We start from the raw sequence: 288,358 nt of genomic DNA, 5'->3' as shown, positions 1-288,358 counted from the left end.
ATCCAATCTCAGTCTGTTCTTGGTGGCTTGTCACCTTTATGTAGGCAACGGCTGCTATAGCCTTGACTGATGCGTCTGCAAAGACACAGAGCTCTCTTCTTAGCGCACCTGCGGTGGAGAAGGACGTATAGGGGCGTGGTATCTGGAGCCCCTCTAGGTCTTGGAGTGACTGTTTCCATCTAGTCCACTCAATCTCCATGTCTTTGGGAAGAGGTGAGTCCCAGTCCTCTGATTGCATGGTGAGTTCCCTGAGTATCAGTCTTCCATGAACCGTGATGGGTGCAAGGAACCCTAGAGGATCGTAGAGGCTGTTCACGGTTGAGAGTACCCCTCTGCGAGTGAATGGCTTCTGATCATCTTTGATTTGAAACATGAAGGTGTCTGTGCGCATGTTCCAGAACAATCCAAGGCTACGTTGAATGGGCAGATCATCAACAAAGAGATCTAGGTTGTTGACGTCCTTGGTGCGATCTTCGGTTGGAAATGCTTCGATGACTGCCAGTCGATTTGAAGCAATTTTGTGCAGCCTGAGGTTAGAAGCTGCAAGCATCTTCTGTGCTCGCCCGAGGATGCTGATGGCCTCTTCCTCTGTGCCGAAGGACTTTAAAGCGTCATCAACGTAGAACTTGCGGTCGATGAATCTTCTTGCATCACTGCCATAGTCGGCTTCTGCTTCCTTAGCTGCCCGTCGCAGACCATACACTGCAACGGCAGGCGAGGGACTGTTCCCAAAGAGGTGAACTCGCATTCTATAGTCCACTATGTCGGAGGTAGGGTCGTTGTTTCTATACCACAGGAAGCAGAGAAAATCGCAGTGGTCCTCCTTAACGACAAAGCAGTGGAACATGTGCTCAATGTCGGCGGTGATCGCCACCTGTTCCTTCCTGAACCTCATAAGAACACCTAGAAGGCTATTATTAAGGTCGGGCCCAGTGAGCAAAACATCGTTGAGTGACACTCCTTCACATGACGCGCTGCTGTCGAAAACCACACGGATTTTATCTGGCTTCCTAGGATGGTACACACCGAACAGGGGCAGGTACCAGCACTCTTGTCCAGGCTGCACTGGCGGGGCAACTTCTGCATGTGCCTTCTTAAGCATCCTCTCCATAAACTCTAGGAAATCGGCTTTCATCTGTGGTCGTTTTTCCAATGAGCGCCAGAGTGAGACAAGACGGTCGAAAGCCTGTTTCCTGTTGTTAGGCAGCCGCTGTCTTGGTGACCGGAAGGGTAAAGGTGCAACCCAACTTTTGGAGCTGTCCTGATAGCACTCAGCTTCCATTATCTTCAGAAACTCTAGATCCTCCATGGATGGAGCGAGTCTGTGGTCGTCGGGAGTACGAGCGAAGACAGTCTGCCCCAGGCAGTCTCCACTGAGCATCATTAAGCCACAGGTGGAGGTAGGTGCAGGATGATGCTGAGTTTTAGGCACTTGACCAAATACCTCTTTCACTCTGATCTGGTTGTTGCATGGCTGAAGATAACTCGTACGACCGTTCTCTAAGATGGCTGTTTTGTAACTCCTCACTTCAAGTGGTCTGTGGGCACCTCCAAGACACACATCGCCGACGACAACCCATCCTAGGTCAAGCCTTTGAGCAAACGGTGCATCTCCTGGGCCACTTATCTGTTCTCGGACCTTGTGTGCCTGTAAGATGTCTCTACCCAGTAAGAGGAGTATTTTGGCGTCTGGATCCAGAGGCGGAATCTTGTCGGCGATGCGCTTCAGGTGGGCATGATGGTAGGCCGCTTCCGGCGTAGGAATCTCGGAGCGAACGTTAGGGATTTGGTTGCACTCGAGGAGTGTAGGCAGAGGAATGCTCAATTTCTTGTCCACCGGCTCCACAGTGTATCCGCTGGCTCTCCTCCCCGCTGTCTCTGAACGCCCCGCACAGGTCTTGAGAGTATATGAGTAGGAGCTTCCGGAGATCTTAAAAACCTCGAAGAACTCCGACCGCGCCAGGGAGCGATTGCTCTGCTCGTCCAGTATGGCGTACATTCTCTTGGACTCCTCCCTGCATCCATTTGGGAACACGCTGACGAGACAGATCTTGGCACATGCTCTGGCACTCAATCCTTCACCACATACTTGAGTGCACGTCGACTTGACCTCCTGGATGTCTGCTCTGTCCTCCTCGCCGCCGTCCTCTGAAGTGGAAGGGGACGACTTAGATTTCCAGGTAGGTGGGCAGGGGTGGAGCGCTGTCACATGAGCAGTGCTCTCACACTCTGTACATTTTAACTCAGCAGTGCAGTTCTTTGCAAGATGCTCTGTGGAGGAGCAACAGCGAAAGCAGATGTAATGCTCTTTCAAAAGCTGTTTGCGATCGTTTATGCTCTTCTCACGGAAGCCTCTGCATTTCCTCAAGAGGGTGGGGCTTTTTATGCAAAGGGCAGTATTTATTTGGATCAATTCGTTCCATACTTTCTCTGCACTCGGCCTTAGCAGTTCCTGAGACCTGCGTCTTGTGAACATAAACCGATGTCTTTATGGGCCTCTCCCATTTACTCTTTCTCTCTGCAGGAGCTTGCGTGAAGAGGTTAAAGCTTGGATCGGTGCGAGCCCTTGCCTCCATGGCGATGAAGTTTACAAACACGGAGAAGGGTGGGAAGCTAACGAAATGTTCCTGTTTGTATCTGGTACCAAAGTAAAGCCACTTTTCTTGCATGTTGTATGGGAGTTTCTCAATGATAGGCTTAATTCCTCTGGAGGTATCCAAGTATGACAAGCCTGCAAGGTAGCCATCTTCCTTGGCAGCTTGTAGCTCTGACAACAGGTCGGCTAGATCCCTGAGTCTCTGTGGATCCTTTGGTGTGACTTTTGGAAAGTTTTCTAGTTTGTTGAACAGAGCCTGCTCGACGGCCTCTGGCGAGCCATATATTTCGTCGAGGCGCCCCCATGCCATGTTCAGTCCAATCGCTGGATCCTTAATGTTGACTGTTTTTATCCTTCTTACTTGTTCTGCTGACTCTTTTCCCAGATACTTGGTGAGGAGGTCGAGTTCTCCTGCAGCAGACAAGTCTAGATCGGCGATAGCGTTCAGGAACGATGTTTTCCAGGCCCAATAGTTCATTGGCTGGTCATCATATGTGGTGATGCCTGAAGTCACCAGGCGGCTGCGAGCAAGGTATTTGATGAGGTCTCCAGTGGACGTAGAATGGCCATAGCTACCTCCATAAGGCGTCCTGTGAGCAGGCAGGTGTGCAGGAGATGAGGAATCTTTCTTGATGTTCTGTTGCGGAAGATTCCCACCAAGCTGAGGAGTTGAGAGGCTGCTTGAAGCTTTGTTGTGGCAGTGCCCCACTGGTCTGAGGAACTTGGTGTGGCATAATGTCAGCGGAAGCAGCAGCTTGGGTTTGACTTGCATTGAGTGGGTGGTGTGTTGAAGGGATAACATTGATTGGTTGGTGTGGAGGATGAAGCGTTGGCGAAGCATAGTCACTCCCTCTTCTGACGGATAGACCCCTGCTGCATAGGCTGGCTTGTGTCGACACATAGGCGGCGACGAGCTGGTCTTTGACCGATTGGGGGACTGGGCTGTTAGCCTTACTGCATACTTCAAAGCCCATATCTTGTAAACCAGCCACGAGAGCATTTGCCTCTGCAATGGCAGCATCCTTTTCTTTTTCGTCATTTAATGCATCAAGATTAGCTTGAACACGTGCCTGCTCCACTTTAAGTTCAATTTCCTTTAGCGCATGTACCGCTCTAGCTTGCGCTGCTTCGGCCTTTGCCTTTGCCATGGCGACGGCCATGCTCATCTTCGAGCTGGACGATGTACCAGATGAGCGACTGCTTCTTGAGCGCACAGTCTCAGTCTGGTTATCTCCATTTCCTTTTTTATTGTTGTTACGTTGTGACATTGTGACTCACCGCGTTTTCAATATCAGGAGAAGGAAGCTAGTATGTAGCTGACAGGGAGCTGTAGCGTTAGCCGCTTATCTCTTGGTATTGAGTTGCTCTGTAGGATGGCAATCCTTGTGTCCCTCATTAGCTGTGATGCCGTCTTTTCACTGTCATGGGCTATGTTCCATTCAGCTTAAACACTCCCAAGAAACTCCAGGACACAGTTGATTCATTTCCATGAAGTTTACTGGGAATTATGTGAAACTGCAATACAGTACAATGAGATGTCTATATTATTAATCAAACTCAAATACACAATAACAGTGTAAGTAGCACCACTTAACTAACATAGCAGTGTAGCCTATATGATAAACACAATCAAGCTAGTAGAAACAACCAGCAGCAATAAACAAACTAATTTAACCGTCTCAATAATCTTACTAACTTAAAAGTAAGCAGTAACCAAATATTACACGATGAGAAATACTTACAGACGTTGCCTTAGCAAAAAGGAAAAAGGAAAAGCGATCGACTCAGAACGACTGATAGAGCTCACACATTCCTGTAGCTGATTACCGCATGGCAATTTTACTTCCTATTTCCCCACATGCACTAGTACTAAGTTACTATGGTTACAAGATAAACAAACCACACTGAACTGCTGAAACAAACACATTTTCAAGCGGCATGACATTCGCTATAACAACCTCCTCGCTATACATGATCCCGCTTATTACATTGCACAAAATATTGATTTAAAAATGAGTTTATTGATTTTAAAAACGATTGTATTGCTTCCACTAAAGAAAATAGTCCGTTCCGCGTCCATAGCAATCAGTCAGAATCCAGGAATGGGTTTGCAGCAACATCTCAGATGAAGAGTTTTTCTATATTATATCTGGGTCCCAAAAACCAAGACCTGTAAAAATATTCATATTTTTGTCAGTCCTTGAGATTGTCATTTTTTATAGCATCAAAAACACTATCAGAGAACCATGTTTGGGCATTAATATCTTAAAGTGTTATTCATAGCCTCACCAAACTTTGCAGGATGGAAGACAAACATGTTCTTAGTTTAACTGAACCAAAGTTTGTACTGCATGCCTATTGAGATTCTACAAGGCCCTAGATTTGGGTAAATGGCTAAACCCTTGATACTGAGGGTATTATAAACTCATTTTCTGCATCCATATCACAGCAGCAGGCTGTATATGGGTGCTGCATTTTTTAAAGCTGAAAATTAGGACATAACCTGCTTGTTTTACCCTTGCTAAAAAGAACTATACACATGAAGTATGTGCGAAGATTTTATTTGAATTAAAGTATATTCAATCAGTTTTAAGAATAAACTTGGCAATGGGTTTGGCAGTGGTCCTTGAGGGAGGTTCAAGGGGGGTATACATAAATACACACACAACTTTTTAATTCTGACTTTTTCTAGAAATTGACTATTTTTCCACAAATGTCTTTATAAATTTCACCAAAAATGCATCCCATTGACATTAATTTGAACATACATTGACAAAGAAAGTAATGTTATTCAGTCTCAGAATTAATATTGTGTATTTCTGGAGTCTGTTACAAAATGTTATCAAATGAGGTCTGGGTCCTTGATGTAAAAATGTTTGAGAACCACTGCCCTACATAAACACTTTACATGTCTTTTCAGGGATTGTACCTACCACATTTGGACTGGGGCGATGTACTGAGTGATGAACAAATGGCAGCATGAAGGGCAGCCATAAATCCCCTGGGACACTCCCAATCTAATGGCTCAGACATGTACCTACTTACTGTGCAGTATGTCCATCACTTACTAGGCTTACAGTAAAACATACTCAGCAAAGGACCTGATTCAATGCAATTGTAGCACAAATAGAAAAAGAACACTTATTTACAGAACAGTGCCCCTGCTAATAACTGGTTTGTAAGATATTACAGTTACACAAATAAATATTTCTGAATCAGTGAGGTGGTCTAATGTTTGATTTTTCTCTGTTTAATCAAATCAGACCAGCAGACATGCCCCTTGTTAGGACTGCCAGCGGCAGCAGGAAGCATAGCTTTCCTCAAGCAGTGCTAGCAGCGGACTTTAAGACTTTCAGCTCTCTTAATGTCGTAATGAATGTTCAAACCAAACACATGTAGATTGTATTATTTTTTATTGTAGTGTGAATACAATCTTAAAACATCTGGGGGGTTGGAATAACCAAAAAATACAACATCTTTCTCTTTTTTTTTTTTACTATGGGGACCTGGTTTTCTCTTTCTTAACCAACTTGTGCAGCTCTGTGAGTGCATCTAAAATGCATTTTGGGATGAGAACCTGGTTAGAGGCAGCACTAAAAAGAACAGCCTCCTGAAAACACACAAATTCAAGGTAATCCAGGTCAAGTGTTGCTGACTGACAATATGCTGGAGCCGTGTGTGGATTCTCTCTAACATTGTTTGTGCAAGCAGTTCCTAGAGAGAGGGGAAAAGAGGAAAAATGTATGAGGTCAAAAATACTGGTGTAACTGAACAGGACCCTTTAAAATGACCAAAAACTACACTTTGCTTTATTCTTAATATCTTCATGACCATTAGTGATAGAGACCTCAAATATTGACACACGATTAATACAAGATTGTGCTTAAAGAAAATGTAATGATTGATATCATACAGATGCAGAAAATGAGTTTATAATCCCATAAGTATCAGGGGTTTAGCCATTTACCCAAACCTAGGGCCTTGCAGAATCTCAATAGGCATGCAGTACAAACTTTGGTTCAGTTAAACTAAGAACATGTTTGTCTTACATCCTGGAAAGTTTGGTGAGGCTATGAATAACACTTTAAGATATTAATGCCCAAACATGGTTCTCTGATAGTGTTTTGATGCTATAAGAATGACAATCTCAAGGACTGACAAAAATATTAATATTTTTACAGGCCTTAGTTTTGGGACCCAAACATAATATAGAAAAACTCTTCATCAGAATCAGAATCAGAATGAGCTTTTATTGCCAGGTATGTTTACACATACGAGGAATTTGTTTTCGTGACAGAAGCTCCGCAGTACAACAGAATGACAGCGACAGAACATAAAACACATAATAAAAGAATATAAAAATACAAAAAATACAAATAAGTAGACAAGGAATGACAATATACAAATTGACAATTGTAGGCAGGTATATTACAAAAATGCAGTTATGTATGTACATGTATATTATGTGCAAAATTTAAGTGTATACTAAGTATGTGTGTTAGATAAATTAAGTGTATGTGTATATAAATATAAAGTGTAGTGTGTTCAGTGTGTATCAGCTGTTCATAAGATGGATTGCCTGAGGGAGAAACTGTTCCTGTGTCTGGTCGTTCTGGCGCTCAGTGCTCTGTAGCGTCGACCAGATGGCAACAGTTCAAAGAGGGAGTGTGCTGGATGTGAGGAGTCCAGAGTGATTTTGCCAGCCCTTTTGCTCACTCTGGATAAGTACAGTTCTTGAATAGATGGGAGAGTTGAACCGATGATTCGCTCAGCAGTCCGGACTACCCTCTGTAGTCTTCTGAGGTCCGATTTAGAAGCTGAGCTGAACCAGACAGTTACTGAAGTGCAGAGGATGGATTCGATGATGGTGGAGTAGAACTGTTTCAGCAGATCCTGTGGCAGGTTAAACTTCCTCAGCTGGCGAAGGAAGTACAACCTCTGCTGGGCCTTTTTCACAATGGAGTCAATGTGAATGTCCCACTTCAGGTCCTGAGAGATAGTGGTGCCCAGGAACCTGAATGACTCCACTGCAGTCACAGTGCTGTTCATGATGGTGAGTGCGGGGAGTGCAGGGGGGTTTCTCCTGAAGTCCACAGTCATCTCCACTGTTTTGAGCGTGTTAAGCTCCAGGTTGTTGAGAGTGCACCAGACAGCCAGCTCTTTAACCTGTCTGTAAGCAGACTCGTCACCGTCCTGAATGAGGCCGATGAGTGTGGTGTCATCTGCAAACTTCAGGAGCTTGACAGAGGGGTCCTTAGATGTGCAGTCATTAGTGTACAGGGAGAAGAGCAGTGGGGAGAGAACACAGCCCTGGGGAGCTCCGGTGCTGATTGTACGGGTGCTGGATGTGTATTTTCCCAGCCTCACTAGCTGCTGCCTGTATGTCAGGAAGCTGTTGCTCCACTGACAGACGGAGGTGGGCACGGAGAGCTGAGTTAGTTTGGGCAGGAGGAGGTTTGGCATGATCGTATTAAAAGCCGAGCTGAAGTCCACAAACAGGATCCTCACATAGGTCCCCGGTCTGTCTAGGTGTTGCAGAACATAATGCAGTCCAATGTTTACTGCATCGTCCACAGACCTGTTTGCTCTGTAGGCAAACTGAAGAGGATCTAGCAAGGGTCCAGTGATGTCCTTCAGGTGGGCCAGCACCAGTTTTTCAAATGACTTCATGACTACAGACGTTAGAGCCACAGGCCTGTAGTCATTTAGTCCTGTAATTTTGGATTTCTTTGGGATGGGGATGATGGTGGAGCGTTTGAAGCATGAAGGGACTTCGCACAGCTCCAGCGATCTGTTGAAGATCTTTGTGAAGATGGGGGCCAGCTGGTCAGCACAGGATTTCAGACAGGCTGGTGTAACACAATCTGGGCCTGGTGCTTTTTTCCTTTTCTGCTTCCGGAAGACCTGGCGCACCGCATCCTCGCTGATCTGTATTGCAGGTGTGGGGGAGAGGGGGGATGCAGGAGGTGTGAATGGTGAGAGTGCTTGATTGGAGAGGTGTTCAGGATGGGTTGCAGGAGCTGTTAATGGTGTGAACGGTTGTTTGGAGAGGCATTCAGGGTTGGTTGCAGGAGTTGTTATTGGTGTGAACGGTTGTGTGGAGAGGTGTTCAGGGCAGGTGATGGGTGTTCTTTCAAACCTGCAGTAAAACTTGTTCAGATCGTCTGCCAGTCGTTGATTTTCCACAGTGCTGGTGGGTGGTGTCTTGTAATTGGTGATCTTCTTTAGACTTTTCCACACTGATGCTGAGTCGTTCAAAGTGAACTGAGTCCTTATTTTTTCAGAATAATTCCTCTTCCATCTGAGATGTTGCTGCAACCACTTTCCTGGATTCTGACTGATTTGACATGGAATGAAGCCTCTATATTCTATGAGACACTAGCAGGAGAAGACCAGGGTTGATTTGGAGGTCCAAACACACCCTTGCCATGAAAAACAGACCGTTGCTATGGACGCGGAACAGACTATTTTCTTTAGCGGAAGCAATACACTCGTTTTTAAAATCAATAAACTCATTTTTAAATCAATATTTTGTGCAATGTAATAAGCGGGATTATGTATAGCGAGGCGGTTGTTATAGCGAATAACAACCCCTTCAGGCTGATTTTTCACCAGCAATGACTGCAAACTCACCTGTTGGCTGCTCATCGTGTTCAAAACGTCCCTCACGCTAGCGTTTCTTCTTCTCTTCTGTTTCCATGTCGGTGACGGCGCCAAGCAAGTCGGAGTGCGCATTACATGACATTTTACTAGCATGTGTGTGGATCTGAAGGCATTTGCGTGTGGATCAGCAAGGCGAAAAATTTGTGCCAAAAGTCACGTGACAGTTTTTCGTACTTGTAGAATTTTATTTTGTACTGGAAGGATTTTGTTTTGTACTTGAAGGATTTTTTTTTTAATTGAAGGATTTTATTTTTGTACTTGAAAGATTTTAGTTTGTACTTGGAGGATATTTTTGTCATTGAAGAAATACGTTTCTTTGTATATGTAAAACGTACTGTATTTGTTTGATAGCTACGTTTTTTATTTGCAGAACAAAATGCATTAGTTTGTGAGTGATGTTTTGCATTTGCAAACCACACTGAGTTTGTTTGTGAATCGTAGGGTGTGAGTAAACACGTTTTGTGTGTGTGTGAGGTTTTGGCATGATTCTCACTCTATACATGTCATCTGCTGGTGTTGGTCCACTGTGTTTTCTGAGGTACAAGGTCAATGCAGCCGTATACCAGGAAGTTTTAGAGCACTTCATGCTTCCTGCTGCTGACCAACTTTATGGAGATGCAGATTTCATTTTCCAACAGGACTTGGCACCTGCACACAGTGCCAAAGTTTCCAGTACCCGGTTTAAGGACAATGGCTTAATTGGCCAGCAAACTCACCTGACCTTAACCCCATAGAAAATCTATGGAGTATTGTGAAGAGGAAGATACGATATGCCAGACCCAACAATGCAGAAGAGCTGAAGTCCACCATCAGAGCAACCTGGGCTCTCATAACACCTGAGCAGTGCAACAGACTGATCGACTCCATGCCACGCCACACTGCTGCAATAATTTAGGCAAAAGGAGCCCCAACTAAGTATTGAGTGCTGTACATGCTCATACTTTTAATGTTCATTCTTTTCAGTTTGCCAAGATTTAAAAAAATCCTTTATTTGTATTGGTGTATGAAAGGCTCTTAGAGAAATTAGGTCTTTTTTTGAAGGGACTCTTATTATGATAGTTTGTAGAGTGTATTTCCAGATACATGCAGTAGGAGGCATTATTGTACAAGTTTGCTGCCTCATGACTGCTTGTATTACTGAGAGAACGGCAGCTGCGCTCAAGTTTTTCCTCAGCTGCGCACTGAAGTTGTTCCTGCCTGTTATTTTGGATGTTTGTCGGCGTTTGGTGTTTCAAAGTGTTAGTTCATGACAATAAAGTAAGTTCTCTAAGTTTGCATATGTTTTAAATGTGTTTGAAGTGTATTATTTAACATTGTAGTTTACACAGGCATGTATGGGCATGTAACGATTCACATGTCATCGTTCGATAGATAAACAAGATATGATGTGCAATTTCGGCTAAATACAGAGTTTGATGTTACAGTTTACATAGTAATTGGTTTTGTCTTGACACTGTGTAAGGATTAACCAGTATTCCTTTTTGATTATAATTTTTGAGAATTGATGCATGGTTTAATGGACCTGGATTTATTAATGTATTAAGACTGAAACCATTTTGTGGGACCATATCAATATTTATATTGTCTCTAATTGCATCCTCTGCATATTGACAACTACAGCCGTTATTTAGATTATATTGAAAATGCTGTTATTCTCGATTAAGAAGTGTCTGATTTATTTGTGAACCTGTTTTACTTATACTGTTATGTTTTGTTATTTTTAGACTAATTTTGAATACACTTTGGAAAGAAGCTCCAGTCTCCTCATTCATTGTGTCCTGACCGACACACCAGGAGTGCATACTGCTGATAATTAGAACCCAAGCCTAGCAGTCTCTTTCCTCTCCAGTAACTGGTCCTTCGAGCTGGATGCAGTATTCATTCCGGGAGATCGTTGGAACATCCAGACCAAAACGCCAAACATGTCCACCTGTTTGACTCCATGACTTCGGAGTGCAGTATGTAGGTGGCAGAGCTGTAACTGAACATACTATCTCACCCCCCTGGGAGGTACCAGCCCATTTGACACCTCTCCAGTCATCGTGGCACAATCCTAATTACCTCTGTGATGATGCTGCTCTTCACACAGGCCCTCGGTTGAGATCACCAAGCTTCAGTTCTGCAGAGCACAGTGAAAACCTACCTCAGTCATTCATCTCAGCCCAGCAGCCCAGATACCCTAAGCCTGAGTACTATAATGAGCTACAAGCCATTCGCAGAGATGACATGATGGAGTTGAAAGCAGTTAGTACTGAGTTCGAAGAACTAGTTAAAGTTGCTCAAGCCTTGAGAGCAGAGCTCAGTCCAAGTAAAAGCCATGATAGTCCTCCAGTGCTATCAGATCCCAAATTGACATCCCGTCCTTCCTGCCACATAGACCAGACAGAGCAGGCCACACCAGCTGATGATAAAGAATGGCCTGAGCTTCCACCCTGGCCTGAGCCCAAGTTAGAACTGAGAAGGGGCATGGATACTTTAAAGTTATCAAAACCCAGCACAGCTACCTACCAACGAGATCTACCGAGGTACTCCAAGGCCTCCAAGTCTCAATCATCCCAAGCATATCTGCCTCCTCAGTTTTATTCTCAAAGTAAAGATGTGCTACCTCCGCCACCAACCCCTGTATACCTCAGAGAGTTGTTATCCTCAACTGCACAGTCCTTATATCGGAAACCTTCACAGGCTCAAATCCCAGTTTCTTCTCCTCGATATGGAGCCATGCCAGCTCAGCCGAGTCATCTAACACCTGCAGTTAAAGTAGAATCCAATATACCACATTTTACCCACACCTCAGGGTCATAGTGTGTCTATAGAGGGCCTACCCCTACCATCCCCAAGTTCAGCCGGCCAGATTCAAGCGAATTTGCCAGACTTTGAATTGCTTTAGAGAATTTGCTTCCTCCAGAAGGGACTGAACTCTTTAAGTATCAAATACTGGTGGACCATTTAAAGTTGAATGAAGTTAAGCTGATTGCAGATGCCTTTCATTAAGCTGATTGCAGATGCATTTACTGACACCATGGTGGCCCTCCATGAGAAGTTTGGTCAGCCCCACCAACTAGCATTGAGAAAAATTGCCAGTGTTCTAGAAGCCCTTGATGTAAGGCGTGGGGATACTCTGCATGACCTTTCAAACTGGCTCTGCTATGAAGCTTGGTGCCATGACTTTGATGTTGAAATTGCCTCACGAGGAGTTCAAGACCGTCAGACTTTCCGACCTGTACAGAGTAGAAGGACTGTAGCCGTTCTTCATGGAGTTGGCTCATAATTTCACTTCCCTGTCACCTCAGAAGGGTACTACACAAAGGACCAAGTCAAGTGAAATGAAACGGTTCTGCGATATATCACATTCTGTGATAGCATAGAGCATTATTTGAGTCAATGCAAAGCATTTGCTAAACTTTCCACTGATCAGGCCAAAGACTGGATTCGAGATAATAATCGTTGTTGGCGCTGTGCCAGGACTCACCACACTGCTCAGTGTGACCTGAAGAAGCCCTGCAACCTATGTCAAGGCAAACATCTTCGACCTCTACACCATGTAAACGTTAGATCTTCCCAGGTCAAGTCAAGTCACCTTTATTTATATAGCGCTTTAAACAAAATATATTGCGTCAAAGCAACTGAACAACATTCATTAGGAAAACAGTGTGTCAATAATGCAAAATTATAGTTAAAGGCAGTTCATCATTGAATTCAGTGATGTCATCTCTGTTCAGTTAAGTAGTGTCTGTGCATTTATTTGCAATCAAGTCAACGATATCGCTGTAGATGAAGTGACCCCAACTAAGCAAGCCAGAAGTGGCAGCGGCAAGGAACCGAAACTCCATCGGTGACAGAATGGGAAGTGTTTCCGGTTCCGGTTTACCTAATTAATGCAGCCTAAAAATCCTTTGACGGATTTGGATATTAAAAGCATATTAGTATGTTATGTGTAAACCAGGTTAAAGAGATGGGTCTTTAATCTAGATTTAAACTGCAAGAGTGTGTCTGCCTCCCGAACAATGTTAGGTAGGTTATTCCAGAGTTTAGGCGCCAAATAGGAAAAGGATCTGCCGCCCGCAGTTGATTTTGATATTCTAGGTATTATCAAATTGCCTGAGTTTTGAGAACGTAGCTGCATTTTGGACTAGCTGTAGTTTGTTTACTAAGCGTGCAGAACAACCACTCAATAAAGCATTACAATAATCTAACCTTGAGGTCATAAATGCATAGATTAACATTTCTGCATTTGACATTGAGAGGATAGGCTGTAATTTAGATATATTTTTGAGATGGAAAAATGCAGTTTTACAAATGCTAGAAATGTGGCTTTCTAAGGAAAGATTGCGATCAAATAGCACACCTAGGTTCCTAACTGATGACGAAGAATTGACAGAGCAACCATCAAGTCTTAGACAGTCTTCTAGGTTATTACAAGCAGAGTTTTTAGGTCCTATAATTAACACCTCTGTTTTTTCACAAGAGTATTTAGTTATTATTGAGAAAACCTGCCTTACCAATTCCTCTCCAGACAGATTTTACCTGGAAAAACCAGTGGTTGGGAACCGTGTCATGCTGAAAGTAGTACCTATCCATGTTCATTATGAAGACCGCACTTTAGATACATTTGCACTTCTGGATGACGGCTCTGAGAGGACCATCTTGCTCCCAAGTGCTGCCAAATCCCTCGGTATACAGGGTATCTCAAGATCTCTCCTTGCATACTGTTCGACAAGACATTGAAGTTCTTCATGGGTCATCTATCTCCTTTCAAGTATCCTCAACCCACAAGCCTCAAATTTTTTACAAAATTGAACATGCCTTCACTGCTGATCGCCTCAATTTGTCACAACAGTCTTATCCTGTGGATCAGCTGCAGAAGAAGTATCACCACTTACATGGTCTTCCCATGCTGCAAATGAAAGATGTTCAGCCTTTACTTCTGATTGGGTCAGATCAGCCCCATCTCATTACCCCAATTGAACCTGTCAGAATAGGTTCTCCAGGTGGACCTGCTGCTGTCCTCACACTCCTTGGATGGACCCTCCAGGGCCCGGCATCATTCATGGGGCGGCCTGCATCCTCCCAACAATGCCTGCTGACATCAGTCCTTCCACCTCAAGATGAGCTCTTTAAGAATGTCCAAAGACTCTGGCAGATAGAAGCTGTTCCACACAGAGATGAGAAAGAGGTGATTTGATCTAAACAAGATCAGGAGGCTTTAAAGTTACTCGAAACCAAGACCATCCGCACAGAAGTCAATGGCATTTTTCGACTTGCAACACCCTTGCTACGGTAGAAAGATATGCCTAAGTTGCATGCCCCTAAGGAATCAGTCATGCCTAACCTGCGCAGTATTGAGAAACGTTTGTTGAAGGATACGGTGAAAGCAGAGATCTACAGAGCTGAGCTGGAGAAGCTCAAGCATACAGGAGCTGTCCAGGAAGTAAATAAAGAAACAACAGACTCTGAGGAATGTTGGTATATACCTCACCACATTGTCAGTCATAATGGGAAAGCTCGTGTTGTTTTCAACTGTTCCCACCAATATCATGGGCAGAGTCTCAACCAGTATCTGCTGCCTGGCCCTACACTTGGCGCATCATTGTTAGGTGTGCTCATCAGAGTTAGGGAGCATCCAGTCGCAGTAAGTGGTGACATCAAGGCGATGTTCCATCAGGTCCGCCTCCTTCCTGAAGATCGTCCCCTACTGCGTTTCCTGTGGCGTGATCTGAAAGTGGAGGGACCACCTAAAGTTTTCGAATGGCAGGTGTTACCATTTGGCACTGCATGCTGTTCGTGCTGTGCCACTTATGCTCTGCAGCGCCATGTGACCGAGCACAGTGTGTCTGATGAGTCCATCAGGTTCTCAGTAGAGAAATGTTTTTATGTGGACAATTGCCTTCAGAGTCTGAGCACCCCTGAAGCGGCGAGGTACCTGGTTGACGGATTGAGAAAGATGCTTTCTACAGCTGGATTTGAGATACGACAGTTGGCCAGCAATGTTCCCGGAGTTCTGAGTCACTTACCCACAGAAGCTCAAGCTGAGAGCTTGGAACTTTGGTTAGCTCAAGACAAGACCGACATTTCAGAGTCAACCTTAGGTCTACACTGGAACTGGCAGACTGATAGACTGTCATTCAAGAGCCGACCTGTCGTGTATAAGTCTACCACCCTCAGGAACATCTACAAGGTCCTAGCCACTCAATATGATCCTCTCTGACTTCTTTTGCCATACACTACTCAAGCCAAGGTCATCATTATGCAACTATGGAATAAGCAGCGGGGTTGGGATGATCCAAACTTACCACCTGAACTCTTGCAGTCATGGCGCGTCTGGGAGAATGAACTTCAGTACCTACCAAGCATAACCCTCCCTGGGACTTATGTCCCTCCTGAGGTGGAGAAGGATGGTGCCATACATGAAACTCACATCTTTTCAGATGCCTCAGAACAGGCATATGGAGCCGTGGCATACACGAGGACCACTGACAAAAGAGGCCAAGTGTACCTGTCTTCCTTGGTAGCTCGATCCCGAGTAGCACCCAAACGTTCTCATTCCATTCCTTGATTGGAACTTTGTGGAGCTCTTGTGGCTGCTCAGTTAGCCAGATTGCTTCAGAGGGAACTGACCTTGCAAAGACCACGGTGTTGTGGACAGACTCCTCCACTTTCCTTACCTGGCTGAACTCGGAATCCTGCCATTACAAAGTTTTTGTTGGCAATAGAGTTGCCGAAATCCAGGAACTAACAGGAAATTGTTCTTGGTGCTATGTAGATTCTGCCAGCAATCCTGCCGATGACCTCACCAGAGGCAGACCACTGAATGTTCTTTCAGGGATGAATAGATGGTCTCAAGGACCTCCGTTTTTACTCCAAGATCCAGCCACCTGGCCAGTAATGCCAGGAACAGACCTGACGGATGACTCCACAGGGCTACAGAAGTCTGCCTTATGCGGTGCCACTGCAGTACCACCCCGATCCAGTATACCAGATGCTTGGAACTATCACACCTGGCAAGAACTCCTGGATGCCACTGCCAAGGAAATTCCGGTAAACTCTACCTCTGATTCCTTTCCCGATGCAAACGATTATCATCAAGCTGAGATCCTTATTCTCAAGGGAGTACAGCAGGAGTCTTTTCCCAATGACTATCAACATTTGGAGAAAGGAAACCAGTGTCTGCTGACAGTAATCTTCTTACCTTAGGTCCTGAACTGGACAGATTTAGTGGTTTAATCCGAGTGGGAGGTCGATTGAGGAGAGCTGAGTCCATAGAAGAATGTACCTTACACTCCATTGTATTGGATGCTCATCATCCAGTCACCCGTCTACTGATTAAGCATTATGATTGCAAGCTACATCATCCAGGAGCTGAGCGTGTGTTTGCCGAAATCCGACACCATTATTGGATTATTCGTGGCCGTGAAGCCATTCGTCGGCACCAGCATGGGTGTCCAGAATGTCAGCAATGGATGGCACAGCCAACTATTCCTAAAATGGCAGACTCGCCTTCTGCCCGTCTCCGTCTCCACAAACCTGCCTTTTACTCATGTGGTGTAGACTGCTTTGGGCCAATGCTGATTAAAATTGGGAAGCGCACAGAAAAACACTGGGGGATAATCTTTAAGTGCCTAACTACTAGAGCGGTGCACTTGGACCTCCTCAGTACCATGAATACTGATTCCTTCCTGATGGCCTTTAGGCGGTTTGTTGCACGAAGAGGAACACCAATGGAACTGTGGTCAGACAGGGGAACAAACTTCAAACGGGGTGAAAGAGAGCTGAGAGAAGCCTTCGCTGAATGGCTTCTGACTTACAGAAACAGCTTGCTCGACAGAAGATACAATTTAATTTCAATCCTCCAGCAGCCCCACATTTCGGAGGAGTGTGGGAGAGAGAGGTAAGGTCTGTAAAGTCAGCCCTTTATACTACTGTGGAAGCTCAGTCCGTTCCTGAAGAAGTCCTGCTGACAGTCCTCCTAGCGGTAGAAGCTATTCTTAACTCAAAGCCTTTAGGGTATGTGTCTTCGGATGTTGCAGACATTGACCCAGTAACCCCAAACAGTTTGCTCATGGGGCGGCCAGATGGTTCCTTGCCACAGGTAATCTACCCGGAGTCTGAATTGTTGAGTCGCAGACGCTGGAGGCATTCACAAGTCCTGGTGGATAACTTCTGGCCCAGGTTAATCCGAAACTACCTCCCAGACCTCCTGACACGGCAAAAGTGGCAGTCCTCACCCCCAGATCTAACAGAGAAAACGGTTGTTATGATTGTAGATCCACAGATGCCTAGGGCCCTCTGGCCTGTTGGACATCTGATGAAGTCATCAGGACGCACCACAGTTTGGAAGGACATGTCAGGTCTGCTGATGTGGATATAAAGGGGCAAGTCTACACCAGACCAATAGCATGGTTGGTGATCCTTCCAGCTCTGCCAGATAACGAAACCCATCCTACCAACTCACCCTAAGTTAAGTCGCCTTTTAGTAGGAGGAAAGTTGCACAGCACCTTTGGGGCCGGCTATATGAAAGGCTCTTAGGGTGTACTCACACTAGGCTAGGTTGCCATGAACCGGGCCCGAGTACGATTGCCCCCCCTCCCCACTCCCCCTCTGGCCTGCACTCACATAGGGTTTCAGCATTCGTGCCGGAGCACGCTAACATCATTATGGTGCGACGGTTTCGGGATAAACAGGAAGAGCGGCGCTCTCTGAACACAATGGAGTCCATCGCTCTGTTTTCTTTGTGGATAATTTTGTGTCGTTTGGTCCACGGTGGTCCACAGCCCTCTCACAGCCTGTTGTTAAACAGATGTGTCGCCTTAGTGGCGTGAAAACTTTCACGTAATCGTGCTGCTCGTATGAGGAGGTTTGCAAGGTACCAGCTGAAGTGCAGCAAGGACTTTGCAGCTGCACTTTTGGAGCGTCGCAAAACCGTGACGCCACGCATCCTGTTCCGTGCTCCAGCACGGTTAGCGCTCACACTGCATGCGAATCGCGCCCGAGTCCAACTGAACCGTGCTCTGGCCCACCTCTTCCAAGCGGGCCAGGGCCGGCTAATCGAGCCGCGCCCGGGCACGGTTTGGAGCACTCACACTAGTCAAACGAACCGCGCTTTGGTGGTCAAACGCACTCGGGCACGGTTCAAACTGGCTAGAGTGAGTAAACCCTTAGAGAAATTAGGTCTTTTATTGAAGGGACTCTTATTGTGATAGTTTTTAGAGTGTATTTCCTGATACATGCAATAGGAGGGATTATTGTACAAGTTTGCTGCCTGATGACTGCTTGTATTACGGAGAGAACGGCAGCTGTGCAGTTTTTCCTGCCTGTTATTTTGGATGTTTGTCTGTGTTTGGTGTTTCATAGTGTTAGTTCATGACCATAAAGTAAGTTCTCTTCAGTTTGCATATTTTTTAAATGTGTTTGAAGTGTATTATTTAACATTGTAGTTTACACAGGCATGTATGGGCATGTAACGATTCACGTGTCATCATTCGATAGATAAACAAGATATGATGTGCAATTTCTGCTAAATACAGAGTTTGATGTTACAGTTTACATAGTAATTGGTTATGTCTTGATACTGTGTAAGGATTAACCAGTATTGCTACCTTTTTGATGATGTTATTTGAGAATTGATGCACGGTTTAATGGACCTGGATTTATTAATATATTAAGACTGAAACCATTTTGTGGGACCAGATCGATAGTTATATTGTCTCTAATTGCATCCTCTGCATATTGAAAACTACAGCCGTTATTTAGATTATAATGAAAATGCTGTTTTTCTCGTTTAAGAAGTGTTTGATTTATTTGTGAACCTGTTTTACTTATACTGTTATGTTTTGTTATTTGTAGATTAATTTTGAATACACTTTGGAAAGAAGCTCCAGTCTCCTCATTCATTGTGTCCTTACTGACACACCAGGAGTGTATACTGCTGATAATTAGAACCCAAGCCTAGCAGTCTCTTTCCTCTCCAACAATTGGTCTTAAGTAATATTCTTATTTTCTGAGATACTGAATTTGGGATTATAATCATCAAAATGAAAAGACATAAACATTTGAAATATATCAGTCGGTGTGTAATGAATGAGTATAATATTAAAGTTTCACTTTTTGAATGGAATTAGTGAAATAAATGAACTTTTTGATGATATTCTAATTATATGACCAGCACCTGTATATATATACCCTAAGCATTGTACTTACTAATACAGATAATTATTTAGCTTGGAATAACTCAATATATTCAGATAAAGTTAAATTTGTTGTTTGTGAACTTAAATTCTCAAATAATAACTTTTAATAACAAAGGTATTCTTAGTACATGAGAAGTTGGCCTACAGCCTCATACACTGGTTTTGTATGCTAATAAGCCAATGTAAAAGTGAAGTGTTCCATAATCTATGGTCTTACCGAAGAATCATATGTTATGTATAGCACATTCAGACACTAAGATAAATGTTGTGAAAAATTTGTGTTTGAATTACATCCCAATTAAGAGGAAGAGAGAGTCACAATTATATTCAAAAAGGCGTTAATAATGATATGAGATGAGAAATGGGCTGAAAGAGGTGCAAAGTGAGAATAGACAGAGACAGATGTGTGTGAGTGTGAGAAAAGCAGTGTGTCCTTGAGCAGCCGCTGCTGTACCTAAGGGTCGACGCACTTCCTGTTAACCCTCCTGACATGATGGACCTTACAGGAATCACTAATTAATCTGTGTCTGGGCTTCTGTAACTATTAAAGGAAATCATATGTGTTTCTGACAAAGCTTTTCAGGAACATACACTCTCAGCCACAGAGGATATGTGTTGTGTCTATGTTTGTGGATGCTGTAATGTAATTATTATCTGCCATGTTTGTTCCCATTCTTGTGGATTAGAGGGAAAAAAGCAATAAAATAGTTCACCCATTCTCCCTCCTTCATCAGTAAATGGCTTTAAGCCATTCTGAGGCTTTCGAGGCTCTTTCTGCTCTTTGATTGGATGTTCTTTAGTGCCTTTCAGCATTCACAGAGCCTTCCAAAACATGCAAGCTGCCCATACCGTATGCACTTACGCACCCCCATACCATCAGAGATGCTGGCTTTTGAACTGAACGCTGATAACATGCTGGAAGGTCTCCCTCCTCTTTAGCCCAGAGGACACGGCGTCCGTGATTTCCAACAAGAATGTCAAATTTGGACTCGTCTGACCATAAAACACTATTCCACTTTGAAATAGTCCATTTTAAATGAGCCTTGGCCCACAGGACACGACGGCGCTTCTGGACCATGTTCACATATGGCTTCCTTTTTGCATGATAGAGCTTTAGTTGGCATCTGCTGATGGCACGGCGGATTGTGTTTACCGACAGTGGTTTCTGAAAGTATTCCTGGGCCCATTTAGTAATGTCATTGACACAATCATGCCGATGAGTGATGCAGTGTCGTCTGAGAGCCCGAAGACCACGGCGTCCAATAAAGGTATCCGGCCTTGTCCCTTACGCACAGAGATTTCTCCAGTTTCTCTGAATCTTTTGATGATGTTATGCACTGTAGATGATGAGATTTGCAAAGCCTTTGCAATTTGACGTTGAGGAACATTGTTTTTAAAGTTTTCCACAATTGTTTTACGCAGTCTTTCACAGATTGGAGAGCCTCTGCCCATCTTTACTTCTGAGACACTCTGCTTCTCTAAGACAAAGCTTTTATAGCTAATCATGTTACAGACCTGATATCAAATAACTTAATTAATCACTAGATGTTCTCCCAGCTGAATCTTTTCAAAACTGCTTGCTTTTTTAGCCATTTGTTGCCCCCGTTCCAACTTTTTTGAGACCTGTAGCAGGCATTAAATTTTAAATGAGCTAATTAAGTGGATAAAAGTGTAAAATTTCTCAGTTTAAACATTTGCTACATTATCTATGTTCTATTGTGAATAAAATATTGGCTCATGTGATTTGAAATTCCTTTAGTTTTCATTTTATTAAACTTTTCCGGAATTCGGGTTGTAGGTGGATGGATGAATAAGTGGAATGATGGATGAATGGATAGATGAATGATAAATGAATAAATAAATAAGTGGATGAATGGATGTATACATGAATAGATAGATAAATTAATAAGTAAATATATAAACAAGTGGATGGATACATGGATGGATGATTAATGAATGAATAAAAATAAGTGGATGGATGGATGGATACATGAAGGGATAGATGAATGTATGATGAATGGTAATACAGTGGTTTTCTGTGGTGGATTATCTCGGAGGTTTGTGTCTGCATTTCTTTTACACGATTTCTCCTCCAGAACGAAATGCCCAGAAGAACACTGCATATTAGACTAATACAACCTTGTCTCTGCATATGATTGACACTTCTGCATCTGCTTGTTTAATTAAGACTCCAGCTATTGATGACTGGTGGGGGGAGGAGATACCAATATGTGGGTGAAGAGCAGTTCAGTAGCACCCAGCATTTTCCCCTAACGTTTACTGTAAACACAGGGCTGTTTCAACCTCTTCCAAGCACTCAAAATAGATTGAAATGGGGTAACACCTCCAGCCTTTGTCTGACAAGAGCGACATCCATGGATCCTAACAGTTTTAAGGGCCATTTCATTCAAATATTTCATATTCATGGATGCCAATTACGTGCACATGAATGCATAATTGCTCTAGAGCTTAAAGTAGAAAGTCTAAAAGGCCTAGTTTTTTCAGTGAAGCCTTCAGGCCATGATGATCAGGTTCAGGTGGGGAAGGCTGGTCTTTAAGTCCATCTCCTGTGGAACTATGGACAATGTGAGAGAGGGTGTGGGCTAATCTGATCGTCAAACCCAAAACTGATCTTAATGAAAATGAACGAGACTTCCCTTGTCACTCTATAAGGAAAAAAACCCCACAATTTAACAAAACAACTGATGACTGATTACCCAGTTAAGGGGCATTTTTAGAGTTAAACTTTTTTTTTTTTTTTTCAGACAAAAACTAGCTAAACAAATGTCTTTAATCTTAAAATTATGCAACTAAGAATGTTAATTTTAACTGTGTTAAAACTGTGTTAAAAATTTTAACTGTATATATACATATATATATATATATATATATATATATATATATATATATTTTTTTTTTTTTTTTTTTTTTTTTTTTTCAAATATGATGCCTGTTAGACTCTCAAGAAGATGTCATGTGTCCACAGTTTTATTTTCCCCATACTGAATTATTGTGAGCCCTAAAACCACTGTTTCTGCTTACAGGCTCCTTCTCTCTAATTGCTCCACCTGTACTGCAAAAAGTGGACCCTACTGTTAATTAGCCTCGGCCAGTCCTGCTGCATTGCAATATCTCCCCTAGTGTGCTTCAGTGCAGTCTAACCAACATGCTGCCTCATCTCTAGTCTTTGACCTTTCTGAACATTTATCCCTTATTTTACCAGCTTGAGCAGATTCGAGTGCTGGCTTAAGACCCTCCACAAATTAGCCCTGAGTGAAAAATATTAGGCTATTATTAGTCATGCCTATTAAACCTGGGGCTTACACAAAGCTGTCACTGATCACATTATGTTTTCTCACCAGCTAGCTGATTCTCTTGTACAGCAGGATAAATTAAATTGACATTTTGTAGTGCAAATTGGTTAAAAATCCATGTCATGCTATATTTTGCAGCAATATATTTTTTGTATCATGTTCATATGCAAGCATGCAGTTTTGTTAAGAGCAAAACAGAAGCATTTCGCTAGTGGCCTGAGCCTTTTGGAGCCTATGCACTGTACATTAGCCTTAGTGTGTTTGTGTTTGTGCAGGGGGAGGGGAGGCATATGGAGTGTGTCCGCTCCACCTCCTCTCCTCCCCTGCCTACAGTAAGTGACTGCTCGAAGCACAGCTGCCAATGAAGCATTGACAGTCCCCCATTCACCCGCAGAGCTGTTTGCTGTGTAATTACTTTTCACCCGGCTTTCCTTCAGCCCCTAATCTGGAGACTGGAGAGCGCATGTGCCTGACCCTCGTTCAGGGGGCCAGAGTTTACCGGACCCGGGTCCCCCTCTACCCCTCCCCAACCAATCCCACCCCTTTTTCTTTGCACACTGGAGTCCAGAAGTGTGCTGATCTAAAGCCCTGAAAGGGACACAGTTAGCAAACTGACAGCCAGTGTGAGGAGGAACAGAGGAAACCCGAGCACACTGGTTACGACTTCTATATGGCACTCTAAAAACCCGCAGCCATGTGCTGCCTTCAAAACATTGCTACTGTGGCTATTGTCACAACTGACTATTGTGATTTGTGTTTTGGAGGGAACACTTTGCCAGTGATGTGAGTGGCAAAAGTATTATGAGCTGGAAATGCTGCTTTACAAATGGATGTGAAGAAGTTAAACTTTCCTTCCGCTGCAGTTCCGAGCTGAGCGCTCCAAGCTCCCTGTCAAAGATTGGTCAATGTAAATGCACAGTTGGCTGACAAATGAAAAACAGGCCACACCAAAGTTAGACTAACAAATAAAAAAGAAATGTTTAATCAATCTTCCTCAGCCAAGACATTTGTATGAAAGTCTTGAATTAATGATGATGGTGTTTAATGTAAGATTACAGTGGATTTTCAACAGACTTTTTTCTGTTGTATAAAGGGCACATAAAAGTAATTTTATTTACAATTATTTAAAGTTTTTATTATTATTACCATTTTCTCAGACCTAGATGTTTAATCGAAATAATTCATAATTCACAATAATACATTTTTTTTAAATGACAAAACTGTGATCTAAACAAAAAGAGTCTACAAAGTGTAAAATAATTTAATTTTAAAATGTTTTTGTGTGTGTGTGTGTGTGTGTGTAATTGTATTATTTATTATTATTTATTATTATTAGTTTTTCCACTTTATAATGTTTTTTTTATAGTGTTCTTTTTTGTGATATCTGAATAAACATAAAATATAAAATAATCGAAATATATATGATGAACAACTGATTTGAAATATATATGATGAACAACATGAGCTAAAGTTTTTTTTTTTTTTTTTTCGGGTCAAGGGTCACCGAAACTGTTTGATTCCCAACATACTTAAAAATGTCTTCTTTTGTGCTCTGTGGAAAAAAGACAGTTAAACAAGTTTGGAACAACATGCGGGTGAGTAATTAAATAATGAGATAATTTCCAATTTAAATACAGAAGGTATTTTTAAATTGAAACTGTGAACATTCTGCCATGTAATAGAAGAAACTAATTTAGTTTAACATTTAACTCATTGAGATCACCACAAAGCTTGAAGCTCAGTTTTTTTTCTCTCTTTCCTACACACTTTTCAGCGTGACAACACAACTCAATGTGTTATCGATATCTCATCATGTATAAAGCTATATTTACAGTGCAGTATTATCAGTTTTCCAAACAGTAGAAGAATTCAATGAACTCAAGGTGTGTGTGTTTGTGTGTGTGTGTGTGTGTGTGTGTGTGTGTGTGTGTGTGTGTGTGTGCGTGTGTGTGGGAGTGAGATAAGCAAGCGAAAGAAGAGGCATGGTAAGCACTTGCAGATGATCTTATTGATCGGACCTGATGTCTGTGTTTGGGTGTGTAAAAGGTCCATGTGGGGATTCTGCTCCCTCCCTGTGGCAGCCAAATGGGCTGATGATTAGCTGCCCCTGCATCTGTTCCTGATCTGTAATAAAACAAATCCACACGTTTCTTATGGTTATGTGGAATTGATCAAGTGATCTGGCCATCAGACAAACTAACAGATCTATGAGAGGTAATGGATTGAGGGTGGGGAAGTCGTGGCCTAGTGGTTGGAGAGTTCGACTCCTAACCCTATGGTTGTGGGTTTGAGTCTCAGGCCGGCAATACCACGACTGAGGTGCCCTTGAGCAAGGCACTGAACCCCCAACTGCTCCCCGGGCGCCGCAGCATAAATGGCTGCCCACTGCTCCGGGTGTGTGTTCATGGTTTGTGTGTGTTAACTGCTGTGTGTGTGCACTCTGGATGGGTTCAATGCAGAGCACGAATTCTGAGTATGGGTCACCATACTTGGCTGAATGTCACGTCACACTCACTTGTGTTACTTGAGCCCCCTCCCAGTCTGATCAGTCTCTCTGGTTATGCATGAACATCCACTCTGCTCTCAATCGCATGTATGCATACGCAATACAGCGCTGGATGATCTGACAGATTAAGACTAATCTAAAGCAAAATGGGCAAAATATCAATTTCTTCTGGTTTTAAACTATCAGAATTATTCAGTCTGGGTCTAAATGCTCATAAAATTGCTCCAGGGAGGCACAAATTTACTTTCCAGAACATTCTCATTCACTGTTACTTGCTGGTGGAATTGTTTCATTTTAGTATAATGCAAACATTTTCTCAAAAAACAAATTCCCTGATATATGCTTTCCACTTAAATTTTTATTAATATTTTGTCTATATACATTCTATAAAATCAGAGAGGTAAGTTTGACACCAAGTTGAAAAAGTCCATAAGCAGACAGTTAACCCTGCAACAATCACATTGTTACATTATTTACATCCCCAATACTTTGTTGTCTCATCAAATTTTTCTATGATCGTCATGTCAGATAAGGGTCTAACGTTAGTCTAGCTCTTTGTGAGTGTTTAAACTACTGCTGTCAAATAAATTGGCATGCATCCACTTTCCCACCCTCTATGACTATCCAATTTTGAAAAATGGTCGACATGCCAAATTAAACTGAGATATTTAAGCAGTGTCATAAGCTGGTGATGAACAAGCATTGCACGTTTGACTCAAATGGACTGTAGTGTAGAGAACAAAACACATTCAATGAAAACTGTAGTATTTTAAATTATGAATAATGTCCATTGCCCCCCTCCTGAAACCTCATGCCACCCCTTTGCCACCCCAGGAACAAATCTCTAGATCCGCCATTGACCGCCATCCGACATGCCAATGCTCTATATATGATCAAAAAATGGTATACAACTTCTAATAAGGAAAATCTAACAGGGATACTCATTAAACTCAAAAAACTGTTTTCTGAAAACAGTTTTAAACATATTTTGCTTCAAATACAATTGAAATCTTTAAGACATTTCCATTTAAATATAATTATATTATATATAATAATATATTTTATTTTTATTATTATATTCATAATTCTGATAATACATGTTGACGCAATGTATTTTTAAAAATAAAATAAAAAAACATAAAATGTGAAATCAGCATTTGAGTCAACTAATTCTGACAATAAATGATGATAGAAGATACTGATAAAATAATTCCGAGATGTTTATACAAGATGATACTTTTTAATAAAATAAAATACAAACCAATGTTTAAGGCCATTACATTTTTTTATTATATTATATTATATTATATTATATTATATTATATTATATTATATTATATTATATTATATTATATTATATTATATTAACACAGAACTTCAAGAAACTAATATTGTGTTAATCTATATTTCTATAATAGTTCATTAAAACTATTGTTTTTTGACAGGTACTTCACTGGACAGTACATTATCTAATAGGTCACTGGAGTATAGCGTCTGCGTGAGAGGATGGTCATCACGGACAGTTCACATGGATCCACTGGTCCCAAAGGTTCAAAAACAACAGACAAAGCCATCTTAATAATGTCTCAACTGTCTTTTGGTGGGAGCTTATTATTGTGGTTAAAGGCCATGAACTGGAGACAGATACAGTACACTGATGAATCCACAAATTACAATCAGGTAAAGCCAACAGAGGGAAAGAGCTGAAAGTTTAAGAGAAGAAATGGACTCTGCAGGTTCATAAATGCAGAACTACTGAGCAGGTTGCATAAAGTGACTGTTTTATAGACAAATATTAGCAAAAAAGCATTTGTGTTATTTTAGCAAATAATCACTACATGCACCATACAAATCACCTCCTGATTATTGATTAGATTCACCCTAGAAAACATCAATAAAATATCATTCTTGATTTAAAAAAATAAATAATAAAGTTTGTTTATATCTAACACACACACACACACACACACACACACACACACACACACACACACACACACACACACACACACACACACACACACACACACACACACACACATATACATACAGTATTTTCTATATTTCTATACACAGTATATAAATATATATATCAATAGATATCTATCTTATACTGTATAATATATTATTATTATTTTATTATAATAAATTATATATAATTTTACTAATATTGTGATAATGTATATTTCTATACTTTGACTTAAGAATAAATTAATCAACTAATATTTTGTCAACTAATTCTGATGACAAATGTTGATAAAATAAGTCTAGAAAAATAGATAGATTTAATATACGTGTGTGTAATTTCTTTTTTTTTAATTAAATATGTAAATTAATAAACACCTTTTTAATTTTATTTTTTGTTTTTCCATCATCCGAGTGCTTTTTATGGCTGGTTAGCACATTCTCACTATATGGCTTTTTTTTTCTCTGTCACATTAATGAAAACATATCTTAGTGTTCTGAATGAGGCCCAAAAGTCATTACATTTCTCCACTTCTCTTCTACTTGCCTGTTAGGAGAGAAGTTATTGTATTGGGAAAACAGCCACTGCGTCATGCTGTAAATCTAGACTCCATGAACTACTTGTGTTCTTGTCCAAATGAGGTCATCGCTCCTGTGTACACAGCTCTCAATAGCTGCTTGGCAGGGTAGAGTGAAATATTGCGAATGATGATGGTAGTAATTATTGGTGATTTTACCAGGCCCTATCTGTCATTGGCAGGACTGCATCATCTTCTAACAGATGATCAGTCCTCAGAAGCAGCTCACTGATTATTGGCCAGATTCAGTGTTCAAACTGTTAAGTTACATATGTCACAAGAGGTGAGGTCACACATCTGAAGACAAATGTGGTTTTTTTTTCATAATAATGTTCAATTTGTTAACATTAATTTACTACATGAGTTAAAATAAACTAAAGATGAAAAATACTTCTAAAGCATTTATTAATTTCAGGATGCTAATAATGCACCTGAGCTAACATGATGTTGTATATTTTATTAAATTATTAATTAATAAAGATGAATAAATACTGTAAAAAATATATTGCTCTTTGTTAGTTAATGATAGTAAATATATTAAATAATATTAATTAATAGGATATTATTGTAAAGTGTTGCCCCTACTTTTATATCTGGCAATACATATACAAAATGTTTTTTTCAGTTTCTTCTTAATACTTTCAGAAATTAGACTTTTTTTTTTAAATTGAATATTCCAGGGTTATTGATGTTAACTAACTAAAAAAATCAATAAATGAAACAAAACAAAAAAAAAATATTTACTTGAAATAAAATAATATTATAGAAGTAATATAATATTATTTTTAAAAAATTATATTGCAGCTACAATTCTAATTTTTATTTATTTAACTTGATGAACTAAAATAACTAAAACTAAAACTCAAATAAACTATATAGACACATTTTAAATTTATAATAATAATAATAATATTAATTACAAAAACACAACATAAAAATAAAAACAAATTCAAAATATATACAAAAACTATAATTGTATCTCAGTGATACTAAAATAAGCCTGGATCATTCATACAATGTTTTGAATATCTTATATTCATATTTAAAAAATCTAACAAATAAATAAAAAAAATGCACACATTTTAATAATGACTGCATCGGTATAAGGTTAAAATTGTACCAGCAAAATGTAAATGTTGCAAATGAAGCTGTACTGATCTGGCACTTTCATCATTATCCAACTGGAGTTAACAATCATCCAAAAGACCTTGTTTAAACAGACCCTGTAAAACAGATTTAGACACACTGACTGAACAGGGCAGAGAAAATGAAAGTTCTCTATCTTAGTCTTGCTTGGGCCTAGACTCCTGTTACTATATCTAACATACATTCCACTTTGCCTTTAATTAACGTCTTCATGCGCGGACAGCCTCTATGAGTTGATTAAGCTAGGCTTTGCTGTTCCAATCTCTAGCCCCGTAATGAATTAGTCTCAAGCTTATTAACTGACTTATTCTGATCAATAAATCACTGGTGAAGGACATTGCCAGAAAAAAAAAAATGCTTTCTACACACAAAAGGTAATCAAAGCAGAACAGTTATTAGGCTAACTAAGAACGAGAGGTGTTGGTTTCTGAATGTTCATTGGTGGTGTCATGATCCGGGTTCCTCCTTTCTCTGTCCCCTCTTGTGTTCATCCTACACACTTTCTCTACACCATCACTTTAACTTCATTTATGCCCAGCTGTTCCCACTTCCCCAATACTTTCACCTGTTTCCCCTTTTCCCTGATTCTTCCTGCTATTTCTACCTCCGCTTTCTCTGCCCCTTGTCTTCCACTGCACCTGGCACGGCTCCCGCTCATCCCGAAACTCCGTAACTAGTTTCTCTGCCACCTTTTGTTAATGCTCAGGGTTTACGAGCGAAGATTTCTGTTTTGACTGATACCTCTGTTTCTGGAGTGGATTTATGTTTCCCGTTGATTCTTGGACCGTTTGTAATTTTCATTAAAAGACTGTGATTGAGAATCTCGCCTTTTCGTCCTCTATCTCCCACCTAACAGGTGAAATATACAAAGACGAATATCAATTTCATGACTAGTAATTAAAAAACATAATTTTTTTTGAAGGTGTCCAAGAATTATGAGTAACACTACAATAATGTTTCAATTGTTAACATTAGTTAATGCACAAACTAACAATGAGCAATATATTTTATGGCATTTCTGAACTTTTTTAATGTCAGTTGATAAAAATGCTCATGTTCATGTCAGTTCACAGTATATTAACTAGTTTTCATCAGCTACAACTTTCTTAAAACCTTAAATATGTATTAGTAAATGTTATGAATATATTCAGTATTAACATCATGCATTGTTCATTGTTTATGTGAACTAATGACAATTAACATTATATTTTACAGCATTTATTAACCAGTTATTGTTACTTAAAAACTAACTTTTTTTAAATGTAACTTATTTTTAAACTAACTAAAAATACATTCGTTTAAATGTTGAGACTAATATATAGCGATTAATAAATGCTGCAGATGTGTTAGTTCATTTTATGAACATACTTAACATACATAACTAATGTAGATAACTAATGTAAACAAATAAAACCTTGTTGTAAATTGTTGCAGAATTATGTTTAAATAACTTTTTGGTAACACTTCACAGTGTTGGTCTCATTTGCTAACAATAGTTAACACATTAAGAAATATATTTTTTACAGCATTTATTAACCTTTCTTACTTAAAAAAAGGTTCACGTACATGTTATCTTATTTTAACAGGATTTTACAACAATGTTGAGATTAATATTATCTGGGATTAGAACTGCTGTTCATTGTTAGTTCATGTTAACTAATGTAGTTGACTAATGTCAACAAATGACTTTCTGACTGGAACACACACACACACACACACACACACACACACACACACACACACACACACACACACACACACACACACACACACACACACACACACACACACACACACACACACACATACATATTGTCTTTTCCATCACTTTTCCTCCAGCAAGAGAATATCGCAGTCTTCCTGCAACCACAACATCCAGCAGTGGAGAGCAGAACACGTGTTTCAGGGAATTAAATATGTTTTTCTCCTCATTGATCACTAACACTAGCTGATATCAACCAGACAGGATATTTTGTGTCAGGAAGTGGCAACACGGCTGTAGAAACGGGTGGGTTATATCACACGAGGGATTTGAAGGATATTACGGGGTGTATTTTTACGTAAAAAGCAGTTTCAGGATGCAGATGCTGTATCGTATGAGACGCTTTACTGTGCTCTTGTATTCAACTTGCTGCTAATGAAGATTGTGTGTAATGGACACCACAAGCTTCCTCACGACAGGCCATATTGACCTCTGTGTCTCCTTCTCCCTGTGTGTGTGTGTGTGTGTGTGTTATGACTGTGCAGCGCTGATAGGATACCTTTGGATGATGTTCTGAACCATTAGCTTGACTACTGTGGATGAAAAGCATTCTTCTTTTGCAGCTGCATTGATCCAGAAACACAAGCTCATTCCAGCCAACAGACATTCTGCAGACTTTACTCAAAGTTGGTTTGTTTTGAATTTATTAAGTTATTGATGTGAACTATTATTACAATTATCCACTAATTAAGAATTCTTCATTTCACAAATAGTACTAATTAGCATATTAAAAAATACAAACTGCCGAGTTTAAAAACATGGCGGTTAAAAAATGTGTGTAATATATATAATATTATGTAATATATGTACACTAGTGGTCAAGGGTTTGGGATAATTAAGATTTTTGGTTACACTTTATTTCGATAGTCCACTTTAGACATTCTACTGACTATAAGTAACTTTGTAACTACATGTCAACTACATATCAACTTAATCTCAGAAATTTGCAACTACATGTCTACTAACTCTCAGAGTAGACTGTCTGGGTAGGTTTAGGGTTAGTGTTAGGGGTAGGTTTAGGCTTAGTATAAATTGACAATAAGCTGACAAAGAAAGTGTTAGAAGATATTAAGCAGACAGTCTACTAATACTCTACTAACTGCTAGTTGACATTTGCAAAGTTACTTACTGCTAGTAGAATGTCTAAAGTGGACTATCAAAATAAAGTGTTACCAGATTTTTTAAAAGAATTATTTTGATATTAATATTATTACAATTTCAATTCACTGTTTTCTGTTTTAATATATTTGAAAATTTAATTTATTCATGTAATGCAAAGCTGAATTTTCATCATCATTACTCTAGTTTTCAGTGTCACATCTTTCAGAAATTATTCTAATATGCAGATTTTCCTCAAGTATATTTATCAGTGTATAAAACAGTTTCTACTCTTTAATATTTTCACAGAAATCATGATACACAACGATTACAAATTTTGTGTCAAGTAAGATTTTAACAAAAAACAATCAAATAAATATATAAAGAGACAAATAAGAAATATTACATGTTAAAAATGTATGCATTTAGCAGACACTTTCATCCAAAGTGACTTACATTGCATTCAGGCTAACATTTTTTACATAATGTGTTCCCTGGGAATCAAACCCATAACCTTTTGCGCTATTAACGCAATGCTCTACCACTGAGCCTCTACCTCTGTCTTCCTGACCTCTGAGTACCTTTCGGAGCTGGAAGGGGTCACTGCCAATTGCCGTGCTAACAAAAGAGAGGGCAGAACATTGCTTTTGATGGACAGAGCAAAAGAAAGACTGTCTAAGATTCTTCAATCATCCCACTCATTAAACAGATTAATAGACTATCCTGGGAAAGACAAGGTCATCGTCATAATATTTTTTTATTTACTCACACCTGTCGTCATTAGTAATGTTTAGTTAACCATGAAAGGTGAGGTCATCTCCTATTACAAAGCGTCAGCAGGCAAAGAACACCTCAAACTTGTATCTGTCCCTCAATATTTCACTCTTGCTTTCTCTTCGCTGCATGCATTTCTCTCTCCCCTCCTGTTGCTCTGTTAAACCCCTTTCACACTGCCATTCCGGCAAATACACGGGTAAAGTGTTCCGGCAATTGTTCCCGGGTCGCTAGATTTTGCACTTTCACATAGCCAATGATTACCCGGGATATGTGCGTTCTTTCCATAGACTGTATAACAACATGGACGTAGTGTCCGTGACGTCACCCGTAGACTCCTGAAGTGTGTTTTTGAAGCCTAAAGTGTGTAGAGCGGGCCGTCGCCATCTTGGCAGCGCGTCACCGCGCGACTCTCCCGGACAATCAAAAATGGGCAAAAAGGCGGGAGCTAGTTGCTGAAGCCACACCCACCTAGCACGACGGCAGAGTCAGCAGCGGCAATCCACCTGTCACTCAAGTGGCTACGCCCTTAATTATGCAGAACTTTAAGTCTTAATATAATTTAAACGGATGAGTTATAAAAAAATTCACCCCCCTCACAGTTGTCATGAAGGGCAAAATTAGCTATTTAGACCAAAATAATTTTCCTGCTGTAAAGTTGGGCATTTTAACATGGGAAGTCTATGGGACTGACTCCCTTTTGCAGTCAGCCTCAAGCGGCCAGTCGATGAATTGCAGTTTTAGTCACTTCCTTATTGGCCTCACGAGAGAGAGCGGGAGGTTGGCGCTCGGTTCTTTCACACACAACCCGTAAAGATCCCCTAACGACACGTGACATCAGGGCGTGACGTGTAATGTACGAGTCGAAAACGTTAGGCACGTTATACTTTCACTGAAGCAAGCGAATGATCTCGGCGCCAGCGCGGAAAGTGAGGAACTAACTGATCTCTCCTTCATTACAGTTTGCACATATTTTTGACGCGAACGTTGATCTTTCTTCAAAACAGCTGGTAAAAGAGTCGCGCGATAACGCGCGTCATCACTTCGACAAGTCATTAGATCTGGCTTTTGTTCACACAGAGCTCGTCCCGGGTTGAACCCGGCAACGTTACTAGGTCCCCGACCCGGGTTCAATCCCGGAATCAATCCCGGGACGTGGTTGCTTTCACACAGAAGCCGACCCCGCAATGTTCCGGCAATATGCCGGGTCCGACGTGCAGTGTGAAAGGGGCTTTAGAGTCTGGAAGAATAACTGAAAAAGAGACAAAAGCACATCAAACACACACATTCACACATTTGCATTAACACTCTCCTTTTGGGCCATTGTTTAACATGATGCATGGTGAGAGAAAGCTCAGCACTCACAAATGTGAATGACAATGTCTGATTCAGGCCTGCTGGTTTAAACATACTACATTTATCTGAAGACTTCATAAATTATTCATGATTCACTATTACACAATTTCATATCATGTTACAATAAATTCTGAAATACATGAGTAACCATAACAGGCTTAATGGCAAATATAGGCCTTTACAGATAATTATTTTAAGTAGATAGTTAAGTAGTTATTTCTTAAGTAGATGAAGTATATGAGTAATCAAATTAGTGCTGTGATATACAACAGTTAGTTTCAGTCCACTATATTTGAAAAAAAAAAGTGAAAGTGACGACATTCAGCCAAGTATGGTGACCCATACTCAGAATTTGTGCTCTGCATTTAACCCATCCTAAGTGCACACACACAGAGCAGTGAACACACACCCGGAGCAGTGGACAGCCATTTATGCTGCAGCGCCCAGGGAGCAATTGGGGGTTCAGTGCCTTGCTCAAGGGCACCTAAGTCATGGTATTACCGGCCCGAGATTTGATCATTCATATTTAGTATAACAGCCCTGTAAAGTTTCACATTTGGAAGAACACCATTGTGTTTGCTACATTCAGTTATAAATATATAGTTTGCATCATTGTAAAAAACAAAACACAAAAAAAACCCTATTCTATAAATTATTTTCAATTATTTCTTAAAATCTACCTGCTCTAAACACAATGTTGCCAATTGTTTTTTAATTATTCATGCATTCACTTTTGACATTTGACGTTACATTTTATTTTATTTTAAATATACTATTTAAAATGAACTAGTGAAGAAAAAATTATGAATAGAAATTGTAAATTATGCATTCACAGATATCTATTAGAGAGTAGTGTGTGTGTGTGTGTTGTCTCATGGGACTGACCGTCAGTGAAGGCTCACTGAAGCTTCATCCAAGCAACCTCAGCCATCTGCCCCATCACATACTGTCATCTGGACAATCTCCCCCCCCCCTATATGTTTCTTGCTCAATCTCTCTCTTACTCTTTCCCTCCTTCTGATTCCTCTCTCTACCAGTGTGGAGCGGCTTTACTGTGTTTGATCTGTTATTCATCCAGTAAGCAGCATGCCGAGCCTTTAGCCGGCCTTTGCAGAGGATTTCCTACAGTCCCAGAGGAACCTACCATCACAATGACAACACCAGCCCAGTCTGTACCTTCTGCTTCCAAGCTGCTCAAGAGACTCAGGCACCTCTCCTGGGATCAGTTATTTACACTTTACCTATTCCTTAAAACAGTAGCAAGACATACTGTAGATTTTGAATATTTATTCTTCATAAGTGATTTAGGGTCAAAATGACCCGGAAGAGTTTATGGTTTCACTCAGCAAAGAGCCCTGGGCTAGTTTTAGACAAGTCTAGTGATGTGTGCTGACTGCTATTAGAGGATCAATAGGGCTTATTGATCAGATTGTGGTTTAGCTCAACTGTTGGTGGCTTCTAGAAATTGGAAACTGACAGGTTAAACCACTTAAGGACATAAGGACATCATGAGCCCCTTTTCCTCTGGAGCCAACACAGACACATTTATATTAAATATTCAACTTTTGATTCCAGTGACTAGTATGTACTACAGCCCTAATTTAAAATGAATTAGTGCACAGCATTATTGGGTGGGGGGTATTAGTGCACAGCATTATTACTGGGGGGGGGGGGGGTATCATTAATCTCATATTAATAAAGAAATCAAACTGAATTATGGATGTCCACAGCGTATGGGGAAACATTTTAAAGCACTGAAGGTTAAGTGTGAAATCAATGCTTATAAATGAGCATATAAAAATGCAGGGGAGTGAAAGGAGAGAAACGTAGCCTCTAAATCTGTCACGGTTCATGAATTCACTGTCTCTCTCTCGGCTTGTTTAGTGTGCAGGTGTGTGTCTGTGGGCGTGGTCCCTGATCACTACTGATTAACAGCACCACCTGCGTCCCATTGTGTGTGTCTGTTTAAGGGCAGTAACTGGTGTCTCATGTTGTCAGATCATTGTGGTTCTTCCCTGTGTTCCATTCTGTTCTCTTGGCTGTCTTGGATCGTGGATTCCCCCCGTTGTTCTTCGTCGAGTCTTCTTGTTCCCTGCACTGGAATCACAAGCACCTTCACCGGGAGATACAACACTGGATCACCAAGGATAATCACTGTTGTCCACCGAGGTCCCTGCGTCACACACCATCTGAGCTTGTGATCGTCGCCACTCTCCCCCTGTGGTTTCAGCGTCGTTGTTGTCTGTTTGTCTGACTATATTTATTCCTTGTCATTAAACCACCTTGCATTTCCATCCTGTCTCGGAGTCGTGATAGAACGATCTGACCATATCATGGATGCAGGTCGGGCGATCCAAGCTCTTGTGACGCAGGTGTCCGAGCTCACCCAACAACTACAACATCTGCGAGACCCCGCTGTGCCACCCTCACCTACCAGTTTCTCCCGAGCCGCCTCATCAACATGAGCCCCGTTTACCCACACCAGAGGGATACTCAGGTGAGCCCAAGTATTGCAGAGCATTCCTTACCCGTTGCTCAATGTATTTCTCATTGCAGCCTGTGATGGCTAAGGCCACACTTGTAGTAAGAATTGGGCTAGTTTATTTAAACGGTTCTAGACTTTTAATTCATTTCTTTGTAGGAGAAATAGATTTTTGTTTAAGGGATTAATTGTTTGTTTATAAATTTAATATACTTATTTTGTCTCTCTAATATTTACCCCAAACATTTAGTGTTAGTTGTGCATGTTGTCTCTTATGCGCGCATTTAAGATCAAAGAGCGACATAATTCATTACTAGAGTGCACGCTAGGGATTGAATAAAACCACAACTACACAAGATATGGGTTATTTTCTGTAATTAGTTGAAGGATTGAGTATCTCACCCGTGGTTCTGCCGGGATCCATGACTGCAGCATGGAACCAAGGTTTGTAATTAAAAGAGCACAGCATTTCCTGATGTCCTTTATATCCTGTGTTAGGAATTATGGGAAATGTAGTTTGGGTACCACAAGGGTTTGGATTGTTTGTTAATTGTAATGTTGTTATAATAAAGGGGATTCTTTCCAGTTTATTTTATTATTGCTTTATGGTGAATTTAATGTTTATAGAGTTTGTGTATATATTATACCTCTCTTTTTCATTTAGGTTTGATGTATGGACTTGAGTCCCCCTGTAATTATAAAATGGTTTGATCTGTTTTGTTAAAAGTTTGTCTATGGCTGGGTCAGTTCTGGTGAGGGATCCCTGGAGAAACATCTGAGGCCCAGAACGCCGTAGCATGTTGATTTTATTTATCAGTTAGTTTTTCCCCCCTTTTCCTTTCTTTCATTTTGTTTCCCCATATTTTCTTGCACTATTGTGAACGGTATATGAGTTTGGCAGTTAATAAAATGTAATTTTGAAGATTCTATGAATGCCTCCTGAAGATTTTATGGAAGAACCCAGGAAATCAGGATCCATGCTGCACCTTGTTCAAGGCACTCTCAGAGGAGATGAAGAGGGTCTTTGATCGTGCGGTGGGTAGGGAGGCGGCCAGACTACTCACCGATCTCTGCCAGGGGGAGCGCTCGGTGTCGGAGTACTCCATCCAGTTCCGCACCCTGGCCGCAGAGTGTCATTGGAGTGAAGAGGCGCAGTGGGACAGGTTCCTGCATGGGCTGGCTGACCTTGTCCAGAGGGAGATCTACATGCTGGACCTTCCGCCAAAACTTAACGGTCTCATCGAACTGGCATTAAGGGTCGATGTGCGCTTGAGTCGCATGAGCCGTTTCCATCAACAGACCTCATTCCGCAGCACAGAGGACTCGCACAAGCGAGCCCATGCAGGTGGGTAGAGCTCGGCTTTCCCAGGAGGAGAGGGAGAGGCGGAGATCCCTAGGACTTTGCCTCTACTGCAGAGGGGCGGGCCACTTCATCCACTCCTGCCCGGTAAAAGATCAAGCCCGGTAGTAACTATTAGGCTACTATCGGGTGGGATCCCCGCAGAGAAGACCTCATCTACACACCTCCCGGTAATACTAAGGTGGGCAACCCATACGCACGACACAAGGGCATTACTGGACTCTGTGGCTGAAGGAAATCTTTTTGAATTCTAAACTGGCACAACTCCACTTCCCCGTGTTTCCCCTTACTCACAAGATTTCTGTTAATGCCCTAAATGGACAGCAACTCCCTTTCATTTCCCATATTACCAGACGTGTAACCCTCATTACCTCTGGCAACCACTCCGAGAACATTAGATTCCTCCTCATGGACTCACCACTGGCACCAGTAGTTCTTGGTCACCCCTGGCTCACTCTACACAATCCCAGTATCAATTGGGTTTACAATTCTGTGTCTGCTTGGAGCATCCTTTGTCATAAGTCTTGTCTTGTGTCTGCTTGTTCGTCTGTGCCTGTTTCTGTGTTCCAGGAAGAGGCAGTGAGTACCAGGACCTGAGGGAAGTGTTCAGTAAGTCCCAGGCTGCTTCTGTACCTCCACATGGTCCTTACGACTGTGCCATAGACTTAGTACCAGGTAAGACTCCGCCTAAGGGCAAGTTATATTCACTTTCTGTTCCAGAGAGGGAGGCTATGGAGAATATATATTTCTGATTCTCTAGCATTCAAGTTCATTCATCCTTCCTCCTCACCGGTGAGGGCGGGGTTCTTTTTTGTGGGGAAGAAGGATGGATCTCTGCGACCGTGTATCGATTTACCGGGGGCTGAACAACATCACGGTAAAGAATACTTATCCTTTGCCGTTGATGTCTTCAGTTTTTGAATGGTTACAGGGGGCATCCATTTTCACAAAATAGGATTTACATAATGCTTATCATTTGCATAAAGGAGGGCGATGAATGGAAGACTGCGTTTAATACCCCTAGGGGGCACTTTGAATACTTGGTCATGCCCTTCGGGCTGTCCAACTCCCTAGCGGTCTTCCAAGCACTCATCAATGATGTGCTGAGAGATATGGTTGACCATATGTTTACCTGGATGACATATTGATCTTTTCATCTTCTCTCCAGGATCATGTTCAGCACGTCAGACGAGTGCTCCAGAGGTTGCTAGAGATTGGGCTTTTTGTCAAGGTGGAGAAATGAATTTTTCATGCACAGTCTGTTCCTTTCCTAGGGTACATTGTCTCATCTGAGGGAGTGCTTATGGATCCCGACAAGTTTAGGGCTGTGATAGATTGGCCAAGTCCAGATTCCCGTAAGGCCCTACAGAGGTTTCTGGAGTTCGCCAATTTCTATCAGCGTTTCATTCACAACTACAGCCAACTAGCCACGCACCTGACTGCCTTGACCTCCCCAAAAACGACGTTCAGGTGGTCTGATACAGCTGAGGCTGTATTTGCCAGACTTAAGAGTCACTTCGTTTCGGCTCCCATCCTCGTTGACCCTGATCTATACATTGTTCCTGCATAGCATGTCATCCAGGGGTTAATCGCACCACCTTTTTGGTTAAGCAACTATTCTGGTGGCCATTAATGACTCGTGACATCCGCAGTTTTGTCTTGGCTTGCTCAGTTTGTGCCACTGGTAAAACTTCCAATCGACCTCCAGATGGGTTACTTCAACCGCTGTCAGTCCCTTTTGAGACCCTGGTCCCACATTGCTCTAGATTTGATCAGAATCAGAATCAGAATGAGCTTTATTGGCAGGTATGTTTACACATACGAGGAATTTGTTTTCTTGATAGAAGCTCCGCAGTACAACAGAATGACAGCGACAGAACATAAAACACATAATAAAGAATAAAAAATACAAATAAGTAGGTAAGGAATGACAATATACAAATTGACAATTGTAGGCAGGTATATTACCAAAAGCAGTTATGTATGTACAGGTATATTATGTGCAAAATTTAAGTGTACACTAAGTATGTGTGTTAGATAAATAAGTGTATGTGTATATAAATATAAAGTGTAGTGTGTTCCACAGTTATTATCAATTGTTCATTAGATGGATAGCCTGAGGGAAGAAACTGTTCTGGTGCTCAGTGCTCTGTAGAGTCGACCAGATGGCAACAGTTCAAAGAGGGAGTGTGCTGGATATGAGGGGTCCAGAGTGATTTTGCCAGCCCTTTTGCTCACTCTGGATAAGTACAGTTCTTGAATAGAAGGGAGGGTTGTACCGATGATTCACTCAGCAGTCCGGACTACCCTCTGTAGTCTTCTGAGGTCCAATTTAGAAGCTGAGCTGAACCAGACAGTTACTGAAGTGCAGAGGATGGATTCAATGATGGAGTAGAACTGTTTCAGCAGCTCCTGTGGCAGGTTAAACTTCCTCAGCTGGTGAAGGAAGTACAACCTCTGCTGGGCCTTTTTCACAATGGAGTCAATGTGAATGTCTCACTTCAGGTCCTGAGAGATTTCGGTGCCCATGAACCTGAATGACTCCACTGCAGTCACAGTGCTGTTCATGATGGTGAGTGAGGGGAGAGCAGGGGGGTTTCTTATGAAGTCCACGATCATCTCCACTGTTTTGAGTGTGTTAAGCTCCAGGTTGTTGAGAGTGCACCAGACAGCCAGCTCTTTAACCTAAGCAGACTCGTCACCGTCCTGAATGAGGCCGATGAGTGTGGTGTCATCTGCAAACTTCAGGAGCTTGACAGAGGGGTCCTTAGACATGCAATCATTAGTGTACAGGGAGAAGAGCAGTGGGGAGAGAACGCAGCCCTGGGGAGCTCCGGTGCTGATTGTACGGGTGCTGGATGTGTATTTTCCCAGCCTCACTAGCTGCTGCCTGTCTGTCAGGAAGCTGTTGATCCATGACAGACAGAGGTGGGCACGGAGAGCCGAGTTAGTTTGGGCAGGAGGAGGTTTGGGATGATCGTGTTAAAGGCCAAGCTGAAGTCCACAAACTGGATCCTCACATAAGTCCCCGGTCTGTCTAGGTGTTGCAGAACATAATGCAGTCCAATGTTTACTGCATCGTCCACAGACCTGTTTGCTCTGTAGGCAAACTGAAGAGGATCCAGTAAGGGACCAGTAATGTCCTTTAGGTGGGCCAGCACCAGTTTTTCAAATGACTTCATGACTACGGATGTTAAGGCCACAGGCCTGTAGTCATTAAGTCCTGTAATTTTGGGTTTCTTTGGGATGGGGATGATGGTGTAGCATTTGAAGCATGAAGGGACTTCACACAGCTCCAGTGATCTGTTGAAGATCTGTGTGAAGATGGGGGCCAGCTGGTCAGCACAGGATTTCAGACAGGCTGGTGTAACACAATCTGGGCCTGCTGTTTTTTTCCTTTTCTGTTTCCAGAAGACCTGGCGCACCGCATCCTCGCTTATCTTAATTGCAGGTGTGGGGGAGAGGGGGGATGCAGGAGGTGTGAATGGTGAGAGCGCTTGATTGGAGAGGTGTTCAGGGTGGGTTGCAGGAGTTGTTAATGGTGTGAACGGTTGTGTGGAGAAGCGTTCAGGGCAGGTGATGGGTGTTCTTTCAAACCTGCTGTAAAACTCATTCAGATCGTCTGCCAGTCGTTGATTCTCCACAGTGCTGGGGGGTGGTGTCTTGTAGTTGGTAATCTCTTTCAGACTTTTCCACACTAATGCGGAGTCGTTGGAAGTGAACCGAGTCCTTATTTTTCCAGAATAATTCCTCTTTGCCACTCTGATCTCCTTTTCCAGTGTGTATTTAGCCTGTTTATACAAGACATTGTCCACCTTCCTTTAATATTACCGCCCTCCCAGGGCAAGACAGTCGTTTGACCGTCGTGGACCAGTTCTCGAAGGTGGCTCATTTTATTCCCTTGCCTAAATTACCCTCTGCCAAGGAGACAGCGGTAACTGTTTTAGATCACGTCTTTCGTTTACATGGCCTCCCGACAGACGAGGTTTCTGACAAGGGTCCCCAATTTGTGTCCAAATTTTTGCAAGAATTTTGTAGATTACTGGGGGCGAGTGTCAGTTTATCTTCAGGGTTTCATCCCCAAAGCAATGGACAAAGTGAGAGAGCCAACTATGATTTGGAGAGAGTCTTGGTTTGCAAGAATCCTTCCTCTTGGAGTCAACAACTCTCAATGGTGGAGTACGCCCATAATTCGTTGCCAGTGTCATCCACGGGCCTTTCTCCATTTGAATGTTGCTTATGTTACCAGCCACCAGTTTCTCCTAGTATGGAATCCGAAGTCGTGGTCCCCTCTGCTCACACCTTCATCCAGAGGTGCTGTCACACCTGGAGAAGAGCCCGTGAGACTCTGCTACAGGTGGGGGCGTGCACCAAGGCCAAGGCCAATCGCCACCGGTCAAAGCCTCCCGTAAACGTCATTGGTCAAAAAGTGTGGCTTTCTACTAAGAACATTCCGCTCGGATCCGCATCTAATAAATTAGGTCCTAAATTTATTGGCCCATTCACTGTCACCAAAATCATTAGTCCAGTGGCAGTCCGCCTCAAACTTCCTCCTGCGTACAGGAGAAATCATCCCGCCTTCCATGTTTCTAAAATAAAATCTGAGTTTCATTCACTTATTAACCCGCCGGTCCCGGTTCCTCCCTCACCGCGTCTCGTAGATGGGGAACCCACTTATTCGGTTAACCGTATTGTGGATTCGAGAAGGAGGGGATGCGGATTCCAATACTTGGGAGGGACTGGGAGGGTTACGGTCCGGAGGAGAGAAGTTGGGTTCCTGCTAGGGACATTCTGGATCACTCCCTGACCGATGATTACAATTGACTGGTAAGTCCGTCGGGGAATGCCAGGAGGCGTTCCTAGGGGAAGGGGTACTGTCACGGTTCATGAATTCGCTGTCTCTCTCTCGGCTTGTTTAGTATGCAGGTGTGTGTCTGTGGTCGTGGTCCCTGATCACTACTGATTAACAGCACCACCTGCGTCCCATTGTGTGTGTCTATTTAAGTGCAGTAACTGGTGTCTCATGTTGTCAGGTCTTTGTGGTTCTTCCCTGTGTTCTGTTCTGTTCTCCTGGCTGTCTTGGATCGTGGATTCCCCCTGTTGTTCTTCGTCGAGTCTTCTTGTTCCCTGCACTGGAATCATGAGCACCTTCACTGGGAGATACAGCACTGGATCACAGAGGATCATCACTGTTGTCCACCGAGGTCCCTGCACCACACACCATCTGAGCTTGTGATCGTCGCCACTCTCCCCCTGTGGTTTCAGCATCGTTGTTGTCTGTTTGTCGGACTATATTAATATCTTGTCATTAAACCACCTTGCATTTGCATCCTGTCTCTGAGATGTGATAAAATCAGTTTTATAATTATTTCTGTTGTTTTTGAAATATGGTTGAAGTGTATTGCTGAATGTACATGCATGCTAACTTTTATGGTAAACATTTAATTTAATTAAAATGTATTTACACTTGTTTATCATGCATTTACACATTTGTAAAGACAAAGTTGTGATTGAGTACCTTTGAACATAGTATATAAGTACATTTCACTAATACTGAATACGACACTAAGTTCAATTAAAATAAAAGTAAAACATAAAAACTAGATTTTTGTGTTTCAACTAGTTGCCAAAGCCACGTTTCTCATTTACATTTAGTTGAACTTGATGTACTAAAATAATTTTTAACATTATAAGCACTATATAGATATATTGAAAAAAAACACACAATAAATGAACTAAAACCTTAACTAAAATGAAAATATGACAATAAAAACCAACCCAAAATACTGATAGAACTAATAGTATCTCAAGTATAATAAAATAACACTGACTTCTTTAAAGCATTATTGAAACCAAATGATTTAAAATTTACTTCGAAGTAATTTTAGATTATTACAAAGTGCACTTTAAAAAAAACTGTTAAAACATTCATTAAAGTGTATATTGTCTATCATTATATAATCTACAAGTCAATTTTTTTTAAATATACACTGCAAGTGCGCATTCAAAACAATTAAGTGCACTTTTTTTCACAAGGCTTTGCATGGACAAAAAAAAAAAAGCCATCATCTAGGATGCTTTTATCATTGACCCTAAGGGCTTCATTGTGATTGTATTATAAGTTCAAGCTCTGTTAACTCAGCATGAGCTCTGATGTACATATGTACTACCAGAAGCCCCAGGGAACTTCAGAAGCTGCAGACAGAATGGAAAAGCCTGCATCTCTTCCTGCTGAAGTATGAGAGGGTAATTGAATTGTCTTCTGAAGCTTGACCTATGACCCGACCAGTTTTGTACATAACAAGTGAGGGTGAAATTCATAATAGGAATCCATGGCAGCTCCCAGTGCCAGCACCGGGTGAATCTGATGTCAAGGAACCACCGAGGCTCTGCAGGTAATCTAGTCAAATGAGAAGCCTAGCCAGGGAATCCTTCACAACAAAAGACTATGGATACGAGCTCAACATCTTTAAATGATTTCTGAGACTTTAGTTGTTATTTCAGGAATATTTTACTGTGGATGGCTTGAAATAATGTAAAAAACCTGAATTGAATTGAACAAACTCATCTACACTTACAAAAAGTTTCAGTCCTTAGTGGAAAGGATCTGACTTGTAAGGTAATAATCACAGCAAAATGCATGATAAATGATTGTAACACTTAGCTGTGCCCTTTGTAACATTTAGCTGTGCCCTTTGACCCTTTGTTGTTGTTGTGTGTTTTGAGAAGGTGAATACTCCTGGAGAGTGTGGAAGGAGTAATCTATCAGAAAGCCTTTTCTCTCTTTCCTTCTCCATCATAGACAGTTGGTACCATGAAGACACAATCGGGGGGTAGCAGATGTCAGTGAGACCGCCTTTGTTTCCATTGTCTCCACACTGGACCACTGGATCTATCTATCTATCTATCTATCTATCTATCTATCTATCTATCTATCTATCTATCTATCTATCTATCTATCTATCTATCTATCTATCTATCTATCTATCTATCTATCTATTTCAGAATCAGCATCAGTTGTTTTTTCTAAGATGTCACGTCTAGAATTTGTTATTTGCATGATGTTGTTTTTAATGTGTCTCCATTCATTTAACTTATCAAATGTGAATGGCTTCCATGCGTTTTATTATTATTGTTATTATTTTTCAGTATTTCTGTGTAAAAGAGAGAAAACGAGACTATCTGAAATAGTCTATTTGACTTCTTTTGTTTTAATCCGTTGTCTTTCGTTTTGATGTGAATAATACGAAAACAGCATTAAAGTTGAAGTTGAATAAATGTTAAAAAGATCATATTTTTGGACAGTCGAACATTTCGTTCAGTTTGAATTCAACATCGTATTCTATGGAAGCAACAAATCGAGCGTGTTTTCCTCTCCAGAAAGAACAGTGTTATCCAGAAGTGGTCGTTCTGAGGGGAGACAGTTGGGTGTATAGATAATAAATAACTTATTTAAGTTCAACAAACTGGCTGTTAACATCATTAATATTTAACCCCTAAATCTCCCGTTCTTTTCCGCTTCTGGCTTTGCTACCGTTCGGACGTTCTAGCTTACTGCTCTGCGCTCTGCTTCTTATTTCTGTACTTTTCTCTGATTTTTCTAAGATTTCTACATCAGCAGATCAGCACAGTGCTCAAAAAAATGATTTTTTGGCACAAACGCTAAAACTAAAAACTCTTTGGGACTGGAATAATACTACAAAAAGAAAACTTTGCCTCCCACTGCCAGCAGCTTACATTCCAGAGACGGGAAAACAACTGCCTACATTCAAACAGAAGAGAGAGAAAATGCCTCCTGTTGCATCTACTTGTTGCATGAACTGCTGCAAACTTCTACAAAGGATTGTGATTCTTGAAACAAAGTTACTTGCTGGACTTCCAAAACAGACGGAACACTTAGCAGACCGTCGTCATGGACCCTCTCAGCATACAGCCGGTGAGTCCCATGAATCTTACGAATCTCAACAGTTTATACCAAGTGTAGAGGAACAAGCCGAAACTGATCGCCACACTAATCGATTGCACAAACAGGGAGCGAGACCCAAAGGAACACGAAATATCAGATTGTCACGAGTTTCTCGTATTGCTGCCGTAGCGTAGATTCAACTATGACAAGGCTTGTGAATACTGGCATTCAACCACCCCCTATACATCTTGAGAACAGATTTGAAGCATTAATGAATGGGGGTGAGGAATCCCCAAATGTATTTAAACATGGATCTGATCAGCCAGCAGCTAACATCGCTACTAACAGGCGCTCAAGGACGAGCAGACAGCGGCTTTCAGCTCAGACCGCAGCCGAGCCAAGGACTCTGATAGTGGGTGACTCTGTTATCAGAAACAACCGTAGCATGACTACAACAACATGCTGCCTTCCTCAAGCAACGGTCTCTGATGTGAACAAGGAACTTCAGAACATTCTGATGAAGCACAAGACTGCAAATCGAATCATCATCCATGTGGGGAAGAATGATATTCGGAAAGAGCAGTCAGAACTCCTTAAGAAGGACTTCAGTGAACTCTTTGAAACACTTTGAAGACTCAAAGTTCAGTCGTTCATCAGTGGACCACTCCCAGCACGTGGAACAAATATGTTTTCACTTTTGCTTGGGCTGAACACATGGCTACAAAGATCTTGTAATATAAAAGGAGTGAATTTCATTGACAACTTCAATCTTTTCTGGGGCCATAGACAATTGTTTAAACCGGATTGCCTCCACCCAAACAAACTTGGTGCTAGAGTGTTTAAGGACAATATCTATTTTTCCCTCCGTCATCCTTCAACAGAGTGTGTCAATCCATTCAGCACACACACACCGGGTCCGAGTCATCATGTGGTTGACATATCCCACAAGGACACTGATAACACAATGCAGACAAAACAATCACTGCTGATAGACACTATCCCGGTTGAGCCCTGCCCACAGAGCTCCTCACAGACAGACTGTGATATATCAAAACAGCTACAAGATTCAGGACCCAAGGACGACTTTCTGGAAAACAGCCAGGGAAGCCAGTACAACATATCACAGCCACCGGAAACACCAGAGATGCAGCCCATCTCACCAGACACATTATGCCTTTCTCCAGCATCTTCTGTGCTTTTCACAGAAAATGGAGGAATTGGTGTATGCTAGGACTAAACTCTCTCTCTCATTTGCTGCAAGCCCACCGTTTTTTTGCCACAAAAAAACGGCAGGCCCCAAAACCACCAAAGCCTGTGGTCCCTGCTCATGCGAGAGCTCTTCGACCACTTCCACAACACCAGGGCCCAAACCCTCTATCTGCTGTGATATGTGTCGGGTCCCTGCTATAATAACAGCAACATTCACAAATGCCTACTGAACAAGCGGGAACCCAGTGTGCCTGTAGCTTTCTCTATTTCAGTTTTATCACGTGATAGAAAATCTAAGGCCATCTCAAGCCGAAGGGCAAACTCATCTAATCTGCGGCCTATTATGCATCAAACTAAAATTGATGTAAAGACACAAAGCACAGCCATCAAGTTAGCATCTTTAAACATTCGCTCACTAAAAAATAAATCATTTCTAATCAATGACTTTATAACCACAAACAATCTGGATTTTATGTTTCTAAACGAAACATGGCTTGAAGACAGCTGCAATGCAACAGTCCTTGATGAAGCAGCCCCTCCTAACTTCACTTACATGAGTGTCTGCAGGACTGTTAGGAGAGGTGGGGGTGTAGCTGCTCTATTTAAAGATGTCTATCAATGCAAGCAAGTGTCATTTGGTCAGTACTTGTCTTTTGAATATCTAGGGATTGTGCTGAAAGGTGCTCCACATATTCTGTTTATTATTATTTACAGGCCTCCAAAATACTCTCCAGCCTTTGTTGAAGAGGTCACAGAAATGTTATCAATGATTTCCTCAGAGTTTGACTGTTTTGCTATTGCAGGGGATTTTAATATTCACATAGATAATGCAGAAAACAAAACTACAAAAGAAATGATAACGGTTCTAAACACTTTTGACTTGACTCAGCATGTGCATGGACCCACACACAAAGGTGGACACACTCTAGACTTAATCATCAGTAGGGGTCTAAACATTTCATTCATTGTTATTAAGGACATAGCACTATCTGATCACTTCTGTATTTTCTTTGATATTTTGATGTCTGCTACAACTGAATCTAGATCGGTCTCTGTGAGAAGGAGATGCATTAACGAGAACACAAGTGTACTATTTATGGAGGCTATATCTTTAACACCAAGCATTTCTGCAGACTCTGTTGATATTCTCCTTGATTCCTTCAACTCAAAAGTTAAGAATGTTATTGATGATATTGCTCCAATAATATTCAGTAAGAAAACAAACAGACAGAAATCAGTTTGGAGAAGATCAACAGCAGTTCAGACTATGAAAAGACAATGCAGAAAAGCAGAGCGGATGTGGCGGAAGACAAAACTTGAAATTCACTATAGCATCTATAAAGACAGCCTTCATGCTTTTAATGTGAAACTAGCCACAGCTAGACAGAATTTCTTCTCAAACCTTATAAACAGTAACTTAAATAATACTCATACTCTTTTTGCCACTGTTGAGAGACTGACAAACCCCCCAAGTCAGATTCCCAGTGAAATGCTCTCAGACAGCAAATGCAATGAGTTTGCATCCTTCATTTCTGAGAAGATCATCAATATCATGAAGGCGATTAGCACATCCTCAAGTAATGCAGAGGTCAGACATATTAGGCCACAATATCAAAAAGATACAATGTCTATTTTTGAAGCAATTGATAGCAAAATTCTGGAAGACATAGTGCAGCACCTAAAATCGTCAACCTGCTATCTTGACACACTTCCCACATGTTTTTTCAAGAGTATGCTTAACTGCTTGGAAGCAGATCTTTTAGAAGTGGTGAACGCCTCACTTCTTTCTGGGACATTTCCAAACTTCTTAAAAACTGCAGTTGTTAAGCCCCTCCTGAAAAAGAGCAATCTTGATAACACCATTTTGAGCAATTTTAGACCAATATCTAATCTTCCTTTTATAGGCAAAATTATAGAAAAGGTTGTTTTTAATCAGCTGAACAAATACTTAAACTCAAATGGATACCTGGACAATTTTCAATCTTGTTTTCGACCTCACCACAGCACAGAGACAGCACTCATTAAGATAATAAATGATATTCGCTTAAATTGTGACTCTGGCAAAATATCAGTGCTGGTATTGCTCGATCTCAGTGCTGCGTTTGACACTGTTGATCATAACATACTACTAGAGAGACTGGAAAACTGGGTCGGGCTTTCTGGGATGGTACTCAAATGGTTCAGGTCATACTTAGAAGGGAGAGGCTATTATTTGAGTATAGGAGAACATAAGTCTAAGTGGACGTCCATGACATGCGGAGTCCCACAAGGGTCAATTCTTGCACCGCTCTTGTTTAACCTGTATATGCTCCCACTAAGTCAAATAATGAGAAAGAACCAAATTGCCTATCACAGCTATGCTGATGATACCCAGATTTACCTAGCCTTATCTCCAAATGACTACAGCCCAATTGACTCCCTCTGCCAATGCATTGATGAAATTAATAGTTGGATGTGCCAGAAATTTCTTCAGTTAAACAAGGAAAAAACTGAAGTCACTGCATTTGGAAACAAAGATGAAGTGTTCAAGGTGAATGCATACCTTGACTCTAGGGGTCAAACAACTAAAAATCAAGTCAGGAATCTTGGTGTGATTCTGGAGACAGACCTTAGTTTCAGTAGTCATGTCAAAGCAGTAACTAAATCAGCATACTATCCTTTAAAAAACATTGCAAGAATTAGATGTTTTGTTTCCAGCCAAGACTTGGAGAAACTTGTTCATGCCTTTATCACCAGCAGGGTGGACTATTGTAATGGGCTCCTCACCGGCCTTCCCAAAATGACCATTAGACAGCTGCAGCTCATCCAGAACGCTGCTGCCAGGATTCTGACTAGAACCAGAAAATCTGAGCATATCACACCAGTCCTCAGGTCCTTACACTGGCTTCCAGTTACATTTAGGATTAATTTTAAAGTACTTTTACGCGTATATAAGTCACTAAATGACCTAGGACCGAAATATATTTCAGATATGCTCACTGAATATAAGCCTAACAGACCACTCAGATCATTAGGATCGAGTCAGTTAGAAATACCAAGGGTTCACACAAAACAAGGGGAGTCCTCCTTTAGTTACTATGCAGCCTGCAGTTGGAATCAGCTTCCAGAAGAGATCAGATGTGCTAAAACACTAGTCACATTTAAATCTAGACTTAAAACTCATCTGTTTAGCTGTGCATTTATTGAATGAGCACTGTGCAATGTCCGAACTGATTGCACTATATTTTCACTTTTTTTAATTTTATTTTATGTAAAATCATTTTCTAACTGTTTTAAATTCATTTTAAATAAGTAATTTTTTAAAATAATTTTAAAAGTTTTAAAATTGCTTGTTTTATTCTTGTTATTATTTTTCTTCATTATTATTTTACTTTCTTTTATGTAAAGCACTTTGAATTACCATTGTGTACGAAATGTGCTATATAAATAAACTTGCCTTGCCTTGCCTTTCTGTTTCAAATATGTTTACATGTCGATTATTTCCAGTCCCTTTCAAATTTCAAAGTCGTCTACCCTACTAAGCAGCTTAAAATGTCTCCGTACTTTTATGCTTCTTCGTGTGATATTTCAACTCTTGTGCTTCTTGGAAAGTGGTTCCACACACCCCGCAGGAGAAGGGCTTGTCTTTGGAGTGTTTCCGTCGGACGTGGCTGTCGAGGGCCCCGCGTGAGTGTTTCCGTCGGACGTGGCTGTCGAGGGCCCCGCGTGAGAGGCGAAGGCTTTCCCGCAGTGTTTACACTTGAACGGCCGCTCGTCGGAGTGCTGGCGAATGTGCGTGCGGAGGATGCTGGAGGCCGTGAACGCCTGGGACAGTCAGAATATAAGTGTTCATGATACATAGCCTAATGGGGATATACACACACTATCTAAACGTGGACATCATGTTGGCATATTATTTATTAGGCTACTCCATTTTTATTAATAATGTTATTGATATTCGAGGCTTATAAAACAACAACAACAACATTACTGATAATAATAATAAATGACAATAAATACCCTCACCTAATCCTAACCTTTATATAACCCTTTAACATTAAGCAATTTATTCCGTTGGTAAACCTGACTCACATACAATGGGTCTACAGGCTACTAGCAATAATAAAACTGTCTCTGGCAGTACACAAACAATACAGAAAGATTGGCACGACTACTGAAAGGCTCTTTACGCACGCGTAAATCCCCCTTTAAGAATAGAAGGATACGAGTTACAACAAAGCGACAGGCGAACTTTTGTCTCTTTGAGTGTCACAAATTAAAGCATAATCCTCATGCACAATGCACTGGGGGTGCATCTGCCATTAATTTGGACGTAAGTGTCTTCTAGGAGTGCGTCCAGCGCTAGTGAGCGATCATATGCAACGTGAAATTAGTCAAATCCTTGAAGCAGTACTTTATTGGAATGCATATAAGCACCAAGCATTTCTCACCTTGTTACAGTAAACACATTTGTAAGGCCGCTCTCCTGAGTGCACGCGCGTTTGTTTACACTGGAGGACTGCGAGAAACTTTTACCGCACACGGAGCACTAGAGGAAAAAGAGAAAAAGAGGGACTCAAATTACATTCAATACTCAAGTTGCCGTATTGGTATGGTTAAAAGCTTTTCATTAACGCATCCTGGTCATTGCTCGAAATGGGTGCTTTTGTGTCCCTCATTATTATGTGTAAAAAGTGACTAACGTGTTATGGCTGGCAAAAATAAAAGACATTTTTGTTATTTGTTACCGACTTTTATAGCAATGGCAATTATATTTTGATTGAAAGGGCAAATAATCCAAAATTATTTTGGACATAATATATTTTCCACATTTTACAAATAGCCTATTGTATTCCCATCGATATGTGTCAGTTCCTGACATTTCGAACCCCTTTTATTAAAGTGATGCTATAATTCTATAAATAAATTGCTAAATCATAATCCGTATAATCTTAAATAAAAATCCAGAGAATCTTAATCCATTAATAAAAATAAAATAAAATAAAATGTTTAAAAAACCCATAAATAAATACATAAATCATCGTACCAAAATTTCAAATGCACCCATTTCGTTATCCATGCCCTTATACAAGCATATAAACACAAATTTATCAAACCATTTTAAATAGGTCGAACATGAAAATATTTGGAAATTGCAATGTTTCAGTGTTTTCCATTTTAGGCTCCGGTTTTGTGCAGCTTTTCTTAACAGGAGCTGTTCTTTCAGCACCACAGCCGTTCTTTCGCTTAAGTCTTCAGTGAATCAGAATGAAGATATATTTACCTGATGTGGTCTGTGTTTCTCATGCACATGGAGAATGTGGATTCGGAGCCGGTCTCTCTTCTCGAAAGACCTGTTGCAGAGGTGGCAGGGGAACTTCCTGTCGCCCTGGTCCACGCAGCGCGTGTATTTCAGATGTTTGTCTCTGTAGTACATGTAAGCAAACACTTTACCACAGCGATCACACTTGAATCCCTCTCCAGAAACTGTAACGACGAAACACAGGAATTTTAGCAGTTTGCAAACACACCTGAACATATTATAATCGGACTATAAAAATAACAGGACATATATAAATATCTATATAAGATGATTAATTTGCATTACGCACATACCTTCAGTTGGGAGCGGTTCAGTGTCATAAATAAACTCTTTGAGGGTGAGAGGTATAACCAGAAACTACACATAGCAGTCTGCATACCAGACCAACAGTTCTTGGCCAGGTCGGATCTCTTTGCAGGCCTCATAGTATATCTGTCCTTCACACTGGACCGCGATCAGGTTCTGCTCCTGGGTAAAGCGCGCGCCCTTCACCAAGGACATCCAGTACCATGGAGCGCCTCTTCCATCCACAAAGTGGCTCAAGCGGCCTTTCTCATAGATCTTTACACAGGAAGAAAAAAACATAGATTTAATATAACTATATCAGGAAACCGTTTTATGCATTATGTCAATCGTGCGTTCCAGACAGATGCTTTATACAAAATCGGGATTTAAATTATAATAGTTATCTATTTTCAATTAGCTATTTACCTCCCACATGAGAGCGTTGTCATCAAAGGTTTTGATCTCACTTGTTTACTAGTTTGCCCTGAAACGGTCCAAACCTGACGCCTTTTGGACATTTTCTTTTATCAGCAAATACTCCATGATGGGAAAGACTTCCACAATTAGTTTGGAGAATCGATACACCTGAAAAATTCCAGACACATTCCATGAAAACTGCCAGCTGTAAACTTCAGACTAGAAATTCTCAGGAAAGAAAGAAATGTAAGAACGAAAGAAAGAAAAGTTAATTTACCTTCGAAGCTTCCGTTATCAACAGGGAGAAGATGACGATCAGCTAATTAATAATAACAATAATAATAATAATAATAATAATAATTACAAAAACTATTTTGGAAATTAAAAATGAAAAACGAAGAATGTGTCATTTAAAAAGAATGAAAAGTATGTTAATTGTACTTGGAACAAAAAATATGTCAACATGTTTGCAACATACTACATGCTGCCAGATATGATTGTTTGTTTTCAGCACAATAAAAGGTGCTCTGCACCTCATGTCTGTTGTACATGCTTTGTGACGGATGCATGTGCTAGAAATATGGCGTGCATGGACACGTAGGGGATCTGTTCATGGAACACCGCGGTCTGGTGGCTGGTGTGGCTGAAAAAAGACGGAGTCCCGGCGAAGTTAAACGGCATGATTATCTGTGCGTCGGTCACCATGCGGCCCAGAGACTTGAGCGGATGAAAGATGCTGTGCGCGCTCTTGAGGACGGCCGCGTAATGCGCGCAGGGCATAGAAGGGTAGACAGCCAGACTCCTGTCCCTCAGTGCGGGGTAACTGGAGAGAGACACCGACATCGCCACAGCCGAGGGGGGATCAGAGGAGAACTTCACTTGCAGTTTGTTTTCAGTTCTGTAGACTATAAAATATTTTTCATTATTATAAAAATATCTTTCCACCCAGCTTAAAAACTGTAAATGTGTAATGTCTTCTCGATTATAAGAGTTTTCAGATTTTTTGATTTTCTCCATCTGTAGCTTTAAAACTTTCAGTTTGACACAACGTTGATCTGACTTAATTATTTCAAACAACTATTAGATTGATTTTATGTTGTTTTATTTAAATGTCTTAATACAAAACGAATGTAAAAGACACATACTGAGACTTTTTTTTAATAGTTCACTGTTCTAAGTCTGAAAATGTTCAGCGAAGACCAAGAACCATTTTGATCTGGTTATTGCTATCTTTATTTTTTAGGGATGTAGGCCTACATCTAAGCAAGTACAGTTTTCCAACACAAACAAACAAAAAATACGACTCTCTAAACTAATTTTCTTTCTTTAAAGTCAATTTAAAGAAATGTTTTAACAGCGTGAAATTCATTGTTAATCAAACAAACAAACAAACAAAAAACCTACAAACTAAAATATGTCCTCAGGATGACAGCAGATATTTTAAAATCAAGTTTCCAATCTTGCCCTACTTTTTTTGGAAGGAACTGTGCGCGAACGCACCACTAACAGAGACTAATGAGGGTCGTGACACTACACTTTAAGAACAGAAGGTCAGCAAGAAAGGTCACCGTTAATGCAGCCTTTCCAACTCTTTTAAAAAGCATTAAAGGTGTCATGCTCCATAGACTCCTGAACTCAGCTGGTTATTGCACATGAAGTGTGGGCTTATGTTCATAATGGTAATGCAAAATAAAACACAAATAAGTTATCTGTCATCAAAACTAGCAAACTTTTTGTTAAGTGGATTTGTTTACAAATGTTCTTACCATATAGCGACTTGTGCAAGTCCTGAGATCCTCCGCTATTGTTTGGTTAACTTTTGACTTGGCGGCTCAGGGGCGATAGACTTGGGTCTTGTGTGTGTGTGTGTGTGTGAAGCTTCAAACAGGTCTGAAGGCATATGGTTGAGTGTAAGAAGGCTACTAGAGAGGGGATGCCTTTCCCGGATCTGTGCTGTCATTGGTCAGCCCTGGGTTCATCCTCTGGGAATTGCACTTTAACGCTCTCATTCATATGCAGCAGAGTCTCTAATGTGTTAACTACTGCAGGTGCACTGTTAACCGCTCCTAACCGGGCGACGGTGCGAACTGCACGAGATCAGTTCAGAGGCTTTTGGTGAAATTGAAAGTCATCAGCGGCATTCATTTAATAATGGGAGTTAACTATGTGCATGAACATGAAGTATCAAAACAGACGAAGCATCTGCTGTAGATGATTTGATTAAAAAAGTAAAGAAGTGGTGCAGGATTCAAATCTTTAACACAGTTATACTTCACTAATACAATTATTATATTTTGAGCTAAAAATATAATTGTTCCAAATAATAAGCACAATAACTATAATGAATTACGTAGAATCTTTAACTGGTTCTACTATGAATCACATCTATTTTGTACTTTTGTTTTATTGTTTTTTTTTGTTTGTTTTAGCAAAACATAATAAAACATTAAAATATTAAAACTTAATATTAAATAACTTTTTAGTTTACCACAAATAACAACACCATATATTTTGAGTAGTAGTAGTTGCAGCAGCAGCAATACTACTAATAAACTTATATAGTATAATAATAATAATAATTTAATAAATTACTTACAAATTATGTAAAAAATATAAAAAAAAATGTTCTGTGGGTTTAAAGCAACTTTCGCATTCTTTTTTTAACAATTTTTTTTTTTTTTTTTTGCAAATTAAGTTATTATTAAACCAAACAAATGATCAGGTTACCACAAATGATTATCTCAAGGAACAAATTCAACTAAATATTTGTATGGTCAGACTGGAAGAAGTGCTAATAAATGTGTTTTCAGATATCCTTATAGAGAAGACACAAGGTCCTGATTTTATTTTATTTTTATTGCCAGAAAAAAATTATAATCTTAATTTTACATTGGAAGAAACATTATGTGGCATTTATATATATATATATATATATATATATATATATATGTGTGTGTGTGTGTATATATATATATATATAAATAATGTATATTTTTGGCGCTTCATTCATTTACTAGCAAAAACAGGCAAGCGAGCCTTTATTATTAATTCAACCTTTGTAAATGTCCAATAAAAAAAAGTTTATACAAAAGCTTTTATAAAGATCTATGCATCACAAAATCGAAATAGAAAACATTAGCCGTGAGATGATAATAAATGTTGCAATAACAGAATTCTTTATTTACAATTCAGTTTGATTTAACATCAAATAGCATCAGCAAAGCCATATTAGTTGACAACTTGCATAACTGTATTTAAATTTCTCTCGTATATCTAACTTTGCATAAAAGGCTCACACTAAGATTACACACATCGATGCGGATGAACAGAGATGTTAATGTGACCACAACTGGGGAAAAAAAAAAATACATCTCAGGAGCACAACACTGTAAGCTTTCTCCAAAAAGTCTTTATAAATTACATATTGCTTCGATTTCCCATTGCATCATCTTCATTCTCACACACAACTGAGAAGGTAAAATCAAGACTGTACAAATAATAAATCCCACAACTGATAACAAACAAAACATGGAAAATGAGCAATATCGAGACTGGAGGAGAGAGAAAAAGAGAGTGCAGGTGCGTGAGGGAATGGAGAAGAGACAGGTATGCATGTATGTATCCAGCAACAGATGAGCAGTAATGAACTGGGACGATCCTGTCAATGATTCACTATACAAATATAATACAGACAACTTTTGTAATATACAAGACAGTAAAACAGATCTAAGGCAATATGCTAAGTTTTAGCATTTCAAGGTTGTTGCATTTAGCTCTAAGAAATTGGCAGACAATACAAAAAGACATTTAAAGTCTCAGAAAAAACCCCCAAGAGGTAAGGTAAAGACAATTTTAGGAAATCCAATAGCCGTTACAATTCCATTTATTTCTTTATTTGAGGGCAAATGGCTCTTTTTGCACTAGCGCTGATAAAAAGACTAGAAAACTCTGCACCACCTTCACATCATGGCTTATATTTATTTCAAAATCTTGACAATCTTTGGACTTTGCAGAAGGGTAGCGGTACAAGTGCGACCTCAGAACTGGCTATTCTCCAATATGATAGTGTAGATGCTTCTGGATGGCAGTCCTTGTTCAAGGCATCTAACATTCATCAGAACTCTGACCAAAAAAGCTTGGAACAAAGGATTACGTTAGGCCTACTCGATTTAGTCGACAAATGTTAGCAAGGTTCACTGAAATCGATAATTAAATCAAATTTTCATCCCACATTTGAATGCAGGTGTTTCTCAAAGTACAGTTTTGAATGGTGGGACGTTTCATCCAAACAATGTGAAATCAAAATTGTATTTACAGTGTTCAAAAAGGAAAAGCCAAAGCTATACCAAGACACCAGGTAGGCTATATTCAGCGCATAATGACAGAGCTGGTCGTTGCAAATCTCAGTTGCTGCTGGTACATACAGTATATACTTAAAACATGTAGTAGCCTACTTTTTTTGTTTTTTGTTTTTTAACACACCAGCTTAAACACAGATGACATGGCGATATTTTCAGCGAAAGCTAAAGGCTGCCCATCTAACCCCGATACAAACCGTGTGCAAACATGAGACGAAAACGAAATGAAAGGTATGTTTAAGTCTACTGATCAATCCAAAGGCAATGAAATTTGGCTTCGTCCTCAGATAGGCTAGAAAACACAAACTGTATAACGTACATTACAGCGTTAAGTTCACGTGCCTGTAGTGACCGCTCATTCAAATCTGAACCGTTGATCCGGAGGTTTTCAAGACGGCGAACATTTAGTGATTCGTGGTTTGAAGTCGTGATTTACGGGATCAAAAACCTGCCTGGAACGCCACGTAAGTGTGAATGTAGGAATAGCCACGCAAAACATAAATGCTGCTTTTTTTAGTCTATTTATTAATGTCTTTTTTTTTTTTTTGGCTACACCAGAACTAAAACCTGCATTTCACTGAGGAACAAGTAGATTTGGACATATTGTTTTTGTCTTTCATAAAAACAGAAACCACAATAATAATAGGCTTAAAAAAAGAAAAAGAAAAAAAATTCTATCTTTAATACTGAGTTTGAACCGGGGAGCAAAATGTGTCTCCTGAAAAGTCCTGTACAAAAATTACAAAAAGAAACAAAATTAAATCTCAAGTAATATTTATTGCTTGTTGTCTTTTCTTACGGTTTCTGCTTGTACCTATAGCATCTGGCGTGAAGCACGTCACTCCACACAACAGAGAAAGCACGCTTCAGTGTTGAGTTTATGGCTGTGTTGGGTTCCTCCGGTGGGGCTCCCGGCTAAAGGCTTAGAAGCAAGCGAGTATCTGTACACTGTACACACAGAACCCTCCCAGACCCACACCCAGGAAAGAAGGACCACCTCATCCCAGCTCCTCTTCCTTAGTACCACAGGAATCAACGCATCCTCATCTTCCCGCTAAACAAACACCTCCTCGTGAGAAATTCTCTTTAGTTCTATAAACAGTTAAGACCGGACTTTGAGGGGAGGAAGGGGTAATATATCGAAAAACAAAAGAAAATAAAAAAATAAAATAAATATAATACGAAAAAAATCCCCCCTCCCATTACTGGTATTTACAATCTACCATCATTTCATGTTACTAACCACAACGAAACATGTTCTCTCTGAAACTACTGGACCAAGGAAAACTAAATCCACAGGTATGCTAAACGTTTTTCTTATTCGGAGGCAATTCATGTGGACTTTTTCTCATTCTAACCGATGGTTTATAAAGAAATCTACAATGTTAATAAAAAAAAGAAACTATACATTAGAATAAAACTTAATTTAATACACAAGAAACCTTTTACTAAATTAAGTCTAATTTTACAAACCATCATCTGAATTCTCAATCTATATGTAGATGCCTTTTCAACATCAATCGATCTTTATTTGCACTATGAAAAAAATAAAAATAAAACAATGCAGTCTTCTTGTCGGTTTTAGAACGTCAGATTGGAAAGAAGTCCGAAAGAGAGATGGTTGGGCAAAAGAACGTCTTCTTAAGAAGAGTCTGAAGTCCAGAGGACGAACCGGGAAGAAAGACAGGGAAAAAGAGAGGGAGGAATACATTCATGGGAGACAAGGATTCCGATGCCACTGTCACAGAGTCTTTTCAGGGGAGACCTAAGTCACACTACGGTGAATGCAGCGGAGCAGACTGACGGAAAGGGCTTGCAGTGTAAGTACGGGACAGAAGACCGTGCTTGACTGAAGGAGGTGGGCGAGGGGGGGGTTCTAGGCCAAAGTGTCAGTGTGTGTGTGAGTGAGAAAGAGAGTGAGGCAGAGTGTCCATCCCCTCTGAGCTCCAGTACCCCTGATCATCCTCTAGAGATGTCCAGTAGGGGGCAGTAGACAGGCTCTCTAAAGACCCGTACAGCCCTGATAGCAGCTTAAACAGCACAGCATCACTCCAATCTCTCCTTGATCACGCTGCAGCTGAAAATCACTCATCAAACATCTTCAATAAACTCGGTCATCTGCCCCGGGTCAACAATACTTCTGCTGTGGGAAAGAGGAAAAAGAAATCTGGTCTTAGACTCAAAACCATAGAAGCATTTTTTTTTTCACAGAAATCGTCTATGAGCTTGTTTTTTATGTCAGAGTGTTCACATTGTGGCAAAGTGTTTTAATTAACAATAATTAAGTTGTATGGTAAAAAAAAATGTGTTTGCGCTTAACAGTGGTTACTTAATGTCCTTATGCATGAGTTTTGATCAGTGTTTACATGTAACTGAAATCCTAAAATAAATGTGTTCCTAGAAAGTGATCATCAAAAGACGTCACTTTATGATGCCTTTATAACCATTTTTGAATCTTCTTAGTTTCGGTAACCTTTCAGGTTCCATTAAAAATATCTTCATTTGTGTTTCGAAATGAACCAAAACCTTATGGTCATTTTTGAATTAGTTTCTTTCTTTACATTATTTATATATTTCGGCAGCTTTGACTGGATGAACCCTGAGCCAAAGAAATACTGTAATAAATCAAGACAGGTTAAGTACTTTTTAAAAGCTCTCGTAACCCAGTTTCACGTACCCCTCACTAAATTGTGTTTTAATGGCAAACTTTGTGTTGCCATGAAGAGATAATTACAGCTAAGAAACCGAGAGTAATAATTCATTAAACCTCCACTAATTGCAAAATGCTAAATTATTAAAAGACTTGTGACTATACACGCATCTTGGGAATAAATCGGCAGACTGAGAATTCAACGTCCTAAGGACTTATAAAAACACGAAGCGCACACAATCAAACTGATGCAACTTGGTTAAATATTCATACTATTTAAACTTAAAAGCTGCAGCGGACTACAATTTAAAATAACTCGTCTTGTTTTGACTGATAAAGCTGTATCAGCATTTTAGTATTACTCCAGTCTTCAGTGTCACATGATCCTTTAGAAATCATTCTAATATGCTGATTTGGTGCATATTCATTTTTGATTATTAACAAATGTTGAAATAAGTTGATTCACATTTTTGTGGAAATGTTATCTTTTTCGGAATATTTTGGAACATTATAAATCTCTTTACTGTCACTTTTTACCAATTTAATGCACCCTTACAGAATAAAAGTATTAATTATAAATCATAAATCATAAATCACACACACACACACACACACACACACACACACACACACACAAAAAATGCACTTAAAACTATTATTTATATGAATAAACAGCAATTTTGGATATGTGCATGAATGTGTGTGGGGCATGTTTGGTCAAACCCTAGCTGACTTATAGACGTCACGTCTGATATTTAGCACTTAAAGTCTGTCATGTGCATACATGAGCTCTTTGTCCACCTCAAACAGGCACTAATTGCCAGCAACTACTCGCATAACTGTCCTATCATGCATAGTTCTGCATCATCCTTCTCATCTGCAAAATTACCCAGGATAATTAGAGTAAACTACTAACGAGCTATAGTTGCAGAGTCAACTACGCTATTTGGTGACCTCAGACACTTAAAGTCTGACCATTACACATTCTATCTCTAATGATTTGAGTAAATAAATGCATCCAATAAATCTACGGTGCATGGCTTTTTACTAAACTCCTTGGTGGAACATTGAGGAGTTTAAATGTGCTTCATGAGCGATCAGAAGAGTTTGACCAGTGCTGCAAAGTAGTTTCACTCTAAAGATGGGTTTTTATATTAGCTTGTATGGGTTCTCAAAAGGCAATAAACGTTCACACTGTTTTTAATAGACAAAGGTGTCACATGACTCAGAAACTGACTGCGTATTTGTCTAACCTGTTCAGGGCCCATGTTGGCCATGCTACCCCCAGGTCCAGAGTTCATAGAGCTCATGCTCATCTGGTTGCCCATTTGGCCCATGTTACTTGAGTTGGTGCCCATGGGCACGTTAAGATTGATGCCGTTACCATTGTACATGTTGTTACCGGCCTGCTGGGCAAACTGAGGTGGCGACTGCTGAGTGAACATACTGTGGAGGGAAGCAAATAAATGTAGAAGACCGTTCAGGTGGGAAAAATTATTCATCTGCTTCCTGAATTGAAAACTTCAAACATATTTCATGTCTGATAACATTTCACACACACACTACTGTTCAAAGGTTTGGGGTTAGGGAGGTTTTTAATTAAGTCTCTGATGTTCACCAAGGCTGCATATATTTAATTAAAAATAAACCGAAATATTTTGAAAAAAACTGTACAATGTTTTTGTCTGAATAAATTTTAAAACATAATTCCTGTGGATTTTTAGCAGTCTTCAGTGTCACATGATCCTTCAGAGATCATTTTAATATGCTGACTTAATGCTTAAGAATTTTTTTTATTATTATATAGAAAAATATTACAGAATAATATTATAAATATTATTACATTCTTATTAATATGTTGAAAATAGTTGTGCTCCTTAATATTTTGGTGGAAATCATTATGAATTTTTGGCGGGATTCTCTGATGAACAGAAAGTTCAAGAACAGTATTTATTCAAAACCGTAATCTTTTATAACGTTATAAATATAATCATTGTCACTTTCGATCAATTTAATATCCTTTCTGAATAAAAGCATTTATTTCTAAAAAAAAAAAAAGAAAAGAATAAAACTTCTTGCTGACCCCAAACTTTTGAACGGCTGTGCGTGTGTGTGTACATATACATACATATATATACACATATATATATATATATATATATACACAGTACAGACCAAAAGTTTGGACACACCTTCTCATTCAAAGAGTTTTCTTTATTTTCATGACTATGAAAATTGTAGAGTCACACTGAAGGCATCAAGGGCTATTTGACCAAGAAGGAGAGTGATGGGGTGCTGCGCCAGATGACCTGGCCTCCACAGTCACCGGACCTGAACCCAATCGAGATGGTTTAGGGGTGAGCTGGACCACAGACAGAAGGCAAAAGGGCCAAAAATTGCTAAGTATCTCTCTGGGAACTCCTTCAAGACTGTTGGAAGACCATTTCAGGTGACTACCTCTTGAAGCTCATCAAGAAAATGCCAAGAGTGTGCAAAGCAGTAATCAAAGGAAAAGGTGGCTACTTTGAAGAACCTAGAATATGACATATTTTCAGTTGTTTCACACTTTTTTGTTATGTATATAATTCAATATATAATTCCACATGTGTTAATTCATAGTTTTGATGCCTTCAGTGTGAATCTACAATTTTCATAGTCATGAAAATAAAGAAAACTCTTTGAATGAGATGGTGTGTCCAAACTTTTGGTCTGTACTGTATATGTATATATATATATATATATATATATATATATATATATATATATATATATATATATATATCTAAATATATACACACACACACACACACACACACACACACACACACACATACATATATATATATATATATATATATATATATATATCTGTACACACATAATGTATATATATATGTATATATTAGGGGTGTGCAGCAAAGCCAGTATTTTTTACCTGTAAAAAATTCACAGAATTATTCGGATCTGTATCTGTATTCGGATAAATCCGGAAGTAGGCAGAGCTTGAACCAGAACTTCGTACAGTATTTGAAATATGGTTTTACAGCCTTTCTTTTTTTCATAGTTATCACTGAACAAATATGCAGTGTTTAACTAAAATATTATTATTATTATTATTATTATTTTCATGATTGTAACATTTAGCCTACTTAAACATCTTCTAACAGTCGGCGCCGATTTCATTGTATGGGCAGTGCTTCGAGATGTAGTGCGGTTGTGCTTCGAGCAACGTGAGTTCGAGTCCCAGCTTGGGGACCTTTCTTGATCCAATAAATAGATATTTAAGTATCCAAATTAAAACAGTAAAGGTTCCTACGCAATTTAGAAATATGGAAATCGATTGAAGTAATTTCCAGGAAATGCATGAAAAAAGGCAACTGCAACACTGTTATTTTATTATCTTATTTTGTTATCTTATTTCATTCATAAACTCATTTAGCTACTTTCCACACTTGTTACTGCGTTGTAATTTTAGAGGATTATGTAAAACAACATGAATTCATTTGGCTCACCGGTTCCTGCAGAGTTAAAAAAGTATTTCACATAAGTAATTTGCAGGTCTGGAAAAACTACGGGGAAAAAAAGAGAACAGAGTGTGGAAAACTATTTAGACTATTTGCCCTATTCGGTGTTCTAAAATATAACATTAATAATTTCTAAAAATAAATTTATCATACAAGTAGGAAGATTTCATGACAAACATTTAGTGAATGAATTAATTCAAGGCTAACATTTCATTATGCAGAACTATTTAAACGAGTCGTTATTGAACTTCACTAAACAAATGTGCATATGCCAGGCAAACTTGCAAAAGTTAAGGAAGCAAACATGTAGGCATAGTTATAGTTGATTATTAGCCTATACTCTTGACAGACAGCTCGTTTGGTTTTTGAGAGACGGCAACGTGGCTATTTGATTGGCAATCGCACTGTGCTTATTCATTCGTGTATCATACCGTAGCCTATAATGTTTAAATAGTAGAACAAATAGTAGAACATGTATAATGTAATATTTTAGGTAATATCAGCCCTACTCTTGCCAAGCTCTGATTTCTGAGAGATGTACAGCGTGGCAACAGCAATACGGTGTTTGATTTGCGCTCTTTTCATTCATAAAGTTTACGTTCATTCACTACACACACTCATTGAGTGAATTCAGAGGTTTGTGTAAAATATTGCACTGATCCCCAGGCTCACCTGTGAATCTAGTAAACACCAGACTGTGCTGAAGCCTCAGCAGAATATTCGGGCAGAATTAATAGTTATCCGTTATTCATTTTTGAAACCATTATTCGTGCCTTTCTGAATAAGGTATTCAGCTTCGGGGACACCCCTATTATATATATACACACACACACACACACTATACGAGACGTAAAGCTGCACCTGTTGGCATTAATGCTGCCCTGTGTCCAGCCGTTCATGTCAGGGGAGGACTGGAAAGAGGTGTTGCCCTGCGTCTGTTGCATCATGGGACTCTGGGCGTGGCCCATCCTGGGAGACATGAGGGGGCTCTGAGGGGTGGCGGCACCACCGAACCCGGCTTCGGACTGCTGACTCATACCTGACACACACACACACACACACACACAGACATGAAGAGACAAACTCTGGCTCGCTATTAACATACATCAAAGAAATATTTAACACAAGTGAGGTCATTATTACTGTACAGCGCTTTTCACATCATATTCACACTCACGCTGTCAGACAACATCTACATTCAGCACCCAGAAATTAAATATAACCGCAACTATGACAACAATTATTAAAAAAATGACAAAATCTAAATCTAAACATGTGTTGTTTAGATTAGCTGAACATCATTTTAAGAAATGCAGACGCAGAAATCATATTGAGAATATTTCAGCCCATCTCCATAATCAAAAGTGAGGAATCAAGAGGGCTTTAGAGGTGTTATAAGCAGGCAGTAAGACAGAGTCACACATGCAGGTTAGTGTTAGTGGCTGAGACAGCCAGAGAAAAGAGGTTGGGTGGGTGGGTGTGTAATGGGTGGGATTGAGGGGTGGGGTCTGGGTCACCGCATAATTGGTTTAAAAATCAACTGCTCCGCCTCCACTGATCACCATCAGCCAATTAGTCTAGGCAGGACAGACACTGACATATATGACACAGCACAAGCATAGACACAGGCACAGTGTTCAACAGTTTAACACAACTTAAGCTTGGCTTAAATCAGGGGTAACCAACCCTGCTCCTGGCGATCGACTGTCCTGCAAAGTTTAGCTCCAATCCCAATCAAACACACCTGCCTTTAATATTTAAGTGATCCTGAAGACCTTAATTAGCTGCTACAGGTGTGTTTGATTAGGATTGGATCTGAACTTTGCAGGACAGTCGTTCGCCAGAAGCAGGGTTGGTTACCCCTGACTTAAATGATAAACTGATCATCTGATTGCATCAGTAGCTCATGTGTTACATATAGATTTACTGTGGCAAAGTACAAAGATGGATGTTCTGGATTATGTCAATTCTGTATCTGAAAATTCAATCTTAATGTCACTGATCTGTTGAATTTTTCTGATTACCACAGAATGATTTCAACTCGCTCTTGAGTTTGTAAAAAAGAATGCAAAATGCAATTAGTATTTCATTTCAATGGAAGCCTAACAGGGTCATTGAGTGGGTGGCAAAGTCTAAAATATGCAAATGATCACACTATTTGATTTTAAAAGCTGAGCTGTGAATGATAATATTTTTCTGTGGTAATAGACAGCATTCGGTTTATAGACATTAATTTGGAAATAACCTGATGTATTCTTGTAATATATTCTTATTACACGTGGGAAAACCATTAGTGACTCTTCTGCCCTCTAGTGCCACATTCTACCATAACATTATGATATTTCAAGGGCACTACATAAGGACAATTACTTAATACTGATTTACTACCATAAAGTGCTAAATAACCCAATCTAGTTCACAGTACTTGGCAAGACAACCATAAACTGATGTTTAAAAGCCCAAATACTCACTGAAACCGTTTTTAAAGTTGAGATTACGAAACATTACTAGATACTAATGAATTTTGGTCTTTAGTTTTATGGCAGCATCTAATCTCATAATAAAGTATATGATAATATAATCCAGAAACTATAAATCTCATTAAAAATCTCTCTCTCTCTCGTCATGTGTTATTGTATACTATTACAATATTTATTAAGATTTTAAATTTGATTTTATTTTTATATTTTCAGTTTTCATTTTAATTTAAGATTTAGTCACTTTTGTCACATGCTTTTTTTTCTTTTTTAAAATGTTTTATTTAGCTCTATTTTCATATCAGTTTTAGTCATTTTAGAACTTCTATTTATTACAGTTATTGGCCAAGGCGATATTTCTAAATTTCATTTAAAGGGATAGTTCACCCAAAAATGAAAATTCTGTCATTAAAAACTCTTCAGGTCGTTTCAAACCCATAAGAGCTTCATTCATCTTCGTAACACAAATTAAGATATTTCTGATGAAATCCGAGAGCTTTCTGACCCTCCATTGACAGCAAAGTTACTGAAATGTTTTAGTTCATGTGTCATCAGAGGTTCAACCGTAATGTTATGAAGCTATGAGAATACATGTTGTGCTCAAAGAAAACAAAAATATCGAATTTAATTCAACAATTTCTTCTCTTCCATGGTGCATTTTACAAGAGTACCATGATGCATGTGTGTGCATTTCTCTGCTTGCAAACAAGGCGGAGCACATCCTAGTTTTGCATCAGAACGCTGGCTCCTGCATCAGCAGCACTATCAGACACATATGTCGTGGTACTCTTGTGAACATGCGTTGACTGACAGGAAAGAGAAGAAATTGTTGAATAAAGTCTTTATTTTTCCAGCTTCATAACATTATGGTTGAACCACTGATGTCACCTGGACGTTTTTAACCTTACTACCTTTCTGGGCCATAAAACGTTGTATTGCTGTCTATACAGGGTCAGAAAGCTCTCAGATTTCATTAAAAAATATCTTAAATTATGTTCTGAAGATGAACGAAGGTCTTACAGGTTTGGAATGACTTCAGGGTTAGTAATTAATGACAGAATTGTCATTTTTGGGACTCCTACCTCTTTAAGTTGTTGCATCTAATATTTATATTTAAAAAAAAATAAAATTAATAAAAATAACAACATGTCTTTCCTCCTTCTATGAAACAGGTGGAAAGGTGCATTTTTAGGAACATCCTGGCTATTTTAATTTTTAGAACACATTTATGGTGCTTTTTTTGTTATTCTGGAGTCCAGTCTTCATTCATTTTTATTATATTTTACAAAAAGCTGGCTGGAAAATGAAATAAATAAATAAAATAATCACCTTTTGTATTCCACAAAAGAAAAAAGTTAAAAAGATTTATAACAACATGGGGGTTTAGCAAATGATGTCTAAATTAGAATTTTTACATAAACAATCATTTAATTCTTTTATAATATAATTTTTTAAGATTGGATTTGACTATAGTTGCTGGATTAGTATTTTTACACAGCTGACCTGTGTCTAGAAAATTGCATTTCTAATTATACCATGTCGTTTGTCCCTGAACTTTATGATTTTTAACAGCACATTCAGATCACACACGTTCAGCCTGTAGTGTTGCTGGTCGCAGGTGTGTGTGTTTGTGTGTATGGAAGCGCATGACACACAGACAGAGAGAAAGGGCAGGCAGTACCTGAGCTGGGGAACTGAAAGGCACTGTGCTGCATTTGAGGGCTCATAACAGCCCCAAACTGTCCGCTCAGATTGCCCAGCATCCCCTGGTTAGCTAGACTCATCTGAGAGCCATGCATGGCGTTGTGGGAGAGGAGCTGGGGGGCGGGGAGGTTGGGAGAACCGGGGGAGAAAGGGCTGCTGGAGGGGGGCGGCGAGGCCAGTCCTGTACCGTAGTTGGGTGGATAGGGGAACTGCTGGGGGTTGGCCTGGGGGATCCGTGGATTGTTCATGGCTCCGGGCATGCCTGCTGTGGCCGCTGCAATGTTTGGCGGCAGGTTGAGGCCCTGGGCTCGCATGACCATGCTGCGCTGCTGCTGCTGCTGCTGCTGTTGTTGCTGCTGCTGCCGCTGTTGGTCCAGCTGACGTTGGCGCAAGTGATTACTCAGCAACTCTCTCTGCCGCTGGGCCAGCATCTGAGCGTTGATTGTCCCCTGGGAAGACAGAGAGAGTTAGGCATGTTATATCGGCATCCGCGCACAAGGGAGAATGCAAGAAGTGATTCAGCGTACCTGATTTGGAACATTGGGTCTTAGAGGTAGGTTCATATTTGACACTCCAGCCATCTGATTCATCATAGGCTGACGATTCTGGAACAAGCAGCACATTGTAGAATCATTTCAAAAGCATAATCACTCATCTGAATTTTCAATACTTAAGCAATACATTTCAACAATTGCTCTGTTCAATATAATGGCCCTTTCTTGTAAGATACTGACTTTACAATTTGAATTCTATATAGCAAACAACACAAGTGGAGTGATACAAACAACAACATGCTCTAGTGCTGTAATCTATGAAAGGCACTGAGACTAGCCATTGTGCAATATAGTATATTACAAATACACAATTACTATATAATAAAATATATATATATATATATATATATATATATAAAATAGAAATTTTTCTTTCTTTAAGTATTTAAAACTTACTGTATATAATAGTGCATTAAGTATGTACTTGTAATATATATATATATATATATATAGTGTTCCTGTAGCTCAATTGGCAGAGCACTGCGCTGTCAAGCAAATCCCCGGGAACACATGATAGGTAAAAATTGATAGCCTGAATGCACTGTAAGTCGCTTTGGATAAAAGCGTCTGCTAAATGCATAAATTTATTATATATAAATTTAATATATATTATATATATATAAATCACTGACTGTAGCTTTAAATTGTCAGAAACTAAACAGTTAAGAGGCATGACCCCTAAATAAACCCAAAATGAGGTCAAGGATCAATTTCTGAAATGTCCAGCAGGGGGCAGTTAACCACAGACGGTACTACTTCACCAGTCTGATTTAGATTCAATTAGGCCTTTAAAATGGGTGTATATGAAAAGAAAAAAAATAGACTTATATTTAAGTCTTTAGATGACCAAAGCTACATGCCACCAATTAAGTGTCACAAGGAACACTTACCACTGTATTGTCTATATACATTTTAAAGGGTTTTGTTAAGTTTTATAAATTTATTTTGTCAATACAACAATAGTAACCAAAATGGTTTGATTAACATTCTTATGTAAATGATGAGTAAATGATAAAGGAATATTTTTTTTGGGGGGGGAGAACTATCCTTTTAACGAAATGATCACTGTGCTTAATATTGATGGCAATATTATGACAATATTATGAATAGGAAATAAAAAAATAACCAGTTTTATTCTACTTTAATCAAGAGTGTTCTTTCTTCTCATGTATGAGAGTGTAAACCGTACCTGCTGTGCTTGTAGCCTGTGTTGAAGCTGCAGTCTGAGTGCGTTGGGTTGAGTGGGGACGGCCCCGGTGGGCCTGAGTCCTGGTCTAGCCTGCATGCGGAGCATGGGGTAGCCCGGCCTCTGCCCCATCTGTCCTGCCATGCCATGGAAGCTAGGGTCCTGCATGGACGTGTATCCACCCTGCTGCATGTGGGCCTGGGAGGCGGTGTACTGCTGCTGGCCGTACATGGGCGGCTTCTGATCCATCATCATACTGGGGTCCTGACCGGGGAACTGATCCTGCTCCACCGGCTGAGCCTGAGCACAAGAGTGAGTAAACACCATTACATTTAAACTTAGTAATGCCATATGTGTGTGTGATGTTAATAGCTGATGCACGTTATAAATCCGATAGTTCTGGACCTGGATTTTGTATTAATGCACTGAAATTTCAGCAAGCGAAAAAGAATCTTGTCTCAAATAACCACTCAATCATTGTTTCAACCACAGAAAGATGGCAATAAAACATCTTGTAAAAGTTACATCTACCTCAAGAAACCCATTCAATGTCTATAGTTTGTTAGTTTGTATAACTCTACAGAGGAGCATTTTGCTAATATTCACTATATTATTAAATATATATTTGTAAGTTTAGACAAAATCTGTCATGAAAGCAAGTTTTTATTACAGATTCCATTTAAATATTAGTTTATATTTCAACAACAAATTGGAGTAGAAAAATAAAAGCTGCCTTGTATGCAATAAAAAAGCTAATTAAATGTAAATGTAATTTTGATTAACTGATTAATAAAAGAAACCCTTTCATTTTGGTTTTCAGCTAAATGAAACCCAGTTTCAGTGTTTCGGGGCAAAAAATTAAATAAAAATCATAAAAATTAGTTTGTTGCATCACTAGTATTTTAATGCAAGTTTAAACAAGTTTTTATTACAGTCACCATTTAAATGTTTATATTTTTAACAACAAATTGGAGTAGAAACAAATATATAATTAAAAAGTTGACTTAACTACCTTTGGTGCAAGTAAAAAAAAAAGTGATGATTGAGTAAGTTTGATTAATTAGCTGATTAATTAAAGTTTTTGGTAGGAAGTCAATTTGATTAATTAATAGATTTTTAAATAAAGTTACTTCGGTTCTGGTGTTATTTACAAAAAAGAGGCTGGGTTGTAGAACAAAGGTGTTCAACCTACCCGTCCCACCAAAGCCGGGATGCCCAGAGCACGGTCAATCTCCTCTAGGCCGTCGAAATCTTTGAGAACCGTGTAGAGCTGGCTGAGCAGAGCGCCCTCATCGGACGGACCCTCAGAGGCAGGAGGGCACAAAACATCCTCACGAGAACCGCTATACATAGAGCTTACAGAGATGAGAGACTCATTAAAGAGCTGAGACCCAAAACTGAGTGTATTTGTCTAGTTATTTTCTTACAGAAGGACAAAAAAGCACTCTGGTCTTAAAACAGTGTCAGTAATAAATGCTGTTTACCTGTTCTGGTTCCCAAATGGCACTGGCTCTATAGGCATAACACTGTCTGGCCATGGAGCCGTCTGATTGGGCGGTGCCTGTTGCTGGGGAAACTGGTGGCCAGCCATGCCCATGTCCATGTTTGACTGGGCTAAGGAAGAAGAAACAGCAGATGATAAAAGATAATTAAAAACAGTTATCCTCAAGTGCTTTTCTATACTTTCTGTAAAGCTCTATGTATCTGTTCTGTGTCCATTTACCATTGGGCATCATCTGGGACTGAAGCATCTGTCTTGGTCCAGGCTGGCTGTTGGGCCTCATGGGCATCCCTGCACCAGAGTTGGGCCCCATGCGAGAGTGGAGCGCTCCCTGTGTGAGAGAGTGCTGGCCGGCGGGAGCAGCTGTGACAGGCGAGGCTGTGCTACCGACCGGACCAGGACCCTGTGCACCCCAACTGTCCTGCTGCATACCTACACGGGGACCATTATTACCCATGACTCCTTTAAAAAAAAAAGAGAAAGAAAGGGGGCTTTTAATTTGAAGGTAACACTTATGAAATATAAACTAAATGGTATTAGCAACATGTGGAATGGGACATTTTCGATCGAAATTTACACTACTGTTAAAAAGTTTGTGGATATTGAAAAAAGAAGTAAACACTTTTATTCAACTAGAATCCATTAAATTGATCAAAAGTGGCAGTTAAGACATTTATCATGTTAATTTTTTTTTTATCCCAAGATGGATTAAAATAGAGAAATTATTTTAAATCGAAATAATATTTCAGAATAATACTGTTCTTATTGAATTGGGTTGTGAAATTTGAGCTACGATTATGTTATTCAGTATTTTTTTTCAGCTGACCTAAGCTAAGGGACAACTGAAAATATAAATTTGATATAGAAAAAAAACAGTGGTATGTATAAAACCACGGTGTCATTTCATCCTCAGAAATGTGATATTTCAAAACATGCAGACACGATCACACAGAAACCCTACAATTCTTTCTCAGGTTATGAAACATTCATATCTAGCCGCTCACAGTCTCACTTTATGTGCACATTCACTTGCAAGCATATGTAACCCACCACACACAAACAAAAGGTGCATGGGGGGGGCTCGCTTTTGATCTGACTCAACAATTGTGTGCCGTTTAACACATTTGTCTTTCTCTCGGCCAACAACGTAATGCTTGACTGTGCATTACTGATCAAACTGAAACTTTGGTTTGTACACGGTCGGTGCGGCATTGGAACATTCCTCTCATAGTAGGTGTAAAGTGTGGGGGAAGCCCTGCGTTCCACCACATATGTACAGACAAAATTTACTTCTATTGTATTTTAGGTTACTGCATTTCTGACACCAGCTCAACTCACCTGCATTGACCATGTTGGGCTGATTAGGCATAACACTGTGGTTTCCCATCATGCCTTGCTGCTGCATGAGCGAGTAAGGGCTGTTGTTCCTCATCAGAGGGTACTGACCCTGAGCGCCTTTAGCAGGCATGTTCATATCCAAAGACACGCTTCTGACTGGAGGAGCTCTGCCGGGCTGACCTGGTCGTGGAGCACCAAAATCTATGAACACACATAGCAAATATCCAATAAATGAAAAAAGTATTTAGTTGAACTCTGGAAATAAAGGTTTGTCTCTTATGCTCACCAAAACAGCATTTATAGGATCAAAATACAATGTCAAAAAAACTGATATTGTGAAATAATTACAATTCAAAGTTTTCTACTGTTACATATTTTCAAACTAAATTTATTCCTGTGATGGCAAAGCTGAATTTCCAGCAGCCATTACTCTTCGGTCCTTAGTCTCACACTAAATGATTTCAGAAATCTTTCTTGTATACCGATGAGCTGTTCAAGATTATTTTTTATTATTATTGTCAATGTTGAAAACAGTTGTGATGATGAATATTCTTGTGTAAACTGATACTCCAGGATTCTTTGATAACGTTCGAAAGAACAGCATTTATCTCAAAAAATTTTCTGTAACAATATAAATGCATTTACTGTCACTTTTAATCAAATATGCTCTTGCTGAAAAAAGTATTGATTTCTTTCAAAATGTCTCTGATGACAGTTCGTGAGAGAGAATATCCACTCAGCTGAGAAACAAATGTGTCGTGAGAAACTCATGTTCCACCTGCTCACAGTTTCGGTCAGCCCCTGGGCACACTTGAATAGTTTCAGGGTGTTTCGTAAAAATTATGACATGAAAACATAAATCACTCCGGGTTCACTTCATTTTCACGCTTGTGTAATTCTTAATATTTTTGCAAATACATTGGGATGCTGTTTGTGGACACAGGAATTTTTTCCATGCTGTCACCTTGTAAACAAACGCAAATAAAATCCAAGACTACTCAGTGAAACTCTTTGTAAACACATTGGTTAGGATTGGGTGCAATCTGGATAGTTGTCCTAAAGGACGTCGATTACACAATATAAGGCAAAGCTCAAACCAATGTGTTACATTGGTCTAATCTTACACCAGCGTTCAAGAGGGTGTTTGTGCATAAATATGAGCGATAAGGCAATTATATGACTATTTGAACACAAGTAAGCATGCTTGGGAAAACCTGCAATATTTATGCATTTGCTCTTTTAAAGGTGCAGTTACATTAGCAAAATGTAATGTGAAAAAGGGTCAACTGTCTATTATCAATAGTGTTGAGATGAAGCACGGTTCACACAGAAGTCACTTTCAAACTAAATAGCTTTCTGACGGTCAGCACCGCAAATTTGCATAACTTAAACACGAGTGACTTTATTGCTCTCACACAGAACTCCCAATCCCAATTTACAGTCTGGACAAATTGACAAGTTGTAATTTACACAACAGCAGTGTTTTGGGGGCATGAAAATGCAAACTTTTGAATATGGGTTTTAAAGGAACACTCCACTTTTTTTTAATATAGGCTCATTTTCCAACTCCCCTGGAGTTAAACAGTTGAGTTTTACCGTTTTCGAATCCATTCAGCCGATCTCTGGGTCTGGTTGTAGGGCTTTTAGCTTAGCTTAGCATAGATCATTGAATCTGATTAGACGTTAGCATCTCGCTCAAAAATGACCAAAGAGTTTCTATGTTTTTCCTATTTAAAACTCGACTCGTCTGTAGTTACATTGTGTACTAAGACTGACAATAAATGAAAAGTTGCAATTTTCTGAGCCTATTTTTTTTGAAAAAGTGGAGTGTTCCTTTAAAGTGAAAGTTTTTGAAAACAACACCACTGAAAAAGAAAACATCATCATTTCAGGGTAAACTACAAAAATGAGAATTTGTGTCATGCACTTGCGTATTATGTGTTCAGTCTATAGCCATGTGTAGCAGTGTTGTTTTACATTGTGACATCGCCAACTACTGGCCTATAATATATAATATAGCATAATATATAATAATGCATAATATAGCATTTTTATTAAATGCAAAAAGATAAACATTTCTGTTTTTAGTACATTACTGAAGTGTGAATGTACCCTCAGTCATTTAGTTTTTCTTTGCAACTTTTTACCAATTTGGCAAGTTTATAATGTCAAGTGTTTTAAAATCTGCTCAGATTTCAGAAGTCTTTCATTTTTCCAGCCATTGGATGAAATCTGTAGGAGAGTGTGTGTGTTACTCACTCTGTTGGCCCACAGCCTGTAGTGCTCTTTGTTGCTGGGGACCCATGTTGGTTCCACCATCTCCAGTCATCTGCAGGATGTCATTGATGATTGACTGCTTGTCCACGGCAGCAGGCAAAGACACAGGCCTGGAATCCGCAAACAGTCCTGGCTGACTGTTCTGTAAATCATCCAGAATATCATCCAGCTCGCTTGACTGCAAACACACAAGGAAATTCCTTTAGTTTAGTATTTTCATTAGTCTCATCAGTTTGTTGTCTAATATGAAAAACAGGTTTGTCAAGGTCAAATTTCTGGTGGGTTTTAGATGCACATGAAAACATCCTCTTATACATAATATGCCAATGCATATATAACGGCTATGTTTTGTATAGTCACAAGGTTTGGTATCTCAGCAGCGAAAGTCTTCCTCCTGAAACACACCCCTCTCCCTCTCACATGTGCACACACACACACACACACACACACACACACAGGACTGGAATCTAGGACACACTTCACATTAAGTTAAAGGAGGCTAGCTGAACACTACTCCATTTGCCATGGTTCGGTTACCATCTTTAAACCCTAGATTGCTTCTCCATCAGAGCAAGATCTTCTAAATGCACGCAAGCAAACGCACACACTCTGCATGACTGGGAACGCAGCTTGACTTTAAATACACCATCGATCTGACTTCAAATCCTTTCATCTCCTTCATAAGCTTTTAAAAATATTTATTACCTTAGAAATCTAAATGCACACTTGGCTGTAGTGCACTACAGCTCTGACATATATATTGAGATATATATATGTTGAGATAAAGAAACCTTCTTGGAGCAGTGCATTTCAGATAAACAATATTGACTCAAAGATTCAGAACTGTACTTTTTTTTTGTTTATCTAGAGCTGTCGTCGTCTATAAGAAAAGACTAAAATGCAAACAACTTCTGTTAAATGACACTAAATAAATGCTAAATCAAGTGTTCCGTACACAAGCACTCTACAGCTGGAGATATAAATATTTACGCTGGGTAATACATAGATTTTAGGAAAATGCCAGTTCTGGAACTTTCAAGAAACATGCATTGAAGTCCTTAAGCCACCACAAGGGGGCAGCACACGTGACATCTATATTACAATCAGGACAACAAAATCTATTTATCTACCCATCTGAATGATTACACCTATAATACATGTAAATTACATTATACATAAGTATTTATTTATTTATATTCATTTATCTATATACAGTCTATAAGTACATAATTTATATAAATGCACACACTATAATAGGACAATATATGCAAAAATATTTCTCACACACACAAACGCATATATTTATTTACATGCTTAAGATGTCTGATAAATAGCCTAGGAAACTTTCACTTCAGGAAAGTGGATGAGAGAGTGTCTGTGTGTTTCAGGGCTGTTGTGGAGGGTAGTTAAGGTTAAAGGTCAAAGATCAAATGCTGTATATTATTCTGTGGGTTGAAAGTTTGCCTTCATGCTGCATGTCTGCAGCCTAATGAAGTTGTCGGCCTCTCTTGCCGTTGATTTGCGACGGAAAAGCGCTGCACAAACAGGATGCGAGTGGAGAGGAGGAACTGCTTAATGAGGTCACTCTCCTTGTGTAGCGCTCGGAAGCTCTTTTCCCGATCTATCCTCTCATCTCATCTCATGCATACACACATACTTGCACACACACTTGTGTGTGCACCCCATGTCCCTGGCTGGCCTCTTGAATCAAACCTGCTGAAGATTATTAACTGTCCATGCATCTCACAGTCTGCTTGTTTCAGCCTTTCTGTCTTCCTCTTTCCAATTATCGCTCGCTGCCCTCTCTCTTGTGTATTATCTGTGTGCACTCGCTCAGTCCAGACAGGAAGGTGCTTGTGCATTAGCATGGATTCTTTATATCGCACTGAGCTGCACCTTCATGGATCACTTTCTTACCAGCGGGAGCGTTGACGTCGGTGTGATGTTGAGCCAATGGTGGAAAAGCTCCCTGTGTGGAGATCTATGGGAGCTGTGTTTCTCATCAGCTACCAGAGCACTTACAGTCAAACTATCCAACATATTCCACTATAATTAGCACTTTTGGATGTGGGTATTTGATAAATGACATGTCCATGAACTTTTACTGTTAACATCATGATTTTAAGTTGAATTGCATATGAATGCATAAGGAAAAGTGTAAATATTGAGGTTCTGTGAGTGGCAATAAAATCTTTTATTTTTACCATTTTAAAATCACTTGCAGTTCACTTTAACAGTCTTAAGACATCACAAATAAAACGTATTATTATTAGGTCACAGGTACTGCAACTAAACAACCATTCAAAAGTTTGGGGGTCGGTGAGATTTTTGAAAATGTTTTTTAATAAGTCTCTTATGCTCACCAAGGCTGTTTATATTTGATCAAAAAATACAGTAAAAACATGAATATTGTGAAATACTACCATTTAAAATAACTGTCTATTTTATAATTACCATTTTTAGCATATTTTCCAATGTAAATGACGCAACATTTTCAGCATCATTACTCCAGTCATCAGTGTCACATGATTCTTCAGAAATCAGTCTAATATGCTGACTCTGTTCTCTTGAAACATGTATTATTTTTCTCAGTAGGTGTGCTCTGATTGATCTGGCTTTGATTGGCTAATTTCTGTCAATGGTAAGTTTTTGATAACGTAAGAAAAGTAGTTTAAATATTTTGCCACTTAATATATAAATCTAGAAGTAAATGCAAAAGTAAAAAACATTGAATAATCTGTTGCTTATATTTATTGCATTTAAAAATCTCGTTTAAAAAAACAATTTGCAATGCTGAAAAACAATTTTCAGTGACAATGTTTGGATTTGAAATCAACATAATGGATAAATGTTGTGTTTGTGGTAAACACCCACAGATCAGTAGCAGACTGTTTTGTGAAAGCACAGTCCGTGCCACTTCTCCTTTCACAAGAGTCACCTAAGAGGGGAATTCCTCCCATTTTCAAAAATGAAATTCAGGCCCTGCATAAATGTCTAAAAATCCTGATTGTTGTAGCACTGTATATTGTTATAAATGAAAAAAAAAGAAGGCTTTAAAAATATCGGTATCGGCAGATACTGCTTTCTATGATCGGCCTCAAAAAACCTGATCGGAGCAAACCTAATTCTCAATGTTGAAAAATGTGCTGCTCTATATTGTTGTGGAAACTGAGATAAAAAAAATTTTTTTATTTGAAACATAAATGTTTGTAACATTATAAATTTCTTTACTGTCACCTTTGATCCATTTATTGCATTCGTATTGAAAACTATTAAAACTACTAATTTCTATCAAAATAAATAAATAAATAAAATCTCACGAGCCCCAAACTTATTAGATATTTGAAATTTACTAGAATTAGGAAAATACATTTATAAAATCAAGTATGTCAAGTATAACTACTAAATTTAACTTAGAAAAAAAAAAAAAAAAACATTCAACATTTGTCAAGCCAAAGACCTTGAGTGGATAGAGAGACAAATTAGAGATCCCCATTACATATTGTATAACATTTACTTATTTTGATGAGTTATAACATTGTATTTTTAATTTTATTAACCTATACAAATGTAAGTTGGAGAATGAAAGTTTTAGTTTACTTAGTTAACTTTAGCTTTGGCTGGAGTTCATTTAACATTATTATAATGCAATAATAAGAAAGCACAATAACTGCTGCTATGCAGTACTGCAGAGGACCCCTATGGTTGCGGACCCCCTGATGAAGACCCCTAAGGATATGCTATGAATACCAAACTTCAACCATTAGTCCAAGTATGAAATAAGATATCAGTGCTGGTTTGATGGGACGGAGGGCTGTTAGTCATATAGACAGGAGCAGGACCAAAGGGGTAAGAGGGGTTACAGGGTTAATTGGTACACAGAGGAACCACCAACGAAGCGACAGTGTCAGGGTTGGGACAGCTGTCTGCACCACACGTGTGTGTGTGTGTGTGTGTGTGCAACCCAGGAATGGTGTCAGGGTGCCTATTAGAGCTCTGTGAGGGGTTGGGAAGGGAAGAGGAGTGACACCCCATCCTGAGTCACACTTCCTGCTGCAGACACACACACACACACACGCACACGCGCACACACACACACACACAAACACACACACACACACACACACACACACACACATGCACCTCCGCAAGACCATCAGACTGTAACACACTTACAAAGCACATCTATAGAAGCACACTCAGGGAAAGGCACACCATCCATCGCCACCACAAATAGAAACACTAAAATCCTTCTGTGTATGAGCACGTAGAGACAAAGAAGCACAAAAAACCTAGTGATGTTCCTAGCGAGTTGCTTAGCGGTCTGCTTATTCATGCTGACTAAAGGGGAACCTAAGAAATTGAATGATTTGGAACAATACAGTAGGCAGCAACAAAATAGTGCTCACAAGTTACTTTAGTATCACTGAGACACCATTTTACAGGTGTTTTTTAAAACTTTAAATGAGTTCTTTTTGTATATGTTCAGTTTTAGTTGCAGCGACAGCTTTAGTGATTTTGTCCTTTTTTAATGTCTACATAAAAGTTATTATATATATATATATATATATATATATATATATATATATATGATAATATTTAACAAACTGTTATATTAAAATGTATTTATCCATAATTTAAAATAATATATAATTATATAATAGATTTACAATTATATATATAAAAAAAATGTGATTGGTTAAAATTAATTTCAAGTAATTTTACTTTTAGTTGACTATAATAACCCTAATGCTCACAATACTAACCCACTATTGATTCTAATGGAGTAAGCTAATGCATGGTCTGCATTATGGGATTGTCTTCTCTATGAAGTCTGCATAAGATGCAAATCTGGCCAAAACAAGCTGTCTTATAAGACACTAATGCCCCTGCCTACCTTTTAGAAACAGTGTTTGCATCTTAACTGTGCTTATGATTTGAAAATGCTGTTTAGCTACACAGCTCCTTTGAAACAGAGTAAACTAGGACATACAGGATGTAAAAGAGACAGAGATTAAACGATCAATAGGGAGAGCGAGACAGAGAGAGAAAAAGAAGGACTGATACATCAGTGAACAGAGTGACTGAAGCCAGTGCAGCTGCCTGGGTGACAATAATATGTGCATCTGGGTCATTTCTACCGTCTGCCATAAAAACTGCATTATTGAAAGCCACCCTGTCCAGAGCCATCGAAAGCCTTTAATTGTGAGCCAACTGTGAAAATAACCTTGAGCACTGAACGACGCTGGTGAAAGTCAGGAGTGGACGTGCTCCACGCACTCAGAGGCACGGTGTCAGTGAAGACTCCTTGAGCCATCATGACCTTTAACACAGATCCCTGCTTCTCTTCAGTCTCAGCTGTAGCTCTGTCACAACAGCCAGCTGCTCATCTCATCTCAGGAGCAAGAGAGAGATGAATGGTGAGAGCTCACCAGTTCTGTTCCAAACCCCAGTGAGCCACCTTACTCTCTACATACACTGGATGCCATGCTATGAGTCAAGGAACCTCCTAACTCACAAAAGACTCAGCTAATGACTTTGAAGAAATATTCATGACTCATTCATATTCATTTGAATGCCATAACCTTTTTACTAAATTTCACTAAGTAAAATATAGCTGCAAAATGAATAGTGTAAATGGGACGTCTTTTTGAATACAGACTTATTTGTTTCGATTGCTTTAGTTTTTGGTACAATTCCCAAATCTGAAATGAAAACTGGATGGAACTAAAGGTCATTAGAGCACAGCACAGTATATTACTGAAGGGAGTATACAGTATGCTAGTACTGCATTAAAAAATAAATAATAAATAATAATATATATATATATAATTAACACATTAGAATGATTCCTGAAGAATCACTTCAGTGACACTGAAGACTGGAGTAATGATGCTGGAAATGTATTCTTGCCATCACAGGAATAAATGAAAATTTTAAATAATATTTCACAATATCACTGTATTTTTGAACAAATTAATACAGCCATGTTCAGCAACTTCTTTCTCTTGGAGAGACTTATTTCATGAACTGATGTCACTAGGGATTGGTCCTCCCTCTCCACTCTACATTTTTTTTTCTCCATTCTCCCGCATCCTCAATAAATCAGTCTTTTTTTTCATGCACATCCATGCTTGAGCATCTCCTCCATCACTCTTCGTGTCCCGCTGTGGCCTCCCTGCTCTGTAAATCACTGTACTTCATGTTCTCAATGGCGCCGTCGTGGAGACCGTGAGGTCATAGGTTCCTCACTAGCGCAACTCTGGGCCTTTTCCTGGTAACCGAGGGGCGGTGAGGTCATTCTGCTAACAGGCTAACAGCAGCAGCTTCCTGAGACCGCTGCTTTGATTTGACAACTATGACTCAATTTGTGGCTCAATCAACAGCTTGTAAAAGAGGCCCAGGAAGACCAATGAGCACGAACACACACATACAGGATAATCTCTCTATTCTGTTGCCTGGCCCCAGACGCTTCTCTAACTTTACAGCCGCTGTGCCAGGCCTGATTGGTGCCCAGTGCCAGCTCAGTAGGGCATGTGCCAACTGCTGTGCCAGATGAGATGCACTGAACACCACCGAGATGCCTTTTTTCAAATGTCACAGGGCGGCTTCTGAGAAAATCCTGCCAGTTTCCCACAGAATCGACTTCCTGTGACAGAGATCTCACTTTCCCCTTCTCTCTCTTTCTTTCTCTCCAGCTGGCTGAGTCATTTATATCCCTGCTGTTACCATACTGCCTCGATCTGGGGCTTCATTGGCCGGTTTATGAATCTGTTGTTTGCTCTACTTTCACACCCAAACAGAGAGGAATACAAAAAGAGATACAGAGGGGAAAGGAAAGGATGCATACACTAACACTACAGCAACAAACTGAAAACAAGGAGATAAGAGTGTTTGAATGTGTTGGTATAAGTTATCATATCGGTTATTTCTGCGTGAGAATTCACAAATCTGACAGATAGCCAATATCTAACCATATCTCACCAAAACATTCCTTACCCACAACCACTAATGATGAATCTTTACTGCATTTCACAAAAGGGACATCATAATTCAACACAATCATTATTTTTTTCAAGTTTAAAACCAGCACACGCGATTCAGGTGTTGTTTTGCATATATAAACTATCTTTCTGTTTCAGTTAAGCTCTATTGACACCATGCTATCAGTTACCACAAAAAATATTTTTAACAATGCATTTACCATTTTAAAATAGCATATACAGTATAAACTACAAATTATATACATACTTTCTTTTTTTTGGATTTGCATTATTTCACAATGGTGAACCCTCCAAAATAAAATAATAATAACAATCAGAAAAAACAAATATGGCAACAGTAATAATAATCAAAAACTATTAGGTCATGTCCAATCTCAAAGTGCCACGCTTTGTTGACCAGCACCTTGTTTTACAACAGGCTATAATTTGTTCCCTTTTCAAAACAAAACAATAATCAACAGGTGCATGATGCCAATGAGGTATGAGTCTAAATGACTTGTATTAAATATCTCTTGGTATATTGCCAGGATGGCGACATCACTTACCGGCTCCACACTGTCGTAGCCGCCATCAGTTTTCTCTGATGTAATTCCTTGCATCTTACTGCCCTCCACCTTTATTTCTCCAGGTTCCATCTTGACTTTATCCTTAAGTACATTATCATCTTTATCCAGTAGGTAGCGCAGTAGGGCATTGTCCTTCTTCTTGGGGCTGACGGGCTCTTGTTTAATGGCTAATTCAGCCACACCGGCCGCCCCACCTGCAGCATCCTGACACAGCTCCTTCCCTGTGGCCTCGGCTGTGAGCTTGGCCAGGTCGACGGGCGACGAGCTATTCTGGAGAAGTCTATGAAGGATCTTGTGCTTCTCCTTTAGGGAGGTTGCATGTGACCCGGCTCCGCCGATGCCGCCGTTCCCTAGGCCCCCAGCGGGGTCCTTACACCCGGGCTCTCCACCAGTCATTGGAGGGGGTGAGGTGGACTCGATAGGCTCAGTTTTAGTGGTGAGGAGCTGCAGGAGTTTAGTATGGCCTTTGTTGTCACGTAGCCGGTTCTGTGGATCACTGGCATCTGGGTTGTTAAACTGGCTAAGGTTGCCCTTTTCATCTCTTTGCTGGTCAATGCCATCGTCCTGCCCGCTGTTACCCTGCTCTGATTGGTTCTGCTCTCCAAATGTCTCAGAGGCTCCCATTTTGTTCAACATGTGAAGATTGACGCCCAATGAGGCTGGTGACCCCAATTTCCTGTCGGGAGAGCCCAGCGATTGGCCGTGGCTCACTCCATGGCACTCGCTAAGTGCCTGAAGGGCATTGAGGGAACTGCTTGTATAACCATGGCTACTGCCAGCTCCCCCATTGGCACCCGTACTGCTAGTGCACATGCTCGCAGGTGACTGTAAGCTTCCTGCTGGGGAGAACTGCGGTGGGGGCAAGCGTGGAGATCCTACCACTCCGGGACTGGCTCGGTGGCGTGGAGAAAGCATGCCCGGACTGCCTTGAGAAGGGCTGCTCAACTTCAGTGGATAGCCACTGCCCTGAGGGGTGGCCGCCTGCATGGTTGCTGAATGGCTCATGGTTCCAGGGCACCCGAACCGGTGGCCGTGTACTGGGCCGATGGCACCGGGCTCCTTCTGGCCACCAGGGGAGGGGAAAGTGGATGTGTTGCTGCTGACAGTGGCATCCTGCCCCTGGGGAGTGCTGGAGGAGCCTGCTGTGTTGGGAGAGCTCATGGGGTTCATGGTTTTGCCCATATTCTGAGCATTTCCAAGGTCAGGGGTCATGCCACAGACGGGCTGCTCCCTTAAACAGAAAGAAAATAGACATTTATAGTGGCTAATAGGTAATCTAAAGAGCAAATAATGCTGCAACATACAAGCACATAGCACAAACATAGTTTATAGACTAAGAGTAATTTAATGATTGCAAGCTTGATGTATCACAAGTATAAAATTCATAATGAGTGAACATAATAAAGGTCATTGTTACTATTGTTAACCAGAACTTAAACTATTAAAAATCTGTGACAGACAATTCAGTAACTGAAGTTTGGTAATTGAAATCAAGCTTAAAAAAAAAAATAAAAAAAAAAATAATAATAATAATTAAAATGTGTGATAAAAAACAAACTTAACTAGACATGTTGCCTTGACAGCTAACCGAATTAATTTTAAGTATTAAATTACTAAATCTAATACAATAAATAATAAATGAAAGCTTAATATAAAATATATTTAAAAAATTACAAAAGTTTATAAGGAAAATGAATAATAATACAATTAAATACACACATAAAAAGTTAAATTCAATTATAAATAAGTACCATAATAGTATATAAATAATACTAAAATCCCAAACCCAAAGCCCTAGCAACCGTTTATCAAATAAGCTAAAAACACTTGGCAACCACATATCAATGCCCTGACAACAATTCCCTGGTATAGTTTTAATGTCATGAAAAAAAGTTTGGTTAATTATTGTAAAAAGAAAGAGACATAAAAACGAGAAGAAGTAGAAAAAATTGAGAGGAAAAAGGGGCATAAAAACAAAACCAGAAAACAATGCCTTAGTTCAGGCAGGGCATGCCTCTCTCATCAGGCTGGCATGTGCTTTTGTTGACAATGGTGTTTTAATTGTGATCCAAGGACTTAATATTGATATTGATATTAATATTGATTTCCAAGTAAATTCTACTGAAACTATTTCATTACATTAATCCAGTGCAGTCATTTGTTAAATTAATCTCGTAGTCAGGAAGCGGTTCTTCTAGCGCTCCAAACAAGGAATCCGAGAAAAGAGCTTAAGAGGAATTTCAGGAATGACTTAATTAACTAAAGTATGTTTCAGAAGAGAAGGTTAAAAGAGGGGAACAAATTATTATCAAAGAAAAACAGCAGTGCTCATCCCTCAAAACAAGCCACGGGACAGAGAAAACGAGCGGCTGTGCTGTCGTATCCCCCGCTAATGTAAAAATCTCCTCGGGGTATAAAGCTTTTAGCAAGCTACATACAAAAACTTGCTCAGAGCTGCTAAATGCATAGAGATGCCTTTGTTCGGAGCATGCAGGATGAATCAATGGTCAAGCTAGACTGTGTGTTATTGTGCTAGAGATCCTGTGCTTTAAGACAGCCATCCTCCCGTTGTGAGCTCACCCTGGGTTTAATGTTTATCTGTGCTCGACACCCCAGCCTAACACTGCTGCTATTGTGTTAAATAGCAAACCGGTGTTCCTTCCTCGCATGCTGTGAGAGAGATTGAAACTCTGTAGCTAACATATGAAACTGTGTTCACAACTGCCTGCTGTGGATCCAAGCTTTACTAAGCCATACCCTCCAAATGATTGGATGTTATGTGAACTTATGATATCTGACTTTAATGAATGATGCTCTAAAGAAAAAAAAATACTCATCTGTAATTTACTCATCTTTGTATTAACTTCTTTTGTGGAACAGAAACTGAGAAATTCAGAAGAATATCCTAGTTGCTCTTTTCCGTGCAATTACTACGAACGGGGACTGAGGCTTTCAAGGTTCTAAAAAGTATGTAAAGCATCATACAAGCGGTCTGTATAAACTGTGAGTACTGACATAAGTTTTATGAAGTCTTATGATAGCTTTTTTGTGCGAAAATGTAAGTCGTTATTCACTGATAATATACCCCTTCAATGATTTATTTACAGCTGTGACCGAATCAGTGAGTTCCTGAGTTGAATTCAAGAACCAGATCGGTCTAATTCATTAATGGAATCATTCAGTGATCATTTGTGAAATGGACCAGTGATTCACTCAAAAGAATAACTCGTTCTCAAATTGGACATTGCTATGTCTCCCATGAAAAACGAGAGATGATATACAGTGAATCAATACTTTTGGTCTGTTCCTCACACAAATCTATCATACAGCTTCAGAACACTTGATTTTCTGCATTATTTTTGACGCTCCAGACGCACCATAACTGCATGGAAAAGAGCCACAAGAATCCGCGTTCCACAAGAATGAAAAAAAATCATGTGTGTTTGGAACGTCTTCTTATTTTGGGTGAACTTTCCCTTTAACATTGGAATAATTCGTATTCAGTTACTCCATAATTAAATCAGCAATCAAATTCTGAGGAATTATCAAGGGTGAAAATGCTTGTTTTGCCAATGTGTAGCTGTGGAAGTCGAGGGAGTCGTGTTATTCTTGGTTCTGATGGAATGTTTAGAGACCAGCATTGGCCTCTGGGAAAACATGGTCAGATGTTCTCACATGACAGTGAGTTTTCACTATATGGTCATTAACTGGGCTTGTAAGAACTAGAAAGCGTGCGTTTCAACTGACTGCTCACACACAGAGCTGAAACAGTGAGAAGTGGGTCAAAAATGACTCAAACACTTACTCATGTAGTAGTTACACCATTGCATTTACATGAAAAACTCCGATTCAGACATAAACAGAAACAAAACAACTCAAGTGCAGGCACTCGTGGCAAGCTGTGCAGCTGGGTAGGGGGTACCTTTGTAAAATGTGCAGTGACATGTAGAGCTGTGGCTCGTTGGTAGCAGGTGACCGAACCAGTTTGCTCTTGGTGTGAGCTGAGACGATGGTCCCGTCCGACAGGGAAAACCGGTAGATAGGACTGAAAGCCTGCCCATGCCTCAGCACTGCAAAGCAACACACCCACATGATTAGAACATCATCACTTTGAGATATGTAAATGTACATTAAAGAACACTGAAACAAACAACATCTTAATTAGATCAAGATAACAAGCGCTATTAAACATAAACCCATATAATTCCTATAAGATTAGCCTTTTCTAGCAAAGATACTGCATACATTACTCACACACACACACTTATATATGTTTTCAGACACCACAATTATTTGTTTGCTACAAAATATAAAAATACAGTAATGTCTACTATATCGCCCTAATGCCAATATTCTCTATAGATCTTGATTTTTATCAATTTTTCCATGATTTAACGATTGCATTATTGCGCCTGAGATTCATTAAACATTTTTTAAATGTCTGTCTCACATTCTAAGTAAGATAGGACTTAGTCATGACATAAGGTCATTGCCGACGGAAGCCAAATACAAGGTGTATTAAAATCACTATGCTTTTCAGAATACTGGGCAGTTACTGTCAAAATAGTAAATCTTTACATGCACAATACAATCACTTAATTAAGTGTTAAGTGGATTAATGTGAGATGTGCTCAGTACCTTCTTGCTGATGCCGCTTGGCGAATGACACGTCTCCATCATTTTGGAGATGAAAGCGCTGAATGCATCTCCGCACCAAGTCTTCCCAGCCAGGTTTCATAGAGGCTCGTAACAGACTGGTGTCCAGGGAGGTGATCTTACCTACAAACACACAGTTTTGGTTTCGTCTGTGACAAGTTGTCTGTTTTCAAGGTTAAATCTTAAATGTATTAATGCAAAGAATGTTTAAGCATATCTAAAACTGATCTGCAAAGCAAAATTTGAATAGATGTATTGAGAATATTTTTAGTGTTTCATTAATTGCAGAAGTTTAATACTTAGGGCTATGGACTTAGAATAAACCCCTAAGCAGCACGACTGAGGAATATCGAACGTTAATTTGTAAGAACTGTGACCAAAAAACAAACAAAGCATGATAGAAACATCTCAGGGTTGTAATTTGCTCAGTTATAATAAACAGAAAACTGGGAGATTCCATCAAGTAGCCACATCAGAATGACAAATGGCGTGGTTGGTGTGACAGTAAAAAAACTCTGATCTTCCAATGTGTGAGCTCCCTGTCCAGATGCCTTTAGAATGTTAATCATAATTCAGAACTCAGACAGATGAACAGTTTCATTGTGAGACGACTTACGTCCCTTCGTTCACGAATTACCAGAATGGCGCATAAACTACTAACTACTATAACTATTACTAGCTTTATAAATAATGCTGACTTGACCTGACTTAAATGCTATTCAAATGAAGGGGGCAGATTTTAAACCAAAAAGTTTTGAAGAAAAGTATAAATAAATAACTAAATAAAAGTTTTAAGTAAATAATTGATTTAAATAGAATTATAGCTGTAATATTTATAACTGTAACAAAATATATACTAATGATATCCAGTTTTACAGACAATGAAAAGTTGAGGTGGCCACTGGTTGCACAGTAGCAATGTGCAAATGTATATATATATATATATATATATATATATATATATATATATATATATATATATATATATATATATATATATATATATACAGTACAGACCAAAAGTTTGGACACACCTTCTCATTCAAAGAGTTTTCTTTATTTTCATGACTATGAAAATTGTAGAGTCACACTGAAGGCATCAAGGGCTATTTGACCAAGAAGGAGAGTGATGGGGTGCTGCGCCAGATGACCTGGCCTCCACAGTCACCGGACCTGAACCCAATCGAGATGGTTTAGGGGTGAGCTGGACCACAGACAGAAGGCAAAAGGGCCAACAAGTGCTAAGCATCTCTCTGGGAACTCCTTCAAGACTGTTGGAAGACCATTTCAGGTGACTACCTCTTGAAGCTCATCAAGAGAATGCCAAGAGTGTGCAAAGCAGTAATCAAAGGAAAAGGTGGCTACTTTGAAGAACCTAGAATATGACATATTTTCAGTTGTTTCACACGTTTTTGTTATGTATATAATTCCATATATAATTCCACATGTGTTAATTCATAGTTTTGATGCCTTCAGTGTGACTCAACAATTTTCATAGTCATGAAAATAAAAAAAGAAAATATACACACACACACACACACACACACACACAACACACACACACACACACACAACACACACAGTGGGTAAGGTAAGTATTCAACCCCCCTTAAATTTTTCACTCTGTTATATTGCAGCCATTTGCTAAAATCATTTAAGTTCATTGTTTTCCTCATTAATGTACACACAGCACCCCATATTGACAGAAAAACACAGAATAGTTGACAAAAAAAAACTGAAATATCACATGTTCCTAAGTATTCAGACCCTTTGCTGTGACACTCATATTTAACTCAGTTGCTGTCCATTTTTCTTCTGATCACCCTTGAGATGGTTCTACACCTTCATTTGAGTCCAGCTGTGTTTGATTATACTGACTGGACTTGATTAGGAAAGCCACACACCTGTCTATATAAGACCTTACAGCTCACAGTGCATGTCAGAGCAAATGAGAATCATGAGGTCAAAGGAACTGCCTGAAGAGCTCAGAGACAGAATTGTGGCAAGGAACAGATCTGGCCAAGGTTACAAAGAAATTTCTGCACGATATGTGTGGAGAAAACCAGGCACTGCTCATCACCTGTCCAATACAGTCCCAACAGCGAAGCATGGTCGGGTCAGCATCATACTGTTGGGGGTGTTTTTCAGCTGCAGGGACAGGACGACTGGTTGCAATCGAAGGGAAAGATGAATGCAGTCAAGTACAGGGATATCCTGGACGATATCCTTCTCAAGAGTGTTCAGGACCTCAGACTGGGCCGAAGGTTCACCTTCCAACAAGACAATGACCCTAACCACACAGCTAAAATAACAAAGGACTGGCTTCACAGCAAATCCGTGACTGTTCTTGAATGGCCCAGCCAGAGCTCTGACTTAAACCCAATTGAGCATCTCTGGAGAGACCTGAAAATGGCTGTCCACCAACGTTTACCATCCAACCTGACAGAACTGGAGAAGATATGGAGGAGGAATGGCAGAGGATCCCCAAATCTAGGTGTGAAAAACTTGTTGCATCTTTCCCAAAAAGACTCATGGCTGTATTAGATCAAAAGGGTGCTTCTACTAAATACTGAGCAAAGGGTCTGAATACTTAGGACCATGTGATATTTCAGTTTTTCTTTTTAAATAAATGTGCAAAAATGTATGTCTGTGAACTGTGGAGCTACACTCTAATTTAAATAACTCAATAAAAAAACATTTTTCTTTTGGTCACATCTAATTTCACCTAAATAAAAAGAAACCTCATGAGCCCTTCAAAGGTTTACACTGTAAAACTGGGCGCTAAGCCATTTTCATTTTATGAAACAGTTGTTCCAGGTTACAGTCAGTCTCTGTTGTTGTCTAACTGCGATGTAAACTCCCTTTGAAGAGCAGAAGCGGAGAGAAGGGTGGTGTTGGCATGGTTACCTTGGAGGTCTTGGCGGGTGGTGAAGCTTTCGTGCGTGGGGAGCATGGGTCTCTCTTTCATGGGTACTCTCCGCGCGACGCAGATCAGACACGACTGGAAATCTAGTCAGAGCGAGAGAGAAAAAGATCAGATCAGTGGTAACAGATTATTAAAGTGTTCTGAAGGGTGCTTCTGAATGATGAGGCATGGGTTCTGTGTGTTTGTGTGTGCTGAGGGGGCGGTGCGGAGTGGAGCGTTGGGTGATATGATGGAATGTGACCTTTGGTTTGTGTCATTGTGGAGGCTGACCCTGCTGTGCTGCTCCCATGGAGACTAAGTTAGAAAAGTCATCCCTCATCCACCCACAAAAAGATCAGAAGAGAATCATAATGTCACATCAGATGCTTACATGATCAGGAATAATCAACAAGAACACTGTAGTAACAGCATCCATGATATATATGCATCAAAAGTTTGAAGCATCCATGATAAAATACATCATTTGATTGATTTTTAAAGATATTAATATTTGTATTTAACAAGGACTCAAAATTAATAAAACAATTTGTTACATTTATAATGTTGCAGAAGATTTCTATTTGTTCTTTTGAACGTTGTTAATTAAAAACGCTGAAAACAAAACGTTTTTTTTATTTTTTATATATATATTAGAAAATATATTCTAATCTGCATATGAGAGATATTTCTGAAAGATCATGTGACATTGAAGACTGGAGTAATGATGCTGAAAGTTCTGCTTTGCCATCCCAGGAATAAATTAAATAATGAAAAACACTAAAATAGAAACACTTATTTTAAATTGTAATAATATTTCACAATATTACAGTCAAAAATCAAATAAATGCAGCCTTGGTGAGTATAAGAGACTTCATTCAAAAACAAAAAAATACTAGAATAATGTGTATACACGTAATGTATACATGTTTATATATATATATATATATATATATATATTTATATATATCCTCTTGACTTGCAAGATAATTTGCTGTGGAGGATAACATTTTATGAAATCAATTTAACAAAGGCATCAGTAAATTATTAGAGAAAGTTTGTTAATACACTTTTGAGTGATTCTGAGAATGGAACATTGATGAATCATGATAAAATTCAAATTGACTCTAAACATTCATGTTCAAAATTATTCAACCCCCTTTGTGCAGAGTCTTTTATTCTTTAAAATCACCAATAAACGCTGTCTGTAAGTGTTTAGAAGCTTCTGTCACCTCTCTACTACAGTTTTGGCCCATTCCACACCTGAAAAGGCTTTCAGATCACTGATAATCTTTGGTTTTCACATTGCCACTGCTTTCTTCAAATTCAACCAGATATTTGAAATGAGAATTAAGCCTGGAGACTGAATAGGTCACTCAAGTACATTCTATGACTGATCCCTGAACCAAGCAGTAGTAGATTTGGATGTGTACTTTGGTATGACTGGCTTGCAGGAAAGTTTCAGCTTCAGTTTTTGCACCAAAGGCATCACAATTCTTGTCAAAATGGCCTGACACTCTAAAGAATCCATGATGTCCTTCATACAGTCATGATTTCCACTTCCTTCTACAGTAAAGAAATCCCATAATAGGACTGAACCACCTCCAAGTTTGATGATGGAGATGGTGTTCTTCTGCTTATGAGCTTTGCCTTTTTTACAGCAGACATACCGCTGATCCATGGGTCCAAAAAGTTCCAGTTTGGTCACATCACTCCATAAAACATTCCTCCAGAGCTCCACAGGTCCACACAAATGAATTTTATCAAGTTCAAGTTGGCTTTTTGTTCTTCTTGATCAAGAGTGGTATTTATCAAGATGTCTCAACATGAAGGCCATACTTGTCTAGTGTTCTTCTTACACACTGCATTGAAATGGTTTTCCTCCTTTCATCGGGTCATCTTGCAAGTCTTTGGCTGTACATTGCAGGTTTTTTCTCAGTTGCTCTGATTAAATATTTTATGATATTGTGCTTTTTCTTCCACACCCTCAAAGATTTTCTGGTAAAACACACTTTAAGCTAAGGAATAAGGCTGAGAGCTGTGTCTCTAGGAACTTTCAGTGTCTTGGAAATCATCATATAGCCTTAGCCTTTCTTAAGTAATACAATATTTCTTCTCTTTTGCTTTTGTGAGATCTCTGTTGACATTTTGCTACTCAAGTTCAATACATGCATGGGCCAAACTGTATGTGTAACAGCTCAAGCTAATTCTGTTTTTAATAGAGTTTCTAAAGGCTTAATTGTGTTTTGAGACTGTTTTATTCCCCACCATACAAATAAGTGATTTAAAAACAGCAATGTTGAATAGGGGTTGAATAATTATGACATAGCAGTATTATTAAAAAGTCTTATAACTCAAATATATTACATTATATATTGACAATATCACTTTTAATATGCCAGTGAACTGTTATAGATGCAAGTTTTATTATATCCTGGATCTTCAGAAAAGCTTGTATTTGTAAAGTACTGCAGTCTCTAGGGGGTTGAATAACTTTGAACACAACTGTATATATATATATATATATCTCATAAAAAATAAAATAAAACCTTTACTCATAATTCTTCATACGGTTATGTAGCTAAAGATATTAATTCAGCTTTCCCAAACCTTTAGTACTTGCTTCATTTTAAAGATGGATATCACTGAAAGTTAAAACTGGCAGTTCATTCAGTGAATCAAGACATTGATTCAACAACCCCTCTGACTGATTCAGAGAAGAATTTGAAGAATTTGTCAGAATTTGATTCAAAACTTTAACTTCAGTGTTTTTTTATTTTTTTTAATTTATTTAAAAAAATGTGTATTATTGTGTCAACTGAGCCCTTGTTTATGAATCAGACTACAGTTGCTAAAGACATGTTCTACTTTTTGAGCTACGGGTTATGATGTTTATATCAAGTTGATGTGAACAGGCCTTTACGTGCAAACACATGGCTGCTGCAGAGCCCCTTGGGTGGTCTTCACTCCAAACTGCATGAAGACCCAGCTTCAATGTCTCTGCAATAAACTCTCTCTGATACCCCTCTCCTCATACACATTCCTTCTCTGTCTCCTGCGCCAGGGTGAGCTGGCTGGCTGAAAGAGCAGCTGGCACACAGCTAACACAGACGGACCAACAGTACCCAGAAAAAAATTTAACATTATGTGTGTACATGTGAGGGAGAGAGAGAGAGAGAGAGAGAGAGAGAGAGAGAGAGAGGAGAGACCAATGCTAACCATCTCTCATTGCCTCGCACTCGCTGTTACACACACACACACACACGCACACACTCACTCTTAAACCCCAGCCAGGGCCAAAACCAAAGCCGTGTTGATCCAGTAGAGAACTGGGTCTCAAATGCACCCTGAACTCTGGGTGACTCCGAGAGTAGGAAGAGGAGGAGAGAAAAGAGCAAATGAATCACAGACTGAAACTTTTCTCGGGGCGGGACGCACGAGCGCTGCTGTTGCCTTTTCGCCTTATTTTTCAGTAACTGGAAGACTCATTTTCCTCACATGTCAGGAATGATTTGTAGCCCTAAATGTTGCTTCTACATTAGAGCAACTGAAACTTAAAGAGACTGAATACTTACTGTTGTTCTCATATGGATCACACCTTAGGATTTGAGGTGGACTAAAATACTTTAATATTTTACAACACCTAATGGATATCCTAAAATGGCAAGATAGCAATTTTAAATAGCAAGTCCATGAAGGACCTTCGAGGTACAGTGTGGTAAACTGCAAGGAATTTTTTAATGATATTATGATTATGAAACGAGGTACAGTATTTCTGCTCACCACTCTTTGCACAAAGCAACACATTGACAAAGAATGCCGAGAGCCGTGGGAACGGAGTGAGGCCGGTGGAGTGATTGGAAATAAGCGACACCTGCTCAAACCAACCGGTCTCGAGTCCCAAGGAGGAGATTGGAAGGATATAAAAGAGGAGCGATGACAGTGAAGGACGAGAGAGGACCAGGCCTGGATTTATTTTATGTTTTGATTTTGTTTGTGGGCGGCAGTCGTCTGTGAGTGGCTGTCGCGCTGTTTTGTCTTTATTTTATTATTAAACTTCATTTCGATTGTCTGCCATTTCCCGCCTCCTTCTTCCCACAAAAGAACTTTGTTACAGTGGTGTCGCTCATTTCCAATCACTCCACCGGCCTTGCCCCGCCCCGCCCTGCTCCCACGGCTCACGGCCCCGCCCCATTCGTCACAAATTTATTCAAATACTATTATTGTATTGCAGCTGATAAAGTTCTGCAAAGAATACTGTGATACCTTGGTACACTACAGGTAAACAGTTAAGGGTAAGTAAGAAATTAATCATTTTATTCAGAAAAGGTACATTAAACTGCTAAAAAAAATAAAAATGAGAGTAAATGCTTGTTTTCTAGTCATCAAAAAATTCAGAAAATAAAAAAAAGGGTTCTAGAAAATGCAAAGTAACTGTTTTAAACATAATACTAAGAAATGTTTCTTAAACACTAAATTAGCATATTAGAATGATTTGCTGAAAATTCAGCTTTGCCATAGCAGGAATACAATACACAGTATTACTGCTTTAATGTGTTTTAGATCAAATAAAAGCAGCCTTGATGAAACTTCTTTCCAAAACATTGAAAAAAATCTTACCAACCCCCAAATTTTGAATGGTAGTGCATGTTAAATTACTACTGCTTTTTATAGTAACAAGACCACAAAATGACAGCAACTAATGACAACTGTAGATAAGGACAACAACTTTCATTCACTGGAACCAAAAGTCCTTTGAAAAACTATAGGTTAAAAACTGCTTGTTTGTGGCAAGCTTGACAAATGAACGCTCGGATCTATGTAAGGGGAGTAGTCACTTTGCTTGGCTGAAGCCTCCTGCTCTGCTTTGAAGCATTAAATCTAGAGTTTCAGTACTGTTCATGTGGCTTAAGTGTGTTTTAAGAAACCGTGGCTTACCCTCTCCCTCCTCCTTGATGGACTTTGGTTCAGACACAGCAAAACACTGCATAGTCTCATATTTCTGCTGTGCTTCATGATCCTGCATCTCTTCGGCCTCGCTGTGAGGGTTCACCAGCATGCGGCAGTTGAAGGTGTGGCTGTTCCTCCGAGGATTCTCGCTGGACCACGGCACTCCGTTCACTGTGGGAGGGAGGTGAAGAGACATTAGTGGTCGACTGATATAGTTTTTTTGACAGTCGATGCCAATATCTTGGAAAGCAGGGGGGCCGATAGCCGATATAGACCCAATATAATTATATACCGTATTTTTCGGACTATAAGTCGCACCTGAGTATAAGTCGCATCAGTCCAAACATACGGCATGATGAGGGAAAAAACATATATAAGTCGCACTGGACTATAAGTCGCATTTATTTAGAACCAAGAGAAAACATTACCGTCTCCAGCCGCGAGAGGGCGCTCTATGCTGCTTAGTGTAGTCTACAGGAGCAGTGAGCAGCTTAGAGCGCCCTCTTGCGGCTGAAGACGGTAATGTTTTCTCTTGATTCATTTTTAGTTCATTTCTCTTGGTTCATATCAAATTCATTTTGATAAATAAGTCGCACCTGACTATAAGTCGCAGGACCAGCCAAACTATGAAAAAAAGTGCGACTTATAGTCCGGAAAATACGGTATACATTTTTTTATATTTAAGAAATTTGAAAACATTTGACTCATTTGATCATCAATGGATTAAAAAAAAGTGTAATATAAACAAACTTATATTTTAGATGAAAAAAGTATTTTTCATAAATAAATATTTAATAAATAGAATTAAAAAGGAAGTTAACACTGTAACCAACAGGGCACTCAGTATTCTGGGAAGATTGTGCGCATTGGAAATCATATTTTTCAAATAAAGCCAGGGTAACACACATTTTACATACAGCACACAGAGAAAATGACATGAATATGTCAGTGGGCAAATGCATAAAGCGCAGCATAATTTGAAATCACGAGTTTAAAGTTTAAAGCATTCAATTCATACGGACCGACTGTCACAAAGAGAACAAGCGATCATGTCTTGGCGATATATAGGTCGACCACTAAAAGACATCACTCACTGTCACTAATTTGAACCAGCATTGCCTAATTTTTCCTTACTGAATATAGCGGTGTTCTCACTGATGGTGATTTACAGTAGCAAGGGACTGGAAGTCATTCATTTTCAATGAGAGCTGGTGATGTGAAGTGACATAAGAGACTGCTTGCAAAGAGACAAAATGTAAAGTTGATATAAAAAAATATTGTGCTAACTCAATGACTTCCAAAGGGAGTGCACACGTGATCCACCTGTCACTCATGTCGCTTCAGGAGACTGGTGACCTTCAGTGATTAACTGATGTTAGTAGCTATGTTTCGATCCATTTCAGATAAGTGTAAAGATACACTATTTGCAAAAACAATTTGCGAATAAAGCAGTGTTTGTGCATGTTAATGATCTTTTGAACAATTAGTTAATTTATTTTATTGTTATTATTAATGTCGTAATGGTAATAAATATATTGTAACTCAATATTAAAGTGAAACTGCATACTTCTCTCTAATGACATATACAGGACTACACATTTGACTGCAAGCTCAACAACATCTCAAAATCTGAACAACAGCGAAGCATCTGAACGATATAACCAAGTCCCAGTCCTAAATATTTTTTCTTTTTTGATAATTTGTTACACTTAGACATATATAACAGTAAAGAATGTGATTTTGTCGCTACTTCCGTTTCATTGTGACTTTAAGAAAACAAAATAAACTGGAAGTCCATTGGAAGTCACTGAGAACATTTCTTTTATATAAACGTTTATTTTTTTTATATACATTTTGACTCATTGCCAACAGTCGCTAATGTTTCACATCACCAGCTATCACTGAAAATGATTTTTTTTTTTTTTACATATCTTGGAATTTATTTATCAAATGTGTATCCATATTAGTTTACACAAATGTCTTCTTAACTGAATAAAAAATTTAATTCACCTCAAGTGAGCAATTGCTTGGTGTTACATGCAATATCTTTACGTGATATTTAATTTAAACTGAAATATGTTGATGGAAAGCTATAGCTAGTGTGAACACTTCTTAAACTTAAATAATAAATAATATTAATATAATCACTGGGTGGAAAATGTAACTGCTCTAAGTGACGCTACACTTGAGTGTTGTCATTCCTGAAAAGAAGAGGTGCTAGAAGCGCAAGTGATATGAAAATAGCTAAATGGGAAGGAAACAATAAAGGGAAAATTCTCACCATGTGATTTGGGCAGGAGGTTTTTGATGAATTCATTATGGTCTCCTACATGCAGGATGCTGTAAACACTGGTGTTCATCAGCTCTTCCTGATTATACCGCAGGTACTGCGTCACGTTCTCGGACACAAACACGATGTTCCCCTCCATGTTCACCACAAAGAAGAACCCATCTAAGGCCTGGAGGAAAAAAAACACTGGCTATTAGTACTGTGAGCACAGATGCGTAGCTATAACCAACATTATCACATGAAGAGCATAAGTAGACATAAAGGCTACATAATGTACATATCCTTGCTCTAAAAGCGTCAACATTCAATTGGGAAGATGTGATAACCAGCAGAAACAAAATAAAAAGCCGTCAAGGAAGAATGGGAGTCCTTGTAGACTCTCCAAACAACTGATCAAATGAAGTCAAGAAGATCAAGGCATGTGTCTGAATGCATGACTTTGAGATTGATTGAGTGGTTTTTGAGCAACAACAGACTGAACGCAATGATCTCAATTCAGGTAAACCATAATGAAGTAATTAGCTGCAGGAAAACAAGAAGATCTCGTCAGTTGCAGATAGGAGGTTATTTTCACAGGCTTCCTCTCAGAGCGTTACTGTCAGGCAAGTGGAGCAACTGTTTTCCTTATTTTAAATTCAGATTACAGGCTACGGCTTTATTAGAGTGCATACTTGTTTCGCATCTCCTGACAGGTGCACTGAAGGTGTCTTTAATAAGGATATGTTAATTTATACACCACTGTGCAAACGTCTTATGCCTCTAGTATTTTCACAGACAAAGTCAGTTATTTTAATATTTTATTGTAATGTGTCAGTATGAAATATCAGTTTACATCGATACATTTTATTTTTTGCTATTAATTGGAATAATGCAGTGCATAATGCAAAAATTTAATTTATTCCTGTGATGCAAAGCTGAATTTTCAGCAGCCTTTACTTCTGTCTTTAGTATAACACAATCCTTCATAAATCCTTCTAATATGCTGATTTGCTGCTCAAAAAGTAGTTAAAAAAAAAAAAAAATATTAGACATTTTCACGAAGTTAAATGGTTAACATTTTGTAAATAGTTAAACAATACAAACAATTTATCAGTAAAAACAATATATCAATTTACTTCTAATACTTAGTCTCCAGTTCAGAATCTGTGGTGAAAGCATCCATGCATGCTTTAATGTGTTCATTTTGTATGAAGATGAACTTTCTTGCCTGCTTGTTTCGAAAATAAACGAGCTCTTCTGAATCTCAGCGCTTCATAGCATGTGACAGAAATGATATTGACATTGATATTGAGTCTTAATTGAAAGAACACAGCCTTAAGTCAAGCATTACCTATCAAGATGGTGTCAATTAGGCCTCTGAATGCAGTCGTGCCCCTGAGGGCCTATACCGATTGCTATAAAAGCTGCTGTTTGCTTTAGAATGTCGAGCAGCAGCTCGGAAATCATTCTTTAATCTGCGGCGGAGCGTAATAAGCTCTAAATCTTTTTATCAGCAAAACAAACACAGCGCAGAGAATTATTTCACAAACACTCGGCCGTGAAAAAATGTAAATAAAACACTCAAGAGAAGCTAAGAACAAACGTACATACTCCAGAGAGCGGATAAAGTGAGGGATGGAAGAGGAGCGAGCGAAAAAAAAAAAAGCCCACAAGCCCCTATTTGTGCACTGCTCTAGATGTGGCCATCTGGTGGGCACATTCAGCAAACATCGCAGAGTAAACACAGAGGAATGCCAAATCCACCTTTATTTAGCCAGAATTATGCAACTCTGTAAAATGTGCAGATGGAGGTGTATTGCAACATGAATTGAGCTGGGTGGGCCCGGCCCGGCCTCACTGTCCTGCTGTAGGAGGTTGCATAACTTCCTATACAAAGGAGAGACTAGGTCCAAACTCATTGCGAGTTAGTGGACTCTGAAAACGGACACACACCCTGTGGCACGGCGAGCTTGGCCACAAATCCCCACACACACTGCTCCGAAGAACACAAAGCTGCTTTAGCGGATCCTATGGCTGCTCACACTTCAGCTTCCAATGCCAAACAATGGGGTTTTTCACTGGGGCAGGGGGCCATGCAGAACTGCGAAAGCTTTACACAAGGCCTGTCTGTGTGCACGAGTGTGTGTGCCTGGGAGGGGCTGTTATGGGTGTTGGGTGGAAAAGGCCAGTCGGGTGAGTCCCCCTCTCTCTGGCCTTTTGTCACAAGTGGTTTTAATTAGGTGCATTATAGCGTGTGGGTGTGAATCGTCCATTCCTTTGGTTGTTTCAAACAGATGGAAGCTCAAGCGCACAAGCACGCAGGCTATATTTGGCTTCCGCTTCGTGTTGATTCGGTGACGGAGGACCTTGGAGGCTATAAATACCCCAAAGAGGAGAGGGTGTGAGAGAAAGATGGAGCGGCTGGATGGGTGGATTCATTCAGAGCTGGGCGTCCTGCCGACTGACCGACGGAAGCTGTTCGTTGCACTGGAGAGAGTTGAACTGTTATTTAAAGGAATAGTTCACTCCAAAATAAAAATTTATTTTTAAAAACCCTTTTCTAACCCTCAGTTAAATTAAGTTTATTGAGACAGACGTTATTTTTCAGCAACATTTATTGTTTCCGTCATTTTGAACAAGCTTACACACAATAAGCTTGAACATTGAAAAAAGCTTGAAAAAAGTTAACAAAGAGAAAACGTAAAGCAGCCTGCAGCAGTTAGGCTATTGTAGAACGTAGCCTACACTTAACTTTGACGGTGTACTAAGCGAATAAGTTTTGTGAAGCGCTTCGTGTTTTCGTTTCACCACTGAATGGGATCCTCATCTGGTGGAATACATGGCTCCAGCAAGAACTGTTCCCACTCGTCTCGGCTGGACTCTCTGTAATCAGCCTTCTCCGACAAGTGGGCATTGCATCCTCTTCATCGTTGGTGGCGGCGGCTGAATCCGCACCACTCACATCAAGGAAAATATTCTGATAATGTTCAAAAAAGTTTTTTTTTCTTACTTCTCTCGTGTTTTCATCGAGAAACCTGAGATGTTTGTGCCGAGGGTCTAGGGCAGACACGAGAAGAGGAGTTTTCACTGCATTCTCCAAGTTAGCAGTGTTTATTCGTATGCCGCAACAATGTTCTTGAAATCGGTGACTTTCTGTGACTCTCCACTGCATATTTAAAGTACCGTAGAAGACCGCAGTTCTTAGGGGCCGTTCACATATTGCGTCTTTTGTGCGCTCAAGTTCGTTATTTCCAATGTTGGCGCGCGGTATGCGTGCTCATAATGGAAGCGACGCGGTCTCGATGCGCACGCGGTGCGATGCGCCAGTTTTTTTCCAGGCGTGTCTGCACCACATCGAGTTAAAAACATCTCAACTTTTCAGAATGCCGCAATCGCACCGCAGGTCATGTGACAAGAACTAATCATTCAGCTTCATCCTTTCCCGTAACAACGTTGAAAGCTCAGCCAAGATAAAGGAACAGCTGATCACAGCTGTATATGGATTGGCATTTTGAAATAAATTTAGTAGCAGAGCTACTGAAAGCGATATTTTGTGCAGCAAATCCATTTATCCTTTGCTGAAATTTCCGCGTCTTCATGGAGAGAGCGTTATTGTTGCCTCAAGAGCGCTTCTGCCCGAGCGCTTTGGAAAGAAGGAGAGAGCGGCGCGTCTAGCGTTTTTCACACGTTTTTAGGCATATGTGAATGGCCTCTTATTCATTCATTAATTATTTTTTGCTTGCATACATCTTCAAATATGCCGTGGAGAATCACAGAAAGTGACCAAATTAGGTTTTATTGTGAACTTTTTTTTTTTTTCGACATTCGAATATCCTTTTTATTTATCGAATAATTAGAGCAGAACGAATATTCGAATGTTCGACTATCCGTGTACACCCTTAATATATATATATGCTGAATATAGAGCTCAGATTATGAGCTCTATATTCAGCAACAAGATGGAGGAATACAAAAAGGCATTCACTATTATTCTGTCACTCAGACAAGGTTAACGCTTGGCTTTTCTTCGTGCATGTACAGTAGAGCCAGTGTAACCGAGTAAACAGCACAACAGACCCACCTCCAGCATCATCGGTCCTAGGGCATCTTTGTCAATAACACTCTGGCCTGTCGACGACACATCAGCCTTCTGCACTTCATCCTCATTGGCTGCAGCAGCTTTTTCTGCAGAGGGAGAGAGCGATGCAGATAAATCATTACAGATTCTATTACAGAACATAAACACCATGGTCCAGAATCATTTTTATATTTTACGTTGAAAACCAAAGTAAATAAGCTGTACTTCATTTTTTTGTCATGTGATCACATATTGGGAAAGGCCAGATCATATATAGCTCTCTGTGACTGAGATGCACATGAGAAAAACACACAATTTTTTTTTTATGCTAAAAATGATTTTGCATGTCAAAATAAAATTCACTTCGCGGGAAAATTACATTTTGTGTCAAAACAAGTCTAAAATATTATTCATGTTGGTGAATTGCCAGTGTATAATATCAAGTAAATTATTTGGCTTAAGATTTGCAATGAATTATTAAATGAAGCAGTTTTCCCAAAATGACAGCAGCGGGGTAAAATGTGCCAGAAGAGACCGTGCAAGTGACTCAACCCATAATGTTGAGTTTTATGCAGGAAACACTATTACATTGATCTCGGAATACACTGGGAAGCGCAAAAGCATGAAAATAGAGGAAAATCTTCCCAGAATGTTTACTGCTGGTTTATGGAAATCTTTACAAAAATGTTAATAATGTGCAGTAAAATTTGACTTTGGAATTCAAAAGTCCATTATAAAAAAGTTTCCCCCTCTCATTAATCTTAATTTTTATTTTGAAATACATCACACATACATTGTTCAAATTGTTTCCCCAATGATTCAACACCACTTGCTCACCCTTTTTGAAAGGGCCTTTAGTTATAGACGCTTTCTTCTAATTTGAGTTGATAGCAGACATCCTGGAATATAATTAGGCACATTCGTTTTACCTCATCCTCCTTTCTCCCTGAATAAAGGACAAGTTAAGCAAAAATTGGCACTGCTTACCCTCTCTCCCCTAATTAACCGAGATAATGGTTAATTTGGTCAGAAACTCAGTCCTCGGTTGGAAACATCAACATTTCCATAAAAGATCCTAAAACCCATCATTGGATTCTGCAGAGTTTAAGTGTTTTATTTTCAAATTACATTAAAGACACTTTATGTGGTCCTGCTAGCTTGAGCATATTAGCATTTCTTGAAAGGGCAGTTCTTTCCCTCTCTGCTCACTAAAGCATTTAATTTCGCACTGCACTCGTGCACCTTTTTAAAGCCCTTTCTCACTCTTTCATACTGCCAAGCGCTTGTTGAGAGATGTTGTTGTGGCATACATCTGGACCTTAGCAATGCGAGAGACAGAAGCTGTCAGGCTAAATGGATGCATGCGAAGCCTCACATTATAACAACCATGCAGCCAACAGCCCGGACATGAATGGAACAGTCAATACACACATGCGCTCACACACCAACTCCAAACAAACCATTATATAAAGAATGGAAAACATCATTGTCTCTGACAAAGTGACATGATTTGTAAACAACATTGCCTGCAAAATAAAAGCACTCATGATGGAGCTAAATCTAGAAGGAAAGCTGATGAATCTCAGGAAGAACACATCCGGGTCATATTTCATCACAAATAGTAATCATAATAATAATAATAATTTATGCAATATTATTATTTTACTAATTTTAGTGGAAATATTTTTGTACTGTTTTAATGCACAAATGAAGGAAGTTGTTTGCAAACATTCTTTTTGTTCTTTTTTTGTACTGTTATTATTATTGTTTATTTTAATTATTAAATTAATTCACTATGTAAAGAGAAAAAAACTTAAATATAATTATGATATTAATTTGCTCTTTTTAGTGTGATATATGTACCACAGATTAAAATAATGCTAGGAAAGTGGCTAAACTCTAGATTACACTATTTATGAAGGATGTGAGATGTAAAGTAATAAAGCATCTTCTGAAGGGGTGTTACTTAAAAAAAAAAAAAAAGATAAATTAAGACTATATATATATATATATATATATATATATATATATATATATATGGTTGCACTTTACAGTAAGTGTACTAACATTTACTTATAGTGTACTTACAGTGTATTTATCTAAGAAAGTTCTGGTAATACAAGGTAACTACATGGGGTAGGGTTAGGTTTAGGGGTAGGTTCAGGGTTAGTACATGAGGAACAGGACTGTGAAATAAAGTGCTACCATATATATATATATATAAAATGGTACGCAATAATCACGGTTCGGTACTACCTCAGTTTTAAAGTCACGGTTCGGTTCATTTTCGGTAACGTAAGGGAAAGAAATGCAAACATTAAACTGCAGGTTGTTCATTACTATAAACTTTTTTTAACAATTTGTTTACAAAATACTTTTTAATAAAATATATATAAAATGAAAAAACAATAAGAAATAAAATACTGCTGCAAAGTTCTCCACTAAATAAAATACTCTCAGTCTCAAACCAATATCATATAATAAAATATAATGAAAAATATAAATAAATAACTATGATTACAATGCAGCATTACCAATCCCAGCTTGTAGGACTACTCATATTTAAAAAAAAAATATATAACTTTTCCAAAGTGTAAAGTTGCAGCATCAACAGTTTCAGTTTTTAGACCTGCTCACATTTTGTTATTGTATTGGACTGATCGGAATTAAGAGCAAAGGTCTGTTTAAATGCCGACGGGAGCTGCGTTTGAATTACAATCGTTTTTTTCCTAGTTGTAGTGATGTTCACACTCGCATGATGCCTTTTGAAAACCTAAGGCCGGTGACACACTGGCATATGGATCTGTCAAACATAGTCTATTTTAACGTCAATACTGTTGACGGGGTCCTTTATCAGTAGGCTTTATATTTATGCTCAACATGAAGTATAGATGTTGTTGTCGTGAAGACAAGATCCTGGTCTGTCGGCGGCCTCCCTCTATGTCACCTACAGTAGCAGCAGCGCGCCAGCGCCGCGTCAGGAACGATTCTGGTGTGTAAAGATACAGAAAACGTGAAGCAGCCTTCAAGCAACTGACACGCAGCAGAAACGCACGCTCACGCCACGCAGCCAGTGTGTCACCGGCCTTAGAATCAGCTGCAGGGCGGGATTTGCGCTGAACACGGAGACTTCCGCCACTTAATATGTTTGTTTGGAAACACGAAAATGTACCTATGTTCCGCAAACAAAATATTGCATTCGGTACACACGTGCACCATACCGAAAGCCCTGTACCGAAACGGTCCGGTACGAATACACGTACCGTTACACCCCTAAAATATATATATATTTTGCAGCTAACTAAAATTAAATAAGTACTAAAATTACTAAAACTGAAATAAATATGAAGTCAAATAGAAACATTAAAAAATAATAAAGATGACAAAACCACAAAACTAAATTAATGAAACGACCAAACAACCAAAATTAAACTCAAATAAGGGAATATAAAAATAAAAATAATAAGTGAATATAATTTAATAATTAAATTTAATAGCAGCATATAAAAAATACTAAAATTAACAATTTCTGCCATCAGTAACCTTAACCAGTAACAGTAATCCTTAATCTCATAATTCCCTAGACCAGTCTAACTTCCTGTCTGTTCCCATCCATTAAAGAGAGTAGTCGGGATCATCAGTGGATGCAGTGGGCTCGCAGAGGACACGATAGAACAGCAAACTGTGCTGGCATGATGGGTAGCCATATGGCAAAAAGAGAGGGCCATCCATCAGCCTCCCACTCAGACCGTTCTGGGATGCTCCAAACGCTGCTCTTCCCGTATATATGTGTCTGTGTGTGTGTGTGTGTGTGAGGGAGACATACGCATGCGTACACTCCTGATGATGAGTGGATGTGAGCGTGTTTTGTGTCAGCAGGTCTTTGCGGTGCCCAGCAGGGCAGCTGCACCAGAGGTCCGATGAGAACTCATTTTTTTTTTTCATTTCAAACTTGACTACAAAACTGTTTCCTTTCCGTAAGCCAATCCCCATCAAACAGAAAAAAGGCTGTGTTATCTCCAGAAGGAATGTAAATCAGGCCATATCATTTACTTCAACAGCAAGCCTTTAGGATCTGCCCTATCAGTCACAATTCAAAGCCCTGCCCATGACTCTGCTCTCGACCAATCAGTGCACAACCTGATCGTAGATACTAGGTCATGACTCCCCTTGGGAGAATTCCATATCTCATCATCTAGTGGGTGTTGTTCAGTCTCTACATTTTTAAGCGCTGACTCACTAATGAACAAATTAAATGTGCAATTAAACAATCCAGTTTTCAAGCTCCAGTTTGGGGTTTAAATGTATAGCAGATGAACTGTAATATAGACACATTGAAAGAAGGATCCGAGTCATAACAATGAAAGGAATCTAGATTTGGAGGTGTACTCTTTTGAGTTGGGAATCTAAGAAACCACCCGCAGCACCCTAGCAACCGTGCACAAATGTGGTTACACATAACACTTCAGCAACACCCTGGCAATAACCACTACAGTTTTTCAAAATATAAATGCTGTTTTAAATGGACCGTTCACAAAAAAATTCTTTTGTGGAACCCAAAGGAGATTTTAGGCAGACTGACAGTTTAGTTGACCGTTTACTTTCACTGTGTGAAAAAAATTGGAATCCTGTCATTTCAATAGGAACGCACACAATCTGGAAATCAGCATGAGCGCGAAATATTTCCCAACGCAGATATAACATGGATTCAAGTTTGTCGCTACAACTACTGACAATGGGCAATTTTACAATGGGAAATTTTACCAAATTACACTAATATTTTACTTAACATCTCATTTTGTGTAAGAAAAAGTCATGCAGGTTTGGCGTTAGGAAAATGATTGTAACATTTTTTGGTGAACTATCCCTTTAACAGCTAACATTAACCATCAGTTTAACAAGCAGTAAACAATAACTCATGAAATTACTTATGTGACTTAAATTACACTTATCATTATATTTTTCCCAGCACACATTAAAATCCCTAAACTACCTCAATAGCAGTGACTTTTTAAATGTTTCATATTTAACCACAGAAACCAAGTAAAAAAAGATCTCTCCAAAGAGACATTTGTTGTTAAAATGTGAGGAACAGAATGGTATTTTTAGCAGACAGCAGCTTCTGCTTTAAAGGGCTTCCTGTGAGTGTCAATGATGTTGTGCTTCCTTTACAAGGAAAGCTGACTGCTGTGCTCTATACTTGAGGCCTTGTTTACAGGCCCATTTGTGTCTTTGGAGGCAGTTTGAGACTGTACAAGCACAGTTAGAGCAGTGTGTGATGATGTGGCCGTGTGGCATTGAGCGTAGCGGAGGGGAGGTGACCAGCAGACGGTGACCATCGCTCCGTTAGCTTTGCATCACATTGCTCAGCATTACATAACCCAGAGCTCAGTACATCACAAACAATCTCCATCACAGCCTAGTCTGAATCAATGCAGACACACACACAGTAACACGTCAAAATAGCACCCAGTCTCAACTGTTGAAAACAACACAGATGTTAATTTTGGCAGAAAAAACACTGCAGGAGTAAGCCAATCTTATTTGTTATATAAATCTATATCAGTCTATATTAATGATTGTGCCACCTGGATCCAAATCTTGCATGTACTAATTTTGGCAACAAAGAAACACAAAAGAGTCCTGAGTCAAACATCCCTGATAACTTGAGACAACTTTAAAATAAAAGACGTATATAGAAAAGTAATGAAGTTATGAATTCTAATTAGGGATGTTCATTTCGGTTGTTTTTCCTAACCGACACTCGTTAACCGATTATTAACCGTTAACCGACAAAATCATTTTAAATTAGAATTGAATTTTATTAGAAAGGATAAGTGTAAAAAAATTTAATGCGTTAAAAATAATAACATTTGTTCCCCAGGGATTAATTTTACATGCGCAAAAAGCAATAAACAACAGAACATGAGGATTCACATGGTCTTCATATCACATCACGCACCTGCAGCACTTCTGCAAGCAAAACATAAGAAAAACATAATAAAGCTAAGTTATATATAACGAATAAATAGGCCTATACGAGAAATATAGTTTTACTTGAATAATAAATTACGAAAATGAATGAAAAACGCAGAGTTTCGATTCATTTTTGTGCTGTGCGAAAGGAAACAGATGGCAGAAAGCGACATCCTATTTTTCTTTAGGCTTATTTTACGCATAAAGATTTGTTTATATTGTGACTGTACACAAATTCAGATTATCTTTATATATCTAGAAGGAGAAGTTGCTTCCACTGTTAGAAGGAAAAAAAAAATCAAGTGATTGCGCTGGCACCGCATGCGCGAACAATGTTAAGCTTTGCTAGTTTGACAATGCAGCATGTTCACTATCATAATAAAATACAGTCAGTCAAACATGTGAAAAAAACCCCACACTGCTCAGTTTAAATATGTAATAAAATCTGTTCTGTTAAGTGTTATCACCGTACCGACATGATGTTACGCAAAACATTTTGTTTTACGTGGATATTGGGACGCGAGTAAAGTAGACTATAATAAATAATAATTTGGGATTCAAATACATCGCGAATATGGAAACATTTGATTTCAGTTTAGGTTTAGCATAAATGAATTCACTTTGGCTTGTTGTTTATGTTGATATAACTTCTTATAGGCAATTTTTTATTTTTGTTCTTTTTTTAAATAGGCTACTGTTAATTGAAAATATTTGTTGTAGAGTGAAGGGAATTAAAATTGCATAGCAATTTTTACAGTGTTTATTATAATGTGTATAAACATTTTGCATCAACATTAGGCCTATTTCTGAATGAAATAATGAAATGCGACTTATTAATAGGCTATGCGAAGTATGTTTTTTTCCTCTCTAAAAAAAACTTTTTTTTTTTATACGCATAGCCTATTTTAACAATGAGGCAAACCTTTTTAAATATTTTGTTAAAATTACTGAAAATAAATAAATAAATGACTTTTTAAACCGTTTAACTGACTGTATTAATCAGTCAAAATTCTTAATGGTCGGTTAACGGTTAACCGATTAAAATGAACATCCCTACTTCTAATTAAATCTCGTGTTTGGTTTCCGAATTTATTTTTAATGCATAATGAAATGAAAGCCACATGGCAACGTGTTTCACATCAGTGCATGTTTGCAGTTAGCATGATGCTAATCCATGTAGGCTCCTGCTTAAAGCCAATCTGGAATCGATGGCTAATTTGACAAAGTTCTTTCTCAAGATCTCTAGACAGGCCATATATTTTATTAAAGAACCTGAAAAAGGCTACATGTGTCTTGTGTTAGCTAATAATAAATTCTAGCCTAACGCAAAGTTCTGACTATGCTAAAGCTATGCTAAAGTTATGTTTTCAAGCCTCAGAGTTTATACTTAGGGGGCTTTTTGTGTTTTAATTGAAGATTTATAGATGAAACAGGAAATAATGTTAGTTCAAATTGGTTTTCTTACCTTGCTCTTTAATTTGACGAATCTGTTTGACGGTTTCCTTTAGGATTGCACATTTGTCAGGCTTGACATTGAAGTTGTCGATATCATTGAAGTTTGCGAAAATCAACTCTGCGAGCTCTTCAATGTATTTATTTTCATGTTCCCGGTTACGTTTCTCAGTGCTTCGTTTGGGACTGTGAAGAGAAACAGAAATTATTAAGACTATAATACAAAAATAAAACTTGTCAGTCAGACCCAGTACAGGCTTTATGTGTACTGCTTAAGTAAAAATATCATGACCTCCTCAGTTTATTAGTTTCAACTTTTACTTATCTATTATTTTGGCAAAGATGCAGAGAAAAAGATTAAAAATTAAATAAGGAAAAATGTGGCATATTTTTCTTTTAGGATATACTATCTCAACATCAGCATTTTATTTTAGTTTTTTTTACAAATTTGAAACGTTTAAAAAAAACTGAGAAAACCACTGTTTTTTACGTTTCATTATTTGTTGAAAATTCACTAGGGCTGCACATTCTTCATATTTCACAATGTTGTACACATGGTAATGGGTGTCTTTGAATGATACATTTTATTTAAGATGCCATTTCAAGTTAGTCTATGTTAACAATCTTCACACAACCCAATGACTATTCAATTCTGATGATATGCTATTTTGCATATTCCCAAAAAAATGCTTTATAATATTAGGAGGATCAAGAAATACCTAAAAAAAATCTAAACAATCCTCAACAGCAAAAGCAAGACACAGAAATAGACAAAAGTTCCCAAAGCTTCTTCTGTGCAGCCCTAAGCAGGTTGCATTTTCAATTTGCTGCTCTGCATCTTCAGCAGTTTGCACAGAAAATTTAGTCAATAAAGAAGGCATGCATAGCTCCTTCCTATGAATGAATTATACAGACTGATGTTTCCTGACTCAGTGGAAAAGCGCTTTATATAGAAATGTGTATTATCTAGGCTGAGCTCCACCGGTGGGAGGCCTGCTCAAGATTATTGCAGTTCAGCGGTTCATAGCAAAGACACTGAGAAATTCACTCTGCTATACAAACAAGCAAAAAATGCGTATGCCGCAACGAATGCAGTGTCAGAATTCACTGTAACCTGCTGTTCATTTGTCTACTGGTTTGCATGCCATGTCTAGGTGAAGTACCTTGGGCCCAGGAGGTCTGAAGGGCATTCCTTGCGCTTTTGAGCCTCTGACCTGGCAGGGTCCGACGAGTTTTCCCCGACAGCACTCATCCTCAATGCATATCACCTATTGGAGACAAAGTCAATGTAAGAGATTCAGAAAATGCTCAAAGGACACTTCATATTTAGGTAGGCTTGACCAATGAAACACACTTATATTTATATTTAAGCTTCATTGCAGCATTTAAAGCAGTGGACCTATAAAAAACAGGTTAAATAACAACACACTGTGCCAACTATTTCTAATGCGTTTTGAGAAAACCAGTAGATTTAGGTCTGCTTGACAGTTCAAACACATGCAGTTAAACATCATAATGTCAATTGCAAACAAGCCAAACAGCTCTTCCGAGAGAGATTCATGTGGAATCTATCAGTCATCTATCAGGTGCTTACGGTTGAAATGACTCCAAAAGAGATTTCTAAGGTTTTTGGGGAATTGTTTTTTCCCCCTTATTGTTTGGCTACATGAGCCTGAAAACATCTTGAAAGCTTGCATTTCAGAAATCTCTAAAATAAATTCTTATCAGTCAATACAGTCTTAAATGGTTCTTTACAAGGACTGAACAATGTAATTACTAATTAGGCATAATTAAAAGCGAGAAGGTTTAGGGGTTTTGTTCAGAGGTCATATACTGAAGATGTGGGTTGATGCTGGAAGGCGTAAGGAGGCCTGCGAAAAAGAAAAGGAGAGAAAATGGAACGAAAAAGGGATTCAATTATATTGTGCGACAATGGGTGTCTCCTGAGAGCCAGCGAGAGAAAAGAGAGGGCAGAGCAATGAAAGAAAAGTGGAAGTAACACGAAAGTAAGAGAGATTGAGAGTGGTGAGAAATATAGAGAGAGTAAGGGGTCAGCGAGTGAAGAGAACACAATGTGCCATATACTGTACAGCACAAAGAGACTGTTGAGCATGCAAATTTTCATTAAACAAGCCCCAACAAATACAGACACAAGCGCAGCCATTTATCTTTCCAACACCTACTACAATATGTAGTTTCACTTTCTATTCACTTTTGGGTGCCTTATAGAACTACGCTTGACATGAAAATTGCCAATTCCTGTGAGAGAGAGAAAACTAGTACATTTCATCATCTAGTACTGGTCTTTTTTTTCTTTTTTCTTTTTAGATGGAAACTGCGAAACCATTTTTTCATGATTCTGTCACGAATAAAGAGATTAAAAAAAGCATTTATTTCAAATAGAAGTCATTTATAACTTTATAAATGTCTTTAGTGTTAATTTTGATTATTAAAACTATAAAACTATTGATTTCTTACAAAATTAATAAAATACGATATCATATTTAATTATAATATTATATAATATTACAAGTATGTCTTCTTTTTTTGTATTGGTTAAAACAAAAAAGAAAGAAACCTGTGCATGCAAAGTGTGGGTTAGTGCTGAAAGTTTTTGACATAAATAGAATTGTTAATGTAATGGAAAAATTTTTCAAATGGTTACAGTCGCTGGGCTAAATCTGCTGAAAATTGCATTCAGCATTCCAATAAAAACATTATAGAAATAGCATTATGTGGGCTAATTATCACAATTGAAAATGGCAGACCCATTTTAAAAAGGTGGAATTCTGATAATGGTCCGTTGCAATTTGAGCATTATCTACTCAAAAGCATTGTTAGATCATTTAGATTATTTAGATTTCCATTTCTGAAGCCAAACACAGAAGTCAGGGGAAAAAAAAGATCGTCAAGATTTCGTCAGAAAAAAACAGGCACTTTAGAGTGTTGATGAGACCTGTTGTGAATTTGGCGCTAATTTAAAACACCAGGCAGTGGAGGTTAATGAAAACCCCATCTATCTCATTTCTCCCAGGGCTTCATCTGCAGTGTTTGCGAAGCAGGCAGAGAGATGCCCGGGCCAGCACACGAGGCCAACACATTGGGCTGCGTTCAGGCCTAACTGACGCACACACATTGCCTTACGTAATTTGCACCCTCACTGTAGGCTGGCTGGGGGAGTCAGAGCCGGAGTGAATGGAGCGCTGGTATTGAATCCCTGCTGGATTGCACTGCCCTACTTAAACCTAATGACAGAGAGGCCAATCAAACAGCTCTGGGGGACGAGGCCGACACTACAGACGCTGGACACCAGCTAACTACAGAAAAAAAAAAAACAGAGAAAGATTTTTTCAGACAGCGTTAACCTTCAGGTCTGAGAGACATTCATCAGCCAGACATCTGAATCGTAACATTACGTAAGGCCTTCTGTCAATCACAGGGCTTGATCTTGATGACAAACGACTTCTTGTGACACAGTCTAGAAGGTTTTCCGTGCCCCTTTGGACAGCACTGGAATCGTGAATGTAATTAGACAATGTCACAGTTAGCATTACTGTTAGTCTGCATTAACATTAAATATGCCAAAAGCCCTGTTACAGATGCCGGGTATACAATACAAAATTTTAGACCTGATTTTTCACTTCATTTTTGTGACACGCTCCAGCTCACGGAGACCGAGACGGTAGAAAGCGCATTCTTTTTGTTTTAGTTGTGAGTGACCCTTTACAGTGTCTAAATTATGTATTAAGGCCCTGATATACTCACAGAAAAGTTATTTTTTGTTCTTTGTTTAGGAGTAATACAAAGTTTTAAATATGTGAGCAGCGGTATATGATTATCACACATCGCTGCAACGCCCACAATAAAAAGAGCAACATTTAGATGAACATGTCAATATGTGCTGAAAGATTTCCTCTCAGTAACAAAATAAATATAACAAAAATGAGAGGACAGCAAGCATGTTTTTAAAAGAAAGCATAAAAAAAAGCATCTGATCATAGAAACATGGGTATGTTTGCATGAGAAGAATTCCACGTAAAGGAAGGCGGAGCCTCAGGGCTCACCTACCTATTACTTAATCGCTAAAGACCAGTGAAGTACGAAGGTGTTTTGCAGCTGGAGAGAACTTTTCCAGAGAGTCTGCTTTGGCAAGCCCTTTTGAACTCCCAAAATGAACTTCGTTTTTGGCTGATTTTGTTCAAAATGACATCACATCAGTTCTAAGCATATCGGGGCCTTTACTCTTATTTGTATGAACAAAAATCGACTTTTAAGTTGTTTCTACTGTTATCAAGAAAAAATACAAGGTGTCTCGCCAGCAGCTCCATGTTATGCAGTAGTTCGCAAACAGCTTCCACATTAGGGTTAGGCGATGTCTACAGTGAAACAACGTGATGGACGATGAAGTTGGAGGGGGGTTAGGTGTGTGCCCGAAACGTGAAACAAATAACGCATTCTACAGAGTATTGAAATTTTTTTTAATTCTCCCATCTCGTAGGCTATTTATTCCCTTTAGGGTTTCCATAGTATACTTCATTTCCTTTCTGAACACGGAACTGGGATGTGAATCTCGATGTCAGCTTAACATCGTGATGTCTGTCGGCCATCGGAAATGGACGATGGCATCGTCTATCTGCACAACCCTATTCCACACTACACACAAACACTTATGCCTAATCACACAGATTTATCTAGGTTACCGTTAGAGTGGATGTAAAAATGCTATTACTTTTTGAGGTTGATGAATGATAGACAAAAGTATTTCCTGCCCAATATACTGTAATTACCAAGCCTTGTTTAGTCGGCTATTAGGGGGCAGCTCTAGTATCACCAAACACATGATCTGAAAGTAGTAGTATTTAGAAATCTAAATATCTGGACAACAGTGTGAAATGTACTTGTGAAATGTACTTTGACTGGAAATTACATCAGCGACGACCTATAGCCAATGAGAGAGCAAGATACAGGGCAAGGGAAATTTCAGAGGAACAGCGATCTGATGGCCTTAAAAAGCATGTATTGTAAACCCAGCATTAGCCATTGCTAAAATAGAAAACTATATAGAGCAGTGCTTCTCAAAGTCCGGACTCAGGTTTGGATCCGGACCCAGAGGGAATTCAGTCCGGACCCACCTCCATTTCGTATTTCAAGAGCACTAATTATTTCCTACTTTGATAAATGCATGTTAAACTTGTAAATCATTAGTTTAATTTTTTTATGTCTTCTTGGAGGTGGTCCATAATGAAAACAAAAGCGAGATATTGAAACTTTTCCTTCAAGATATTTGTTGTGAAGATATTCAGTGGGCATATGAGGTTTGACATAATCGGGTGACATTTCACCGCTAATATGAGTAATTAATTATTTTTATTTATTTTTGTTACACTTAGATTATGAAAACTGACTGCCAAAAATAGATTTTCCAAAAGGATTATACTTCCTTGAAGAAACTGAGCACTGCACATTTCAAAATTAAAATTCAGCAGCCGGTCAGAACCGATCATCTTTCGAAAAGCTTTGATGTCATTTCATTTATTCTTTCCTAGCGATTTTTATTACAGCTATTATAGAGGAAACCGCTATATCTCCTGCTCCAACAGCGCCTCATGCTGGCAGAGAATGAATTAGCATTTTCAAGTCTTTGGGAAACACTGGTGTCTGTCAACAAACAAACAAAAGGCGTGCTTCAGAACTGTTTTGAGGAGGTGCTTTGAGCCATGTTTTATTATTATTATTACTACTACTACTACTACTACTATTATTACCATCTTGTGGCCTGCAATATTAATTTACTCAAACTCGCTTTTAGATAAAGGGGGGTGGGGGTTTCGCTCAAACATATCAGCCAATTTTTTTTTTTTAAATAAATCAGCATCATATATCAGCCATCGGCTGCCATGATCTCTAAATATCGGCATCGGCCAGAGAAAAACCCTTATTGGTCGACCTCTATTGCTGACACTTAAATTAATTGTTTTACCATTTTTGCATTTGTTATTAATGTATTTTGAATGCAAAGGGCACTTTATTTATGTATTTATTTTTAAATTATGTTTATTTGTTATACATGTTTATTTAAAAAAAAAAATTGTAATAACCAATTATTCCGGTCTGGACTTTTGACACTGATGAATATTCAAATTTGGACCTTTGAATGTAGACTTTGAGAACCCCTGATATAAAGTATCATTAAACAAAGTATCATGGTATGGATAATCATACAATTTCACTGGAATTGGCATGCGATATGGAGAAATGCATTTCCTAAACTCTCAAACCATAGGAAACACTCATGCATCCAGCTGTCAGGTGCACAGTTTTTCTTCATACCAAGACAACAGAGCCACTTCAACCTCTACAGCCTTACTATATATAAATAGCTCACTGTCATGTGATAAATAATTAAATCAATTGTAAATAGCAGCTTCTCAGAGGCAGCAGGGGACTTTCACGCAGTAAGGTATGTGTTTTGGGTTGAAAACACGGACAATCACCATATAATGAGAGGCGTCGAACGTTAGACATGGTAATTAGTGATTAAAGAGACAGTTATCAGCTCTTCCCGCTAACTGACACAATCCGATTGGCTGAAGAGGATTCAACACAGATAGAGGGGACCAAAGTGCAAAAGATTAAGAATACCAAATATCTGATATAAAAGAGTAGAGCTGAAACAACGAATCGATTTAATCGATTAAAATCGATTATTAAAATAGTTGTCGACTAATTTAGTCATCGATTCGTTGCTAAATAATTTATTTGCCGTAAGCGGCTCATTTTGGGCATATTTCAAATCTGCGGTGACCAAAGTGTGGCAGTAATGAGCCACCGGAGGTTTTACTCAGCCAGTACAACAGGAGAAGTAGCGAATAGCCAATAGCTGGCCTCATTTTATGTCACGTGCTTCCCGAAACAGCGTCTCTGCAGCATTCAGCAGGATGTGGGAGTACTTTACTTTGAGCCTTCAAAAAAGAAGATTAACCTGTAAACTCTGCACTACTGAACTGTTTAAGGGGCCGTTTACATATCGCGTCTTTTGCGCGCTCATGTTCGTTATTTCCAATGTAGGCGCGCAGTATGCGCGCTCATAATGGAAGCGACGCGGTCGCGACGTGCCCGTTTTTCCAGGCGCGTCCGCGCACCGCATCGAGTTAGAAACATTTCAACTTTTCAGAATGCAGCAAGCGCACCGCGGGTCATGTGACAAGAACTAAATAATCAGCTTCATCCTTTCTCGTAACAACGTTTAAAGCTCAGCCAAGATGAAGGAACAGCTGATCATAGCTGTATATGGATTTCCATTTTGAAATAAATTTAGTAGCAGAGCTACTGCAAGTTTGAAAATTTCCGCGTCTTCAAGGAGAAAGCACGTCATGGTTGCTTAGCAAAGGCAGACGCCTCAGGGGTGCTTCTGCCCGAGCGCTTTGGAAAGGAGGAGAAAGCAGTGCGCCTAGCGTTTTCCACGTGTTTTTAGGCGCGATATGTGAACGGCCCCCTAAGACTTTTATTTGTGCAGATTCTTCAGTACAATGTTGTTTGCAAATGTTTAGTCGTAAAAGCTGATAACATTGCTTTTTAACAGTTAACATTTAAAGCTTTACAAACATGTTCTGTGATCAGTTTGTCGTTTACCAGTTCATAATTCAGTCGTGCAGCCTAATTATGACTGAATGAGAGAGGCTAATGTTTAAAGATATTTGAAATGCACTTTTTTTTTTTTATGTATTCAGGTTTTTTGTGTGTGTCCGATTTTTTTTTTCTGGACAACCTTCTGATGGATTTTACTTTAAATTGTGAGTTCCATTCAGGTTTCATGCCATTGGCACTTTATTCAAAGGAATGGGAAAAACTAAAATATAAGTACATAAACTGATTAATCGTAAAAATAATCGACAGATTAATCGATTATCAAAATAATCGTTAGTTGCAGCCCTATAAAAGAGGCAACGTCAAACAGCTTTGTGATAGATGTACGAAATCAAAGTTTGCAAGTATGGTGGTAAATCAAATTCTTTAATTTTGAAATTTAGTTTTGAAACTAGTCTGCAATACCAGTATTACAGAGCACTGATTCTATTAAAGACATGACAACACAGCAATGACAAGTATAACAAATGAAAAAAATTAATTAAATTAATAAAATAAGAACAACTTGATGCATTTTTGTAAGAAAAATATCCATATTCAAAATGTAATAATCAACTAAACAAAAAAAAAGTATAATTCAATTCAATTCAATTGAACCATAAACAAAAACTAAAAGAAACAAAATGAAATGAAACACAATTAAATAAAAGAAAAAAATATCTAAAATAATTTAAAATGGAACATAAACTACAAATACATAAAATAAAAACAAAAACAAAAGTGACAACACTAGACTGGATTGCAACCGCTGACGTCAACAGCAAAATATTTAAGTATATTCTCTTTTATGTTTATATACAAATGGATTGATCAGTCCCGATTGTACAAAGTTACATGGTTAGTTGCATTTGTCCTGTTGTTTGAGATCAGAACTGACCAGCCAGCAATTTCTGGGCAATGACCCACTAGTTGAGAACCACCATCATAAATCAGACTCAGAAACACCTTTTATTACTGTGCTGATAACGATCGCTCTCGAGATCTTTGCAGATACTCTAATATGTTTATATTATCAGGAATTGCTACACTAGTGTTCAAGTGCTATATCTGATGGGAGTTTTTACAGAGATGCCAACTGCCGTCAGGCTAGGAGGACACAGTAATGAAACCACAGGCTCTAAGTGACTGAGAAGATCTCTACTGAGTGGGTGTGCTTGAAAAGGAAAGAGACACTTTCTTCCTTTTCTTTTCCTCCCTCAAGTTAGAATCAACTATGTTTTTTTAATGGGTTGTTGATGAAATTCTCTTTGATAATGTAAGTGAAAATAACGTAAAACAGTTATTGCCAGACTGCTTTTGACAGGTTTACAGTTAGCAGATGTCCCGCTAGCTGCATGCATCACCCACATACGCTCAAGAATGAGTCAGATATGTTCGTGTCCCCTAAGGCAGGGGGAGACAGTCAGAGGTGTCTGATATCCATATACCCCACACAGAACTCCATGATGACTAGTGGTATGGTGACCGGCTTGTGTTAAAACTCCCAGTGAGAGACATGTGTCTAATAAACCTCACTGCTCTAAATAGATGTATGCACAGAAATATGTGGAATCTGCTGAGAAATATAGAACTAGTATTACACATAATAATACATAAAAAAATCATGGGTGGCCTGATATTATAATTCTGACCATCACTGATAAGACAATAAATATTTTCATGTTTCATGATTGATAAAAGGCAGATTCAAACTGTATACTATTTGAAACAAATTAAAATAATTTAAAATAAAATAAAAAAATCAAAATAATTTTTTTTTTTAATTTGTGTTTATCATTTTTTATTAAAATCAAAAAATAAAATAATTTTAAATGATATACGTGAATTGAGGCGACACAACATTTTAATACATTTTAAATAAGTGAGAATAATCTAATGTAGAAATGGAGGAAATTAACATTAAAAATAAATAAATAAATAAATGTCCAATATATATATAAAAAAAAGATTATCCATCTAATATTTCAGCATTATTTCAATTACCAAAAAATATTTTTAAATAGTTATTTTTAACTAAATCTAAAACAACCTTGATCAATATATTGTGTAACCCTAAAATAAAATCAATGGTTAATGGTCATGTTTTGCACTGCCTTTAAAGTTATGAAGTAAACCTGATTGAAACTGGTTAGTTAACAAACACAACCAATTTTTAATGAGCTTCTAAAATGAGCACATAGTTTTCACTATTTAAGATTACATCGAAAAAAAAAATAACACCTCAACCACTAATTCTACATACTGCATACACTGTAGAAGCAGCAAAGAGTAAAAACCAATCAACAGTTCAATCAAAAACGCATCTGTTTCTGTTCAAACATGGGTCAAATCATAAAACAGGATTGCCTTGTTTAATATTAATGCATGACTCATAAAGGCGGGCTACAATCAGCTACTTTAACCTAGTTAAGTTTAGCTAATTAGAGCCACACAAACAGTTCAACATGAATGTAGCATGACCGGCTTCTGGAAGCCCCTGTGCTTTAAGTAGGTCGCAGCTGGTGCAGTGAACAGGGCATAGCCCACGACAGGGCCGGGGAGGCACTGATATGGATCATTAATTATTTACAGCAGTAGAGAAGGAAAAGGCCAGTCAGCCAGGCAGACTCTGAACAGCCTGCTGCTGTTCCACGCTCAACATGAGCCATGTCAGACCTCCACTGATGAACAGGACTGCGGAGGCAGAGACAGATAATGAGGAACACTGACACATTTCTCAATCATTCACTACCATTAGCAGCTCTAGGGTATGTTAAAGATGCAGATGATAAGTGTTAATGGACGACCAATCAGAGGCATTCACTGGTGGGCGGAAATGTGGGATGGTTCTAAACTCATGCCCTACCCACACACCATCTCAATACTGTGTAATAGACCTTAGAAGAGTAGATGGCCTAGTTAATTTGATGTGAACGGAAATTAGGCTATCAATTATCCAGCCAACTAAGCATTAAAAATACATCTTTCTGTCCACTGGAAATTTGTGTGAAGACATATTTTAGTGGTTTCTCAAATGAACGATTAACAACAAGGTGCTTCACTGATATGTAAGTGTCCAGGATGAATAAAAAGAATTACATCTACTTTGAAACACATGTGCCAAATTCTTAAAAATGTGCTATTTGGATAAAAAAATAATAAATAATAATATTATATATATATATATATATATATATATATATATATATATATATATATATATATATATATATATATATATATATATATATATATATATATATATATATATATATATATATATAGAATTACTCCTCAAAAACATATAACCAAACATACATAATATGGTGTAAAGAAAAAAATCTATATACATTGTATTTTCCTGGAATTCATTATTTTTAAAAAGGTTTTAAAATCTATAAATTAAAGCCTGGCCGATATGGGTTTTTTGGAGCCGATACAGATACAGATATTAGGGGTAAAGAAAGGCAGATATCTATATATCAGCTGATATTCTTTGTGTATATAGTAGTATAGTACCAGGCAAAAGTTTGGACACTTTCCCATTCGTGTCCCATTTTGACTTGTCTATATATACAGTATATATATATTCTGTATATATATATATATATATATATATATATATATATATATATATATATGGTGCGGCGTATACATACCGAGATATGTAATGGCGGCAGGGCATTTAACAATAAACCTTATTTCACTTCGGGACATTCATTCACGGATCTGCACTACTGTCTTGACACACAGACAAAACTTACAGGAGAAGTGTGACATACCTCTGTGAATAAATACACTATAAATTCACGTCTCGCGAACTTCAATGCCCTTTGAATGTAACGCGTACATACCCTTGGAACAGGAATCATGGCGGAATTTGATGTGAAGTCCACTTTTCAGGCCACCTACATTCGAATAAGACAATGCTTGAATGCTGCTGCCTGAACAAGAGACCTACTTACTGTAGTGAAATTGTTGACTGGTGTCACTATATCGCGAACGTGCTGGTGGATCTCCACCAAATTTTGGGGATTCTTTCAGCTTGAGGAGCCCTCTCTCTCGAGAGCCACCCTCTCTAGGTTGGTACCCCCCTGGGATCGCTAGACCGGTCGGCGCCGGACCAAAAATTTAACCACCCATAACTCCCGAACCCCAGGGGTTATCAATGCGAATCCCATTCGAAAGAGGGCATCTAGACGTACACTCAAATTTGCATTCGAGAGTGTTTTCCCTGAGCTGAAGGGACCCCCCGAATTTGGTGTGGATACGCCGCACCATTAAGGAGATATGGCCATTAAAAGTTTCAATGGTTTTCCATAGACTTTAAAACATTTCATCCAGGTCACCAGTAGCAAACAATAAAGCGTGCTCTGCTGGACAAACTAAGCAATTACACAATTTAAAGCATTTTATGTTTTGTAAAAAAACAATCATATCAGCGGCATATTCACTAATACCGATATATTACGACAGGCTCATATCAGCAAATAATATTGGTGAAATTTTATATAGTATGTAATTCATATGTAATTCGACCAGAACTGCTTCCGTTTTCCACAATGAGCGCAAGCTTGATTCAAGTGATTATTACATTTTAAATATGGATATTTTTCTTACAAAATGCATCAATTCACTTCATGAGGCCATTGTTCACCACTCGGAGCTGTATAAGACTTTTTTTATGGAAGGGCGCTTTTTATTTCACATCTTTTGGACAAAAAGTAATGCAACACCTGCTGAGTGCCATGAAACAGCTTGAAAGATCAAAGACCATTTTTATGTAACTCGGACTATATTCTTCTTAAAGAAGAAAGTCATATACACCTAGGATGCCTTGAGGGTGAGTAAAACGCAGCCTGATTCTCATTTTTGGGTGAACTAACCCTTTAAGACAGTTGGGAACACAGTCATCAAGCAAAACATTCATAACACACCATGCCTCAATGGACTGAAATCCTGCAGCAACCGCAAGGTACCCCTGCTCAAGAAGACACATGTACAGGACCATTTAAAGTTTGCTAAAGAACATCTAAATTATTCAGAGAAGGCTTGGGAGAAAGTGCTGTGGTCAGATGAGACCAAAATTGAGCTCTTTGGCATTAACTCGACTCACCATGTTTGACAAGAAGACCATCCTTACAGTCATGCACGGAGGTGGAAACATTATGCTTTGGGGCTGGTTTTCTGCTTAGGGTACAGAACCACTTCACCACATTGAGGGGCAAACGGATGAGGCCATGTACTGTAAAATCTGGGACGAGAATCTCCTTTCCGAAACATACTGCCAAGGCAACAAGAATGGCTCAAGAATAAGCACATTAAGGTCATGGAGTGGCCTAGCCAGTCTACAGACCTCAATCCTATAGAAAATCTGTGGAGGGAGCTGAAACTTTGAGATGCCAAATGACAGCCAAGAAACCTTAAGGATTTAGAGAGGATCTGTAAAGAGGAGTGGATCAAAATCCCTCCAAAGATGTGTGCAAAACTGGTGACCAACTACAAATAACATCTTACCACTGTACTTGCCAACAAGGGTTTTTGCACCAAGTACTAAGTCGTGTTTTGCTTAGGGATCAAATGCTTATTTCACTCACTGAAATATAAATTAATTTCTAACCTTTATATTCTGAATTCTGGATTTTTTGGTTGGTATTCTGTCTCTATATGTTAAAATAAACCTCTGGTATTCTGTCTCTATACCATTAAAATTGCAGACCCTTAATTTCTTTGTAAGTGGGCAAACTTACAAAATCAGCAGGGGATCAAATTAATATTTTCCCCACTGTAACTGTCCGCAAACCATAGCTCTTTTGTTAAACACTTCTCATGAAAAACACTTGACAGGTCAGACAGTTTACCTGTGATTTTGGAGTGCTTGATTAGATGCACCAGAGCATGTCCATCAAACATTCTGTCAGTGTCAGTACTGCACCTGATCAAGTCTGAATGATCATGAACGGTAAAATAATGATCACAATTATTACATCATTTTAATTGTGAATCCCGTGTGCAGTTTAGTAATTGGATTGGACAAAGGGTGTACTCACATTAGGTGATCTAAACCGTGCCCGATCACGTTTGACCCCCAAAGCCTGGTTCGTTTGAATAATGTGATCGATCTTTACCGTACCAAGGCATGGTTCGTTTAGCCATCCCTGGCTCGCTTGGAAGAGGTGGGCCAGAGCATGATTCAGTTGGGCTCAGGCAGAGTATGTACAGTGCCCTCCATAAGTATTGGAACAGCAAAGACAAAATTGTTCTGTTTGCTGTGGAGTCAATAAACCTATAAATATGATTAAAAGATGAATATGAGACAAAACTACAGAATGTCACATTTTATTATTGGGTGGTTCAGCAATTTTAGAAATTCATCTCCCTATCTGATGTGAGCATAAGTACTGAAACAGTTGCCTGACAGGTCTTTCTAAGAGTTCAGCCGTGTCCTGTTGCATTAATTCTACAGATATTAAAAGCAGGGAATGTGTCTTATCAGTTATATCCATTGCTTCTGCATTCTAAGTCTGGCATTCTACGATGACACACACAAACCAGGTTGAAGACGAGGAAGCCTACTCTGAAAGAAAAGCAAGCAATTTGAAAAGAGCAAAAGCAAAGAAAGCAAAAGAAAAGAGGAAGTCTACTGGCAACATCAGCAACTAACGATGACCTGATCGGCTGAGAAAAACAACAGTAGTTGATGACAGACAAATCATAAAAGCTGTGAAAATGAACCCTAAAATACATGTCTGTAAAATCACCAGCAACCTCCAGAAAGCTGATGCTCTGTCAATCTACAGTCCGCAGGAGAATTTGACAGAATTACAGAAGCTACACAGCAAGATGCAAACCTCTGATCAGCACCAAAAATAGAAAGGCAAGATTCTTCACAAATGTGAGCCAGTAGAGTTGATGGACCGATGAGACAAAGATTAACCTTTATCCAAGTGCTTGGAAAGCAAAAGTGTGGAGAGAAAAAAGGGAACTGCAAATGATCCTAAGCATACAACCTCATCTGTAAAGCGTGGTGTCATGGCATGGGCATGCATGGCTGTATCTAGAACAGGACCTCTTAAATTTTAACCCTCTGAGGTCTAGGGGGTTTTGGGGGCCTGGAGAAGTTTTGACATGGCCTGACTTTTGTGTTTTTTTTCAGTTGCTTCTAAACATATACATGGCAAAAGTCTGAAAACGGTGTATTCAGTACAAACTGGGCTACAATAATATGTAAACAGCGGGTATGTAGGCCTACATGATTTTGTTTTTGAGAAAACAATGTTTATGCGTGGTTTGTGAAAAACAACAATTTTGAAGTCACTGAAATAAGGTCATAAAACTCATACAGAATATTCATTTTTGCTTCAAAATGATGTGAAAATCATCTTGTTTACTCACTCACAGAAAACAATATATTGATTTAAATCTTCAAAGACACTTTTTGTTTGCAATATGCGAGTAAGCGTCAGCTATCATGAATATTATTGTGATTTACACCTGAGAAGACAAAGTGCCGCATAATGAGCTGCATAATGAGCCATTCAGTCAGGTGTGTGACTGAGAGGGAAGAGTTACGAGAAAGAATGTGAGGACAAAATAAATGTATATATTTTTATGTTTGTAGTATTTTGAATATATTTAATTATCCCACAAAATAATTTGAGATTCACTTGCAAGTGCAGTTAAACAGTTTATTAGGAACAATCAAAGCTGACTTTCAAAGCTGAATTTTTAGCATCATTACTCCAGTCACACGATCCTTCAGAAAGAACAGCATTGTTCATCACATGTGTGCAAAATAAAAGTTTTAATTTCTATATATACTGACTCCAAGCTTTTGAATGGTACAGTGTATATTGTTAAACTTATAAAATATATAAAAAAAGACTGGATGCTGAAAATTTAGCTTTGATCACAGGAATAAATTAAATTGTACAATATATTCAAATAGCAGTTATTTTAAAAAGTAAAAATATTGAAAAATATTACTGATTTAGCAAACTGGTGTTGACTGGTATTCTATGTTGAAATATATAAATGAACATCACAAAAAACGCTGCTTTGTTTTCTGTTTGGGCGTTTACATGCCGTGCACTTAATGTGTAACATTATAATCTATTCATAAAAAAACTCAAATTATATCAGACATTTTAATGTGACTTAAGCCCCTTTCACACTGAGATTTCGGATAATACACAGTGTCACGTGTCCCAGCAATTGTTCCCGGATCGTTAGATTTTGGTTAATTCATACTGCCAGTGATTTCCCTGGAATCTTTGCATGCGTTCACACACAACCTGCAAAGGTCCCGTAATGACACGTGACATCAGGACGTGACATGTAATGTACAAGTCAAAAACGCTAAGCACATTAGCGTTCACTTATACTGGCGAATGATCTCCGCTTCAGCGCGGAGAGTGAGGAACTAACAGATCTTTGCTTCATTACATTTTGCAAATTTTTTTTGGTGCAACTGTTGATCTACCTTTAAAACACCCAGTAAAAGAGTCGCACGATAACGTGCGTCATCACTACGACACACCCTTTACGCCATTGGTTCTGGTTTTTGTTCATATAGAGCTCGTTTCAGGACTGAACCTGGCAATGTTACTAGGTCACGCGTTTGCTTTCACACAGAAGGCAATCCGTCAATTTTCCGGGACCAACATGCAGTGTGAAAGGGGCTTTACTGACCTTGACATATAGTTATGAGGGTTTACATTGGTCCTCTCTATAAATATCAAAGCGATTTTTATGATTTATGGTTTTATTTCCCTGAATATATGGAAAAGAACAGTGTGAAACTTTCATCAACATGTCTCACATTTAAAAAAACAACAACAACAACATTATGTTCCTTAAAGATCAGTTCATTCAAAAAATGTAATTACCATTATTTAAACTTATTGGACTTTTTGAACTTTCAAAGTTTATAAAGAGATGGTAAAAGAAATCCATATGAATCCATTTGTTTTAATCCAAGTCTTTTAAGAGACAAATGATGAACAGATTTAATCTAGGCCTTCATTGACAAAAACACTGATCAATGGACATACACGGTACACATAAATTACAATAAACAAAAGCTTAAATGTGCTTGATTGATGCACAACCGATGATGTTTGTTCTTGTGTTTCAAGTACTGTTGCACCATATTTTATTCTTATGAAGTTTGAACAGTTTGAGAGGAAGTCAATTTTCAGGTTTGGATGAACGATCCCCAAACCATCTACGCTAAATGTCTACTCTAATGACAATATTTGGCTTATCTATACAAAAAGTATCCAAACCATCCGACAATAGAGTTCTAAACTGCATTATTTTCTATGCATTTTCTAATCTTGACAGATTTGAAGTATTGAAAATATAACATCCAGTACAGCATCTCAATTGTGCTCAGGCTCCTTTTTTTCCAAGTACTATATTCTCTTGAGGAAAGACCTCCATCCCTTTACCCTTTCTACCGTTTCTTGCTATAAACAGATGTGCCAGCCTGCAACACTCATCAAAGGAGGAGGAAAAGAGAATAAGGCAGCGCAGGGAACTTCCACTCTCCAGCATACAGAGCACTCACAGCCTCCTGTTCTCTCCTCCAGTGATATCATTTAAAGTCCGCAGGGATGACACCTTACCGCAAAGCTTTGCTCCCATCAACACAACTAAGAAGAGACCCTCTATCTCAGACAGTTTGAGGGTTATAGGGGGTTATGTTTGTTTGTGATTCAACAGAACTAAAAATACCATGCTTGATCACTGACACCAAATGAACATATGAAGACTCGTGTTCGGGAGGGTTTACTCATCCAAACAGAAAAGAATCGCAGTCGATCGCTTCAGTCCCTGAAGGCAACAACAACAGGGATAAAAGTTAAACTGCAGCCCCAGCATGTGTTGTCTTTCCAGTTCTGACAACCAGCTTCTCAACCTGGCTTCTTAACTAGCTTGACTTTATCAAAAGTATTGTGTTGTTAGGCCAGCTTCACCAGCAACATTTTTAATGTCTACGCTAGGTTATCAGTTAGACTAGCACCAAAACAGCACTAACCTGCATTAACTAGCTGTTTGTTTTCCAGCATGGTGAGTTTTAAACCCTTATTAGGGATGGACGTATCGATCCTGAAGTATCGATACTGATGCGAGAATGGGAGGTATTGATACTTAAATAAAACATATCTATACTAAGGTGTTTTTTTACCATTTTGTTTAACATAAAAAATGAATGCATACAATATGTACTGAATTTGATGAACAACCTATGTTAGCAAATAATTGTGTAGGATATAACTATTTTCCTGCTCATCTGAACGCAGACAAATGCTGCAAGACAGAACTAATCAATCACAGAGAGCGTTCACTCACTTCTGACAGTGCATTCAAACAGGACTGCATTTCCAATGATATCATAAGAAACCATTGATGCTTTTGGGAATGGCAGAACAATGCTTGTCAGAGGACAGAAAAAAACATACATGCTTGAGTTATTTCACAATAAACAAATTGTGCAATTACATTTATTTAAATGGAACGTTAAATGTTGATATTGATCGTGTTCTATTCTGTAATGTAAGTATAAATCATAACTGTCAGAATAAAATGGTTGCATTTGATGCATGCAACAGCCTTTCAGTGTCAGTCCCTTATGAAAATGAATCATGGTGGTATTACTAAAGTGACAGTAGTTCAACTATATCATTTGTGGATTTCCATGGTTACCACTACAGTAAACATTTTAACCATATGTATACAAAAATATAACCTAATAAGTTGTAATTAAAGTGCATTGATCGTTAAAAGTTAAGTGGGTATAATTACCCATTTAATTCTTAGTAATTTAACAATTTAATCAATTTCATTATTTAAAAGTTCAGTTTAGAATTATTGTATCGGTATCGATATCAATGATACTGGCCTTTAAAAGTATCTGTATCGCATCGAAAACAAAATAAGCGGTATCGCGGTATCCTTACCGTTTATATTATATAGTGGATAAATTGGACAAATTGATATTTACTGTGTCAGAAATACTGATTAATCTATAACTTTTTATTTTCTTTACACTGTCTTTTTCTCATTTAGGGCCATGAACATGCCTGCAAATTGTTGAAAATATTGAAATGTGTCTACAAAATTTACACTGCAATTATTTATCATATCTGTGGGTCAGTTTTAACCATTTTAGGGTTAAAAGCATCATTTTATGGTTAACCATCTTTTTTTTTTTTTTAAATGTATTTTATGTCAGTTTCTCAGCTAACCTCTGAAGGTATTTCAATTTCCATTTTCTGTAGTGAAGGCATACATTTTTATCAGTTACGATGCTAACATGGTCTGTCAAAGCTGTGCTGAAACCACTGTCTATAGCTGTAATAAAACATTTATATATGTGTAAATGTCACTTCTGAAAAGGATCTTAACTGATTTGCCCCTTTCAATGGCAGTTTTTTAGCTGTTTGTATGGTTCCATAATGCATGGGCATCACTCTATGAATCATCCATATATCACTGGTGTATACTAAAATTTAGATGAACATAGCACAGCCTAAAAATTATTTTGGAATATATTGAAAAAAAAACAGAAGACCTTAAAACTGGGTCATGGCAACTCACTGTATGTGACGCACTAAATAGGCATGCTGGACAACAGGTGTTATGGCAAACAATGCTATTATTTTGCACTTAGTAAAAAGGAGTTCACAACAAGGCTAATTATCCTGCTGCCTATTTTTTTCCTGCAGACACACCCAAAAACTGACACTTTCCCCTTATGATCTTGTGTAAGCACAGGCGTTCCTTGTTAGTGTAAACTTATCATTAAGACACTCTGACACGATTAAATCACAAGCCTCACAAAACATGACATGCCGAAACCTCCTATAGTTACATATTTAAAGGGTTAGCTCAACCAAAAATACTGTCCATGTCCAGAAAGGTAATAAAAACATCATTCAGATCAGCGTTCTTTTGCCGCTCGATGTAATGACGTCATTGGCGATGACTGCCCTTCATTCAAGACATCGATTTACCCGCGCTCATAACAATAGCACAGAATAAGTTCGGAAATCAATCACCAAAAGAGCCAGTTCGGTTCAGATGTGCTCTGTGTCAGTCTGCTTCACGCTGAATCACGAATGCGCAGTATCATCAGCTCCTCAGTTCTCAAATCGGACACGTCCGACAGAAACGGTTCTCGGTTCATTGTACTGGTGATCCGAAAACAGATGCAACCGGTTCTTGACTTGAGAACGAGTCAATCTTTCGTTCGTTATCTGGCTCTGCTCGTTGTTCAACTTCAGTTCTCTCTTCACAGCAGTTCATTCAGTGTACTGTTTGAGTAAATGTATTACTCCGGGATATTGGTTTATTTTGACTCAGAGGGAGTGTCAGCCATGTTAAAAAAGTTAAAAGCTTAAAGTGATAGTTCACTTTCAAATTAAATTTTTTGTATGTTTTAGTTTACCTCAAGGACATCCAAGATTAAGGTTTCTTTGTTTCCGCAGTATTTCCCATTTTGATATTTTTAGGTCAAACCGTTCTTGTCTGTGACTCATATAATGGAGGTCTATGGTCAACACCTCAAAGAGCATGCACAGAGGAGTCCAAGTTAAACAATTCCCCATCGTAAGTACACATTGATGACCTAAGACACGAAACGAGCGGTTTGTGTAAGAAAATGAACAGTATTTATATCGTTTTTACCTCTTGAACCACGTCCAACTGATTTGAGGGCACGTGTGCTTCCTATTGTGTGACGTGTATAAAAATATCTTAAACTGTGTTCTGAAGATGAACGGAGGTCTTACAGGTTTGGAACGACATAAGGGTGAGTCATTAATGTCATAATTTTTATTTTTGGGTGAACTAACCCTTTAATGGCTATGAGTTCATGAGTTCATCCAGTCATGCCTGGCTAGACCTGGTGTAGTCTCACTGAAAATCAAATGATGGACAATAAATGGAAGCAAATGGTCAACATGGATTTATTCATAGAGCCTGAACTTTCCAAACAAACAAACAAAAAAAATGATTGAACATCAAATGCAGGGCTCTACTTATAGTAAATGTAAAGTAATGCTCTGAAATGTTAAATTGTAGTATGGATCCTCACAATGTGAGAAGAATACAGGCAGCAGAAGCGGATGGATATGATGAAAGTTTCATCAGTGTTCTGTGTTTCTTTATTAGACAGTACCTTACTGGACAGCACATCAATAGTGTTAGCAGAGACCACGACAGCAGCAATTTTCCAAATAGCTTGCAAGGGGATTGGATCTCATTAACCTGGACATTTTGTGGCTTTGCCAGGGCAACGATGTATATAGCTACAGTAAAATGTAGATTCTTGTACTATCTTTGGGAAGTGGAGTAAACCTCTTTGCATTTACATCACTACAAACCTAAGCAGAACTGCCTTTTAGAAGCTAGGAAATACATATAGACACCCACACAAATAATGACTGAAAAAAATCAAAATATCTGCCCCACTGATAAAGTTGTCAGAGAGCCATTGGTGTGTATACATCCAATGATGGGTTGGATATCAGTGGAAGAGACAGTGCCTGCCTGACAGGAGACTGACAATCTGGGTTCTTCAAAAAACAGAGACGACAATGCTGGAATTGAAAGGAAGAACCAAAAATCTCCAGACTTCATGGTTTTAGCAGGCAGCAAGTACAGTGCTCCACAGATCATTAGTATGAATTGTTCATGTTCAGATCTCAAGCTGTAAGTCTGAACTGAACTAAAGCTCTGAATTCAAACAGACAATCTTGATATTTGATGGGCCAATGACAAAGAAGAATGTCCAAGACAAGGCAACAAAGAAACAATCTTTTAAAAATCTAGCTTAAAACACGTGCCAAGTATTTCTAAATGCAATGTTTGTATTCATGTGATTTTGAGAAACAATTTCTAGACAAAAATGTAATACCAAGACTCAAAAAAGTCATGTGGTATAACCAAGTTAAAACCAATGGCATTTTCCTAGCAGCTTGAATACATGCGAGTGCATTACACTTTACAAAAAAGTTTTTAAATGTATTTGTCAAAGTGTCATAAACAATTGTATAAACATCATTCAATTTTTTGTGAGTTGCACCCCACATGACATCTCAACCTAACTGCCAATAATAGGATTCTTGTTATAAAAGGATCCAATTACGTGTTTTTTATTTAAGTTTTTCAAATATCTAATGTTTCAAAATATATAAACATAAAAAATATATTACAAATATAACATTTATAAAAATGTAAATAATACATATATAAAAAAAATCATTAAAAATGAATAACACAAATGATGAGATAAAACCTCCAAATTACTTTAGATGATTATGATATTTATTTGATACTATATCAGGACAGTTGTATCAACTAATAGCAACACACTCCCTCCCACACAACAAAATTTGTACACTAAACAAATATCCTTATTTTGCTTATTAAATTTGTTCCAGAAGAAGTCTGTATATTAAATCACAAACGTTTTGACTAAAAGCCTTCTTTAATTTCATAAAAAAAAATGATTTTTTTTTATTTTAATTCATTGTAGAATATAACTTGCTAAACAGTCATCTTAAAATGCAGAAGATACACTACAGTCGTGGCCAAAAGTTTTGAGAATTACATAAATATTAGTTTTCAAAAAGTTTGCTGCTAAACTGCTTTTAGATCTTTGTTTCAGTTGTTTCTGTGATGTACTGAAATATAATTACAAGCACTTCATACGTTTCAAAGGCTTTTATCGACAATTACATGACATTTATGCAAAGAGTCAGTATTTGCAGTGTTGGCCCTTCTTTTTCAGGACCTCTGCAATTCGATTGGGCATGCTCTCAATCAACTTCCGGGCCAAATCCTGACTGATAGCAACTCATTCTTTCATCATCACTTCTTGGAGTTTGTCAGAATTAGTGGGTTTTTGTTTGTCCACCCGCCTCTTGAGGATTGATCACAAGTTCTCAATGGGATTAAGATCTGGGGAGTTTCCAGGCCATGGACCCAAAATTTCAACATTCTGGTCCCCGAGCCACTTAGTTATCACTTTTGCCTTATGGCACGGTGCTCCTTCGTGCTGGAAAATGCATTGCTCTTCACCAAACTGTTGTTGGATTGTTGGAAGAAGTTGCTGTTGGAGGGTGTTTTGGTACCATTCTTTATTCATGGCTGTGTTTTTGGGCAGAATTGTGAGTGAGCCCACCTTGGATGAGAAGCAACCCCACACATGAATGGTGTCAGGATGCTTTACTGTTGGCATGAGACAGGACTGATGGTAGCGCTCACCTTTTCTTCTCCGGATAAGCCTTTTTCCAGATGACCCAAACAAACAGAAAGGGGCTTCATCGGAGAATATGACTTTGCCCCAGTCCTCAGCAGTCCATTCACTACACTTTCTGCAGAAAATCAATCTGTCCCTGATGTTTTTTTGGAGAGAAGTGGCTTCTTTGCTGCCCTTCTTGACACCAGGCCATCTTCCAAAAGTCTTCACCTCACTGTGCGTGCAGATGCGCTCACAGCTACCTGCTGCCATTCCTGAGCAAGCTCTGCACTGGTGGCACTCCGATCCCGCAGCTGAATCCTCTTTAGGAGACGATCCTGGCGCTTGCTGGACTTTCTTGGATGCCCTGAAGCCTACTTTACAAGAATTGAACCTCTTTCCTTGAAGTTCTTGATGATCCTATAAATTGTTGATTTAGGTGCAATCTTAGTAGCCACAATATCCTTGCGTGTGAAGCCATTTTTATGCAACACAATGATGGCTGCACGCGTTTCTTTGCAGGTCACCATGGTTAACAATGGAAGAACAATGATTTCAAGCATCACCCTCCTTTTAACATGTCAAGTCTGCCATTCTAACCCAATCAGCCTGAAATAATGATCTCCAGCCTTGTGCTCATCAACATTCTCACCTTAACAAGACGATTACTGAAATGATCTCAGCAGGTCCTTTAATGACAGCAATGAAATGCAGTGGAAAGGTTTTTTTGGGATTAAGTTAATTTTCATGGCAAAGAAGGACTATGCAATTCATCTGATCACTCTTCATAACATTCTGGAGTATATGCAAATTGCTATTATAAAAACTTTAGCAGCAACTTTTCCAATTTACAATATTTATGTAATTCTCAAAACTTTTGGCCACGACTGTATAGTCTTGAGCCTCCAGCTCCAACTGTGGGATGGTTACTGTGGAAGGTTAACACGTCGCCTACCAAAAGACAGAGAGTTAAACTTGCCAAACAAACCCAACAGACATCTCAAGAGAGGAGCAGAAGAGGGAGACTCAATCCATCATTCTCCTGGAGTAGACAAAGAGGCAGCTTGCACCAAAGCTTCATGTGCCATCCCTGTAATCTTGTGGCTTAAAAAGCTCAGAGGGATCAAGACTGGTGACACACCCTGTGCTTGTAGGGCTCCCGGACATAGCAAGGGCACCACTTCTGCATCGGTCCAGGGGTCTTTGAAGGTTTTGTATAATGACTAGCCTTGCCGTTAAGAACAATGTCCTTGCTTGACCCTCCTATACAGACCGAAGCATGATTCAAACCGAGGGGAATTGCATCATAATCATACGTTAAATCTTTTAATGGTGTGTGTGTGTTGGGGGGGGGGGGGTTCGCAAAGCCAAAATACACAAGAGTGTGTGGAGCTGTTGCGAGCAACCCACAGCTATTACCCAACATTACTGATTACAGTGTGGAGAGATCCCTAAGGCCGATGGGGAGCCTGGTTATGAAGAACAGATGGGCCTTTATTAGTAGTGAGTGTCTGAGGGAGATTTGCAGGAGATTCGGTGTTTACAGCTTCTTCAGCTGATGATAATGAGCCCGAAGACGAAGCGTCAACTAGTGAGAACGAGCAGAGACAGGAAGTGAAGGAAATTAAACCAATCAGTGCTGATGGAGAATATGTGAAAGACTTGAAAACAGTCTAGCAAGGAAATGTAAAAAACAAGCAGCGGATGAGAAGGGGGGTGGGGACTGCAATGAGCATGTGACTTAGATAGAGAGAGAGAGAGCAAAAGAGGAGGAGGAGGGGAGATTGACATTCTCTCCTCCCCAGAGCCGCAGGCCCGGTCTCCAGCCACTGTCCCAGATGGTTAGACTGAGAGAGGGAAAGAGAGATGTTCCTGCCACTCATAAGCTCTACAATTACTGAGAACGTAATGGTCTTAAAGTACCAGCATCAAGCAGGCCCAAAAAGCCAACGTGCATTTACCAATGCTGATCATATTCATGAATCTTTTAAACTGACAGCCACTTCAAGTTGCCACAGGGAGAGCGCTGTATAATAAACACATTAAGCTGCAAACGGTGGATCTGGAGCAGTTCTCGGGCACAGGACGCTCGCGGCTGGAATGGATTTCCCTTATCTGTCCATCAGAAGTGTACTGTTTGCTCTAGCGCTGAGCCTGTCGGAACATTTCGAAACGCCGGGTTAATTGTATTCCCATAACTGAAAGTGTAAGAGAGAGGGGGTTAAATCTCTGATGTGTATTGATGGGTTTTGGGTTACAAGAGGCACAGATGCAGTGAGAAAAATCAATAAACTTCTCTAGTGCATGCTAGGTGGGAGGGTCCACATTATGCAGCTGACAAACAGAGCTCGGAGATTAGATCGCCGACGAGTTTAAATACCACCTTCGGGTTTGGTCGAAAATTTCGGAACTTGTGTTCCAGCCTCTCTGCATTACATAAAAGAAAGGGTTTATGGAACAAGGGTATTGTAAATAGGTGCCTCACACTGATGTTCTAATACAACAACTTAACCTACATTAAATGATATAGAACATTAGTTGAGCAAGATGTGTTTGCCACATCCAGAAAGCTGTATTTTAATTGTATTTTTTATATTATATTATTATTATTATATTATATGTATATTAACTGTATTTTTTAGAAGTTTCTGCAAATACAAATGTCAACCAATCCAAATTAGTTCAGCAAAGAGTTTAGCTAGAGTGTAGCAGGGACGACACATTTTTGTTAGCCAACCTGGAAGATAGCATTACCCTGGATCCCTCAAAAAAAAAAAAAAGAAAAGAAAAGGAGAGATTTTTCCATTGCCTTTACAGAAAAGAGGCTCTTTGACCAAAAGTTTTATGATCCTTGTCATGTTCATCAAGATAATCTTCACAAACACAACTTCTATAAATTGTATAGCCTAAATATTGTCGGCAGAAATAAAAAGCTGACGTTATAAATTAACTACACCACAAATGACTTCAAATGTCACCATTACACAGAGTTGCTGACAAATCTTTAAATCCTTATTTCAAATTTAGGCTACAATTTGGAAAGTTCGAGATAGAGTAGATTGCATGAGCGTGAGTAGAAACACAACAAGACTGTAAAGTGAGTAGATGACTCTTCCTGTTCGGCATCATGATATATTTATTGTCCCTGACAACCATTAAGCCACTTTTTAGCAACTGCCTTTTTCAAGACATTGAATATTATGCCATAAAATAAATGTGAAAATATCTAGAGCTTGTGTTAACCACAAACCTTATTTCAGGCAAACCACAAACCTTATTTCAGGCAAATTTCTGCAAACAGACAAAAATGCTAACTTGATTTGGTGTTTCAGGAATCCCTCCTGTAGGACAAAACAAAACAAAAAACTGACTAATTCTGATAAAGAAAAAATATCCAATATCACTCCTAATGCATATGCATAGGAAAACACTCTCAACTACAGTTGGGCTTTAGCATTAGCATTAGCATTAATGGTCTACTGTTTGTTTTCTTTTTCAGGTCAACTGCTGTAATGATCCAGCAACAGTTTGAAAAGAATATTGCAGAGCAGTTTAGAGCTCAACAACATGGTTACAGCTAGTTACCTGAATAACAACACATCTCCTCATTGCACACGTACATCACAGAGTCATTTATGTGACATCTGAATTTACATTTGCAGGAATTTACATTTTTTGAAAGTTTGTTTTTGCTGTTGTTCTGCAATATATCTATAGAACGTTTCCTATCAGATATCAAATAGAAGTTTATAAAATATCTTTAAGATATTTATGATTTAGAATGTACGTAAAAATGAAGCCTGAAAGATGTCTATCAGAAGTTTGTACACAGCTGATGCTTTCCAGATGAAGTGATCTTTAACAGACATCTTGCAGACGCACGTGTGCTATCTGGGTCCAGTTTAATAGCACAGACATTTGATGCTAATTCTATCACCTTATTCATGGCACAGTATTGCAAGAATGCACATCAAATATGTACTACGGGCTACATGCCAAAAGTTTACAGTTATACATTCAACTGTATACATTCAATATGTATCTTTGGGATGTAAATACACTGCCTAGTCAACTGTTTAAAGCCTATTTCTCAATACAGAATAGGTTCCTTTAAGGGTTATAGATGTGTGGATGACATGGTTAACTTGCATTAATATATATATATAGAATCTCTTTGCAAGATATGGACAGCGCTGAGGAGTTGACACCACATGCAACACTCAGCATAACCTGACACATGGGATGGAACGCACACAGAGAAAACAAGATCTTTCAGGACTCTTACGTAATCATCTGGATACACTGGTTGTGCACTTGAAATTCCAATGACATATTTTTTACATTTCTCTTTTTTGTTGTTGTAATGTGAATCACAAAACCTGCTCAGAGAGCAGAGAACTTGAGAAACGTGTGCATTATAAACACTTCTGAGGGGCCCTTATATGAACACATACAGTCTGCGGTGGTTTGACATAATGGAAAATATTTATGGCTGTTGCATGTTCTCACACAAAGTTAATGGCACAAATTTAGAGTATGCGGTTCATCACCTCCAGATGAGAGAATGACAAATCAATTTTTTTTAAACTGTTAACCATCATGCACTCATTTAAAGGACAGTTATGATAATATCATTATCAGATTTTTAAAGTATTCAAAAAACGTAATGAGCAAAATGAACAAAGAAATACATATTTTATTTTAATAAATCCAATCGTATTACTCTACTCGTCTACAGTAGCCTTAATTTTACAGCAATAATTGCATTATATCCTTCCAAGTTCATTTTGTAAAAAGTTACTTCCTTCAAGAGTATGCGTACGAATCTCACAATATAAGTGACAAGAAAAAAACTGACAATTAAACTGTTCATTTCAATGAACTGAATGACAATTAACCATCAGCTGAAATTGCACGCCCTACTTGCTTGCATCGAAATGTAACACTTTTTGAAACAATCACTGCTTTTTGTTTTTCTAAGGTGTATACAACGGTCGGTTCATGGAGGAGGAGGAGACAGAGCCGTGTGCAAACAGCTTATCCTCTCACTGTCATCTGCTCCTAATGACAGCTGACAAACTACTAATGCAAATCCCATCTGAGCAGCTACAGCTGCCCCACCCCCAGCTTCTCCTGCCCTTCCTGTACAGGAAAATCCAGCCGCAACAACCCCTCCTGCCCTGCTACATACACAACGAATGAAAATGCTTGAAAAGTCCTCCTCTCTGAGGGTCTGCTCACAGCGAGCGCTCTTCTTTTAAACCAAGACAATACCCTGCTCTTCAGTCACGTGACAGTAGAGAGCAATGTTTCAAACAGAGCAGGTGGTGACTGTGTCATCCACAAGCAGCCAAACACATGCTCACTTGCGGCTGCTATTCTGACTGCCACTTACTGGAGCAAACTACTGACTGAATCTATGAATTCTTGCCAGTAACAAATATATATGAATAAAAAAATATTTCAATATATATATATTTCATCATTATTCATTGTAAAAACATTTCACATTTTAACTGACATTTTAATACATTCATATTAAATATTTGAATATCTAAAATATATTTTATATATTCATAAATAATATGTACATGTGTTTTGTATACATAATGTAATGTATATGCATTCTCATTTTTATTTATATATTATATAAAAATACATAAATACATATTTGTTTGTTATATTATTAGTAAATATATAAATTGTTATTAATTATAAAAATATATGTAAAAATAAAAAATATATACATGTATATAATATTGCATATGTATTTATCATTTTTATTTATATATTATATAAAAATACATACATAAACACACACACACACATATATATATATATATATATATATATATATATATATATATATATATATATATATATATATATATATATACATATATATATATATATATGTTATATTATATTAGTAAATATATAAATATAAATTGTTATGCTTTACATACATTATTTGATATATATATACATTTTTTGGTGAACAGAAGAGACTTCTTTAAAAAAAAAAACATTAACAAGCTTACTGTTCAAAAACTTCTGACTCATGGTGGATACTATTGGCAACTTAAATTTTTCTCTAATGTCTAGCTTTTGATTGGCTTAGAAATCTATAAATGCCGGACAATAACAAATAATAATGATTTGTTTATATACTACAAACACTGTTTATCACATAATAAGGCAGAATAGCTTCTATACTGTAATAAATGCTATGTCAATTAGCACTGCATTGTTCATATACTTTATTTATCCCCTGCTGGAGATGACTTGAAAAACAATTTATCGTCGTGATCGTATATTAATGTCTTCGTATTTGCATAAGTTTCTGTTTTCCTGTGAAAACCACAGTGATAGCTGGACGCTTTTGTCCATATTAGGAGTTTCCTGATATCACTATCAGCGCGAGAGCGCGCTCCGGCAGGAGATTTTAGCGCTCTGTGAAGTTCATCTCGCTGTATTCTGGGTCCGAATGAAATATCATGTGATGCGCAGACTATCCTGTCTCTTTGAGTTTAAATCTATATTTATTCACATCAGCTCTTGAAAACAAAGTGATTCAAAAGGGTCTCACTTTGTGCAACCACATAACTAAAGATGTGTTAAAAAATGATGAAAAGTTTATTAATGAACGTGATCATAAAGTGTCACTGACACAAAAATCCCATATTTTTAAAACGCATGTCGATGGTTTGGCTGAGAGTCTGAGCTTTTAAAAGTTAGAAACCATTGTTTTAGAAAAATGAAAGACAGAAGGAAAAATGGAAGTGATCAAGGATGTAAACAAGAGAAAAACAAGGTTCCTTTTTACTGCTCAAATCAAATACAGGGAGGAAATGACATCACGCCTCCCACACAAACCGCACCAACTCACACTTTCATTTGTTTCGCAGTAAATCACACAAGTGTTTTCTTCATCTTCTCACTATGTAGTTTCATAAACACACAGTAGACCTTCAATGTCATGAATTAGCCAACAATCTGATAGGGGAAAGTGTGAGAGAAAGTGACCACGTGTTCATCACAGGTTGCTAAGCTCACCTTGGCTTCAGTCTAGACTCAGCCTCAGGGCATTTCTGCAGCAGTGGAACCAGTGGAAATCTTTGCGCATTATTCACGTCTCTCAGTCTGTGGAAGAGCAGAACCATCCAGTCAAGATCTTAGCCAAGGCTCAACACAAGCAATGCAATACAGTACAAGTCATATATATCTATATATACACTCAATTGGTTATATATAAAATTTGTGGTAACACTTTAGTATAGGGTCCAATTCTCACTAATTACTAGTTGCTTATTAGCATGCCTATTATTAACATATTGGCTGTTTATTAGTGCTTATAAAGTACGTATAATGCATGGAATCCATAATCCTACCCAATACCCTAAACTTAACAACTACCTTATAAACTATTAATAAGCAGCAAATTAGAAGTTAATTGAGGCAGAAATCATAGTTAATGGTTAGTTAATTGTGAGAATTGGACCCTAAAACAAAGTGTGACCAAATTTGTTATTCTATTATCAAAATGCATTATTTATGGCTTTTAATTTTAGGGTGAAATATGACCTGGACATATTCTTGACCAAGTTTCTTGTGATAAGCTCACTTACGTTTTCAGAGAGTTCTGAGCAAATAACCTTCAAGTTTTGAGGCCACACCGTCAACTGACCTTGAAGTAAACATTAAGGTTTGTATGACGGTAGATTCTATGACATCACTTCCTGTCTGTCTTGTGAGAGCCGATCCCTGTCAGATGTGAGCACAGCACTTGAGCTGTCCTCTATCAGAGAGCTATCAGCCAATCAAAGATACAGCTGAGTATTCCCAGACCTGTCAGGAAGAGTGTGGCTATTCTTAATAATGACACGAGAGGACCAACCGCACTTGGGTGTTACTGAGAAGACCCACAGAGGTCAACGATTGGGTGGCATTCATGGCTTATATCCTTAGGACCCATATAATATAAGCCTTTGCTTCTAAATTTTCCAAAAAGAAATAAGACCAGGTAATAGATATCAATGCAAGTGAATAGTTCACCTCCAAAATAAGATAATGTTCACAAGTGGTTGATAGTGCTTTGCCATATGTGCACCTTTCAACTGAACATTCTTCTGATGAATTTTAGAATGAAAAAGATACATAGTTGTGTTATATCTGGTGAAACACAATGAGACCATACGGAGCGGTCATGTTTTTCAGGCAATTAGCTTAAGTGAACTACCATATGAGAGCGATCCATCTCTGCAAGCTTGTTGAAAAATGAAGAGTTGGATATAAGTTTTAATCGGCCATCTCCGTCCTGGCCTTCTCAGTAATGACAAGGGGAAAGATCTAATTGATCCCACAATACTCTTTAGACTCTTAGACCGTCCATTAAAAAGTTCATGAAAGTTGAACACCGAGTGGAGACATAAGGGACAGCTGACATAAAGTGAGCTCAAGAGACAAAATGAGGAAAAGAATATAAAATTAGGCATTCCAGAAGAGATTCAATTTAGCAAAAATATAAAGTAGTCTACCGTTCAAAAGTTTGGGGTCAGTATATTTCAATATTTTGTAAAGAAGTCTCTTATGCTAAACAAGGCTACATTTATTTGTTCAAAAACACAGTAAGTACAGTAATTGAATGAAATATTATTACCATTTAAAATGTTTTCGATTTAAATATATAATGCAATTTATTACGCCAAAGCTTAATTTTTAGCATTTCTCCAGTCTTCAGTGTCACATGAAAAAAAAACAAATTCTAATATGTTGATTTGCTGCTCAGGCTACATTTTTTTCTAATTATCAACACTTAAGCCTCTTTCACACTGCCTCATCACTACCACACACCCATTATGGCATTAGTTCTGGCTTTAGTTCACACATCGCTTGTTCCGGGACTGAAAATGGCAATGTTACTAGGTCCCCGACCCGGGATCAATCCTGAAATCAATCCCGGGACGTGTTTGCGTACACACAGAAGGCGCCCGGAAATGTTCCAGCAATTTTCTGTGTTCAAAGTGCAGTGTAAAAGGGGCTTTAGAGACTTAAAGGGTGCCAGCATCCCCAAAATGGTATGAAGCAATCATCACAAACTTTTTTGAAGACTATTAAGGGACGGAAAACGAACTCAACGTCATTAATAGGGTAAAAAATTGGAAGACAAAAAAAATATATCAGGAAGAGAAAAAAAAAAAGACAATCATCATCAGGTTGGTAAAGATTTTAATAGTGTTACACACGTCTTCAGGGCCTCTGGTTCCACAAGGGAATCGTTTCAAGCTTATTAGATAGTAACATGAAGTACGCCTTTTTAATTATGTTCAGCAAGTAATTAGTGGAAAAAAAGGGTTTAAATCATCTCCCCGATCCCAGAATTAGCCTCAGAGAAAAAAAATAAAAAAAAACTACTTGCCACAGTAAGTATCATTCAACAAAGTTGAAAGCACATGTAGAAACAGCCAGAATTCTCCCATTGTGAGCAAATGCCTTTAAAGGGGTTGTTGACTTGAGCAAAAGCTCTCTTGGGAGCTTGTGAACAAATACCTGAGGGGAGGGCCATCCGCAGCGCTGTCACATGATGTCATGTGCTGACCAGATATTGCTATATGTAGTTTCACAGCAGCCGCCCTGCTACAACACCATGCGCACAATGACAACAACACAAATGGAGAACAAAAGACCAAGCGCCGGGATTCTGATGGGTACATTAAATAATAAGAATGCTCTAGGCAGGTGCTTCTATAAATAATAATAAAAAATATTCTATACATAAGTTACACAAGGGTGTGAATGGCTTTAGCAATCTAAATGGGAAACAGAGAAATCATGTGGTCTGTGTGAAAAAAAAAAATACATTCAAATTAATCTAGCATATCCAAAACACTATTAATCATAATTAAATAGAGAGAGACACATCAGATGCATTCTGAAATACTTCATTTATCTCACTGGTCAGGAGGAAGTAAAAAAAAAAAAAAAAAAAAAAAAAAGTATTTTCTGAGGCCAAAGGAATTTCCCTCAATTTCTTGTGTCACATGTTTGTTCTAGCCCACAGCAGATCTTAACCCGATTGGTCACTGTAGTTATGGGGTCCCTCAACCATGGTAAATCAGTCAACCGGCTGATTCAGCTGTCAGATAAAACACCAAAAAAGCCTTTTTGTTTTTGTGGAAATGTCTTTCAAATACCATGAAGTCATAAGCTTTTGTGGCCGTAGAACGGAAACCAAACAAACAGTCACGACTGCAGACCCATTTCAAATCAGGTTCCATAACAGCTGCTCCTTACTATTCAATAAACACTCCACACCAAAGGGCCAGGAAGATCTGCGAGCCTCAATCTCTCTCCATCTGCAGTCTGGGTCAAAAGTTCATGTCAGTGTTACAGTTGTGTGTGTGTGCAACGCCACAGACCATATTCCCCATCTTCTCAACCACTGGCCACTGTGAGGCCTAATACTACAACAGCGTAGAAATTATTAACTGAACACTTATTCTCCTTCGTAATGTCACTTCAGAAACATATTTCCCATTAGACCAGAGTATCTTTTGAAATGTAGACTGTACTACAAGAGAACATATGGTAATTTTAGGATTCAAAACTTCCTACCTAGTCCAGAAGTTGGCCAAATTTCAATGCTGTTGTTAATTAAGTGAAGTGAAGTGAAGTGAAGTGACATTCGGCCAAGTATGGTGACCCATACTCAGAATTTGTGCTCTGCATTTAACCCATCCGAAGTGCACACACACAGAGCAGTGAACACACACACACACACTGTGAACACACACCCGGAGCAGTGGGCAGCCATTTTTTATGCTGCGGCGCCCGGGGAGCAGTTGGGGGTTCGGTGCCTTGCTCAAGGGCACCTCAGTCGTGGTATTGAGGGTGGTGAGAGAACTGTACATGCACTCCCCCCACCCACAATTCCTGCCGGCCCGGGACTCGAACCCACAACCCTTCGATTGGGAGTCCGATTCTCTAACCACCAGGCCACGACTTCCCCATTAAAACTCTTTTTCAGTCAAAATATAAATATTAGATGAAAACTTCTCACAAAAATTTGAAATTTTGCCTTGGAAAATGAACTAAAATAAGTTTGTTGAAATACTAAAATAAAAAAAAAATAATAAATACAGTATATATATATATATAATTTTTTTTTACTTTTTGTAAACTTATTTACATAAAAAAAGTGAAGACTAGAAATCAATCAATCAATAAAAGCCACTCAAAAAGGATTCCAGAAGTTCAGATTTTATTCTAAAACCATACAGCTCCTGAAACTTTTGAGAAGTCTCACATATTCAGTCAAGTTTACTTCTCTGACTAGATGTGAGTGGGGATTGGGATCTAAATCCTGTGTTTGAGGGTAAGTGATCCTGCTCTCTCCCCCATGATCCTCTTGTTTCCTCCTGGCCCGAAGCAGGTGCAAGTCATCTCAGTGGGGATGTCACTAAAGGCTTATGTCAGGGGAAAGCAGCCAGCTAATCGTACCACTCAAAGGCTAAAGATTAGATTGGCCGTGCAGATTCTTTTACTCACTCAAAACTGACCACAATGAGTCAGACGCGGAGGCCAAATACAAATTTAACCTTCCATGTCAACATTTTCACTGGCAATCCATCAACTTCTTGATTGTATTAGTCAGACAAAGATTTAAAGCCCCAACTAAGTAAATAACATCACCACACTGTACAGGCCACTGGAGCTAATGGAATTATATACACTTAACCAGACTTTTACATTTTCTGAAGAAAATTGGATTTGCACAAACATGCAATGCCACATGCTAGAGTCTCTAGCCCCAAGTATGAGCGATAGTAAAAGCAATGCTTGCCGTAATATAGTGCTACTAAACAATGCTGATAAGCTTTCTCCTCAAAATTTTCTTGCTCTGTAGACATATGTTCCTTATCTTAAAAGTCATACGAAATTAGTCTTATCTGCTGAGCCAAAGCCATGAATCCAGCAGTAAACATGCTGCTCAGTACCACCAGTCTGGGTGTTAATGTTCCAAAGTTATTGCAGTATTAAGCTGTAAATTCCACATCATGTTGATTTCGCTGAGGTGATCACCTCTCCTTAAAACAAAACTGAAGCTCTTCCAACAGCTCATTTCAATAATATATTTGCAATCGTGTACATTCCCTTTTCTGTGTATTGAATGAGGTAGCTTGTAACCACATTCACACTTGAACCCATGACGGACCTCGTGAGCAGTAAAAAGAGTGTCATTTCTTGCATATGAGAAACCAGAAAAACTACTTTGGGTCTAAAAGGCATATCCAAAAAATACATCAAATCAGACAGTTGTACAAATTAAGCCACTTTCACTAAATCAGCTGTGATGAAACACTATGAAAATCCATCCATCAAGTAATTATTTTCATTTTCAGTGTGGAAAACCCAACATTAGCAGACATCCCACGAGGCAGCATTCTCCACTCAGTTGCTTAGGTACAGTCACAAACCAAAGCACCGTTGGCCACATCTCAGTGATTTTCTGGAGGACTAAAAATGAGTTGAGCATAGAAAACTGAACACAAATCTCTTTGCATCGTATGAAATTTAATATAACGAATATTAAATGCATATTTTTGCATTATCATGTCAAAAAAAAACTAAAAAAAAAAAAACTAAGCACTAAAAATGGTTTTAAATGTTGCAAAATAAGTTAGGTATGTAAAAAAATTTATTTGTATATGTATTTGTATTGATTGGTAAAGCATAGAACCGGGTAAAAGGATTGTATATTAACTGTTTCAAAGATGAACTTTAAATAAGTTATATAGTAAAAAAGGTCATCTAAACAAACTTTAATAAAGAGATATTAAAATATAAAATATCCAGATAAACTATCTGTTATATCGATCAATACCAGATATGAAACTGATATATCAGTCATCGCTAATAAAATTAATTCATAGTAAAACATTCTCCTAATGAACCAGATGACAAAAGCTAAAATACTACTTTTGCGACATCAAGCAGATCGCTTTCATGAAAGTCCCTCCGTGTGAAATGAGTTTTTCTAGAGGTATCCATCCTGACACTCTTCCTGCTCTGCCTCACACATCAATGATCGGTTTCTGTTTAGTGATTGTGATGTCAGCTCCAATTCCACATCCGATTATCGTTCTCTTTACTCTCCAGCTGGGAGCCCACACTTACACTTTTTGGATAACACACACAATGGCCAGACTCACTAAGGCGGCTTTGTGTTTTTCTAAAATGTGAGTACTGTAAATCTAACTGTGGGTGGCGAGACCTATAATACCTAAAGAAAGGTATTTGCTTTCATCACAGTGATGGCTGAACTAGAGGTCGACCGATAGTGGATTTTGCCGATACCAATAGCTTGGTTGGACTACACTGGCCGATACAGATTAATTAACCGAGTTTTTAAAATGGATACTGAACAAAAACTAAAATAGTGCTTTATTAAAAAAAAAACAGTACTGAAGCATACTACTAGTTGTAATAATAATAATAATAATAATAAATACCTAAATACCGTGAACCTTTACAGTTCTGTGTATGTGATATGACGCTAGTTTTACTCAAATCAAACAGTTAGATGCTCATGAAGGCTGTCTCAGAACAGTTCTGGAGATGTTGTTCATGTGTTTACGTCCTCATTTAGTGAGACGGCAGATGCTGAAATCATCGTGAGCGTCACGCGCGCTTCAGTATGTGTATAACGTTAGTTGATGAAACCTTGCGTCTGCGCCATTCATTAACCCAGTCACTCAGAACATGCAGGATTCATATTCAAATTGACATTTGTGGCTTAATAGTTACAGATACTAGTCTGTGATACGCTACCATTCAAAAGTTTGGGGTAAGATAAAAAAAAAAAAAAAAAGAATAAGAGATTATAGAAGAGATTGTCAATGAAGAGATTGTCGTTATGGAATCTATCAGCAGGGGCCATGTAGGATCATGCTAACCAGCCAAAACTTGACCCCTTGGAAAAGGCCAAGGACCTGATTGGAATGAATAGATGGCCCTTTTCTGCCCAATTAAATAAACATTCTAAGTTGTAAAAAGGCAAAAACTTGAACTAGAAGTCCTGCATTACCGGATCAGGAATACTGCTGATTTTCCAGAAGGACACGTAATTGGACAAGACAGGGGAAAACTAAAAGGCCAAAACACAGCACACACAGCAGACGTTGATCTGCCAGTCAACATCAAGTCTGTAAAATTGCATTACGGCTTCCGGTTATCAAATACCATGACTATCCAAAATTAGTGTTTTGGCCACTCAAGCTTAAGGCTTTCAAAATAAACCATAATGTCATGATTACAACTCCAGGCCATTTTGTGTACGATGACTTTAGAAGTAAAAATAAACTGAGTAATGTACTGGGCTGTAAAGACCGAGCATGCATTGTTGGAGATGATAGTTTGCTTACTCTGTGGAGTCAATCAAGTTAATGCATTACAGCATAATCTTATGAATGTCTAATTGATTCTAACCAAACCACAAAATTCCAATTGTTTTGCCGAACTATTTTGTGTCTCACAAACATCACAAGACAAGTACATGAATCTTGCCTTTGAAAGTATAAGACACTTGGAAATTGTGTACCGAAATGAATTTGCAAATATTAAATAAAAACAGCGCCCATTTTTCACAATCCAATCAATTCCTGACGATAAAATAGAATCCTAATATTCTATTTTGCATTGCAATATATGACCTTAAGAAAGTAAAATATGGATATACAATATAGCGGTTCCATGATGGCAATCAGCAGATATTAAAGATTTTTTATAATAGGAATGAGTGAGTATTAGATATTTAATTGCACAATAGCATTTCCCCAACATTTCTATTTTTTACATTTAGATACATATTGCTTAATCTAAACTCACTTAAAAGTCAATATTTAAGATGCTAATAATTAAATAACACTGTTAATGGAAAAATGTATATTCATTATGAGATTTAGTAAAAATTTAATTTATTAGTGTTTTAAATTATTAGTATTTTAAAGATTATAAGTGAGCATTAGATGAAGGCAAAGGAAATGAATATCCATTTTATAAATTATATTACAATGTGGTGATGCAATTACAATGACTATTTATTTTTATTCTTTTGCTTTAATGATTCCTTTTATTGATTAAAAAAAATGATATAGCGTTTTAATATCTATATGAATAATAACACTGTCAGAATAACTCTGTGGAAAAACTGAAAAGAAAAATTCTCTGTTAGGACACTTTCCATTAAGTTTATGAATATTTCCTTTAACCCTAAATCAGGACACAATGCAATGCATAATTAAAAATACAGATCTGTTTATAAAATTACATTAATATGGACAATTTCTTCATATTAACATATTTTATGGACTTTTCCAGAGCGTGCATTAAAATAATTACCAGCTAATTAACCAGAACTAGTACTGTGCATCCCTAAAGTAAAATGTGTTGCGAGTAGCAATTAACAAAATATGCTCAGCATATACAAATCATTAACGATTTAAGATGCAAAGATAATCATTCCCTCCACTGCCCCCATGGTACGTGGGTGTGTGTAATTGTCTCCTCAGGTGTAACATGAGAGGATTTGCTTTGACAACCCACAATTCCAGGTGCAAAAGCCACAGATATCTGTAACAGATCGACGCAGACTGATTATAGAGATTTTAAGGGCTGCTTACAGTCTCTTTCTTTAACCTATGACCAGTAGTTATCTTTAGTGCAGGAGTAAATTAACTTCTTCTGTATACAGACGTCCCAAAGCTAAAAGCAGCCAACGTAATGTAAACTCACCTACATCAGGACACTACCTTCGTGAATAGTCTACAGAAATTTCCTTCAAGAGAGCCAGTGCTCAATCAGATTAAGGACTTTTCTTTACTCTTTGTGCGTATGCGTACGGAAATAGCATCAAGGCAAGTCTGTTTTGTAGCAGACAAATGACAGCCAATCCAACGTATTTTGACGACAGACGAGCTGGCTGGCGAATTAATCAAGCTGCTTAGCAAACTCCAGTGACAGCAGCTGCCAAGTCTTCTGTCTAACGCCGGAGAGAGAGTTATGGATAACTTTACGGCTTCTGATACGCTAATTAGAAGGAGCAATTGTTTCAGTTAAGGGCGTTTACTAATAAAAACACCAGGTGTTGGTTTAAACATAAAACCATACTGTTGTTTACTGCCACCGGCGATGAATTAGAGGGCCGATCAAGGAGAAAAAAATGAAAGAGCACAACTTAATTCTACAGAATAGAATATCAACTCTTAAAGGGGCCATTTGATGCAATTTAATTTTTTCCTTTCTCTTTACAAGCTCTTGGTGCATGAAGAAGATCTGTAAAGTTGCAAAGACTAAAGTCTCAAATCCAAAGAGATATTCTTTATCAAAGTTAAGACTCTGCCACGCCCCCCTAAGACGGCTCATTCAAACATGGCTCCACATGTTTGTGAAAAAAAGTTCACCATAAAACCTAATTTGGTCACTTTCTGTGATTCTCCACGGCATATTTGAAGATGTATGCAAGCAAAAAATAATTAATGAATGAATAAGGGGCTGTTCACATATCGCACCTAAAAATGTGTGGAAAACGCTAGGCGCGCCGCTTTCTCCTTCTTTCCAAGGCGCTCGGGCAGAAGTGCTTCTGGGGCATCTGCCAATGACGCGCTCTCTCCATGAAGACTCAGAAATTTCAGCAAAGGATAAATGGATTTGCAGCACAAAAAAAAAATCGCATTTAGTAGCTCTGCTACAAAATTTTTTTCAAAATGGCAATCCATATACAGCTATGTTCAGCTGTTCCTTCATGTTGGCTGAGCTTTCAACATTGTTACAGGAAAGGATGAAGCTGAATGTTTAGTTCTGGTCACATGACCTGCGGTGCGCTTGCGGCATTCAGAAAAGTTGAGATGTTTTTAACTCGATGCTGTTCGGACGTGCCTGGAAAAAACGGGCGCTTCGCACCACGAGCGCATCGCGACCGTGTCGCTTCCATTATGAGCGCGCATACCGCTCGCCTACATTGGAAATAACGGACTTGAGCGCGCAAAAGACGCGATAAGTGAACGGCCCCTAAGAACTGCGGTCTTCTACAGTACTTCAAATATGCCGTGGAGAATCACAGAAAGTGACCGAATTCAAGAACATTGTTGCAGCATCTCTCATGCAACGAATAAACACCGCTAACTTGGATAATGCAGTGAATACTCCTCTTCTCGCGTCTGTCCTAGACCCTCGGCACAAACATCTCAGGTTCCTCGACGAAAACATGAGAGAAGTAAGAAATTTTTGTTTGAACATTATCAGAACATTTTCCTTGATGCGAGTGGTGCGTCACCAACGATGAAGAGGATGCAATGCCCACTCGTCTGAAAAGGCTGAGCCAGTTCTTCAGCGATGATTACAGAGAGTCCAGCCGAGACGAGTGGGAACAGTTCTTGCTGGAGCCATGTATTCCACCAGATGAGGATCCCATTCAGTGGTGAAACGAAAACACGAAGTGCTTCACAAAACTTATTCTCTTAGCACACCGTTATTTGTGAGTCCTGCCAACGTCTGTGCCGCCAGAGCGCGTTTTCTCTGCAGCCGGCCTTATTGTTAACAGACTAAGGAGCCGACTTTCCCCCGATCATGTTAACATGCCTGTATTTCTTAACAAGAACATGTAAAACAAAAGAAAAAAAGAAAAAAAGATTTGCTGACAGTTTAAAAGTTTCAAAGTTAAGTGTAGGCTACGTTCTGTACAATAGCCTAATTGCTGCAGGCTGCTTTACGTTTTTATTGTTCACTTTTTTTTTCTTTGTTCACTTTTTTTTGTTGCTTTTAATCTGTACTTTTGTTGGTTTGCATGCATTGTTAAAGGTTTTCAGCTACAAAACACGATGTGTGATGTTCAAGCTAATTGTGTGTAATCTTGGTCAAAATGATGGAAACAATAAATGTTGCTGAAAAATAACGTCGGTCTCATTAAACTTAATTTAAATAAACGAATATTCGAATATTCGTTTTTTGTGAGCTCAAATATTCGAATGTGATATTTGCGGAAAACGCCCATCCCTAGCACAGTCTTGTTGTTTTTCTCCCGAATCGTTTTGCTGTCGATGACTTGCCTTTTGCAAGCAATGCATGGACACTGGCTTGCACTTTTCGGGCCGTGTGGACAGCCGAGTCAGGCCTTTAGCAAGCGATGCATTTTGTCTGGTTTTTTGTTAAGATGAGTTCTTCTGCTAGTGTTGCATTTTTGTTTTGCAAGCGGAAGCTGTATCTTTGCCACCATGTGCATTCCTGCATGCTGTACGCAAGCATCCGCAGAAGTCTTTTCCCCCCTGAATTTGTACTGCATGAAAGAGCAATTAGATCTGTGGCCCAGTTTTTGGAGCTGGCCGATAGATAGTAGACCCAGTCGATTTTAAAGCAGGAAAGGCTCTGTGGGAGAAAGAGGCCTATGCCATCTATGTCATCTACTGAAACCTTCTTTTTAAACAAAGAAAAACGCAACCTGAGGGCATTTGTATATGACAGAACTACGCTTCTTTCATCATCTGTGGTTCAGAGCTGGAACCGAAACAACAGCAAGCGTTTATTGAGGTATCTGTCAACAGATGATGACTACATTAGAGTCGTCATTCAATGGCAGGTCTTTGAAGAATGCTAAATAATCCAAACTGTTCAAGCAGAGTCAGTTTCACGCAGATGCAGAATAGATAAACAAAATCAGTCTTTATCTCCTTTCAATTTGGAGATGTTTAGATGAAGCAGACTGAAGCATATCAGTGCTTAATAATTAATAATCATCATGAAGAACTGTAGAACAAACAATAGGGATGAGAAATTAAATCTGGTTGCAAAGTAATTCTATGTTTGCAAGCTGACTGTTAACAGAAAATAAGATGATTGTCATGACTAGAGGTCACAGCATATTCTGATTCACATACTAGTGGCTCTTTTGAAGCAGTTCTTTTTTTAAAATAAATAAATAAAAATCTTTGAATCAGTCTAGCAAATCATTTCCTCAATGAACTCACTGAATCTGCCAAAGCCGTAACTATGCAATGTAAAGGCTTTAGAGTCAAATAAAACGAGTGAAAGATGAATAAATGTATGGAAAAAAGATGCATAAATGTATTCTTAAAAGTACAATTTTATCTTTATTTATAAAGTTGTTCCATTGCAACGGCTGTAAACAGATTCATCAAAATTGTGAGGGCCTTCATTACTTTGGAAACTAGGAGTTTAGAAACTAATTTAACATTTAAACATGTTTCCATGAAATATTAATACATATACTACCATTGAAAGGTTTGGGGTAAGTACATTTTTCACTTTTAATCAGCAAGGATGCATTAAATTGATCAATTTATAAAGACATTTATAAAGTTGCTAAAGATTCCATCCATCCAATTTTTTTTCTCTTTTCATCACAGGTATAAATTATATTTTAAAATTATAATATTTAACAATATTACTGTTTTTATTGTATTTATGATCAAATAAATGCAGACTTGGTCAGCAGAAGAACAAACGCTATATTATAACATAATATATATATATATATATATATATATAATGGCCTTTTTTTTGCTTGTATTGCCCACCTCTAGTCATGACAATCATCTGATGCTTGGTTTTAATATTATGTTATGCAAAACAGAAGACAGACATTTTATAAGTTTATAGAACCTGACCATCATGAAATTGATTTTATTTACTTATTTATATATTTTTATATATTTAATAAAAATAAAAAAACGATACAAAACCAGATACGAATGAGAACTGGAATCTCAATGTGGTCGAGTTCAGTTTAAGGTCTCTGACGATGAACAGGATGCAATCTTGAAGCGTTTAAAATCTGTGCGGGGGTCTCTGTGGTCTTTATACACAGTACACTAATGTGCAGTTGGCCACTGCTTGACCCGACATTACAATGCGGACAGCCAAGCCTCACATACATCTCTATAATGAAGCGAAAGTGAAGCTGCACAACGTCTCTTGGCAACGTTAACCTCAAGCTCAACTTGTGGCCACCCCGGGTTAACCTGCTCTGTGATCATTGTTTCCTTCCTTCGACTTGGCATTTCTTAAAGTAGGGCCCCCCCACCACTCTGGCTTTCTGAACTGGTGCCAGGCCACACTCGATGCCAAGGATTACTCTGGGTTTGCTGCCAGGCACACGCTGGGCTCCAGCGTGCAGAGACCTCCAGACAGAGGTGAAAAGAACACCATCCTCTCCACTGCACTCTGAGCATGTCTGATATCTTCTAGCGACACGGGGGCCTTGAGATCAGCTTCACTGAGGGTGCTGGTAAGAAGGCGCTGATCATTCTGCTAACTTTCATTTATCAGGTTCATTAATTGGGTTAAGAACACCTAGCAGTGCTTAACCAGTCAGACCGGGTGATAATGTGGAAAACCCAGCTGCATTCCATCACTGAAATCTCAGTGATACCAAGCTGAGCATCTATATAGTGCTTCAAAGTGGGTGAACTACTTGTGGGTGGCCTTCACATGATAGATTTATGCTCTTGTGGCAAAAGACCCTTCCTTCTGAAATAAACATACATTGACTGGGTCACAATTCACTGGTGAACAACTGGAGCAACTGGTGAATTAAGTCTAGAATCGTTGTGCTCAACTTAATTTCTAAAAAACGCCCCTTCCCTTGTGCCTCCTTTCCATAAAAAAAATATAAATAAAAACTTTGTTACAGTACACATGTGTGTTCACATGCACCCCCAAAAATCTGTTCATAATCAGATTAATTGATGGATCAATCAGACTGAAAAAAAGCCTTCATGTAAACACCTAGAATGAGCTCAATCTGAAGAAATTTCAATGTGAACGGATGAATACATGCTTATGTAAATGAATATGGATATTGAATTTTAACATTAAGGGTTCAAATAAACACCACTTTCAGAATCTGAAATACGACTGGATTCATTTCAACTGACAAAAATATGTGTATGTTAAGTGAGGCACTTACAAAGGAAGTGAATGGATTGTAAATCATTTGTAACAATATGTAGGTTAACATGATTTTAGTGTGAAAAAAAACTGCTAACTTTTACTGTGAAGTTATATACAATTATACCAAGGCAGAGCAAATCCACAAACCCTAAAATGACCATAAAAATTGTTTAAACAGATTTACAGATCAAACTATATGCAAGTTTCAACAAAATAATTAACGTACACGCTTTTATGAAATTTGAAGGCTTCACATTTCTCCTTTTACATCCTTCAAAATTTAGCCCTACAAACTTCCACTGTAAGTGCCTCAGCATCTTCATTTTTTTTATTTTTTTAAGAAAAAGAGGGGCGAGTACATTTTTTGTGCTAACTTTGTTTTATGCCACGAATGTTGTCATTTGAGCTTAACTCAACCAGGAATATTCCTTCAGCTTTGGTACATTTGCTCTTTGTGGGGCTTACATGACCTCAATTATCTTAGCAGTGAGCCAGTTTGTGCAAGGCCACCTTCACAGTAAATATCTGTGGCAATAACATAATGTCACCAGCCAAAGTCAAATCAATACGTATTTGAGTGGAGAAAGAAAGTCTCGCTTGTAAGTACTGAAAGCAAAGCTGATACTATTTTTCATGTTTAATATTATAAAGTTGCTTACTTTAAAGCAATCAAATGTATAAAGTGCCACATGAATAAATGTGGCGAGACTAGAATTGCAGAGCTGCTGCAAACATCCACTTCGCTTTGATCAGATGCTTGCTTAACTGCTGTTTTCACAACGCTGTCAAGTTTGTTGGGTGTTTATTTTGTTATCAAAACATTTGCAATATTTGGATGGGCTACATTTTAAAGTACACTGAGCTATCTAGATTAAACCGCTGTGCAAGAGAAAGACAGAACAGTCTGAGAGCCATCATGGACGCACACAGCAGGCTCATTAGGCAGAAGTGGGGAGTTGAGAGAGATGTGTGTAGCAATCCTGGGTCAGACTCTGTGCAAGGACAGTATGTCTGTGAGAGGAAACGGTGAGTGGAATGAACCCAGCCATTATAACTCAGCTCATCCGTCACTGTGAGGCCTCAGGCCCGTCTACCCGCTGTTACCCTGGCAACACGCTCCTAAACTTACATTCAGTACCGTTTCAGGAGTACAAGAAACAATTACTGAAATCATTTTTGTTTTGCTTTAAATGTGAGCCATGTGAAGTACAAAATGTTTTAGGCAAGCAAAAAATATTATATAAAAATAAAAAGGAGTATTAGAGCTATAAATTTAATTTGAAAACAATTCTAATAAATAAATAAATACAATTAAATTAAACACGAAAAACATTTTAAAACAATTTGCAGGTGATTAGCATTTAATGAAATTAATGTGATTAAATCTGAGGCATGTAGAGAAGAAAAAAAATTATGCATGCAAAAAACAAAAATCTAACAATAGTATCTAAAAAATAAACCCATGAAAAAATGCGATTAATTAGGATATAATGGAATTATTTTTATTAAAAATGTCAGGTGTGTGGAGGCATTAGGGATGTAAATTTAATTTGAAAACAATTCTTAGAAAAAAAAAAGTAAAACATGAATAAAATAAATTGCAATTACATTATCCATTGACAGTCCTACTAACATTATAGAGCTATTTTCCAAATTAAGTCAATGCTCATTCGTTCTAACTACAGCTTTTTTTTTTTTTTAACAAACTCCAGCTGAGGCTTTGTACATATCGTTCCTGAGCAAAGCACATTACTGTTGAATGTGAGCAGCAATGTCATTTAGGCAGACCTGGTTTCCTCCCTGCCCTTTGCTCCCAGTGTAATTTGAGAGAAGACTGAAAAAAGGACCCGTGCTCAGAGAACTGAATGAAAGGTAGAGAGAGAGCAGGCATGTTCACATTCAGCCGTGGTCTAACTTAATCAAGCCGGACAAGGTCATCATTTTCCAGCTTTCTTCTAATTAGGCTTAATTTGGTTACAGTAATCCTTAGACAGAGCTACTGTGTCCTGGTAAAACACACTCACCAAGATACACACTTAAAAATTAGGGGCTAATGTTTATATATTTGTGAGTTGTTTTTTTTTAGCCAATGATTTTAGTGCTTGGGTATCTCTTCGTGTCAATCTGATGCCATTTGACACTGATTTGATTTGACAGTGGCTCATATGATCATCCCTCTAACTGACAGACTGCATCTTGTCAATGAGGTTTTAAAATCAAACAGCCTTGTGACAAATTTCTGTTTCTTTCAGCCTTCTGCTGAGCATGCGTGGCGGCCGAGCTGCCCAGCTGAAGACCTGCGACTGTGACAAATGCACTTTGCAGGAAGATCAAAGTTCAACAATCATCCTGTGATTCACTGTGATGGAATAGCTCAATCAATATAGTGTGTCAAAGGTCAGCTGATCCATGCTGAAATCATGGTTCTGGACTGCTGGATGGCTGCATGTGAACTAACACTCCTCTTTCCACCCCACTGCAGGTAGCTGGGAGGGTCATGTGATCACAACATCCACTGGTGGATATGCCAGATTTAGATTGTCACACGTGAATGCTGTTACGCCACAGAGACCTAGGCAGCATCTGCGTACACGCATGCACGCTGGTGATCACAGTTTTGACAGTCTTGGCTGACCTAAAACATTCCCTAAATAATCCAACTACTACTACAGAATACAGGAAAGCTTTTACTACAAAAGGAAGTGCATGCTTTCAGACAAAAAGCAGTTAACTGATACTAGAAAAGTATATATCAGTATAAAAGAATTTTTTAAAGGCCATAACACAGGAATTATTTTTTTTTAATTGATAAACAGAAAAAAAATAATAATACTGAGCTTAAGAAAATGTTTAAAATTCTATCTGAAATTACTAGTAAATTTCACTAATAATAATAATTAGAAAGAAATGTCAAGTAACACATTAAATCTAGAAGTGCAACTCTGAAACCATTTTAACTCTTTAATTTTTACAGTGCAGTTTGCATTATTTCTGTTTTATTTATATAATATTTTAGTGTTTGTTAAAATGAGCTTTTATTTTAGAATGGTCAGTTTTCATTTAAATGTAAAGTTTTAGATTAACTTTTAGTAATTTTGTATGTGCCTTTGATATTTTTATTATTAATAGGCTAGATTTTTATTTCAGTTTTGGAACTACATTTTTTTTATTTCAGTTATTTGCCTTTTTTATTGACTTTTTTAACTTAAGTATTTTAGCTTTACTTCATTTAAAAACTATTTTAGTACACTGAGGATTAAAAATTAAAATTTAAAAAAATAAATACACAGCAATCAATCAATCAATATTACTGGGTTTTAGAAAATTTAAAAACAAATAGTATTTTCTTGTACACCAAACAATTTAATGTTATACCACTGTAATATTTCATAATATTTAGAATTAGCTTATATTTTTAAATGCAAATGTTTTGTTTATTTTAGTAATTTTAAATTTTATTGTTCTTTTATTATAATAATTATAATAATTATATTATTTTAAGTCTAAGATTAAGCTGTTTATATTGGTTTCATTTAAAATTGTCTTTCATATTTTAGTTTTAACAATAACATCACTATTAGTTTGCTTGCGTATACACGAAACCATACAACAATATTTTACATTGTTCACAAATTAAACTAATTAAAGCAATGGCCATATTACTCTTATGTTAGGCTGCAGGAGCGTTTGTTCACCACACAAGCCCTACTTTGGAATGTGTCAGCATGATGTAAGAGGTGGGTAACAAAGCTAACATGAACTGAACTACTGGTCCAACAGGCTGAGTTGCACTACTGCAGCTCTTAGCAGCACTGATGCAAATCTGAGGTGAACACCGGCTGTCAGTGTACAGGCTCCAAGCTTGTGCTTTCAAGCAGATCATTTCTTATAAACCACCAATGGAGTAAACCAGTAGGGTTTGGGAGCTGAGAACCTGTTCTTATATGGTAAACAGAACTCTCATGACATTCGATTCAGCAAAGAGAACATTGTAAATATTCATACCAAACACTAAAATACTCCTACAGTGTTTCTTAACTATAAAGTTGCAACGCAACACTACCACTGAATCACAAACATACAGCAACCATTGTAGTCTGACTCTCAATCGAATCACTCTTAGGGACCAGTTCTTTATGGTGAATCAAAAACACTTCAGAGAGAATCAGTAAGCTGACTCTCTTACTGAATCACGTGTTTTGTCACAGATGAACAATATTTGTAAACACACTTTTTGATAATATTACATTTTGTATTTTGTATTTTATTTTATTTCTGTTATGATAAAATCTGAGGGCTGTAAACGCGAATAGTATTTCTTATTTCAATATAAGTTGACATTGGTTAATGCATTACATAACATTATAACAGAGCTATAACGTTAACGTTAATACAAATACAGCTGTCTGTCCATTGTTAGTTCATGTAACCTCAGGACCACTACATAATATTAACAGATAGAACTTTTGATTTTAATAATGTTTCATTACGTTATAATTACTTTAACGAAGATAAATGCATGCTTTATCATTTTCACTGTTAGTTCATATTAGCCAAAGCAGTTAACGAATGTTAACAAATGGTACTTGTATTGCAAAACCTTATTTAAAAAATCGTTAATGGCAACGTTACTTAACTGGAATCCTTACAGCAATCGAAATGAAGCCAAACCAAATCCGTCCCACAATTCACACTAGCAATAGCCAAGTTTTAATGAAAATTAAATAAGACTATGATCTGCATTTATGAAAGCGAAAACAAAAACAAAACACTTATTCGAGACTAAATGTATCTCTCGAGTTAAAATGATAAGTTACGGTTAAAGGTGCATCTAAACATGACCTAGTCCCAGTGAACTACCCGGCGGCGTGACGTCACACACCGTAAAACCTCGTCACGGCGGATACGAACTCTGTCGACCAAACTAAAAAAATATCCTGCTGGAGTGCTGGACGACAAAAGCAGCCTCTGCTCCATATATAAGCGCTTGTGGAAATAGCGGAGTTCAGGCAAATCACGAGGTAAATGCTAATTAGCAGCATTCCCAGCCCCTGGCGCCCCAACTTTTCCTTTCCTTACACAGGCGAGCTCCAATAAACCGAACCGTGGCGTGCAGTAGTTGACCAAAGAGCTGACTCACTAGTCCAAGCTCCCACAAAGAACCGAAACGCGGTGACTAACAAATAACAACGCGCGTTTACTTCCAACAGAACGACTCTGTTGCTCTGTCGGCTGGCTTTAGAACGGTTACAGTCCAGCTCGCTACAATGTAACACACGCGTTCCAATGGAACGCCACTCACGTTACAAATGTAACAGCTCTGCCCGCTAAAGTTAAAATACCACTGAATATTGTTCCACGGATGGACTTGCCTTCCTCACAGTCAAATGGGGGCTCGCAGGCTAAAGCTAGCCACGCAAATAAGAGGGGGAGCTGGCTGAACTTAATCGCTCAAATGCGAGCAGCGCGGGTGAATCAAGTAAACCAGCGACACAACTGAAATTCTAAAACAGTAACAGCCGTGCATCCGCCTCAAGGTCGCTCAAAGCGCTTTGTTTACACGCCGACAACAGGCAAAACACAACTCTCTAACTCTGCAAAGTGGGCAGGCTGAAACAGCGAGTGTAGCTGGTTTAGCAAGCTAATAGAGGATACCGCCGCCGCGGAACTGTGATTGGATCATGCAGAGAGTGTGTAAAATTCGCGTTACAAAGCCACCCCTCGCCGCCATTCACCACCAAACATTCACCATTTTCAACCACGTCAGACTTACAGTGTTTGGTTTCCTCCTAAATCCCGTACGTTACGTCCAGCTCTGACCTTCGGGTTGGTGAAACAGCATTATAGTTAACTGCCGCCGCCATGTTCCTGCTGCCGTGTGCCTAACGATGGCTGGCTGCTTGTTTATCTCGCCAGAAAAACCTCCCCCACATACTACGGGCACAGTATCTACTCGTTTACTCTAGCCTGCATAGCAACCTTGCAGTGAGCAATGGGGCAAAATGATGATACAGCAAACATAAGGACGAGGCTCGCCCCTTGGAATGAATTTTCTGTTTCTTTGTGTTTATAAACCGCAAGTAGATGTTTCATAATATTATATGAAGGAACCAAAACTGTTTTGAAAAGCCAGTTTCCATAGCACTTTACGAAAGCTTTCTCTTTTAAAGCGGTGCCGTGGGAGAAAAAGTGTGCCAGTGGTCAGGTTACGAGCCGGTGTTGTTGTTATTCCAAACCCAGAGCAATCTGCACTCTATTATCAATGTCATAACAGCTTAATTAGAAATCACATTATATGACGCACATGAAACTGCTTTACAGATCTCCATAAATCACATCCCGCGTGTTATGATTTACTTCAGGAATCTTGATATGCATTTAATCTGCGTTTCTTATCAAATAAAAACTTTTTTTTAAAAAAGACACAAACATCAGAACCTAGAATATAAGAGAAGATTCAATAGTGTTTGGCTCTGAAAATAGCAGAGGCCAATTTAAATCCAATTTTAATCCATCTTTTTTGTTTAGTTTTTTTCTTGCTAGTAGGCATTTAAATAATTGTTTTGCAGGTCTCAAGACATTGTATCTTAAATAATGATTCAAGTCTTCTATGTACTGAAAAAAAAAATGTTAATTTTGACATATAACTGTAGGGAATATCTTATTATATAGCCTATAGCCTAATAAAAAAGCAATGCATATTTAGTACTTATATTATTTATAAGTCAAGGCATGTGTCCTCGATTGAGTCCACATCTCTATACGTCATTTAAAAATAGTACATAAGAACATTTCTCGGCCACTACATCTATGAAATACAATGGGAAGGAGCCCCTACAAGGGTTTGTCAATATACACGTACGTGTCTCATAACTGTATTGAGTTATCAAACATACAGTTCTTAATTTTCTCCCAGAATACAAGCCTCAGATGGCCACGAGCTCAGTGAATGTTTGATCGGGCAGGAAGCCAAAGCTTACCGTTATTACTCAGCAGCAATAAACCCCAAATGTGTCAGGTATCAGATCAAACCCCACACAGCGACAGGTTGATGTATGAAATACTTCCATGTGAACGCAAGCCAGCGAGCGAGATGAAGCACGGGCAAATCGAAACGAATCCTACAGTTCCAGCCCGAGTCGATCAAAGGTCCACACCGAGTGTAACTTCTCTCGAAGGGAAATCTGCAAACAGTGACTTATGCAATATTCGCTGTTCACGCTCTTTCAGATTGGCACGCGCCTGACAGCAATTGTGAAACAGCACGGGGGTGTCGCAACGAAGCGTCCCGACGGCACCATCAGTGCAGGAAAGCTTAAAGATGTGTTGTCATCTCGGTTGCATTTTTTTAAGACGTTGTTGCTAATGGAAAATATCCCTCAACATCCGCGCAGAGTGATTAGCAAAACCAATAAATATCGTTGTGCTTAAGAAAAAGATAACTTGGCGAACAGCGCCACTACATGATCAACACCAACATTTGAAGGAAAATGACCTCTTAAAGCTAAATGAAATTAAATCAAGTTTTCAGTATACCTTTTTACTGTATTTAATATTTGAGAATTATATAACAAATTGTTTTTTTTATATAAAATAAATTTTGTTGTAATATTATTAGGTTCATATACAAAGAGTATAGAGTAACGTTATAGAGCATTGCGTTAGCAAGCAAGCTAGCTCAAGGTTGGGGGGTTCGATTCCCCGGGAACACGATAGGTAAAAATTGATAGCCTGACTGCACTGTAAGTCGCTTTGGATAAAAGCGTCTGCTAAATGCATAAATTTAATTTAATTTAAAAAATACGTTTTATATATATATGCCATACAGAAGCCCGAACAACTGTTGCTATGGTTACTTCCTCACGAGAACGCAAAAACTGTTCACGAGTGTTATTTAGTACTTTCTGACCAACTCGGACTCGAAATTTATTGGTAACTGAAACGCTGTTTTTTTTTTTTTGACTTTGTTTTGAGTGGTTCAAGCCCTTCAAGTAATTGTAATTTGAACCATGGCTTTCAATTAACGAATATATATATATATATATATATATATATATATATATATATATATATATATATATATATATATGTGTGTGTGTGTGTATGTGTATATATATATATAAATAATGATAGAGAAAGAGTTTTGACCGTCGTTTTCTAAAATGTAATAAAACAAATACAGACTCACTCATTAAAACAAATACAGACTCACTCATTAAAACAAATATAGACTCACTCATAGCCAATGCAGTGAAATGGGGCAAAAACTGTGAAAACAACATTTTTATTAATGTATTCACTGGTTGTCTTTCTCATTAATTGTACTTGGGAAAAATAAATGTGAGAATTTGTAATTGAACTTTACTCTGTGTACTGTTTTTCTTAAACCAAACCTATCTATGAACATGTTGATGTCTGAGAACTTTTCCTTAGATCTGACCACAGTCTCACATGCTCACTGGAATGACACTTTTTTATGCGTTTTCAACACCAAACCGCAAAGTTCAAGAATAAAAGCTATAACCTTTTGACAAATCAAAAGCATACAGCTTTTCTTCTTTTTGTTCATCATCCTTTGCTAAATTAAATTACAAAATTTACAAAACTTTTTGTTTACCTTGACTAATTACACAAAAATACAACAAATTGATATCTTAAAAAAAGGCATCAAATTAACATTTTAGCTTGTGATTTCTTTCTTTTTTTTTGATGAAAAAAAGAATAATATTGTGACAATGCATTTATACAACACAAATAAAGAGACATTTGAAATAGTTCCAAATGCATAGGACAGAATAAACCAAAACTGTGAGCCTTCAGAGAACTTTAAATACAACCCTGATTTCAAATTCAAGTTAAAATACTGAATAAGTCCTCTGATCTGTATGGTTAGGCACTTGTAAAAATAAGTTACATTTTCCCCACAGCTTTCATGTTTTCTTTGTAGGTATGGCTGGATCATAGATTTGGATTTGGGATGGCAGCATTAAGAAAATAAAGTAAAGAGCATATGGACCTTTAGAATAAGAAAACAAATGTAGAGGAGAATAAAAAAAAAAACTCCAAAATCCCCCAAAGCCACTTTTCATCAAGCCCTTCATGCAAAGAGACATAATAGTTGGATGGCTTCATGAAATACAGCATTCAGCATCTTACAGGATCAAAAAGCAGTTTTTTCTTTTCTTTTTCTGATAAATGAGGGGAAAGGGAAAATGGGCTACAGACAAAATGCATGATGAAGAGAAGGGAGAGAAATGATTCATCCTGGACAGAAGTTGGGACTTTATGATGACTTCTCCTTTCTCGCTCGGGGAGAATCTGCTCCACTGGCACCAACAGATCCATTCACACCATTGGCTGTGAAAAGTCAAATGAGAAGGTGCTTGATGTAAGTGTTAAGCGGTTCATTTTGTAGTCTACGTACCTGAAGTGCTGTTACCACCGGTCAAAGGTTTGGAATGATCCATTTTTTTTTTTTTAACTCAAAAAGGCTGCATTTATTCAAGTCAAACATACAGTAACAGTAATTACATTTTTCTTCGAAATGATTACAATTCCGTTTTCTATTTTAATATTTCAAAATGTAATCTATTCTTGTGGTGGCAAAGCTGAATTTTCAGCAGCCATTGCTCCAGTAATTACATCAGTTCTTTTAAATAGGGGCAGTTGTGGCATAATGGTAAGAGAGTCACAGAAACTTGTAGCCCGGAGGTTGTGGGTTTGAGTCTCGAAATGAGCAGGAAGTGTTTGGTGGGGGGAGTGACTGAATAGTCCACACTCTATACCCACAACTGAGGTGCCCTTGAGCAAGGCACCTAAACCCCAATTGTTCTCCAGGCATCACAGCAAAAATAGCTACCCACAGCACGGTGTGTGTGTGTGTGTGTGTGTTCACAACTCACTGCTTCTACTCTTGTATGGGTTAAATGCTGAGGATAAATTCTGAGCATGGCCTTGGCCATCACGTCGTAATAATTTTTCACAATATTACTGTTTTTGCTATATTCTTTTTATTAAATAAATGCAGCCCTGGTGAGCATATGAGACTTCTTTCAAAAACATGAAAAATCTCATGCAAATAGAAAGATGCCACTAAAAGGGACAGTTCACCCAAAAATGAAAATAGTCACTCACCCTCCACTTGTTCCAAAACTTAGTATCTTTCTTTTGCTGACATTAATGCCCTCAAATGCTGGAAGACATTTGCAAGGACACAGAAGACATTATGGTAACCTAAGATTTGACGGTAGCCATTGACTTTCATAGTATTTTTTTCCATACTAATGGAAGTTAATGGCTGCCATCAACTGTTTGGTTCCCAACATTCTTCCAATTATCTTCCTTTGTGTTCAGCAGCTGAAGGTAATTCATATGGGCTTGAATTAATGATGACTGAATTTTCATTTTTGGGTGAATTATCCCTCTAATGATTTTTCTTAAAAGCAGTATGCTTTAAAAACAACTCTATATTCATAATACCATACAGCATCAAGTGCTTTACTGCTTAAATGTAGATTCTAGAAGTGCTTGATATTAAAAGTGCAATAAGCCACAAAACAGTACTTGCACTGACTTACATTCACCCACAGCATACATACGCAAGATCTTTCAGACAGCATATGATCCAGATTTCAGTAATGTTTATTGGTCAATGCACTTCGATGGTCAAATACACACTAAATTGTCAAAAATGCCATTTTGGCGAGTATTCATCTAAATGCTTGTGTCTTATGTAAACAGTTGAAATCAGATGCATGTCAGTTTATTGGTAAAACAAAGTGACAGCGGCCTCTAAAATGACTCATATCATCAGTCATATCGCCCACCCATAACTGGAACATTAGAATAGCGTGTGGTATTTAAATAAACCGGTTAACTGATCTTAAGTGGGCAGTACTGACCTTTCTTTGATTTGCTCTTAGAAGAGGACGATTTCTTCTTTAAGGTCTGAGTCTGTGCGTGTTCTCTCCATCGGCGCAGCTGGAAGTTGATAAATTTCCACATCATAAAAGCCTGAGTGGTGCATATTGCAGCCAGGACGGTCACCCTGAGAGAAACAGCATGCCATTACAAACAACTCCAATAGTAATTCAGCAAAAGGTTGTCACTGCTTTTCCATCATCTGGTGTTTAAATGCATCACGCCCATCCAAAAGGCTCTCACTTTCAGTAGAAAATCTTTTACAATGTGATTACATATTATAAGTTGAGACTTTTTTGACTGGAAATTTTGGGCCACTAGATTTTTTTTTTTATCGTTGATGCCAAGGTTTGCTTTCTTTGGCTACATAACTACAAATACCATCTTTCACTCTGCACCTTTATACTAAAAACCAAACACTTCAAAACTAAACTGCATTGCACAAACCACAAAGCCAGCATGGTGCAAAGCATTTGAATTTAATTTGAATTTCTTGAAAAATTTATTTCAAGAAAGAAGAATTTATTAAAAAATTAGCATGACTTATCTCAATTATTCCTTCCTTTCCTTTCCAATGACAAGAGGAATATCACCCTGCTTACTAGGGCTGGGATTTGACAAATTTCACAGTTCGATTTTTTAAATAGGAACATTTAAATGGTGGTTGTCACAAAAACTTAGAATTATTCCAACAAAGTCAATATTTAAGAACAGTAAAAACTATAATGAATGTTATATGGTGTATACTCCAGTTTAGTTTATTTTTCTAGCTGACTAATAAGCATATGATCACAGTGTAATAAATGTCGTGTTATGTGACATCGTTTACAATCTATTTTTGTCTTTCTGCGGGTAAAACACTGATTGAGTGATTGCATGAGACAGGATACAGATTTCGTTAAGTTGTACTCTCTTTTAACATAGCTTCAGATGTTCATTCATGTTTATTTCACGCTGTAACCGCTATTAAAGCGGAAATTATCAGTTCGCACTACAAGAGCTACTACAATCTGTCTCTTTACATTAAACTTCTCCAAAAACAACAATTAATATTTGAACGTTTTAATAAAATGGGCAGAATTTGAAATCTGAGACTTTGTTTCATATCAAAAGTAACAATAACAAAGCTTATTGCAGTTTATTGGATGGGCGGCGCGCTACAATGTTCCGTTCATTATCTGACAGGCTAGGGATTTATGAATCGATATCGTTTCATAAAAAGGAGAAATATTTTATCAATATTTTTTTTTAACCCAGCCATACTGCTTACCGAACAAACAGGACATTAAAGCTTCCCTCTGCGAGGTTCAAACCCTGTTTCTCTGCTCCGGCCAGCCCAAAGCCCACAGTGAGAACAGACAGGGAAAGAGTCAACAACCGGCCCAGCACAAACAGAACAGCCCACACTGTAAACCTGTTAACATACACAAAATGCTTCATAATGGTCAAACATCCTTTCACGAGCTTCAAACACAGAAATGTGCTAATAAATATACAATTTCCCCATGCACAGTAAAATTCAGGTGTTTATTAACTGGACTTGGTCTGTGCAATTAAAAGCACTCACCCGGTCTGCCGGTCTTCATTGCTGAAGTAAATGAGTCGGGCTACATGGAAGAGGAGCTCAACAAAGTAATGCAGAACCAGCAACACCAAGCCCAACCGGTTCAGACTAGAAAACACGTCATTAATGGTTTTAACATAAATAAACTACTGTATTAATCTTAATTTGTTTTTTAATGATAGTAATAGATAAATAGTAAGTCTCATTTATGTGAAAACGAAATAGAAAACTTTTGAAACATTATACTTGGGACGGCATGTTTCAAGTGAACGTGTGATTTATGTTTTAGTACAAAACGTGTGCACTGACAACAGTTTATGACGATTAATAAACGTGAAATATCAGTTACTTACTTTAGAACATAGGCTCCTGTGATTTGGACCATGTAAAGGCTGATATAAACAAGCTGACGAGGAATGTCCTCCTGAAAAATTTATTAAAACCACATTTACTAAAACGGTTCCATATTTTTAAACTGTCATTGTGTATACACATCCGAAAATGTCCACATTGATTGCCTATTGTCATGTCTTCACTGAATTTCGTTTTGTAAACACTGGAAAGGGAAAGAAGTCTGGTCACAATAACAGGATGCATGAATATGGTTTTAGTGCACGTTGCGCATCCTCAAACACTTTGCTTGCTTACTTTCTTGGTCTTTTGGAAGTAGAGCTCAGGGATAGCATGAAGCCAGTAACCAAGCTGACAGATGTAGTAAAACTTCAGCTGGAACCTAAAACAAGACAAACTACTTCTTTAGCATCTCCACGACTCTTGGAAGTCGAATGTCAATGATAATTGCATTTGCAAGCTGTGTGTAACATACAGTAGGTCTACAAAAATCAGAAGAGAGAATTAGAGGTAGACTAATGCAAGATAATTTGATCAGGAGCCTTGAGAAATCTTTTGAACGGGCTTCTTGATGTGAGCCAGTCCTGCAGATCAGTTTACCAAAGAAGATGCAACTTATGAGTGCTCATGCAGCAGATCGGCAGATGTGACGCAAGATGGAATATTAACCTCTCATATTCCGGGTCGACATTGAGAACACCCATCATTTCCCCTTCATTAATCAGCATATTCCACTATTTAAATTGCAAAAATGCTATGCATTTAAATGCATCTGCACTGTACTTACGGCATAAGGGTGTGTGGGTAACCGTCCCACAGGCTGACAGGGTTGGACAGGAGGTTCTCCTTCAGATGAAACAGAGTAAGTCAAATGAATCTTTCAGACACAGACCTGCACACAAACTTATTTACATGAAGCAGAGTAGTGAAGCGCTTACAGAAACAAGAATGCTGGCTCCCCACAGGCAGGAGAAGAGGTAGAAGGCACTCAGCTGACCCGACTCATTGAACTTGCTGTGCTTGGTTTTGGAGAAGTGCATCTTCCTGTTGATTTTCTGAACAGTTGTGGATTAAAAAAAAAAAGGAAAGGAAATCAAAACATTTTTTAGTATTAACAGGGTTACATCAAAACACTATTAAGATGCACATGAACATTTATGGACAAAGGTCACACAAATTATAAGTGTTTATTCAGTTTTTACAGGATACTTACATCCAGCACATATTCCTGAATAATGGCGTGCATGATAATTGCAACTAGCATGTAGAAGAAGACGGTGGCCACATCTTTCAGACCGTAATGGAAGTAATTCACTGCTGTTTCCTCGGGACCTGCTAAAATCCACGATACAAACAAATGCAAGCAAAAATATGAATATAATGCTGTCTAATTAAAATACTTAATTGCATGATGGCACACTCACTATGGCCAAGTATGGGAACTTGATTTAATTAAATTAATTAAATGTTTAACCCCTTGGAAGTGAGCATTATTATTGCAAAATAAAAAGAGAATCATTGTAAAACAAAAAGATGGAGATTTTTTTTTTTACTTTTGTAACAGAAAATATAAAAACTAGAAAAATATATTCTTACTCAAGCTATACAAACAGACCAAAAGAAACTGGAGTGCAAATAATAAAAAAATATATATATAATTAAAGCCACATACTTACCATTTGCTGGAATGGTTACATTGTATTGCACAGTTATGAACAAAACTGCTACTTTTGAGGTAATCTATGTAAAAAAGAAACATAAAAATGCAGTCAATACACAAATAAACGAAGGAACAGTCCATTAAAAATGAAAAATCTGTAATTTCACTGCTGGTTATATATGCTCTATATAATTGTGTATGAGACGAATAAAAATCTTGAATCTTAAAAATCTTGAGTCTTAAATTAGAGAATGGCAGGCAGACTCTCACCATTCACTTGAGTTGTATGTAAGAAATAAGGTTTACCATGCACATGAAGTGTTAAAAAAAAATAATAAGGCATGCTGATTTTAAGAAACATGAGAAGCAAATTACAGATTTTTTTCTTTTAAAATGAATATAAATAATAAATCTGGTTAGAAATGCCCATTAAGAGCAAAAAAAAATAAAAATAAAAAAAGAAAGAAAGAGAGAGATACTTTTGTTAAATAACTAATCAAATTTTATTTTGGTCAACATATATATATATATATATATATATATATATATATATATATATATATATATATATATATATATATATATATATACATATATATATATATATGTTCCAGTAGTGTAAACTTCACTTCCCATGATGCACCAGCACTGGCGCTGATATTTAGCAAACTATCGTCCAAATATAACGGTAGTGCAAACTGGCAGTCCTAACGAGTGCTGAGTGTGTCAAATCAGTAGATTACTGTCAGTAAAAGCTTTCTGGCAGCAAAACCCGTGACCCTGCTGTCTCTGTGCACCGGTGACAGCGCTCACTCATTCTCCGATTGCCACGTAACGCTTCATCTGCGCGTAAAAGTATCAGTGCAGCTACAATGTTACGTAATCATACTTACAAATCAATTCTGTTATTCCGTTCAGACACTCCTTTAAGTGTAATATATTAACGCACGTGCTTTTTTATCTCGCAGGTTTAAAACTTCCTTTAAATGCTTCATAGGGAATTCCGCTCTCGCGCTCATGCATCATGTCTCTGTGAATCAAAACTCCCAGCTTTTTAATGCAATAAGCATTAAGCACCTGCGCTTGAGAGTAAAGCTTACACTAAAAAATTAATCATAAATATGCAATCGGTTTTAAAAGTTCCGCACATTAAAGGCAAAACCAAAAAGAAACCGTTCTATCTTCAGTTAAAGGAAGTGAAAGGGACGAGACTATAATAGAACATAAAATATCTGTTATATTGCTTATAGAAGAAAAAGGTGGGAAAATATAAACACTGATCAGGCTGATTTGTCATCTTTGACTCCAAACTGTGTTTAAATCTGTAAGAGCGAATTAATTAATTCAAAAGTGGATTTTACCTCAAACATAAGACCCAACAGAAACACCATAGCAACGCAAGACACGATATCCGCGTGGTTCTGGATCACAAACTCGTGGCTGAGCACCGGAGGGTTCTTGGTGGTCTTTTTTCGGATTCCCATCTTGGTGGATGTTGAGAGAACTTTTCTTGAGTGGGAGTGAGGAACACGTCTTCACTATTGTTACAAGGCAGGCACGTCAGTCTTAACGCCTACTTCTGCCTTTCTTCTTCCACCCCCTTCTTTCAATTTAAGGCACGTTGCACAGTGACAAAAAATACAGTAGCGCCATCTGTTGGACTGGAGTAAATGAGACGCTTCATTCATTTGAACATCAAGGGCTTGTTTTAGTGGATAGAAGGGATGATAAATAGTGAATTAAATGAATAAAAATAAATAGAGATACATGTATATCTAATACAAATAGCTATTATTACTAAACAGTAAAAAATCTAGGGAAGTTGTGGCCTAGTGGTTAGAGAGTTTGACTCCTAACCCTAGGGTTGTGGGTTTGAGTCTTGGGCCGGCAATACCATGAGTTAGGTGCCCTTGAGCAAGGCACTGAACCCCCAACTGCTCCCCGGGCACCGCAGCATAAATGGCTGCCCACTGCTCCGGGTGTGTGTTCACAGTGTGTGTGTGTGTGTGTGTGTTCACTGCTCTGTGTGTGTGCACTTTGGATGGGTTAAATGCAGAGCACAAATTTTGAGTATGGGTCACCATACTTGGCTGAATGTCACTTCACAAATGTATTATATAATTTGTGTATTTATATCTTTGCTTACGTTGCAAAGACAATGAAATCCTAATGAATAATTCAGCTGAATGTCAGCTTCTTAACTTTAGCTTTTGTTGAAGTAAATGTAATATTTACACACACACACACACACACACACAATTGTAGGTCATATAATATAATATTAATATTTATGATATCATATTTTATTTATTATGCTACAGGTCAACAAAAGTTTGGAATAATTAAGATAAAAAAAGACCTTGGTTAAGCTCACCAAGGCTGCATTTATTTGATCAAAAATATAGTGAAACAGTAATATTATTATTCATATGAATTATTATTAGCTATTATATATATACTATTGTAATATATTTTAAAATGAAATTGATTCCAGTGATGCAAAGCTGAATTTTCAGCATCATTCCTCCAGTCTTCAGTGTCACATGATCCTTCTGAAATCATTCTATAATAGGCTGATTATATTTTATTACTCATTCTTTTCATAATAATTGTGAATGCCCTGCTAATGTAAGAAGGTGTTGTGGTGTGTATTCTGAATCAAGTGCTTAAACAAGTAGCTTAAATCAGTAAAGATTGAGAAAACAAGCTTTTAATGAGAAACCAAACAGAATGTAATCAACTAAATGGGATGCAACGATCCCAAGGCCTTTGTAACAGGAAGTACAGTTTCTTGAAAATATGTTTCATTCTGTAAAACATGTAAAGCAACATGCCAGGCATTTCCTGTGTCATTGTTTTTTTTTTCACTTCACATTAACAACAGCCAAACACACATAAACACAGCACATTGCCAGCATGTGGTTATATTGTAGTTAAATGGTAGTTTCAGATTAGGATGTCAGCAATCACCAGAAGGTACGGTTATTTCCTAGTTTGAAATAATTGGAGGGCAGAGGAGATTGAAAATTTTGTTATAATTATGAGAATGACAAACATTTCTTCTGTGTTTAAAGTATCCGGGAATGAATGATTGCTGTATTTCCTCATTGTTCCATCTCCTGAATAAATCTAAGCATTTGGATGTGTTTTACATAACACAGTAAATGATTAGTTCAAAAAGGGAGTGGTTTGCTCTGTCATTATGAGAGATCATATGTTCTAGAGACGTGACTCGTCGTCACTGTTGATCAGAGCAAGAAGAAGAATGGAAACCCTGGTAAGTTCTGAATGTCATTTCTCACAATTTTGCCATTTCCAGGCAGTTAGTGATAGTAAATGTAAATTAATATTACAGCTGGGAACATTATGAAGGGGCAGTTTATGGCTTATCTGAAAACAATATGATCTACCCATTGCTAAACGCTGTAAAGCGAAGCCTATACATGTATTTTGTCCTGATATCAAAATACAAACGATATTTACGTGACTGTTTTCTTTAAAATAGTACATAACAACATGTTTCTATGTAAATTGCGCATAGACCTGGTGACAGGCAAGACAAGCTTATTTTTTATAGCACATATCATACATACTGATAATTTAAAGTGCGTTGCATAGGCATGATAAATAAATAAGTCAGTCAGTTAGTCAATTGGAAAATAGTTTAAGAACATAAACAAGGACATTTCCTGCCCTCTATACAAAAAAAAAAAAAAAAAAATTAAATATTTTTTTTTAAATAAAATTTTAATGGATGGAATAGCCTGTGGACAACAAATAAAGTAAAAAAAAATGTTAATGTGACATATGTAAATGTTTTTATTTTTTGTTTTTTGGACTGAAATATATGGAGCTCAAAATATGTTTTTTAGAGCTTTTAAAAATGTATTTATACTTTTTAATGTATTTTTAAAAAATATACAAAAATGTCCAAAAAATATATATATTGGTAGAAAATATATTTATGCCAAACATTTTTTAGCAAATATATATATATATATATATATATATTTGTTGTTGTTGTTGTTGTTTCTGGGTGGCGTAGGGGTGTTCAAGTCAAAATTTGGGGATAGTTATTAAATAGGTAATTGCTTTTGAAAATGTGTGCACATTTTCTACATGTCTTACTTACGTAATCATTCATCATTCATTGTGCAGTGACTTGTACCAGGCAAAGTCCAGAACATAGATAGTAGAAACACATTCAGATAAAATGAAAGTAATGAACACTTAAAAAGCGGTATCAATAAGAATTTTAAATATTACTAAATTCACTTCATTAATTCACTAATGCATGCTGTAAATCATATTGATGTTTGTCTGTTCTGTCATACAAAACAGATTAACAGTTTTGGATGAAAACATGAGGAGACTGAGTCAACCAGCTGTTCTCGTCTAAAGGAACCAACAACTTCTGCATATTCAGCATTCCCAAGGACATGCCAGAAACCATAATCATGACAGCTACCAGAAAGAGATTTGGCTGGTTTCGGTGGCTATGCACTGTTTGTGGACTACTTTTTTATTTAGCAGACATTGGATCAGACTTATTGTTATCTGTGCAGTATTTCAAAGGTGGACATATCACTTGGGCTGCACTGACTCTCGTGTTTGTTCTGGTCGGATCTTTATGCATACAGATATTCAGCTATGCATGGTTCAAAGATGACAAGGAAAATTACGATGAAGATAACAAGGGTCTGTCCACTTGCCATCTGATCGGTATACATGTACTGCAGATAGGCATTTTTACAAGGTAACGTCACGCTTATTTATTTTTTTAAATCAATTCAAACTGTCTGGATCTAATATTTCATTTAAAATGATAGTCCATCCAAAATAAAAATTATGACCCTTATGTCTTTCCAAACCTGTATGACTTTCATTATTCTGTGGAACACAAAATAATTTTTTTTATCCGTACAATAAAAGTTAATGGGGCCCAAAACAGTTGACTTTTATTGCATGAAAAAAAAGGATGCATCTTTTTTTCTTTCTTTCTGCTTTTGTGTCACACACACACACACACACACACACACACACACACACACACACACACACACACACATACATATATATTAATCACACTGATGCAGACATTAACTTAAGTTTATCTTTGCATCTGTTAATCTAAGGTATGGCCATCTCCTGAAGAGGAGTTTTAAAGCCCTGCGTTCGGACGATACTACAGATGAGGAGCAGTTCCATCTTTTTGGCCTTGCTACAGATCTCAGCATGCTCCGTATGTTTGAGATGTTCCTGGAGAGCGTTCCTCAACTCGTTCTGCAGGTCTATATCATACTGGAGCACAACCATCACTCTGAACTGCAATGTGAGTCCTCCAGATTAGATACAGTATTACATCCACATCTGCACGTAAATCTGGTCATGATTCATCATAAGAAAAAGAAATATGATAAAAACACTACCATTAGGGTTAGTAGGATTCTTTTTTTTTTTCATTTAGCATTTAAAATGTCAAAACGAGCAAGACTTTTATAACAAAAATGTTTATTTCAAATAAATGCTGTTCTTGTCAACTTTCTATTCATCAGAGAATCCTGAAAATATGAATCATGCCTTCCACAAAAATATTTAGCAGTCGTTTACAAAATTGATAATCGCAAGAAGTGTTAAGAATGACTTCTGAAGGCTCATGTGACAGTAATAGCTATTGGAAATTCAGCTTTGCCATCACAGGAATAAGTAACGTTTAATAATATAATATATTTAAGAAAAACACTTATATTAAATTGTAACAGTATTTTACAATATTACTATTTTTATTGTATTATCAAATAAATACAGCTCTGGTGCACACAAGAGACTTATTTGAAAAACATCCCCCCAAAAAAATCCCCAAACTTTTGAATGGTGTTAGTTTTAATAGGTTTTAATAATGGTTACTCCATCCCAAAATGACAATTTTGTCATTAATCACTTACCCCCATGTCTTCCAAACCCGTAAAAGCTTGGTTCGTCTTCAGAGCACAATTTAAGATCTTTTGGATGAAAACCGGGAGACTTGTGACTGTGCCGTTGACTGCCAAGTAAGTTACACTGTCAAAATCCAGAAAAATATGAAAGACATCTTCAGGATAGTCCATCTGCCATCAGTGGATCAACGGTAATGTTATGAAGCGACAAGAATACTTTTTGTAAGTGAAGAAAGAAAAAATAATCAGTCAATGGGACAGTCACAAGTCTCCCGGTTTTCATCAAAAATCTCTTAAATTGTGTTAAAAAGACGAACAGAGCTTTTTTGGGTTAGGAACGACATGGGGGTAAGTGATTAATGACAAAATTTTCATTTTGGGGTGGAGTATCCCTTTAAATGATAAAAAATATCAGCTATTGTACGTAAATTAAAGCTTTATTAAATGTTTTGCTTGAAAGTGTGCTTATAAAAATGCAGTGACATTGACAACTGAGCCTTATGAATTTTTGGGGGCCACTTTATGTCTTATATATGTTGACCAAAATTAAATTTGATTAGTTATCTAACAAAAGTATCTCTCTCTTTCTTTCTTTTTTAAATTTTTTATATAGACATTAGCATGGCCGTTTCTTTTCTCACCATAGCCTGGGCCACGGTGGATTATCGTCGCTGTTTTCGGCGCTCTCTACCTAATCTTAAAGAGATGCCTTCTGGAATCCCGACAGCCGTATACTTGTCCTACAAAATATTTACCATAACCCCTCGAATCCTCAGCCTCACACTCTTCATCATGCTCTCCAGCTTCAACACTGTAGCAGTGGCCTTCATATGGCTGGTGGGAACCGTCTGGGCTTTCGTGGAGGAGACCGACTTCTGCACTTCACGAGTCCTTGAACATCTTTATCGAGCCATTGTTGGAGTTATTCTCCTTTTTACCTTCTTTAACGTTAAAGGAGAGAACACCAAAGTTCACATGACTGTGTATTACATTTTCAATGTGGGTCAAAACCTTGCTGCACCCATTTTGTTGTTTCTGTTCAAACCGGAATATGGAGGGACTGATTTCTTCCTACCTATTACATTTTTTATATTCGTGTCTCATTCAATGGGACTGGGTTTTCTGGGACTCTATTACAGCCTCCTGCACCCCCGTCAACCTTGCATAGAGGATCAAACAGATGGGCAAAACCATGAGCGCAAAACAACACGTTTTGAGCAGTTTTTGCAAATATGAAAAAAGTGCATATTTATATACATATTTATGTTGTCATTGATAAAGTATGAAGGATCTGTATAACGTCTGAAAGCTGCTAAGGAAGGTATCATATCTGATTTTACAGGTATGAATGTTGAACATTAAATGTTTTATTGAACTTTAAGTTTGTGTTTGTTTGTTTGTTTTTATTTTTAATATGTTTGGGGTCATAATACACACACACACACACACACACACACACACACACACACACACACACACACACACACACACACACATATATATATATATATATATATATATATATATATATATATATATATATATATATATATATATATATATATATATACACTGTCTATTTATTTATATCAATATGTTTTAAAACATAATTTATTTCTGTCATGGCAATGCTATTTTTTTTTTTTTTTGCAGCCATTACTTCATGTTACATGGTCCTTCAGAAAACATTAACATTTGCTTGTTTTAAAAATGTCTTATTATCAGTCTTGAAAATAATTGTGCAGCCTAATATTTTTGTGGAAACTGATTTTTTTTCCAGGATTAATTGATAAATCTTAAATGCACTTACTGTTAGTTTTGATCTATTTAATTAATCAATGATTTAAAAAAAGAAGAAAAAAGATAATAAATATGTGTGTGTGTGTGTGTGTGTGTGTGTTTACTGTATGTATATATGTATACTTTTGAACAGTATCATAATTCCTTACAACCTATTAGGTCAAGCACTACCACAAATATAACACAAGATGGCGATGTTGTTCTGAAAATAACGCCTTCTAAATAAAGTAAACTGTCTTATCCAACAGGAGATTTTGTTGGCATCATGGAGACTTGTTAAAACATGAGCTGAGATTTAAAGACTGTACTGAGCTTGGTATTTTTTAAATGAAATAATTATAACTTTTATGTAACAAAGTAATTATATTTTATTTGGCTGTCGTCTGATACCAGGTAAAAACAAAACAGCAGACTAAAACATTTATTTCTACATAAATTCTACAAATACTTAAAAAAAACAAGCTGGGATTGTAATTATCTCAGTTAATTTATTACAACTTTAGTTTAATGTGTGAATGTCTGACTAAAGCAGAAAGATATGTGAACTCTGACCCTCACAATCTCTGAGACCAAGAAAGGCTGAGAGAGATCATGCAGATTACCTGCTTCAGAGCAAATAAAATAATAAACCAATCCAATTCTGTTTTGTCTACCGGCAAAATATTGTGCAAGCCAGTGGAGTGAGGCAGGATTGAAAGAAGAAGAAAAAAGAGAGAGAGGATTCAAATAGAGAAGCGGTCACAGCATTTCCTCAGTGTGCCGTTCAGTGAACATCTGTGTGGAGGCGGTGAGCTCACCATGCAAACAGACTGCAGATTTATTCAACAGTAGTAGCATTTCAAATAAACACGAGTACTGCTTTGCAGGATGCAGGCCTTCTTTGATTTTCTCATGTATACATACACACATACAGTGGCCCTGAAAGGTTTTTGAACATTTTTCGTACATTTAATTCACACACACAAAAAAAAAAAAAAAAAAAAACAGTTACAGGATTCTTATTTTGCTCTAAAAGGATCTAAAAAGTATTTTAAAAGTTTGCAGAGATCTCAAAATTGGTGTGATGCTTCCCAAACACCCACTATTCTGGCACCCCCACACACATGCACCGGGCACTAGGGGGTGCTATAATACAGAACAAGAAAATTTCCGTTATGTCCTTGTATAATTAAAATCGATTGCGATTACGGCTGTTGCGAACAAAATTAAAATCAACTGAAAAGTGTCAACTGAGGCAGTGTCAGTGGCTAGTGCACCTCTTGCAATCAGGGGAGTGAAGTTTACATGCACAGCATCTACCAGCTGGCCTCCATTACACTCACCCCCTAAGCCTCACTCCCATCTGGGTCACGGCACCAACGTAACCCTTCTGGTCCTAATTGCCCCACCTCATTCTTGTTCCGAGTGGGGCTCGAACCCGGGTTGCCAGCATTGGAGGTTAAAGACTGCAGCACATTACGGCAGTCGCTACTGTGCCTCCTGAGATCAGGGGAGTAAGGTTTACCTGCACAGCATCTACCAGCTGGCCTCCGTTACACATACTGTAAATTATAACAGAGGACATGCTGTGCAGATGCTTAGAGGTCTAAAAGGCATAGATTAAAAAATATGAGTTTTTCTGTATTAATCTATAAAAAACTAATTTATTAGGCTATTGTGGAGAGAGAGAGAGAGAGAGAGAGAGAGAGGTTGCTATGCAAGAACAGAATGTTCAATCAACAATGTCTACTGTTGATGGCTGACTCTTCCGCTCCTGAATTACAAACCCAGCAAAGGAGAAGTTTCTGTAGCTTGTGGCGCTTGATGTCGGGACGGCAAGGACAGATCTTGCGATCTGAGCCAATAAGGTGGAGAATAAAACAGCATGCTTCTTCCACCAAGTCAGCATGTCAAAAGATTAATTATTAGGTGTCTAGAAATCGATATAGGCTGATATTTCATCCTGGCACTGAGGGGGGACTGCTTCGTCACCCTAGTCTTCCATATCTGATAAAGTCTGATACTCTTGTAACTCTCTTTTCAGGTGGCGGGGAGCGCACACATGCTGTTTAGAACCTCCACGCTTATCCTTCAGTTCTAGAAAAAAGAAAATACAATTAAAAAGAAAAGTTGAGAACAACTGTCCAATTCACAGTGAGAAATGAGATGACATATTTTCAGCTTAGGCAGATGTAACCATTAGGGAAAAGTAGGAGACCGCCTTGGGTTGGGTGCTGTTTACTGTGTTTATTACCTCGACCACCATCAGCGTGTCTGCGTTAAAACCTGCTGCTTGTGTATCCTTGTAGCAAATTAAAATATCATGCATCTTAATTCATCTTAATTAAATATTGAGCAAGAGTCTGTATTATATGTTTCTTGTTTTAAAATGCAGCTTACTCCTTTATGAGAAGAACCCATGTAGAGGACGCATGAGCAGATACTTTCCACACAGGCCATCAATTCTGACACACCACTGCATGCACTGCACATGTTCTTCATTTTTGGTTTATATAAATCTTAGGAGTGTAAATATAAGTTTCTTGTCATTTTTTTTCAGTTTCATTTAAATTTGTAGTTAAATAAAAGTTATTTATTAGACAGCCTTTGCAGAGTGTAGGCAATTGTTCATTGCAAACTACTGCAAAACACCCCCTAGTGTCCAACCTGCTTTAATACGGTTATAACCTGTTTAAAAGTGAATGCTGCACTGCACTGGGTGGGGTAAAAAATGTTTTAACTGGTTGCCCGTCAACGACAACATTGCCCAAAGTTGCCCGGCAACATTGCTCAAACAGTTGCCTCCTTTATTATCAGCCGAAGAGCCTTGTCAGTTGCGTTTGATATACGTAGTTCAAACACACAATAGTCAACTGAAGAGTCAAGGTTTGATGCTTCCAGGGCTTTGGTGGCTTCCCCGAATCATTCCAGAAATGTGACAGTGCCAGTCACTGCTTCTTCATTCAAGTTTGTTTGGCAGACTACTTCTCCTCAAAGCCTGCGAATGTCCTCATACTGACAACTTATAGACTCCAGCATCTTGTGTATTTTCCTCTCTGTCCGTCACACACACTAATTTCATGAGAAGTTCGTCAAGGCCGAATTTATTTAATGCATTGATGATGGCTGCCTTAATATTTCTGCTGTTTTGTGTATTTTGTTATTCCACATGTAGACGTGCAGTGCACTCACTTAAATAACTCCCACTTGCTGTTGATATAATGCAGAGTAATGCAGAGATAGCCAGTTTTTCATCTGCGTATCCTCTGCGTATTTGCTGACTCTGTGTGAGACAGTTGTTGGATCAGGCAAGCAGGGTCATAGCTGGGGTTTGAAAGGCCCTTAATGCAGGCTGTACCAATGGGACCTGTTGGAAATTGTGTAAATAGCACAAATAAACAAACATACAAAGTAAACAATGTTTAAGTTTGTTCAAGTTTGTAGGTGTCCATGTACAGAAACTCAATTCAATAATCTCAATAATCAAATGTAAATAGCATTGCATAATCTTCACTGTATAAATTAAACATAGATTCATTTTTGTTAAAACTACAAAGTAAGCAGAATTTGTCATATATTCATTAATAATGCTTCACAAAACCTAGCCAATTAAGCAAACTAGCTCACCTAGTGAACAATCTAAATTGAACTGACTTGAATGAAATGTAACTTGATAATTCCATATAATTGGTTAGTTACCTATAGGGAACAAATTAAATTGAGCTGATGATATAAAGGATTAATTTAATTTAAATGTAATATCTTGACGATCCTAAACTATTATCTAAATAGATAGCTGTGTTGTTTTGCACTCAAACAGATCAGGCTTTGTTTTGTCTGGTGAGTCAATCAAGACAGCATAACTGCCGTCTCCCTGATTCACACCAGTTTACTGTTGATTTTCTTATTACCATTTCCTGTAAAATTCAATCAGAAATGGGCCATACAGCATACACTAACCACAATTTGTCAAGCACAATAAAAGTGGAGAGGCAGTCATACAGATGGCTTTTTCCCATTAGAGCTTCAAAGTCTATTTAAAGCATGATTAATGTGAGCTTGAGATGCGGCGTGTCTTTAATTATCATGACTTGAATTGTGGCAGCAAGCTCAGATACATTAGCGGCAGCAGTAATCTGTAAATGTCGACACAGGCTGGATTCTGACACTGCTTCATAGCTGAAGAATTCACTGGAATGGGACGGCTGAAGCGATCAGTCTGGTATATTAGGGCACAGGTCATTTAATCAAAGTACACATGCTAACAAATAAGGGACCGGCAGTGACAGATTGGCACAAGAGGAAAGTTTAATTAAGTCCAATCCCCTTCGTTCTGATCATAGAGTGGCCCTACAGATCTCCGGAAGGTTCTTTAAATAAAATCCACATGCAATGGTGCTGTTTTTCAAAATTCACCATTAAACAATGGTTTGCAGCACCAATGGCAGCTGGAATTTAGCAAGGGGCATTTTTGTAAAGCAGGGCTGCATTTGGCATACGTTCAGTGAGGGGACTGTTGAGAGAGGAAAAGCAATCTGCATTGTTGCTACAGTGAGGTCAGTCATTACCAGAGACCTGACACTGCCTGTTTTCATATGCCAGAGAAGCAAAGCAAAAGAGTCCAGCTCAAGATGGAGCGCTGAGGTGGGCTGTGTCACAAACATACACACACCTGGAACTCATTCACGGATGTTAAAGATCACATACATATAGGAACGGGACACACACAGGCATGGTGGCATATGTACATGCACATGTAAAATAACACATGCACTGCTATGAAGCTAGATTTAGACGGAATTATGAGGGAATATGTTTGGTCTAGGTAACTACATCAGCTCTGTCAATCACATTTGGGTTTGATCTTGGAAAACTGGGATCATTAATTAATTGAAAATCATTTTGAAAAGAAAAACATTTAAATGATGCTGGGGCCTTTTATGTATAATGGCAAAATGATCCTAATGGTAGAATAAATGAAAACAAATGTCTGCCCTTGGCTGTGTAAATGGTAAATGAAAAATAAAAATGTACGTTCCCCTAAATAGGTTTATTTGTTCTTGGTAATGAACAATGTTGCAAATACAGTGTGCTTACATGAGAATCAGCATTAATTGATGATTACTTTGGTGTATTTGCTTCACGAGCCAAATTAAACTATGAATGTATTATTGCAGATCAGCTTTTAAAAATAGAACAGTGACATTCCAAGGAATTGTTCAGCTTATAAATCAGCTGGCTTTCAACATGCAATTTAAAATGAATGGAAGGAAAGAAAATGGAACAGAGTGAATAAAATATTTGGCACACTGTATGGCTTGCCCTGTTTGGAACAGGTTATGTTACCCCATTGTAACACATATTTTCATGGAGTGTTCCAAACCATTATGAAATTAAATAGGTAAAGCCCTTTCACTCCAAAATCAATGAATATATTGCATGATTACTATATTCATATATGATATTTATTTACATAGTACTCTATGGTACTTGTAAGCCAACCATGTTACAAAAGTAAATAAAAAATCAAATCAGAGAATATGTTTAAAATACACATTTTGAAAAGCATTTTTTTCAGAAAATCATGTTGTTAATGTTAAGATGTCATAGTATATTTTTGGTATAGTCACATTTAAAAGATTAGAGATGGGAATTAATATAGTCAAATTTTGTTGCTTTGCAGCCTGAAATGAAGACGGACACAGTTTTCGTTTTATCCAGCTGTATTTATAACATCCAAATATATAACACCAACATGTCAGAAAAAAAAGAATAATTGAGTTCAGCCAATCACATTCTTAATGGCACACAAAGTCATCTGACTTTCAGCTGTGATCATTTGTGGTCATTTTGAATAGCTCAGCATGAAAAGAGTTTTCTTGGATCAAAACTAAAGGAAAGAATCAACTATGGGTGGCCAGACACTGTCAAAAGATCTCCGGCATAATGTTGTGGACATGCCCAAGTCAGGAGATGGATACAAAACAAATTTCAAAGGCTTTAGATGCACAGTGAAGTCTATTGTTAAGAAAAGGAAGGAACTTGGTACAACACAGATCCTCCCTGGATCGGGACGTCGCTCCAAACTGGGTGAAAGAGCAAGGAGGAAACTGGCCAGAGAGGAGACCAAGAGGCCAACAGCAACTCTGAAGCAGTTGCAGGAATTTATGACAAAGAGTGGCCATTTTGTGCATGTGACAACAATATCACAAATTCTCCACAAATGTGGCTTGTATGGGAGGGTTGCAAGAAAAAAGCTATTCCTCATGAAAGGACACATACAGTCATAACTGAGCTTTGCCAAAACGCACCTTGAGAATTCTGAGGCAGATGAGACTAAAATTGAATGATCTGGCCTCAGCAGCAAACGGTATGTCTGGCAGAAATCAAATATAGTTCATCATCCAAATAACAGCATTCCTCCGGTAAAGCAAGGTGGTAATATTCTGTTATGGGGTGTTTCTCTGCAGCAGGGATTGGAGCACTTGTCAGGATAGTGTCACAGTGTCTGGTTTGTGTATCCCTGGGTGTCCACTAGAGGTCTCACTTCCCCATTTCGTCACCCCACTTCAGTAGTGCATTTCACACTAGCCTTTATCTGGACTAATCACTGTTCATTGCACACAGCTGTTCCCACTCACATTGTTTGCACCTGTCCATATATACCCGGTTTGTTTCTGTCATTGTCATGGAGTCCTTGGTTAATGTCTTATGTCACCCTGTATTTCGTGTTTTCTTTGCCGTTTTCATGTTTCTTGTTTTTGGACTTCTTACCTGGATCTCGACCTTTGTCTGACTGGATTATGATTCTGGACTACCCAAATAAAACACTGCTTTTGGATCTACCTGTTTGTGTGCGTTCCGTGACAGATAGAAGGAAAAATGGATGGGGCAAAATACCATCAACCTACAATGGGAAGAAGGTTTACCTTCCAACATGACAATGACCCAAAGCACATAGCAAAACTGAGCAGGAGAAACCCCACTGAAAATCTTTGGAAATACTTGAAGACTGCAGTCTACAAACTGTCACCATCAAATTGAACTAACTTGAGCAGTTCTGCAAAGAAGAGCAGGAAACTATTACAAAGTCTGAATGTGCAAAGTTAGTAGAGACAGAAATATACCCCAACAGACTAAGGGCTGTATTTAAAGCAAGAGGTGGTTCAACAAAATACTGATACAAGGGGGTGATAATTGTTCCAACTTTTTTCCTGATATTTTGGTGTTATTTCTTTCACTTGGATGTTAAAAGTTGCACTGAGTAAATACAGCTGGTTAAAACAAAAACTGTGTCCATTATTATTATCTTTTCTGTATTTTGTGACAATACAAGCTATCAAACATTTGTGATATGTATATCATATATCACCCTACGCAAGTATACTCTATGTATGTGGATGAAGTTGGATATACTTATGTTGAAATTGATATAAATAGCTAAACAATAATATAGTATATATTTTGCTGCAAAACAAAAAAAAGTACTTTTAATATTTTTTTTTTATAAAATTCCAATACTTAATAATTAATCAAGTAAATAAAAATACTTACTTAAGGAACACAAGTAATGGATTCAATGCAATCTTCAATGCAAACATAAAAGGCAACTGAATTAGTTTTTTTTTTTTTATTAGTTCAAAAATACCTATACTTGCAAAAATTGGTTTTGTGGTTCAGACTCATTCATCCTCTTCCCAGTATGCACAAAGGCATGAACAATTAAAATGGTTGCATTGTTTGACCATTTTTCTAGTTTATTTATGTCATATTTATAATGATAAAAGTTATGGGAACTTAAAGGTATCTAATTAAAGTAAATTAGTTCTACCTGATTTTATACAGTATGTCCAAAGCTGGAACTCTTATGTACACTTTCATTTATGTTTTGGAAATTGTTAGTTGATGAACCAAGCAGTGGAAGATGATGTTGCCATGATCCACAACATTAACTTTAACATGTTGCGCTGTCAGAATACAACATGGTGGTTTTGGAGCAATTAACTGGCCGCTGCACCTCATCAAACGGACTGTACTGCAGGCACTCAGTAACCTACCATAAAAGAGGAAGAAATGAGTCAGAGGAAAGCCAATTTGTATAATCGTAATTTTGATGATGTTGGTTTAGTGTTTCAAGACTGATGCCAGCCTGGGCAGCACACGACAGAGGCCTGTGTCTCCTGGCCCCGTCCCAGTCACCTCGCGCACAGATAGAAAACAGAAGCCATGTTTTTGTTGGGCAGGCTCCTGCAGCGCATAAGCAAGATGGATGTTATAGCCGTGCCTGTTTATTTGTGCAATCTGAAGACATAAGGAAGAGTTGCTGTATGCACACGGACCTCTGATTTGGACCGTCTATGCAATCAACATCTAAACAAGATTTAAAATTATGAATGAGGAATGAACTGGAGAGAGAAATTGCGCAGTGCAGAGCAGAATTGCACGCCTACGGAAAAGGAAGCTAGTCTTGATTACGTTGACTACGTCAGGCCATCTTGTTTATTCTCTTACATCATAGCTCAACACAAAATGGCCTGGCTACGGAAGCCATCAATCGCAAGCTTTCTGTTTTGAATTTGCGCTGTAGTCTTGAGCTTGAATTCTGGGCAGGAGGGTTGATGAATGCTTAACATCATAGTCTGACCAATTACGGGTGTAACAATGTTGAATTGAGAGAGCAAAGGGAATATATTTCTCTTTGTGCAAAGAAAGTCCAAAACATCTAGTGCAAGACGATCTGTGGCTCGGGGTGGTAAGTGTCCATTTTCATCCAAAAATAGTGCCGGGGTCCATTTCTCTGTTCTAAGCTTTGAAGATCTGTGACTCCCCACATTCACTACTGCACTGTACCTGTGTCCAAGGACAGAAAAAACTTAAAGGTAGTCAAAGACAGTGTGACTGAAAACAGGAAATTAAAATCATTTTGATATGCATTAGTAAGGCATGCTAATTTCTCACCCTAAGGGGGTTTATTTTGCAATAATGTCCAAATGACTATACATTATCCTGTTTATTACAGGGCTACTAACCAAATATGTATACATTAAAAAATGATTTTAGTTCACATTATTTTACCTGTGTATTATCTCAAAGCTTCTAATTCATTCGATTCACATGACGTCACTGTAGCTTTGCGCCGCCATCTTTGCGACCGACGGTCTGAATATGCCTGCAATATGTTGTGCGGTTGGCTGCAACAACAGCCGAAAGAGGAACCCCGAATTGTTATTCTATTATATACCTAAAGAAAAGGATAGAAGGAAGAAGTGGTTAGCCGCCATTCGAAGAGATCACTGGACACCCACATCTCACTCCTTACTATGCAATGAACACTTCGTGTCAGGTAAGTTAAGCCTTCAGCCCATGTGATGCGTTTGTGTTGTATTATTTGCTATTTGTATTTAGGTGATTATAAGCTGAAGCCGGTTTCATATGTTTTGTGTGCAAAGGCAAGCGTGAATTTAAAATAATGAAAACCAGGACATTTTCATCACTTTTTTAAAAACCAGCCAGGACGGCCAGGACAGGGCGTTAAAACAGGACATGTCCTGGGAAAAAGGACGTTTGGTCACCCTAGATTAATGACAGCTAGCCGTGTGCCGGCCCGTGGCTACCAGCTGTTAGCCACTTAGCTAGCTAACAACTCGCTACCTAGTCAGAGCAAACTACCACCAAAATCATACATTTGAAATTGTTTTTATAATACCTACATTTCCCATGATTAAATATAAATCCTTGGTGGTCAGGTGCCGCACTTTCACGTTTTTCACCCATCCAGCCACAGCATATTGATACGCATCTGTACTCTTGAAAGCCTTCAAGCGATCCCCACTGTATGGGGAGGGGTTATGTAAAAGATATATATATATATATCATGGAAGGCCAAGTCTGGGGCAGATAATAATGGACAAAAGAAAACTGGGGGTAACAAATAAGGATCGGAGCCTAAAATAGAAATTTTCTCCAGGTATCTCTGTCTCTCTCTCTCATTCAAATGGGCAGTTTGGGCGGCCATACCGGGCGAGTCGGTCGCAAATATGGCGGCGTTCTATTTGTAGTGACGTAGGTGGCATCTTTGAATAATAAAAAAACAGTTTCTAACAATGTAAACACAATCAGCCTAGCAACAATATTAAACTGCAGCCGAAGTTCTCTGAGGCCATTTTGTTACTACAATCATAACTGAGACACAAGATGCAAGAGACATCTTTTCTCACTCTTTCTCTTTTTAATGTGTAGTGTTTCATGGGAGTTGGTGGTCAATGAAGAGTTCTTTTGGCACAATTTGCTTGTTTCACTTCTCTTATCGTTGGAGATTTTGTCGCAGGATCTTGGGTAATGTAGTTTTTCACCAGGAATTCTGCTGATACACATGATTAATAAATAAATAAATATTGCGGGCTGACAGCTTTCACAGATCAGCTAGACAGCTAGATCACAGGTCTGTCTTTAACTGTTAACTTATCACGCCAATGGATCTTGCAGAAACAGCCACTCCTGTAAAGCACTGCAAAAGATGTAACTTAATTTGCTGTGAAAATACTTGTATATTTGTGTATATGCATATTTTGTGATAAACTAAATATATTTTAATGGGACTGTACTCCTGTACTGCTTTTACACATTAAAGCCATTAAGTACACAATATTATTCAATTTCCAAATACTTGTTTGCTTTAAATTAAAATTTGAGATTCGCTATGTTGCAGGTTGGTTTGGTTCAAGGCTTATGATATTTTGACAAAGAATCCTGATGGGAAAAATAAATGGAAAAAATCAACACAGTTGAAAAATTGGAAAAAATGAAAAAGCAATGCAATCTATTAGGAAATATCAGGTCACAAAATGCCCCAATTGACCTTTCTCTGGGAGTTTTATTGACAGGGGATTTGACCGATCATAACACAGAATCTGCCAAAATGTGTGTACTGACGTCTTTCTGAGAACTTTCTTGAAACAAGATACCTTCTGATGTTAATTAATGTTTATTTTGTGCTGTATTAAAGAGGATGATCATTCCATGTACTGCTTGAATCGAAGAGCTACAGCAATCTGTCACAAAATAGAATTTTTAATTTCTTAAAAGACCAAATTTGAAGGCTGAGACTTTGTTTCATACCATGCTCCATGGCTCATCAGAAATAGCAATGGTAACTAAGAAGGGTGGGTCTTCGAGAAGGGTCAACTGACCAATCAGAATCGAGTATTTCAGAAAGATGTTTAACAATAATCATAGTAAAACGTTATAAATTAGTAACACTGACTTTATAGGCTACTCAAGCTTGATGGTGGTCCCAAGTAAAACGAGTGCTCATTGTAGGGGTTTAATAAAACAAACCATTTCACTGAACACAGCAGACACGTATTTGTCTTCATTTGTTGCAACATTTGTAAAAAACTTTGAGTGCAGACGTGTTGGAATGCAGATGACCCTGAGCAATGACAGTTAAAAAAAAATGACTTTGAGATAAATGCCGACAGTGAAGGAGCTATAAACGTAAAACATGAGAAACATTTGGAATAAGACATAAAGCACATATGCAACTGGTTTAGCGAGTGATGTTGTCTTTCATTCTTTGCAAGTCTATTGTGAATCTGCCTTTTATCAAGATCATGTCATACCTCATCCATCCCTCTATCTCCATGTCTAGATCAGGTCTAAACACTGAATTATGAAAAAGATGCAGTGTGGACTTAAAGTGTGTGACTCCTCTTTCATGATGGGTTTAGTGAAATTTGTTCTACATTAAGCCGGTGATAATCTGATTATAGACTGCGATCCATTAAGTCTACTGTTAAAATGCACCGTGCACTAGTTTTGAACTCGATACAGGGACGAAACTTGAGAGGCACTGTGAAACATTAAAGGCTCTTTGATGTAATATTTAACCCATCTGCACTAGAGGGGAGAGCTACATAAAATGCGCTTGGGACCGTGGAACTGGGCGATGTGAGAAATGGGATGTGTTTCTCTCTTGTACGGAGCCGTGCAAAAGCAAGAAACAGCAGACTGGGCTGCGACTGTTAGCTCGTCGCATTTTTATCAGAGCAATAAAACTAAACTCTTCTTGCCTCGCCGGGTAGTGGATGTCCCCTTGGAAAAAAACTACAAAAAAAAAACAAAAAACAAAACACTTTCACCAGACAGCAAGTAGGAGGAGCTAGGCCACTGTCATATGCGTCAGGTAACAAATTAATGCTCTTTCTTTGCTCGATAGTGATGACCTGAACGGTGTTGCTTGGGTTAAAATTAAACTCAGAAGAGTTTCTTAATTCTCTTTATTTATATTTTATCAAATATGTTTGTAGAAATGTTGGGATGTGGTGTAAAAATCATCATCTCAATATTTAAAATAATTCATGTTTTTTTATTATTATTATTTATTTTTTATAGGCTATGCACATAAAACGTCATGTTAGGTTTTAAAGTCACTAGGTTTTAAACGATTTCCTTCTTTTTATCTCGGATACTCTTTGTCATTGCCCCATTTCACATGCTGTGGTGCAAGACAACTTTAGTCTTTTTGGAGTAGAGCTAAAACAAACTTTGTCACTGTGTCTAGATGAATGATAGTCCTTGCATTTTCTGCAGCAAGCTCACTCTTTTACCGACACGTTCTTGAATTCAGAATGCACACTACATTATGATGTTGTAAGTGACTGGTCTCAGTGGGACTCCGGCAAAGCATTGCTATTCAGGAATGTAATACGGCAAAGGAACCCTCATAATCATCCCAAACAGTCCACACACGGCTCAGACTTAGACTGGGCTTAAAGTCTTTTCCACCTTGGTTTTGCCAGGAAATGTAGTGGCATGGATCCACGGTGAGACAAAACACAACCATGACATCACTCCAGCCTCAAAAATCCAAACAGTTCCCTTATTAGCATACATTCCGCACTAAGCATTGTGAATAATAATGTCTTCTGTCTCCTACAGCAGGCAATTGGGCTCTGACCACTGACAAACAGCAGCCAAGTAAAATACCAGTAAAGAGAATGACGGTTGGAGGACCTCAATTAAATGGGTTTACTCATGTGCAGGACTTGCCAAAAGGACTCAAGCTATAATTTGAATAAATTTTTTTTTTTCATTCATAGTGCTGGACAAAGCCACAAAGCACGGGGAAAGTACAGTGAAAGTCCGAATGGTGCCGGCTGGGTGAGAATATGTTTAAAAGTTATTAGAGTTTCTAATGTTAGGATTGGTAACTCTAACTCTAATCGAACACACCTATGTTCATCTGTGAATCAGCTAATCAAGGTCTTTAAGGTCACTTGAAATGTCACAGGCAAGGTGTGCTGAAGCAGGTTGTAAATAAACTTTGCAGGACAGTGGGTCCTCAGGAGCAGGGTTAAAGACCTGCCTCTTAACTTTATATGGTGATGAACACCAATTAAAGCCGAGCTCCATTCATGGAACCTAAAACCCAGAGATTTGGTAAACAGGATCGATTTATTCAAAGATCTGACTCAAAGGAATAAAGCTTCTGTGTAGCTATTTTTGTCATTTTGGAGCTTGACAGACCCAGTTCACAATCATTATATTTATATTCCGTTTGTTCTTAATAGAAAAAAAAGTCATTGACAGTGACATGACATTGAGTAAATAATGACTTTTTTTCTGTAAACTAACCCTTTAAATATTGACGCTTGATGTTAAAAAGTATATTGCACAGTGATTGAGAGCTTTTTATTCATAGCACTCAGGGGTATCCAGCTGGTTCTCTCTAAGGCCCCAGCATTAACAAATTAACTTGCCTTGTGACATCCACAGCACAACTGAGCTATGACTGATGGTGTTTATTTATCATTTATGGACCTGCTGAACAACATCACTAATACCACCCCTGGGTCCACTCCGGGCTTGATGAAGACCTAGCTCCCAGATATTAGAGACTTAGACCTCAGGGCCTACGCAGAAACTGGACCCTTTCCTGCCTGCTGGGTCATTAATGACAGTCCCATAGCACCTGTATACTGCACAGCGCTCCTGTGGGCCTAGTGGTTATTTATGTGGCTTACAGGACCCTGTCGCATTACTTCAGCCCTGTGGGTAGATTGAGGCCAAAGGTAGAATTTTAAATCTTTTGCTGCTCGAGGACCAGCATTCTCAGTCAAACTTAATCTTAGCCAGTCAAAGAGCAAAAACTGGTCACAGAACAGCGACACATTTAAGGCATGCAGTTTCACTGGAAATGTTTTTAAAGAATGTATCAGTGTATACTCGTTATGCAATGAAACATATATAATCTTCTCAATGTTACAAGAAAGGGCTTTTGTGAGTCCCTGAGCAAACAATATTAATATATGCATATAATGAATACAAAAAGAGAATAAAAAAACCAAAACATCAGCAATTTATCAGCAACACTAGTTGAGAATCAAGAATGACAATATCATACTGTTGCAAAGAGTAGTAAGTTGTCTACAAAAACAGCATTTTTTGGAGATCACAAAATACTTTATAGTTCCAATTCTCAAAAAAACATGTCTGTGATTCCCCATGATAGTCTACTGATATGTTCTGAGCTGACGCTGAAGGTACCCAAAAGTGTTGTCTAAATAGGCAGCCCAGTAGGTTTTGAGACACATCCCAAATGTAGGTATTTCCCATTCTCATCCAGAAGATGTCAGTGAATCTTCATGGAATCTACCCTAAACAACCCGAGTAGGCTACTCTTTGTTTTTTAGAGTGCAATGCGATCCGACTTCATTATCATAATAAGTTCTCTTCAGTAATTAAGCCTACTGCTTTGTCGACGCCGGAAGTTCTTTAATCTACTTCAAATCAATAAACACGTGATCAAAAAACCCTACATAAAATAAATCATTTACTAAAAGCAATAGAATGTATTTGAATGTATGCTGTTATATAGTATTTGGGATTACGACAACAACAACACAGAAAAATAATAGTTCCTTGGCAAAATTATGGACGTATAAATAGCCTACGTTATAATAGCCTATAAACGTTCATTTAATTGTGATTTCGGCGTTCTAACTATTATTGTCCTAAATAAATAACAGAAACGGCTGTTTATGTTTTAATTAAGATGTGCAAATAAGAAAAGTTGAATTTCGTTAAATCGTCCTCATGCAACTATTAAAATATTATTAATATTGATAATAATTCGTTTACGTTGTCGGCATTAATATGTGATGTAAATATGCTACATGATACAATTCCTTTTCATTCAAATAATCTACAAAATGTATGTGATCGTATTGATTTTATTCCTTAACTTTATTGTCTGTCAGACTAATGAATTATAAATGCGTTTGCAGATGCAAGTGACATTTAATGAACGCTAGAAATGTAACATTTTACATTTCACAGTTTACACTATGCGCATCTGCATTAATCCAAATAAATACAGAAAAGGCTAATTTATTGAATGTAGCCCATGTTTTAATTTCCCTTCATCACAAAATGTCGATAATACGAAAGTAGCCTAAGAGTTTTTATGGATATTATTGAGTTTAGCGCGCTCACCTGAATCAAATATTCAATAAGCCTAAATATTCTGATACATTATTTTATTTGTTTTTATTTTATTTAGCATTTGATTTTGTTGTATATTTTGGTTTATTTTATTTTGGAAAGTTTTATCAATGTCTAAAGAACTGTTTGTGCCATGCGCTTTAAATCACGTTTTCGTGTCCGATACGGGTCGCCTAATAAACGCAGCATCGTCGTGTTTCTCTTCTCCCTGTCGGAACAGAAATATAGGGGTTATATGACAGGGAAGTGGTTCGTATGGGGTTATATGACAGGGAAGTGGTTCTTTGTGGTTTGGAGGCCGCGCGCCTCGTCTTGTCACCGCCACACACTTGAGCTCGCGCCGCATGTGGCACAACTTTATCGCAAACACAGAGGAGACCGCGCGAACCTATCTGCTTCTGTAAAGAGAATACATGATTAGAAATTACATTTCTTGCTTAGTTTAAATTTTTCTTTAGGAAAAGTATGTAAATCATCCGAGAAATAAACAGTGTTAAATGAAAACACACAATTGTTCAATACAATTAAATCCAAAATTAAGCATATAAGCTAAATATGCATAAATTAACCAATGTGAATTTGCATTTCTTAAAAAAAAAGTAAGAAAATTGTATTATATTATTTATATTAAACAACCTGTTCATTTAGTGAGATATAATAATAGAATTGTTCAACATTCGTTTCATATGCTTATGTTCATATGTTGTTTCCATCATGCCGTCCAGGCCAGAGAGAGTTGCAACACATTTTTTTAAACGTCTGTAACTGTACATGTTTTTTTTTTTTTTTTTTTTTTTTTTTTCGTTGAGTGTTTCGTTGATATAACATTCCCATAATTGCCTGTTACAAACTTAAGTTGTTTAGAAATCAAAATTTTATCCCCAAACTGTGTAAACGGATTCCAGATACAAAGGGTGTTGGCGTTTACTTCAACACCAGTTTTAACACTAATATTAAAAAAGCACTGACATTTAATAATTTTGCGCAGAATTTTAGTCAAATTTAAATTCAACTCTAAACGTTTGTGAATTAGACATTTATTTCAAAACAGCAAATAAAGTTATATAGATAGACAGATAAAACTGATAGTTAGGCTAGACAGATAGATCTATAAAAAGTGTCAAATAAAAAGTTTTATTTATTTATTTTTTAAAACCATGTAAAAATGAAACACTTAAGTGAATGTAACGAGCTGATTAGCTAGCCCATATAGAGTCTTACAAATTCTATTGGCACCTCAGAAAGGGGGTGGTCATTGATGCTAGTGATTTGAGATCAGCTAATGAAGTTAGAGCTGTCCCTTTGTTTCAACACTTCCAGGTCTGCTTTACAAATAAATAAACACACTGATCGCCCCATTTGCAGTTTACAAGATATATTTGACCTAATCTATAAATCTGATTAAATGCATCAGCATTAAACTTCCTATCCATTTATCTTTAGTGGATTCTTGTTTTAATCGAGGTGCTGGAGGAGCTCTCACCTGCTGCTCGACCCGCAAGAGACAGACTAATGCTCCTATTTAATGATTTTCACAGAACTCCTGGAGCATGACAGCCAGCCAAAAAAATCTGCCCTCACTTCCACCCCAAACCAAATCAATCAAAAAGAATATTAAAGGCTATGCGTCTTCGTGTTTGTATAAGCTTGGTTTTCACAACTGGAAAGTGATAGCCATCTGCTCAGGAAGGCTGGAGGAATATCGAGTGCTAGCAGGTAAACTGACGGCTATCAAAACTCCAGTCTGCTGCGTGACTGCACCAGTCACACTCATGATTAAAAGAAGAACTGGACAGGCAAGGGAGGTGGAGAGGCTGTAGTCAGCACAGGTGCCTCGACCGAACAAAAGACAGGGCTGACAAAAGGAGCGGCATGATGGAGATTGACAGGTGTCAGAGAAGTCACGTCTCACGCTGAAGTTTCAGGTTAGTCTGATTTGTGACCCTGAAAAATCCCCCATCAGCCAAAGGTAGGGATGATTTCGTGATGATACGTGATCCCATCAACGGCTCTGTCTAAGACACATCTGTCATTTGCACAATGCTAATTCCCGTTTTCATCACGTGCAAAGCTTGAAATTACAGAAAAGAAGGGAAGCTTCCCGCATGAAGTTCATTTACAAAAAGTCTTTCACATGCCAGTCCATTGTTTATTAGATGATTTTAACAACACTGTTTTCGGTTTCTGTCTTTGTCATTTACTAAGTATGAAAATGTGTGTGGCAGTTTTTCCTATATATAAAATGTAAATTTAAATTTGAATATTTTATTAATAATATATAAATATAAAATTGTCATATTAATATAAAAACTGAATGTATTTAGTGCTGTCAAACGATTAATCGCGATTAATCGCATCCAAAATAAAAGTTGTTGTTTACATAATATACAGTATTTGTGTGTACTGTGTACATTTATTATGTACTTATAAAGACACACACACACAGTATATATTTCGAAAATATTTACATGTATTTACATGTATATATTTATATTCATAGAATTGATATTATATATAAATATATAAAAAAAATAAACAACATATTTTTCTAAAAGAATTATACATGCATGTGTGTGTATTTATATGTACATAATATACACAGCACACAGCACACACACATGTATTATGTTTATCAAAAACTTTTATTTTGGATGCGATTAATCGCGTTTAAATGTTTGACAGAACTAATATATATATATATATATATATATATATATATATATATATATATATATATATATATATATATATATATATAAACTGCTACAAGCTGAAGCATTCGTATTCAGGGTAGCCGTTTCATAACATCTGCGTAACATTTGCCGCTTGTAGAAACATATCCAGATGCCACTGTAATTACTCTCACTTGTACTTTCTTTAAATTGAGGCACTAAAGACTTTGCTATATTGTTGACCAAACAGATTTAAGTGTTAAGTTTCTTTCGTTTCTCGATGACATCACTAACAAGCATCAAACCGCCTCTTGAATTTGCTTGTGGAGCAAAATAAATGCTGTGTTGGCAAATTTACACAGTCTCATTCAAAGTAAATGAAAGGTAAGGAAAATACACACTCTTCAGAAAACTGTGTTTCACTGTTTTGACTAAACCAGTTGTAATAGTATAATTACTCTTGAAAAAAATTTTGCCTGAAAAAAGGAATGGCTGTTTAATGAAGCCCCAGTGGAAGAGAGATTGACAGAGTGCTTGGTTTGATATGGCTCTCTGGCTTTGCAGGTCTTCGCCAGAACCAGAACTTCCCCATCTGTGCAACACCTAGTGAACCCAGACGGAAGCTACTGAGGTGGAAAATACAGGAGAGGACCTGACAAGATAAAGATATCAGGAGCAGACAAGGGCAAAGTAACATATTGATGGAGAGGGCCTCAGTTGGCTGACACCAGATACTTGCTATTTAAAAACAGTGGTTTCGCTTGCTCATGGATTTGCTGCTGCCACTGTCGTTCTCTTTCTCTTTCTCTCTAGCTCTCTCTGTCTAAGTCTGGAGCTCCATATCCCCCTTTGCTGTGTAAAGCTGCGACCCCCTTTTACAGTGTGTCAAACAGACAAATACTGTCACCCCTGTAACCACGTTTGTGGCCTCCTTCAGGTCTCTTTCCCAGCTTTGTGAATAAGCTCTCCAGCTAATGGAATTTCAGGCTGCACCAGATTATAAGAGCACAATAGAATATTTGTTTGTCCAATTCACTTTTAAGCACTAAGATTCAGTGGAGCATGAGACATGCAGAACCCTAGATAACGCCCTCTGGCTGTGCGCCACAACAATTTTTTTTTTCTTGACGATAGCGCTGGACAAAACAGCCAGTAGTATGTGTTCCTATTTTAACTGAGGCCCATTGAACAGCTTAGGAAGGTAAAGGTCCAGTCACATTAGTGAGATTTCTGTGAAATATAGCTGCCAAAAAGATCTGTTGTTTGTTGTCAATAGTGTTGTGATATATGAAGCACAGCTCAACATGGAGAATTCAACCAACTTAGACCGCAACAATATCTGCATGTGGAAATCTATCCCTGACTCAAAATTCCCAATCGCATGGAGTCATATAGAAATGATTGTGACCAATCAACTCCATCTTATGATAAAACGTAACTATTTTACAAAGTTGCGATTTAAAAAAAAAAAATTCATACAATTTGATTTGGATGGAAACCTACAATTTTTTTATGGGAAAAAAAAGTAACCTTGGATGTTCACCCTTAAACCTACAGTAACTGCCTGTGGAGAAAAAGCAGATCATACAAATCCTATAATGTGAGTGTATGAATTAGCCACGATTCGCCAAAACTTAAAATAGTCAAAATTGCGGTAAGAGTGTTGAACCATATTCTAACCTGAGTTTGTCTAACTTCAAAACTGCTTATTGACATTAACTCCTCTGAACAAGTGTGGAATCCCTCTCATCTGTCACTCAACTTCGAGGCTCCGCCCCCCCCCCCTCCCCCAGTGTCTGCGACTGGCTCCCATGTCAGGGTAGCCTGGGTCTGATGGATGTCGGGGTCAGTGGTTCAGCTGTGGGGTTCAAGCCTGCAGGCTTGCAGCCTCTCCCTCTCTGCTGCCAGATCAAAACAAGAGGCAGTAACCCAAGCACAGCACTCAGCTGAGAAAACTCATAACTCTGGCCCCCTCAGCCCCCTCCTGCCCTCACAGCACCAACACCCAGCGTTAACACTTTCATTCCTCACCCCGCCCTCAAATAGCACCAACTCACAGGGCCACATAAATCAAAAGGTAAGAGCGTACCACAGGACGGCACATCAACCTCTTGTAAAAACTCCATTATTAGGGTCATCACTGTCTGTCGTTGGTAAATAATGGCTCTTGTGATACCTACTGGCTGTTTCTTTAGACTAAGCACTGGTTGTTTCTCAACCCAGTAGGGGTGTATAGGGTATGCTAGCTTTTGAGGAAATGTGACCGGGTAGACAACATAAATTAAAGAGATAAATCTACCAAAAATGAAAATTCTGTCATTATTTACTCACCTTTGAAATTACTTTGTTATGCACAACACAAAACAATACAATTAAATGAATATTTAGTTAGGTAAATTCAGTACAAATGCATTGTGACTCACTTTAATGCTGCAGCACCCAAGTAATGTGAGTTACGTACAATCAGATTACTTTTTCATACAATATCTCCAGTTATTTCCTTTTTTTCCCCATTTATTGACTAATAGCTCTCCTGTCCCCATGTTGAGAGAAATTGTAAGTAAGTGCAGAGGTGTTGTGTGTGCTGTGTGAACATGATGTGCCTCAAAATTAATAAAAACAGTGAAATGAAAACTCAAAACCTGCAATAATTAAATATGTTAATCAATACAAATTTCCTTTGTATTTAATTAACTATGGTTTTTGCTGCTGACCGTGGAAGGTCCAATTCAACTAAACAAAAATGACGTTAGATAAACATAGCGTTTTTGTGTTTCTTTCTTTCTTTTTTAATTGCTGAAGAGTGTTGAACTTTCTTCTGCTGCATTCTGTTCTTCATGTTAACCAGAATGGTTTGAGCAGCGGCCTCTACTGAACAGACTTGAATTACATTTACTTCATGCTGAGGCGGATATATATATATATGTATATATATATTTACTTTTGGTGTGAAAGGGCCTTTTTATTTGACAAAATATAAAATGTTTATACATATAGATATATATACACACACAAGCGAGCCCAGCCCAGTTTTAAAAAGAATTGCAAAAGTAACGTAATCCATGAAAAAGTAAGTACCATAATTAGTTCTGTTTTTAGGAGTAACACAATATTGTAATGCATTAATTTTAAAAGTAACCCTCCCTAACACTGCGTATAGGCAAAAATTACAAGTAACTACAAACAACATTCCGCGATGTGGAAACATACTTTTTTGCTGAAACTCTTGGTTGCTTTATTAAGCATACTACCATTGTATTGAATTCAACCAACTGGAAATTTATTAAATAAATTATTTAATAAATTTATTACATTTATTATTATCTCCTGCTTTGGGTGACAATGTTTGAGTCTTGACTGAAGGACCTTTCCCAATCCTGTTCCTATTGCTTATTGTCCCTCACCAAAAAACTACTGTCTAATTATAGGCAAAAATCGCCTAATTAAATATAAAAAAGAAAGAAATCGTGATTGGTGTGCTATAAAGAAACTGAGTTCAGTTGGAGAATGTGAGACATAGAAATGGGGGAAAAGCTCAGAATCACAGGTAGAGTTTGACACCTTGTAGAAGTTTCCCACCACTACAGTTATGAGTATTACTGTCACCCCTGACCATGCCAGGAGAGAAGGTGGAAATGGCAGCAATCATGCCCCATTTTCCTCAAAACATGAAGCTGAAGGCTGGACACATCCCAGAGACACTCTTCTCCATTAGGAATGAAAACACACACTGTATCTACCCTCTGACAGATGGAGACAAGGCAGCCGGGTCCACAGCAGTGTTGCCAAAATTGTGCCAGGATTGCCTAACAATTAAGATATCAAAAGAGATCACTCTAGCTCATTGACAGCTGTTTCAATTGTTTGCACCTGTTTCTCTTTTGTTACACATGCGCCTGGAGTGGATTATGTTGACTCGTGCTGGCCACATTTCACCTTTCCACAAGTGATTTACCCCCGAACCATCTTCTCAACCCTGCCCAGTGGTCGGAATCTACAGGAGAATGTACAAAAGCTAACTACGACATTAGTCTGTTCTATACACTGACAATTATCGTTCCACGGGAGTGTGGCAATATTTACATTAGTTGTTTTGGCCTTTAAATAGATGCTCTATTTTGTCAGATCAACCCGCTCCTGTTGTCACAGTCAAGAAACAATACATAGGTATAACTTGAAGCGTGGCATGTATTGTCATCCACAGGAAATGCTTCTGGGTTTGTGGCCATTTCAGTTAGCTGAACAGAGGAGCCGTTTCACACCCTTTTCGACAGTCTGTTTCCTCTTTGCTGGGAAATGACACAGAAATTCCACTGGATCCAGCAGAGTGCATGTCTTTTAAATGGAGAAAGGGAGAGCTCTATATGTAAAGAGAATAGGAAAGGGGGTTGTCGAATCCCAGGGGTCTTTTTTTACATTCGTGATTGACTTTTCAGCACACTTGCAGAGGATCTTGATAAGCCTGTGAAAGCTGAACTCTTAGACAAGGCTGGAGAGATAAAAAGACTCATTGTCCTACTGGCTGCCGGTGCCCAATCCCACTGGAAGCCAGTCTAGTTCCTGGGTAGATGGGGAAGAAACAAAGTAGAGCTAATAAACCAATCCAAAGCCCAGCACAACAAACCTGTTATTCTCTCTTTTTCCTTCTCACTGAGCAAAACACACGGTTCCAAAGACACCTGGCCGGGTCTGCTGAGGTACTGCGCACAAGTAATTTGATTATTGTCCAACATTCTTTTATTGACAAATACAAAGCAGTCTAAACGCATTCAGGCCAGTTTGGCTCTTAACAGTTTAGAGTGCTCACAATAAAGAAATATATTTTGTTGTATTCATTTGTTTTATATGTTTTTGAAAAGCATTTCTACCATTTTCAAAAAAGTATACATTTTATGTCTCATGTGGTTTAATCATAGAGTGAAAATGAACATGTATACCTTGAATATATATTTTAATTATTATTCCAAAAAATGTTTTTAAATACATTTTCAATGTAAAAGATTTTTTTAAACAAAGATATAAATATTACTACATAAAAGTTTTTTTTAATAATAATTTATAATAATTTTCTGAATACAAATGAATAATAAATATCACTTTTTGAGCACCACATAACATTTTACAATCTGACCTAACCTTTCCAGATCAGGGAAAAAAATTTAAATTTTCAGTATTTTCAGAGATTTAAAGGGTTAGTTCACCCAAAAATGAAAATTATGTCATCAATGACTCACCCTCATGTCGTTCCAAACCTGTAAGACCTCATTTCACTTCATTTTCGGAACACAGTTTAAGATATTTTAGATTTAGAACAAGAGCTTTCTTTCAGAGTCTGTCATTAATGACATAATTTTCATTTTTTGGGTAAACTAACCCTTTAATGACCTCGACACATCCAGTCATGAAGGTCTGCAGGGGTCTATTTTTTTATACAGAAATGGAAAAGTGCTGATCATACAAAAAGGTGTTTTCAAGTCTATGTATGAATATCATGTTTAATGTATTTCCTGAATAAACAGATTTGACAAAAAAGAAGCATCACTACATTGACCCAGATAGAGAGTCATTGCTAAGACTTGGATTTCTGCATTGAAGGTCTGTGAATGAGACAAAGACAAACTGGCTTGTGCTGGCTGTTTGCTTACGTGAGTGTGTGTATTGTCAATGGACAGGTGGCGAGCATCTTTGCCTTTTGTGTGTGAGTCTCTGTCTGTGGGGGATAGCAGCTCCAGCTGGCTAGAGGACATGATCACCTGGCTGTTAGTTACTGACCTTAGATCAGACTCGCTTGCTCTCCCTCACCAGCTGTAGGCTCTCGGGACTGCGGTAAATGGTCCCCGGTTGCCTCCTGTTGGTGTGTACAGGAGAGAAAGAGGGGGGTGCTAAGACATAAAGACAGGAGAGTAACTGTGAGAGAGTGATTTTTTTCTTGAAAGGGGGCCAAGAGTCAGAGGGGCAGTTTCCTGAGACCAATAGCTTCCTGTGGGCACCTCATACCTGAGCTGAACTCAAAAGCCATGCTTAAAAACTGAAAGAGAGAACACAAAGATATTGGCAGTGTCATTGTGAGGGCTGGCGGGGAGTAAGGTGCTTGTCCTTAGTGCCCAGCTCACTTTTTTACCAATGATCCCCCTCAGCCCTCTGGATCAGATGTTATTCCACCTTTTGCCAATGAACCTATTAGATTAATTAAACACTGTATAATCATTTCCCCAGTGGCCCAGATTAAGAGTGTCCTATGGAAACTCTGATGTTAATCTTGGGCCTAATTCTGTTGGCATGTTTGCAAAGTCCTGTTTCTCAGGCACTTTCCTATGGAAGATTGCACTGGAGAGTAGATGCAAATAGCTTGTAGAATATAGTGGGTTATATATATATATATATATATATATATATAACAATTAATTTTTCTTACATTAATTTAATATTATATATTATTATATTATCATTATTTGTTATAAAAATTAAAATAGTAATATATTATTAACGTGTTTATCAGAAATTGAAGCTGTCTTTTAAAAAGAAATATTTTCTTAAACTAATAAACATAATATAATGAATTCATATTAACATTTAACATCAAGGCTTTGCAATAGATGCCGTGTCAGACAGTTCTGGAAGGTTATAGTAGCCAATCACCTGAGAGAACTATTCAGTCGCTTGACATTTTTGATGTGTATCTTTTTGTGAAATGGCCTTTTTATTATAATGACAGGCAACAACTTTAGTGCCATAGCACATGTCAGACATTTTCAGGGCCCTTTCCATTGTGCCATATGTCATCTCAGGCTGCTGCTTAGGAATTAATGCTATTAATGGCACGTAGGCCTCCTCAGAACCCTTCTGCTAGATAATTAATCACATAATGACACATGAAGTGGTTCAGGTTTTTGGCTTGGATGGCATCACTTGGCGATAGGGAGTTTTCCTGAACCAGAACTTGCCCCTAGAGTACTTAAATAATTCAGTTGGAACTGTCACCTGCATTTCTAATCAGCAATCATTTCTTATGTTTGCATTGCGTTCATAATTATCATAGGATCCCAGGAGAATCGCATACAAATGTATGTCTTCGGAAACCTCTATAATCTGGTCATGTGACTATCGACGTTACTACTAATGGAAAGTCCAGTGAGACAAAAAGAGAGATGTCAAACATTCACGATAATAATTCTGGAAGTGGAGAAACAAACAGTTGAGTTGGGGAGTAATTATGGATAGAGCGCTCTGAAGAAACCAATCCAGTAAATGAGAAAAGTAATAAGCATTCTTCGCTGACATGGCTGTGTTTATAGGAAAGCAACTCGTGCATGTAAAGAGAGAGGAATGGAAGTTTTTGTGGAATAAAGCCATTTAACGGCCCTTTTCACATGGAAAAAACTTTCCACATGGCGGTCGCTCATCGCCAGGCAACTTGACATCCTGACCTCTAACATTTAATTTATTGATCTTCATTTTATTTGAATGTGAAGAGCCTTTTGCTCCCTTAAATTAATCCAGGTTAATTTGGCCAGGCCTCCATCCCACCCAGTATGAATGGCCCCTCTGTTGGCCTGGGCTGTGGTTGGCCACCCAGTTTTATGAGAATCTGCAGTGAATTAGAAAATCTGTCAATGCAGGAGGAGCAGCCGGCAGGCCGCGGATATGCCGTGTCATTCCACCTGTAAAAGAAAATGCTCTTTGTCCATTATCTCCCAGGCTTACCTGACATGAGTTAACCCAGAGGTCAATAACATCTGTGGAGCGTTGCGGGAATCGCTGGGCTGGAGAGAGAGGAGGTAAGAGAGAGCTTTGTTATAGGCTGCATGCATGGATTCCACCCAGCCCACTAACTCTGGTCTGCTGGATGCACAAGTGCCTCTGAGAAATTTCCCTGTCTCTTGGAGTGCCGACTTATTCAAATAGCGTAAAAGGGTATTGAGGCATTTTACACCCCTATGGCAAGAAGCTTAAATATGTATATACTGTATATTTAACTGAGATCTTTTTAAACAATTTATTTAGATTTTTTTTTTTTTTTTTTTTATTTCATTAATTTATTTTTAATTTGTGTTTGTATGCAATTCATTCTTTTTAAATAATGATGACATTTTAAAAATGATGTAAATATTATTATAATATTTTTAAATTAATAATAAATGAACATTATTACATTTATTAAAGCATATTAAAAATAATTATTATTATAATTAATAATGACTGAATTAGTAAAAATACAAAAAAATATTTAATATTATATATTTAGAAAATATCAACTATTTAGAAAATATATTTTTTAATAAATTATTTACAATTATAAAATGATTTATACGTATTAATAATAATAATAAAAAAAACTCAAAAATGGTATAACAAAGAATACATCTCTAAGGATTTGTAAGAATTCTTGGCAAGCTTGTTTTAAACTAGACCATTAAAGCATTATTTTTAAATGGCATTGTCCCAGCTCTATCTATCCTCACCGATCATGGGTGTCAGTAGTGAAATGCCAGTTAGCGAAGGGTTTTGGGAATGTTAGCAGGAAGTGTGCATGTGTTCCCCTTTCACTGGAGCAGCTGTCCAGTGCTGGTCAGATGGCCCGGGACGGGACTGGCATAGGGTTGCTCTTCCTCTCTGCTTTCTTTCAAAAGTAATTACACTCTTCCAGAGTTTGGCTTTATAGTAAAACATGTTCTTATTTAATGATAAGTGCCTCTGAAATTTGTCGACACACATCCACTGCCCCCATGTAATTATAAAAATAATTTCAAATGGCTGGAAAAAATAATAACATTGTCAGTCAGGAACTCAAACTTTTTTTTTTCATCTCTTATGACTGAAAAGGAAAGTATTTTGTTTGTGGTCGACAGTAATACTTGCAGCGTTACGTCAAAAGTACAGGAACGCACATAATAAATGTTTCTAGTCAAAGTAACTCAAGCAAAAAAATGGTGCTTTAACGATACAAGTATCATTTGTAACATCGCTGGTGTTGTCCACAGTCTTCATTGGCCCTATTAAGAACATAAACAAATGAAGGAACAAACAGAGAACACATTGTGGGATTTTCAGAGTTTTTTTTATCCGCCTATATGGGTTCAGACTGATTTGCATAGTTATAGACAGCCATGTAAATGTTCTTTCATGGACAACAGAAAGACTCACAGGTGCCCGGTTCACGTGCATAGGGAAAATACATGTGTGTTTATGCATTTGTATTTCTTTTCGCTTGTCTGTGTGTAAGTTTATCACACCATGTCCATTTTTTAGAATCTTTTAAAGCCCTTATATTGAAGCTTTATTTCTTTTTCCACTTTTCCCCCATTTCAAACAAGTCATGCCATACAACGAGCAAGAGAGGTGAAAGGATTTGCCTAATTTGAGTTGATATTTCCGAACCATCCAAGCATTCTTCAACAATACCAATCACCCAAGACGGACAGCTTTGCGTTCATTCAACTATACACAGAGTGTCCGTAAACAAAAACTTGCTCGTAATTACCCAGCTCTCTGCATCCGTGCCAGAACAGATGAAGTAAGCCAGCAAACAATATCAAAGACAAATGTCTTGAATAAAGGAGGAAAACATGTCATTCTCATTTAACCCAGACGTGCACCGCAAAAACAATGCTAATCAAGTAGCGCTCCGTTCTGTGCCACAACCCCTCGTTCCTTTTCTTGGAAAACTATGTTGTCGCTGCATTCATTAACTGCCACTGGAGGGAAGGAAAGTAAGAGAAAGCGTGTTTGCCAAGCGGATCACCTGTTCTTCAACCAAAATAGGACACAACTTGAGATTCAATTTTAGCAGCCTGAGGGATTGGGACAGTATGTGTGTGTGTGTGTGTGTGTATTTGTGTAAGCAATTACAGACCCACACAGCTCGTACTGAGTGACAGTCACAAGCTGCCCCATAATGCTTTGCTCCTGGCCCTGTTTCTTCGTACCTGCTCTGGGGTGCGGGCCCTAATTATAGCTGACTGCAGAAATTTCCACTACTTTTATAACGAGACCTTCCTGCTCTGATTATAGGTCAGGTCAGCTATCAATCAGTTCATTTCGGCTGAGCAGGGAACGTTTGGTTTCATAAGACCATCAGACCTGAGCATTGGTTACCACTTTATGTGATTACGAGGAGTATAATGAAAAAAATGGAAATGTGTAAACGGTTCATTTTTTTCAGAGGAAACTGAATTATTGAACAGTATGAGTATCCGTAAGGCAGTAAAACTCATCAGCAGTGTGTCATGCCTGATTTTTGCTTTGTAGATGGTAATGTAAATGCAATGACTTAAAATAAATATTTGTGTTTGTCCCTTTTGAAAATGCAGAACTTTTGAAAATAATATCAGCCGGCTGAGAGCTCATAATAGCGCTGTAACATACGAAATGACAGGAGGGAAGATGGCTGTTTTCAGAATGCATACATTCTTCAACCTGTGAATCATAGCAGATGGCAGACTCTCTCACCATATGGAAATCATATCCCCCCGCTTTCTTCACCCCTTACAGACCTAATCGGTTCTGAAGTCCTGGAGTAATGCGGTTCTCAATTAGGCCTACTCTCATTAAGGAATATTGCCATTACATGAATCAATTTCTCATGGTTGTTTCTTAGACATCGGCGCTGTCAGGCCGCAGTGAGTGGTAGAGTTGGGCTGGAGAGGGAGCTGAGTGTAATTCGAGTACAAACAGTGTAGAGAAAGGACCAGAACCACACATGATTACAGATACTGTCTATTGAAAATGCCATAAAAACAAGGGTGAAATAAGATAAACCTCCTTAATGTTTTCTTTTTTATTCGTCAAATTATTCTCCTTTTTTTTTAGCGTGCTTGAGGGAAAATATATCTGTAACTCTTCTAGTATGGTTTGATGGGAACAGCTTTAAGGAGAACCTGCATGAACGGTCTGATAGACTAATATTTAAATGCAGTACAATTTGTACATGTATAATCTATGACTCATTTACGTTATTTAATTAATGAAGTAAATAATTTAAAAAGTAATAGAAATATATATACTTGCATTCAAATGGTTTTGTTATGTTTTTGAAAGAAGTCTCATATGCTTAGCAAAGCTGCATTTATTTGGTCAAAATATAACACATAGCAATACTGTGAAATATTATTTAAAATAACTCTTTGAATACTTTTTAAAATGCAGTTTATTCCTGTGATCTTCAGAAATCATTCTGATATGCTGATTTGGTGCTAAAAAGAGTTATTATTATTAGCAATGTTGAAAACTGTTGGGCTGCTTAATTATTATTAATATTATTTTTGTGAAAACTATGATCATTTTTTTTATTTTCCAGGAGTCTTTGATGAATTGAGAGTCCGTAAGGAAAGCATTTACTTGGAATCTTTTACAAATGTCTTCACCGTCACTTAATGAGCCGCAATTTAACGAGGCATTGCTTAATTCATTTCTTTCAAAACAACATTTTAAAGATAGTATATAAATATATAAATACAAAATATTTTAAATACATGTTTTGGATTTACTCAACCCAAACTGACAACATTTTATGCATTGTTAGGCCTAATTTGGTAAATTATTTGGACATTTTAAGCTACTTTCTATCAATTATAATCTAAGTAACATGACTATGTTTTAAATGCACTTTCTATTTAGGCACAACTTATGGATATCTAGTCATTTCTATCGCCTGCCCCAAATAGTGCACTCGCCCCTCATATCATACACTAGCAGACAGACACAGGTATGTCTAATGGCTTTCTTATATAACGACACATTGTGTTGAAAGGTCACAGTCAACCTCATAAACACTGAGGCCTTGTTCAGGTCCCAGCTTCCTGACGCCTGAAGCTCCTCTGACACTGATAGCACAGAGGTTACTCCTCAGGTGGGTGACACAGACACTCCACTGTCACCTTTACTTTGTTTCTCAGTGCATCTCCACCTTTCACCTGGGGGCCCTTTCCCAGAGCACGCCTTTTCACACTGTGCTTTAACACAATGCGACCCATGCCCCCGGGATACCCATACACTCCTCATCTTTGTCATAGGTCTCTTTTTGCGCCCGTACAGGTGACATGCTGATCGACTGCGAATATTTAGGAGACTTGCCGATTATGTGGAGGAGTGTACGGCCCGGAGGACAAATGGATGATAAAAGACATTTAGTTATGGCATTGTGTGGCAGTGCGTTCGCGTGACAACACTAACAAAAAAGAGATATTTCGGATTACGTTTCCGAGCGCTGGGAGTAATTATAAACAGATTGCCCATTTTGATTGTAATAGTAAATGTTGTACTTGATCTATAATGACGACCCTATGAAATCAAGGGAAAATGTCATCACAAGTCACATTACTATTGCTGTCATTTTGTTTAAATGCATTTGAATAGTTAAGGAATAATGAAAAAGCATCCGCTTCACAAAGAACCCAATCATGATTTTGATTAAAGTGTTGGAAGGGTGAAATATTGGTCTTGAAAATCAAGAATCCCTCCAAAATGTTGCTTAATCTCAGGCTCTTTGGACCTTAATTGGACTATATCTATTTTTTAAGCAACATGAGATGAAATATCATGCTTTCGCTCATCTTTTTACGTATTAATAATGCTCATAAAGTGGATATAGCTTGGAGGGCTGGATTGTTGGCTAAGCTCTGGTTTAGATGCTTTCGTTTTGGCCTGCATTTTCGTGTTCTCCATGATGCATTTCCATAGATCCGATTCCTCAAAATGGCTTATCCACAACTGGCTTAGGCGAGGTCGGTGATGACATTCTGCCTCTGAAGTCCAATCACTTAAAGTCCTGTAAACACTGATGTGCTTTTATGTAAGCATTAACTACACAGTGGGTACCATTTAATAGTGCATATCAATTGCTATTGGAAAAATGAGGGAAGATTACGATTTACTCTAACAGGCCAAATAAACAGGATCAGGATGATTAGGGCCAGATGTTTGTAGAGTCAGAACACTCTAGAAAAAGACATCAGCATGCTAGCGTACCTGCACCAGTTTCACTTCATGATTATTAAAATGGTATACTGAAAACCTTTAGTGTATTTTTTTTAGTGTAGAAAATCTGATTTACTCTGAAATAAGTACATTTCACAAATAATCGCAAAGACACTAATGTAAGCCTGAATTTTATTTTTAAGTAGAAAAGAAGTAGCAACATTTTTGGAGTAGAAAAACTGAAAAAAGTGCCCCAATAATCTTTGTTTCATATACAACTTTACATACTTGAGAATTATTATTTTTTTGTTGTTGATTACCTTAAAATCATCAGAATTTACTGACCCTCATTGTGTGCCAAATATTTCTAACAGCATAGATTTGATATGAACATGTTTTTGTTTATTCAATAAAAGTCAATGAGGTCCAAGACAACAATATTTGCCCCCCTTGTTATTGATTTTTAAAACAAAACAAAACAAAACAAAACAAACAAAATTTTGTCTTTTGTGTTCCACATGAAAGAAATTTCTAAAGATTGGGAATGAAATGAGGGTGAGTAAATAGTGGCAGAATTTCCATTTTTCAGTGAACTATCCCTTTAGCTTTTTAAAGGATGTGTTTATACAAAGGCAGAGGAGCATGTGAACCATTTGTGTTTCTGGATGTCTTGTGGTAAATCCTCCCTCACTCATCACTGATCAGACCCGACAGCGTTTGAGTTACTTGCAAAATGACGTTTACAATTGGTACAACAGTTGAAAATTCGGACTCAGGGAAGTAAATGCACTGCAACAGTGTGTTATCCATTATGAAGTTATGCAAGAGAGTCCAAAAGCATTGATAAACAAGAATCAAACCAGACTTCAGTGATGTGCGGAATCTCTCTGAACCAATAGATGACAATCTCATTTGGGTTTTTGTAAATCAGTCTCATCCACAGAAAAACAGAACAAGAGCGACGACATGAACATGGAAATGTGTTGAGTGAGCAAACAGACACTGTTGTTTCAAGCTATTTAAATGTTGTGTGCAACGCCAAACAAACTTGACTGGGTTTTGCTCCTTAATTAGGTGGGTTTGTAGGGCAGATGATGCAAAGACACACACGTAAACGTGCACACACTCTTATGTGAGCACATGCTCACCCTGTAACCTCACTCTACTGACAGTTACTCTCAACAGTCACTAAACAATACAGGGCGGCACAGGAAATCAGAAGAGGGTTTATTCAAGACAAATGTGTTTGTGTGTGTATGTGAGTATTTGGGTCTAAATGATCTAGTAATGGGAGAACATGTGCCTTATTATTTACCTCAAGAAATGAGGTCAGTATACTCTCCCACCATTACTATAGCCATTTGGGCATAATGGGAAAATGGGAATCTATCAATCTTTCTTCAAATGAAAAAAGTATCTTATGCTAACCAAGCCTGCATTTATTTATTTATTTTAAATACAGTAAAAACAGTAATAATGTAAAATATAGCAAATATAATACTGTTTTCTATTTTAATGCACCATAATTTATTTCTGTGATGGCGCTGAATTTCCGTTACTCCAGTCTTCAGTGTCACATGATGATCCTTCAGAAATCATTCTAATATGCTGAATTGGCCCTCAGTTATTATAGTGCTCAATTATTAATAATGCTTATTATCAATGTTGAATAATAACCGATCTTTTTTTGTGTGACATTTTTCAAAAGAACAGCATTTATTTAAAACAAATATTTTGTAACATTATAAATGTCTACCACTTTATTATTATCATCATTATTATTTTATCAATTTACATCGCTTTTGTTAAATTTATACATCTTTGCTGAATAAAAGTATTAATTCCTAGTTTTTAAAATCTTTACTTGCTCCAAACTTTGGAATAGTAGTGTATCATGATTTCCACAAAAATATTCAGGACCAAAAACTGTTTTCAACAGCACAAATGGACATATTAGAAGGATTTTTGAAGGTCATGACACTGGAAAATAATGCTATAAAATATTATTAAAATGTATATTTAAAAAAACAACTTGAATTCTGAGAAACAAATTAATTAAACAAGAATTTGGCTGTAGACAAATAAACCTATAAACACATAAATAAATAAATAAATAAAATTAAACCCATCAGCAGCTAACAAAGTCTTTGTGTAGAGAGACAATCATTAACTGAGGTAGACGTGTAAATGCATGTGCACATGGAGCCAGTTAAACCATTAGAGACCTGTTGGCTGCTGGATGATTGTGCGTGTGTATGTGAGAGAGAAAGATGCAGTCTGTCTTTTATCACTCTCCATTAGAGAGGACAGCAGCCTGGCCTCTGACGGCTCATTTGTGTTTGCCACATTAATCTCTGTGAGTAAGCAGCAGCAGCAGGTGGGAATTTTTGCTCACGCTAATCACATGACAACAGAGTCCCTGCACCTGGACGTGACTGTGTCACCTGGGGATCTTCCTCTGGGCTCGCTCTTCCTGTCCTTCTCTCTACCTGTTTATATTGGTTGTGTCTAAACACTTAGGCAGCTGCCTGGTTGCCTTGCTGTCCAAGCAGTGACCTCAGAGGCCGTGTTTGCATACAATGTAAAAAAGGATTTTTCAAAATTGTAAATAAAACAAAGATTATTGGCGTATGTTTCACAAGAAAATACTATTACTAACAGTCTTTCTACTTGAAAAAATGCCATGTTTAATTCAGTGTTGCCTGCTGTTTCCTCTTTAAGGAATTTATTTCAATGCATACTCATTTCTATAGAAGGACAAACAAACAAATAAATAAAAAGTAATTGCAATTGACTTTTTCTCTCTCTCAGAAATGTGAGCATTCAGAATGTCTCACAATACTGACTTTTTTCTTATCCTTACCCTTTTTATTTTTTATTCAAGGGGGGAAACAGGCTTCTATAGATTTCAGACTGGTTTCTGAGGCAGCATAATGGTCTAAAGGCCTGTACACAATAAGATGAATGAAAATTAACTCATTTTGGTGATCTGGTGTTTTTTGAAAATCTAAAAATGCAGTTTTCTGTGAGGGTAGCTTTGGGTTACCGTAGGAGGATAGAAAATACAGTTTGTACCGTATCACGCCATGGAGAGTCCCTTTAAACCACATAGACCAGCATGTGTGTGTGTCTGTGGAGTCAGTGGATTGTAGGCATATAAATGATTGCAACGCTCTACTGATACACTGCTTCAGTAACCCAAGTCACCAATATTTTAAAATATGCAACTCCTTGTCTAGGATACCAGCGAGCAATCTGTAACAATGCGCCATTTTGCTTAAGGAGAATCCACTTCTTAGACAGTAAAAATATAGGGATGACATTATTGTCTTGAAGGGCATCAACAATCCATCTCCCCAGAGCCCTTAAACCCAGACTAGAGTCGGGGATCAGATTCAGACCGTCTATTCTTCACGGTAATCATTACTCCTGGGTCAACTTGTGATCTCAGGCCAATCTCTGAGAGGAGACGTAAAGCTCTCTAAAGTCCACGGACTCTTTGGCGGTGCTCATCTGGCAGACGGTGGAGATGATTTGGGATGGAGTTGTTGGAGAGTGACGCTGGCCTGAAATCAGTCGGAATTTACCCAGCAGGACTGAGACGCGGCCCGCACGCCACACGCCACGATCGCAGAGGGTCAATGCCATTGAGCCCTGATCATTTACCTAATTATTTGGGGTTCAGATGTAAATCCAAGTAAGGTCACCCATTCCACTCTTCCGCCCGGATGTGGTGGGGTGATGCGGCTGAGATAAAACACAAGGAACAGAATTAGAATGAGAAAGCGAATCACAGAGAGACATATACTATGGTGTTTAATTTCGGCTAGAGGTGATGTTGGCCCAAAGCAAAGCTACCTAATCAGCAGTGGCAGTTCTCGAAGCTGTGTTCCCAAGAGGCCCGGATTGGTGGAGGAGCTGTCATCTTAGTAATGATTTCTTTATTTTGCAGGAAAAGCTTCTCGCCAGGGGAAAAGCGCCACTTCCGGCCCGGAGGGAAACCTAAGCCGCACCAGACCGACTGCTCCAGTCCATGTCTCAAGCTCCATCTTTAGGGACTGTGGCAGCACTTTCATCTGGCCTCTCTCCCCTCTTAGCCATCAATATCACCTCTCTTACTGCAGCCATTCAGACCCCCAGAGACTACTCTTTACTTTCCACCAAAAAAATAAAATAAAAAACTAATATTTTGATTCCATTCTTAAATGGGACAGGATCCATTTGTTATTTTTTAGGAACACTTGCATAAAATATAGCATATCTTTCCTGAAGATACATATCTTGTAAGCTGTGCACGTGTGCCAAAAGTATTGTGTTTTTTGAACTATGTAACACCTTGAGGTAATGTTTATTACACCTCATCTATCTGGAAGGATTTTTTATGTCAAATATTTTTGTCTTTGACATTTTCATCGATGACGACCAAACCAGCTTTTGGCTTACTATGGTATGAAACTGTTACTTTTGGCCCTGTGCACTTCTCTTAAAACACATTTTTCACAGGAGAACTGTCATTTTCTGAAATTAAAGAACGTTTGCAATACATGTCAAAGTACTTTTTTTTTTTTTGTTCAGTAGCATTCTGTGGTGGAAATGACATTTCAAAAAGTACTCACAAAGACTATTCTAGATATGGAATTTCATCTCAAGCTTTTTACTGATACTGTTGCCTCCTTGGTAAACAAGCAGAATAGCTTTTTAAGACATGAAGTTAAGTCAGCTCTATTTCTATAGTGCACAATATAGATTGAGTCAAAGCAGCTTCACAGAGATAAACAGGAAAACATCAGTATCAATTATGGAAACTTAACTTTGGAGACAATTCATATTCTGCTGTTAAGTAGCTCAACAATGTCATTTATTTAGCTCAAATAAGTGTTGGTTCAATCCAGATCAATTTCAAGTTCAATTTAGCTATATGCACTTGTACTTAAGGTAGCAACATCATTATTCAGTTATGTATAAATAAACAAACAAACTAAATGCTAATTGAGTTTGAAATTATAAAATTACTTTTTTCTTAAAATTGATATCATTATTCTATTGATATAAAACAACATCAATATAAAAATGAATAATAATAAATACAAACATTTAAATAGATTATGATTATATCCTTGTTCATATTTGAATCATTTTAATAATAATAATATACAATATTTAAACATTTTATGTAATAATACTAATAAATATAGTTATACTGTATATACTTTATGAAATTATGTTTGTTTTATGATGGATTTTTTTAAAGGATTGCAAGTCTGGCCTGGGACAAGGGTAAAACAATAAAATCCATTCATCTTTTTTTATTTACTATTATTTTAATTAATATTATTTTGTTGTTGGTTGTTTTGTTTTTAGTAGCAAAGGTGACTAATTAATGAATTATGAAAATGGTCTTAATGTGACATTCATATGAAAATAATTTTCAAATTTTCATAAAAATCAAATCCCTGGATCACAGAAGTGCCTAAAGTATATATAATACATATAATACATATATTATTTAATACATATTTAAACATGGCAGATGTCTCTCTATTTGTTTGTTTAATGTGATTGTGAATAAAGTGAACTGCCCTTGTTATAACAAAAAATAAATAATAATTATAATTAAAAAATAAATAATAATAATAATAATAATAATAATAATATTACAGCCAGGCCTTGCTGGATCTGTGTGTTGTGTAAGTAGGATGGGGTATACTTCACTGTGCTAATATGCCCACGCTGAGTGAACCTCAGTGAAAACAGACCACTGACAGTGGAAAACAGGCACTTTGAAGGGTACCACAGATCCAGTGGGCCCTACACAATAGCAACAAGGCCTTGAAGAAAACCAAAACATTTTTTCCCCACTCAAGCTGCAGATAATCAAGACCAGCCTCCAATCACAAAAAACCCAAGCTGAGCATGAGTTATAGCAATTCCCTCTGTCTCTCAGAGCGATTCTGATGTTCCAGAAACAACAGATGGAAATTCTGAGCATAAACATGTAAATATTCCAGTCATCAGTGTATTCTGACATAGACTGATGTTTCAAACAGCAGAAATAGTGAAAAACACTGGAGGATATTAGCATCAACCTATAGAAAGCAGAAATATGCACTACTTGAAACATGAAAAATCTCAGTTTCTCTTCACAAACTACCAAAAATGATGTAACGTAATGCAATGACAGTGGGAATTGAATCAGAACCTGCCCACAGTTCATGATGCCGGATTGGAGCATGTGAATTTTAGCAATTGTGTGGAAACGGCACGGGCCTCCATTGATTTGATATAAAATTTTCATTTGAGCTTCTCACATAGCCGGTCTCTATCTAAACAAAGTGACCCGGCTCATCAGCCTTATGGGGAGGGTGATTGGCTTAAGGACCCCGTTCTTTGATTGTACGTAGTTAGCAGAGGGGCCTCGCTTGGTGCATTCGAGCTCTGGCTAAAATCAGGCCGTATCCACTGCCCTATTCTGACACCGTCAACTTCCAGGCCAAGCTTCCCCCTTCTGATTGCTGCAATATGACACAAACCATCATTATAATCACCCACAGTAAATCTCAACAAACCTCATTTAGGCAAATCAGAGATCATGTAGATGTAGTATAGCACTGCAGGAAAACAAATGCTAGATTCCTTTTGGCAAGAGCTTTGCTCGCAGAAAAATAAATCAGATAGTTAATACATCTCTGATCATGGGTTGATTGCATGTAATTGAAATGCTCACAGCCGTGAAACGCTGCTGGGAAACTGTTTTTTGTACAAGTCTTTTTAACAAATGGCAGTTATAATTCAATGCTAACTGTGTTGTACTTTTTTCGCCCCCTCTGGTCTGACACTACAACAGCTGCTTTTTAGCAAATAGAATTAACATACTTAAAAAAACTTGAATGCTGTCCGATGGCAAGTCCAGAGGCACTAAACACCTATGACTGGAAGTTTCAGTGTAGCTGGGTTTAGCAGCACATGGACTTAAGCCCAGATGGAAAAAGAGAGCGAGAGTATGTGGCTATGCCCTGTAATTTTCTATTGGCAGGTGGGCGATGGCTCTGATTTAATCTGGGCCTTAGCCTCACCATCCACATTATTGTTACGGGATTCCCCCAGTCCCTCGCCTCCGGATCTTCTGTCACATTCTGTCATGCCAGCCCTGCGCAGTGCCAGCTGGAGTGGGGGCACTAGAGACTTCAGATTAAGCATTATCCCCTACCGCCCCCCTCCTCTTTCTGCATATACACCATCCTGTCTATCATGCCTGTGTAGTGGATAATGAACATGGGCTGTTGAAATGAGGTTTAAGTGCTGGAGTGTGTGAGAGTGGCATTACTGCCTCATGTTCAGGAAAATGTGTGGAAAAGTCAGAAATACTTAAAAACATGTTGTAGAATTTGACTTTGGTGTTATCAAAACATTTTTCTGTTTGTTTGAAAATTCTGACCAGCCACACATAGAAACCAATAGTGTAAGACTGGGGCGGGGCTGTCTGCCTTTGGCTGACAAATGGCAAATAATGGGAAACCTGTTTGAAAACAGTCATTATTTGTGTCATTCTGCTTTTTTTGCCAACTAAATTACCCACTGATTTCAACACAAAATGAAAGAAACATCTAAATGCCAATTGTCTTTATCTCAGCAAGGACTTAGCGATGAATTTTAAAACCAGTGTTGTTTTTGCTGTTCAAGAGCTCTTCACTTATGATCGTAAAACTCTATGGAGAATATTGAGAATATTTGCAGGCCAAATTTCAGACCTGCTTGGTAGAGGGTCAGCATATGTTAATAAAAAAAAATCATCATAGCCATGGGTACTTGTACCTGAAGCAACATGCATGCATGTGTTAATATTACGAAGAAAGTTGGGGGCAATATCATTTGATTACTGGCTGGTGATATGCTGTCCTGCAGTTTTCTCCACACAAAAAGACATCTTTGCTCCATTTCTGGCAATGTTTCATTGTTGGAGCAATAATTATTTTATGCTGTAATTGACATCTTTATTTAATGACTTAGATATATTTTTTATTATTTTGTATAACTAATTTTATAATTAGTTAAGTTAATTGCAAGGAAATCACCCCCCCCCCCAAAAAAGTTTAGCTTTACATTTACTAACCATAAAAAACAAAAAAACAACAACAAAAAAACCTTTTTCAGGCCCTATTCGAGGAAGTGCCATAAACTATGTTTGAAAATGCCTTGCTGAATGTGTGGTGCATTTACATTGATGAGTATTTATTTATTTATTGCTCATGACTTTGTAATGCTAGTTCAAATTGTACGCAACTAAGTCACTTGCACAGATACTGCAAACCATGAGCAATAATCTTTTCCTGTAAAAACTTAGTATGAAATTAAACTGTGCACAATAATAAAAAACAACAAAATAATAATAATAATAAAATTAAAAAAATAAAAACGCCAAGATATCTACTGAAGACAAATTATGCTGCCCCCCAAAAAGTAATGGTTATTTGTTCAGTCATGTTAAGATCTGGAGACAGAGAACATGAAGAGTGGCTTTTATCCACAGCTTGTGAGTTGAATTGGACTGGTTATGGCTTTGAAGTAAGGCCAGCATGTTTTGGATGGGAGTAAGAATGGTGATTAATGTGCCCTGGGATTGCTGCGTCTCACCCGGCCCGTTTGTTTTCCGCTCAACCGCATTGTTTCTTGTGGCCTTATTACTGAAGCCGTGGTGTGAAGTCCCTGCCACAGGGTTGAGAAAGAGAAAGAGAGAGGGATTTTCCATCCCTCAAATTCTGTATATTGGAAATGTGGGGTTTCAGATACCCTCCACACCGTGTGTGCAGCAACAGTTCATATGAGATGCAACACATGCCAATACATACAGCTCTACTGTTTCCATTCAGTTTCCTGTGGAGTGTGGTCATTCAAATTCAGATTCAGCTTAAATTCAGTAATTTATGAATTCTTAAATTTATGAGTTACATTTTAAAATAAATGATCTTAAAGTAATGCAAATGAATAAATGATATACAGAAAGCATAAAGACAAAATGCTATTTTCTTTAAGTACATAGAATTGCAAGATAGCTAATATAGCAAGAAACAGTTTGGAACACACGGGTGTAGGAAGAAGAACTGTAATGAGCATATGTCCATAAATGCATTACATTAACAAAATAATAATAATAATAATAATAAACTATTAACTACAACATTTTCCTCAAACGCCTAATTTGCTACTTATTAAGAGTTAGTAAGGCTAGTTAGTAAATTGTTAAGTTGAGGTATGGGACAGGATCAAGTGATCCAAAGTATGAAAATTCAGAATGAGGCATTAATATGTGCTTTATAAGTATACACGGCCAATATGCTAGTATCGTGCAAGCTAGTTAATAATTGGTCTTTAAAATAAAGTGTTACCCAAAAAACCAAGACAGGAACCTACAATGGCCAAGTCAAAATGTCTCAATGCTCAGCAGCGAATACCACACCTCAAAAACCAGACTTTCGTCTCCATGTAGCTGGCAAAAAAAATATTAGCGATTAGTTTACATGCTGCATTTGCTAGCTCTAACACATACTAATAGAAAAACCCTAAGTCAAGTCAGTGTTACAGGTACAGCTGATAAACATCATGGTGATAGAATACTATTGACTTGAATGGAAATCAAGTTTCTATTTTGCAATAGAATAGAATCACTCAAATTCTCACTTCCGTCATCACTTATAATAAAAAGTGGTCACATGAACCAAACAACAGCCAGAAATATGCAGAAAGTTTAGCTTTACATGGCACCCAGATAATTTCCAACAGCCATTAATTCAAATTTATTGATTTATTTCATTCATACAAACCCCCATCTGATATTCTATTATGTGCGGTTCACACAAATCTCTGGTGGATGAGGGCTGACTCGCTCTCCAGCATAACCACATTAAAAGAGCCCTCTGCTATTTCTCCGTGCGTACTGGTAGATGCATCACTTATCTTCCCATGACTCCAAAACATCTGCTTTACCTTTCCCCCAATGTTTGTTTAAAGAAAATATCCTACTCTGGTGCAAGGATCCAATGAGGGGCATGACTGACAGTTATGTACAGATTCCCCGTTTACTCCCAAGTCATCTGACAAGAAAAAAATCTGTATGAACTGCCACCTTACGCTTCTCCGAATGAACAGCCAATAGCAGACTGGCAATAACATTAAATCCTATCGGCCTCCTTGCTGCAAACTATCTTTGCAGATGTTCAATGTAATATGAAAGCCGCTCACCCGCTCGCTATAGCAAAGTCCATTATTTCACTGCCTCATGCTTTTCTTTATAGCTTCAACAGGTATTAAGAAGAAGAAAAGCTATTTGATTTTCTTCTGTGTCCTAGGCAGCATGTCCAACAACTAAGGCCAAAATTCTTTTCAATTAAAGATTCATCCAGGCAGATGGTATTGGCATTAGAGCTGAGGATAAAAAAATGTCCCAGACCCTCAATAAACAGCCCTTTCTTTCTTTATTCAGAGAATATGTCATTGTGTATTTGTTCACTGGTGTCTGAAAAGCAGGGCTCTGTCGGCAAGATTCAGAATTGAAGAATTGGCTCCTTATCAGTTTTGTAATTTAAAAAGCATTTTTAATTCTAAGTGATGCACAACCCTAGTCCAAACGCATATATACATAAAAAACACAAATGTCCCTGCGCAGTCCCATGCACACACGTCATCTAAGCCGTGGAGGAGTAGATCAATTAAAAGGATTGTGGGTTGGTTTTGTGGGGGGTTGAGGGGAGAAGCTTTTGTAAAATGGATGTCCTCCAAGAATGCCAGCCAGAGTGCGTTTAAAGCGTGAATAATTTATCCCGAAACTCTATCACACTGTTGTATCGGTTTCCATCATAAAACCTGGCAACGGGAGAGGGAAAATACATCAGCATCTGTGTGACAAGCCTCCGGTGAAGAGGAGAAGGCTTTTTAGGTAGCGGTGGCAAAGCGAAAAAAAAAAAAAAAAAACTTTTAATAAATGAATTCAGTGTCAAGGCTAAGGGACACTGAGGAATGACAGCATATGGTGAGGACCCGTGTGTCACCTCTGGCTGCATGGGGAGCAGACAGCACATGTTCCTGTGCTGCCACACACACACACACACACACACACACACACACACACACACCCACACACACACACACACACACACACACACACACACACACACACACACTGTCTGGGCTTCTGATCCGGGCCTCTGCTTTTTTTTGCCAGCAAGGTGAAGAATGGAAGAAAAACGGGAGAAAGACAGTGTAAGGAGTCTGGCACACTCTCCCAGCATTACATAGCCTCCAGCGACAATTTTAAAACATCATTTCAGATTTGGGAGTGAATCTACTATAAAGAAACGTCTCAGCTCATAATGTGAGTTACAGGCTTTGATTGCTTATCAAGGCAAACGGCGAGCGTGTAGGAGTTTCTCATCACTACCGAGTGAGACCGGGCCTCTTTTTTTATGAAATATGACACTATATGAGAGAGTCATGGCCTAGACAGAGAAACAAAGGAATGTGTAGAATGGCTGGAGTATGAGAGAGCATGAAAAACAAATACAAAACAAAAACACTTTAGTTTCCTTTCTACCAGTGGATGCAATCTTAACAAAAATGTGGACCCCCTCTGGCAAAAGAGAGTGATCCGTTGTGAGAGTGGGGGATGCTGGAAAGATTTTGATGCTGAGAAGATGCTGAACGTTTTTATTTCCTGTTCCTGTACTGCTGATTTTATGCTAATGAATCTCAGATGCCGACTGTTGTATAAACACTAGCTCATGGTGTTTTGAGAGTCATCATCTGCCAAAATATATCTTTGCGCTTCGGTTCAACTCAAGTGCAAAACCAACTAAATGCTGAAAAATGTTTAGAAATTGTGGTTTGTTGTTGTGGAGGTCAGATTCATGCAATATTCCCATGCATCATAAAGCACTTAGTCATTAAACTTCACCCCAATTTTTTTTAAATGTATTCTTTCTTTTTTTTTTTTTTTTTGCATATGCAACACAAAAGGAGCAAGTTTTAAGACTTTGCTGCAGTTTTGAGAAAAATTCAGAATTTAAGAATTTTCGCTCTGGATTCATAAGTTGGACCTTTAAATGAAAAAAAGAAAACAAAAAAAAAAACCAAGAAAACGAAATATTTATTGCAAATACAGTTACATATTAAACTGACACATTCTGTTAATTCAAACTTAATCAAGCTTAATATAAAATCTTTTAAACTCAAATTTTTCCTTAAACTCACATTCAGATATTCTGCATTTTGTTTGCTATCTCTACTAAATTACTAATAACTATATTTCTTAAATATTCTCAAATAAATACTGAAATGAATGACACTGAAAAGCAACATACTGTAACAATATCTTAAAAGTTGTACATCATATTTCAAGACTTCTGAAGTCATACAATAACTGTGAAAATCTGTTCAAAATTTAGATCATTATTCACTGATATTTTTTTTCTCTCCAGTGAACTTTTAACCACAATGACTAGATAATTGAATCAGTGAGTTGACTTTGAGAAAACTGAACTAGTTTAATTGGCAAATGAATTTAGACTTGATCTGTGAAGCAAATCTACCAAATCTACCAAGTAATTGCATGAAAATAAGCAACCAGCAAAGCTTACAAAATATCTTCTTTTGTGTCCCTTACATTTTTTAAGTCTTGTGGTTTTGGGATGAAGGTAAATGATTGATGACACAACTTTCTTTTTTGGGGGTGAATCATCCCTTTAATTACTACACTGTTTAGCTCAGAAAACTAAATCATACATGATTTACATTATTTTCATTCAGCAGCCTTGAACACGGTTAAAATCAGAGGGCTACATTTACATTTGTGTATGTTTCCAAACTACGTAAAAATTACAGAGTATGTATGGTCTATGTGACTTATGCATGCCAATGTTTGGCTTTTTTCCTCCAGACACTCTCTTGAGGGTTTGGGGGGGGGGGGGGGGGATTCTAACGTGAAGACTTCCATCTGTTGGTGGCTAATTGTGTCTGAGTTCAGTCTGTAGTCATAATCACAGCACCATCGTTTCCATCTGCTGAGAGACCGAACTCAGTTACCGCATGCTCGCCGTCGTGCTTTAAAGTCGGCTGCCAAAGGCCGAGCCTCCCAACGGAAGGTGCGATTTTCTTCAGAGTGAATGTCTTGTTTCAGCTCCAAAATTAAAAATACCAGATTGTTCGATCGTTCCTCCTGTGGCCTGGAAATCTGAAGGACGGTGGAGGAAATCTAGCGTAATTATATCTGAGCCTTAAAGAATTCAGCCAGTCGGGGGTTGGCTTCATATAATGTTTTCAAGACAGGAACAAAGATAACCTGTGCAGTTCAACCCCAGTTAAGTCTTTATGGGTGGACCCATGTGTTAATGGGAAGTTTTTATAAGCTTTCATCGACTCCCATTCTACATTTTTTACATAGTGTATATTATAAATGACAGCTGCCTCAAACTGTTTGGACCCTACAGTGGTACTGCTGACAGCCATGGACATCTTGTTGCGTTTTAGCCAAACTGACATAGAGCAGCAACTGCTATAGGGCAGACCGGGGCTAGTTGTCACAAGAGGAGGTGGTCACAAAGGCTATATCTAAACTATGAGGTTTTGAGAAAGAGGTTTTCAGTTAGACAAATATTTTTATTCAATTTACCACCGTGTACTGTTTATTTGCTTCAAAAACAACGTTTCTGAAATCCTGAAATCATTATATTTTTATATTTAGGGAATAAAGGAAGACATAACAAAGGATACATTTTCATCAAAAGGTTAAACTGTAATCTTGGAACAACAGTATTAATATTAATATTATTATTACTATTATTAGCAGGTCACATGTCTTTCATAGGTGTACGTAGTTTCATACTTTTCTGATAGCATGAAAAAAAAACAATACATATTTTTTGTTTGGAAAAAATACTGTCATGTAAATGATTGAGGAAAGCATGTTATTCAGGCTCTGTAGGGGTAGCTTACATCAACTTGTGTTCAATGAAATGTATCTTCTGTATGGGAAATCACAATGGAAACAGCATTTTGTGGGCATGACAAAGTGTCTGTACTGAAATTAAAAAAAAAGAAGAAGAAAAAAACAAATAATATAAAGTGTCACCCCTAGCCTGGTCACCTTTTGTGAATTGAGTAAACCAATGCTTAAATTTACCCTAGAAGTGTCCTAATTAGTTGTCAAACAGCCTTGGGGTAGAAAAGTCCACAATGCACATCTGACACCACAGTATGTTTTCTTGAAAAGCAAACCTGAAGACACTTCTTCACTAACCTGCTCTATATAACTGATAGATTGTTACAGAGTATCCATTTCCTTTGCATCTATATATAGAGAACTTCAGTGTTTCCTTTGTGGAGGTGCACGCAGATCATATTTGCCTTGTTAAGGAGGTGCTAATCCGCCGCTGGCTAACATTCCCTCAAACAATACATGTTACAGTGAGGAAAAAATACAGCCTGCAAAATTAGATCAGGACTGCACCTATTAGACCTAGCGGTGCTGCAGCTGTGTACACTGTGTTGGTAAGAGTTATGTTTCACAAAGTGAATATATATATATATATATATAATAAATATATATATACAGTACAGACCAAAAGTTTGGACACACCTTCTCATTCAAAGAGTTTTCTTTATTTTCATGACTATGAAAATTGTAGATTCACACTGAAGGCATCAAAACTATGAATTAACACATGTGGAATTATATATGGAATTATATACATAACAAAAAAGTGTGAAAAAACTGAAAATATGTCATATTCTAGGTTCTTCAAAGTAGCCACCTTTTCCTTTGATTACTGCTTTGCACACTCTTGGCGTTCTCTTGATGAGCTTCAAGAGGTAGTCACCTGAAATGGTCTTCCAACAGTCTTGAAGGAGTTCCCAGAGAGATGCTTAGCACTTGTTGACCCTTTTGCCTTCTGTCTGCAGTCCAGCTCACCCCTAAACCATCTCGATTGGGTTCAGGTCCGGTGACTGTGGAGGCCAGGTCATCTGGCGTAGCACCCCATCACTCTCCTTCTTGGTCAAATAGCCCTTGATGCCTTCAGTGTGACTCTACAATTTTCATAGTCATGAAAATAAATACATAGTAATAGTAATACATACTTCTTTTTACCTTGTTCTAGCACATTTTACCTTATTATATGACTCAAGGCTCCCTTATCAGTACAGACCACCTGTGCAGATGACTCAGCACTGGTCTCAGCATTACCTGTATCAAAAGAGCAAAACCCATGTAAACCAAAGCACTTCCTCAGGCCTTAAACAACCCGCCTGAGATACTTCTAACAGGTCGGGCTTCCTTCCGAAACACCTACCTCCACCCAGTAAAAAGTCCTAGTCTGGTGCCAATAACATAAAGAAGATGAGACAACTAATATTGTCTTGGCTACCTTTGCATAGCCTGCAGTCACAAGTCCATTGTTGCCGTGCTCTTTTGAAGCCTGGGAAAAATATCAAAGTGTTATGGTTTGACAGAGCTTTGAACACTTAGATACTGGCCTGATGACAAAAAAAAACCTTAGACATCAGAGAGAAAGAGCGAGGGAGAGGAGAGCGAGAGACATTTCTTTTCCCTCCAGTCCTTTCCCCCCACGTCACACAGGCCCACAGCATTTCTCCAGTTTCAAGCCCCGACTTGATTGTTTCAGGGTTATGTGAATGGCCTGCTCTTAGCAGAGAGACGCTGGCTCGGCAGCCCCAGGTAAGGCTCTCCTGCTACATGACAGCTTGACAAGTGATCTTCCATTTACTCTCTCTCAGGAAGTGAGGACCAGAGGAGAGCACAAGTTCTGGCACATTAAGACTGGACTCTCTCCTTTCTCTTTTCTCAGCCCCCTCTCTCTCTCTGTACAGAACTGTATGTCTGTCACCTGGACCCCCATAATCTTCCCCCCCCAGTCTCACAGTCTCTCTCTCTCTCACACACACACACACACACACACACACACACGTTTTATTTTTTTGTCAAATGACGGTGTCTCTCATTCTGCAGCCCAGAGAACCAGGGCAATGCCAAACACTTCCAATCATGCCATTTCCACATGGAACGAGCCTGTCAGATTGGTATCTTCCATCTGACAAGCTGACAAGCAATGAGACGAAGAGAGAAAAAGTGAGCGAGGGAGAGAAAAAGGAAATGAAGAAATAGGATCACATGAGAATATGCTGTATAACTCCTCGATATGCTACTTAAAGGGAGAGATAACCCAGTGAAAATTCTGTCATCATTTCCTCACCTTCACGTCACTCCAAACCTGCGTGACTTCGTTCTGTGGAACGCAAAAGACGAAATGTTAATAAATATACTGTTTGCTGTTTTACTTAAAATTACAATGAATGGGGACATTTGAATATTTTGAAAAACAAAAAGATGCAAATATGATACAAAAGTATGATACAAAAGTATCATAAACCACCACTTATGCACTTTTTCCCCTCCAGTGAGTTAACTTAAATAAAAAAGGTCCCTCTCCGAAGAATGATTATAATTTACAAATCAAACAATGCTACTTCTTTTATGAACTCTTATAATTTTCAGTGAATTTTGATTTAAATTTTTCATCTCTTTCCCACATAAATCTATCATATGGTGTCAGATGACTTGGAAGAGTCCATGAATCTTATGAACCACTTTAATGTTGATTTTATGGTGAAGCTTGAAGCTTTTTGAAGCTTCAGCACTTCATTCCCCGTTCACTGACAATGTCAATGACCATCTCAATCTTCAAAATGTCTCATTTTTTGTGTCATGGAAGAAAAAAAGTCATTTATTTGTTTTTGTGCAATCTAATCCTTTAATAGTGTTGGCCATAGTCAAGTTCCTTGAGTACAAGGAATGACTTAGTCTTTTTTTAGATAAATAAATAAATGGCAGATGGAAGAATACAAAATGCTGACAAAATAAGCATTTTAAAACATCACTGTCAAGAGTCGTTAAACTCTTTTTAATCTCTCATGGCTTCTGACAGGTTTTTGCAAGTATTGTTGCAGTCAGCTTTTATTTAACCATGAACTCATGGATTTACTGTTACATCAGACATTCTTTGAGGTTTGAGTAATTGTATTGACTGGATGTGCAATCTCTTTCACAGAATTAAGTAGCAAACTGTGAAATGACTGATTCACTCAATAAACAAGATATGAAATGATGATACATCATCTGAAAAGCATTTAGTGATCAATATTCGCAATAAAAGGCTGAGAAGAGGTTGAGAACTTGGAGTTGTTTAAAGAGCATTATTTTGCTACAGCAGGGGTTCCCTCTGTAATATTGGAGCTTGATTATGTTTGGCAGTGTTCCATCTTCCTTACAGTGAGCCAAACAATATCAGCGGATTCGTAAACTATGCTTTATTTGAACATTTCAAGGGGAATTCCACCCAAATATAACCTTCTGATGAGTCCAAAAGCTGTCTGTCAGTTGTTAGGGTAAAACAGCCCCTTTTGTTGTTCATTTTCTTGAAATTTACAGACGTGCTTTTGCATACGAGCATGGACTGCCAGTTAGACAAATGTTCCCATAAATCTCCAGTCGGTTCAAAACACAGGGTACAATATAACACATGAGAATATAAACCTACGCTTGGCGTAGGTTGTATTTAGCACTCTCTATCAGAGTCAGAATAATCACACCACATGGTTTGGTACCCCACTGTTTTAAAAGTCTAATAACAAACACAGTGTTTTACACCCTGGCAACGAATCAAACACGTCTATATTAAAAACACCCCGAAACCACATCTAGTAATTATATGAAAATGCGTGGCTCCTCCATGACCTGGAAATGTCGGACTTTTACCTTGTAATCGAAGTTATGGCTTTTGACACGTAATGTAGGGGCTTTAACTTTCCAATCAGTTTTAGAGTAAAGTGGGTTTTTGGTCTCTCTTCCTCACCTCTCTTTTCTAAAGAGCCTGAAATCTCATTAAACCATATGAAGTGCTGAAGGTGATGTAATGTGCTCTTAACATCAGCAAGAGGGGCGGACTGGTGATTTACTGAGCAGAGAGGGAAGACATGACAGAGACTAATTGCTCTCATTTATCACGTTTGCGCGCATATTCACAGCGTAAACTAATTGAAATCCTCTTACCTGACAGCCAGCCAGGCAGTGTGGAGGAGTGTTGGAGTATGGGTGGATAAAGGATGGAGGAAGAGAGAAAGTGAAGGTCCAGACAGGAAATGAAGCTTTAACTCCAAATAAACCTTGTCTTTGTCTAGACAAATCTCCCTGAGAATGGTAATGCTCTCTGAAAACATGTTAATGTCATGTTAAGTCTTTCAGTGGAGGCAGACTCATGGCCATACCCCAGCACAAATGTGGCTCGTGAAGAAAGGCCCTTTTCCGGCATGAAACACCAAATCAAATTATTCAGGCTTGGAACAGCTGCCACTGCCGTCTGAGGGAGGCACGTTTTTACTCTAAAACCCCATTGTGACAGGAAGCATTAAAAAGCCTTAACCAGAGGAACAGAGACATCAACATAGCCACAGACAACCTCATGATGTGCACTAAACCCTCATCAATTGTATTTAAAGATGAAGCTTGTGTTTTAGCAACATAAAGAAAAAATAGGGCTGGATTAACTAAATGGTAATTAGTGCGCAGCATTTTAGGATAAAACCTATCACTAATCACTCACAATACAGCTTAATCAGGCACTAACATTGCTTTTTATATAAATTAGATAAATACATAGTAGATGATATGTGTTATATATGTCATGATGTCAAATCTTGTGCTGTTTGTCTGACACAATTACCATAATGATAAATAGTAAACAGAATTTATTTTCAAAGCGATGTGTGTGATGATGAATTACAGCTACCTGATTTGCATAATTCCTTGCAGCACATTCAGCATACAAATGGGGCTATCAGCAGGCACAATTCATTACTAGTATATTTCCTCCTGACTGTTTTCAAACAGGTTTCCACAACCCTCCCCTGTACCTCCCCTGTTTTCAAACAAGTTTTTTTAAATCCTCCATGCACACTCCATTTGTTAAAACAAACAGATACCTCCACCCCCAAACTCACACAATTGGTTGGGCTGTTGCTATGCAGAGCTAGTCGAAATGCTTTTCTCCTGACTGTTTTCAAACAGGTTTCTTAAACCCTGCCCCATAGGCCCTTTGTTAAAATAAACAGAAAGCCCTGCCCCAAACTCCACGCCATTGGTTGAGCTGGTGCAATGCTGGGATGGTCGAAATGCTCATACAGCAAAAGTGTTCACACCTTTTTCGGAAATTAACCTACATATACTTTTACAAAATGTACATTTGCATGTTAAGCTGGGACAGAAAAATTTTAGATTAAAAAAAAAAAACTACAATAAAAGCGACCCCTGTACCAAGTGACCGTGATTTGGTAATTCTCCACTGAGCTGTTTTAGGTCTACATTACCTTCTGTTGTTGTAAAAAGGGGAAGAAAGGACGGAAAGACCTTTTATGCCAGTTAAACACCAGTGCTTAAAGGAATGGTGCTGAGGAAAAGCGTAAGAATTTTAATCCCATTCCACCCTCTCCGTCATCCATCAAAAATGTCTTTTGTTTTCTGTCCAGGGCTGTAATTACCCAAAATCGGTAGGTGTACACAAGAATGAAAGAGAGGGGAGGAGGACAAATGCAGAAAAGATAGAGAAAATTGGAAGAAAAAAGGAGAAAAGAACTTTAAAGATTTACCCTAAAGATTTACCCTCCCCTAAAAAAAATCCTCAATGCTGTTCGGAGGGTAAATTAAAAGGATAGGTCATTTGTTTTGCCAAGCTCACAGTGCACGCCCGTGGCCCAGCAAGGCATTCAGGAGATGCAGTGGGCAAATTCAAAAGTGATTGCCGTGTGAAAAGAAATCCTCCTGCCTTGAGAGTGCAGATCAGATTTCGAGGTCAGAGACAATTAGAGAGAGAGGATGGGACCTGGCCTCCGTTGTCATGGAGCCAGGCCCACTGCAGCTCAACACGCACACAACACAATCAGCCAGCCAAGAAGCCGCTAAGTCATTCATCCTACAAGCACATAAAAATAAAAAAAAAAACACAGACGTTTGTGATCCCCCCTCCTGTGACCTCTCCTGCAAAGTTGAACAGGCCTCGGGCTATGAGGTGAATGTGTAATTCAAGGTGCAGATATTAATATATTACCCCTTGACAAATATTATCTGTTGATCTGGCAAGTGTTAGTCGCTTCCTGAACATCACTTGTCATTGGTGTGGTGTGCTGTGTGGTGGGAGACTGAATTTAGATGTTATCGCAGGTTTAATCTTATTGGGTTACAGCAATTTTTTAAATGTAGTATTCCAGGAGATGAGACTTGTATTCCCTATGAGTCTTTTATTAACTTTTTACACTCTCTCATTGTTAACACTATGTCTATGATTCTGGATGATTAAAAAATCAGTGCTTCAACAAATAGTTTGTATATTGCCACCAAACCCACACAACACCCACAAAACAAATGTTATAATATATAATAGGATTTTAATTACTTTACACAATATTTTATTTTATGCAAATGGAAATGAGGCTGCGAAGGATAAATATACAGACTGTTTAATAGATTCTTATGTCTTAAAGGTAAAATATGTTTTAAAAAAACACTCACTGGGGTCGACCAGCTTCCTTTTTTAAGATCGGTGTGAAAGACACTAAAAATACTAAATACTGATTGTGTAGATTTTTGTCACACAAACAAGTGTTATATTTCATTCGAAAATGATAGGTGTCTACTTTTATTTGTGTACACTTACAAGAACAACTAAACTTTGTGCTTTTGTAAAATAAAGAAAATAAACAGGGCCCACATTCTAGAAATGTGTCACTAAAATGAACTGAAACTTGACATGATATATATATATATATATATATACAGTAGAAAGCTTGAAGTGTCTACTTTTAAATTAAGTCATGTTGTAAACAAATATTGTGTGATAAAGTAATCCGTATGAAACCAACACAATGTCCAGTTTCTCCATCTGATCTAATTATTTTTAATGTGACCACGCCCGCGAGCTACTTACTTTTTAAGGAACGATTAATACTTTTCAGTATACAGTATAAGTCATGTTCAAGACAACTACAGCACTGCGACCAGCGAAACAAACCAAAAATTCATATAATATGTTGTGTTGGATGACACCAATATGGAAACCTACAATTTGGTCTGCCAAACACAGATATATGTAATCTAACTTCCATACATACTTTTTTATTCATAATTATGCCAATTTTACACATCAAGACAAAATACATGCTTGCCAAAAAGCAGAGTGTTTCTGTTATATCGAGTTTAAATAGCCAGTGAGGATTTGTATGTACTGAGGGACACTGAGCATTCCACAGAGAATTGCTGGCTGCCCAGAGTCAGGCTGAGCGAGTGATGCAGGCTGTGTTTCTTTTGCAGAAGTGAGTTTGTGGTTTTAGGACATATTTACACAGACATGTAAGCATTTACCTGTTCAAAGAGAAAGGTAGAGCGGGAAGGGGAAAAGGCATGATGAGAAGGTCCTAGATAAACTGAATGAAGATATACAATGAGGTTTCAAACAAAGCAGTGTGAATAATTAAGGTGTACATTGTTGTTACAGGATTTTGAATCATTAGACTCAACAATCACCATTGACTGGAATTTCAAATGAGTTTTGCTACAACGTTCCTCATGTACAGTATGCTGATGCTGTGTGTATGAAACAAAGACAATGTTACACGAATGTGTAACTAATATTGTAAACAAGAACGAGAATTAAATGTGTCTTGGTTTCTGTCACTGCCAGCACATTTAAACCTCTGAAGTTCAGTGACTATAGAATGAGCTAATTGAGTAAATGTTTAGGAAACATGTCAGACACAGATGTGTAAAATGTCTTCAGTCTTCAGTTCTGTCTTAAGGTCAACATGAAATCAAAATAGACCCAATTTACTTACTCAATAAACAGAACCAATATACAATTTTTCGGTTCACATTATTTCAAACACACGTCTGTGATAACTCTGTAGTCTTAATCGAACAAATCAACCCACCCAGAAGCAGACATCCCATGCACAGCTGAGAGGGTATTCATTTCTACTGTGAGCCCTGTTAATGCTTTAAGGTAATGGCTTGGTCAATGGAGAGATAGAGTGTATGAATTATTAAACAAGGGCAATGGATGGTCCCTGTGTGACCCAGAGGGATTATAGAGCTCATCCTGGACTCATTAGACAATAATGCTGGCGCATTTTAACACTAGATATTTCTGTGAAATTAATAGATGCGTATAATGTTACTAGTCAAGTTTGATATTTAACGTATTGACTTTTTATATCTTTGTATAGCACTTGAATTGATTAGTTTGTGTCTGTTGTTGAATTACAGCAAGCAGGTTTGGAGGGTAGAGTGATGTAAAGGAAGTCATTACTAACTTAAAGCCTTCTCGCTAATTGTACTAAATTATAAAATACGTCTGGGTGCTCTCTAACCTGTCTGTGATTAAATATGCATGAGCGAGTCATTGTATGCCCTTGTCCCAAGTGAACCCTGACCTGGCAGTGACTCTGCCAGCTTCCTGTGACTTGGGGCTGGCTAAGTAGTGGGCAAGGGCCGCTGGCGCAGACTGCCATACTGTATGCACTCTCTGTTGAAGGGCCTTAGGGATGGAGGGATGAAGGTGGGGGGAAAGGCTGTGGTTTCCTGCTTTCTGAATGCTTAGCTCCTGTCTGTACGCAGGTATACAAAGCCTTCCTTCAGCTTACCGGAGGAGCAGCGGTCAGATGAAAAGGACTCGCTGATGGCTAACAGATCTGTCCCCCAAGAATCCCTCCCCCACCTTGACAACACCGTGTTTGTTTACACTCTTCTAGAGACTTTTTAGCATTTTCAGGCCTGGCCTGGGACTTGGCAGCCCTCCATACTGCTGATTGCCATATTCCCAGACCAGAAATGTCACTTACCACTTTGCTTTCCTTCATCCGCCGGTTTAAAGCCTTTGTAATCCCCGGCTGACGGGAGTCACAGAGGAAATAACATATTTTTTTCCTGTTCGAAAAGAGTGATTTGGATTTTTTTTTTCTTTTTGGCAAAAGAAAGGTCAAAAAACATTTTTGTCCAACATTAACATTCCTGTGAAAATAAACACATTGTGGCTACACTGACATCATAGTTGATTTTTAGCTTATTAAAGAGGCATGGAATTGTAAAGAATGTCAAAATAACAAGCAAACAAATATTATATAATATGCTTAATGTTAATGTTATATATTTCAATTAATCCTGAAAACAAGTTGTATAGCACATACAGTATTTACAAATACAGTGTTCAGAGTTTAAAAATATAAATCATACAAATGTGTGTTTTCTTAGTGTTTAATTGTGTATATAAAATATACATCATTAAAATATATTAAATTTTATATTTCAAACTAGTCACGCAAAAAGACATAAAACATAGACTACACAAAGTATATTACTAACAAAAAGAATTAGGTTTACTACAAAAGTGAAACTGGTCAAAAGTCGACATACCTTACTTCTTAATTTTGTCTGTTTCCAGCCTTTTGTGACAGTTGTGTATGTCAATGACCCTGATAGCCAAATATGGATCCCAACATATTGTCATTGAGAAAATGAGCAAAATATGCTGGGAAACAAACAGGAACAGAAATTTGGTGACACAAAAAACAAGGGTTCGTGTATAGGACATAGAAAACCATCATTGACCCCTTGAAGAGCACATTACCTCATCTGAGGTCAGAGTAAGTGTGGTGTATCTGTCATCTGCCTGTCAATGAGTGTCCACATTCACCAGCCACATTCAGTCCACATTCACCACCCAGCACCGCTCAAACATCATTCAACAAACTCAGGCAGAAGAGAAAGAACCCTCCCTCTTCCCTGGAATCCAAGAAGAAAAGGAAGAGTTTTACGAATGTAAAGTTGACTTACTATAATGCTTTATTGTGGGACCCAATGAGCATGACACAGTAGAATAATCAGGCAGTAGGAGGAGATACATTTTTATAGAGAGAGTAAAACATCCATGATTCACTTCACACGCAGAGTATTTTAGCCTCCAATGCATTTTTCTAAAATCGCCCATGGAGAGAGAGAGAGAGAGAGAGAGAGAGAGAGAAAGGGAGAGGGTGATTGAGAGCGGAAAAATCCCATGACTTATCGAGGAAAAACAAGCCAAGGTGGGACACAATTCTGTTTTATTAACCGGACAACATAAAGTTTATTAAACTCACAGAGAGGTTGGAACATGGGCCAGCCGAGAAAGGGCTTGGAACAAATCCGAGCCATAACGGGAGAAAGTCTGACCAATTAACACCAGACCGGGAGGTCTGAGCGCAGCTTGCTGGCCAAATTAAGTCCCGGGAGATGCAGAAGCTCACATCTCAAAGCAGGGGAAGCCAGAATCATTGGCTCTGCACTGCCAAAACGAGCCCTGAGCCGTCCATATAACTCACTGCCACTCACTGCTTGGTGGGCCTACAAAAGAGCACTGAGCATGCAGTTTGACCGCAAGTGCAGGTGGAGGTTGCAAACAGGAGAACGGAAAGCCAATGTTGAGCTCTCTCACAAATATGACTAACAACTCCCAGCTTAATGACGAGGGCCAACACTCAGCTGCTATAAAACCAACACCGGCCCCTGTGATAGGCTGCAATGTTTACACAATGGAGGGTTTTGAGGACATGTTTTACAAGGCACTGCTTTGGTGTCGCACTGAAGGACATCCTCTTAGAATTGTTAATAAATCAGAAATACATTTATTGAACCAAGTGGAGAGACCCTTTAACAAGGCCGATTTCATATATTCAATTGCACATAACTCAAAAAATGTGTGGTATAATGTGATTGATTAATGGATTGGAGCCAAGGTCCTCATAGACTTTTACCAGAAGTACAAGACAATGCATCTGAATGTCCCTGACAATGCATCTGACATCCCTGGCTGGCGAAGTTGTGGCCTAATGGTTAGAAAGTTGGACTCCTAATCCTAAAGTTGTGGGTTCGAGTCTCGTTCCGGCAGGGATTGTAGGTGGTGAGCGTAAATGTACAGAAGTCCTCCCACCTTCAGTACCATGACTGAGGTGCCCCTTGAGCAAGGCACCGAACCCCCAACTGCTCTCTGGGTGCTGCAGCAATAATTGGCTGCCCACTTCTCCAGGTTTGTGTTCACCATACTTGGCCACATGTCACGTCACTTTCAGTACTCAGTTTGGCGTAAAAATTAATGACCTCTTCATGAAACTTGCCCTGTTCCAAAACCTAGTGAGCTTCTTCTGTAGGCATCATAGGCTGCTGTTTAAAAAGGGCATGTTTACACTTTGCAGGTTTGGTTTGGTTAAAAAGAAGAACTCTGGTGGGATTGTTATGTTTGTGTGATTCATTTGAATAAGTGTAAACAATGGCAATCTAAACCTTAGTTCACACTAAACAAGCGGACTTTTAAGTTGTCTCAGCCTGCTTCAAAATTAACTCTGGTGGGGTTCATCTGATAAATTAACGCAACACGGACCAAACAAACCAAAAACAACTTTTGATATCAGAAGATGTGACTCTAAAAAGGACAAAATGCTCTAGCATACTGTATCTGTAATAAAACCTTTACCTAAATAAACTTTTCACAAGACGTGGCTGCTTATGGTTAACCCACATATGTGAGCAGAGAAATCTAGACATGTGGAAGATTGTTACACAAATAGGAGCTCAGGTAGGTCATAAGGAGAAACATTGAGATAATTCATTATCCCAGAGAAACAAAGCCAGTGAAGCTAATTGAGTACACCTCTAAATCATTAAAGGGATAGTTCACCCAAAAATAAAAATTATGTCATTAATAACTCACCCTCATGTCGTTCCAAACCAGTAAGACCTCCATTTATCTTCGGAACACAGTTTAAGATATTCTAGATTTAGTCCGAGAGCTCTCAGTCCCTCCATTGAAACTGTGTGTACGGTATACTGTCCATGTCCAGAAAGGTAAGAAAAACATCATCAAAGTAGTCCATGTGACATCAGAGGGTCAGTTAGAATATTTTAAAGCATCGAAAATACATTCAGGTCCAAAAATGGCAAAAACTACAACATTATTCAGCATTGTCGCCTCTTCAGTGTCTGTTGTGAGAGAGTTCAAAACAAAGCAGTTTGTCATATCCGGTTCGCGAACGAATCATTCAATGTAACCGGATCTTTTTGAACCAGTTCACCAAATCGAACTGAATCGTTTGAAACGGTTCGCGTCTCCAATACTTATTAATCCACAAATGACTTAAGCTGTTAACTTTTTTAATGTGGCTGACACTCCCTCTGAGTTAAAACAAACCAATATCCCGGAGTAATTCATTTACTCAAACAGTACACTGGCTGAACTGCTGTGAAGAGAGAACTGAAGATGAACACCGAGCTGAGCCAGATAATGACTCGATAATGACAATGCTGAATAAAGTCGTAATTTTTGCTATTTTTCAATTCAATTCAATTCAAGTTTATTTGTATAGCGCTTTTTACAATACAAATCATTACAAAGCGACTTTACAGAAAATTATGTTTCTACAATATTTAGTAGTAGCTAGTAGTTTGTGCACGTTTGACAGGATTTTAGAAAAATAAAAATAATAATAATAATACAAGACGTAGTCAGCTAGATGATGAACTATCAATATTATTAATTAATAGTAATTATATGATGCAGTCACACATGTAGCAATAATTGTTAGTTCTGTTTGTTGATTCAAGGTTAGGATCATCTGGGGTCCTCTGAGGGTCAGCATCATCTCTTCTCAGGTGTTCTGGATCCAGACTGGAGCTTGTGTAAATCCTAGGGCAAAACATAGAAACAAAATAGAGACATCATTAGCATAGCTGCTGATCCAACAAAGTAAAATTAGTTTAACCCAAGCTAAAGAATAAAAATGCAGATGCAACTACACTCACAATTTAAGAGATACATTATTCGAATGCTTGGCGAAAGAGATGCGTTTTTAATCTAGATTTAAACAGAGAGAGTGTGTCTGAACCCCGAACATTATCAGGAAGGCTATTCCAGAGTTTGGGAGCCAAATGTGAAAAAGCTCTACCTCCTTTAGTGGACTTTGCTATCCTAGGAACTACCAAAAGTCCAGTGTTTTGTGACCTTAGGGGGCGTGATGGGTTGTAGCGTGGTAGAAGGCTAGTTAGGTACGCAGGAGCTAAACCATTTAGGGCCTTATAGGTAAGTAATGATAATTTGTAACTGATACGGAACTTAATAGGTAGCCAGTGCAGAGACTGTAAAATTGGGGTAATATGATCATATTTTCTTGACCTGGTAAGGACTCTAGCTGCTGCATTTTGGACTACCTGTAGCTTGTTTATTGACGAAGCAGGACAACCACCTAGAAGTGCATTACAATAGTCCAGTCTAGAGGTCATGAAAGCATGAACTAGCTTTTCTGCATCAGAAACAGATAACATGTTTCGTAGCTTGGCAATGTTTCTAAGATGGAAGAATGCGGTTTTTGTAACATTGGAAATATGATTTTCAAAAGACAAATTGCTGTCCAATATAACACCCAGATTTCTGACTGTAGAGGAAGTAACAGTACATCCGTCTAGTTGCAGATTGTAATCTACAAGATTCTGTGTGGTGTTTTTTGGTCCAATAATTAATATCTCTGTCTTATCCGAATTTAATTGGAGAAAATTATTTGTCATCCAATCTTTTACATTTTTAACACTCTCTGTTAGCTTAGATAATTGGGAAGTTTCATCTGGTCTCGTTGAGATATATAGCTGAGTATCATCAGCATAACAGTGGAAGCTAATTCCGTATTTTCTAATAATATTACCAAGGGGCAACATGTATATTGAAAATAGAAGGGGACCTAGGACGGATCCTTGTGGCACTCCATACTTTACTGATGATAAATGAGATGACACCCCATTTAAGTAAACAAAATGGTAGCGATCGGACAGGTAGGATCTAAACCATCTTAGAGCCTGCCCTTGAATATCTGTATAGTTTTGTAATCGATCTATGAGTATATCATGATCTATGGTGTCGAACGCAGCACTAAGATCAAGTAAGACTAGAAATGAGATGCAGCCTTGATCTGACGCAAGAAGCAGGTCATTTGTAATTTTAACAAGTGCAGTTTCTGTGCTATGGCGGGGCCTAAAACCTGACTGAAATTCTTCATACAGATCATTTTTATGCAGGAAGGTGCTCAATTGAGCAGACACAACTTTTTCTAAAAATTTAGACATAAATGGAAGATTTGAAATAGGCCTATAATTTGCCAGTACACTAGGATCTAGTTTTGGTTTCTTAATAAGAGGCTTGATAACCGCCAGCTTGAATGGTTTTGGGACGTGACCTAAAGATAACGACGAGTTAATGATATTGAGAAGCGGTTCTTCGGCTACAGGTAACAGCTCTTTTAGTAATTTAGTGGGTACAGGATCTAATAAACATGTTGTTGGTTTAGATACAGTGATAAGTTTATTTAGCTCTTCCTGTCCTATATTTGTAAAGCACTGCAGTTTATCTTTGGGTGCGATGGATGAAACTGAAGTGTTAGACGCTGTAGAATCTACATTTGCTATTGTATTTCTAATGTTATCTATTTTATCAGTGAAGAAATTCATAAAGTCATTACTATTTAACGTTGGTGGAATATTTGAATCAGGTGGCGTCTGGTAATTTGTTAATTTAGCCACTGTGCTAAATAAAAACCTTGGATTGTTTTGGTTATTTTCAATGAGTTTGTGGATATGCTCTGCCCTAGCAGTTTTTAGAGCCTGTCTATACCTGGACATACTGTTTTTCCATGCAATTTTAAAAACATCCAAGTTAGTTTTTCTCCATTTGCGTTCAAGACTACGAGTTACTTTCTTGAGAGAGTGAGTATTACTGTTATACCATGGCACAGTACGTTTTTCTCTAACCTTTTTCAATTTGATGGGGGCAACAGCTTCTAATGTATTAGAGAAAATAGTGCCCATGTTGTCAGTAATTTCGTCTAATTCATGTGTATTTTTGGGTACAAATAGCAGTTGAGATAGATTAGGCAGGTTATTTGCGAATCTGTCTTTGGTGGCTGGAACAATAGTTCTGCCCAGACGGTAACGCTGAGACATATAGTTAATATCAGTTATACGCAGTTATATATTTTTGGACCAAAATGTATTTTCAATGCTTCAAAATATAACTGACCCTTTGATGTCACATGGACTACTTTGATGATGTTTTTCTTATCTTTCTGGACATGGACAGTATACCGTGAACACAGTTTCAATGGAGGGACTGAGAGTTCTCGGACTAAATCTAAAATATCTTAAACTGTGTTCCGAAGATAAATGGAGGTCTTACGGGTTTGGAACGACATGAATGTGAGTTATTAATAACATAATGATTTTTGGGTGAACTATCCCTTAAAATCATCTTAAATGAAACTACTTGGATCTGTAACTATCACACCTTTTTCATTCCTCATTAAAACAAAACAAAACAAAACAAAACAAAACAAAACAAAACACACACAAAAAACATATAAACCAAAAGGCCTAGTATAGCAGCAAGACCTGTAGCTGTAATGGCAGGTAATTTACTCCCCGCGAGAATTTAAGTAAGTCTTTACTCTGAGCAGTAAATCGACCTGTCTAAAACCCACCATGAAAAGAAGCAACAATAACTTCAAATATGTTTTTCTTTTCCCAGAAGCAAACATCATAATTAAAGATGATGGCAGTAAAATGGCAGACTCCACTGACTTATGTATTTTCATAATGTTACTGTTGGAGGAAAGAGGGAGGAATGTGAATTTCAAGTCCTTTATTAGAACCTCACTCTCTCTCTCTCTCTCTCTCTCTCTCTCTCTTGTCAGCAGTGTAAAGACAGAGTGAACTCCCACAGCTTGAAACACATTAGCTACCGCATCTGTGTGGAACAAGGGCCTTTTAACAGACCCTCTGGTTGTAAAGTAACTCATGTGGAACGAGTTTTTAATGTTTGATATGTATGTAATACAATATTAGTTCACTTTCGATGCACCAGGAGTGGGTCTTTCTGTATGAATCGGCATGAAATCGGTGTCTGGGCTAAGGCAGTAAATCACTCTAGTGCTGTTTGCCAAGGCATTACTGGAACAGAAGTATAAAGTGATTTTTTAAAACAAAACATAGAATATAGAATGAAAAATATATAGAATGTAATACATTACTTGTAAATGTAAGATAAATCTATGAGAGTATAACAACAAAATTAAAGCTGGGTAAATTAGTGAGGGAACTACTTTTATAAATTTACATTATAAATTATATATATAGATATAAATAATAAGGTAACCCTATATAATAACTTTCATTAATAAATAATTTACAAACATGATATAATGCTTAATGGATCAATAGTTTATATATATATATATATTTATTTATTATTTCATGTAAGTTAAAATGCTTACAAATGTCATTAAACTTTCAATTCCATATGATCAAGCACTTATTGAAAACGATTAAAAGCTTGTGTAAATGCACAACACTTTTGCTGCTATTGAGGTATGATACGGGTCTGGCTAGGGACAGGTTTGGTGGTCCGGGTAGGTTTAAAGGGTTTGTTAAAGGGTCAACAGTGTACAGGGTTTAATTTGATTATTATAAGGGAACACAGTTCAATCTGTTTATATTATATTGTTTTGATAAATTAACAAGTGTTTTCTATTTTTTAAATCATTTGTTTTTCCATGTTTATTTATGATTCCAGGAATATCCTGTTTAATGATATACTGAAGAGTAGTATACTAATGTGAGTGCATTCGATAAACTTGACCAGCCACCGTTTACCCAAACCGTGTTACATTAGCGTAAAGTGCAATGCCCCAAAAGATACTAAATGATTAGTAATCGTTTTTGAACATATACAAATTAAGAAAAATTTCAACTTTAGATTGCCTACTGCAAAAACATGAACAAATGATTAATAATGATTTGTAAAGATGTGTGAATAGGGTAAATTCTGGTTTATCTGGTCACTTTTTTCTGTCGAGATGACTGCTCATAAAGGTAATGATTAGTACATATTTATAAACTTTTGCAGTTGATGAATAGTTTCCACTCTAGATTGGGAACTTCAAACTTCAAAAACAAATAATTAATAGATATTATACAACAAACAAAGATCATGTGAACTGAAAATGTACTATTTACATTAAATAATCATATGTTAATAATTAGGTAATGTTTAGCAAGTTTATTATTAAATTTGGCATATTACTAGCTAAGTGAATATATATATATATATATAGATTAACTAATAACCTGTTAAGCATTACATATAGTTTGTTAATGATTTTTAAATTATAGTAATTATAAAGTGTTACCTAATAATAATATTTTATTTATTAATATATATTATTTTAAATTATATTTTCATAATAATAATAATAATAATAATAATAATAATAATAATAATAATAATAATAATAATAATAAATAATAATAATAGTATTAACATATACATTAGTATTAAATAAGTAAGGCCACTAGTGAGTAGTAGTATTTACCCCCCCAAAAAAATCACTAATGAAAATGCTTCTATTTTGCTTTTTATATATATGCATTGTTTTATCAGTTCTATTAATTTTACTGTGATTATGATTATTATTAATATCATTATTAGACAAATAAATAAACAATAAATGAACAAATAATCAAAATGTGTTTTTTAAATCCCCCTTTACAAATAAATATATATAGTGTTTTGTATTAAAAATGCTACTGTTTATATCAAGGTTTATTCCAGTCTCTTGGATTCTTTTGGACCCCATTGAATATCCAAGGAAGCAAAACCCATTCTGTCCCAGTGTGGTAAATGAGCCTCAGACATAATTTTGGCTTTCAATTGTGTTATATATATATATCAATATTTATATATTGCCATTCCAAGGATTACAGCCCTATCTAGCATTCCTAGCAGCCTCCAAGTCCCCTGGCATATTGCTTAGATGCCATCTGAAAACATAATTGTCTTCATTATCGATGTAGGAGCCATTTTTGAGTTTAGGTTAATCTAATTTGTTGTGCTATTGGAGCATGGGTATGTTTTGTTAGACTAGGGTCCTTTATTTGGTAGGGACTTTTAGATTGATAGTCGGTGAGAACGTTTGAAGATAAAGATGGCCACCTCTCACCTTTCTAAAACAAAAGGATAGGAAGCTGTTGGAACGTATTAAGCATAAAGTTCTTTACATCACTATTGAATCGCTAAAGAATCTATACTGAATTAATTGAATCACTATTGAACACTATTTGGACATTATTTTTGATATTAAGTTGTGCCTTTTTTAACCACCATTTTTTTAACCACTTACCAATCGTTTGTTGGATTACTGGAGTCCATGCTTTGTCTGCTACTACCAACCTACTTACCTGCCTTCTGCCTGCCTTGCTCTGCTTACCTGCCCTGTTTATCTATCTGCTGGAATCCCGTCTCATCCACCTAAAAAAAAAAGGTAGAATTTAAGTTTCTCTGTGTTGGATAGCTAAGCTAAGCAATGCATCCCAGCAAAGCGTGGTCCGCCAATACAATCGAAGAACAGAACCATGTAAAATAAGATTGCATGGAAGTTTGATTCTTCTGAGTGCTTGCAGGAACATCTCTTTTCCTCTGCCAGTCTCTTGTTACATCTTCATTTTGGCCACCTCATGAAATCAGCCTCATAAATATTTTTCATGCGTGTTATATAAACCAACTCAACTCCCAACTGCAAGTGGCCACGCGGCGTGTTGTTTCGGAAAACACAGGGAAACATCTGTGGAGAGGAGCTGTTATTGGAAGCATTTGGCTGTGTTGCAAAGAAAAATCACAATTAGGTGAGGGTTTCACCTTCAACTATCCCCAATAATAACACAAACCGCCAGACAGACAAATTTGTGGTGCCTGTGTAGCATGATTAGGGCTCATTCCCCTCATCTGAATCCAGAAATTCTGGCTGAAGCAGAAAATCAAAGCTATAAGGATGTGATTAGACTCGTCATAACAAAAGAACATTTGTCAGTGTGTGATAAATTTAGACGGTGTCTATAGATCATACTGTGTGGAAGCAAGTCTCCGAAATGAACTGAAAGCTTTGATTTTTAATGTACACATTGAAAGCCCACATATTGTTTTAACAGTTGCTTTCCACAGAGATGAGAGGGACGGAGAGCTTTATATGGCATTACATCAGTTATGATGTTTTAAACAAAAGTGCCATACATGACGTGTTGTCTGAGAATCTGTCAGTGTGGGAAATGCTGAATTGCAGACCAAACGACGAGAAGAAATGAAGAGACCACACAAAATCTACATTCCCATCACATAAAATGCGACTTTTATAAAGTGTCCGTGTGTATATGTAAAATGACATTCATCAGTTGCAGAAAACTGCTATTCTGAAACACTTGATTTCGGAGGCATTTGATCGCAGGAGCAAACAGTCAATAAATTGAAACTCTATGGCAGAAGACTGCTTAGCCACCATTTCAATCACTTGCAAAAAGGGAAAAATGTGTGTAACAGTTCACAAATCAGTTTTTATTAATTTAAACACAATCAAATAATAAATGTCAAAAACATCTGTACACATCTTTTTGCAGACACAACAAACTGTTTTACAATGAGGCCCACATATTGTAGTATTATTTCCAGTTTGCATTATGATTGCATCATTTATTTTAAAAAAATCTAAATGTTTGTTAAATCTAGAAAACATCTACTGTTACCATGATCTAGCAGCAAAATGTGATTCCCCAGTACGGGGGGTGGCGGGCGATGCAATAAGAGGGGTGAAATTGTAAATGTGGTGAGAAAAACTAGGCCAGAGAAGACGACCTCACCTGCAGGAACCGAACATCATCATGTGCCGGGAGGGAAAATGAAAAACAGACTGAGTTAGCTGGGGAAATTCACAGTCCATAGCACATGTGTGTGTGTGTGTAGGTGCGAGTGAGTAGTGGCTTTCTTTTTTAAAGTCTAAGAGCTAGCGTTTCCAGTCCACAGTTACCTTAGAACTACCAATATGCAACATGAAAATCCAACTACAGTGATTTCCAAGTGCACACAATCAAAATAAAAAGACTACTTCATACAAAATTACACTTGCTGTACAAGACTTTCTGCTTTAGCGCCGGTACAAAAGATAATAAAACCTATTTAAGCTTAAATGCCCATAGCGGACGCTGAGGTTCAATGTCCAGCTCGGGCAGAGATAGTACTGGGGATACAGACATTTACACTCAGCTTGAAGCTTGACATTCAGAAGATTATTATTCTTATTATGCTGCTTATGTTCTTCCTTGGAGTTTGAGCTACCATTGGGATTTAATTCGCTATGAAATCCTGACTGAAAGAGTCACATTTCATCGTGGAGAAAGTCTCTACATGGACTCGCCACCTTTGAGGAACAAAGCGTACAAAGGAGGAAACAAAACATCACTGAAGAAAAATACGAAATTATTGACACTTGACATCCATGCTTTTGGTCATGACAAAACGATTATCACAAAAAAAAAATCCTTATCTATATTTATTCATTGAATGAAACCTTGAACACATCAACACTTTCAGGCTTTGCACGAACTACTGCGTCAACGCCTTTACGTACGTAATTTAATGAAACAGCTTTCCACAGCATGTACCTTAATCAATATAGGAAGGAATAGTCCAGTGATTACAAATTTACACACACACAAAAAAAAAAAATGTCTGTACACGATTGTCTCTGCAATGTAAATAATGTTTTGTTAAATCTTTTTCCTTAAATTACTTAGAAAATCCTTTATCTTCTCCTTAAACTTCTTGGTGTAGTGGAATCAAAGTACTTTGTAATGCGAAAAGGCACACGTTTCTTTTTTTTTGGGGCCAGTGCCGCTTCACAAAGTCTCTCTGAGATTATAAATAAGAAGCGTAAGACATCCAGGGCAACAGGTCTGACGAAACGAGGAAAACGAAGGAGTTGTGCCCCACTGTCTTTGTACCATCGCTTGAGACAAAACATTACACCAAGTTGCAGTGGGATCGGAGTCCTGCTGAGTTCCAAAGGCATCGGTAGCTCAGTTTTTGTCACAGGTGTGAACCCTTGCCGAGTCCCCTTCATAGACAGGGCTGTAAAACATTTTGATGGCTTCGGAAAAAAAGCCAATTCACAGTAACCAGGGCCAGCAGCTGCAGTGCCATAAATTCACTCTCCTCCACTTCGAAAAAGGTTTAGGGTTAAGACGAATTGCGGCCATGTGTCAACACGCTGAGCATGTTGCTCTCTCTCTCTACGTTATGTGTGTGAACGATTTTGTTTTTGGTCTGGTGCTGACGGAACGCAGACGCTCGGGCGACGCAGCAGGCTGACGGTGCTAGGTGTGGGTCTGCAGGGCCCCCGCACGGCCTGGGACAGAGTGACAGGGCCGTCCCAGTGCTACAAGTACTCCAGGTCCAGAGCGTGGTGCAGGGCCATGAGGTCAGAGTGACTAGAGATCCGCCAGAAAGGCATGTTGTGCTGGAAAGACACAGGGAGAGAGTTTGAGGATGAAAGAGAAAATAAAGAAACACAACCTGCAATGAACACTTCACTTAGAAAAATAATCACGCCCCTGAGTGCCTTCTGAACAGCCTCGATGGCCCGTAACATCACACGAGGAAGGACTTACAAACAAAAAGCACTTAAGCAGCACCATATTATTGAGATCACTCAGTAAATATCATTAAAAAAATGATAATAATAAAAAAACAATCTAATTTTGACAGCTCAACTACATGAAAATAAAGGGGGGGGAATATAGTTTAAAAAAATGCAGTCTTTGTGTTCATGTTTGTTTCATACAGTATGTAAAACATTTTTTTTGACCATTTTCAATTTAATGACAAAATGTCATATGGTGTAACCAATTAAAACCATTTAAAAAAAATCTTACACCTTTGATACATGTGTACACATGCATCGTTATCCTTTTTTAAAATTTCAAAAAGCTTTTAAAATGTGTTTTTTTCCCAAGGTAAGTTGTTTTGTTAATACTAATAATAAAATACCATTATTTATTTACAACATATGATTTCATTTTTGGGGAGTCGCACCACATGCTACTATTGTACAACCTGAACCTGCCGGGTCATAAAAAGATTTTAAGAAATTTATGGACCTTGATACATAGTCATGAGGTTCTTCAGGGGTCCCCTTTATGACATAATTTCCTGTTCTGTGGTTTTTCTTTCTGCAGGATGATTTGGCGGATGATTAAAACTAAATTATTTTAATTCGAATAGCTTTATACATTTTAATAATATTATTGTTGGAAAAATTTAATAAAATAATTTTAAATATATAAAACAACAAAGGCCCCATTAGAAAGCACAGCAAAACATTTAACTACTCCTCAGTAAAAAGAAAGGCCTGGTGGAAAATAACTATTAAATAAACTATACATATACAGCACCTCTGCACCAATGTATCCGAACACAACAGTGCAAATGAGGCATTGTTCCTGGGAGAGGCCACAGGGAAATATGATTCTGCCTGGAATGAAAGAAGCTTGTCAGCTCAGAGTCATCCACACACAAACCATTACTGAGTCTTATCAAAGGTATAGCCTCTCTCAGGCATATGTTCCGCTTAGAGAAGCTTGCACTGACCCTTAAAAGACTCTTTTCTTTTGTTTTGTAAATTGTCTTTGCTTTTAACTTTAAAAGCCAGAGATGGTATCTCTTTGCCTCGGTCGAGTTATTAACTAGAGGGAATTGTTTCTGGGATACGATTGAAAAAACGAAAGTATACAAAGGTTTAACTTTGCTTTGGTGGTTTCATACAAAGTCACCCTTGACACTAGTGTTGTATCTGACGAAACTGTGGCATTTTATATCAAGCTGGGTTTCTTAAGTGCCAAGGAGTTATTAAACACCCCTGCGCTCCATCTAAACACTTTATCTTGGAGGAAATGGGGACTGACATGTAAAACTTAAACTTCCTACGTTCACATTCCTTGCATGATTAACTGACAACATGGAACAAATCACTTGGCATGATAAAATAATCACACCAACACATTTTTGTCTGCTTGCAGCCTGTCTGGACAACAAGCTGCTTTGATAATTAATTAAACAATTAATGATTTCAAATTCTGTGGCTTATAGCTTTAGATAACTTTGTGGATGTTCTGAATACACAGGCGACAGGTAACATAAATCTTTTGGGTTGAACAACAAGAGACAGGAAAACAACACTCCTCTGATGGTCCTAATGGTCTTCAGAAAATCCTCGAAATATCTAACAACAATTTAAGCACCTTAAAAACGTGTTATATTTATGAACCGACCCTCTAAAATACCTGAGAGGATTTGTCTAGCATTGCACATGCTGAAACGGCACAGTCACATGCAGGGACGTGTAATTATGTCATCTTGCCTCCCTTTACATTCAAGCTGTCAGGGGAATTGAGCTGATTACAATGCAGGAATAATTATCTCGCTGCTCCAGTGACATTTTCAGGGAATGACCTGAAGAAATGAAAGGTTTGAAGGGAAAGTGCTATAGAGTTCTAGGCGTCTTCATACCTTTTTCGACCCTTGCTCCTCCTCCACGCCATCCCCCACCACCACATAAACAACTTTCCTCCCGAACCTCTGGATTACTCTCTCGAAGCAGCTCTCTTTTCCTGGGGAGAGGAGAAACAGGTTTAGGAAAAGCAAAGGGAGCCATATACAAGATCCAGGCACAGTGAGGGGCTCTTTAAACATGCAATAAGTTACACAAAATTACGCAGTGTAAACACTTTGCCTTGGGTTGGAGATATGATAAGATCAATGCTCAGATAAAAGCAGTCTGAAAAGCATTAAGTGTGCCTTATTCCTCTCAGAACGTGAGACAAATGGAGTTTAACAAGCTAAATCAACCTTCCATGCAAATGGCGCAGTGAAGGAGGTGCTCAGTTTTTGCGCAAACAAAAAAAATTGAAGTAAAGGTTGGTGTTTATTTTGCATTCCAAAAAGCGGAGAGGCCGAAAAGAAGGAATGACATAAATTTGCCGAAGTGGTTTCATATGTAGACCTGAAAAGGAGAGGCCCAGTTCAGGCTGAGCTCCAAGAAAATAATCCCAGCCTGATTAGACCTCTTCCTGAACATCAGCCCTCTCGTGTGTTCGCCACTTCTGCAGCCTAACCCAATCGCGCTGTTTACACGTAATATCGCAGTAATTACGGCCACACTCCAATAGAGTCCATTCATACACACAGGTAGTTAATACTGAGCTCACACTTACCTATTTTCGTGGCGCTATAAATGTTTTCAATTGGAAATACTACTCCCAGTCCATACAGGAGGACCTTGGCGAGGGCAGGTATGAGCTGTGTTGTGGTCACTAAGATGTTCACACAGTTTGATCTGTAATTGAATTGCAAACTAAGTTAAAGTGCACAAGGGAGGACAAGGCTAACCAGACATGCCATTTGTCATCCAAAACGCCCCATGATAAATGGAGCTTTAATTGTTGTCACTTAAAATGCTGTATAATACAGAGAGTAAGTGTTCTTTGACGTATTAGGGCATAAAGCAAACCCTGATTTATGTGTATCAGAGATGGGCTCTATATAATTCGTTCGTGCTAAGGCCTACCTTGAGTGGATTAATGTTAGTGCTTTCAGTGCCAGTGTTAACCAGGAGTCAGTCAGGGCTTCAATTTCTGCTCGCAATTGCAACCATGCTTCCCTTTTGGCTGGGCCAAGGAGACCTGAAATGAACAGAAATATTGTTTGAGTTGGACCGTCCCGCGAATACTTTGAGAACTTTCGAAATCTACCCAGACCAAGTGGTTTCTGCATAAGGGATTATTTGAGAAACTTATGAGTGCTTTTGTTGACATACCACCCCTCTTCCCCAGCAATTTTAGCAAAGCAGTTTATTGGGGGATTACCTCCGACGTTATTTTTATAGGTGGTGTAAATTTCTTTTACTCGTCTGTAGCGGAAGGCGAGCTTTCTCATCCAGTCCACACCTCCTCGTACGCCGGTGGCCAGACACAGATTGGCACTAGTGGCAGCAGCGTGGAATCCGTCTGTGCTAAAATTATATGTACTGAACAGAAACGAGTGAGAGAGAGAGAGAATGGCTTTTAAGCTTGGCTTCAGTCAGAGTGAACTTTGAAAGGGCTAGCATGGTGCTAACTTTACCTTAGATCTTGCCCGTTGTCATCCGACGATACATCATCGATGTGGACCTGATCGCATTCCTGGAAACAAGCAAAAGCAAAGGACGGACATGGTGAGCTGATTGTAATTAAAATATACCAATTTGATTAATGGTTTTCATGTGCTAAAAATTGGTTATGATTTGGCAGTTTGAATCCATGAAGTGAATAATGTCAACAACTGTGGAATTCCCAATTGAAGGCTAAGCTCTCTCCCGAAAGCTCAAATCAACCCTCAACCACTTCCAGCCTCTAACCCCCACCTGCTAAATCTTAATAAAAATAAACACCATCATCAGGGGATTGGGGGTCCGACCCATTTGCCCACTTCCACTAGGGGGATCTCTTGATATACACATTTGTTGGTACGTAAAGTCAATTGGGACAGGATCGGTAGACTCCGGGAAGGTAGAAACAGCTTCTCCGTGTTAGGTCTGCTAATCCAGAGTCCAGTGCCTGAACAAAGAGATAGCTGTGGGATAATGAGAGCATCTATGCCTCCTTCAGGGTCTCCATTTCTTGGAGAGGCTGAATGATTTTACAGCTCAGAGCTGATTCAGCCAGTGTACACAGTAACACAAACCAGACTTTCTGGTAAATGTAACGTACTAGAAAAATTGAACCTGATGCTAACCGCCAATGAAATTATGACCTCCGATTGCTGCCGAGCCACACACCAACACAGCCTGAGGCCAGTTTTTTGGAGAAAGCAGACTGAAAATCTGTTATTAGTTTTCCATTTATAGTCGTCCTCTCCCCCTCCCCTCATAAGAGCTCTAGATGTTAGTGAGCAGGGCATGAGCATTCAAATCAAACTAAAATCACATGGAAAGACAGAGATGGCAGCTTGTGTGTTCCAAAAATCATCTGGAAGAAAATAAATAGGTAAATAAATTATATATATATATATATATATATATATGACCCCCCCCCCCCCCCAAAAAAAAAAAAATAAAAAATTTAAAAAAAAAAAAAATATATATATATATATATATATATATATATATATATATATATATATATATATTATATCACTAGAATTACAATCATATTAATTATAATTAGGAATTACACCTCTCTGTATAAACTTGCTAAAATTCTAATAATAAATGTTAAAAATATACACGTACAAAAAAAAAAAAAAAATCTGAACCTGTCCAAGTGCTGACGTTATTGCATTCCTGTCTAATGCTACAGCAGGGTAGGGGGAAGCGCTTTAGACCGTAAACCTTTTTTATTTTACTGGTTCCCCTCTAAACAAATTTTTCATCTCTCTGGATTTGTGGGGAGAGGGAGGGGAAAGCAACGTGAAGAGAAACTTAAACCAGCTGTTCTTTAACAGAATTAAAATCTTGACCCCCAACCCCTGCTCTAATGCAGCCATTCTCTCGCCAAGCCTCTCCCAGCAAGCCTCGAGATCCAAAGAGGAAAAGACTTTGACCCGGTGCCCTGTTCCTCCTCTCCAGGGCTCCACAGGCTCAAATAAGGAGGAGGGGACTGGAGGCAGGGGCGTTTGTGAGGGGGGCGCCGGGGTGACCTCACATGGAGAACTCGGAGTGTTGCTGGGCCAAAAGATGGACTGCCAATTGCAGCCAAGGATCAGGAACACCTCAAGCTTTTTGTGTAATCTGTTTCGAGAAAGTCAGCAATCGACCTGTAATACTTCTGAAGTACCAATATTTTTTCCAAAAAGGACCTTTGGACAGGCCAAAATCATTACAGAAAACTGGGCCCCCCGTCACAACATTTAATCCTAACTATTAATGGTTATGATGACAAATGCGCCATTTCAGATAAATAAAACATGGAGTATTCAAAATATTTCCAACCAAAGTTTGATCGATAAAAATATTCAAACTATAAAGCCAAAGCACAAACACATTCCAGAAGTACCACCAACTTTTGAGTGTGTGCAGCTGTCTAGGTCTCTTAACACGTTACCATCTCCCTTTGACAGAATCACCACATGTTTACATTGCCTTTTAATTCGCTGGTTATTACGACACACAATTAACAGTCGTGTTGTGGGCTTCCAGACCTCCGGGATGAAAGTGAGGGCAGAGAAAGAATGCACAACCCCTAGCAATTACTGCACACAGCTGGAGCCCACATAAACCACTTGACTGCCACTCTGGTAGCTGCACCAGGACCCTAATGGAGCCGCTTGGTCCTAATGTCTTTCATTAAGGCAGCTTCTTAAGCACTCGTAAACACCATTAAGCCTAATAACCGAGGATGGGCCAGCTTTAAGTGGTAAAGTCCAACATGTGGTTGATCTTCAAGGGTGGCTGAAGGTACCTTCAAGAAGGTGTTATGTTGAAAGGATGAGATGCTGTACATATTATATGAAGTACAGCACGATGGCTAGTGGTAAAAATTCAATATTGATAAGGTGGTCAATGATACATTTGTATTCAGGTTGTTTTTTTATATGGTTTTGAACTTTCATAGCATTAAGAAAATTGCACATTTAATGTGTACATTCAGTGTAGCGTAACTCTCAAGTAATAAATATATATTTAAATATTTGTATCATAGAAAAAAGATAAAATTAAATAAAAAGTAAAGAGATATATATATTAATTGGTTGTGACACAGGTAAAACATTTTTTTTCTCTTAAAAATAATAGTAAAATAACATGCAACAGTCTCATACAGTTTCTCATTATTTTAATGACTTTAGTTATTTTTTGTTTTTTCAAATATTAATAAGCAGTGAAGCAGTTTTCCCATAAAAATAATAAAAGATTATGCAACAATCTCACACACACACACACACACACACACACACACACATACACACACACACACATATATATATACTGTATATATATATATAATATATATTATGATTTTCCCATTGTAATACAACCATGGCATTATGCATCAAAAAGTATTTGAAAAATTATACTTTTTTATCTACATTTTTAAATTATATATATTTTTACGTGTTCAAAAAGAAGTTAATATATAGGAAAAACTGAGATAGCAATGATGTTGAGTGTGATCTAGTGTAAATAGGTCTGTCTTTATCTTTATTGTAGTTCTCCTTGTTCACCAAGCAGTGGTTCTTACAAAGCTACAATCGCTGCTAACTAACACCAGATGTTCCTACTGTAAGCTGTGTAAAGATCCTCCTCTGCAATCTGTACAAAATTACGTCTTACACAAACACGTTGTCTCTGTTTAATTCATCAATTTCTTGATCCCTTCTCATTCATTAAACTATCTGAAGGTATTGCTAAAAGAAATAAAAGTGTGGGAAAAACTGTGGGAAACGGCAAGAGAAGCCTAACAAACTACAAAAGAAACACCTTGAAATCGGCTCTTCTCTATTTCCATTCACTCTCTCTCATTTTCTTTTCAATGTTCCTCCCCTGACTATCCAGGCCTAGAAAAACCGTTTCATTTATACGAGCTATCAGAGCCTCCTTTGTTCGGCTGGCATCTGTCATTAAGCAATCAGGCCGGACTGGCTGATTCTTCCTGTTGGCCAGAGGAAGGGCTTTGCTGCCGACTGCACAGAAGCGACTGCTGCAGAATGTCAAAAAAGAAAATGATTATTTAAAACTACAAACCTCACTTTCCCTCTCATCCCGAGCTGGAAACATCCGTATTGCATTACTCTCCCTGGCTACATTAGTTTCTATTTTTTTTTCTGTCTCAGCTCAGGAGGTAAGAGGGCTTTCATTCCTGGCCGTGCCTTTGGGCCAGACCCTAAACTGCACTAAAGCTCAGTCTGGAGAAGGAACCAGCTCCCCAAACAGGTGAGCGTCCCAGGTAACAAAGGCACAGTGTGAGTGATTACAGCCATCATCACAACATTCCTCCAAGCCTACAAGCTAAGTCCATGTGAAAAAGCCCAATCCATGGTTCGCAGGTTTTCAATGCTGCCACTCCATTGGCAGGGTCTGTCATCCCCTGTCTGTGAGGGGGGTTGATGACCCCAGTGTTTGCCCCCCCCCCTTCACTTTCCCATCACAGTTGGCCCACGCAAAGGGTAAGAGAGGTAGAGGGGAAAGAGGGAGGGAGCGTCTTACCTGTGGGTTGGACACAGGATATGGAGAACAAAGAGAGTTCTTCAGACCCACTTCATTCCAATCCACAGTTTGTGCTTGAACAGTCATGGAATTCAAACAACCAAGTAAAACAAAGCTCTCTGGAAGCGTGACCTTCCTAAAACCGAGGCTTTTTGCACTCTGGCGTATTGATACGGAAAAGAGCAGAGGCCAGATTCATGAAAATCTTCTTAAGAAAGGAAATTATTTTGATACATTCAAAGATGTTTGTAAAAAGTGCAAATCTTAGAAATCTTCTTAAGAAAATTTTTCTTTTTAAGAAGACAATTATAGGCTTTGGTGACATCTTATTGTATGGTGCTGATCAATATAAAAATTTTTTTTTTGTGATGCCTACTCTCATAATCACTCTCAACTTGCTTGGGTGGAGTAAAAAATTTGGAAACATGTTTTTAATGCACCATGTACTTTAAATACTGACTGTCAAAGAGCCTGTCGCAAGATGGCATGCTTTGTTGCATTCTGTAACATTGTATTTTAAAGAAAATTCTTTTCAGGCATTCAAATACTTCCAAAGTTTTATTTTTAGAACAATTTTAAGAAAAAAAAAAAAAAAAAAGATTGGAACATTCTTAAGAAATGTTTTCAGGAGTAAAAGCATTCTTAACTAGCAGTTAAGAAGAATTTCATTACTAATATAATTCGTGAATCTGGCCCCTGCGTAAACGGAAAATATGGTTCAGATTTGGTCAAACACGGTCTGGCTCATCAACACTCATGCACAAGAGCCAAATGTTCCATTGCAACTCTACCTTATAGGTGTGACATCAGTTAAAACAAAAGTCTGTCTAAATATGAATAAAAGCAAAAACCTACTCTTATTAACGGTATTATATCAGCATATTTAATAATTTTTTTCACATATTGTCTAAACTGTGGATGTTAATTTAAAACACAGTGTTGCTTCAATTCAAAAATCTCTGTATTTATGCATAAGGATAAGCAATCGGCTTCAAAACCATCATCTGTCACCACATTGTTTGTAACACTACATTTTCCACGGATGCACAACCCTTATTTTAGGCCCCATTACTGTGGGCTGCTGGGCAAGAGAGGGGCCGATGCTGAGAGAGGATAGACAGACTGACTTTAAAAGCTCTCTGTTCTCTTTTTAGTCATTCCAAAACACATCAGGACTCCTGCCTAGGGAGTTTTAAAGCCCTGACAGCCAAAAGACACTACCTGCGTCTAGACGTGAAAACACATTAAATCCACAGAGTCAATCACGTTCCCGAACATACAAGCAGCGCAGGGAAAGTTATGATAATGACTTATTTCACTTTCAAAAGAGTCACTCCTCTATTTTGGTTTGGTCCAAGGAGCTTGAGGAATTTTGATGGAACATTTGCTTGTGGTATTGGCCAGAAACACTGTATTTTAAATAACAAAGCTATCTACCTAAATAACTGAGAGGAAAACTGAAAATTAAGATAGGTGAATTAAACTGGAATGATGTTAGACTACAACACTGTGTTGTTAAATTGTTTAAAAGTCATAAGATGTCACAAAAAAAATGCAATTCTAAAAATGTAAAAGAAAAAAAAAACGTAAATGCAATCCAAGTTGTAAACAGATAAGTGCTAAAAGGAGGTGCTAAAACGTCCCGTTTGCAGAGTCACAGAGTTGGCCTCAGGTATGCATCGGCAGAGGTACAGCCGGGAATAATTGAAACCGTTCCCATCTCGGCAGAGCCAGGGAGGAGAACTGTCCCGCAGCAGCTCTGTGTTTTCTATTCCGGCGAGCCGTGGCCCTTCCCCACTGAGAGGGAGCACGGCCGGGCCTCCAGAGACACACATTCCCACACACCAACCCGCTCTCCACCTCTCACCCAACACACAAGAATGCTTTCATCCCCAACACGTCCTCACACTCAGGTACTGCACACAGTATATCACACAAGCAGGAGAAATTGCACACAATAATTATTGTATAACCAGTTGTGGTATAACCAAAGATAACCATGCCAACTAAACCTCTGTGCTCATATCAAATGTGTGGTTTGTAAAAATGCTATTTTTTTGTGCCCTGATCTCTCCTAAAAACAACACATACAAAAAAATAAATAAAAAATATTAATAATTATGAAGGAAAGAGTTATTAATTGGCTTATTTTAGTTACAAATTTAATTGTGAATATTTCCAAGGCAAAACTGAAAAGTAAATTAACTGAAATCATTTGAAATGATTTATGCACATGCAATACTAATCAAAAGTTTGGGTTCAGTATGATTTCTTTTTTTGAAAGAAATTAGTACTTAATTAGCAAGGACGCATTAAACTAATGAAAAGGGACACTACATACATTTGTAATTTTACAAAAAATTGCTATTTCAAATAAATGAAATTAAAAAGTATCAGGGTTTCTACAGAAATATTAAGAAGGACAACTGATTTTAACATTGTTAAAATACAAAACAACACATAGATAATAATAATTTGTTTCTTGAGCAGCAGATCAGCATATTAAAATTATTTTTGAAGGATCATGTGACACCGAAGACTGGAGTAATGGCTGCAGAACATTCAGCTCTGCCATCACAGAAATAAATTATATTAAAAAATATATTAAAAAAAGAATCTAAAAAAATTGTAATAATATTTCACTATATTACGTTTGGGCTATATATATATATATATATATATATATAAATTTAGCCTTGGTGTGCATATTAAAATTCAAAAATTCAAAAACATTTTAAAAAATCTAAACTTTTGAATGGTAGTGAACTTAATGCTACATGTATATAAATATGACAAAATGTAATATACAGTGGATGATTTTTTTTTTTATAAATATCCTTTATAAAAATTTAATATTAAAAAGGGCACAACAATATATTTGAATAATTGAAGCATACAAATATATTGGTAACACTTTATAATAAGGTTCATTAGTTAACATTAGTTAACTTCTTTAGTTAACATGAACTAATAATGAAAAGCATTTATTAATCTTAATGTTAATTTCAACATTTACTAACGCATTATTAAAATCGAAAGTTGTGCTTGTTAACATTAGTTAATGCACTGTGAATTAACAAACAGTAAATGTCTGTATTTTCATTAACATTAATAAAGATGTATAAATACTGTAATGTACTGTTCGTTGTTCATTCATGTTAGTTAATACATTAACTAACATTAACAAATGGAACCTTATTGTAAAGTGTTACCAAGTGTTACAAAAAGTGTTATTTTTTTAATTTTAATTTTTTTCAGAAGCACACTTTTTTAAATGAACCCTTCAATAAAATTATTCATAAAAATGCTACCGGACATTCTGAGCACTCTCTTAAAATCAAACTTGCGGTTCCTGAAAATAACCACTAAAATCTTCTGCTCTCATGAAGAAATTTGAATCAATATACTGCAATCAATACAAGGATCATATTGCTGACAAGCATGAAATATATTCTGTCACTGTACAATATAAATAATTAAAAGAGCCAAAAAAACAAGACAGAGTGTCTTTTTCCAAAGACCTCTGCGTGTTTAAGTATCTGCTAGGTCATAATAGTGTGTGTGTGTGTGTGTGTGTGAAGTAGATTCCTTATGACCAAAACGACTTTTCCATTTCATTATCTCCCTCTATAACAACATTCATGCGATTCATTCAGAATCAATCAGAATATACCAAAAAGGACAGGAAAGCAGGCGGAACGGTGAACAAATAACACAACCCATTGACTGCACAGAATAATTTAACACAACACAATGCAACATGACCCCACACATTACCAACAAACTCTGACATTTTAATCAGACAGGATATGACCACGAGAAAATGCATACATGGTGATTTAAGTCTTAGTATTGTTTCATTCCCCAAAATGAGCATTGTAAAAGTTTGGCACAAAGCAAATGCTGAGAGGCTGATGGTGTATTTCTGGACAGTGCCGGCTGTCCTTTGCACATTTGTGTAAGTTACACAGTTGACAAACACCAATCACCATTAAGCATTTGTATGTGCAAAGCCAGAGGGAAATCCCTTTATGGCTTTGACTAAATTAGACCAAGCATGTGCAATTCTTCAAGGTCTCAGAGCCATATCTGTTTTGGTATTTACAGCTTGAAATTCTCCCAAAATTTTGGTCTGTCTTTCTGAACACCATGTTAAGTTCAAAGAAAACATTCTGTTAGGGTTTAAAGTAGAGAAAGTGAAGTTTTCTGCAATTGCATGCAACTGTCGTTTTAAGAGAAATGTCCTTAGCTTTAAAGTGTCAAAATGAAATGTAATAATTCCGTTGCTGAGATATAGCAGAAAGGAAAACGGCGCATTGCACAATCCAATCATTTTACAAGATGCCTCGACAGCCGACTCATACCAAAGTGGTTTAAACACATGAAAAGAAATCAAAATACAGGACAGATGTTGTGAAAAAGCCACATTTAAGCTTTGTCACAAAACTGTCTTTTTTTTTTTTTTTTTTTAAATGACTGGGGCGGGGGGCATATCCATTATACAAAGTACAGCGGGAACAATTTAGTGTAGCCAAACATACGGAAATATTTAACAGCCAATTGCTGCCAATTAACTTTGATCAAGATGAGTGCGATTTGGAATCTCCCCGTCACTCGAATGTCTCAGGCAGCACAAACATTTTCTTTCTCCCTGGTTCTTGTGGCAGGAAAAGCAGAGCGAGGCCGTTGACTAATGAGACTTGGCAGGCTCGCAACAGTTCTCCTCACACTTAAGTATCAAACAAAACATTTCCTCCTCTGCGGGGTCAGTCATGAGTAGGACACAGAGGAAAATCAATGGGTCAGTGGTGTCGGGTTCTGGGGAGGAGGGAAAGTGGCTCACCAGTGGTGTCTGGGCTCGGGCTAGTTCTGTTAGATCTGGTCTGGCGTGTGAAGTATGCTACTTAAAAGCATAGTTTAGTCAAAAATGAAAATTATTTTATCGTTAATTCACCCTCATGTCATTTCAAACCTGTATGATTTGAATTCTTCAGTTGAATACAAAAGAAAATATTTTGAAGAATGTTCAAGCTGCCCTTTTTCATGCAATTACAATGAATTTGGACTGAAGATTTCAAAAAGGAGGCAAATAATCATAAACGTTTTGCATGACTTAGTTTCTATATTCCAAGTCAAACGACTGCTTTGTGTAGGATTGAATTTATTATTATTATTATTCACTGATAATCTTCCACTGCAAATGGAATCAGTGAGTTTAACCCTGTAAAGCCTGATATATAAAATAGTAATAGTCTTTTTAAATGGTTGTTCAATAAATATTTAGACAAAAAAGGGTGAATTTATGTTTTGTATCATAATAAATCAGCTTTTATGGCTCATACATATTGAGATGAAGAAGGAAGAAGAAGAAGAAAATTAGGTATAATCAATTAAACATAAGTTGTGTCAGTCCAGTAAGTGTTCAATTTGAAATATTTCTAACAATATAATAGTTACTGTTACATTTTCTTTATATAAATCTGAAAAAAAAAATCACAGCAAATATACATGTGCACCACGTCCTGAAAGGATGTTTTAAGAATTATATTAAAAGGCCTTTTACTTGCTAAAAAAGTATAAACTATAAATCACAAAACAATCACACTTTTTTCAGCAAAGTTTAGATCCTGTTGATCATTTTGTCTTAGAAATTTGCATATAAAAATGATACAGAACCACATCTATTATTTTCGTGAATGAATCATTCAGAACAGTTTCTGAAACAAATTTTCTGATTAATTTAATACATTTCCAGTGATGACAACTTATATTTTAGTATTTCTCTAACACATAGCTAAGGGATAGCTTTAAAAAAATAAGAAAAAAAAAATTGGAGGGGGTGAACCGGTTTTTTTGGGGGGTTTGTGGATTTGTTGAATTGTTCCAAAGTCCATATTTTCAGACCTGAAGCTATTTTAACAAGCCATATCACTGATCTATTCAAATCACTAAATGAAGTGCTAGCTCAAGCAACACCAGATCTGGTCAAACTTAACTTCACTGCCTTGAACATGTGGAGCGCTGCCAATCATGAGCAGAAGTGACCCCACCGGTCTCGTTTTCACCCCTCACCAGGCGGGGCAGACAGACACCTAGATACGCTCTCAGTAACTGCCCCCGGGGGCAGATTTTACACTGATCCGACATGAATCAGGCAAAGCAGCCGTTTTCAGACCGTGACAGAGAGTCTGCGGCCGGAGCGGACAGAGACACCGAGCACACAGCATGACATGCAGACAGTCAGAGCACATACAGAAATATTAGAAGCTGACAAATTGGCCTGGGCGGCAGGGAAGGGAGGGGGCCTGTGGTGAGAGCAGGCCGGGGAGACTGACAGCACATGTAAAATTCATAGTGTCCCTTGGGCTCCGAGGTAATACTTCACCACTGAGGGACGTTAGCGAGAAATAGGCACCCTGCTATTAAATGGTTGTTGATGCTATGGCTTAAACTTTAATGGACTGCTCTTGTGCTCGTAATGTAATGTATACACTCTGTTGTGACTTATCCACATCTTGGGGCTGGGTTTTAAATATGGCCACTAAGAAAGCAAGCTGTAGAAGTCATCACCATATTAGAGGGCTTGCAATAAACTCCACAGGGGGTGAAGACAGGTATGGTGAGCGCATGAAAAAAGAGAAAAAAAAGGTAGCCCCCAAAGTAAAAAAAAAAAAAAAAAAAAAGTGCTGGACTTACTTCCAAATCATTGAAGAAGAAATGTGTGTCAGCCAAGTTGAAGATCATCTCTTCCATTCTTAGTCCCAATGACACCGATGTTGGTGGATCCTGATACACACACACACACACACACACACAAAACAGATCTAAAATCATTCATTTTTCCATGTTTAGATTAATTGAAAAATTTTAATATTTAATAAAATGTTATATATAATTAAATGTTATAATAAAATTTTAAATGTTATATATAAATGATTTTATAGAAACATATTGAATAGATAAATGGCTTACACTTTCATTGATTTTCTATCTTTTCTATATTATTATATTTTTTCCATAATTACTTACTTAACATTTAGATATTCATATGGCTTTAATGGATATATAGATAGTTATAGACAGACAAAACATAGCATATCTTTTAGAATAAAATATATTATAAAACAGACCTCTGCCAAAGCCAGTTCTACAAGGTTTGAGAATTAATAATTTCATCTTCGTCTAAAAAAGAAGCAGGGCTTAATTTTATACTCTGTGGGCAGTAAAACCCAATCTTAGATGCGTTATGAGTTAAAAATTAGCTTGAGGTCAAAGTGTCATCATAAATATATCACTGTCCACATACCTCAAAGCCAAGATCATCTTTCTACACATTACTTCTGATGCATTTCACCCCCATTCCCCCCAAACAATCTTCTCACATCAGATAAAGCATTTTACAACTATTTGTTAAAAGGCTGAAGTTGGGAATTTAATAAAAACTTCTAGAAAGAGGAAGATGCACAAAACAGCTTTAGCAAGTGATGTTCAAACCCGTGCACTGGCAGTAATCAAAATAGATTATACAGTACACTTAAAATATAATGGACTCTTTGTTTTTTAAATGTATTCAAAGAATTCAGTTTCCACGGTAATGCAATACTGCCAGTAATGGCGATCTCGTGTTGTGTTTGAGCTGACACAAAGATGGGAGCGACTGCTCTCTAAACTGTTAATGAATCATTTGCAGAGGGTTTTTGATAACAAACTTGCCTTTGCTCATATATATTGTCGGTTTTCTCATCTCAATTGAGCTACACATTGTATTTCAAGTGACAGTTCACAGCATTGAAACAAAGCAACACTGTAGTACGAGCTTAAAACAAGGCCACAGGGTTTATTAAATGGATATTTAGACTAGTATTCAATTTAAAATCATCTTTTGTAATCTTCATTCCACAGAGGCTTATTTTTCTAATCGGGCTGCTCTCTGGTTGTTCATTAAGAGGATAAAGCAAGTGTGCGAATGAGAGAGAAAAGCAAGGGAGGGGATTTATTCCAGTGTCTGTACAGCCGTGCTGAGTCAGAGAGCTCTGCTGCAGGGATTAGAGTTTAAAGCCACCTGAAGAAACGCCTGAGCTTTTTACTGATTACATGTCACACTCAACAATGAAAATGTTTTAACTGCGGACGGCGGGAGGGCAAACCACACAAGAAGAACAGAACACCAGCAAAGACACTGATGAGGTTTTAAATTGTTCACACACTGCGTATAATCTACAAATTAGTACACATACTTTTTTTTTTCCTATCTAAGTCTTATTTTTCATGGTTTTACAAGGTTTTTCTGCTTAATATATTTGTAAAACCTATGAAACATTTTTTTTTTCAGGATTATTTTGAGAATATAAAGTTCAAAACATCGGCATCTATTTAAAATCAAATCTTTTGTAACATTATAAATGCCTTTACTATCAATTTTACCAAATTTAATACACCCTTGCTGATTGAATGTATTATTTTCTAAAATAAAAAAAAAAAATCTTACTGATCCCAAAATTTTGAACATTTGTGTACGTGAAATTAAAATATTCAACCAACATGTTCTACTCAGATTGACTTTCAGAGACTCCAATTATGTATGTGTAAAAGTAATGTAAAATGAAACCTTTAATTCTGCCATCAAATTCTTGTAATAGGGAATGGTCCTCTGACCAATCCAAATTTTTAAGTGTGAAATGTTAATTTTATATATTGTAGTAACAGTTGGAACTCCAGAATTGGGTTTGTTGACCTCACAAAAAAAAAAAAAAAAAAAAAAAAAAATTAATAAATTAATAATAATAATTACAACAAAAGATATTAGCTGGCATGCATGTTTTGCATGTGAAAATCCATTGCAATTATTCTTTGTTTATACCCGAGGTCTCCAAGACCCTAAACTTGCAGGTTAGCAAGTTAAAAAATTATGTTTATAATCAGTTCTCACGAGTGCAGGAAGTCATCAACCTGATACCTCAATGTTAAGAATGTTTTCTGAGCTATTAAAAGCCAAGGAGTCTCTCAGACTGAGAAAAAGAACATGAGGGTTAATGAAAAAAGTGATCAATAATTTCACAGTTTATATACACTTCTGAGTTGCTCTCATTTTCCTTTTAATTATAAAAATTATATAAGAAGCTTTTAAATAGATAGCCTAATCAAAAATAAGTTATTTATTTGGTAAGCACGTCTCCAACATGTCTGAATAATTCAACCCTTCCATCTATATTGAGCTTTCCAGTCAGTGGACTTAATTTAAACACCTGCATATGTATCTGACAGTTAATAAAAGCAGGTTTGGTGGTGAGAGGTATGCAATGTGCACTTCTCTGGCCCGGCGAATCCTCTCCAATTAAATCTAAACAATCATTCAGCGGGAGGGTTAAGAATACAAGCAGGCCGGAGAGCCAGAGGGTCTTCTGCTCTCGCTGCCACCTGTCCCCACACATCAGTGCCACCCGAAGGGCGCCAAGTCCTCCCCTCCGAAACCCCCTCACCCTGCAAGCCTTCCCTCCAGGGCTGATGGCCACACAGCTGGCCTGAACCATCAGCTTTATGAGAGCGAGCTGCCCTGATGCCAATTAGGATAACTGATAACCACAGCAGTGAGCTTTCCAACATGGCTCTATTTATAGAGCTCTTCCTCAACGGTTTCGCTGGAAGAAATGCATTTTGCTGGGTTTTCTTACTGTTTATGTCAACTACGCCTCATATCGGAGAAACGTGAAGCACCTTGGTTTTTAATGTAAGGGTTTGAGATGAGTGTGCTGATATGATTTAAGAGAGCATTATGCGGTTTGCGATGTTGCAGGGTAGATGGGATAAGCATATTTCTAGTGGAAGGGCAACGTGTAATCAGATTTCGACAGCAGAGAGGAGAACAAAGAACGATTTGGCGCTTAAGAAACATTTCTTATTATTTTCAGCGTTGAAAACACTTGTGCAGCTTGTTATTTTTGTGGAATATTTTCATTCTGCTGATTTGGTGTTCAAGAAACATTTTATAAATCTTTTGTAAGATTATAAATATCTTTACTGTCAACTTTGATCAATTTAATGTATCCTCGCTGAATAAAATTATTAATTTATTATATTAAAAAAAAAAAAAAAAATTATCTTATTTACCCCAAACAAAGTATGTATGTTTACAAGTAATAACAGAATTTTTATTACATTTTTTATATCTCTAATTCTTCAATTAATATTTTGAAGTATGTTCCTCTGAGCAATTAAAACCCAGTAGACAGAAGTTATTAAGCTTGAAACATGACGTTTCTATATTATAGTAACAACTGAGACTTCAGATTGGGTTCTGTTTGACCCTAAAAGGAAACACATACACTTATAAATGAAGATTGGTTAGGAAAAAGGACCTTAAAATCAGATGTGGATGCACCGACAGCTCAGTGTGTGTGTGTGTGTGTGTGTGTGTGTGTGAGAGAGAGAGAGAGAGAGAGAGAGAGAGAGAGAGAAAGCGAGAGAGAGAGTGGACACGGTTGAGGCGCTCTCAGAGTCTTGCTTCTTTACCCAGCATGCACAGCCGAGATAAAGTAAATAAACAGTGCAGGGTCGAGGGCCAGGGCTCCCTCACCCTTAAAACAAAACACCACCCTCATCAAACACCCTGCCTGAGGAACAAAGAGAACAAACCAGCCGCTGGGCCCCGTTCCACTGACATCCGAGCGCTGCTGTCATCTACACTCACCACAAAGAAAAAACCCTTCAAGAAGCTCAGCCAAAAAATGCCAAGTCTGTGATTTATTCCCTCAAACAAGGAAGCAGCTTTCTACATTCTTCTGACACAAAGAGGTTTTAAAAACACATGCATGTTGAACTCAGATTTAACTTTTTTTTTTTTGGGGGGGGGGGGGGGGGGGGGGTTGTTATAATTTGGTGAACTGAACGAACAGTCATGGAAGTTAAATAAATCCATGAGATCACCGACGATGCCTGAGAATTGTAGATCACCGTATTTCCCAAATTGTTTGTTTTGAGAGTTCAAATATAGCTTATGATGGTTTACATAAAATAACAAATACAACAACCACAGAAGTAAACTGCTTCTTATTGCACGTTAATATCCTCATTGGCATTATGCTTTAATAAAACGATTATATAAATAAAGGCAATAATATAAATATAAATAAAGGTAAAAATATATTTACTCTCACACAAAAATATAATATAGACATATATTGTTACATACATTTTTGTATAATAAAATATTATATATCTTATTTATAATAACCCAAACATTTGGGGACAGCAATAAATTAATGTTTTTTTGTTTTTTTTTATTCCGCAAGCAATCATTAAATTTGTGAAAAGTTATTTGAAATAAATGCTGTTCTTTCAAACTTTCTATTATTTTCAAGAACTCTAAAAAAAAGTATCATGGTTGCCACAAAATATTAAGCAGCACAACTGCTTTCATCATTGATGATAATAATGTTTTATTTTATTTTATTTGTTTTTTTCAGCAAATGAGCCTATTAAAATTATTTCTGAAGGATCATGTGACACTGAAGACTGGAGCAAATGATGCTGAAAATTCAGCTTTGCCATCACAGGAATAAATTACATTTTAAAATATATTAAAACAGAAAACTATTTATTTTAAACTGTAGTAATATTTCAATATATCGTTTTACTGTATCTTTGATCAAATAAATGCAGATGTCTTTTATATATATATAAATATATAGACACTCTTTGCCTTTATTTATAAAGTAGTATGTAACTCTTAATTTAAAAAGAAAATGTTTCTCAAGTTTCATCAACTGCAATGCAATAATACATTAACCTCACTCAAAGGGCAGTTAAGGCAAACACTTAATTAAACTTAGCAATGAACCATTTCTAAAGGACAGAAAAACTCTTAAGAAGTGTCAATGGATATTCTCAGTGCAACTGGTTTGTAATCCATGCCTGTTCCAGCCACATAACTCAGACAGCTGCAGGCCGAGCTGAATGCCTGCAAGGCCTCGACGATCTTATAAAAAAAAGAAACAATTACACTGAACTTTAAGTTCCTCGAAGCTGGACGGTGTTCCCAAACAGACCCTCTTTCTGTGTATTTTCCTAAGCTTTGCCGCCATATTTGCCTGTGTTTGCATTTAAAATACATCACTTACCCTTCCGAATCTGTTGGCGTAAGACCCCGTGAGCAAGGAATGGAAAACGATGATTGTTTCATCCAAGTCCCAAATGAACACTCGCTGAGAAAAGAAAGAGCAAAATCAATGGCTCACTCAGCATGCAAGATGATCTGGTTGTCAATAAGAAGGGTGCATATTTTCATGCGCCCTGGGATCGGTAGATATACAGCACTGATGGTCACCATAGCACCCCGCAACTGTGGGGAGAACCCCCAATGGATAATCCATCTCCTGCCCCCGATGCATTAGCACAATCAATACCAACAAACTAATTAACTAGATTTGTTAACATGGCATGATGGCAGCATGCTAATGGGGCCGAAAACTTCCAGAGATTCAGGTCATGTTAATGTTATATTATTATTATTTTTTTATTTTTTTAAACACAAAACAGACATTTTTTGGAAATCTGCTTTTTACAAAACTTAATGCAGGAAAACTATTTACAAGAGATCTGAAATTATCTGTTTGCTTTTTTTTTTCAGTCTTCATGTCGAAGCATGCGGCATGCACACAAAATAAACAGACAGAAAACCGATTTAGGCTTTTGCATGCTAAGCGTGCAAAACATGCAAAACAAAGCTTTCACCAAAAAAAGCATTTACATGTTGTAACATGTAAAGCTGAGCATGGAAACGCACACAGCGTCACTCTTTAAACATGTCAACGCATTGTTTTTAAGGCAAAGCAGTGAGCAGAATGGACACGTCTAGATAATCAAAAGTATCTTCAAATCTATTGCTGCCATTCCAGCCGGATACATTGACAGAGTGGCAGCGGTCCAGTACCTCAAGGTCAGAGTCGGGAGGTGGGGATGGGTTATTGTTCCTCCTTCCCCGGCCACGTGACTTTCCATCTGAAGCCCGACGCAATCGATCTGAATCTGAATCTTTAATGGGGGTTGATGGACTGTGGATTGTACTGTACTCTGCTGCAGGAAAAAGGAAGGCAAAAAGTATATGAAAATAGGAAAATAAAAAAGGCTTTAACCTTCACATTGTGGCTGGATCTGTTTACCTCATCTAGTGTTCAGCGCTGTAGCTGCTGCCTACATATCATGCTGTTTATCAGATCTCCTTATACCCTAGACACCATTTAAGCTTTAGTAATGGCAAGGAGGGTGTTATTCACTATACCATCCTTCCCTAATTACAAGACAAGGCAAATGTAAGAAAAGTCTGAGTCATTGGGGGAGCAAAAATAGACTAAATAACTGGTAATATTCTATCCAATATGATGATGTCAGCTTCTTGTTTACAGAACTATGCAATATCAATTTTGGCTGATGCAGATAAGGTGATAATTATTTTCATATTATGGCCAATGAAGGATAAATGGCACACATTAGGAACAATAATAAACAGATATAAATAATATATATATTTACATCATTAACAAATGAAACCAAAAAATTACTTTACATACTAGAAGTTAATTTAAGCATCACTATAATGCATATACAACATTACGCACTCAAGTTAGTCTTTGAAAATGCTAAAAAAATATTTGTAATTATATAGATAATTTTATACATTTATATTTGAAACAATTATAATGTAAATAGTAAATATTCATTATATAAATATATAATGTATAATTATTTGGAAATTGAAATTGAATCATTAAAAAAATTGTTAATTGATAAAAAAATTATAGATTTTATTTCTATGAGATCTTTCTTATTTTTAGATGACAGCAAGAAAATCTAAATATAAAGAACACTTGAAATGATGCACAATCAACTGATATTTCTAAAAATAATTATCTAATCAGTCCGATAACCAATATGGTATCCATATATTCTTTTGAATTACAAATCTGGTAATTTTCTTTCTTTCTTTTTTTTATGGACATACCCTTTAATCATAAACATTATACACTGCAATGAGTAATTCAAACTATGAAAAAATAAAATAAAATCATTACAGAAGATTGTACATTGGGACTTTTTCGAGTGTATCACCAGGGTTCAGTATTGCAAAATTAGCCAATCACATCTTGTCTTTGCAGCAACTTATAGTATTATTACCTGCATAATTTTTTTCTCCCTCAAAACAAGCTTTCTTACCTGCCGGTTGCTCTGAGAGGGCCTGGCTGGTGATCCCTGATGGAGGCTCCTGTAGGGTGTAGGTGGCAGTGGTGGAGGGTGTGGTGGGGCTGGTGTTGTTACTGGTCATGTATGGAGAAGTGTAAGGGCTACTGTTGTAATACTGCGCATACTGACTCTGGCCAAAAGCTGGGTAGGAGGGGTAGTCCTGCAGAAAGACATCAAGGCGGTAATGTGAGATAGCCGCATGCAACGCTGCTACTTTACAGCGCAGATTCCAAAACGTAAATGTGAACATATGTCTCCTGAGTGGTACATCTGGACAGCGATCTGTCTTCACTCTTTTTTCCTCCACTCATGGCATAATTCATACGCAAAAAGAGCAAGAAGGTAATCCTTGTGTACAGTGGTCGAGACATTTAGAGTGATTCATATCATGTGAGTAATATGCGAGTGTACACATGTTCTATAAAGGCTTACAGGAGGAAGGGAAAAAAAATACTGGGCGCATGTGGCAAATGGAGGAAATGTGATTTCAACAGACTAGATAGTGAAGGATAGCAATTCAATTACAGCTACCTGTTGTGTACTATTGAATCCAGTTGAGTTTGTGAGGGAATTGTTTCCAGCGTACAGCCCTGAAGTTGTTGTAAAAGTGCTTCCTATGAGAGAAAGAGACATAACGGTGAGTTATCGCAATGCAAAACAGAAAGATCAAATCAAATGAGGCTTTGTTTGCAACTGATGTCATCCTGAGGACGATAAGCGTAATATAACCTTCAAAATAAACCTCATTTTTAAATTGTAGATGGAGGTTGAGTTATGCAAGACCTAAACCACCTCAAAGGCATTTAGGACAAAGCCTTGCAGGTATTATAGGGGCATGAGGGATTGTGTGTGTGTGTGTGTGTGTGTTGGTGGGTGAGATATAACCGTGGCTTTATCTTTTCTTTCTCCATATCAGTGATTGGAACTTGGACCACGGTCGGAAAGAAAGAGGAAAGGGGATTGGGTCTATTATTTCATCCATCGCTACCTTTACAATGACAGATAGTGCCACTATTGTGAATGAGGGGGAGGGAGAGGGTGGGAGTTTTACCTGACATCAAGCCTCAATGAATATGCATATCTGTCTTCTTTTCAAGCTGCTCTAAGAAGCACTTTCTGGGTAGTTAAATCTCGCTATGGAGAGATAGCATCTAATGACTTAATAACATACATGACATGAGTTATAGAGGTGAGACAGCCTGGAGGTACACTGTGTTTCGAGGAGCTTCTTGGAGTCACAGGGCTCAAAGCGTGTGATTTTTATAAATAAATAAATTAAAATGTTAAAAATAAGAGGTTTGGAAGTTATTTTTTTATTTTTATTTTATTTGTGTTAGTTTCAGTTTTAGTGAACTATATCAACACTGCCAGAGAAATGAACAGCTGAAATAATAATCAAGTGTCAATAAAAAAAATCATACAAGTACTATTATAAACTTAAAAGTTGTATATTTTAAATACAAATTTGTATCCTATTCATTTCCATTGTATCTCAACGTTACCTTGATTTTTGCTTCTAGAAAATGAGGGCCGATTGAAAAATACTTTTTATGGTAATCAACATTATGCCACAAATGTTATTTATTGATGTTAACATGTTAAGAATATTTGCATTTTTCCCAGAAGTTTTCTTACATTAACAAAACCAGGCAATAAACTAATAAACAGCTGTAATATCTACTGCTAAAAGTTGTGGGTAACCTTGGAATCATCAATCACTATCCACCTTTTTCCTGATGTAAAAATGGACGCCGCCATTTGTAAATGCTATGGGTAAAGCTTCCGGTCTCATTTGCGTCCAGCTATTTTTAGCTATACAAAACAGTTTGTTTTGCTGCTTGATATTGACAAATGATGTGTCCTATCATATTATTTTAATCTGTTTTCTTAATTAAGAACACACTGGTTTATACTGCAAACAGTTTTACCATTTACTGCATATTGTTATTCTCTTCGTTATTTACCTATAGGGGCTAATGAAACGGAAGTCTCACCCATAGGCTTACTTCCCCGTTGAGGAAAAAGTTGGATACATCACTATACATCACAAAATTAACTCTGTCTGTCTAAATATAAAAGGTAACTGGACATTTGTTCAGCAAAAAACAAAAGCAAAGTCTTTCATCTTCTGATGTTCAAGAAAATGAGGCCCCTCAGACTGTAAAAAACAGCTTTACTTGAGGACTCCTGTCTGACTCAAAAAGCAAGTTTGCTTCTTTTTCTTGTTTTTAAAGAACAGCAAGAGGTGCTCTAAAAGCTGTTGCTTTTTCCTCCCCAGACTGGGGCCGTCACATAAAGTGAGACGCACGAATTTCCCAGTGCACAACAAATTAGCTGAATCCACAGTTCAAAAAGTCATAAAAGCCAGGACTCGTAGGGAAGCAGTTGACTCCAGAGAGAGTTCGGAGCCACATAAAAGCCAAGCAAGACCCCCTCTGGTCCCAAAAGAATGACTCCATGCTGAGAAGAGGCCTGGTTTTTCCCAGGGGCAAAAACTCCCCCGTTCCTCCCCCTCTCCACTCTGTCTTGCTCCAGTTAGTTCACTCAAGACGAGACACTGGCTCTCGTTATGGCCTCTCCAATTGGGAGTCCATTTGCTTTGCTTGATCAGTCCTCTTGCCATGGGCTGTGTCTATCATCAGTGCACAATATTTGTAGCAGAGGTTTTGTAGGCCTCTCTAGGGAGCAAGCGATCAAGTCCAGATGGGCTTCTTTAAAAAGCAGTCTGCTGCTCCTCTCACAGGGTGTGCAGAATGGAGGGAGGACCAATTGTTGCTGTAATTATCATCTACTCTGAGAAAAAATCTGTGAGAAAAGCACCTCTCTTGCTCTTCATATATATATATATATATATATAAGCAAATGAAATCATCACAATTTATGAAATTTACCAATATTTGCTGAGAAACCTGCCCTTCCTAAAGGAGATCTTTCAAAGATAATAATTACATATTTAGATGTAATTATTAGAAAAGTAGCTTTAGAAAACAACATATTATTTTCGACAATTTCTATAATTTAACAAAAGCCTGATCACTAATACTCTGAATCTTGATATGAAATAATATCAGTTAACACTCCCAGTTAACACTCTTTCACTATTTCATTAAATATATGATAACCCGACAATCTGTGATGACATTTTAAGCCAGGAAAGTCCTTCTGTGTTACATTTCTGGATCATGATCAGAGAAAGCCAGCGCCGTTCCATTAGACATGAAAGAGCAGGGTAAAAACATTAATTTAATTGTATTCCCTCTGACAGCTGGGTGCAGGCTCGCTCTACTAGGGTTATGGGACAGCAGTTGGTATTATATAGGTGGGGGGTCTACATTTGGCTACCAGGTTGAGTCCAGACCTGCCTAATCGATGGAGCACAGTGAGGAAGCCAATAGAGACAGACTGGCCTGGTTGATGGTCATCTGTCATCTGCTCTTGCAGTTAGTGGCTAATGTGTTTATGGCTGTGTGGGCTTGAAGGAAGTCTGAATGCACCTCAGTTTCTGACTTATAACAAACATTGTCATTGTGAGATGACAGTAAAAGAGATAATTCACAAAAGAATGACACAATTCAGAGCAAATGCAACAATGAAACAATGCATTTCATCAAAATATCCTACTGTGATTAGCATATGATTTTGCAACATATCCTCTGGAGGCTAAACAATGTCCTTTAGGTGTAAAAATTGACTAATATTACTAAAATTAGGTATATGAAACCATTGAACAGACTGGATGCATACTTTGGGTTCTATAAATTCATGACACAGTTTCTTTGGACTTGAACGGTGTGAACAGGCCTTTAAACTTCTGCGGCTGGTACTTTGTGACACTTACAACCCTGGTGATGAAGAAGCATCAGCAGAAGCAGAATGTTTCTACTTATGAGGCATGGAAAAGAAGCTTCAACAGACCACATATGCCATATTATTTATTGTGAGATGCTCTAGACAGCGTTCAAAAACGTGGCGATGTTTCTACTGTCACACATGATTTGGAGATTAGAGAGCTCAGACCGGTGCTAACTGTTGGAGGCTCGAAGGAAAACACTATAGGGAGAAAGATGGGAGAAAAAGAATGGCAGAAAAAGCCTGTTGGTTTTGGAGTTGGGACAATATGTCTCCTAAAAAAAGAAAAGAAACACTTGGTGGCGGAGAGTTTGTCTGATGCACGTTTAATTCCCAGTATGCGAGTGTGACTTCCATGAACTGACCTCATGGGTGTTCCTTCTAAAGCAAACATACTTAAGAACATACATGGTTGAGCGCAAAGCAGAAAAAGGCTGGTCTTAAAGACGGCCTTTTAAGGATTTTTCCATCTGTGTTGGTTCTCTTCAGACATAATGCAAAAAATTATTTGTCTAACTACAGTACAACCCAATACAACCATCAGCTCAGGGATGTTATGAATTGGTCCATGTCTGCCTTTAATTGTGTCCTTTTTAAAGGATGAATCACAGCTCTATTATGTCACTCCGCCGGGAAGAGCAGAAGAGGAAAAGAGTAGAGGGTGATCCTGACCTTGCATCTGGTAACTGTATGGTGCTTGTCCCGTCTGAGGCGTGGAGAAGCTGGAACTGTAGCTGAGGAAGCCGCTCTGGCCTGGAGACTGAGCCTGGGTCAGTCCGCCCTCTGTCTTGATGCCTGCCCACAATGGACCTAAATCAGTTAGTGACACCAGAGCAGTATGATGCACAATGCTCAGTGTTACTCCTTCCACATCAATCAAGAATGAATGATAATGGTAGCTTGTTTCACACTGGACCGTGGTTCAAACAACTTTTGCATAGAAGCATTTGTGCCAAACTCAGCATGGACTTCCAAGGATTTGCTGGTCGGAGTTAAAACAAACCAGTTTTTTGATTAGATTGAATCAGGCCCAATTCAGCTTTGCAATTTGCTTCCACTCAAACAAATGTGAACCCTCGGGAGCTTATTTGAGATCGTTCTACCTAAACAACATTATCTGTGGGCATATTTTCGCAAAGGTTTCATAACGTTCAAACCCTTGGAAAAACATTTCTAGCTTGAGTTGGGCTCTCACAGTGTGTAGATGAGGAACTGAAATCTTTATATCTGCCTAATCTTTCAAACTAGCAAAAAATTAGTAGCTGTCTGAGGGAGACACTGAGTCTGCTAATGCAAAACAAAAGGTCAGCACAGTCCCAAGTTTCAATTGAAGGTGGGAAAGGAGCTACCAAGGGCTGAGGTAAGCGTTAGCCTAATCTTAGTGATCAGCACATTGTTAGCTAAGTTTCGGAATAAATCTTAACGCTAAACACTAAGTATGAGACCAAATCCTACGAATGCTAAATGCTAAAGTTAAACTGCATCCCATTTGATGAGTTTCAATTCAGTTAAATGCATTAGAAGGACCAAAAAACATTAAATATTGGTCATGATCTCCAAAAGTTAAGGAAATATCTGAAACGTAAAAGATGTATTTCAAAACCCACTCATGAATATTAATTAGATAACGTTCGCCCAGTAGACATCATTTATTTATGAAATGTAGTTAAGAGTTAAGAGTTCGTCTGCTTGAGTGAAAAGCAAAGCACAACCTGGATTACAAAGCTTTAAAGGAGAGAAAAGAACAAACTGAAAGAGTTACCATAGGCTGTAATCCCATAGGGCTGGCCTGGCTGAGGGTACGTGCCATAGGCAGCAGCCTGCTGCATTCCTGTGGTGTACTGCGTCTGTCCGTACGTGGCCATATTTTGGGCGGAAGGAGTCGGAAGAATGTGTGGATAGGGTCTACTATTTGAGACAATAGTAAGAGAAAGAGAAGATACATTTTTACCCAAAAGCCCATATCCAAAAATTTGCTCAAAGACAAATTCTCTGTGATTCTGCTACTTAATCATAAATATTTGAACAAGCTGTGAAACAGAGAGAACTCTAGCCATTAAGCAGCTGATATACATTGCGAAAGAAAAATAAATCACGATGGAAATTTTTGCAAGATAATAATTACAACAGATTTAGGAGTATGCAAGCTGCAGACATCAATGAAAACAATACAGCCGGAGAGTCCAAAATCTGGCAGAAGGATCTAATTAAAGGCCCAAATGAACTTGGATGCTGCTTATTTTTTAAAGAAAAATAAAAGAAGCCTTACTTGGAAGGGTAAATCTGGGGAGAGAACTGGTGAGTTTGTCTTGGGCTGAAGCCACTGGTTCCAATGGCTGTGGAGAGTTAAAAGAAAAGAGGCAAGCACATATTCAGACATAAAAAAAATGAAGGTAAATATTATTCTTTGCCAACAGAACTTCTGGAATCCAAGGAAACAGTAATTATATTGCATTACACTATTTATTTCCCTAACCTTATTTTAAGTTGAAAAATTAAGAGCAATAACGAAGGAAAATAATCAGGTAATATGAAAGCGTTTTCTACCGACTGTATACATAAAAAACAATACAGGATGGAAAGGCCTAGTGTCCACAAACACGCACACACACGGAGCTGGGAATGATGTATGGTCGCGCACACTGGAGGGTTTAAAGTGAACTTTACATTGAGAAATCAGCGGGCCTGATTACAGGTAAGTAGTACACATAAGGAGCCTTCATTAGACACATACCGGCCCTGTGGTTCCCAGCCCTTAATAACAGTGTGGAGGGCCATTCAGTTAAAACACAAACACTACAGAGCAACATGAGATCTTTTGATGTCCCAGTGAATGCCTGGCTAAAGTCTTGAAAATTGAGCTTAAATTGTAGTGCCCTTATAAAAGGTAATTTCCATCGCAAAAATAAGATAAAAATAATAATTAAAATGACAATTTAATATACAGTATATTTATTTATTAATAGTCATATTTTTATTGTACTGTTTTTGCTGTTGTTTTAATATTTTTAAACAAATTAAAATTATGATATTTAAAATGTCATATTTTAATATGATATTAATAATAATATAATAATACAATTTTTCTAATATTATTTATAATGAAAATTATTACAAAATTCGTTTTTAAATTTTTTATTACAAGAAAATAATGAATCTATTATTATTATTATAGTTATTGCAAAGTGTTTTTATTATTACTATTATCAATGTAATATCATGTAATATTGGTTGGAATTTTTATTTAACTGGAATTTGTATTATTATTATTATTGCTGTTGTTGTTGTTATATTTGAATATTTTTTTTCAATTAATTAAAATTATTATAATATTTTTGTTATCGTTTTTTGTTTAATTGTTTACAATTTAAATTATTATAAACTAATTTTATATATTCTATATAATAATAAAATGATATATTTATTATTATTATTATTATTATTATAAAACATTTTTTATTATTAATGAAAATATTAATATAATATAAAACCTTTGTATTAAATATTAGTTTTTATAAATACTGACTATTACTAATAACTTTACTAGGCTTACTATCTTACTATCTTACTATTGCTGTTTTTAGACTGCTAAATATAAGTCTCATCCTTTGTAAATTACCATTTGTAGGGTTTGGCTATCTTTTCTTTAGGGTGGAGGTATTACAAATATTGCGATTCTCTTGCCTTGTCTGTATAATTGGCTGTGACATCTAAAGTAAGGGTTAGTTAAGGAGCTCTTGCTCTATGTAACTGTATTCCTTGCGTCCTGAAAATGGGGCCTTTTCCCCACACTTCAGCACCTGGTCTGGACAAACACTGAACCTCTGCACTACTGCATCCCCTGAGTATAAAACAGTCTCAAATGACTTCAGTTCATTCATATTGTCAGAGATAGAAGTCAGAGCTATGATTTATATGAGTCTAACACAAAGGTATCGAGTACGTAGTCAAATAGGTAGGGAAATAAGAAAAATTAGCAGGAATGTAATACTTCATGAAGAGTTCTCGCATTTGCTTAGTAAGTAATGTGAGGAGTCTATAACATGGAGTGGACCTACCTAAATTTGTATGCTTAAATTTTAAAATAGACCATTGAGAGTACAACGTTTCTGACACAATGCAAGCGAGCTGGTTTTGTGGCTCCAAAATGTCTTAGAAATGGAGTACAAATAGACATTTAATACCACTTTAGGTCTCTGGTCTTATCAGACTCTATTATTTTGGTGTAAAGCTTTGAGTTTTGTGGTGTAGAAAGGCATTTCACAATTTACGAGTCATGCATCTAAAACCTACAGGGTGCGTGGGCCACCAGGATGGGGTGTCACTTGATTAGGGCAGAGAAGGGGCCTGGGAGGGTCCTAACCCAACGCCTGTTGGCATGGGAACTGAGACAGAGCCTCACACTACTAGAGTTCCAGCCAAAGGGCCACTTCCTGGGCCTCTGCTTATCAGTAACCCATCATCTCCTTCCAGTCAGCTCTGCAGCTTTGAGTGTGTGCGTGTGGTACCTGATCCTGAGAAGCTGTCTAGAGAGCCGTCTGCTACAGAGGTGGCGATTTCACTGCTGCTCATTGGCTCTGTTTTAACTGCAAGCAGAAGGAAAGCAGAGCATTTGTGATCCTGCACTAGTAAAGCTTGTTTAGAAATGCCTCTCTGCTTGTAAAATCAACAGACTTAATCTTAAAGCAATGCGCAGATTTAAAGCACAGCCAAAAAACAGACTTTCGTCATGTCAAAGTGCTCATTCAGATGGTTTTATTGCCTCACAATGTAGAACGGGTCATTAGGTGGGTGGGTTTGTAATGGTGGCATAATTAAGAGGGCTTCTATTGAGATAATACAGCTTTCAGGTTTGACAGCTCTCTTCTGGCTAACTCACAGAAGAGGCCAACAATTAAAGCTAATCTCTTCTACAAATAAGACAAGGACACTTCCCTTCCAATACACACAGCTCTTGTGTTGATTTAAGGACAAAAGCCATACTAAACACTATTATATAAAGGCATAAACCAGTCTATGAATGGCATGTAATAAATACAAAAATATAAAAAAGTATATATATATATATATTAGTTTGGAGCAAGATTTTGTCTTTCTTTCTTCTTTTTTTCCTTTTTTTTGAAAGAAATTATTTTAATTAATTAAAATATGCTGTTCTTTTGAACTAAAATAATCCTGAAAAAAATGATCATAAAAATATTAAGCAGCACCATTGTTTTCAACATTGATATAAAAATAAATTTTAATAGAGCATCAAATCGACATATCAAAATGATTTCTAATTGCTGGTTGAATTTGTATGAAATAGTTATCAAAAATTCAGCTTTTCTATAACAGGAATAAATTAAGAAATATATAAATAATATATAAAATATATTAAAATAGAAAACTGTTTAAATAAAATAAAATAAATTAATAAATGTTACAAAATATATAAAATATATAAAAATAAATCTTTCCCAATAAGACTGTTTTACTGTATTAAATAAATTGATAAAAAAAATGCAGCCTTGGTGAGCATCAGAGACTGCTTTCAAAAACATTTAAAAATCTTACCAACCCCAAACTTTCTATATATTACATCCTTTTAAATTGATCTGTTTACTTTTTTTTTTACTTTTTCTTTTTACATTGATAACATTGATCTTTTATTTAATGCCAAACAATGTATTCTTAATAATTTTAGTCACTTGATTTCTTACCGGAAGGGTTTTATGTAGCATCAAGGGAAAACAGGCAAAAAAGGTGGAACTTAATGGCAGGAGTAAACTGTGGAATGCATGGACGTGCAGCATAATTGATATGTCAAGGCAATGCATGGTGTATAAAATGTGTTTGACCCAGACGCTCCGAACTACAATGAGGGCAACCGGGAGATGATTTCACAGCGTTTAGACAGGCCCAGATCTTTGAAATGAATCCATCTCTGTCTCAGGAGGGCGTGGGGTGGAGGTTTACATTTATGGAAACAAAATTCACAATGTGGGTACGGAGTCATGCCCACTGAAATCCCTCATGGCTGAGGTAGCCGTCAGCTTGTCATGTTGAACATGTTGCAGCTATGCTCTCCCTCAAAGGAACACATGTCGATGGGAAGCGGTTTGAATATGTCCCAACGCTCCCCCCACCCCTCCTTCTCGACGCAATATGGGAAAACAGTGGCACGGCACATGCAGAAACTAGTGCAGTCAAGTCTTATCACATACCACACATAACCATAAAACCATCCTGCAGAACATCAAATAAAAATCTAAAAGCACAATACGCGTGCCCACAGCTTTACCATTCATCTGGAATCATAGCCAAAAAGTCTCAAACCATGCTTTTAACAGATTCACCATAACACAACACAGAATGCAGAACAAGAGTCCAAATGAAAGGCACAATAGTTGAAGAGATGTGAGCACATCAAATTGGCTTTTCACATTTGTGAATAAAATCAGATGGAATTGTTAAGATTGCCTCAGGCTGAAATGACTACATAACGTGTGTAATTTCACATATGACGCCAAGTATTGTCCTTTCATTGTTTCGCCAGAACTGCACAAACCTGCAGCGGACTGTGAACTAGAACTTAACAACCAGTCAGCTGTGGTAAGCATAGTGATGTTATCACCTATAGGGAGAAAGAACGGGACAGGACACATGACAATCTGCACTGTGACAGGTTGGGGCTTATCACTACAGAAATATAAGAAAACCACAGTCAAGATTACACAATGTAAACTACTTCAGAGATGATTCAAATTCTTATGGGCTGTAACATTATCCGTGAAGTTCTGCAGTTTATATAGTGCACGCACTAAGTCATTTTTAAAACTTATTCACTAAATTGCACTGATGCATTTGCAAAAACTTATTAAATACTGTAGCAACAAAATGTAAACATCAAATTTGTGCATATTTCAAATAAATGCATACTTAAGATAATAAAAATTTGATTAGATTACAACAGCCAAAGAGAAGTATATGAATCCCCATGATATGACAGGCATATCACCCGATGTTTAACACGGATGCAACTTTTCACAAGTTAACAGCGCATAAATGTTACACTAAGGGAATGTGCCGGTTAAAAACCATGGACTGTAGCACTTTTAAATATTTAGTAATTAAGGTATATGGTCCACCAGAGGCTGAGGAGACGTACCTTCAGTGCCATTTGGTGTCATGGAATTGTTATTTATATGCGAGTTGTCGAGGTTGGGACCGTTTGGGGACTCACTGCTTCCACTTACTCGGCTGTGTGGACTAGCTAGATCCTGCATTTCCATAGACCTGAGAGGAAGAGACACACAGACGGTCACATGATACTGAATGACACATGCACACACACTCAAGCTAACACATACTTGGAGATCTAAAATGTGAGTGATCGTTCAAAAAATAGATATTACATTAACAAATCAACAATAAAAATTTATTACAATTTGTACATGCATATTATAACAGATGTATATTTAAAATCCCAACATTTACAATTTTATGTAGCTTAAATAGATTTTGAGATACATTTAATACCTATCCATTAATTTTACAAACAGCATCAAATAACAGAATAAAAGCAAAACAGTACTATAATAACAACAATTTCATAATTTTATATTTTTATTATAATTATTTTAAAAACAACATTAATTAATTACAATTATTTAAATAATGGATTAAATAAGACGGCTTTCATAAAAACCAAACTACAATAAAAACATTCCAACAGCTCTCCAGAGAAATCCGCTTAACAAGGGCATTCCCTTGAGGCACATCAAATAACATTTGACACAAACTTAACAATTAATGAGCCATCTGATGATTGATTGACTTTCTCATATTAAGCATTAAAAATTAATCGCCACTAGCCCCGCAGCACACGCTGCTATTTTCATCCGTTCATTTCCCCCAGCAATCTCTAATCTGAAGCATGAATAGCCGGGGCCGTGTGAGAGAGAGATGTGTGATTGCGAGGCCTCAAACCTCAACGAGAGCGACTGAAGAGTTCACTAAAGCATGCTGTTTGCTCTGGCGAGCGTCTTGATTGTTTCTTTGTTTATGTGCCGAGGGCCACGCCACTGAAAACATTATTCTACTGGCTCCATCGCACACTCACGGGATCATTTTATGCATAGCAAATGGAAGGTCAGGCCAGTGAGCGTCTGCGGTCGGATGTACGTTACGGATGTTTGTATGTGATGTGAATGCGGCTGCAAAACTAAAACACACATCAGTCTCCAGAAAAGCATTATTGCGCTAATTGCGCCAAAAACATGATGCCTTGCGTGCCGCTCTGCCAGAATCAATTAGGAATGGTCGTGTCACTACTATCAACAAACATTTGCATTTTTATGAATAACAAAGAGGAGGAAATAAGAAACGTTTTATCAACGTAGATTATCATACCTCCTTTTAGCCGCCATTCTTGATCGGCCATAAAATATTACATCCGTTACAAATGGTCGCAGTTAAAATGGGGAAAAAAATCCATGCCATAGAGATGTTAAAACTCGACTTGCTCTTCAAACAATGTCTGTTTTCAATACAAAGCTTATATGTCAAATGTTTTCCTTCTCTAACACCTCTAACTCTCTCTGTCTTGATTCTTTCACACTTCCAGCAGTTTACAAAAACGTCCAGACATCTTCTCAAGAAGTCCTAAGCATTTCAGAACTCAACTTTGCTAAACAAGTGGCTGCTTTTCAGTGATGCTGCCGGCAAATCAGCTCTCTTTTACCTGAAGCTGGACGGACCTCAAGCATCTCAGTCAAATAGTGTTTTTTCCCCTTTCTCTTTCTTTCTTTGTTTCTTTCTTTCTTTCTCACTATCCCTTTTTCCACCTGCCAGGAACCTAAAAACAATATTACTCCTTGTTATTTCAGCTCGATGTCTCTGTGAAGAGCCATCCGTGACACAATAGACGTTGTCTGAGAAAACATTTTTGTTATTCTCGCACAGAATGGAAAGAGAGGAGTCGGTGGAACAGAGAGGCACATTGTCTGAGGCTCAACCCCTCCACTGTTGTTTCCTCCTTCCAGGTCTTCCCTCCTCCCTGCCGAATGATGGTAAGGTGATTCATCATTGGTCTACGACAGCTGCAAACTGGATTAGTCCTCCCCCAATCAACATGCAAAGCGGCTTAGCCAAGGTAAGCAGGAAAAGGAGGGGTGCGTGACCGGGAGGTGTGGGGGGGTAAGCTTTGGGGGTTAGTTTTGGGTGAGCGAGTGGGGGGCGCCTGCTCGAGGTCGCTGCCGCTGTTGCCTCTGGAAGTGTGTGTCTGGGCGCTGAGAGAGATGGGACTTTGTTGAACAGAAGCTAGTCAAGCATGACACCCCTAGCATTTTTCATCTGCAATTGACACTATCTGAAATTTATCTACAATCCCTCTCCAGGCACACTGACAGTTCCTAATGATGATCAGGGGGATGACTGGGACTTTGCCTGAGGGTTTGGGGGACAGATAGATACTACTGAGTGCATCTTACGTGATAAGTCGGAGTGGAATGCATTGAGAGTGTCTTGCACGACAAATTTGAACTTATTGAGTGCATCTTGTCAGAATGGAATGTTTTGGATGTATGTTGTACAATAAGTTTGAGTTGAACGTATTGTGCGTATCTTGTAGAGTTGGAGTGGAATCTATTGGGCCACATATGTTTTCTATGATACTTCAAATGCTGTTATTACTCTTTTTAGTTAACAATTAGATTCTGCAGTCCACCTCTCTGCTAATACCTGCGGCAATATTACCCAATATCAGACCGGAGCCGAATCATTGGATCTAGGTCACGATTATTCGGCCTTTCCTCCAAAAATGTCTGAAAAATCCCTGCATGAATTTTTAATGCTGGGCTGATTTCATGATGTAGTAACCTGAGCTGTTTGGTCGTGCTGTTTTTTCTTCCCACAAAGGCTATGCAGTGATGAATAATGGTCAATTTTTTTCCACATTTCTCCTTCGTCCTTCCTTCTCTTGACCCTGTCTAGTCACATTAACACAGTTTTGCACTCTAAAGTTGTTCCTTACATCATCAGAAGCTTGGGAACAATTATTTTACTTTCTATAAAAAGTCCAACACAAGCCATTTCACTGCAAGAAATGTGAGATGTATAAGGAGGGAGAAAACAGAGAAATAAAGACCTTGCTTCGGCCTGCATTCAGCACTCTGAGCTTACGAGGTATTATGCATGCCGGTCTCACGGCAAAGCCCCTCATCCAGCAGGTGATTTTCACCAGGTGAACGATGAAGGGAGGGGTGCTTGTGCTGTACTGCTAAATATTTATTGTTTAAACAAAAAGGGAGTGCATTCAGCATCTTTGATCTGCGCTTGAATTCAACCTGAACTGAGCTGTCTTTGAAGCTCGCCGGAACAAAGACCTGTGTTGGAAGTGTCATCAAAAAGCCAAACATGCTTCACTCACGACTGTTTGCACGGCTTTTTGTCTCGCTTTGCTTATTTCAAGCACTACGTTTCCATCGGCAAACACTGCCGGGCTTTGAACATCGATGATTATAGAGCACGCAGGCTGTCTGAGCTCCTCCGAACACGGATAAGATTCACCTGAATATTTCAATCCTGATGTAATATCAATCAAGACTGAAATATTTGGTGGGATTTATTATACTGTGGATTTTTCATCAATTATATGAGCTGTTCATTTACATTCTGGGAATTATAAGCAAATTATATTTTTCACATTATTATTATTATTATTTTTTTTTTTTTTATGAAACCTTAGCATTTATTCGCTTTCCAGCCACGTTTTACAAGATTGTAATTTTATAGGGCAAGACATGCATGTCTCTTTTTGAATTTCATAGACTATGCAAAACATGTGTTGTGGGTTACTAGTTTTGAAAAACAACGCTTTAATCAAAATAACTTTAAAACAACTAATCCCAATTTAAGATGGTCAGCTGAATCCACATGGTGGCCCAGGAAAAATAAATCCACTTGCAAAGAATGTCGATGTAGACAACAATTAAAGACAGATGTGACTAGATTTAGACGCAGTTTACAAAATGCTACACTTCACTGGACTCTATGAGCACAGAGCAAAGAAAAGTGCACAACCGTCAAAACACTGATTACATAAACAATAAGAAAAAACAACAACACAAAGAACAGAATGAAAAATGCATACCTGTTATATCATGTTTTTCCCCTCTGTAACTGAATTATGGATTAAAAATTGTGAATGTACTAAAATACTAATATGATATTATAAAATGTTATTAAATACTGATGCATTAGGCACATAAAAGTGTATATAATTTATCAAATCAAAGGACACATATATATGTGGTGGAACACAGACTTGTGCACACACCCATAAATATCTGTTTGGTTTTTAATTTTTAAATTCATTGAACAGACAATTAAAATTTTGTGTAATTAAAATCTTAATTCCGAACACGCACTGCGGTTTGTTGATAGGCAATTTGTCTCTTCCAATTGTTCAATCTGACATGGAGCTCAAGCGATGGACAGCGCAGCTACATTCAATCTGTTAATTCTGATCTCTTCAAGCTGCTAAATTATTTCCAGAAATCCATCCGCTTTAAGTGTCCATCGGAGAAGATTTAAGGTACACATCTGATCAAATTCGCCTCACCGCAGTATCACACACACACAAAAAAGCACTCACACTGCGAACAAGTAAATTGTTATTTTTAAAAAAAACATGAAATTATAATGCATTTTTTAATTTCACATAGCAAAAACACTGCTTTGCAAATTTATATATATATATTTATATATATATATATATATATATATATATATATATATATATATATATATATATATATATATATATATATATATATATATATATATATATATATATTTTATTGTGAGTCATCTGCATTCAATTTATTTTTTCCCTATATTATTTTATTCACTGTACCAAAACGTGCACCTACATAAATATACTAAAAGCAAAAAAAGACAGGTTTAGCTCATCCTCTGCTCTTATGCCTAAGTAAACAAACTCCTTGATTACATGTAAACAAACACAAAGGAATTGTGGATGTAGAAGATCCGTGATCAATTGAGCTCCTCAGCCTTATTTCCTGCTCCCTGAGCGACGTTTTCCTGAGACCAACAGTGGCATGTTAACAAAATAACACTCTACTGTATTTAGTAAACAACTAATCGCCACAAACCATTTCCGCTGTATCTGTCTCATAAACAGTGGAGCGCAGCGGTTTCAATTAACCCCGTGTCTTTCACCGCGCACCGTTTCCAGCTCGGGCGCACACATACGGAAAGCATTGGGCCTTCGGCAAACAACAGCACATCGTGGGGCTAAACGCACAAGAGCTTATCGGAGAGAGCTTAATGCAGTTGAACTTATGCCTTATTTAAACAAATACAGTGTGTAAATGGTCCAAATCAAGCAGCCCATTATGAGGTAATTAGATAAGTGGGCTTATTGTGTGAAAGGAACACAGAGAGGGCGGCTGGAGGCAACACCATATTAACACACTCTGGAAAAAACATCACAAGCCGGGAAACAGCTGCAGAGGGATGACTTTTCAATTATTATATGTTTTTACTAAATTACTGTACAAAACTACAAGATGGAAGTGAGAAGAATATTGTGTCCTGAATATTGTCATATAATTATGCATTTTACCAGACAGCACAAAATTCTAAATTCTCAAAGAAACTTTATCCTCGGATAGAAAACGACTCTTTGAAAAAAGTACGGGTGTCTTGGTTTAGGTGGCCGCCTGCCGATTTCTTACAAGACACCAGTCTGCCTGTCTGTGTACCCTAAAGCATTCCTGCCTGCAGCAGATGGCATTGCATGCCAACTGCTAAAACTGAACTGGTTTTGTTTATTCTGCCAGCTGAATAGAATTGTGGGTTTTACTTGCTGGACGGAAAATAGAAACTTATTATCTTGGACTCAAAATGGGGTCATTATTTACAATGCAGTCTCTCATTTCAGTGCCTTGTACACCTGTTTTAAAGTATCAAAAAAGACAGTCCTTACCCGAGGGCTAAGGAAACGCAAAAAAGTGAATTTGAAACGGGTGAAGGTGTGAATCTCAGGTGAAACAGAGAGTCACTGGGAATTAAAATTTCAGCGGCAAACAGTGAATTATATGTTAAAATAGTATTTAACAGAACATTTTTAATAAAATTTAAGCTGGAAACGCAAAACACTATACAAAATGTCATTTAAAAAAAGGTTTAATAACTGATATGTTTAAATAGGAATTGGCTAGGAATTAGTTTTGAAAATAATCTGTCAAAATATACTATAGCAATTTTAATATTGTACCTATTGAAAATCGCGTTCCTGATATAAATGTAAAATGAATAGTTTTATTTTCTATATTTCAGTCTTTTATTAAATATATTAAAGTAAAACGACAGTATTGAGGATTTAACAGTACATTAAGTGTAGCTTTCGAATAAAATTTGTTTGCTGGAATAATTTGTTGCCGGTTTTAAAGGAGTGCAATTTTGTCATTCAGAAAACTGACTGACGGACATAAATATATATTTAACATTTTTTATTTATTTATTTATTTATCTATTTTTTCAATTTAATCTAGATCTTGATTATATTAAGTTATAAGACATAGCTGCAAATAACCCATGTAACTCTAAAGACATAAAAAGTTCACAACACAGGATGTGAAAAAATGACAAAAGTAGAAGAAAAAGCTGTAAAAAGATAACCAAAAATAGTACTCACTACAATAATGGAAGAATCCTTGCACTTTTTCTTTTATTCCGCCTTTCTTACAATCTTCCGTTGAGTGTCTGTCCGTTCCAGAACAAATAAAGAACTTTCTTTCTTTTTTTTTTAAGAAACTTTTCTTAGAGTTGACTTTAACACGCAGATCAGCGATAAAAGACAACTTTTTTCTTTTTCATTTTAAGGGTGAAAAGTCATGGAGCCCCGTGTTAGATCTCAAGAGACAGACTCCGAGCAAGAACGAGAGTTGTCCGATTACTGCTTCAGGCAGTGACTAGCTAGTGTCTGAGGAAGAGAAAAAAAAAGAGTGAAAGAGAGAGAGCCGGTTGAGAGAGACAGAGAGGGAGGGAGCATGCAGCTTGAAAGCACAGAAAGTTGCTCGCTTCTATCTCACAGGAAGACTTTAGTTTGGAGGAGGCACTGGGGAGTTTTCTTCACACTAGTCCTCCATATGTCATTCACTCACAGCTTTAAGCAATATAGCCTTCCTCTAGATTGTATCAGTGATCCTAAGACAAAGAAACGGCAGATCCTGCATGCATCTCTGCTGCTGGATCCTGTGGCTCTGCACACACACAGCCCCAGGGCACAGCCTTTTCTCTCTCTCTTTCTCTCTCTCTCTCTCTCTATCTCTTTCTCTCTCTAGTTTATTATTATTTCCTTCTTCCCACAAACCGGTTCTTTTATTTGTGGTTGATTCTCTCTGGTTTGACCCTGACAAAAGGATCCTAGCAGGTATGCATTAAGTAAATATAGTTTGTAAATGATGGAGCTGATTTTATTGGAGCAAACCGGCTCGTCCGATCAGCGTTATAGTGGAAGCCCTCCATCAACAAGTAGACTGCTCACTGCTGTTTGCAAGGTAATGACTGTCCTCTGTCTGCTCCAGCTTATTATTTCATTTGTTTCCAAAGTTTACCTTCACTGCTCCCTGACAATGGAATTACTACCAAATGCAATCTATTAGTATTACATAAAGAAATGCATTCCTTTTTGTGGATGTGTTATGAATCTCAATATAACATATATGCATATATAAATTTACACTGAAATTAAGCTAGTGAACATACAGTATATACACATTTAATAAAATATATGCAATTTTATTAAATTGTATTTTTTTTTATCTAGCTAGATATGTTAATATATATTTTATATGTGTACCAATATAAACGTGAAGCATGTTTCTATCTATCTATCTATCTATCTATCTATCTATCTATCTATCTATCTATCTATCTGTCTATCTGTCTATCTGTCTATCTGTCTATATGTCTATATGTCTATCTGTCTGTCTGTCTATAAATTTAAATAAAATTGTTAATATAATGGTCTTAACTTTAATGTAACTTTAAGCTATATACATATAATGTATCTAAAATAAAATTATATATATACAAATATATAGACACACACATACACACACAAACAAACATGTATACAAGGGATTTATAATAAAAAATATTTATATAAAATCTATATCTAATAAAGAAATACCTAATTCAGCGTTTACAATTTTTTTGTTACCTGTAGAATTATGGATGAATGTTTACATTTGCAAGAGGATATAAAACATAGCAATAATGATAATAATATAATTGTCAAAGTAATTAATCAATAACCAATAACTGTCTAACTACCTCTATAATGAACAAATGCAGCAGTGACTTATTTTATGTATACTGTATAGGCCTTATTAAAAAAACTAAAAATTAACTAGGAGGTGGCTAAATGACAAACACACACTCACAAGCTCACTCATACACCTTGATGATATTGGTGTGTCGCAATGAAAGAGACTCGGCAACCATGTATGGGACAGCAGGTCAAACCAGCAGGTCCTACTCAGTATAAATAGACCTGGGCTTGACTTTTCCTCATCTAGATGTGGTGCGCAACTAAAGCAGTGGTCATGCAAATGCTACAGATGTGCCTATAGGTAAAAGCCACCGTTTCAAATTTCAGCTTAAGAAAATTAAATATATTGCATTTTGAAGAGGCTTTAGATAACTCAATAGACTAATAAATGCAAAGGGGGTCTCAAGTAACTATTCGATGTAGCTGAGGGGTTTATACGCCAATCGAGTTATAACCCCCTCTCTCACTCATAAAATTAACTTTCAATGTAATTTTGCAGATATTTTCAAATTGCACAGCATAATTTGTTGTTAAGTTGTTTATGTCTCCCAAGCAAAAACTTTCAATTTCCCCTAAGCAAAGGCTTCAACGTTAGTGGAAAGGTATGTTTCACATTACTGTAGCATATAACTATAAATAGCTAAATATCAGGTAAAAGATCCCTCATAATATTCAATAAAACTGAGATTAAGATTCTGAGAGATATATTGACTCACTAACATGAAAGGCCATAAATAGCAAAACTAAATTCATATCTTGGGAAAATAATAAGTTGCTAGTTTGGAAGTATAAATAAAGTTCTGATAACATGGTTCATCATGTTGTGTAATACTGTTGTGTGAGAGTATTCAGTTATAAATAGTGCTGAACTGCAAATTATGCATTTTGACATTAATAAAATAATTAAATGCATTTCAGTTTTTCATTCTATATCTATCTATCTATCTATCTATCTATCTATCTATCTATCTATCTATCTATCTATCTATCTATCTATCTATCTATCTATCTATCTATATATATATATATATATATATATACGCACAAGTATATATATTGTGTTGTGTGTGTTGATCCTACATCTGAGAGTCTAAATCTAGGCTTTATCAGCCTTATTTTTCCGCTAGACTTAAACACTTAGCAAATAACCTCTCAGAATTACACAATCAAGCTCGCAATGTTCCTATTATGTGCCCGTGATGGACTGACAAAGATGCACTGATAGTCCTAGACTGACATCAGTGCTAAAACATTACTTGCCAAAAACTATATCAAGCTAGAAATATGAGAAGTGGGTAAGATTAAAAGTGAAGCCCTTCTTTATTAAGGATTATCTTGATGGGACCCTGCAGTCTTACTGGGAGGCTGCAGAGATGCCTGCTTGTAATGTAGACACATGGGGAGATCTACTGTGTCCTGCATTGCACAGGGGGTTATCAAGAAATTATGTCACAAATGCATAATTAAGCTATGATTCATGCATTGCCCACAGCTGAGCCACTAAAAGCAACTGGGCTGAAACTGGGCTACTCATTACTCACTAAAGCAATTCAACTGAAAGACAATAAATGGATACCCTGATGGAATGTCATTATTGTTATTGTATAGCACAATTATGCTTCTTCAAACTAGGAGCAATTTCTGTTTTGAGAAAACAGAGAAAATCAACAGTCATTGGGATGCTAATAATGCTAATGCTAACCAACACAACAACATGGGTCGTTTGCAGTCTGCTACCAAAGTGTTTACACAGTGTCACACTTCGAGGAGATCGAGTTGCTGTTTCTGGCGGTCTCCAGGAACATAAAACTCTTAAATTCCCCCAAGATACAAAACCCAAACTTCAGTCTTTGTCTAATAAAAATAACTTTTTACACATTTTACATAATATATACATAGTAACGAGAGGGAAAAATCATTTTGGTCTCTAAATTCATTTCCCTGACAGGTAGAGGATGGGAGAGTTGGCTCTACGGTGATTTTACCAAGCAGTTGATATTGGATATTTACTTAATTCTTTGAACGACTCTTGCACAGTGAGTATTTTTTCTGCTTTGAATAACCGAGCTATAAAAACTTTGTTGTTACTTAGTCAGAACAACACCTTTCAACATTGACAATAATAAGAAAAATTCTCAAGCAGGAAATGAGCATATTAGAATGATTTCTGAAGGATCATGTGACACTGAAGGCAATGGCTGCTAAAAATTCAGCTTTGCATCACAGGAATATATCACATTTGAAAATATATTGAAATAGAAAACAGTTATTTTAAACTGTAATATTTCACAAGTTTTTTTTTTTTTTTTACTGAATTTTTCTTTTCAAATAAATGCAGCCTTGGTGAACATAAGAGACTTGTTTCAAAAACATTTTACCGACCCCCACTGAACTTTTGAACATTATTGGTTTAGCTAAGATGAATAAAGACAAATAAAAAGGATCTGAAAAACTCAATCCAGTACTGTTGTATTCAGAAGTAATGGGCAAAGCTAAATTCAAACACAATGTACGAGACGTTTTATACAGATTATACGACTCCATCAGTGAGTGTTTTTCTCTCCTCCTGCCTGATCCCACAGACTGCACCATCAATCTCCAAAACTACATTTGCTGATCCAACCTGCAGTGCTTAATTTCACTGTTAGAGCGGAGAACCAATCAGACTGAATCTGCTCGACAGAACACCAGTGTTCAAAAACCATCTTCATTTTACTCCAGGGCAATCTTTGATGATGATGACGAGTTGTCACCACAATAAAGATTTCGACAGCACAGACGGATAATTTTAAAGCCCCCTAAGGTAAATTAGTAGCAAGCAAAGTGCTTTCAAGTGGTGAATAAAAGCTGCAGTGAAGCTCCATTTCTCTATAAGCAAACATCACGTTCATCTGCTAGAACTAATGGAAGTATGTTCATACTGAATGACTTTGAAACACAAAGGGATTTCTCCTCATCAGAATAATTCAGCCGGTTAACCTCAAAAGCGCTAAATAAATAATATTGTATCTGAATTTCCAACTACAGTGATGTTTGTACTTCTAAAAATCAGAGACGTAAAAAACATCATCAGTGCCGACAGTGTGTTTGTTTGAGAGCGGCACAAAGGACACTTCTACCCATGAGTGCACTGCAGGCCGTGCTTTATGAGGATTCAAGCACACCTGGCGAAGTTCTATGAGGGTCCTCTGATCCTCAAGAAGGGAGTTTATTACTCTCCAGGGCTCTGAAAAAACAGCAAAAGCAAGCGAACTACAGAGACCTATTACTCAGAAAGAGACATCACAGAGGATAGTGGTGATATACGGGACATAATCCCTACTGGAGTGTTTATATAAATGCTGTGCTAGGGACATTGCGTGTTGTTAAAGGGAAGAGAAAAATGGCAAGTTATGAACAACTTCAGTGGTTTATGTTTTAAAACAAGAGTGTACTCTGGACAATGCATAAAAAAAATGTTAGTGCATTTAGTGTCCTGGGCGTATTTCCACTGTTTTGGCAGTGTTGATATTGACAAACTAAACTGCTGTACCATATAAACTGCAGGTGCTGTAAGTCATATTAAACCCCACAATGCCTCCGTGTAGAAATCAAGCACTGTCTACGTCAACTAAAAAGTGACATTATGTGCCACAAAAAAATGAAATTTAAAAAAAAAAATGTTTAGAAGCAAATGCAAAAATGTTTTTTTTTTATTATTATGATTATTATTGTTATTATTATAAATAATACTTTTATTCACCAAGGATGCATTAAATTGATCAAAACGTTTCAGTGGATAATTTTTTCATATCTAATTCAAATAAATGGTGTTCTTTTAAATTTTCTATTTAACAAAGAATCCTGAGGAAAGCAAATCTTGGATTCCACAAAAATATTAAGCACAACTATATATATATCAGACCTATATGGTTTACTTATACAAAAAAGCCATAACTGGAATCTTAAAGTCTGCTTGACTCCACTAAATTTAAATCAGCTGCGGCCTAAAATATCAATATGTTTCGTAATAAATTTTCAGGCCCCCTTCTAATGACTCCGAGCAAGCATGCCGGGCGTCCATAGGAACATTTGTCAGCGCTGGCCCAACTGTCTTGGTTTTGGTCAGAAATGTGGCATTCCCAGCCTTCACAGCTGCCTCCCCCTGTTGGGTCCAGGTCAGCAGAGTGCCGCGGCCAGACCGCTGTTCCCTGGCCCCCGGAATGGGCTCTCCCCTGCAGAGAGGACACTTCGGCTCTCAGGCGGAGGGATTAGTTTCAGGCCAGCAGAAATCCCAGTGGGGGAAGAGCCCTGAAACTGCAGAGGTTAGAGCCACTGCTTTCCTTCCAGCCGGCTGACATTTGTGAAGCCATGAGGCCACATAACAAAAACACATTAGGCAAATGTATGGTTGGGGTTGTCTGTTTAAATTGGCCAAATGAAAGCCACTTTGACTGGGGCACTGCCATTCTCCACAATGGCAGTGGGCAGTTCCAGGGAAAGGAAGGGGCAGGCGCATGGAAGGAATGCAAGAGGGAGAATATGACTGTGTCTCGGCGTAAAGGAGAAATGGATCCGTGTGCCTCAGTGGGTAGTGTAAATGCGCTAGATGATACCACAGCTTAGAAAAGTGCAGCCTCATTGATATGTAAGCATCATAGGTTAAAGCAAAGTGGGCATCGTGAAAGGCCTTTTGTGCTAAACAAAGTTCTCTCTCAGTGTAAACAAATGGTGGTTTATTCAAATACATTTTCGTACACAAGAAAAAAATTAATAAAATAATACAGTACCAAAAAATACTTAAAATGAACGAATGACTTATATATAAAGTATATAAAGTTTTAAAGGGTTTCATTTCTTTATATATATATATATATATATATATATATATGTATATATATGTGTGTGTGTGTGTGTGTGTAACATCAATCATATATAGATATGAATACACATATGCATATAAAAATTCAAAAGCTTATTTTTTTGGGCCATGTAGGCCTACATTGCTTTTGCTTTCACATTAAAACTGTTCTAAATTTATATAAAAGGCCTGGGAAGCATCTTCTGCCTATAAACTCTGAGGAAGCAACAAGTAACAATCTGTACTAAAAATATTTCCACACTTGCTCTTCAGGAAGTATAATTAAATCACTCAGGACTGCTCACCATATATAATGGCAGGGTTGCTATTGGGCGGCAGATTTCATTTTTAACTCTAGTTTAGACGTTTGACAGCTGAACTTCTCTGGCTCTTTCTTTATCCTTATGTATATGCATTTAAAATAACGCTCGGATTATCTGGATATGGAATGCTGTTCGTTTTATAGAACAGGAAGATGCTGCAGAGGCCCCTGAAGTGTGTGAACTATTAGCAGCTTGCTTGGCCAGCGGTTGCCTCCCATCATGCTGGCGTCATATAAAGTGACTTGAAGCATGACCAGAAGTTCAAAAATAACCAAAGGTTAATAACAGTTTAGTACTATCCATGAGAGAGAGAGAGAGCAAAGACACATGCTAATAGCATCCCCCGATGAGGCCTAACTCCCAGTGACTCTGGGCTCTGTGTTTCATATATTTAATTTACAAAACTCACAAAGACAGTTGCCTTTAGTTAGAGTAAATATCTATAACCCCAACTTTGTTTAGACTTTTTCAAGGGGCAAGTGCACCAAATACACTTTAAAATGCTGCAGTGACAAAATCATAGTTTTTGGACTGAAGTGCCAACTTTCCATGTTTATTTCCTTTTCCTGCAGTGCTCAGAAGGTAATTTCCTCTTCGAGGAAATGGAAATTGCCAAGTGGGATCTTATGCTGATTTCTCCAAAAACATGTCAAACCTTGTCTTCTATATCTAGGCCTCTCAATGATTGACAAGATGGCCAAAAATCCCATCCCAACACCAGTGGGGTGTCGTGGACATGCTCAAAAGAGTAACAAACTTAAAAGTAAATCCTCTATATGCAGAAGATGTTCATTTCCAGATGTAAACGTTCCTCAAAAACACATTTCTGTGCACCAAAACCACAGGGAAAGGCCTTTTATTTCTCGATTGCATGTAGTATACTTGCTCCATGACTTCATTGGAGTGTATCATATCACACATCTGAATGGGATGTGCAGGGTGGATTCCTTGTAATGGATACACCGGAGAGGAAAAGTTGTTTCAAGACAGCATTTGAAGTTCACCTGATGACACATCCTCTTCACAGGCCCTCTTCGATCTCTGCCTACTGTCACAGCCTATGGAAATATG

General features: G+C 37.9%; 5 protein-coding genes and 1 pseudogene across 15 annotated transcripts; 2 read left to right on the top strand and 4 right to left on the bottom strand.

The window, feature by feature from the left end:
• Positions 1-12,612: 12,612 nt before the first annotated feature.
• On the top strand, positions 12,613-17,630 carry LOC132123964 (uncharacterized). Its single transcript, XM_059534655.1, has 2 exons — positions 12,613-12,831; positions 13,734-17,630. Exon 2 carries the CDS (start codon positions 14,547-14,549, stop codon positions 15,462-15,464), a length of 918 nt encoding a protein of 305 aa, XP_059390638.1. The 5' UTR covers positions 12,613-12,831; positions 13,734-14,546; the 3' UTR covers positions 15,465-17,630.
• Positions 17,631-45,127: 27,497 nt separating this feature from the next.
• On the bottom strand, positions 45,128-53,747 carry LOC132123908 (PR domain zinc finger protein 14-like; annotated as a pseudogene).
• Positions 53,748-58,825: 5,078 nt separating this feature from the next.
• On the bottom strand, positions 58,826-159,482 carry LOC132124443 (nuclear receptor coactivator 2-like). 4 transcript variants are annotated; one of them, XM_059535442.1, is made up of 22 exons: positions 159,147-159,482; positions 138,259-138,345; positions 109,490-109,594; positions 108,340-108,512; positions 100,902-101,005; positions 96,833-97,010; positions 94,540-94,722; positions 89,607-89,708; positions 86,682-86,822; positions 85,966-86,113; positions 82,023-83,274; positions 74,456-74,651; positions 72,197-72,397; positions 71,081-71,320; positions 70,842-70,971; positions 70,550-70,712; positions 69,361-69,657; positions 68,145-68,222; positions 67,595-68,066; positions 64,298-64,475; positions 61,166-61,358; positions 58,826-59,405 (listed from the first exon to the last, which is right to left on the bottom strand). In XM_059535442.1, the coding sequence occupies exons 3-22, from the start codon at positions 109,576-109,578 to the stop codon at positions 59,391-59,393; spliced, it is 4,533 nt and encodes a 1,510-aa protein (XP_059391425.1). In that variant the 5' UTR covers positions 109,579-109,594; positions 138,259-138,345; positions 159,147-159,482; the 3' UTR covers positions 58,826-59,390. The 4 variants fall into 4 exon arrangements, with proteins under 4 accessions (XP_059391425.1, XP_059391426.1, XP_059391424.1 ...); XM_059535443.1 differs by lacking the exon at positions 159,147-159,482 and adding an exon at positions 157,940-158,115 and having other exon boundaries at positions 58,826-59,402; XM_059535441.1 differs by lacking the exon at positions 159,147-159,482 and adding an exon at positions 157,940-158,113.
• Positions 159,483-160,676: 1,194 nt separating this feature from the next.
• tram1 (translocation associated membrane protein 1) lies at positions 160,677-168,252 on the bottom strand. Its single transcript, XM_059534557.1, has 11 exons — positions 168,023-168,252; positions 166,678-166,741; positions 166,215-166,336; positions 165,940-166,056; positions 165,789-165,847; positions 165,299-165,383; positions 165,004-165,074; positions 164,654-164,758; positions 164,357-164,500; positions 163,068-163,213; positions 160,677-161,523 (listed from the first exon to the last, which is right to left on the bottom strand). Exons 1-11 carry the CDS (start codon positions 168,143-168,145, stop codon positions 161,450-161,452), a joined length of 1,110 nt encoding a protein of 369 aa, XP_059390540.1. The 5' UTR covers positions 168,146-168,252; the 3' UTR covers positions 160,677-161,449.
• Positions 168,253-169,845: 1,593 nt separating this feature from the next.
• xkr9 (XK, Kell blood group complex subunit-related family, member 9) lies at positions 169,846-173,833 on the top strand. The gene is made up of 4 exons (XM_059534598.1): positions 169,846-169,938; positions 171,003-171,417; positions 171,797-171,993; positions 173,211-173,833. Exons 2-4 carry the CDS (start codon positions 171,101-171,103, stop codon positions 173,831-173,833), a joined length of 1,137 nt encoding a protein of 378 aa, XP_059390581.1. The 5' UTR covers positions 169,846-169,938; positions 171,003-171,100.
• A 65,161-nt stretch (positions 173,834-238,994) lies between these two features.
• Positions 238,995-280,810, bottom strand: LOC132123793 (eyes absent homolog 1). Of its 8 annotated transcripts, none has more exons than XM_059534435.1 (18): positions 280,484-280,810; positions 273,929-274,056; positions 273,329-273,394; positions 271,287-271,364; positions 269,048-269,114; positions 268,541-268,686; positions 267,451-267,588; positions 263,461-263,543; positions 262,903-263,089; positions 261,623-261,765; positions 260,811-260,894; positions 255,391-255,480; positions 244,638-244,696; positions 244,382-244,542; positions 244,084-244,198; positions 243,731-243,852; positions 243,027-243,127; positions 238,995-240,978 (listed from the first exon to the last, which is right to left on the bottom strand). In XM_059534435.1, exons 2-18 carry the CDS (start codon positions 274,050-274,052, stop codon positions 240,898-240,900), a joined length of 1,845 nt encoding a protein of 614 aa, XP_059390418.1. In that variant the 5' UTR covers positions 274,053-274,056; positions 280,484-280,810; the 3' UTR covers positions 238,995-240,897. The 8 variants fall into 8 exon arrangements, with proteins under 8 accessions (XP_059390418.1, XP_059390416.1, XP_059390415.1 ...); XM_059534433.1 differs by lacking the exon at positions 280,484-280,810 and adding an exon at positions 275,173-275,713 and having other exon boundaries at positions 271,287-271,355; XM_059534432.1 differs by lacking the exon at positions 280,484-280,810 and adding an exon at positions 275,173-275,712.
• Between the last annotated feature and the right edge of the window lie 7,548 nt (positions 280,811-288,358).

The sequence above is a fragment of the Carassius carassius genome, chromosome 42, assembly GCF_963082965.1.
Source record: "Carassius carassius chromosome 42, fCarCar2.1, whole genome shotgun sequence".
Lineage (NCBI taxonomy): Eukaryota > Metazoa > Chordata > Actinopteri > Cypriniformes > Cyprinidae > Carassius > Carassius carassius.
This window is presented reverse-complemented; position numbering and strand designations above follow the sequence as displayed.

Bases quoted from the DNA above. Each gene is read 5' to 3' on its own strand.
- LOC132123964 (XM_059534655.1), top strand. From the start codon at position 14,547: ATGCCTAAGTTGCATGCCCCTAAGGAATCAGTCATGCCTAACCTGCGC.
- LOC132124443 (XM_059535442.1), bottom strand. From the start codon at position 109,578: ATGAGTGCTGTCGGGGAAAACTCGTCGGACCCTGCCAGGTCAGAGGCT. The intron at 94,723-96,832 runs GTGAGAATTTTC...TCCCTCCCACAG, and splicing joins CCTCCTGCCCAAATCACATG to TGAACGGAGTGCCGTGGTCC. The intron at 68,223-69,360 runs GTACGGTTTACA...TGCTTGTTCCAG, and splicing joins ACAGGCTACAAGCACAGCAG to AATCGTCAGCCTATGATGAA.
- tram1 (XM_059534557.1), bottom strand. From the start codon at position 168,145: ATGGGAATCCGAAAAAAGACCACCAAGAACCCTCCGGTGCTCAGCCAC. The intron at 166,742-168,022 runs GTAAAATCCACT...TTTTTTACATAG, and splicing joins TGTTGGGTCTTATGTTTGAG to ATTACCTCAAAAGTAGCAGT. The intron at 164,759-165,003 runs GTAAGTAACTGA...CGTGTTTTCTAG, and splicing joins ACAGGAGCCTATGTTCTAAA to TCTGAACCGGTTGGGCTTGG.
- xkr9 (XM_059534598.1), top strand. From the start codon at position 171,101: ATGCCAGAAACCATAATCATGACAGCTACCAGAAAGAGATTTGGCTGG. The intron at 171,418-171,796 runs GTAACGTCACGC...TGTTAATCTAAG, and splicing joins CAGATAGGCATTTTTACAAG to GTATGGCCATCTCCTGAAGA. The intron at 171,994-173,210 runs GTGAGTCCTCCA...TTTTTTATATAG, and splicing joins CCATCACTCTGAACTGCAAT to ACATTAGCATGGCCGTTTCT.
- LOC132123793 (XM_059534432.1), bottom strand. The intron at 261,766-262,902 runs GTAAGAAAGCTT...TTTTTCCTGCAG, and splicing joins CCTCTCAGAGCAACCGGCAG to CAGAGTACAGTACAATCCAC. The intron at 244,199-244,381 runs GTAATCCCCCAA...TGTTCATTTCAG, and splicing joins CTATAAAAATAACGTCGGAG to GTCTCCTTGGCCCAGCCAAA.